The following is a 243,608-nucleotide window of genomic DNA, read 5'->3' as shown; positions in this document are numbered from 1 at the left end:
CAAGAATTATCCAAGCACTAATGGGGATATTTGGAAGCCCTAGTTAATGAAGAGCCTGTAAAAACACTGAAATATCCCTATGACTACAGTCAAGTCAATAACGTGATTATAGGACATGTGAACAGGTGAAGGAGAGCAGCAGATTATGAGATCCCAAACCGTACATTCAGCGTATGTATTCTGACCTCAGGCAAACTCCTCCTCTTGGCTTCACTTAACCCCTTCCATCCCTTGGTCCTAACATCCCTTTACTACTTTAGTAATTAAATCTAGCTACTCTCATGTGGCCAGTTTTAACACTGTTGCGTTTCATGAGACTGAAACGCTGATTGTAATATAGCCCATAAAACAGAGATTAAAAGAAAAAAAGATAAGTGGCTGTGATTTGCAACATTAAATCCTCGACTCCAGTTAAACTGACTTTTTGGGTTGGCAGATAGTGCGTTTAAAATAAGGATCTAAAATATAATTGAACTTATTCTACATTTTTGAAATATGATTCTCAGCCTTCAGCATTTCAAGTCGTGGAGCACTTGCTGACTTGAACAGCAGATGAACCAATAAATCATTAAAATGACAAAAAAAAAAAACCCCTCACACAACACATTCCCCATCCTTCAATATGTCCAGAATTGACAGGAACGTACCTTGATCCATAGACCTCATGATGGGGTGGTAACGCAGCAATCTGCATCCAGCTTCTCTATGCATTTGGAGAGATTAAAACTGTTTCAACGGCAGAAAAAAAGAAAACTACTTTGAACCATGTTCAACCGGGGCTGCTGCTTGGGAGAAAAATAATGTCATCTATCCCCGTCTTCAGACTAGGATTGAAAAAGGAGGGATCCGGACAGCGCTGAGGCTGAGCATGAAACAAGTCCAGTTGCTGCCGTCTGAAACCTGGCTTATTGCAGAGGGAAAAGCCACTTCCTTCCCAGCTCTGAGTGTTTATAGTCTTTGAATGCAGTAAAATAACGGGATTCCCTCACTGTTTCCTCCTGTTTATCCCATTGCTATGGGAACCCTTGGACCAGATCCATCTGCCGAACTGAGGGCTTTCCTGCAAACTTCACACTCAGGAATCCATGACGTCCCCCTAGCTGAGAGCCAAAGGCTGCTCTGTGGCTTTTTCAGTCTAGCAACACAAACCCTTAATTGTTAAGCAGAGAACTAGGAGGCGAGGGAGTGAAATAAGCTTTATGGATGATGGCAGAGAGCTGACGGCTGTCTCTGTGTGTGTGCATATATATATATACATATATATACATATATACATATATATATATACATATATATATATATATATACATATATACATATACATATATATATATACATATACATATACATATATATATATATTCATTCAATTTTCTATACCGTTCTCTCAGGGGAGCTCAAAATGGTTTGCTTGAATTTATTCAGGTACTCAAGCATTTTTCTGTGTCTGTCCCAGTAGGCTCACAATCTATCTAATGTACCTGGGGCAATGGGGGGGGGGGGGGGAGATTGAGTGACTTGCCCAGAGTTACAAGGAGCAGCATGGGTTTGAATCCACAACCTCAGGGTGCTGAGGCTGTAGCTTTTAACCACTGCCCCACACAAGAGCAAAGTTTTTAAGCATCCTGTGGGCACTGCAAAGTGTGAAAGAATAGAGGTTGCATTGTCTGGCTCTTTCCAGTCTCAATGCCTGTAGACATCATTTGAGAAGGGATACTTCATTTCAGGTCTGCTTAGTATCTCCTTTTAATTTCAGATGCTGTCGTGCCGCTGTTTATAGTGGACATAACCTCCCCCTTTTTTGTATAAAATCGTAGCGCAGTTTTTAGCGCTTGGCACAGCAGTAACAGCTCCAACGCTCATAGAATTATGAGCGTCAGAGCTGTTACTGCCACGGCTGGCGCTAAAAACCGCACTGTGGTTTTGTAAAAGGTGTGGGGGGGGGGGAATGCAGAGAACAAAAGGCTTAAATGGTATTCAGAGCATAATTACTCGCCTTACCAACCCCAAACTCAAGTTGGATTACATTTCAGAAACAGGAGGTACAGTGGTGTAGTAATGAGGGTGCGGGGGGGGGGGGGGTTCGGTTTGCCCTAGGCGCAGTCTTCCTCCTCTCTGCACCCCCGCTCCTCTCCTTGCCACATGCGCACGCCCCTCGCCTTCCCCTGCGTCTTATGTACATCCTTGGCATAAGGTCGCTGCCCACAATAACATCGGCACTCTCTCTGATGTCACGTCCAGGACCTGCGCCTAAGAACTGGCGTCAAAGGTAGAACTGACGCCATCCTGCTCACGCTGGAGAAGTTAATCAGGCATGGCGAAAGGGAAGAGGGCATGTGCGTGGCCGGGGAGTGCAGGGAAGAGGATGGGGGAGGGATGGCACCACCACGGGCACTGCTCACACTTACTATGCCACAGAGTAGGTATTCCCTTGCCCAGACTTTACATCTATCTAATTTAAGAGCTCTTTTACTAAACTGTGATAAGTATTTTTTTCTTATGTTAGGCATGCATTTGCACTTAAGTAAAATGCGTTAAAGCATTCGGGGGTAAAATTTCTGTCAGTATGTACTAATAAGATGTCATCTTCTTATTTTTTTTTTCTGGAGGGTTTTTCATGGGTAGGGAATGAGCAAGGGCTTGTTATCCAGCTGTGATGCTCAAAGCTCCATTCACTGTACAGAGCAATGCCAGAAAATATAGTCAGAGCAGTCTCCAAAATGGCTGCCCAATGCCCAAAATTAATTCTATGCTAATTCTATGCACCCTGGGAAGGGGGAGGAATGTGCCTGGCGAATGTGTACAAGAGCCGTGCGGTAAGCACAGATGTTTTGCATCTGCCCAGCCAGAGAGTTTGAATTGCTTTGCAGTTAACAAAGTTCTTCTCATGGGTTAGGGCAGGATTTTTGTGCACCGTTTTGGAGGGAATAGCTAATTACCTCATTTGCATTAGTTTGACTATTGCTATTTGCTCTGAAGATCAATTGACACCTAGTAAAGCTTGAAGAATGGTCTGAAACTTGGCAGCTAAGATTTAATGCTAAGAAAGGCAAGGTCATGCATTTGGGTTGCAAAATCCAAGGGGATGGTACAGTTAAGGGGATGAAGAACTTCTGTGCACGACAGAAGAGCAGGACTTGGGTGTGATTGTATGTGATGATCTCAAGGTGGCCAAACAGGTTCAAAACGTGATGGCAAAAGCTGGAAGGATGCTAGGGTGCATAGGAAAAGGTATGGACGATAGGAAAAAGGGGTGACGGGACAATCGCGCGCCAGACACCAGCACGCCAACAATCGAGTGCTGACAATTCGGCGCATGACACAAGTGCGCCACGGGAAAACTTAGTTTTAAAGAGCTCCAAAGCAGGGTGTAAGTGGGGAACCCCCCCCCCACTTTACTGCATAGTGTTCACGCTGCCGTTGGGGGGGGCGGGGCGCAACCCCCCCACATTATAGAGAAAACGGAACTTTTCCTGAAAAAATCGGAAAAAGTTCCGTTTTCTCTATAATGGAGGGTTCTAACCCCCCAACCCCCCCCCCAACGGCAACACAAACACTATGCAGTAAAATGGGGGGGGGGGTTTCCCCACTCACACCCTGCTTTGGAACTCTTTAAAACTAAGTTTTTCCGCGGCGTGCTGGTGTCTTGCGCCGAATTGTCGGCACGCTGGTGTCTCGCGTACGACTGACTATGAACCGGAAAAAGGAGGTATTGTCTGTATAAGACTCTGGCGAGACCTCATTTAGAATATTGTGTATAATTCTGGAGAGCACACTTCCAAAAAGAGGTAAACAGGATGGAGCTGGTTCAGAAGAAGACTACTAAAATGGTTGTTGGTCTTTGTCATAAGGCATATGGGGAACAGACGTAAAGATCTCATTCTGTATACTTTGGAGAAAAGGCGGGAGAGGGAAGATATGATAGAGATGTTTAAATCCCAAAATTTAACTACAAAATATTACTCACCAGAGATGGGTTACACTCCCCTGATAACCATTTCACAAACCAGTGGAGAAAAAGCCTCAAAAATTTCAATGCAGCAGTAAACAACTTCAATACTGTTTTAAGTCCAAGCTGCTTATATACTATCACTGGCAAAAAAATTCCACCACCACTGAAATGTAATTTTCAAAAGGGTAATATGCCCATCACTGTGCACAGGAAAAGCAAAAAAAGTTTTACTTAGCTTGGGACCATGGTCTGAAACGCTGTGCTGTACTGGTAGAAAATGTCTGGCCAGACTGTAGATGAAAACACCACGGCACCATTCAGATGTACAATCCAGAATCCATGCCCAATTCTCCAAGTGCCTTGTTTCGCCTCTCAAAGGGTTCCTCAGGGAATGTATCAGCTGGAAAACTCCACTCCTCTTCTGTGCACACCAGCACAAGAAATGCCCCTTGCTAAAAAGGAACTGCAGGATCCAACTTCCAGTATCAGTTCCAGGTTACAATGTCATAGCAACAGCCAAAAAACGGCTGCCATTCGTCCGTACAACTGCCATTCATTCTTCAAACTGTCACTCATCCAAAGAATGCCACCCACTCCACCCGCTGATTAGGCCAAATAGTATCCATAAAGAAAATCCAGCGTTGTTGTACAAAAGCCTCTTCACATTGCCCCTCCGTGGGGTAACAGGAATGTGTTCTAGCACAAAACACACAAAATCATCAAAATTATGCCGTTCTTTGGCACAATGACAGGTCAGGATGTCAATTTCTTTTTTGTGACCGATATTGGACCAATGTTCAAATAACCGAGTCTTGAAACATCAGGCAGTGTGACCAATATAGGTTAACCCGCAAGGGCACGTCATCCCATACACCACTCCTCATGTTTCATATGTTGAAAAAGAGCGCAATTTCACCACTCTTCTGCACACTTTCCACAACGAAAATTTCCTTACATTGCTCTTGAATCTACCACCCCTCAACCTCAAATTATGTCCTCTGGTGGGGTTACATGGTCAATATTCTCAATGGAGAAGAATAAATAATGGGGTTCCCCAGGGGTCTGTGCTTAGATCACTGCTTTTTAACATATTTATCAACGATCTAGAGCAGGGGTGTCAAAGTCCCTCCTTGAGGGCCACAATCCAGTCAGGTTTTCAGGATTTCCCCAATGAATATGCATGAGATCTGTTAGCATACAATGAAAGCAGGGCATGCAAAAAGATCTCATGCATATTAATTGTGGAAATCCTGAAAACCCGACTGGATTGCGGCCCTCGAGGAGGGACTTTGACACCCCTGATCTAGAGAGAGAAATAACTAGTGAGATAATTAAATTTGCTGACAACACAAAGTTGTTAAATCGCAAGAGGATTGTGAAAAATTGCAAGAGGACTCTGTGAGATTGGGAGAATGGGCATCAAAATGGCAGATGATATTTAAGGTGAGCAAGTGCAAAGTGATGCATGCGGAAAAGAGGAACCCAAACTATAGCTACGTGATGCAGGGTTCCATGTTAGGTTCAGGTGTCATCATTGAGGATACGTTGAAATCCTCAGCTGAATGTGCAGTGGTGGCTAAGAAAGCAAATAGAATATATAGCAAAATTAAAAAAGGTTACAGAGAAGGGTGACAAAAATGATGGGATAACATGCCTAGGAGGAAAACCTAAAGCAGCTAGGGCTCTTAACCTTGGAGAAGAGCTGGCCCAGGGGTGATATGATAGAAGTCTATAAAAAACTGAATGGAGTGGAAAGGGTAGATGTGAATCGCTTGTTTACTCTTTCCAGAAATACTAGGACTAGGGGACATGCGATGAAGCTACTAAGTAGTAGATTTAAAACAAAGTAGAGAAAACATTTCTTCACTCAATGGGTAATTAAACTCTGGAATTCGTTGCTGGAGAATGTAGTGAAAGAAGTCAGCTTAGCAGGATTTAAAAAAAGGTTTGGATAATTTCCTAAAAGGTATACAAAATTGTATAAATAAATAAATATACATATATAAGAGAAGTTCATAGGCCATTATTGAGACGGCTTGGGGAAATCCACTGCTTATTCCTAGGATAAACAGCATAAAATCTGTTTCTCCTTGTGATCTTGCCAGGTACTTGGCTTCACGGTCCTTCGGTCTGTCTCAGTATGGCAATGCTTATGTTCTTATAAGAACATAAGATTTGCAGCTGCTGGGTCAGACCAGTGGTCCATCGCGCCCATCAATCCGCTCACATGACGGCCCTTAGGTCAAGGACTAATGCCCTATTTTAGTCTAGCCTTACCTGCGTATGTTCTGTTCCAGCAGGAACTTATCCACAAGAACATAAGAAATCCATAAGAACATATGCTAAACCTATTAGCGCAGTTTAGTAAAAAGAGTAGCCAGTGAGCTTGTCTCAAATGACGGATAGTAACACGGGGATGGGAGGCCCTCGTGTGTCCGCAGGCAAGCTGGGAGTATGGTTAGGTTAGAATAATTAGCTTAGGAGTAGGGGAGGGGTGCGTGCCAAATGGCAAGAGGATGATTGGGTAGTTTAAGGATTGAGGGGCGGTCTGGGGAGCAGATAAACCGGGACCTTGGAGGACTCGGTTTGTAGCAGGTCCTCCAAGGCGGTTTTTGTCCCACCCGCCCCACCCTTTGGTTGGTGGCTCTAGTGGCTTGGGAAGGCGGGTATCCTGAGCTACTGGGTGCTGGGGCTCATCCAGCGATGAGCGGTGGGCCGGCTGGGAGCCGTGCCTTGGGGTCAGGTGACCTGGGTTAAAGGGGCATGAGGTCATGCCACCCCTCAGACGCTTGCTGTTGGTGGCGGGGTTGGGGGCAAATGCAATGTTTACACGGGGTAGCTCAGGAGGAGCTTGCTGATGTTAATTTAATTAATGTTCATTATTACATTACATTACATTACATTAGTGATTTCTATTCCGCTTGTACCTTGCGGTTCAAAGCGGATTACATAAGAAGAAGCTGGACATTTCCAGGAGGGTACATGACATTTAGGGTAAGACATAGTTACAGAATGAGTATAGACTTGGTAACATTGGATGAGAGCAGTTATATTACATTACATATCAAATCTTTTTCCGGTTTTTGGTCGGTTGAGGATTTGGTGTCAGGGAGTGGGTAACCTGGTCGGTGTATGTGGAAGAGGAGATTAGGTGTTATGAATATGCTTTTTGAAAAGTAGCGTTTTGAGTTCTTTGCGGAATGCTTTGAAGTCAGATGTTGAGGTTCATAATCTGGTTATGGAGGGTTCGAGTTTTGCTGCATGCGTTGCTATGAGGTTATCGTAAAGCTTTTTACGATGAGTGCCGTTGAGTGGTGGGTATGAGAATGGTGTCAGTGTTCTTCTTATTCTGGGTGGAAGGTTCCGGTGTAGGCGATCGATTAGATAGGCAGGTGCTGTACCGTTGAGTACTTTGAAGATTAGACAGTATAGTTTGAATTGGATTCTGGCTCTGATCGGTAGCCAATGTGAGTCTAGGTAGGCGTTAGTTATGTGGTCATATTTTCCGAGGGAATAGATTAGTCTGAGAGCCGTGTTCTGAATGGTCTGTAGTTTTTTGATCATTTTTGTAGGACATGGTAGATATAGGATATTGCAGTAGTCCACAAGTCCTAGTACCAGGGATTGAACAATGATCCTGTAGTGTTCTTTGTCGAAGAATTTCCTTATTTTTCGTAAGTTGCACATTGTGAAGAATGCTTTTTGGGTAGTTTTGTTGATTTGAGTCTGCATAGTGCAGCATCTATCTATCAGCACTCCCAGGATTTTGAGGGAGGTCTGGATTGGGTATTTGGTAGTTTTGATTTCCAGGTCTGATATGGATGGGATTTTGTCCATTTCAAGCATTAAGAATTTGGTTTTATCCGAGTTTAGTTTTAATTTGTGGTTTGTCATCCATTTTTCTACTTCGTCCAGTATTGTTTCCAAGTGTCCAAAGTTAATTTATTGGTTATGGTGATTTAAATAAAGAGCTGCGGCTATATACCATAATAAAGCGTGTTGGTTTTATTTAAGGGGTGTAATGGGGAAAAGGGGTGTTTAGGGACAGCAGCGGGGACTATCCAGATCCCGCTGTTATGGCCCCTTAGCTTCATTAAAGGGCATGACCTACTCCAAATTTTTAATACATACATTAATACTTCTTAGCATCTGTTAAGGAAGTAACTTTTGCTTGAAAGAAAAATAATTTTGAATTTCTGAATCACAGATTCTCAAACTGTAGGTCGTCACTCCAAATATGGTCAGATGAACCAGGCCACCATCTTCTCTCCCTTTGGCTTTCCATTCCCACACATTCCAGACCTTCACTCAGATGTGACACCATCCCTTTTCTCGTCATGTCATGGGCTTTCCTGTTAGACCAAAAACCTTTGCGAAGGCTGGAGCTGAAGCATTGATTCACGTTTCCTATGCCGACTGCACGCTCGCTTTGAGTAAGATGTTGAGAAAGGACGTGCAAGAGACCTCCTAATGGAGGGAACAGAGGCTTGTTTTATTTTAGTCATCTGGGGTCATACAAAATTTGGGGTTCATTATAGCAGGATCATATCTGGAAAATTAAGAAGTGCTGTCTAGCTGCTTTGCAATTGCACGAAGATAAAAATGCATTTGCGTTTAATAGTTGAAGAGTTTATGGGTCTCTTTCTGAATGCTCACATTTTATGCTTATAAAAAAAGCTTTTAAGTTAGACCTTACGCACTCATTTAGCATACTAATTGGAGCAGAAGGCAGATAAGTGGTTGATAACAGAGTGATTCATCTTGCTTTGCATTACAGATGGGCAAATTTAAGCTGTACTGAGTGGTTCTTGGCTCCAGAAATCATTTCCATTTTCGCTCTTCTACAGTAGCCTTTTTAGAAGTGTTGCTGCGACTGCTTTCCTGGTTTGCTGGCTTGCAACTGTAGTAAAGAGCTCAAGCAAATTCCTGTGGGCACAAGGGGTTCTCCTCATTTTGTGCCTGCGTATCTTTCTGGCCTGTTGCTCTCACCTTTTCAGTCAATTCATACTTTTTTTTTTTCCACATTTGATTGGACTGGACCGCTGAAAGACAGCGGGAAATAAGACATCAGAAAAGCCATGCTGCGTCAGAGCAAGGCCCACTGAGCACAGCATCCTGTTTCCAGCTGTGGCCAGTCTGGGAGCTAGATGCCCTAAAGTCAACGATCGTTGCTAAGCCGGTTTTGACTGCTTTAGCGATGATCGCGTTTGCCAACCTGATGCACAAAACGGCTCACCGCGTGTTTGTCCCCTCAGTCGCCCATTTTCTGCTCTGGCCATGCAAGTTAGCTATTTAATATTTAAAAACTCCCTGCAAACTACCCGAGCGATTGATGCACCAAAAAAAGTGATTAAAAAGACCAGTTGCTTATTTATTTTACTGGCACTATTTTTAATGGTGAATTACACTCAGGCTCTATACCTTATATTAAAAAAATCTACTATATGTAGTGTATAATCATGAATAAGTTAATCAACCACATACCGCATACCTCAATGCTCAAATGAAATCAGTGTGACCTCATAACCACAGTATAGTCCTATAAAGTGCATCATAACTCTTAAAACCCAGGTAAAAAGGTGTACACGGAGAATGCATTTATTTACATTACATTACATTAGGGACTTCTATTCCGCCTATACCTTGCAGTTCAAGGCGGATTACAAAAGAGCTAACTGGACATTTCCAGTGAAGTTACAACAGTTTTGTGTTTTTTTTGTTTACAAGGGAGGAGAGGTAGCTGGATTAATTCTTAATTAATTTTACTTATCCTTCTATAAAATCTCACCGCTACAAAAGGTTCCTTGAGAAAACTTTCTCTTTTCAGGCCACCAAGATGGATACATGACTCGGAAAAATGATGCTAGAAGCTTCTTCTTATTTAGATTTTAGGAAATTACTAAAGACTCAATTATTTAATAGGCTGACATCTTAATGGTTTTACCTTTTCTCCTATTTCAACCATTTTTGCATTTTATTATCATATTTCTTAGTTGCATGGCTTGCCTTTTTATCTTGATCAATTTTATTGAAATGATTTTGTACCTTTTATTCTGATCAGTTTTATTGAAATGTATGTATTGCCTTTTATTGAATTTTAGTGATTTTTATTGAAAATGTATGTATATATTGTTTTTCTCATGCTGTGAGCCGCTTAGAACCTCCCCGGTATGGCGGCATATAAATAAATAAATTATTATTATTATTATTATTATTACTTATCTGGGAACGATGCAACATTTCTCTGGTGAATATCCTCTGTCAAGGGACCAGGTGTAGGCACCTTCGGGTGTGCACTGTTGATTTTGAGGTGGTGTTGATTTATTTTGTTCACTTCTACAGCAGAGGATATTCACCAGAAAAATGTTGCATCATTCCCTGACAAGTATACCTTTATACCTGGGTTTTAAAAGTTACACATGACGCACTTTATGGGACTATACTGTGGTTATGATGTTCCCAGTCAGCAACCTCTGCTCTTGATATCACATTGATTTCATTTGAGCGCTGAAGTATGCGGATCTGAACACAGTCTTTAGCACGGTACAATTACGTTTATTAAGAACTTTATAGACCGGATCTAAGCGGTTTACAATACACAATTCATATTCGTCAAGAAAAGAACTCCATTAAAAATAGAAAAGGAAAGATTAAGAACAAAAGTTTAAAAGGTTTTTTTCCCCCCATAAAATATTACATTACATTACATTAGGGATTTCTATTCCGCCATTACCTTGCGGTTCAAGGCAGATTACAAATGGATTGTCAGGACATTAGAAGTATTTAGGGAGTAGTTTGTACATTTCTTTGAGTTGCTAAGGATTACATTTGAATTGTCATGGTCTTCATTACTCCCAATACTAAATGCCTCTGCTCTGCCTTATCGAACACCGCAGTATGTATCTACGCCGTAGGTAACTCTGCTGTATGTAACACCGCTCTATGTAACTCACAGCAAATGTAACTTCTCTGCAAATGTAACCTAGCTGTAAAATAACTTCACCGTAAATGTAACATCGCCAAAAATGTAAACGTAGCATCACCGAAAATGTAACTTCGCTGTAAATGTACAGTCTCTTCATCTGTAAACCGCATAGAACTTTCATGGTAATGTGGTATCCAAGAATAAAGTTATTATTATTATTATTAGAAGTACATATGGAGTAGTTGCAGGTGATGCTTGGGACATTTCGGATTCAGTTAGTTCGGTTTTATGTGGCTTTTGAACAAGATTTTTTATTTCTTTTTTGAAGGTTTTGTAGTCTGTGGTCAAGGTCAATAGGTTGTAGAGTTGGAGGTCGAGTGTTGCAGCTCAAGTGGCTAGGAGGTTGTCGTACAGTTTTTTTTTCTTTTGACGTTTATGGTTGGAGGGTGTGTGACTGGTGCATGAGTTCTCCTATGGGCTCCTTTTACAAATCCACGCTCGCGGTTTAACGCGCGTAATAGCGTGTGCTAACCCGCCGGCCACTCTAGCCGCTACCGCCTCCTGTTGAGCAGGTGGTAGTTTTTCGGCCAGCGAGGGGGTTACCACATGATGAAAAGTCACGCGCGTTAAACCGCTAACATGGCTTAGTAAAAGGAGCCCTATGTCTATATATTTTATAAGTGGAGGGTAGTAAAATCATGCTTCTTTTGGGTTTTTGGGAGAGACAGGCATGTTTCATGCGCGCTTGTTAATAGTCGCATAGGGGACACAATTTTCCATTCTAGGTGTAGCCAGTCTGGAAGATGCTCCATGAGCTCAGGGAGGATCCAATGCATTCCCTGGCACATTATATAGGCCTGATGGTACCTATAAAAATTGGGGAAATTTACCCCACCCTCCGCAGTCGGCTTATAGAAGGACCCCTGAAAATAAACCGGTAACATACCCATTTGGTAACAAACTACAGGCAAAACCATCATTTTTGCTGTCTGGACTCTCCCCCACCAAGACAGATGTAATGGGTTCCAACACTCACACATTTCTGAGAGCTTTAGCAATAATGACTTTTCATTTACTTGCATCGTCTCTTCCAACATCTTCTGAATCCAAATGCCTAAATATTTTATACCCCCTTCCTTCCATAGGAAAGAGAACATGTCAAATAATCCTTTGGAACAGTGAACGTTTAAAGGAAGAACCTCTGATTTATTCCAATTTATCTTATATCCTGAATATTTCCCAAATTTATCAATCAGCTCAAGTAAACGTGGAATGGTTGTTTCTGGATTCCTCAAATAAAGCAAAATACCATTCTGCATAAATAGAGATTTTATATTCCCGACCAGCTTAAGGAATACCCTGAATCTCCTGAATACCCTGAATAGCTAATAACAAATAATCAATATCATTTAATAAAGTGTGGAGCCCATTGACTGCATTTGTTGCATCGCAATAATGGTCATGTATCTCTTCTTTTCTTAGTTTTCCTTACACATCCAGGGTGGGAGGGTGGGGGGAAGGAAATGTATTTTGAGGATTAAAATTACTTATTTATAATAATGTAATCACATATGTCTTACTGAATTAATAACTGGGAAGAGGGTGGGAGAAAATGATTGTTTTATATATTACTTGTGTAATTAATAGTGCGTTTTATGTAGTATTTATGTTCAGTTAATTGTATTGCACTGTCAAAGTTTGAAAATTAATAAAGTTTTAAAAATAAAATATATAGATACACTTTTTTTTTCCATTATCCACAGTCAAAACACAAGTGCTGGCACTGCAACAGCACCCCAGGACCAGTCACTGCTTTTTGTCGCCAAAAGCCAACGCCGCTTTTCAAAAATGCCTCAGGGATTTTTAAGAATTCACCAGAGGGCTCATTTCAATGTTAAAGAGCACATTTGCACGCCCCTGTCGGAGACTGCTAGAAACCTCGCTCAAGACAGAGATAATCCGTTTTATATAATCCACCGCTAAAATGCGTGCAGGCTAAACCGCCGGAAAACAGTCTAGTGACCACGTTAAAAGCTTCGAGAATCTAGATTTAAATGTTTTTCTGCTGGATTGGGAGGGACATACATGAAAAGGTGCTGGAGGTGTCGGTTTAGATTGTAAGCTCTTTCAAACAGGGACTGTCTTCTTTGTGACTTTGTACAGTGCTGAGTACGTCTAGTAGCCCTAGTAGCAGGGAGGCAGAGAGTGATTTGCTGACTGACATTACATTACATGACATAGATCCTTATATATCGCAGCGACCTCACGGTTCAGTGCGGTTTACAGATCAAGAAATACTAACAATGTAGTAGATTACAATGAATTAATCATAAAATTTACCAAAAAAGATATGTTATCAGCAATTTTCTGAAAGCTAAACAGATCAGAAGAGAGTAAAAATGTAGTAGATCACAGTGAATTAGTCATGATATTTACCCAAAAGATATTTTTTTTCAACATTTTTCTGAAGGCTGAATAAGATGTGAAAAAATGATGTATAAATACCAATTTCTTTTTCCCATAGAGCTGCCTGGTATGCCAATATTTTACCAAGGAAACATTTATAGACACGTCCCTTTACTAATGGAAAATCAAAGAGGCGTACTATACATTAATGTTTCCTATTAAGTTTGTTATATACAACTTATCCTGTTAGTTATAACTGCATATCCAGGGAGGGGGGGTGGGTGATTATGATATGATTTTGGGATTGTGATGTGGGAATAGTCAAGTAATATTATTTGGTTTTCATGAGTGTGTTATAATAGGGGGAGGCAGGGGGAGAAAATAATTTTGGGTGGGAAAATTCTGTAAAATATCAGTGCTCTTTTTGTACGTATTCCTATACGCACTGTTTTAGTTTCTTTAAAAATGAATAAAGATATTTAAAAAAAAAAACAAACCAACAAGTTTGCAACAATTAAGAAGATAACTAGGAGAAGAAAGGGGAAAAGATGCTGGATGGAGGACGGAGGACACATCCTGGGAACCTATGAAGGAGACATACAGAACTGGGGGGAGGGAGTGGGGCAAGAGAGGGAGAGAGCCTGGCATCATGTTGGGAACGGGAAAAAGGGAATAAAGAGGGGAGGGACAGGGATGCCATGAAAAGATGCTAGGGATGGAGAGACACAGTGAGCCAACAATGGATGGGGAGAGGAAGAGAATAGGGACACATTACATTGGTGTCTTCTATCCCGCCAATACCTTTCAGTTCTAGGCGGTTCACAACAAGAGTTGGCCTGGGCATTTCCAGGGAGATTGCATGGTTAACACATGTTGTATGCATCGGGATCTGTGGAGGGTCGATCAGGTTTAGTTAGAACATTTGACAAATTTCTCAAATAGAAAAGTTTTAAGTTCTTTCCTGAATGTTTTGTAGTTGGGCGTCAGTCAGGGAAGCAATGCTGATCACAAGAGGGGGATAGGGACAGAACCCCTGTGAATTTCAGGGGAGTACTGTATTTCTATTACTGGGAGCAACCCCAGTTAAACATAAAGCAAAGCCAAATATTCAAATAGAACATTAACAGTACAAGAACAGTAGAAGTTCAGTTTTGGTCTTCATATTTACATAAGAACATAAGATATAAGCATCTTTTTCAAATTAGGCTCCTTAATTTGAAAATAGCTATCTCAACCAACAAAATATATAATCCCCCATTATTTTTGATCAAGAAATTGTACCAACTGAGCTGGATCCCAAAAAATATAATCTGTACTTTGAAAAGTCACCAAACACTTGCAAGGGAACTTCAGAAAAAATGTGGCCCCCAGTTCCACAACTCGAGGTTTCAAGGATAAAAAGCCCTTCCTTCTGAGTTGGGTCGATCTTGCCACATCAGGGAACATCTGAACCTTAGCTCCACAAAATAAAGCATTTTTGTTTTTAAAATAAAGTTTCATCGTCAATGCCTTATCGCTCTCTGTCAAGAAAGTTACAAGTAAGGTAGCTCTCATCTGTATTCTGCTTATATAGAAGGAAGATGTTTTCTTCCTTAAAATTTCCTTAGAAATAGATTTCTGTTATTAAATAGTGCACCTCTTCTTTTAATGAGGGCTAGATGGAATTTCTGATTTTGTAATGATAATAATTATGTAAAATGATTTGTTATGTTTCCATATCCTGTTATGTTTCTTAGTAAACATTATTTGAAATTTTTTAAAAAAAGAACATAAGAATGCCCTTTCTGGGTCAAACCAATGGTCCATCTAGCCCCAGTATCCCGTCTTCATGGAGACCAATCCAAGTCACAAGTGCTCAGCAAAAACCCAACTAGTAGCAGCATTCCATGCTACCAACCCAAGTCTGTCTCAACAGCAGACTATGGACTTTTCCTCCAGGAATTTTTCCAAACCTTCTTTAAAACCATATACATTAACTGTTCTTACCACATCCTCTGGCAATGCAGTCCCTTGTTCTGTATTTGGTGAAGGACCGTCTGTGTTTTGAGTGTGAAGAAGTCATCTCACTGAAGGTGGTTTTACGCGTGGCACTAATAGCAGGTGGAGAAATCAGGGAAGTGAAAGGTAGGGAGGAGAGAGATCTGGGGCTCCCTCCTCTGTGGTATAGCGAGGGTGAGAGGTACCTGAGGCAGTGGAATCCCTCTCCCACCCTCTTCCCCACCCCCTTCTACCACGTGTGCACTGCTTCCCTTCCCCTATACCTCTGTAACGTTCCTAGCATACCAACATCGGCTCTTCCTTCTGACCTCACTACTTAGGCACAGATCCAGGAAGTGATGTCAGAGGACGAGCCAACAGTGGCAGGTTGGAGGGTTGCTGCTCATGCCAGGAAGGGAAGGGTCGCTGCTCATGCCAAGGGAAGGGAAGCGGTGTGCAGGGAAGGAGCAGCGGAGCCCTCACCAAGATGGTGCCTGAGGCAGACCTCTCCCCCCCTGGGCCCGCCCCCAGGCCTACCCAGTCCCACCCACCCCTGCCCCATCACACCCCCCAAGCCCCATCACACCCCCCAAGCCCGCTCCAACCCCACCCCTCGCTGCCTGTTCTTGTCCTTCAGCACATCCACGGTCATCGCGTCATATGCGCGGATGCCCTCCTGTAAAAAGGAAAGCTTTTCAAAACTTGGACAAAGTGCCAGGTTTTGAAAAGCCGTCCGGACCCCCAGACACGTCCTCAAAAGGAGCTAACCTTACCCTTTACTGTGCCACTGCTCCTCCTTAATTTCTGCCATGGGTCCCAGCATGTGTACAACTGGCCCTGCCCCGAGGACTGGGTTGAAAACCACTGCTGTAAAGAGATATATACTACAGAGACACAGTATATTTTAAAATTTGTAGTGATATCATAGGCAGTTAGAAACCTTATCATCATTTTTATGAAATAACACAACATAAACTACTAGACTGAAAATTTTCCAAAACCACGACAAAAATGGCATATGATGGAAAATGGAGTAGCCAAAATCAGACAGCTCATATAGCAAGACTCAGTGGAGCTGTTCATATCTGCAAATGATGCTCTTTTGGTTTTCAATTAAATTCTAAATACTGTTTTCAGGGGACACTTAAGCCCTGTGGCCTAGTGGCGGCATTGACTAAGCTATTATCTGTGATTAGGCTTTAATGAATCCAGCTCATCTTACCGACCTTCAGAGTAAACTAAACCCGCACATAGTACAAAGTTGCATCATTTACTATTTTAAATGGAATAGTGATTAAAAAGCTAAACCTCTGTGAATGAAACCAAGTGGTGGATGTGTAGAATCTCTGCCAAAAAGTATTTTTTGTCCTGTGGACTCTACAATTATGGAATAGCATTTTGTGCTAAACAGAGATTAGAAAAAGCTGAGACAGTATGCTCAACTAATCCCCCTTGTCGAGTACGTGGGAAGGAGGAAAGAAAATAAGGTGGAATACGGACGAGGTTTAATGTTCCAATTTTAACCACGATCCAAAAGTGCTCGTATTGAATAAATCATAACGTCACTTGTAAATAAAGAGCAAAATGGAAGTAGCTTCTGTATACTTTCATTTAATAATACTCTTTGGAAATCTTCCTTGTGCAAAATAGCAGATGTAATTGGGGCTACGCCAAAACCGCAGAAGGACCTACTCTGGATCCCCCTATCATGAGCAGACTGAGCCTCTGGCTTCTGATGAATGCTATGTCTGTTCCTTGATTGCAATAGTGGTTAGTCAACATCTAAGTCAAGCATAGGAACCAGTGCTGTAGGTGCCAGCGAGGGCTGAGCACCCCTAATATTGAGCAAGCTGCTACATTATGCACAGGGAGGGTAATTGTTATTGGGTTTAGCACCCCTAGTAATGTTGAAATGTTGGCCCCTATGAAGGAAAGGATGGATATCTACCTGAAGATAAACAGCTTCAATAGCTCTCAGGCTTGCAGATAATATAGTATATAAAAAATAAAATAACATTTACCGAAAAATGTAGAAAAATGTCTAGAATATATTACATTACATTGATGTCTTCTATCCCACCAATACCTTTCAGTTCTAGGCGTTTACAACAAGAAATTAGTCTGGGCATTCCCAGGGAGATTACAAGGTTAATAGCTATAGTATGCATCGGGATCTGAGAAGGGTCGATACGGTTTGGTTAGATCATTTGATAAATTTCTTGAATAGTATGGTTTTCAGTTCTTTCCTGTTTTGTAGTTGGGCGTCGTGAACAGCAGATTTGAGAAGTGGTGGTCTATTTTTGCTGCTCGGGTGGCTAGTAGACCGTCATATATTTTTTTGCTTTGCATGCCTTTGATTGGGGGGTGGGTAAGACTGGAAAGTGCCTGAGTGGAAGAGGAATCTGAATGATTACAGACAACCTTCAACATACGAAGTCCCTCCAATTAAAATTCACTGTTGCCTGCATTGTCCTTTATGAGTTTCTCAACTTTTCTCATTCAAAATATGGCCATCAAAATCATCACGGGTTCGAAAAAATTTGATCATGTCACCCCTTTGTTAAAGAATGCTCATTGGTTGCCCATCCTGCATCGGATTACTTATAAAATTGTTCTTCTAACTTTCAAAACTCAACAGACTAATGCTCCTTCATTTATAGATTATTAATTCCATATGATCTCCCCAGAACCTTAAGATCTGCTTCTCAACATAATCTTAAGGTTCTGTCCTTAAAAATAATTGGCGCCCGTCGTACTCTTATTTTTTCAGTTACTGCCCCTTTAATTTGGAACTCTCTCCCCTGACACTTTAGAGTTGAACAAAGCTTGGATAAATTCAAGAGTAGTTTAAAATGCTTTCTTTTTAAAGATGCCTATAATTGATTTATCCTATTATTTTATTTATTAATTATTACTTACCTTGTCATATCCTTCCTACTGTTCCTTTCTTTTATGTTTTCTTTCTCAACAAATTGTAGTTCTCCCCTTTTTTCCTATTGTTCTCATGTCGCCACCCCAACCAAGTATGTTGGTCTTATAAGGTTTATGTTCATTAATTGTTATTTGTTCTCTATTTATATTTGAACTTTTTTTAATTATTGTACAACATTTTGAATTCTAGGAGAAGTGTTTAATCAAATTTTAGTAAACTTGTGAGACTTGTCCATTGCCGTCATGGGTAATTCATGTCATGTTTGATCACACAAATCAACCCTTCCTGGTCTACGATCTTTACGTGTTTTGGCCCAGAAACAAACAGTACTCACATCTACACAGTTATTACCATCCCCAACCTGCTTGCAATGGTGAATTTCAATTGGAGAGATTCCCCCTGCAATCTGTGCAAAACTCTGCTGCACGACTCATCTTCTACCAACCTCGCTACGCTCATGTAACCCCCCCCCCCTCCCTATATCACTTCACTGGCTCCCTATCCGCCTTCGCATACAGTTCAAGCTCCTATTGCTGACTTATAAGTGTGTTCATTCGGCTACCCCTCAAAATCTCTCCTCTCTCTTCATACACCTCCCAAAGAACTCTGTTCCTCCAATCAGCTGCTCTTAGCTGTACCCATATCCTTTCATCTAGCTGCCCCCCTATGCCTGGAATAAATTGCCTGGGGTTTGTTCTCCAAGCCCCTTCCCTTGTTTAAAAGCAGACTGAAACCCCACTTTTTTTTATATAGCTTTCAATCCACAACCCTACTCCCCATTGCTATAGCTAGCAGATTAACCATTCCCCTAACTGTGTCCATGGCATTCTGTCTGTCTTGTCTGTTTATACTGTAAGCTCCTTCAAACAGGGACTTGTTCATGACTCTGTACAGCACTGCGTACGTCTGGTAGCGCAATAGAAATAATTAATAGTAGCAGTAGTAGTGGTCAGAAATCCTATCACGATACATTGCTTAAATTGCATTGACACATGCTCCCACTTTTACTAAGCTGCGGTCGAGGTTTCTGCTGTGGCCTTGGGCCATACTGCAGGGCAGGAGATTAAATTTGGCCCCAGTACCCCTTTTGGGGCCAGTTAGGCATGGAAGAGCTGCATGCGTGGTATGTTTAGATGGTGGAGGGAAGTCCTCTGCTACGGTGGCTTCCTCCTTTATCCAAGGATCTGTGCCAGATCTTAAAGAAGAGTCCCACCTTTGACCAGCTGACTTTGGGTTGGAAGAGAAGAGGAGGTGACTTAGACTGGCAGTGCTGTGGTTTTAAAGAAAGGTTTTAAGAAAGTTTTGGACAAGTTCCTGGAGGAAAAGTCCATAGAATGTTATTGAGAAAGACAAGGGGAAGCCACTGCTTGCCTTGTATTGGTAGCACAGAACATTGCTACACTTTGGGTTTTGGCCAGGTACTAGTGACCTGGATTGACCACCGTGAGAATGGGCCACTGGGCTTGATGACCCAGTAAAGCTATTCTTATGTTGGTTTATTCTAGCGTTTTGCATATACAATGTTCTCTTCAGCTTAAAACAATACTACCAACCAACAGAACAGTACAACATCATAAAATCTCAGTGTGACATATCGTGAAACTAACTCTGATTTAAAGTCTTAGCTGTCAGTTTGATTAATCATCAGACCACAGTTAATGTGCAAAAAGTATATTAGCAGCCTGGTGACCGGTCCATTTGAAGACTGAGAGAGTCAGCTGTCTGCTTCTGTTCGGTAAGATGCACAATCTCAATTCATCGTCTTAGAATGATACGTTCCCTTTCTAAACTACTAGACCCAGCTTCCTTGAATACACTGATCCATTCTCTGGTAATTTCTTGGATAGATTATTCTAACGCCCTTTATAAGGGCATTACAAAAAAGGAAATAAGACGCCTTCAGATTGTGCAGAATACAGCTATTAAGATTATCTATGGCGCTAAGAAATATGATCATGTTTCACCTCTCCTGTTCAACGCACACTGGCTACCCGTTGAACATAGAATTAGTTACAAAATCTTACTCTTAACTTTTACAGCATGTTCAAACAATCAACCAAGAGTTCATTAATAGATTCTTAATTCCTTACTGTCCCTCTAAATTGCTTCGTTCAATGTCACAGAATCTCCTTGTCGTACCATCACTAAAATCAATCAACACGCTGAGATCCAACAATTTTGCTGTCACTGCACCTTCTCTTTGGAATTCGCTGCCTAATCATTTACGATTCGAATCCGTATTAAATCAATTTAAAGCAAAATTAAAAACATTCCTGTTCCAAGATGCTTTTGGACAATAATTGTCCTTTTAAGGACTAAAACAAGCTTTATAGATTTTTACCCCTACCTATTGTTTTTGCTCCTTTTACTGTGCTCTTTTCCTCAAAGATTGTAGTTCTTGCCCTTCTTTCCTAACTGCATGAAGTTAGTACACTTCCCCCTCCCCATTCGCGGTTTCGACACTCGCGGTTTCACATATTAGCAATTTTTTTGGGGGGGAGGGAACACCTTAGTTTCGGACATTCCCGCCTCCCTCCAGCCTTCCTCCCAGTATCCCGGCCTTACCTGATGGTCTAGCGGGCTTTCGGGGTAGGAGCGATCTTCCTACGCTCCTGCCCCTGTAGATCGTCAATAGGAAATGGCTGCCGTGAGCTCCCGTCGTAGTCTCGAGAGACTACAGGAAGGGAGGACGGCAGAGGACGGCCAGCAAGAGGCAGCGTTTAGGACAGGCTGTTCGCTGCCAGAGCGCTGCCACTCCTGCTTTAGGATGCCCAAAGGTATGGGGGAGGAGGGTTGGTCACCGAATTAGTGACACCTTTATTTCTTTTCTATATTCTCTCCCTTTCCCATCGTGACACCCCCACTTTCTAATTAGTTCATTCTGTTTAAATCATCTAAGACACTGAAGGGGCGTTTTGCAGAAATGTCATAGCTCAGGTCAAGAGAAATGCTTTTGAAAATTGTCTTTGCCAGACAATAAAAACAGCATGTTATGAATCAAGAAGAATGTACATTCAAATATTAGGTTCAGGTTTTTCTTATTATGCAAATTCTAACGCACAAGTATCAGTCTGCTTTGAAGTTGCCAAAGCTATTGTGGATGGCTTTGTATAAATCTTAGGGTGACCCTACCAGAATGTTCCATGACAGAATGCCTTGTGGCATGTTACAGTTTTCATTTAGCTTTCATTTATTTTTATTTGCATAATGCAGTTGGAAACCAGTTTCAATACACTTTTTAGCTGCAGAATTAACTTTAATCATCGTGATATACATTTAAAACTAGTTTCAGATGTAAAACCTCAGAGTAAATGCTTGTAGAACCCCCCTCCCCCCTTCATAAGATACTAATGCTAGGTTTTACTAAACGGTGTTAGAGGTTTCTATTGCGGGCTGGCGAAGTAAATGCTCCGACGCTCATAAAATTCCTGTGAGCATCACAGCATGTACCTCGCTGGCCCGCGGTAGAATCCTCTACTGCCATTTAGGAAAGGAGATATTCTATAGACGGCGCTGAAACTTAGGCGCTGGAATCGCACCTATGTAGGTGCTTTACGCTGCTTAACGCAACAATGGGCATAGCCACCGCCAGAAGTGGTATTAGGCGCAATTCACAACAAAGATAGGCGCTGAAAATGTAGGCCCAAAAAAAACCCTGGCCCACATTTCCAGCGCCTATCTTTCCTGGAGGAGCGATTCTTTATAGGGTGCTGTCACGTGATTGACGCGGCACCCTATAGAGCAGGGGTAGGGAACTCTGGTCCTCGAGAGCCGTATTCCAGTCGGGTTTTCAGGATTTCCCCAATGAATATGCATGAGATCTGTTTGCATGCTTTCAATGCATATTCATTGGGGAAATCCTGAAAACCCGACTGGAATACGGCTCTCGAGGACCAGAGTTCCCTACCCCTGCTATAGAGAATCCAGGCCTAAAGGTTTTTGTTGTTATTATATGTAAAGTTCTTTTAATCAAAGCAACCTTTAGAATTTGGGGGTAATTTTAAAAGACTTTTACACACAAAAATCTGTGATTTATATGCAGAAACGCCTTGTCTTAAAATTGCCCGCCGTTAACATGGGTACTAGTATTCTTATTTTGCATTAGATTATTTACTTATGGCGAACAGAAATGTTTGTGGGGGGCAGATCTGTAGTGGGGTTTGGACGGCTTGTACGTTTGAATTTTCAAAGGCGTGCACATAAATTTTTCTCAAAATTCCATGCATACAAGTGTAAATGCATGCGGGTAGGATAATTTTCAAACAGTATGTTTATGCTTTCTTTTCCCAAACTTGCCTGCTTATTTGCCTAATTCTACAACCATGGTGCCCAATTCTGTGTAGTGCGACAAAACATGAAGGTGCAAGTCTGTGCGCACTGCCAATTTATGCAAGTAACTTTGTTTAACTAGCCAATCTGTGCTAAATGTCAATTAACAAGTAGTAATTGGCATTAATTTGAATTTACATGCACAACTTTCTAAGTGTTTTCTATAAGGGGTACGCATAAATTCTAGTGTGCAGATTTCAGAAGGGAACATGGCCAGGGGAGGAACATGGGTTGATCGTGGGCATTCTTAAAAATTAAGTGCAATGTTATAGAATGCACCTGATTTATTTATTCAATTTTCTATACCGTTCTCCTAGGAGAGCTCAGAACGGTTTACATGAGTTTATTCAGGTACTCAAGCATTTTTCCCTGTCTATCCTGGTCAGCTCACAATCTATCTAATGTACCTGGGGCAATGGGGGGGATCAAGTGACTTGCCCAGCATCATAAGGAGCAGTGTGGGATTGAACCCACAACCTCAGGGTGCTGAGGCTGTAGCCACTCTAGAAATCAAAACGTAGTAAAAATGAGCCAAATACAGGACAATCAAGCCATTGTGACATAAGAAGTTGCCTCCACTGGGTCAGACCAGAGGTCCATCGCGCCCAGCGGTCCGCTCCCGTCACTGATGAGGGTGGCTCTTATTGGTGGAATGAAGCATTATGATGTCACAATACCAGCTCTGCTTATCAGAGGCTGAAACTTTTCACATTTATTCAGGTACTCTAGTATTTTTTTCCCCTGTCTGTCCTGGTCAGCTCACAATCTATCTAATGTACCTGGGGCAATGGGGGGATTAAGTGACTTGCCCAGGATCACAAGGAACAGTGTCGGTTTGAACCCACAACCTCAGGGTGCTGAGGCTATAGCTTTAACCACTGCGCCACTCTAGAAATCAAAATGTAGTACAAGTTAGCCAAGTACAGGACAATCAAGCCATTGTGACATCACTGATGAGGTTGGCTCTTAGGCATTGGTGGAATGAGGCATTATGATGTCACAATACCAGCTCTGGTTATCAGAGGCTGAAGCTTTTCACACTATTTATTTATTCAATTTTCTATACTGTTCTCCCAGGGGAGCTCAGAATGGTTTAAATGAATTTATTCAGGTACTCAAGCATTTTTCCCTGTCAGTCCCAGTGGGCTCACAATCTATCTAATGTACCTGGGGTAATGGGTGGATTAAGTGACTTGCCCAGGGTCACAAGGAGCAGCACTGTAGCTTTAACCACTGCATCACACTCTCCCCCTTAAGCGCTCACAATTTAGGCACAGGTATTTTGGCTTGGTTTTCATTGGCATAAATGAGTGAACCTAAATGTTACTTACATGGCTGGGCATTACGCCTGGTTCTATAAACTCCACCTAAATTCAGAAGCGTCTTATATGGCCCATAGGACCAGATTCTACGAGGGCAATTGAAAGGAAACTCTGGAATGAAGGCGAAAGGGAATAGATTCAGAAGTAAGCTCAGAAAATATTTTTTCACAGAAAGGGTGGTGAATGCTTGGAATGGCCTCCCAGTGGAGGTGGTGGAGACAAAAATTGTATCGGAATTAAAGAACCTTAGAATGTATGCATCCATAAGATTGCAGATAATGTATCTAAGGGAAGGGACCGGTGTTCCGCTGACAAGGTCGAATATCCAGCCACACATAAAGGAACATGAGTCTCTTGGGATCCAGGAGATGTATATTTATTAGATTGAAACTAATAAATATAATATAGGTGAAAGTGGGGTTTAAATAAATAAACAAGTGCACCACTTTATTTCAACTGAGAAGTCACTTCTGACGGAAGAAAAAGCCTTAAAATTTTACATAAAACTACAGGCATGCCTTTGTTAAATATATATGATTTTTTTTGTTGAGGTGTTGGTATTTTCAGGTGTATCAAAAGGCCTAAAGTTCCAACTCTGCCCTGGCACTCACTCCATTCAAAGAGAATTCAGAAAAATTCATTTTGTAAAATGGTTACCAGAGGGAGACTAATCAGTCCTGGGAACTTCCTGAGAGAAAGAGCTCCCCTGGGTTTATCCTCAGCGCATCATCGCACAAAGCGCCCTACAGGATTATACCCATGAACCTTTTAACTATCAAAGTGTCAATCAATAAATAGTAAAGTTCCCATTGCAAGTTTGCAGTCAAGTAAATCAATCGTGTATCAGTAAAAAACGTTTAAATCTGACAGTTCTTAAATATAGCCGTTTTCTCCATAGAATGTAATCTTAATTTTCAAGTGTACACTGAGATATAATCTGGTCCCCCATCCCCTCCCCATCTTTATTCACTTTGGATTCATCCCCTCTCAACCCCAACAGTATTAATGACTATTTGTCACCAACATTAGGGGATTCCTGAACATATCCACGGGTTTCCCATTGTCCCCAACTCATGCACCCTTTTACTTTGCTTAAAGAAGGAAAAGTGCTTGGGAAAGAAGTGTGTTCAGAATGACAGTTATATTCTTTTTCATAAAATGAAAACCCGACTTTATGGCAGATGGACTACTGGCTAATTGGGAATAATTCTTTTGAGGGGGGGGGGGGGTGGTCAGTAGTATGATTATATTATGCTTGCATTTCTGGATTAGATGGTTTACCTCCCCCCACACACACACACTTTTATCAAGCTAAGTGTGACCTAAATGCCAAGCCATTCTATTCCTAGGGGTGGCTTGGCCTTTAGCTTATACTGCTCGGCAGTGATACTTGATAAAAGGGAGAGTTTAATTATTATTATGATTTTTATACAATGTATATTCTATGTTATGTTGTTATTTTTAATGGTTGTATTATGTTGTGATTACATCTTTGTGACCCACTTTTATCGCTAAAGGGCTAAGTGGAATATAAATGCTTAATTTCCCCTCCCCCCTCAATATAAGTAATTTATTCCTCTTGATACCTGCAGTCCCCAGGCCTTTTTGGTCCAAACTATGTCACATGTAGGTTTTTTCTTTTTCTTTTTTATTAGCATGGTCAGATGATTTTTAGAACTGTAATGCAATTGGAGAGTAAAATGTTCTTATATGGAAATGGAAATATTTGACAGTCTAAGCATATAGGAAAGATCTGGGTAAGAAATTACATTACATTCTGACTTGTATTCCGTCAAAGCCCTTACAAGTTCATGGCGGATAACAATATATTTCTATTACTGGGAACAAACCCAGTTAAACATAATACAATGAGAAATATTCAATAGAACGTTAACAGTAGAAGATGATAAATTTCAAGATAAAAAGTTTATAAGCAAGAATGTCTTTAAAAACAGTATATTGACCTACTGTTCATACTAAGATAGGATGATTCACCATTTCAAGAATTTTGTTAGGAATTTTGTCATCGCTCTGTATTAAGTACAAATATTTTCCAATAAAAAGACTTAACATCAACTGAAGATAGCAAAGTGCTCATATGCTATTCATTTTCTTATTAAGGAATATAGAGAAACTTGGATTTACTTGGCAAACAAACAATACTTTATGTATTTACTTAAATGTGCTATTCAAATATTTTCTAAATTTATTGCACAAATATAAATCTTTGAAAGAGGATAATTTACTTGACTTTTTATATATATATATCTCTCTATTATTTTTCAGTCTAAACACAGTGCATAAAGGAATACATACAAGTAATTTGAAAAACAGCACTTACATCCATCAATAAATACATGAGAAACCATTTTCTCCTCTCTCCCACCCACCCCAATTCCAATTTATTCAATAAAATCATACAACAGTACATACATGTAATTAACAAATTCTAATATAATATCCCTCTCCCTCCCACCCCCCTTCTCTGGATGTGCAAATCAAACCGGTAATAGGGGAATAAACCATTTAATTAAAATTAATAAAATTGGTCAATGGACCCCCACGTCAGTTTAAACAACTTATTATTACCCATTTGTTCAGAATTCATTTTCTCGTATTTATAACACAAGCATAATGATTTCCAACAACAAGTGAAATTTAATCGGTCAAAATTCTTCCAATTTTTAGTGACCCTTTGCATGGCTACCCCGGTCATTATACCAAGTCATCTGCTTTTATGTCTATCCATTGGAGGTGGAGGAGATAACAATGTCCCACAGATTACCGCTTCATACGACAGCGGAACCGCAGTCTTCAGAAACAAACTAATATGTCCCCATAAAGATTTCCAAAATTTACTCAACTTTAACAATGTACTGTATATTGATTATGGGTTGATCTGTTGTCTCAACGCGTCGACTCATGCTGTGCTGGGAGCAGCATTTTTTTCTATACATGAGGGAAATACAGAATTGAGAATTATGTCCCAGTCCACTCAGCATAACTATCAGCAATTTCTCTACAGATTTAAGCTTGTCCATGTACCCAGCAGCACTTGCTGAAAGATTGGAGAAACTGGGGCTCTTTTCCCTGGAAAAGCGGAGGCTTAGAAGGGACATGATAGAGACTTACAAGATCACAAAGGGCATAGAGAAAGTGGAGAGGGACAGATTCTTCAAACTTTCAGAAACTACAAGAACGAGAGGGCATTCGGAAAAATTAAAAGGGAACAGATTCAGAACCAATGCTAGGAAGTTCTTCTTCACCCAAAGGGTGGTGGACACCTGGAATGCACTTCCGGAGGGTGTGATAGGAACGAGTACGGTACTGGGGTTCAAGAAGGGATTAGATGTTTTCCTGAAGGAAAAGGGATAGAAGGGTATAGATAGAGGATTACTATACAGGTCCTGGACCTGATGGGCCGCTGCGTGAGCGGACTGCTGGGCAAGATGGACCTCTGGTCTGACCCAGCAGAGGCGCTGCTTATGTTCTTATGTTCTCATACTGGGGTCCTTTTACTGTGGCTCGCTAACCGATTTAGTGCATGCTAATTGATTTAGCGCCCACTCCTGATTAGCGTGCGCTAAATACCAATGCTGCCTGCGTTAAGCCTCTAGCACACCTTCGTAAAAGGAGCTCTTGGTTTCTACAGATCCTTGCCTAATTGCTATCCAATATAATGGGCATGTCCTTTAAAGAACAGCACATCATGATGAATTTTTCTTCATAGAATTTCCCCATATGCATAAATTTGGGCACCAAATTTTATAGAATATGGTATAGTATATTAATGCCTTCTAATTATATGGAAACCTATATTAAAAGCTGCTGATCAGTAAGTTGGAACATTGAAGGGTTTCCTGCTTACTTACTTCAAATCCTTACTCTATAAAACTCCTGCATTTATTTTCAAATTATTAATTCCTTACTCCTCGAATAGAATATTACGGTCAAACGAACAACATCTATTGACAATTCCTTCTCTCAAGATCATTAATACTAGACAATTTATTTTTTCCGTTACGGCCCCTCAAGTCTGGAACTCTCTTCCTATCTATTTGAGAGAAGAACACAACCTCGATAAATTTAAGACTAATTTAAAAACATTTCTTTTTAAAGATGCTTTTGATTGATAGTTTTCCCTCTTGGATTTAGTTATTGAGTTGATTTTGATTATGGAATTTTACATCCCCTACCTTATGTTTTTCCCCTAACTATTCTATTTTTAATATTTTGTAGTTCAATTCCCTTTTTTCCCCTTTTTTCTTGTCTGTAAAGTTTGTTAATAGTCCTATTTGATTTTAAGTTTATGTTAAGTATTGTATTACTCCTTAATACTGTAATTTTAATGTTTATTATTTATGTTCATCGCTTTGAAGTGTGATTAAGCGATTAATCAAAAACACTAATAAACTTGAAACTTAAGGGATTTAAACAGTAAATACCATAAGAAATCCCCTCCCTCTTTCTTACATAAGGCAAATGCATTTCGCCTCCTTCCCTCCCCCAAGGTAGTCAAAGGGACAGTTGGGTACTCTGGGACTTGCTGGTTCCCAGTACGTGCAGAAGCAGAATATTAAGTACTCAAGTTCCATCTAGTGGAGAGCAGGGTCTACATTCTGTGGATTTATGTCATTGTCGGAAAAAGTAGAATTCAGGGCTGATATAAATCTAATCTAAATCTTCTATTTCTGCGTCGCTCATACCTAGGTAGGCTCAAGGCGACTTAAAGAGGGGGGTGAGGATGGAGAAGGAGGAGGAGGGGTGAGAGAAGAGAAGAGGAGGGTAGGAGGGGGGTATGGAGAGGGGAGGAGAGGATATAGGGGATTAAGTGTCAAATAGATGAGTTTTCAGTTTCTTCCGGAATATGGTGTATTTAGGTTCCGTACTGGTCATTTCAGTAAGGTCATTCCAAGTTTTTACGCCTAGAAAGGTGAGCATGGAGTGGAAAACACGTTTGAATTGCAGATTTTTTGTGGAAGGGAGTTTTAGAAGTATTCTGTTGACAGTTCTGCGGGAAGTCGACCATGCCTTGGAGAAGAATTGGATGAGAGGAGCTGCGGGGTTTCCGTAAAGTATACAGTGAATGATGCAAGCACTTTTGAAGGTTATTCGTGACGGGATGGGTAGCCAGTGCAGTTGCCTGATGAAGTTTGTAATCGAGTCATAAATCTGTATCTCAATGTATGTGTGGTAATGATTATTATATTGTCTGCTGCTTTTTTAATCACATGATTGCACATGATTTTTCCCTTTTAAAATCAAAATGTCTTTTCATATAAACTCTGTTTAGAACACTGCTATCAGGTCTCTGCCTGGTTGTACCTCTTAATGCCTTTTTCCATATTTTCTTTCCCACCAAAACCTCTGTTTTCTTCCAGCTCTCATCTCCAGTCATGCCCACCCCCAAGATTTCAGAGCCAACCTTATCACTATCTGGATCAATTCCTTTCCATTTTATTCACCCTCTGCATGCTTTTTTTTTTTTTTTTTTTTAAACAGGCATTTATCAATGTGATGCAACCTTCAAATATAGCTATTTTGATAAAAGTACTTGGAGTGGGGTAGACCTCCCTCCCACATTAGAATTTGCAGGAAAGGATTAAAACCTTGCCCTTTCAGGCTGGCTACGGTAAGAGGGGTGTGACAACTCATGACTCAGGTGTGAAAACTTACCCCCCTCTTCTACGAATTAAACTGCACTAGCAGTTTCTAGCGCAGGGAGCCGCGCTGAATGGCCCTCGCTGCTCCCGACGCTCATAGAGTTCCCTATGAGCATCGGGAGCAGCGCGGCTCTCTGCGCTAGAAACTGCTAGTGCAGTTTCGTAGAAGAGGGGGTTAGGGATAGATTCTCATAACTTTGCGGTAAAAACCAATGGGCCATTGTTACAACCGTTACTGTAGTGATTTCAAAAAGGTGAGTCTTCTCAAAACCCCGCACACGCAAATAAGGTTGGCGGAGAGTAGCTAAATTGACATGAGATGAGTCGCTGGTGATAGCGATTGGCACATGCGCAGAATACACCACATAAGAGGCGCAAATGTGTGCGTGTGCTGAGAAAAGCAACGCCTTAAGCGGTGTGCTGATCATAGGTGTGCCAGAGCTACTGGATGAAGGGAAGGGGGAGGGGAGATGAAACATCAACTTTCAACAAGCATGCATAAGACATGCCTTTTCTTCCCCCCAAACCGCTATAATTTATGTAAATCATGTAATTTGTTTTTAATGTCAAATTTTATCATGAACCACAGCCAGAAACACACAAGACACGGCTATAATACAAGTGCTCAAAAAGCGTGCTTTGTCCACCCCACCCCCAATTAAAAGAGACTATGTGAATCATGTAGGTTTTTTTTTTCATGAGCCACAGTCAAAACACATGCCAGAGATGCGCTTTTCACAGTACCAGCCCCCCTAGACCTGTTGCTGATTTTTGGTCACCAAAAACCAACACCGCACTTGGAGATTCACTTGGCGATGTTGAGAATCCACTGGAGTGCTCATTTAAATATCGATGAGCCCCATTTGCATGGCAGAATCGGAGACTGCTAGGAAGCTCGGAAAAGACCCTGGTAAGCCATTTTGATAATCTGCCGCTAATATACGTGCACGCTAAACCGGCTGGAAGCGGTTTAGCGACAGCGTTAGAGACAACCTTAAGTTTTGAGAATCTGGCCCTCAGTTTGTTAACCCCCCCCCCCCAAAAAAAAACAACAACTGTATGATCTTGTACAGGAGAGTATTTGCTCCCTGCACTTGGAGTCAGCTTCTGGTCTGAGTGGAGAAGCAGCCTAGGGCTCATTTTACAAAGCCACACTAGTGGTTTAGCGTAATAGCGCACGCTAAAATGCCACAAGCACTAGCCGCAACTGCCTCCTCTTGAGCAGGCGGTAGTTTTTTGGCTATAGCGCGCGCTTATCCGGTGCGTGTGCTAAAAATACTAGCGCACCTTCGTAATAGGAGCCCTTAATTGATAGGTAACCATCAAGTTCTTTTATTTTATTGTTGTATCTCTAAACTGTGTGCCACGACACAACAGGTGTGCCACGAGAAATTTCAGAATTTTACTTTATTTTTAAAAATTTCCTTCATAAGCTGCTAGTCTAAGCGACAGAGTTGTGCGCCAGATCTGTTACAGAATACTACCTTAAGTCTGCAGTTACGTGCCAGACTTAAGGTGGAACCACATATGCCTTTGTTTTTGCTGGCAACTATTCTCTATAAATGGGTGCAAGAATAGTCAGAATGCCCCCCATGTCCATTCCTCTCCCACATTAGCGCCCGCTTTATTTGTGTTTGAGAAAATTAGGCCCTGTGAACTCCCCCCCCAAAAAACCCCACATCCTAATGCTTTTTGTCGTTATCTTCCACAGAACTCAGCCAAATTTTATGAAATTTAGTGTGTTGAAATTGATGGAAATGATATTAAATGTAAAAATTCCCCACTGTACCGCAGTACTACCTTGTGAAAATGTAGTGTGACCTGAATAAAAGCACATCAAAACGTTTTATGGTGTATCTTGCACAAAAACCTAAAGTCATAAATTAATGTTCAATTAATCAGATATTCGAAGTGCGCTCCCTTTGCATGAAGGCACGCCCTCGGCCTTGGTCGGTGTGTTTGAGGCTCATCCTCCTGGCTCAGTACAATGTGCTCGTGTGTGCATCGAGCGAGGTCGTCCGCTGCCTGGCTTACGATCCACAGTGCCCGTTGCTCGGATCTTGCGCAACAGCGCATCAAGGCCACTTTCGCACCAACCCTTTTGTGGGAACTCTTTCAACCATCTTTTACCGCCCTAACCTTTTGGCAGTACCAAGTTCTCTATCAGAATTCGCTCTTCATGGAAACCGTTTTGATATTGACTGTTTACAAATTAGTGTCTGCATGTTACAAGGTAGTGCTGTGGTACAGTGGGAAATATTTAGATAATTTTACAATTTCCCTCAGGATATGACACACTAACGGCCTATGACACACTAACGGCCTCTTTTACAAAGCCACGTTAGCGACTGCGCTGCACTAACGGCCCTGAAGCCCATAGAGATTTAAAGGGCTGTGGGCCTGTTGCTGCATGGCTTTGTAAAAGAGATTATAAATTTCATAAGAATCTTTTGCTTATAATGACAGGGGTTGCCATACAACAAATTACTTGTAACTGGAATAGACTGAATTATCATTTTTGGTGGAATTCATTGTGTCATATATATAAAATGGAAAGAGTAATAGCTACACAGCAGAGGTATTTAAGGAAATTTTAAGATGTGTGGGAGCCGTTAACAAAATATTGTAATGAATAGATGCCATTTTTCCCTTAAATTTATGTTATATATTGAAGGGGGGAATTTTTGTATATCATCTTCTATATAGGATATTAAATATTTGTTATGAAAGGGTGGGAAGGGAGGGAGATAAGGTTATATGATTTGTATTATTGCTGAATATTAAGTGATATATTTAATGTTAAAATGTTTTAACTTGTTGTCACGCTTATTGTAAGTTTGAAAATGAATAAAGATTAAAAAAAAAAAAAAAATCGACTGAGTTCTGTGAAAGATATGACAAAAAACATTGAGGTGTGTTGTTTTTTGGTTCATGGTGTAGTATCTGCTACCAGCTATTTGCCAATTTGTTAACTATGCTACGCTCGCTATTCTATAACGAAGTCAACAAGCAAACAGGCACCCAGTTGATCTGCAGTAATATGGTACAACCAAAAACCAAAACAAAACAAAAAGATAACGGCAGAGCTGATGTTCGTGATGCAGGGATTTATTGAGTCAACACAAAGATGCAGCTCTGTATGCAATCAACAGAATCCACATTAGCTTGGAAAGTACAGACCTGACAAAGGCCTTGTTTCAACTTAACCGTCTCCCTCAGGGGTCCTAAGGTATAAGGTTCAAATGAGGCAAATGTGGAAGCTAGCAAAAATTCACAGGAAAAACTGTTTGGAGAATGTCTGAAGGCAAGACGAAACCGCCCTAGCGATGCCAGTCTATAACAGCATGTCTAACTTCAGGGGCTATTTATTAGAATTAGATAACACCTGCCATGTGCTATTCCCCAAAGTCAAAATATCCTTTCTCTTTGGGAACCATGAAAGGGAGCTCTGCTTTTCCAAGTCGAGGAGACGGCAGGCTGTGGCTGGGGATTATGAGTCACCTGGAAATTGATGCATTGCAATGACAACTAATTCAGGATGACAACTGTTTACAATACATTCGCTACACTAGAGAAGCTAGTAAGAATGGGTTCCAGAATTCTGTTCAGACAAGACAATCTCTTTTGGCTAAATTGCTGGAAAGTGACTAACATGTGGATAGGGAATAAGGTTACAGCCCCCCCTCCCCCTCACACACCCTCTGCTTTGGGCACATCTTCTCGCACGATAGCAAAGAGGACATAATGAAAAAAAAAAAGTGTAGGAATAACTTACGTGAAGTGCATAAAATTTTATTCTTTTTGTTCCAGTAATATTTTTTCCCTTTTTTTTTTCAGTTTTACATTTGCAACATTCAATGCCATAGAACAATAAATAAAACTTGAATCCAGGATATTTACATCGTATTCACGTGAAGACAAGTACAAAAACATTGGCATCACAATAAATTTTGATCATTTTATCAGCTGAATTCGTTTCCTCTATCTTTTCTCCCAACCGCCACTGTACAATGAGTGTCACATTAAGTGTAAAAACTGCTGTAAATCAACCATATCGGCAAATCTGGCGAGAGGACAGAAATGTCTATGCAGTGGCGTAGAAAGGGGAGCAGCGCCTGGAGTGGTGGCGCCCATCCCCTTACCTTTTTAACTTCTCCAGCGTGAGTAGCATGCCGTCGGCTCACCCTTTGACATCCCTTTCCGAGCGCGGGTCCCAGAAGTGATGTCACAGAGCACATTGATGCCAAAGCGGACAGCAACCTTGCGCTGGGGAAGGAAAAAAAGGTATAGAAGACAAGGAGAAAAGCTGGGGTCCGAAAGTAGAAGGGGTACTGCACCCTTAGCAAGACAGTGCCCAGGGCGGACTGCCCCCTTGCCCCTCCCCCCCTTACTAAGCCACTGTGTCTAAGTCAGGGGTGGGCAACTCCGGTCCTTGAGTGCCTGAATCCAGTCGGGTTTTCAGGATTTCCACCAATGAATATGCGTGAGGTCTATTTGCATGCACTGCTCTCAATGCATATTCATTGGGGAAGTCCTGATAACCCGACTGGATTCCGGCCCTCGAGGACCGGAGTTGCCCACCCCTGGTCTAAGTACTATCAAGTTTCAATTATTTCTTCACCATTCCCTTATTGTAGCAGAAAAACTTTCCTTTTAATCATAACCGATATTCATTCATGAAAAAAAAAATATAATAAATCTTCCTATGTAACATGATTCAGTTCCTGTATAGGGCTGTCATACCACTGCATAAAATTCCAACTGCACAGTGAAACCTTTTGCTGCAAACTGCCCTGTCCTACGTTCCCCTCCTCTAAACCTTATGCTGTTCCATAACACCCAAGATATAAGACGATAGACTTCAGCCAACAGAAACTGATACAGAACAGAGGTGCTACAGCCTAGGCCAGGGCTTAGCATCATTGGTTTTTAGGATCCCCCCAATGAAAATGCATGAGATCTATTTATAGACAATATTTAAAGAAGTGCACCTCTCAATATATCTTCTAACGTAATGTTCAATTCACAGTCATATCAGTCTTATCAATAAAGCTGAATCTTCCTATGTGCTTCTTGCACCACATTTGTCATTGACCAGCTACAAATGTCAAATTTATCTTTTTTTATTCTACTTCATTTTATTCGTATTCATGTTTTTGAATAAAGAAGTAATCAACTTATCTGAATGTTAGTTTGAAACTTTCAGCTGAGGATTGACTCCCTCCGACATGTTTCGCCTGGTCGGCTGTTTCAACGATGTCTCCTAGCTGTGCCACATTGGTCCATTCCCCAGTAGCTGATCAATGACGCGTGTAGTGCATGAGAAACATGATGGTAAAGGCCGAATGGTCCATTCAGTCTGTCCACCTGTAGCATCCACTATCTCCTCCTCTCCCTATTGGCTAAGGTTCTTAACATTTGCCCTCTTTCTATAGGCTAAGGCTCTTTACACCTGCATTATGATGTCATAGAGCTTTATGATTATAGAAACATAATGGCAGATAAAGGCCAAATGGCCCATCTAGTCTGCCCATCCCATTGTTCCAAATGGTGCAAGTAAAGCCATATGGGAGGCACATCTGAAGATTCAGCTTTATTGATCAAACTGATCAGACTGCGTTTTGAACTTAAGTAGGAAGATATATTTGTCGGTGCACTTTTTAAAAATATTTTCTGTAAATTCATATTAAGTGGCGCCAGAGAATAGAGCCAATTTTGAGACTTTTTGTTAGTGAGATCTGTTTACATGTCTTGCCTTCACTGTATGCATATTCATTGGAGAAATCCTAAAAACAAGGTTGCAGCCTTCAGGGACTCGGGTTGCCTACCATCTCCCCACCCCCGGCTTAGACCCTAATACATAGAATTGTGGGGTTTGTGTCTATGGTGCCTAGATTTGCATGCCAAAAATTGGGTGCACTGCCGAGTTGTGCACGCAAATTAATTGGCTAATGAACCAGTTATCAATAATTGGGTGGTAACATTGGCACTTAGGCCTGGATTCTCTATATGGTGCCAATATCGGTGGCCACCTAAAAAGTGGCTGCCAATCGTGCCTCCAGGAAAGACAGCCGCCGGAAATGTAGGCCAGGGTTTTCCAGTGCCTATCATTCTTGTGAATTGTGCCTACATAGGCACTTTAAGCCACTTTTAGCATTAGCCACGCCCACGGTGGCATTAAGCGCTATAAAGCGCCTATATAGGTATGATTCTGGTGCCTTTTATTTAGGCCCAATAGAAAACAGCAGAGTGCACCTGGTCTTTAAAACCCACTTTATTAGCAACCAAACCTAAAATCCATGTAAACACATGTAAAAGATCATAGATACAAACACATGGACTCGACAAGGGCTGTGTTTCTAGATTGCCTGCATCAGGAGTCCTGAATCATATAAAGTTTTAACATATGACATAGATAACATGAAATGAAATAAAAAAAATAATCAAAACATTATAATCAAAGTACAGTAAAACCTTGGTTTGCGAGCACAATTCGTTCCAGAAACATGCTTGTAATCCAAAGCACTCGTATATCAAAGCAAATTTCCCCATAGGAAATAATAGAAACTCAAACGATTCGTTCCAGAACGCAAAAACTCATATTGCAAGACCTTGCTCGTTTAGAACAGTCACTACACTCCCGCTGCGTCAGAGAGAGAAGAACCATCGGCTCAGTTGTGATGATGTGACGCATGTATACTGTATGTACTCGTATTGCAAGACCTTGCTTGTATATCAAGTTAAAATTTAATCAAATGTTTTGCTTGTCTTGCAAACACTTGCAAACCAAGTTACTTGCAATCCAAAGGTTTTACAGTTCTCCCTCCTTATTCGCGGTGGATGCGGGCGGAACATAGTCGCGAATACAGAAAAACTGCGAATAACTTTTTATATGTGTAAACGCCATCGTTTTTACTATTGAAACCATGAATAACTTTTCAACTGTTATTCGCCATTTTTTGAAAAAAGCCACTATTATTTCTATTTGTGGTGGTGGGAGGGGGAGCAAGAGTTTAAATCCAAATTTATGTACCCCATTAAACCAAACAACAGAAGCCAAAAACCAAAAACAAAGACAACAATTCCCGAACCTAAGGCAGTGAATGCTGAAAGCTGGAGAGAACGGCTCTCGCTAAATTTCTAGCTCTCTCTCTCCTGACCACCCCCCTGTGTGGTGTAGTGGTGCGTGCCAAAGCACGCTCTCCGCAGTTTGGCGGCTGCACGAGAAGATGAGAAATGTGTGTTTTCCTCCTTGTCATGCTCAATCACTTACAGTGCTGGGAAGCATAAAGGCAAGGTTTGTTAGCACAGCAAAAAAACATAACTACCCCCCCAACCCCAAGTCTGAAAGGATGTCGGATGATCAGGAAGCAGGGGTGGGGAGGGGATGGCAGGACCCTACCACTTGCACCCACTATCCACAGTGACTGACCTGGGTGTCTGCCTGTGTTGGAGTTGCTGGGAAGCAGCGATTTTGAGGGTGAAAGATTTTAAGTGGCGATTTTGGGGGAGAAAGCATGAAAGGAGCGATTTTCAGAGTGAACGTTGGTAAGCGCTAAACTTTTTTTTTTTATCGGTACAGTACCAAGAAAAGGAACTTTACTCACGACCTAAATTTTGGGGCCGGAGTCAGCATCCCAAAAAAATCGCGAATAAGCGAAACCTCGAGTGCAGAAACCACGAATACGGAAGAAGTGTACTGTTTTGAACTTTACATGACATACATAACCACACTGGTAAATGGCAAACCAAAATTTCAAGTCAAATCCACGAAGATAATGCACACAAAAAGGAGCAAGTGGCTTCTACACATTGAGATTGTTTACATGGATTTTAGGTTTGGTTGTCAATAAAGTGGGTTTTGAAGACCAAGCGCACTCTGCTCTTTTCTACTGGACCTTGTGGTTAGTTGCGCAGAGGTGATCTTTTAAGTTTGTGGTTAGTTGCGCAGAGGGGGCTTTTAAGTTTTATGTGTTTTGCCATTTTAAACGGCGTTTGTCAACTAACCTAAGTTTAGGTGTCGTTTGGAGAATTTTCCCCTCACAGAACAACAAGTAGCTAGACGTACATGCAAAGCTATTACTACTACCATTACTTATCACTTATATAGCGCTGAAAGGCCTACACAGAGTCCCTAATAGTAAAAGGGGAATGGCCATGGGAGGGCCATGAGCGTGTCGGGGTGTTCCGAAACGTTACGGGTGTGCCTCAGTGCTCCTAACCTGGGCATCAGCATTTACACCAGGTTTGCGCAGGCGTTAAGCCAGGCGCCCAAGGTTAGGGGCGGGAATCAGTACTAAGCGGGATTTTATATAGGGTGCCTGCCTTCTACAGAATTACGCTTAGCGCCGATTCTTCCCAGCCCCCAAACCGCGAGTGCCATTTTTAGAATGTGGCTAAAAGGGGACAGTTCTGAAACGATCACCAAAATTTAGACACTAGGATGCTGTGCGCTAAGCGTAAATTCTGGCAATTATGTGCACCCCAAGATTTAGGGCTCCTTTTATGAAGGTGCACTAGCGTTTTTAGCACACGCACCAGATTAGGACGCGCTAGCCGAAAAACTACCGCCTGCTCAAGAGAAGGTGGTAGCGGCTAGCGCATGGGGCATTTTAGCATGCGCTATTCCGCGCATTAAGGCCCTAACACGCCTTCGTAAAAGGAGCTCTTAGGCACATCCACTTCCATCTTACCAATGGCTGGTGGAAACGACCATGACTAAATGTTACAATTGCACACATAACTGTATTCTAGAATCTTAGCGCATAAGTGCTAGGCGCTCCCTGGAGCCAACCACGCACGCCTCTATAGTAGTTACAAGCTATAACTTCTAAGTGCTAAGATTCTAGAATATGAGCTAAATGCACTTATGTGTGTAATTCAGAATAGAGTCAATTAACTCCAATTATTACTGGTTAGCGTCAATTAGACCCTAATTTACCAATTAACTTACTGTATATACCCTTATATAAACCTAGATTTATGGGCCAAAAAATAGTCCAAAAATGGAGGTCTTGGTTTATATTTAAGTCTTACTTTATAGTGCTGCTAGAATTAAACATGTAAGAGACAATCCCTGCTCAATAGAGCTTACAATCTAATTAAAACAGAAAAACAGGACGAATAAAGTATAGGGAATTTCTCAAAGAGGGAATGATAAAACAGACATGGACCCATCACAGGCCTCTCCCCAGGCCTACTTTAAGGCCTGCTGGTCTAGTGGTGAGCCAGGGCAAGAACGAGCCTCCTGTGCTCCTGCCAAGTGCAGTATAAAAACTCAAAATGGCTGACACAAATTCCCACAGTAACTTCACGAGACTGCCGCGAGTTTAGTTTATATTTGAGTCAACCTTTCTTCTTTTTTGAGGGAAAAGAGTTACCTCGGTGTATATTTGGATGGGTTTATATTTGAGTATATACGGTATGCACATAGAATTAGAGACATGCTGCTATGTACACACATTTAGGGCTCCTTTAACAAAAGTGCGCTAGCGGTTTTAGTGCGCGCTAATCTTGGGCGTGTGCTAAAAACGCTAGCGCACCTTGGTAAAAGGAGCCCTTAGTCTGCTGTGAAATGCTGCTTTAACACCAATATTCTGGGTCATCAAAGGAGCTATCTCCCATATTCTATACATGGCACGTAAATTTGAGCACAGATTGAAGATGCATCTGCAAATACATTGTTTAATGAGTCATTGTCAATTAATTGCTGTTAATCACTACAGCTAATTGGTAATATTTGGGATTTTCACACACATCTAACACCGTTAAGATCTTGAGTGTTATTCTAGATCAGGGATGTCAAAGTCCCTCCTCGAGGGCCGCAATCTAGTCGGGTTTTCAAGATTTCCCCAATGAATATGCACGAGATCTATCAGCATACAATGAAAGCAGTGCATGCAAATAGATCTCATGCATATTCATTGGGGAAATCCTGAAAACCAGACTGGATTGCGGCCCTCGAGGAAGGACTTTGACACCCCTGTTCTAGATCAACATTTTCGAAAGCAACTGAAGACATATTTGTTTACAAATTAATCAATTTTCTTTAGTTTGTATTATTTATTAAATTTAGTATACCACATCAAACTTATCGGTTATGTGGTATAGAAATGACTTCTGTTCTTTTCTATCAGGTAAATGCTTTGGTGCGGAAAGGTTTTTATACTTTTGTGGAAATTATGTAGTATAATATCTTATTTTGACACCGCGTCATTCAAGCTACTGGCGCAATCGTTGGTGTTGAGCCAACTGGACTATGGCGATAAACTCTTATACCTAAACGTAGGATCAGAGCAGATTTACAGCTGTAAAGATACAGAACAACATCAGTCCTGAATTACAGTAACGGTAAAACAATACTTATGACAGAATTTATCATCATAAAAATTTGGACAACAAATGTGCAACTCAAAAGGGAGGCAAGGGAGGGGCAGAGGTGCTCTGAAAAGTTGCATGCTATTTCTGTTCCCAAATGCCTTGAATCGCTGGCATTTACACCAGGTTTCAACTGGCATAAATACCAGCTCACAGTGTTGGGCATGGTAAATCCCGCTAGACACTATGCTATAGGGCACTCATCTTGGAGCACCCTGTATGGAATAGTATATAGCACTAATTTTCTTGTCACCATTTCTTGAATCCGGCTCTAAGGGTTTGGACTACATATATATTTTTTGACTGGACTGAGTAACAGAAAGCATTAGTAAATTAGTTCAAACTATTACAATAAACAAAATAGGAAATCTTCAAGGAACCCATGCTGCCTGTGATGGTCCCAGCCACCACACCACCTTAAAACTCTTTTCTTTTGAGATTGGTCTCATCTTCCAGAGTGGATGTCTTACAGATTTAGAGGCAGAGATGAGCCGCAGAGAGGTGAAGAAAGCACTGGATTCACTGTAAGGTTGCCAGCTGGATTCAGATTTGCCCAAAAGGGATGATCCAGTCCTGGGTTTACCCCATTGCATGCAGGAACTTGTAGTCTTGCTTTTCTTAGGGAATGCAATGCACAAACCAGAACTACAAGTCCCAGAAGGCGATGGGGCAAAGTACTAGAAGATGACAAGGGGGGGAGGGGGAGAGAATTACAGACTATAAAGGCTGTACTTTTTAATTCTGAAACAATAAACATCCCCTTTTGCCATTTTTCCAAAAACAATGCAAGGTGCATTCAAACCATTTAGCTTGCTGTAAATTATTTTAGTGTGCAATAAAAGGACCTATAAAATCTTCCTCACTGAAATAAAACATTTACCAAAATAAAAACCTTTTTTCCTGCAAAGCCTCTACAACTAACTTCCCTCAGGGTGACAGGCAAGAGGGTTAAAATAAATGTATAATTTTATCATAAAAGTTTGCACACAAACTGAAATCCACAGAGGCAGGTGACTACTTGTGACAATCACCTTCCTTGCCAAGGGCCTGATTCTATATGTCGCCTAAAAAAAATTACCAAATATAGAAGATACATTGACTGATTGATATCAAAAGATTTTCTCTCTCTATTTTTTAGGGCATCAGACATGCCCCAAAAAATAGAGAGAGAAAATCTTTTGATATAGAAGATACATTGACTGATTGATATTTGGTATATTGCACTGGCCAATGTAGAAGTATTGACTGGCACATTTGCCTAAAAAAAATTGGCATCAACCAGTGCAGCGCTAAGCATGATTCTATAAAAGTTAGGTGCACAGTACAGAATTACGCTTAGCACCGTCTTAAGCGGCTTCAGATGGCCTAACTTTAGGCGTACCATATTTACGTTAGAGTTTTTTTCATCTGAATTCCTGCGCCTAACTCAAAAACACGCCCACAGTCCGCCCCTAACTACGCCAACTTATAGGCAGGCTCTTTGGACTAGGGCCTACTTTTTACAGAATTGCGTTTTTCAAGTTAGGCACTTAACTTCCAATTAAGTCCAAACAGCAGTATTTGTGGAAGTGTTAAGTGGCAATTATCAGCACCAATTAAGCCTATTAACAAATTAAGCCCCCCCCCCCTCTTTTTACTAAGCCGCAATAGAGGTTTCTGTCACGGCCCGGAGTACTAAATGCTCCGATGCTGCTCAAATTCCTTAGTGTTGGAGCAGCGTTGGCGCATTTAGCGCTCGGGGGGGGAGGGGGGAGGTAAGTTAGGCACACTGATATAGGCCAGTTCATATGTAAACATCAGCTCCTTAACAGCACAGTGCACTCAGAACAAAACTAATTCCAGTGATCGGTGAACATCAGGATCATGCTTTATCCTTCTCCCTTTACCGCAAGAAATTAGTGGTGTTTGCATCAGGAGATCAATTTTCATATCATTTAAGTAGGCAAATAGTGATTTAAGTATGTAAACTGGAAGTCTCAAAACCACTTAAAAATAGGCCCTTTTAGTCTCATTTAGTGGAGGTGTTTTCAGAGGATGGTCGGGGATCGCATTTTTTTTTTTGGGGGGGGCACCCCTGCTACAAATGTTTAAAGCTACTCTGTATCTCTGTATCCATGGCTTATTTCAACCCAAAAGTAGCCGTGGACTTTGAAGAGTGGCACAGGCTCCGTGGATGAAAAGTAGCTGTGGACTATTGTTCTGAAATGGACAGTTTTAAAAGAAGTCCCCCAACCCTGAAGTACAAACTGAGATATGGTTAACCGTGTCGTACAAATAACTGGTATCTCTAAGTAGACTAAGGGCCGGCAGGAGCCTAGATCACACCTGCCAGCTCCTAGCTTAAGTGTTTTAATTGGATTTACGTGGCGTGATAATTGATGGCAGAGTGAGCCAGGTCTTCAAACGAACCACCCTTTACTGGTAACCAATATAGCGTTTATAAACATACATAGGACTCGCTGCAAGCTGTATTTTGGTCAATGAGCCTGCATCGGGAGTCCGGGTTGTTAGTCACTGTTTCATAGAACGAGTCAATGCCCAAAATTACAATACCATTATTATGGCGTTTCTCTAGCATATTTTATGATTAGGTATTTGCAATTTTGGGCATTGACTCGTTTTATGAAACAGTGACTAACAACCCAGACTCCTGATGCAGGCTCATTAGCCGAAACACAGCTCGCGTCGAGTCCTATGTAGGTTTACAAACGCTATATTGGTTGCCATTAAAGGGTGGTTCATTTGAAGACCTGGCTCAACTCTGCTTTCTTGGGATTTGTGCAGAATAGACTTTCTCTGTTGCTTGGAGATAATTGATGGTGCCATTAAAAACGGATTGGAAAAAAAAAAAAATTTAGACACCGCTAGGTGAACTCCAGGACTGGCGCCTGGGTCCATGGCGTCTACTGATGCCAAAGCCGAGAAGTGGGCCTGTTTAGGGAGTGACACTGAACCTCAGTATCATTAGGAGCTACTGGCTACGATTCTACAGTACAAGGACCCTAGGCGCCGGAAATGCACGCCTACATTTCTGGCATCTAGGGTCCTTTCAAGCTGCGATTCTGTAAACGGCACCTGCACATAACCAACATACGCCAGGCGTTACTTTTCTAGGCTGCTAAGTACCCTCTTTTCAGTCCCAGGTGCAGGTAAGCAGACCTGCCATTCTGCCACTCTCGAAAAGGGCATTTAATTGCTCATTTTCTAAAGATTTTATCCAGTAACTGAAGGTCGCGGAGGCTAAATTCAAGTTTTATCAGGGATTCTCTTTCCAATTTAGATTTCAGTCCGTGCCGCTTTCTTTTTAGACTTTTGCATTTTGATAGAGTGTGAACTCTATTACGTGTTGTTCTTTTGGTCTGTAAACAGTTTGGCCCGCTATTAGTATTTCACTTTATTCTGCCCTGAATGAACAGTGACAGCGAATGTCACTTTTCATTACAATCATCATTCTTTTACCTTGCAGCGAAGATTTTTTTCTTAGCTATATAGTAATTGATTTTCCAATAACTCCTTTCCTAAATATAACACCATGGGGAGCACTTACGATTTTTTTTCTCCTGCCACTATCTTTCCTTCTTGTTTCAGATAAGTCAGAAACAGGACTGGGGGTCTGGCGTCGTGGGGCTTCATTCATAGCTGCCGGGGGATTTTTACTCTGTTTTTATCCACACAATCTATTTTATTCAATTTTATTTATTCTATTTATTTATTCTATTTTATTTATTCTATTTATTTATTCTATTTTATTTATTCTATTTATTTATTCTATTTTATCCCCCAATCTATTTTATTCAAGTCCTAGCAGTGCAGCAGGGCTCCTGGAAATTATGCAATAATAGACCCTAAATCTAACCACTGGGCAATACCACAGACTCACCCTTCCCATCGCTCCAGGAGGTGCAAATGCTGAGCCCTGGCAAACCTGGAGAACAAAAACCTGAACTGAGACTTGACCTCACTTCCTGTTGCCACTTAGCCACCAGGCCAGCGCTCAAAGAGCACTTTTAAAGAATGAACTACCTTTGCACTGGCCTGAAAAGTGTGTAACATGTACACACTGATTCAGTGGGCTAAGTTTTAAGGCCAGCTTATAGAAAAGAGAGTTCTAGATCACTGACCTTATTATCTACCTAGGGGAAGAAACACTGAAAATGGCTTATCGCTAATGAGTTACCACCCCAAATAAAAAGCTACGGTAATGTTTCCTTTTGGGAGTAATGTCTCCAAATGGGTTAGGTTTGTGCCTAATATAAGGAACCTCACTGCTAAACCAGGGAATGGGGTTGTGGAGTATGAGCTCAGTCTCTTTACTGCTAATGTTCACTGTAGATCACGTAGCTGCCCTGCTAAAAATTCAGTGACTATCAAATTAGTTAAGTTTTTTTTTTCCCTTTTCCAATATTCATAGATCGACTTTTGTGAATTAGCTGGCCCCCTCCTCCCACTACACACATTGGTTCCCTATTCTTCAGGATTCATTTTAGAGTACTGTAAAAGTGGCTTCCTTGTCGGCAGCTGGTTGCATCGTCCCCATGAAGTCATCAGAAGTGGTTACAAGAAGAGGCGGATTGTTTCCAGTGACCGTCAGCAGGGTGAAAAGTTCAGTGCTGTTAGAAAGGGTCCCGGCCTATGATGTAAGCTTCGAGTAACTTGGTGGGGAGAATTTCCGTCTCAGGTACTTGAGGAAGTAGAGGGGGAGACAGCTGATGAGTGTAATGACGGTCACCTTCCACAAGAAGGATAAGGTGGCGATGAAGTAAACATCTGTAATTAGGAGAGAACATAACATCTTATCGGTAGAATGGGGAAATGGGTATTGTAAAGACCGCTGAGGAACGACACAGAGACAATTCACTAAGCTTTTCTTCTCCCCAGGGAGAGGAGGTAATGTTATAACAAGTTGCCTAGATAAGATGGGTAAGACACATAGATAAAATGTTTCATGACACATAGATGCCTAGGTGTCTTTAGAAAATACTATTAAAAAACAATTATTTAAGTATTTATATACCACTTATAACCTAAGAGGTTTATATTCAGGTACTCAAGCATTTTTCCCTATCTGTCCCGACAGGCTCACACTCTATCTAATGTACCTGGGGTAATGGGGGAATTAAGTGACTTGCCCAGGGTCACAAGGAGAAGTGTGGGTTTGAACCCATGACCTCAGGGTGCTGAGGCTGTAGCTTTAATCACTACACCACTCTAGAAATCAAAATGTAGTAAAAGTGAGCCAAGTATAGGACAATCAAGCCATTGTGATATCACTGAGGAGGCTGGCTCTTATTGGTGGATTCAGGCATTATGATGTCACAATACCAGCTCTGGTTACCAGAGATTGAAGCTCTTCACACTATTTATTTTTCTATACTGTTCTCCCAGGGAAGCTCAGAACGGTTTACATGAATTTATTTAGCTACTCAAGCATTTTTCCCTGTCTGTCCTGGCAGGCTCACAATCTATCTAATGTACCTGGGGCAGTGGGGGATTAAGTGACTTGCCCAGGGTCACAAGGAGCAGCATGGGATTTGAACCCAAAACCTCAGGGTGCTGAGGCTGTAGCTTTAACCACTGCACCACACACAGCTAAACTGATGCCATGAACATTATGTCTGCTAAGAGCTGAGGGAAATATATGCACTTATAATTTGTGGGACTTTCTAAAGAAGAAACAAAACCTAGGTAAACACTTTCAGTATTGAAAAAAAAAAAAAAAAAAAAAATTGTGCACCACAAGACATCTAAATATATAGAAGGCTAACTAAACCAAGGCTATCAGATAGTGTGAAATATGCAGAGCAAAACCAGGGAGGAAAAAAACTTCCCTAGTCACAGCATAACTTTTGGAGTTACTAAGCTTCAGTCATTTTACAGCTGCACTAAAAGTGGCCTTAGCTCATAGGAATTGCATGCGCTACGTCCTAGCGCAGCTTTGTAAAAGGGTCCCTATATGCGAGAAAAACAAGCAGTGCATTACATCTTCCTACGCATGAATACAGGTCAAATATCACTAGGAAAAATGTTGAAGCACCAATGGTTGCACATTACATTCAATTTTATCATATAATTATTCAAAATGTTATGTGATGGTGGCACCGAGGTACCCCCCTCTTCAAACCCAGCATGCACCCAAAAAGAAGGAGAAAAAGCATCAGACTAATGTAGCAGTATACACTTCTCCCTTCGTATTCGCTGTGGTAGGGGATTAACAAAACCGCAAATAACTTTTTTACATGTTATTTGCTCTTTTCTATTAAAAACCATCGTGAATATGGTGAAACCGCAAATGACATGGTGGGAGGCCTGGCCTGTTTCTAAAGGAGAGGCAAAACACAGTGGACAAAGTGCTGGGAATCGGCGATTTTCTCTGTAAACGCTTGGATTCAGCGATTTCTCTATGCAAGCTGATGTAATTGGGGGGGGAGGAGGGGGAGAAGCCAGCAAGCTAAAAACCGTGAATAATAAAAACCGCAAATGCTGAAAACAGCGACTACGGAGGGAGAAGTGTAGAACCAAAAAGGTACAAATCAAAACTGCTTTTGATACTTTCACTAGCAAAGAACTCCTTCACAGAACAGCTCAGGAAAGATTGGAGAAGACGTGACAGCGTTGGAGCTCAAGTTGTCTTTTGTCAGCTAAGTCCTTCAACTTGCTTCTGGGTGACTTTGCCCTTTTCTAAACCTGAGCTGTTCTGTGAGGGAGTTTTTTTGCTGGTGAAAGTATCAAAAGCAGTTTTGACTTGTACCTTTTGGCTCTTTACTGCTACATTAATCTGAGGCTTTTTTCCCCTCTTTTTGGGTGCATGCTTGGTTTGAAGAGGGGGGAACCTCGGTGCCACGATCACACAACATTTGGAATCATTATATGAACATATTATATGTTGTGCGTTCAAGTTTATTATTTTTAATATACCGACCATCAACAGGTATCTAACTGGTTTACAATGCTAAAAAAAAATAAATTAAAATGATACTTATAAAAGGGGGGAAGAGTGAACATTAAAGACGTTTGACAAAGACAAACATGAGAGTGGGGTTAAAAGGAAAAAAAGGGGGGGTAAAGTTACATTGTTCTAATTAATGGGGGGGGGGAAGGTGAGAAGAAAAGAGGCGAGTGGACATAACATCAGGAGTTGGGTCGCTTCTTAAAAGCGGTTGGTAGAAATGGTGATGAGAGATTTAGGAACTATGGAATGCATCTTGAAATAAGAATGTTTTTAGTTTAGTTTTGAATTTATCGAGGACTTTTCTTGTTTTACTACAGGATAGATATTTCCGAGTGAATGAAGGGGAGATTGCGGTAAAAGACTTATTTAGCGAGAACAATGGTGGATTTACAGACTGGATTCTTTAGACTAAACAACAATATAGACTACTTGGTGATTTTACAATACTGCTATCTATGTATGAAGCGGGAAGTGGCATTTTTATTAAGAAGCAAAACAAAAACTGCAGACCATGTGCAAGATGTAGGCACTGTTTATTACAATATTAATGCAGTATGGTAAATATACCACCTTATTACCAACTAGTGGACCCAACATGGTCCGTGTTTCGGACAACACCTTCCTCAGGGGTCCGTGGTGGATAAGGTATATACAAACCGCATTGACCAAATCAAACAAATGCCGTTCCGGCTCCAAAGTACAGTGGAGCCACTGAGAAGTGTTAAAACTTTAAAATTTTATCAATGGTGTATGGATAAAGAGATATGGGAGGGTTTTTAGACCAATGAAAAAGGAGACAGTCACATAAAACCATAGCTACAAAAGTTATTATGCTCAAATAGATTTAAGCTGTGACTAAGGCAGCCTTTTTTCGATATACAACTTTCACACCACCCAATAGCCTTAGTTTAGTTAGCCTTCTGTACAATGTGCACAATGCCGTGTAGCGTTATAGAAATGATTAATAAGAACATAAGAATTGCTCCATCAAGCCCAGTATCCTGTTTCTAACAGTGGCCAACCCAGGTCCCAAGTACCTAGCTAGATCCCAAGTAGTAAAACAGATTTGACGCTGCTTATTCTAGGAATAAGCAGTGGATTTCCTTAAGCCATCTCAATAATGGCCTATGGACTTCTCTTTTAGGAAATTATCTAAACCTTTTTTAAACCCTGCTAAGCTAAGTGATTTCACCACATTCTCTGGCAACGAATTCCAGAGTTTAATTACATGTATGCCCCCTAGTATATTCAGGCACTTTTTAAAGAATACACATTATTTTATGACTAGGCTGATATCATGCCTAAATATGCATTGTTTAAAAGTACATGCATACCCTATGGGGGACTACAACTCATTCCACATAGGCTCCTATATAAACCCCTACTCACCTGAACCAGTGAAGTAGAGGTGGAAATTTCCATACACACTGACAATGCCAATTAACCAACCCAACTCTCCCACCAGTCTAAGATGGTTCACAGTCATTCACGCATGGGACAAAGGCGAGCCGACATTTGAGCCCAGACAATTGGGCGCAAGACTCCAGCGCGCCACCGGAAAAGTTAATTTAAAGAGCTCCAACGGGGGGAGTGAGGGGGAAACCCCCCTAGTTTACTTAATAGTGTTCGCGCTGCCGTTGAGGGGTTTGGGGGGTTGAAACCCCCCATTACAGAGAAAGCTTAACTTTTTCCTGATTTTTTAGGAAAAAGTTAAGTTTTCTGCATAATGTGCACCCCCACACCCCCCAACGGCAGTGCAAACACTATTAAGTAAAGTGGGAGGGTTCCCCCCCACCCGGGTTCCCCCCACCCCGTCTGAGCTCTTTAAAATTAACTTTTACAGCAGCGCGCTGGAGTCTTGCGTGCAATTGTCGGCGCGGCTTTGTCTGGCGCACTTTTATCCCGTCACCGTCTTAGACGCAAGTAAGCCGGCAACCTTACCGATAAATTCATGTAAGAAGACCAGGGAGGCTATGTAGCAGGAGAGGCTCAGCAGCTCGGCCACCATCATGAGCCAGTGCCATGTCTGGATTGTTAACGCCACCATCAGTAGCTCGGTGAGAATCAAAGCCGTGAAGGAAATAGCCACAATGTGGACAAATTCGGACTCGAAAAGAAGCAGGGCGCCATACATGATGATGCTGCCTGTGGAGGGAAGCATAATACCAAAACAGCAGAGAAGGTACAAAGTTAGCAATATGTAAGAAAAATAAGCTGAAATTGCCCACCAGCCAGAGCAGGAATGCTTTCGGAAATCACGGTCTGCTGTAAATATGTCTAAGTAGTTGAAGGAAAACTGTGTGCAATGGGAAGTATACCTCCTGTATTGGAATACAACTTATTTATTAAGATTTATTTACCGTGTTTCCCCGAAAATAAGCCCTAGTCACCAGCAGCAGCGCTTCTGCCGCCCCCCCCCTGCCGCCCCTTCCATCTCTCCCTCCCATTCAAGCCCTGACCACAAGTCCGAAATACCTGGTAACAAACTGCAGCGTCGGCAGCACAGGCTGCATTGTGGCCTGCCCTTCACACGCCCGGCCGTTCCGTGCCACGTTGCTGATGACCATCACCAGTGATGCGGCAAATGAACGCCCGGGCGCGAGAAGGGCAAGCTGAGATGCAGCCTGTGCTGCCAATTGTTACCAGGTGTTTCGGTCTCGCGGTCGGGGTTCGTATGGGAGGGAGAGATGGAAAGGGTGGGGGAAGCGCTGCTGCCGGTGACTAGAACCTAGAAAAGTGTGAGGGAGCTGGATAGTTCTACACCTCCTGCTTCTTTCTAGGATGCTGGGCCAGGTGAACCACAGGGTCTGACCTAATGTAGCATTTTTAAGAAAAGCAGCTGGGTCAGTATCACCTCGGGGGATGCCTGAAAGAGAGCTGCTGTGCATGAATTATACCTACAAGTAGTATCAGCTGTGATAAAGGTTCAGACCTTAAGACTACAAACAGGCCAGGTTTTTAAGATCTCCAAAATGAATGTGCATGAGAGAGATTTGCATTCAATGGAGATAGGATGCATGCATATCGAGCTCATGCATATTCATTAGAGAAATCCTGAAAACCTGAGCCATTAACGGCCCTTGTGCATTCCTGATCTAGGCCTACCAATTTGAGTTAGGATCTACATCCTATGGTCAAAAAGATGAGTACTAAATTGGGTTTCGTTTCTTACCTTGGTAGATGCTTATTAAAACCCATATGAGAAACGTTTTGTAGGATAAAGGGCGTCCCTAGTAAAGAGAAAAGAAGAAACCTAATTCACATGTGGACATGATGAAAAATACAACTAATTGGCAAAGGATGGTCAATCAAAGTTTTTGGTGAATTTTTATCATCACCTTAGGCCAGGGGTAGGCAATTCCGGTCCTCGAGAACCGGAGCCAGGTCAGGTTTTCAGGATTTCCACAATGACTAAGTATGAGATGGATTTGCATGCACTGCCTCCTTGAGATGCAAATCTATCTCATGCATATTTATTGTGGATATCCCAAAAACCTGACCTGGCTCCGGCTCTCGAGGACCGGAATTGCCTACCCCTGTCTAAGGCAGAGCTCTAGCATTAGCTGCAAATGTGTCAATGTACTAATATATTTGTTAGTGCACATTAAATATTTACTGCACACTAGAGGGAATAAATATGAATGATAATGGTAAAGGGGATGGGGCTTGCATACCGCTCTGTGTGGTTTACACAATCATAGCGGCTTACGTATTTTAGACAGGTACTTATTTTGTACCTTGGACAATGAAGTGTTAAATGACTGACACAGAGTCGCAAGGAGCTGCAGTGGGAGTCGAACCCACAATCTCAGGGTGCTGAAGCAGTTGCTCTAACCACTAGGCCACGCCTCCACTCCTTGCCAAGTCAATTAGTGTGCATTAAAATACAATAGTGTGCGTTAAATTGTTTTTCACACAAATACGTGCTTTAAAAAAAAAAAAAAAAGCTGAAAATTGAGAAAAATTCAACAAGAAATGAAAAACTGCCCAAATATTTTGGGTTTGCACACATCCCTTATGCCCTGTGAGCTAAGTCATGGAGAATTTTGCATGATTTGACCAAGCACCAACCAACAACATTTATCGTGAGAGGGGACATGATTGAAACATTCAAGATAATGAAGGGAATAGACTTAGTAGATAAAGACAGGTTGTTCACCCTCTCCAAGGTAGGGAGAACGAGAGGGAACTCTCTAAAGTTGAAAGGGGATAGATTACATACAAACATAAGGAAGTTCTTCTTCACCCAGAGATTGGTAGAAAACTGGAACGCTCGTCCGGAGGCTGTTATAGGGAAAAGCACCCTCCAGGGATTCAAGACAAAGTTAGACAAGTTCCTGCAGGTAGAGCTAGTCTCAGTTAGGGCACTGATCTTTGACCCAGCAGCAGCAATTCTTATGTTCTTATGTATGCTGGGCCCTTTCCCCGCAAAGCCTGACAATGTAAGCATAAGAATCTTAAATTTTAACCAGGCTAATATTGGTAACCATTGTAATGCTTGGAACAATGGGGAAACCTATAAATCATTCTGGCTGCAATATTCTGCAAGACTTGCAGCCTTCCCAAAAATCTCTTTGGCAGATCCTCATACAAGACACTGCAGTAGTCAAGATGAGTTATACTCATATATACTCTGGAAGAAAGGTGGGAGAGAAGAGATATATAGAGATGTTTAAATATATCCATGGCATTACTGTACAGGAAGTGAGTCTTTTTCAAATGAAGGAAAACTCATGAAAGAGAGGACGTAGGCTCAGGAGCAAATCTAAGATAATTCTTTTTTACAGAAAGAATTTTAGATGTGTGGAATAGTCTCCCAATAGAGGCTGTGGAGACAAAGACTGTGTCTGAATTCAAGAAAGCGTGGGACAGGCATGTGGGATCTCTTATGGAGAGCAGGTGATAGTAGGTGCTTTGGATGGGCAGACTGGTTGGGGTATTTGGCCCTTATCTGTCAGCATGTTTCTATGTTTCAAAAAGACATGCAGCAAATCTCTAAGTAACATTAGAACACATCTTCTACAATTCTTGGTGTTATTTCCCTAATGAATTACCCCAACAATGAACACTGGTATGTGTCTTGGTTCCATTATTCTACACAACAGAACTGGGGAACCTCCTCTAGCCAGGGTTCCAGGAAAACCTAATGGATATATATGAAAGATATTTGCATATTTCTGAGGAACTGCCAATAGAAACTTATTTCATGCATATTCATTAACTTTTGTGGCTCTCAGTAAGCAAAGGTTCCCCACTCTGCTCTCCTGAGGCAAAAAATAATTATGATTACAGGAAAACCAAGGATGAATTGTACCTTAAGAAGGTCTTTATAGAGCTCTGGGTAGAGCATGGCAACCTCAGACCCAACATCTTTGTCCAAAACCAACGAGAACACTGGAAACATGGTATAAATTGTAGAATATCTGAGGAAATAGGAATGTTTTAATGGAGAACTGGATAGATAAGGCACAAGCACTAACATTACAAAAAATTACACTGGCTTCCAGTGGAGGCGCGAATACTGTTCAAATTTGCATGTATCTGTTTCAAACAAGTCTGGGGCCTAGCACCTTCCTACCTGCAAACTGACTTCACTCTACACAACCCCACACGAACAACCAGAAACAAAAACATCTTTGCATACCCAAAGATCACAGGCTGCAAATACAAATCCTTCCTAGATAGAACCTTCATGTTCCAAGCAAACAGACATCAATCCTGGCTGGGAAACCACATAAATAAAGCCAGACAGACCTACAACACATTCCGAAAATCAATTAAAACTGCTCTATTTGACAAATTCCTTGCCTAATCAAAGGACCTCTCCCAGGTATTCTTTCCCCATTTAACCCCAACGTATTATATAACATCTTTCTCCTCTCATGTATTCTTTCCCCAGGTTCTCCTATTTATTATGTAACTTCTTTCTTCATGCATTCTGTAATTCGCTGACTGTCCAGCCTTCTTTCTATGTGAACCGCCTAGAAGTCATTTTGACTAAGGCAGTATAGAAAAATAAAGTTATTATTATTATTATTATAACAGAAAAATCCCAACTCTATCACCATCACAAAGATGAAATATGTAACTGCATCACAGTCTTTATTCTTGAGATTTCTTTTTCTTCAGTAGCTAATGGCCTGAAAAGAGAAGTGGGAAAAATTTTCAAACTGCCTTCACTAAGACAAAGGGGCTAATTTTCAAAGCACTTAGACACAAAGTACTATAGGTTTCTATGATACTTTGAGTGTCTAAGCCAGGGGTGCCAAAATGGTCGATTGCAAAGGCAACGCGAGTCGATCTTTTTCTCCCTGCTGCTTCCCTGAGCCAGGCCTGGCGCGTACAAGCGCCGGACTCACAAGACTTCACCTCCGACGTTAATTCTGATGTCGGAGAGGAAGTTCTGGGCCAGCTAATTTTATTTGCATTTTATTTGGTACATTGATGAGAGCTAAAAGCCAACTATCTAATAGAAATAACAAACTTCTATTTATAATGACAGGGGTTGCCATACAGCTCATTTTAAGGAATTGGAAGAATTGGGATCGATTAAGTTACAATTTTTGGTGGGAATCGCTGTTACATTTTTAAAATGGAATATTTCATAGCTATACAGCAAGGGCATTACAGAAAGTTTATGGATGTTTGGGAGCCATTGGCGAAATGTTGTAAGGAAGAATAATTGATTTTATGTTATAGGCTTGTAAATATACACATCCAGGGTGGGTTGGAGGGGTGGGGGAAGGGAGTTGCGCTAGAACTTGATTCAGGATATATATGGATAGTTTCTTGTGGGTTTTATTTTATTTGAGTATTGGGTGGGAGGGTGGGGGAAAATTTAATTGTATGTTAATGTCTGAAAGTTTATTGTGCTTGTCTTGCAATATTTTATGTATATGAATTACTTGTTATACAATTGTAGTTTGAAAATCTAATAAAGATATATAAAAAAAAAATAAAACGTAACATGATCTGATTTTTTCAAATCAAAGATCAGAAGTATTGCGACATTCTGTATTCTTCGTAATCTAAGTATATTTGTATGGTGTCCAGCAATGTGAACTGAATTGCAGTAGTCCAAGGTACTGAATATAAAGGATTGAACAAGCAGTCTAAATGCCATAGGTTCAAAATATGATTTGATGGTCCACAGTTTCCACAGTATAAAGAAACATTTTGTTAACTTAAAAAGATCAAATTGGATGCTAAATTTGACTCTGTATCTAATATTACTGTTTTGAGAATGCCCACTCGGATGTTTTGACTAGTAAGATGTCCAAGTGCTTGTTTTTGCTGTCTTTTGGCCATCTATCGTTTTTTTGAAAACGAGCCCCTTTTCCTCTATGCTCTTGAAATTGGTGAACATAAAGAGGTAAATGTCAATGGAGATGCATGATTACTACCAAACATTATTACTATTACTAGGCAGAAAATTATTCTACAGTGCATGTGAGCTCTGGACTACACAACTGTTCTGAACACACACCCATTGGTAATGTCTTTTACGGATGTTACTTTCCACATCTAGCTTCTAAGGAGTCGGGGAGAAAGCATATATAGACTTTTTAAATACATTAAAAAAAAAAAAAAAAAAATCTCGGTGTGTTTGATCAAGAATTTGGCTGCTGATCCAAGTTGTAACCTGGTGATCTCACTTTGTCTCCAGAGACAGTAGAATGAGTGAAAATCTGTTTTTGTATACTGTACAGGTCAGGAAGGGTGGAATAAAGAGATTCAAACAATGGTATCAAGTCCCTTATTTCTACATTTTCCTGGCCTTCCCCGATACAATGGATTCAACCTGTTAGCACTGCGATTAAGAGGAACGAAGGCAGGGAAATGATCAAAGGATGACAGATTTTTAAAATATTCTGGGCCACATTAACAGCCCCATTTTAGACTGGATGTAGAACATAAGCAGTGCCTCTGCTGGGTCAGACCAGAGGTCTATCATGCCCAGCAGTCCACTCACGCGGCGGCCCATCAGGTCCAGGACCTATATAATAATCCTCTATCCATACCCTTTCTATCCCCTTTTCCTTCAGGAAATTATCTAATCCCTTCTTGAACCCCGATTCCGTACTCTGTCTTATCACACCCTCTGGAAGCATTGGTTCTGAATCTGTCCCCTCTTAATTTTTCCGAATGGCCTCTCATTCTTGTAGTTTTTGAAAGTTTGAAGAAACTGTCCCTGTCCCTCTATGAGGAGGGATTTTGAAGTTGGTAAAAATGAAGCACTTCCAGCTTCAAAATAAAAACATGCAATGTTATAATATATAGTAAATTTATCATTTTCTATTTATCTGTTTTTATATTCAGGCTCTTGGTTCAAACTTCAAATTCCTAATTTTGGTTCAAACTTCAAAGTCTTAATTTTGTACATAAAGAAATATTCTATGCTTCTGCAATTAATCAAATTTCTCTTAGATTTACTATACATAGCTGGAGTTGACCAATAGAAAAATAGAGGAATTGGAAGTGGGGGCGGGGGTGTCAAAGGTTCAGTGTACCAACTTCACAGCCCTGGGATTTAGTTCAGTTGCAGCTCCAGGTAAGTGAAAGTCAATCAAAGAGAGATACGCAGACTGTAAATCTTACAAAACACAGCCGTTAAACTTATATGCCACGCAAAAAAATTTGGCCATGTCACCACTCTTCTACATGATGCTCACTGGCTGCCAATCCCTCATCGCATCACTTTTCAAGATCCAACTCCTCACCTATAAAACCAAAAAATATCATATTCCAGCCTTTAGAGACAAACATTTAATCCCCTATACTACAACCAGTACTTTATGCTCAAACTACCAAGACTTATTAGTAATCCCACCCGAGACATTTTTTATAAGACCACTAGAAAGTCCATTTTCTCCGTTATGGCACCCTCGCTCTAGAATGCTCTTCCCCTTCACATAAAACAAGAGTCTTGGTAATGATGGATGGGGGAGGGAATTTTTATCTTTTGTATAGATTCTGATTGTATATTTGATTATTATTATTTATATGTAAATTGTATTGCACTTTTTGTTGGCATTAAAAACTAACTAACTAAATAAAGTTATGCTGGGGCATAATAAGATATTCAGATTAGTTTGGGGTCTATTGACGTCTTTTGTAGATTTGCTATAGTTGTCCTTTATCTTTCTTTTCCGTTGTTTTTCACCCATACATCCAGGGGAAGGTGGGAGCGGGAGGGGGGTATATCTTTTGTTTTGGTATTATTCCTGATGGTAATGATGGATGGGGAGGGAATTTTTATCTTTTATATAGATACTGATTGATTATAAGTGCCTAGTTGATTATCATTATTTGTATATAAATTGTATTGCACTTTTTGTTGGCATTAAAAACTAAATAAAGTTAAAAAAAAAAAAAAAGGTCTTCCTTAACACTATTAGGTCAAAAATCAAAACTTTTCTATCCAAGGGCGCATACAATACCTACCCTGCTCAGGCTCTTTACACCAAACGCTTCTTTTGAAGCAAAATAGCCTTTTTTTTGTTTTATCCTCTCCCTTTCCTACGTTTATCTCTATAATAAAACCCTAAGCGGCGCATGCGCACTCTTATCGGCGTGCTTCCGTGATTTGTAGGTCAAGGCCGGCAAGAGTGTGCATGCGCGCTTACTACGGCCCCAGCGCGGCAGATAAATCGCGGCACTCCCTGCTCTCCAGCAATGGCATTTTTTGCATGGCACGGCGGTGGAGATAATAGGGGAAGCCAGCTGTTTGCCCGGCGTCTTTACCTTGCTGGCAAAGGCACGGACATTGAAGAAAAGTTTCCCCCCCCCCCAACACCAATGTGCACAACGTTTCATGCCACATATACACCGCTGCCGCTCTCAACATAAATTGGGCCCCACACTCGCGGCCTGGCCTGATAACTTTCAAGCCGCGGCAGCAGCTGCTATCAGGAACCGCACCTGACCCCAAACTGAATCGCTGCAAGACGGAAGTTGCCTGGCCGCCTAACTTTCAAGCCGGTGGCGGCTCCTCAATCTTGGCTCTGCAGTCGAGTGGTGAGGGAGGCGGGGAAGGCAGCCGCTGTTCCCGGAATCCACTGTTATTGCCGTTGCCGCCAATGCCTCCTCCTTGGCCTGGGTGTGCAGCGTGGGGAGCGGGGCCTGGCGACGGATGCAGAAGTAGTGGCGGCTCAGGGGGGCAGTGATAGCGGCGATGTCGGCGGGTAGGTTCTGGGTTGCGCGGGTATGCTTGCCCCGACCGGCTCCTCCAGGCCGACGACGCTCATAGGCCTAAGTAGGCCGGCCATAGCAACGGATCTGATGCAGCAAAAATGTCTGATCCCCTACTGCGCAAGTAGCCTGCATGCCGCTCCCGAAGCTCTAACTCAGGTTATTTCAGTGAAAGTGTGAAGGGAAAAGGTGGAGAGAGGAAGGGAGAGATAGAAAGCAGAGAAGCTGCAGAAATCTCTCTCTATCAATTTCTCTATCATTAAACAACCTTCAAGATAGAAAGCAGGGAAGCTGCAGAATTTTATGACTTTTGTTGTGATTTAAAAATCCCGAACTTTAGTTAAGTCCTTTCTTTGCAGTTTCCAAGTATCTGATCATTTTAACTGGATTATTTTAAAGTTTCCTTTTCAGTAGCGAAAGGGGGCCAGGGAGTGAACTTGCTTTGCTTTGGGGGGAGGGGTGTGCTGGGGACAGGGAGCAATCTTTATTTGCTTTGGGGAGGATACAGAAGGAGGCCATAGAGAAAGAGAAAGAGAAAGGCAGGCAGACAGGGGGCCACGGAGAGATAAAGCCAGACAGCACACGAGAACGAAAGACAGCGGGCAGGGAGAGAGAAAGAAAGACAGACAGACAGGGGGCCAGATGGAGAGAGACAGACAGAAAGAAAGATAGACAGAGGGAAGGAAAGAGACAGAAAGAAAGGGAGAAAGAGACAGAGGCAGGGAGAGACACAGAAAGAAAGACAGACAGACATATATTCTAGCACCCGTTAATGTAACGGGCTTAAACACTAGTATATATATATATATATATATATATATATATATATATATATATATATGTCTCAATGTATTTACCACCTCTTGTTCCTCCCCTCCCATCATGTTAGTTCTGTATGGTTGTGGAACAACCCCCCCACCACAATTTTTCCCAGGTGTTCAGTTGTCATTTTTGTTTTAGAATGTTTTCATTGATTGTAAAATTGCCTAGATATATTTTGATAGACGGTATAACAAAGAAATAATAAACTTTGAAACTTGAACAGTCAGGTGTTGTGGGCATTTTCCTGTTCCCAAAGGTCTTAAGTCTGTACTTAAGTGCATTGCCCAAGATCACAAGGTGTATAGTGTGATTTGAACTGCTTATTATTCTAACCACTACTCTTCCACAATTAACGTCTAAAGAGAGAGAGAGAGAGAGAGAGAGAGAGAGACTACCATGTGACCATGTTAAGAGGATGTGTGGTAGTTTGCCTGTTTCCATGCATTAAATTGCACAATATTGATTTTTTTTTCCTGACTTTTTCTATCGGGGGGGGGGAGGGAGGGGTGATGTGGGCAGAGAATGGGCTTGGAAGCATTAGCCAGCTAGCACGTTAACATGCAAACATGCAGTAGGTGTAACCGGCTAATGTCAAGTTAACGAGGGACCACTTACCACTTCCTAAATAGGAAGCACTAAGGCCCTGATTCTATAAAAGGCGTCCAACTTAATGGGTTTTTTCATTCGCTTAACTGGCACTGATAACTGAAAAGCACCATTAAAAATTTATTTAAAAAAAATGAATTAGCCAGTAGGCACCTACCACCTCACGGTAAGCATCTACGCCGAGGCACCTATGAGCACCTACACAGGAAAGTAGGCATGGTGTTGGGCATGGATTGAGTTAGGCATTGCTAAATTAAGCCAAGAAAACCCTGGCTTAACATTATAATGCCTACCGGCGCCACTAAGCGCAATTCTACTAACAGTGCCTAACTTTAATTGACATGCGGTAGGTGCCGCTTTGCTAGACTCTGTTTATAGAATCTAGCCCCAAGTACTTCTGCATTAACCAGGAGCAGATACCGCATATTACACTGAATGTTCATACACAACCTGCAATGCTGGGAACACCTCTTCTCGAAGCAGCTTTAGTTTTGGGTTCGCCATGCGTTGAAATCCCGCGTTATAACTTGCTAATCCCCAAACTTAATGCACTTTAGTAAAAGGGTCTCCGAGCGTTCCTATTTCCTTCTCCAAGCATTTGCCAAGGATAAGATCGCTTGTATCCTGAACGAGCCTGCCTAATTCCTTCAAATCAAAAATAACATTGCATTGAAAGAGTAGAGTGGTGCATTAGAATTTCTTTCTGCTTTTATATTTCATGCCGTGACTATCCAAGATTCACTCAGGCGCTCTGGGAATTTACTGAACTTTGATGAGTCCTAGGATAAGTTCAGTCCAGTGATTATAGCAGCCGACTTACTGGAGCAGAATCTACGTTTTCTTTAGCAGTAGCGGATGGAAAGAGTTCGATGACTATTTGTGAGTCACCTGCTCCAGAGGTGAGATCCAGTTTAAAATCCGTGCTTTCTTGTCAGTTGTTTACAACACCATCAGATTGTACCCTAGCTCAGCAAGATTAGGCCAATGTATCCCATACATGATACTTTAAACCAGGGGTGGGCAATCACGGTCCTTGGGCCACAAACCCAGTTGGGTTTTCAAGATTTCCACAATGAATATACACAAGATCTATTTGCATACAATGGAAGCAGTACACTTCTCCCTCCGAATTCATGGGCAGAGCCGGACCGTGAATGGTGAAATACCGTGAATATCTTCTGGTCCGGCTCTGACCCACCCCCGCCTCCCTCCCGCCTTCCCCCAGCATCCCGGCCTTACCTGGTGGTCTAGCAGGCTTTTGGGGCCGGAGCGATCTTCCTACGCTCCTGCCCTGTGCAGATCGCCAATAGGAAATAGTTGCCGTGAGTTCCCATAGTCTCTCGAGACTACGGTGGGAGCTCACGGCAGCCATTTCCTATTGGTGATCTACACGGGGCAGGAGCGTAAGAAGATCGCTCCTGCCCCAAAAGCCTGCAAGACCACCAGGTGAGCCTAGGATGCCGGGGGGAAGGCAAACCTATGGGGGTTTATTTCTTTTTTTCCCCTTCCCCCCCAAATATGTGAAATTGCGATTGCTAAAACCGCGAATGGGGAGGGGGAAGTGTACATCAGGCTCATGTATGCATTGTGGAAATCTTGAAAACCCAACTGGGTTGCATGACCCTCAAAGACTGCGGCAGTCCACCCCTGCTCTAAACCCTATGAGGTCAAAATTCAAGCCCGTAGCGGTCAACGTTTTCTTTAAACACTGGCTCAACTAAATTCAGATATTCAGTGCCAGTTTAATTCATTTTCCGCATCCCCCGTCTTCAAAAAAACCCCCAAACCAATCACAGTAGTATACAATCCAAAAATACACGACACGTTACAGTCTTGATTATCCGACCTTTGCTAATCTGACATCATTGCATCGTCAAGAAGCGCGTGGCTTCTCATTCTATTTTCTGAAATAGGACAGAGGGACCTTGCTTTTACTGCAAAACACCACCATTGTAATCTGGGACTCTGCTTGTACTGATGAAATTCTGGAGCACAGCAAGTTTTACTCTCTTTTTCTGCAACATTTGTAATAGGATATGGGCAGGGACCTTTTCCATATGACATCTAAATCCGATTATGGACATTTTGGAAGTCTGGTAGAGGAAATGGTTAGTTTCAAACCAAACAAACATCTGATTTTTTTTGTTTTGAAAATGGCCGTTGAGCTTGGTATATCTATCTTTCAGGACCATTTTGGGGAAATAAAGTCCAAGGGAAAATAACGCACATAAACAAGCTATTAGGATGTAGGAGGGACCAGCATTCTTAGTCAACTAGCCACACAAAGCATCCCAGCAAAGCAAGGAGCCACTGCAGTGGACTTCACAAAGGGCCGGATTTCCCTATAGGCTAACTAGGCTTCAGCCCCTCAAGATCAAGACGAGCCTACATTCAAATTGTTAGCAAAATTAAAATTACACTATTCTTAAAACAGTGAACACAAACACTGAACCGAAAATAAGGAGAAATTCTATGCTTCGGGATCGGAACCGGCTCCAGCCGCAATGGGGCGCCGACTCGGCTTCTCCCTTAATTTTTCTCGCCCTGGGAGGAGGATCGGGAGGGAAAGACGTCAGTCCGGAAACAGCTGGGCAAAGCCCAGCCCCGCGGGGAGAGAGGCAAAACGTGGATCCGTCAGGACAGGGCGGCCCAGACTGGCATCGGGGTTGGGGGTGGAGTAGGGGGTTTCAGTGGAAGGGGGATGGGAGGCAGGCAGGCTGGCATCGGAGGGGGGTGGGGGGGCTTAATCGAAGGTAGGCAGGCAGGATGGCATGGGGGGGTGTTCAATGGAAGGGGGATGGGAGGCAGGCGGGCATCGGAGGGGGGGTGAGGTGAGGAAGGACACACTGGGGGCACTATGGACATAGGAAGGGGCAATGTTGTGTGTTATGTTTGATTAGTTATTGTTACAAGTACTATATATGGTGCTCAGAATAAATGTTCAAATAAGTGTTCGACATTTTTTTATTTATTATCCGTGTCACATTTTTTATAAAGGTTAGTACCAATAACAACATGTTTCATTTAACATATTGATATATATCACAGTAATGATGTATTTTATTATCTCTTATGTAATTTACAAACTTAAAAATGGGAGGTGAAAGGGCCTCATAAGTGGAATAGCCTAGGGCCTCTTTTCATCTAAATCTGGCCCCGACTTCACATAAAAGATCCTAGGTACACATCTCACCATTACTCTCTTCCATTGTATGAGCAGCCCTCTAAAACCATTATATCATATCGATAAAACAAAAATTACATAACCATAGCAAGCATTATACCAAGCAAGTCAGTGCAAAATTAATGTGTACTTCATCCAGCCAACCAGTCACTGAAGTTGGGATCCAAGTTCCCTTGGTTATATTAATTATGGGCTCCTTTTACAAAGGTGCGCTAGCGTTTTTTGCCCGCGGTAGCTGAAAAACTACCGCCTGCTCAAGAGGAGGCGGTAGCGGCTAGCGCACGTGGCATTTTAGCGTGCGCTATTCTGCGCTTTAAGGCCCTAACGCGCCTTCGTAAAAGGAGCCCTATATTTAAAATTTTTGGAAAAGCAAGATTTTAATCAGATAGTCTTTGTCTAAGAATATTAGATTCAAAGCGTCTTATGAAACCTATATATATATATTTTTTTTACAACTGTAATACAGTTAAAAATTTTAAATCAATATTTCTTACCCAATAATAAGGAACCCTTGGTAGAGAGGAACTGAAGCAAAGTAAAATACTGAAGAAAAAACAGCCTGTAATAAAAAAAAGAAATGGATAAAAGTGAGTAGATTATTTATTTATTTATTTTTAGTGCTAGGAGACCAAATTTTGTATCCCGCAGCACAAGGACGGAACATGCCTTGTGCTAATAAGGAAAACCCCCTCCCCACAATGGGGTCCTTTTACTAAGGTGTGGTAACCGTTTTCACGCCCATTATATCCTAAACGCTAAAACGGCTACCACATTTTAGTAAAAGGCCTACTATATTTGCTGTCTGGCTATGTGACTCGTATTCGGTTTTACACCATGTTTCTTCACCTCTATATAGGAGCCCATTTATTTCAATTTGACTCCTTGAGGAAGAATGGATTTTAAGATTTAGCTACGGCATATGGGAAGTAAACTCCAGGATGATGCGGTAACCAAGAGGTTCATCTCTGGTAGTTTCAAGCTGAAATAGAGGGTGAGACAGAAGGTTGAGATGTCCTTCAGTGAAGGGAAAGATAGACTGAGCAACTTTCTAGTGTAGCTGATCAAAATGACCCTAGTACTGGGTTCACAAGTATTCCTTTGTATTTGGAAGGGGGCTTCATGGGTGGCTTTGATTCCTCCTGGAGCCTGCAGTGGAGCCAGCTGGATATGAGGATACACCTAGAGCTCGGCAGGAGCACAAAGAGCCGTAGAGAAGGATCACATTTCTTGCAAGCCCAATGTATAAACATAGCTCCAAAGGGTGGACAATACTGCACAGGTCCATTTCAAAATCACCAATTGGTTGGTAATCTTGAAGTACTGGTTTAAAAATAAAAATTAAAAAGGTGTACGGGTCTGGTGGTTTACCTGACAGCAGTGCCCCACACCCCTTGGAAAGCATGAGTTAAGAGTTCCGAGGATAATGTCTGCTCTCTATTTCTTTATTTAAAAAAATTTCTAACTTGCCTAAACCAAAGCGGTTTACAAAAATACAAACACAGTCATGAAGTAACTAACAAACATATCTGAAGCATCTTCAATCCAGACCCTAAGTCAAGCAAGAGAAAGGTGCTCTCAATAGTTTCTTACATTTTTGAACATCAGAAAGCAACCTCAGCTGTCCGGTTAAATTATTCCATAATAAAGATCCTACAGCCATTTCCTACCTCAGCTATGGAACCGACTCACTAATGACCTTCTGCTGAGCAGAAAAGACCTTCCTCTTCCGCCAATTGGGCCATTAAAAACTGCCTCCTCAATATACTTCTCCTAGTACTCTTTGCTATGACCACTCTGGTCTCTAGAATAAGCTCCGTTATTGTCTACTGTAACCTATTTGTTGTCACGACTAGTCTGTTTTCAAACGATTGTGAATGTCTACTTGTAACCTGTTCTGAGCTTCTGGGAGAACGGGATAGAAATTGAAAGAAATAAACTGATATTATAGATGTTCTCACATTGGCATAGACACAGGGGTGCTGACGAGGCAGCAGTCACAATAGAGAATGACACGGGGACAAATTTTTCCCTGTCCCCGTGGGAACTCATTTTCCCATACCATCCCCGCGAGTTCTTTTCCTGTTCATACCCCATTCCTGCAAGTTTTGGTCCTCATCTGCACAAGCCTAGAACATTTTAAAATCCTAAGTGTTTGAGGCTTGTGCGGTTAAGGCAGAGTTTACAGCGACAAAACTCGCGGGGACGGGATGGAGAAATTGAGTTCCTGCGGGAACGAGGACATATTTGTCCCCGTATCATTCTCTAATTCTCAACCCCAAATGTGTGTGTGTGTGCGGGGACGGGGACACATTTGTCCCCGTGTAATTCTCTAATTCAGGCCTTAACTAGGACCATCACTGTGATGACTAGATGCTTGGTGGTGCGGAAGGGAATGCTAATCCAAAAAGAAAACAATGCCTTAGATTTAACATTTTAAATTGATTTGATAAACCACAAATACAAATATACCTAAGAGATCTACAACCTAAAAAAGTTAAAATGGGAAGAAAAGGAACATGAGGAATACCTATAGTGCAATCATAAAATTATTTAAGAACTTTATCATTATGACTATGGCATTAATATTGCAGAAGGTTAGACAAACCAAGAGAAAGATCTCCACAATTCAAGCAGAACTGAACAAACCATAGTGGGAGTTATGCAGTAAGGTTGGCGTGCAGTTTATTCATAAATCATAAAAGTCCGTGCTGTGGCACACCAATCTTACTACGTTTGTTCATTAATATTGCAGAAACCATAATATTATTTTACATTAGATTTTGAAGTTCAAGAGAAATTGACAGGGGGGTGGGTTAATGTTTCTGAAGAGATCCCAGTAATGCAATGTAAGTGGTGAAGCACATCGATTCCTGTGAAACGAAGCAAACCAGCCCTGAACTTCTGCAGCCCTTCAGATGCTAAAACTGAATTGAGAGAAAAGGACCGTGTGTGTTTGTGTTTGTATATGTTGGAAACCTCAGCTCTTCGCTTAGCTGAGCAGCCCTGACAGATGCTTCTGCAAAGGGTTCGGGAGGTCACCACGGTAAAAAAGAGATGGAAAAGGTCCAAATTTCTGCAGGTCTGCTGAAGTCTGCCATTCTATTTCATTCTTTCTGTCCCAGTTATACCTTTCCTTGATTTAGGTTCATAAGGCTGCAATTTCTGGCCTACATGTTGTGAAGGTCATTTGAAGGTTATTTGTATACCACTAATATATAAGTGATTTACAGTCAATAGTGATCAAGTACGATAAAGGGCTCATTCTGTATAGGACGCTGGTCTCGGTGGCTGCCTAAGAAGCGGCTGAGAACCGTGTACTGGCGTCCTAAACGGAATCGCGTCTGCCCTAACCTGTGCCCATGTAACCGATGCCGGTTATAGATCGTGCCTTAGCCTGATCACAAAGATAGGTGGCTCAGCCGCCTAACTTTGCTGAGGGATCCCTTGCCATCAGCTGATCGTGGCAAGGGAGTCCCAATCAGCTGTGGCAGAGGTCTCCACTCCCTTCTGCCACAGCTCCTCGTGAACTGCCAACCCCCCCTCCCAAAGTGAAGAGGAGCAGGAGGGATGCCCACTCCCTCCTGCCGCTGGCCTTCCCAAACCCCCGACCCCCCCAAGCGAAGAGTGGCAAGAGGGATGCCACTAATCTCTCCTCAGAATAGCCTATATTAAAAAAAAGTTCATTATACAAACTCATGTAACTGATCAACCTAATATTCAGAGAACCCATTCCATCCATAATGCACAGACCTCCAACACCACACACTCAAAACAGCTAGCAGAGTTAAAATGATGCCTGATGTCGAACAGCCAAGGACATTCACATTCTGTGCAGGATTCCCAACTGGCTCCCTCTATTCCGCACAGGGCGATCCATTCCTGATTTTATCCCATGCTTCTTGCTGGAACTTGTAAGTCCCAGTTCCCTTCTCATTTTAAAGTTTCTTTCTTTTTTATTTCAAATTAACAAAATAGAAATTGCACAAAAATGTTACATGAAACATGAAACAAAAAAATCTTCAAATACTTAGAATCCTAAGGCAGATCAACCCTCCCCCTCCCCCCCACAATACAACTGCCATTAATAAAAGCCTCCCTTATAGAGATAACACCTTCAATAGAAACAATTACCACAATATACAATACAAACAAAGAACCCATTTGAATCCTGCTCCCTATTCACAAACAACTCCCTACATATCTTCAAACTTTCAATTGTGACTCAAACACATCATCTTAACTATTCTTACCTAAAAGAAAATTTTCCAATTGAGTGGCTTCCAAAAAGGCATGCTTAATTCTCTTATAACCAATTAAACATTTACAGAAGAACCTCAAAAAGAAAAGTTGACTCCAGGGCTAAGACCCTGACTCTCAACTGGAGAAAACTTCCCCTGTGGTCCTAGGGAGCCTTAGAGACATAGGGATAAATATCCCACAGAACACCTCACTCTTGATGTGAAAATATGCCTTCAATATCACTAATATTCAGCTTGGTAGGAAACAATTATGTCAGAAGAGGACTCTAAAATGTTCAACTAATCAGGACTTACAGGAATCGCTCTGTCATCAAAACATGGCTCATTCTGATTTTCCCAAATCTTTGAAGGTAAAAACACGGTGTATTCTAGAAATAATAAGCCTATCAACCAAAGTAAAATGCAGCACATCAGAAAACTATGTCCTTAATAACTCAGAGGAACTAATCTAATCTTAGAAAATTTTTAACAGAGTTTTCACTCTTGATCTATTTTCAGTCCACTCTAATTGGCAATGTAGAGTGAGATTGTGTAATATTAGCCATATTTACAGCTTGTAAGATTCCAACCTGAGATTCAAGCTTAGTAATATAGATTTCAATGTGAATAAGCTTAAGAACAGCCTTACTGGGTCAGCCAAATGATCCATTAAGCCCAGTAGCCCGTTCTCATGGTGGCCAATCCAGGTCACTAGTACCTGGCTAAAACCTAAAGAGTAGCAACATTCCATGCTACCGATCCAGGGCAAGTAGTGGCTTTCCCCATGTCTTCATAACAGACTATAGATTTTTCCTCCAGGAATTTGTCCAAACCTTTCTTAAAACCAGCTACGCTATCCGCTTTTACCAGAACCTCTGGCAACGCGTTCCAGAGCTTAACGATCCTCCGAGTGAAAAAAATATTTCCTCCTATTAAGTTTTAAAAGCTTTTTTTCCTGATCTTCAAATTCAGCCAGTGTCTCCTTTATAAAGAGAGAATGTACCCAACTGGAATCCAAAACCTTAAAGCAACGTCTCTAATCCAGTCTTCCAAACATATAGTAACAAAGGGTCAAATTGACCTGGCTGGCCCAACGACTGATAACGCCAACTGGATAGTGCCATGGAATAGCTTCATATTTATTACAGTATTTGTAATACACCCATACCTAAGCGGAGTTCAAGAAAAAAATACGCAACTACACTTCCCCCTCCCCATTCGCGGTTTCGGCAATCGCGATTTCACATATTCACAATTTTTGGGGGAGGGGGAAAAAAGGAAAAACCCCCCAGAGTTTAGCCTTCCCACCGGCGTCCCGGCCTTACCTGGTGGTCTAGCGGGTTTTCGGGGCAGGAGCAATCTTCCTACGCTCCTGCCCCGTGTAGATCGCCAATAGGAAATGGCTGTGGGGAGTTCCCGTCGTAGTCTCAAGAGACTACGGGAACTCATGGCAGCCATTTCCTATTGGCGATCTGCACGGGGCAGGAGCGTAGGAAGATCGCTCCTGCCCCGAAAGCCCGCTAGACCACCAGGTAAGGCCCCGAAAGCCCGCTAGACCACCAGGTAAGGCCGGGATGAAGGCAGGGTTGGGTCAGAGCCAGACCAGAAGATATTTGCGGTCCAGCTCTGCTCCTATCCCCCGCGAATCCGGAGGGAGAAGTGTACATTAAGTGTACATTAAAAACATGAGGTAATTCATTTGATAGTACTAAAACATATAACATTTAAAGGCCCAGATTCTATAAAAGATGCCCAAAGTTAGGTACCTAGATAAATGCGCCTAGTCAATCCAGACACCTAACTTAATTATTTAATAGGCTTAATTGGCACCATTAATAAGTTTAATTGGCTTGATAATTATCTTAAATTATAATTAATTGGGTAGTAGGTGCCTACCAATTTCAGGTAGACACCTAGAGCAAGGCACCTACCAGAAAGTTGGCATGGTTAAAGGCAAATCTTGGGCATGTTTTCCGGACTTAGGCACCGTTATCTGACAACATGAAACTGAAACTAAGCCCACCCAGAATCACCGACACTCAAAATATACTACTTAACAGCCCCACTGAAAATGGAATCAGAACCGAGAATCCTAGGGATTATATTCGGCCTATCCTGGGAGGCACAAACACCAATAATTAACCCAAAAACATTCACAACATTGAGAAAAGAGACGAATTCAGCATTGTTTCAAAATTTTTTTAAAAAAATTTTTAGATCTTGGTTCAGTCACTGACACTATCCCAATTAGATTATTGCAATGGTCTTTATGTAGGATGCAAAGAAAATATATGGAAAAAAAAAAAAAAATACCACTACAAACCATTCAAAATGTTGCAGCAAGACTTAGGGGTCCTTTTACTAAGGCACGCTGTTTTTAGCACGCGCTAAACGCTAATGTGTCCATTATATTCTTTGGATGCGTATGCTAAAACGGCTAGCACGCCGTAGTCAAAGGACCTCTTATTTTCTTAGCAACTAAATATCACAAAGTGAGACCCTAACACCTTGAACTACATCATAGGAATAACTCTGTGGAACAAGTTAACTGGACCACAAAGAGCTCTCACTGATATTCTGAAGATCAAGAAAACGCTTAAGATTATACTCTTTATAGAAGCATGGTAATGAATGATGATTCTCGTTTACTCTGGTAAAGTAGATTTAGCACTATGAATGTGAGCTCATAGGGGAGGACGGTTGCTTCAAAACACTATTCCAGGGGTAGGGAACTCCGGTCCTCGAGAGCCGTATTCCAGTCGGGTTTTCAGGATTTCCCCAATGAATATGCATTGAAAGCAGTGCATGCAAATAGATCTCATGCATATTCATTGGGGAAATCCTAAAAACCTGACTGGAATACGGCTCTCGAGGACCGGCGTTCCCTACCCCTGCACTATTCGGTACTGCACCCACCTACCTTCTGAAACACTTTATTCTCCAAAACAAACTCCGCCTCTCAAGCAGAACACTATTATTCGCCTCTCAAGCAGAACACTATTATTCGCCTTTCCGAATCCCAAAGGATGGCAATTCGAAAGATTCCCCGACAAGACACGTTCCTTCCAAGCAGGAAGGTGGAACAATACTTATTCCTTAACTCATCGTCATACCAATCATTCAGATCATCACTGAAAACCCATTTATTTGATAAATTCGTTTAAACTTCCTCAAACGATTTCCTCTGCGTCTACTTGCATGCTCCTGCCTTCTGATATATATATATAATTATGTATACTCCTACTTCACGCTCTTGATGTAACTTTGCTGCATTCCTGCAGCCTCCCTTGTTGTAAACCATCTTGAACTGAAAGGTATGACAGGATATAAATAAAGCTATTATTATTAAATAAATGCCACACATGCTAGCATTTTATAAAGACGATCAACTGCCTACTTTACTTTATGAAATAAACAATCTACTCAGGTGCCTGGCACCCTCCTCTCCCCTCCCCCTCGCTCCTTCTGAGCCCCGCCCGCACTCACCCTTCCCCCCCCAAATACCTCTGTAAATCTTTGCCAGCACGTGTGCAGCAGCGTCGAGTTTTCCCCATGACCCGGAAGCGATTCAGAGGGGAACCGTGCTGGCGCAAGCAACAGGCAGGAGAAGTTGCTCAGGCTGGTGAAAATCTACACACGTACAGGGGGAGGAGAGGGATGGCGTGAGCATGGCGGAGAGGTGATGGCGCCTGGGACAGTCTGTCTCCCCTTACTATGCCACTGCCTCTGCAGACCCCTACTCATGCCAACCTGTTATAAAATTAGCCTCTATGAATCCATGCATGCTCCTATCAATGCACAGACCTAAATCCCAGGGTGCAGGGTCACCCAATGGGTTTATCATGCATATACTACGTCAAGAATAAGCCTCACTCTTGAGCCTAGGTTCATATTAGGTAAATCTTAATCTTTCTCACTTGCTTTCTCTCTCTCTGTCGAACAAAAATACTGTTATACTTTTGGCACAATTGTCCAAACTTTCACAAGTGTTCATTTATTCATCTTATCGTAGGTGGCAACCTTGGTACAAACTCCCGTCTACGTTTCTGTTTACTTTATGTGACATTGTGTTGAGAAGAAAGAATTTCCTTCTGCTGACCTTATTAGTCACCACCTGACGTTTTCTGTCAGCACGTCAATTGTACGGTTTCCTTCTGTTTACAAAAGTCGTCTATTTGTAGAACCTTAATATGAATGTTAAGGAGAAGCAGTGTGTTAAGGCTTTGTTTATTGGTGTTATTTTGTAATCACACACATGTAAATGAATAAAAATAGTTTAGTGCTTTTTAAACATTGTGTGCGATCATTTCTTCCATCCTTGAGTGTGAGAGAATAAAAATGGCTAATGGATGTGATGCAAATATCAAGCTACTCCCTGTTCCTTTCAGTACTGGAGTGATTTCTACCATAGAGACGGCTTGTACTTTTTAAATGCCGGCTTTTGCACTGTTTTTCAAATTGAATGTACAGTGGTGCCTCACACAACGAACTTAATTGGTTCCAGTAGCAAGTTTGTTATGCGAAAAGTTCGTTATGTGAAACGCGTTTTCCCATAACAATACATGTTAAAAAAAATAATTCGTTCTGTAGCATAAAATATGCTAAGATGACATAAAAAAAGATAAATTTTTTGTTATTATTTTTATTTAGATACATCTAAAAACATAATTGTTTTTTAAAACAACACACATTTTTTAAATTTAAAGACAGACTAAGTAGAGTCTAATTTTACAGTGAGAGAGGGCAGAGTCTCAGCGGCAAAAACTGGGACTTAACTGTTCATTTTTTTTTTTTTCTAGCATCGGGGAAGCGGCGAGAGTAGCTCCGCCCCCCCAACGCATTAGCAGTAGGCGCCGGGCCCCTGCGAGCCGACGGTCCGCCACTGCACAGGGAGCCAGGCGGAGAGAGGGCAGTTAAGCGCAGTGCCTGCGCGGAAGGATGCAGCTCGGGCGACTTCGTTGTGTGAAACGAAGTTCGTTGTAGGAAGCAAGACATGAAGTTCGTTGTGCGCAGCGTTCGCTGTGCGAGGCGTTCGTTATGCGAGGCACCACTGTACATTCATTCTATTGGACTGGCTGAAAACTAAGAAATGGAAAGTCCTGATCTTTCAAAAGTACTGTAAAGCATATAAAACCCAATACTCAGCCAAAATCAATTAGTAACTTTTAAGGCGTTAAACAGCTTTGATTTGATTGTTAATACTTGATATACTGCTCAAATCAAAGTGCTAGAGTGGTTTACAATACTAAAACATCACATAATACAATAAAATTATCAGAAAAAAAGAAAAAAATACTACAAAATTATCATCCATAAAAACAGAAACTTGCAAGTATATAATCCCCCATATTAATAACCCTGTTATTACAATATTACCATTCATACCCCCCTCGATCAAAGAAGTAAAACGGAAAAATCTACACGATGGCCTCCTAGCCACTCAAGCCACAAAACTAGATAAACAGATCTCTAACCTACTGATAACCACCCCAGACTACAAGATATTCAGAAAAGAATTAAAAATCACACTCTTCAAGAAATTCCTGAAACAATCCTGACATGTTCCACTCTTTACAACCCTCACAATGACGAAAGAGCTACTCTCAACAACTCTAGAAAGGACAAATGTTCTACCTTTGTACAACCTTAAAATAAAAACAAAACAAAAAAACCCCACAAACAATCTTCCTTAGTTTCCCTTTCTTGCTAAATCTCTACCTACTCCCCCCCTCTTTTTACCACTCAAATACTGACAAATGTTCTTCTCCTTATAACTCTTGAAATAACTAATGATCTACACTTTTTAACGTTAGTATTGACAAATGTTCTTCCATTGTAACCCCCCTTTCATAAATCTTTTGTAATCCGCCTTGAACCGCAAGGTAATGGCGGAATAGAAGTCTCCAATGTAATGTAATGTAATATTCAATACATATTAGTTTAATGTGAATATATTACCCTGGTTGATGACATATCTTCACACCAATCTGAGTCAAATTACACATCGAAGCTCTTAATAAAGAGCCATGTTTTTAATCATGTCCAAAAATTCACATAGCTTTGCATCGATTGTATTTCAGATGGCAGTCTATTCAAACTTGACCCTGCATAACAAAATGCCCTTTTTCTGTTTTAAGTCCATTATTCTAATTTGTATTTTATCTGTATCCCATGTATTAGCTCACCTTGTTGTGAACCGCCTAGAACTTTTTTGGTATGGCGGTACATAAGAATAAAATTATATAATAGGAATGGGTGGGAAGGATGGGAGATAAGAATATATCATTTGTACTATTGATGATTATTAAGTGACTAGTCTTTAAGCCCGTTACATTAATGGGTGCTAGAATAGAGTGTCTGTCTGTCTGTGTTTCTTTATCTCTCTCTCCTTGGCCGCTGTCTGTGTCCTTCTGTCTCCCCCCACCCCAAGCAAAGCTGTCTGCCCCCAGCAAACACCTCCCACCCAAAGCAGCTCCTTTTCCCTCTCCCTATCTCTCCATGGCCCCTTCTGTCTCCCCCCAGCACACCCCTCCCCTAAAGCAGCCCCCTTTCCTTCTCCCTGTCTCTCCATGGCCCCTTCTGTCTTCCCCCCAGAGTAAAACTGTCTGACCCCAGCACACCTCCCCCCAAAGCAGCCCCTTTTCCCTCTCCCCATCTCTCCATGGCCCCTTCTGTCTCCCCCAGCACACCCCTCCCCCAAAGCATCCCCCTTTCCTTCTCCCTGTCTCTCCATGGCCCCTTCTGTCTTCCCCCCCAGAGTAAAACTGTCTGTCCCCAGCACACCTCCCCCCCAAAGCAGCCCCCTTTCCCTCTCCCTATCTCTCCATGGCCCCTTTCCCTCTCCCTCTGGCCCCCTGAATTAATCCCCCTGCTTACCATCCCTCCATCCCGGCGTCTTCCGGCCTGCTCCTCTTCAGGCCGCGATCGTGGTGGCCGGCCCCAGCGAACTTCGCAGGCCGCTCCCTAACCCGGAAGCACGCTCCCCCCCCCCCCCCAACGCAATCCCGTGCTTCAGAGGGAACGTGCCACCGAGGCCGGAAGGCGGCCTGCGAGGCCCGCCAAAGCCAGCCACGATCGCAGGCTGTCCGAAGAGGAGGATCAGCGGCAGTGGCAGCAGCGTTGAGCGAGGGCGGGCGGTATGGTCCAGATTGCTTTGGGTTGGTGAGGTGAGGGCGGGAGGTCTGTTAAGCTTCCTTCGGGTTGGTGAGGGCGGGAGGAGGGGTGTGACCAGAGTGATCATTGGCCGGGTTCTGAAATGGAACACGGCCACGGATCACACACCACGGCCGCAGTAATCACGCTTTTTTAAAAGCGCATGTGCCACTAACCTTTTATTATGTAGGATATACTTATTGTTAATCTGTGTTAACATATTGACACACTTATTGTAAGTTTGAAAATGAATAAAGATTTTACAAAAAAAAAAAAGAATAAAATTATTATTATTTTTCATGTTTTTAATCATTTTCACTTTATCCAAAGATGATAATTAAAGAAAAAAAACCCCAAAAAACGTAATTGCTTATATTTCATCAACATTTGATAACTACTTTGGAACATTCCACTACAAAGCTTTAAGGGCTCCTTTTATGAAGCCACGCTAGCGGGGATAGCGCTCGACTTTTCATCACTCGCTAACCCCTGCGCTGGCCAAAAACTACCGCCTGCTCAATAGGAGGCGGTAGTGTCTAGCGTAGCCGGCAGTTTAACGTGCACTATTACGCGCGTTAAACCGCTAGCGCAGCATGATAAAAGGAGACCTAAATGCCAAGCATGAGACTTTAATTAATGCCTAATCTGGGCACCAGCCCTGGAGCAGCGGATTAGCCGAATGGCTAGTTTATGTTTATTAAAAACTTTCTATACCGCATAACAGCCTAAAAAAGGAGCCAAGCGGTGTGCAATATAATACATATTCAATATGAAAGGAACTCCATTTAAAAAATAAGATAGAAAAGAGTAAAAGCAAAAGTAAAAATGTTTTTTTGTTTTGGTTTTCTTCCTTGGCCTAAGAATCTGGGTCCTTGTAACTCAGAGCAAGTCTCATAATCCTCCATTGCCCCAGATACAAAATAAGTACCTGTATGTTGGGAAAATTTGGGTTGGGAAGATTTTTATGTATTTGAGCATTTGTACTCTTCCCTTTTGGGGTTTTCACATTAGGATTTGTAAGAACATAAGAATAGCCTTACTGGGTCAGACTAATGGTCCATCAAGCCCAGTAGCCCGTTCTCACGGTGGCCAATCCAGATCATTGGACCTGGCCAAAACCCAAGGAGTAGCAACATTCCATTATCTCAGAGTAAGCAAGATTCCGGAACCCCCAAATAGTAGCAACATTCCATGCAGAATCCCCAAAGAGTAGCAACAGTCTAGAACCCCTATGAACTTTTCCTCTAAACCTTTCTTAAAACCAGCTACGCTAGCCACTCTTACCACAACCTCTGGCAATGTAATATGTAAACCGCTTTGAATGTAATCATAGAAACGCTGTATATCAAATCCTGTCCCCTTTCCAATGCTCTTCATTTTCTAAATACAATAATGAACCCCTCATATGATTCTCACTTGCTTCCTTTGTTGAAGCTGAAGATGAAGAAGCCAATAAATTCATTTTAAATTTTTTTGGGTTACAGAAAGATCCTCTTAATTTTTCACATTGGAGGAATCAACTTCATCATTTAATTTTATTTGAAGTTAGGGATGTTTGTAAGTTTCCAAGACATACACGTTTCTTTTTGAAAATTTGGGACCCATATATTCAAAATCTTTCCTCTAGAGTACGAGGTATGATTATTAATATTTTACATTGAAGCTTTGAAAACATTTATAGCATCACAGTACCTGGTAATATGTGTCATCTTCCATTCGGGGGGGGGGGGGGGGGAGAGAACTGGGGAGTGCAGGGGTAGGATGGAATAGGTCATATAGAAATGTATATTGAAGGAATGATAGAAATATGTATGTTTATTTCATAATTTTTTATAATTTGATTAATTACTTCAATACAATGTGAATAGGAGGGGGAAGGGAGGTGGGGGAGTAGGGGGGTTGATGTGGGTCATATGGAAATATATTTTGGAGGAATGATAGAGATATGTATGGAAATATCATAATTGTGAATCTATTTGAAATGAAAATCTATTTGTATTATATTATATTTCCTTCAATAAAATGTTATAAATTAAGAGCTCCTTTTACGAAGGCGCATTAACGGTTTAACGCATGTAATAGCGCACGCTAAACCGCCGGCCGCGCTAGCCGCTACCGCCTCTTCTTGAGCAGGCAGTAGTTTTTTGGTTAGCGCGGGAGTTAGCGCGTGATTAAAAGTCACACGCTTAAGCCGTTAATGCGGCTTCATAAAAGGAGCCCTAAATCTTTTTTAAGTCCAAAGTCTAACTAAATTTACTGCACACCTTTTCAAATAATCTACAGCGTCACAAAAGTTCAGAATTTCACTTGGCTTGATGCTCAGTCCAAGAATGGCCAGAATTGTCCCAAGGAGATGTCAAATTACCTGCATCGTGCTGATACACAAGCTCCTGTGGATCACAAACTGACTGAGGGCCGCTGATCTTTTGTAGCTGTTTCTTCCGTGGACCATCAATAATCTGCCCAGGTGTTTAAATTGGGTGATGGAGAAATCGGCAGCCAGGGACGCTTGTTTCCCTTCCTAAAAAAACGGAATGCATCAAAAACACAAAGGAAGAGAGGAAGGCCGCCCTTGCTATGTGCCAGTGATTGGAGATCACTTCTTTACAGTTGGTTCTGACTAGGGTTATCATATGGGTCCAGGAAAAAGGAGGACGGATGGAGGGTTTCAATGGAAATAAAACCCGGATACCTCAACCCGTCCTCTTTTTTTCTGGAGTCATATGGTTAATCCAAGTTCTGAAGACCCTCAGCCAGCTGGGGTTACAGGACACGTGCAATGAATATGCCTGAGAGATTCACGTGCAAATCTCTTTCATGTACATTCATTTATTAGCAATACGAACCCTGAACCATATTAATACTAGAAGAAACACTATATTTTTCAGAAGTTGCCCCAATCCTCTGGAACTCGGCACCAAATGCACTAAGAGAGATAACTAATCTTGAGAAATTTAAATTTTTTCCTAAGACATTCCTTTTCAAAGATGCCTTTCAAGTGTGAGTGTCCTTTTAAGGATTTAAATTTTTTTTTTTTTTTATCTTGTATTGGACTTACTTGTTTTTAACCCCGCTCTTCTATTTATACCTTTTTTTTTTTTTTTAACCATTGTAGTTCTCCCCTTTTTTCCATTCGTACCCGTCTGTGCAGTCGTGCATGTTATTTTTTTGTCTAATCGTGTATGTTAATTTTGTTAAAGTTATGTTAAATTGTATTATCTGTTTTTACCCTATTTTAAAATGTATAACAACCTTGAAATAAATGATAAAGTGGTATATCAAATTTTTAATAAACTTGAAACTTGAGGACTGACTCAGAAATATCACACTGTGAAAACTGTGCTGATTAGGGAAATCAATGATTTCTTTATGACTTTGTATATTTTCATGCATGTCCGTTGAAAGGCTGAAATCAGTCAGCACAACTGGGAACTACTCTATATTTATAGTTTCCTGTGGCAGCACTCAAAGATTTGACCAAACTAATGCATTATAAATCCATATAATTACTATAGCTGTTAATGGACAGTATAAAACCATAAACATGAAGAGACTGGGAATCTTTCCCTTCACAACCCATCCTGCGATTCTAACACATGGCAGTGGTTGAATGTAAACTCTCCAAAATGTTAAATGCCGGTTAGGATATTTTAAAAAAAAAAAAAATAAATTATGAGAGAAACTCTTGGGTCTCACCTTTCCTTCAACTCCTACACCACAGTCAGCTTCCTGGATCATGCTGACATCATTTCCTCCATCACCTGTAGAGAACCAAATAAAAGAGTCCTTTGAAACCACCTACTTTACTTTAAAGCAGTGGTCTCCAACTCAAACCCTTTGCAGGGCCACATTTTGGATTTGCAGGTACTTGGAGGGCCTCAGAAAAAAATAGTTCATGTCTTATTAAAGAAATGACAATTTTGCATGAGTTAAAACTCTTTATAAATCTTTCCTTTTAGCTAAATCTTAATAATAATATGGTAATTTATAGCTAAAGAGACATATGATCAAGAAACTGTTTTATTTTACTTTTGTGATTATGATAAACATACCGAGGGCCTCAAAATACTATCTGGTGGGCCACGAGTTTGCGACCACTGCCTTAAAGGGAGAAACTGTTTACATTACTATGGGGCTTGCAGGTCCATGTGTATTCCACCCTTCAGCCTGTAAGCACGTTTTGAAACTGAAATTCCCAAAAAGGAGTTGTCATTCATGTGTAAATTGAATGTGCTTTTATTGTATTATTATTTGTTACATTTGTTGTATTGCACTATTTAAGTTTTGAAAATCAATAAAGAATTAACCCCCCCCAAAAAAAAAAAAAACAACCCTCTAATGCCAGCAGTGACATCATGGGTGGGTAATATCTGGCTTGCACACTCTACGGGTGCAAAGTCCACACCCTGTCTATTCTTCTCCCAATTTTACCCAGTCTGAATACCATTCAGTGCCCGGGTAACTCCTAGGTACCTGCGCAGACCCAGATATACAATACTGATATTTGGATATGGCTCAGCATCGGATATCTGGACTTAATTCCGCTCGTAACTGACATCATCTTAAACATGTCAGAACCTCTACGTTTGCGCATTATTGTACTAGGTCATCATAGCCTCCCGCATGCGCTGCCTGATCACAATGCACGACTGCTCAACAAATTGATATTTCTAGCCCTTAAAAACATATTACATTGCTTTTTCTTTTTTTTTCCTTTTTCCTTTAAGCACTAAGCACTTTTCAAAACTGTGATGTTTTTGGGAGTTTTTCTATTTTTAATATCTATTTATTGAGGTTCTCCACCTGATGGTAATGTTTCAATAGGTTTTTTCCTATTCCAGCACTTCACAATTATTTATTATTTTTTTGGTCACTCTAAAAAGGACCTCATTTGGACTGATGTTCTGGTGCTAGTCACCTATGAGAAATAGCCTGAGCCTATACACTGCACGTCAGCCATTTAAGGCTCATACTGATGTCCTTTATTGAGTTGCATTACTATTATTATTATTTTGATGACTTTCAATTATTTAGGTGACCAGTTGTTAGTTTTTCATACACTCCCTTCAGGGGCAAAGGACCGCTTAGCTAATTTTTATTCATTCTTGTATTGGACATTATTAGCTATTCTAGTCCTTTAGGGTTACATATCCTTTGCTGTTAAGGTGAATTACAACACATGGTGGAATACGCTATGCCTTACCGTAAAATATGAAAGTGTTATAGCGGAAAAACATAAGGCCCATGAGTTCCTATACTAAAATATGGAGTCCGGTTAACTCCTATTGCAACACAGGCTGATGACATTCAGTTCATGTGCTGAAACATGGATATCTAAACTAAACTAAACCTTAAGTTTATATACCGCATCATCTCCATGGATGTGGAGCTCGGCACGGTTTACAAGAACTTAAAATATAGGAAGCGAAGGAAAAAAAAACAACAAAAAAGGTTTACATGAACTTATATATAGAAGAGAAGAGTAAGGGAGGATAGAATTACATTTTAGTGAAAAGCCAGGTTTTCAGTTGCTTGTGGAATAAATGGAGGGAGCCCAGGTTCCGCAGCGAGGTAGTAAGGTCGTTCCAAAGACCTGTGATTCTGAAGATATCATCATCTCAACCTGGCTCTTACTTTATGGCTCACTCCCAGTGTTCCTATGGGTGTATGGCTCCGGTGCTCTGTGTTTTTGTATTTTACATGCACTTTTGGTTGCATGTTGTGCTGCTACTTTCCTCCTTATAGATAGGCATAGGTCTGCCTGCTGTATTACATTATGTAGATAATATTTTGTGAATCTTTGCATTGGTATGGCATGCATGCTTCTTGCCTTGTTAACATTTATTGTACTTCATCTACTAAACTCAATAAAATTTGTTGAACTGAAAAAAAAAAATAACCGACATCATCTTTAAGAACTGCTGACTGCCACAGGCTGAATGTTGACCTTTATGTTCCTGTTGTCTTTGTCTATGTGGCTAGATCAGGGCTGCCCAAGTTCGGTCCTCGAGATCTACTGGCAGGCCAGGTTTTCAGGATATCCACAATGAATATGCATGAGAGAGAGATTTGCATACCAAGAAGGCAGTGCAGGCAAATCTCTCTCTCATGCATATTCATTGTGGATATCCTGAAAACCCGGCCTGCCAGTAGATCTCGAGGACCGGACTTGGGCAGTCCTGGGCTAGATATTTTCAACTGCTCTGGGCAACTCACCCACTGCACAGGTAAGCTTTCCAGTTCTTTCCTGCAGCAACCGCACGATCTGTGCCTTCTGGGTTGGGGCACATCGGCAACACACCACAGCAGGACATTGGCAGGCCAACTCCATGAATTCATATTCGTAATATTTCAGACATACCTATTCCATAGAGAGAAGATGATTTACACTATGAACACCCTATAGATAGTATCACACCAATTCATCAAGTTTATTTAAAATTAGAAAACTACTTTGTTTGAACATTAGTTCCCTTGTATTTTCTCTCATGCTTGGGATTTCTCTCATGCATGGCTGAGGGAAGCAAGGTGGTCTTAACAAGGTGGTTGGCTCTGGGCAGGAAAATAATGCACCCTGGTCATTTTCAACTCTCCACATGCTATTTTCCAAAAGCAGGAGCAAAGGTCCATGGGCAGATTCACGCTTTCGCTTTGAAAATTGGGCGCAATATCTACCGCCTTTTCCCCGTGTGTAGGGCTACCAGATGTACGGAAAAACACGGACTGTCTGGGTGTCTGGACGGATTTTCAAAACCCAGCATTCTGTCTGGCTTTCGGAAGGCTCCGAGCTCGGGGCCGCGTCTGGAGGGCCTCCGAGCGTGTGATGCGATGATCAGGAAGTGATGTCAGAGGGAGAGCCGAGACCAGAAGAGCAGGTCAGGGTTGTTGCTCACTGCCGGCGATCATTTGAAGAGATACATGGGTGGGCAGAGAGGAGGAGAAGTGCTGGCACCCCCGCCAAGTTGGCGCTTGGGGAGGTCCCAGAGGGTGCTGTTTTACTGTCACATTTTTCAATTGTGAGGGACAGGCAAGTTCTGCAGGACTCCAGGGAACATACCTGTCCTTAGCGACTGAAAATATTCCACCCCCTAGTGGTAGCAATGCAGCTGGAGGACACCTGCTCAGCTTAGAGGGAACAGTGGTCCCCTCTCCCCGTACCTTGCTATGCCACTGACCTGAAGGCAAACATGAAGCTCCACACACTATTTCAAGAGTTATTAGCTTGCGCTGCAAATTCCAACAAGCAATTTATGAAAAGATGGTTATCTTTTTCTATTTGATATTCCGCCTTTCCTCCACGGGTATCAGACCATGTTTGAAGAGCAGAATAATACCTGAATCGCATAATTAACTACATTCGCTTTGCAGACCGGAACAGGAGCCTTCTGGCCTTACCTCTAGGGAATCTCCAGAGATGACAAGTGCACAATCGTGCTTCCTGCGAAATGCATTCAATTCCAGATGGGCTTCCCCTCGGTTAGTAACCTAAGGAGATAATCATTTTAGCAGCGAAAAGAAAGTTGAGCCTAAAACACTGCAGAAACAAACTTCAACTTGAGTGGAGAGGAATAGTGGTTTACTGGCTTGAGTGGCAAACAGAGAATCAAGAAGCCACCGATGTTCCTTGTGCTCTTGGGGCCACTTCACCCTCCACTACCTCAAGTAGAAAAGTTAGAAAAGACAAGAGAGAGAATTGGATCCAACAAATGAATGAACACCACCAGGAGTTGGACGCCAGAAACACCTAGCAGTAGGTGAAGAACACTTTATTGAGTAGATCAGTAAAGTGACCTTCATGATACTGCTATGTTTTTCAAGTAAAAACTTAGCCAGATTCACCAACGTGTGCTACTAGTAAATATGTCCCACTGCATGAAAGAGGACCTGTGCTAAATTATGGATGCTATGTGTTAGCATAATAATAATAATAATTATTTATTTCTTGTATACCGCCCTGCCATTAGTTCTAGGTGGTTCACAACAGTAGATAAATACAATCGTATACACATTTCTATGGGCAGAATTATACATCATGGTTAAAAGACAACTTAAACATGCTAGTATTAATATCTCAATTAAAAATACAACCTAATTGTAAAAAAAATAAAAAATTTACAAACACGGCATGATAAAATCATTAAGAAGCTTGAAGATCAACATTCTTGGTTATCAAACAGTTGAGTTTTAATAATTTCCTAAATATAGGATAAGAATACGCCTGAGCAATCAGCGGGCTTATCCAGGAATCCGCTTTCCCCGCCAGATATTCTAAAGTCCTATCAAAGAATGTTTTATAGTGACAACCCCTAGGGGTGGGGAAAATAAACATGCCCGAATTCCTGGTCTGCTTTTCTGAATTAAATAATTTCAGTTATGATTCCAAATAAGAGGGTAGTAGTCCAAAAATGGCTTTCTAACAAACACATCCGAATTTTAAAAATACTCCGGCCCCAAATGGCAGCCAGTGTAGCATGTGTTGTATGCTAGGTTCTTTGCAGTCACGGATGGAGAGGTGCTTATGCATACCCTTAGAACGATCCCTTTATGAGCTTACTCTCACTTTCCCCCTCTTTTATGAACGCATAGCGTGGGTTTTAGTGCCGGCAGTGGCGGTAACTGCTCCAACGCTCACTATGAGCGTCGGAGCAGTTACCGCTGCTGCCGGCGCTAAAACCCACGCTAAGCGTTTGTAAAAGAGGTCTTTTGTGCCTAAATTGTGGAATCAGATTCTTTTACTATTAGGTCATTAGATGAACTGTTAAAGTTTCACAGCCTTCCAAAAGAAAAGAATGTATGATTTTATATTGTTTTATTGTCCGTTACCTGATATTGTGAATTTATTTTTTGTAACCTGTTCTGGGCTTATTTGGAAGGTCTGGCTAAAGAACGAAGAAAATAAAAACCAAACAAACAAACAAAGTAAATGTCGTGAAAGACCTACAAGGTCCTTCCAGTCTGGCCTTTCAAATTGACCAGAGTTTAAACTGGCAGTATGCTCAGGTTCCACATCTTCATAATTAGATTCCAGTATACTTTATCTCCATCTTTCCTTGTCAATTTTGGGGCATAGGCCATAGAAGTCTGCCAAATATTGGTCCTACTTCCCAACTACTGGGGCTTCCAACTTTGACTGCCAAGAGCTTCTTCTGTAGCGATTAGCAGTCAAAGTTGGAAGCTGCTACAATTGTATCAAAAGATTGGGTACGACGCATTGCGTCTTTATTTACAGTTCTCCCAAATTCAAACTTATCATCTGGACCCCTGAAGAAGGTTATATTGCTGAAACATGGCCCGTGTAGGGTCCAGGTATCACTCAGATACCTGTTCTTATAGTATAAAATTTTATGAAATAAATAAACAAATATATTTTTGTATAACTTCCTGCGTCTCCAGAAGCTAGTGTTTCAGTTTTTGTGTTTTCGGATTCTTTGTTTGTACTGTGGAACATCAGTCCTCACAATAAGCACCTGCTTGCCCTTGTAACCTAGGCAACCTGTTATAAAATTGTTCTCTATGCCACCTTATGTATGTGATATTGGGGCCATTTTCCACCTAAACTTGGTAAAAGTTGATGCATGGTCCGTCAACTGACATTTTAGCATGAACATTTTTAGTACATACAACAAAATCCATTTGCACAAGTTTTAGTAGACAGCCCTAAAACCAGAAGCCCTATGGAGAAACAACAGTGCCTGACCTTGGCACTGTAAAAGCAGATATAAGATACCACAGTCTGCCTTACACTTGTTACTACTTGTCAAAAGTTCACTCTCAAATCATTTTTTTTTTATTGTACAGCAAAAATAATGGCACACGATATCTTTTCAGCCAAAGCATTTGACTCTCTACATGGAACAAGCAAATTTACTCACTGGTCTGAAGACGTGAATGTCCTGGTTTCTGGTCACCAGATGTGCATTCTTTGCTGTACATGTTGCTGTCTCCAGTTTGTCCCCTGTCAGCATCCATACCTGAAAAAGAAAAAAAAAAACAACCCCAAAACTTAGGAAATTAAAGGAAACAACTCTTTCCATGGTAAACAACAGAAAAGTAGTTAATATTGGAGGATTTGGGAGGCTAACTATGAGCAAAGGAGAGGCCAGTGATACAAGGGCACTAGGGTTGACAAAATGAACAAAGAGGCCTCTCTGGGATCAGATGGGGCTGATGCAGTCTAGATTAGAAAACAGTCAGCCTATGCAACTCCTGTACAAGCTTAAATGGATCGAGTCGTACAACATAGCCACAATAATCGTCGTTCCACCTCCGATAACTACCCTGACCCAGAATGAAAGTCAACTGAAACACAGAAGGGCAAACTCATTTGGAACTACATTTTGACAGGAAGCAAACTCTTCCTGGAAACAGGCTGAATGGAGGAAGGCTAAGACGTCTTTAACTGTCTCTGCCTTCTGTGAATTACAGAATGAAAGGACAACGTACCTTAAGCACCCGGGAGGTATAACTACCATCAGATAAAATACAGCTAGAAGAATGCAACACACTAGGGATGGGCTGTCATTCTGAACAGACGGGGAAATAATGTCGTGATCTCGTTGTGTCTCATTTCCCATCCGCAATGGAAGGAAAAAAAAAGAATGAAATTCTCTTTCCAGCGCCTGGTATTTTATCCTATCTATTTATAAGTTCCACCTTTGCTCACACCCAAGTGCTGTCAAGATGTTATATTGCATATTGTGTTGACATTGTGAGTAGCATACTATGCCAACAATGTACTGCCATTTGATGGTATGTGTGGTGGTGTGTGTGTGGGTATGTGTGGTGGTGTGTGTGTGGGTATGTGTGGTGGTGTGTGTGTGGGTATGTGTGGTGGTGTGTGTGTGGGTATGTGTGGTGGTGTGTGTGTGGGTATGTGTGGTGGTGTGTGTGTGGGTATGTGTGGTGGTGTGTGTGTGGGTATGTGTGGTGGTGTGTGTGTGGGTATGTGTGGTGGTGTGTGTGTGGGTATGTGTGGTGGTGTGTGTGGGTATGTGTGGTGGTGTGTGTGGGTATGTGTGGTGGTGTGTGTGGGTGTGTGTGTGGGTATGTGTGGTGGTATGTGTGGTGGTGTGTGTGGGTATGTGTGGTGGTGAGTGTGGGTATGTGTGGTGGTGTGTATGTGTGTTGTGTATGTGTGGTGGTGTGTGTGGGTATGTGTGGTGGTGTGTGTGGGTATGTGTGGTGGTGTGTATGTGTGGTGGTGTGTGTGTGGGTATGTGTGGTGGTGTGTGTGTGGGTATGTGTGGTGCTGTGTGTGTGGGTATGTGTGGTGCTGTGTGTGTGGGTATGTGTGGTGGTGTGTGTGTGGGTATGTGTGGTGGTGTGTGTGTGGGTATGTGTGGTGGTGTGTGTGTGGGTATGTGTGGTGGTGTGTGTGTGGGTATGTGTGGTGGTGTGTGGGGGTATATGTGGTAGTGTGTGGGGATATGTGTGGTGCTGTATGTGTGGTGGAGGTGTGTGTGGGTATGTGTGGTGGTGGTGTGTGTGGGTATGTGTGGTGGTGTGTGTGGGTATGTGTGGTGGTGTGTGTGGGTATGTGTGGTGGTGTGTGTGGGTATGTGTGGTGGTGTGTGTGGGTATGTGTGGTGGTGTGTGTGGGTATGTGTGGTGGTGTGTGTGTGGGTATGTGTGGTGGTGTGTGTGTGGGTATGTGTGGTGGTGTGTGTGTGGGTATGTGTGGTGGTGTGTGTGTGGGTATGTGTGGTGGTGTGTGTGTGGGTATGTGTGGTGGTGTGTGTGTGGGTATGTGTGGTGGTGTGTGTGTGGGTATGTGTGGTGGTGTGTGTGGGTATGTGTGGTGGTGTGTGTGGGTATGTGTGGTGGTGTGTGTGGGTGTGTGTGTGGGTATGTGTGGTGGTATGTGTGGTGGTGTGTGTGGGTATGTGTGGTGGTGAGTGTGGGTATGTGTGGTGGTGTGTATGTGTGTTGTGTATGTGTGGTGGTGTGTGTGGGTATGTGTGGTGGTGTGTGTGGGTATGTGTGGTGGTGTGTATGTGTGGTGGTGTGTGTGTGGGTATGTGTGGTGGTGTGTGTGTGGGTATGTGTGGTGCTGTGTGTGTGGGTATGTGTGGTGCTGTGTGTGTGGGTATGTGTGGTGGTGTGTGTGTGGGTATGTGTGGTGGTGTGTGTGTGGGTATGTGTGGTGGTGTGTGTGTGGGTATGTGTGGTGGTGTGTGTGTGGGTATGTGTGGTGGTGTGTGGGGGTATATGTGGTAGTGTGTGGGGATATGTGTGGTGCTGTATGTGTGGTGGAGGTGTGTGTGGGTATGTGTGGTGGTGGTGTGTGTGGGTATGTGTGGTGGTGTGTGTGGGTATGTGTGGTGGTGTGTGTGGGTATGTGTGGTGGTGTGTGTGGGTATGTGTGGTGGTGTGTGTGGGTATGTGTGTTGTGTGTGTGGGTATGTGTGGTGTTGTGTGTGTGGGTATGTGTGGTGGTGTGTGTGTGGGTATGTGTGGTGGTGTGTGTGGGTATGTGTGGTGGTGTGTGTGGGTATGTGTGTTGTGTGTGTGGGTATGTGTGGTGGTGTGTGTGTGGGTATGTGTGGTGGTGTGTGTGGGTATGTGTGGTGGTGTGTGTGGGTATGTGTGGTGGTGTGTGTGTGATGGTGTGTGTGGGTATGTGTGGTGGTGTGTGTATGTGTGTGTGTGGGTATGTGTGATGGTGTGTGTGGGTATGTGTGGTGGTGTGTGTGTGGGTATGTGTGGTGGTGTGTGTGGGTATGTGTGGTGGTGTATGTGTGGTGGTGGTGTGTGTGGGTATGTGTGGTGGTGGTGTGTGTGGGTATGTGTGGTGGTGGTGTGTGTGGGTATGTGTGGTGGTGGTGTGTGTGGGTATGTGTGGTGGTGGTGTGTGTGGGTATGTGTGGTGGTGGTGTGTGTGGGTATGTGTGGTGGTGGTGTGTGTGGGTATGTGTGGTGGTGGTGTGTGTGGGTATGTGTGGTGGTGGTGGTGTGTGTGGGTATGTGTGGTGGTGGTGTGTGTGGGTATGTGTGGTGGTGGTGTGTGTGGGTATGTGTGGTGGTGGTGTGTGTGGGTATGTGTGGTGGTGGTGTGTGTGGGTATGTGTGTGGTGGTGTGTGTGGGTATGTGTGTGGTGGTGTGTGTGGGTATGTGTGGTGGTGTATGTGTGGTGGTGTATGTGTGTGGGTATGTGTGGTGGTGGTGTGTGTGGGTATGTGTGGTGGTGGTGTGTGTGGGTATGTGTGGTGGTGGTGTGTGTGGGTATGTGTGGTGGTGGTGTGTGTGGGTATGTGTGTGGTGGTGTGTGTGGGTATGTGTGGTGGTGTATGTGTGGTGGTGTATGTGTGTGGGTATGTGTGGTGGTGGTGTGTGTGGGTATGTGTGGTGGTGGTGTGTGTGGGTATGTGTGGTGGTGGTGTGTGTGGGTATGTGTGGTGGTGTGTGTGGGTATGTGTGGTGGTGGTGTGTGTGGGTATGTGTGGTGGTGGTGTGTGTGGGTATGTGTGTGGTGGTGTGTGTGGGTATGTGTGTGGTGGTGTGTGTGGGTATGTGTGTGGTGGTGTGTGTGGGTATGTGTGGTGGTGTGTGTGGGTATGTGTGGTGGTGTATGTGTGGTGGTGTATGTGTGTGGGTATGTGTGGTGGTGGTGTGTGTGGGTATGTGTGGTGGTGTGGTGTGTGTGGGTATGTGTGGTGGTGTGGGTGGGTGTGTGTGGTGGTGTGTGTGGGTGGGTATGTGTGGTGGTGTGTGTGGGTATGTGTGGTGGTGTATGTGTGGTGGTGTATGTGTGTGGGTATGTGTGGTGGTGGTGTGTGTGGGTATGTGTGGTGGTGGTGTGTGTGGGTATGTGTGGTGGTGGTGTGTGTGGGTATGTGTGGTGGTGTATGTGTGGTGGTGTATGTGTGTGGGTATGTGTGGTGGTGGTGTGTGTGGGTATGTGTGGTGGTGGTGTGTGTGGGTATGTGTGGTGGTGGTGTGTGTGGGTATGTGTGGTGGTGGTGTGTGTGGGTATGTGTGTGGTGGTGTGTGTGGGTATGTGTGTGGTGGTGTGTGTGGGTATGTGTGTGGTGGTGTGTGTGGGTATGTGTGGTGGTGTGTGTGGGTATGTGTGGTGGTGTATGTGTGGTGGTGTATGTGTGTGGGTATGTGTGGTGGTGGTGTGTGTGGGTATGTGTGGTGGTGGTGTGTGTGGGTATGTGTGGTGGTGTGGGTGGGTGTGTGTGGTGGTGTGTGTGGGTGGGTATGTGTGGTGGTGTGTGTGGGTATGTGTGGTGGTGTATGTGTGGTGGTGTATGTGTGTGGGTATGTGTGGTGGTGGTGTGTGTGGGTATGTGTGGTGGTGGTGTGTGTGGGTATGTGTGGTGGTGTGGGTGGGTGTGTGTGGTGGTGTGTGTGGGTGGGTATGTGTGGTGGTGTGTGTGGGTATGTGTGGTGGTGGTGTGTGTGGGTATGTGTGGTGGTGGTGTGTGTGGGTATGTGTGGTGGTGGTGTGTGTGGGTATGTGTGGTGGTGGTGTGTGTGGGTATGTGTGGTGGTGGTGGTGTGTGGGTATGTGTGGTGGTGGTGGTGTGTGGGTATGTGTGGTGGTGGTATGTGTGGGTATGTGTGGTGGTGGTATGTGGGTATGTGTGGTGGTGGTGTGTGGGTATGTGTGTGGTGGTGTGTGTGGGTATGTGTGGTGGTGGTGTGGGGGGTATGTGTGGTGGTGGTGTGGGGGGGTATGTGTGGTGGTGGTATGGGTGGGTATGTGTGGGTGGGTATGTGTGGTGGTGTGTGTGGGTGGGTATGTGTGGTGGTATGTGTGGGTGGGTATGTGTGGTGGTGTGTGTGGTATGTGTGGTGGTGTGTGTGGTATGTGTGGTGGTGTGTGTGGGTGTGTATGTGTGGTGGTGTGTGTGGTATGTGTGGTGGTGTGTGTGGGTATGTGTGGTGGTGTGTGTGGGTATGTGTGTTCGCTCACATTTATATATGTTTATATACATACAGAGAAGCATGTTTAGGCCAATTTTCCCACACAGGGCAAGGGAGGGAAGCTTGAAGGGTTTTTTTTTTTTTTTTAAACCATACATTAAACTAATGAATTTGTATCATCTCCAGCCAAGTACTCTGTTGCTTTCCTTCAATAGACTGATTTTGGCAGCCAAACCCTGGGCTTGCTTCCTATGTTATGTACCCTGTATTGTTGCACAGGTTAACTCTCTAATGCCATGCCAAGCACGTTGTTAACATAAGAATAAAACCCAAACCCTGTGGGAGAGATTTCTGTATCTCTGTTTCTCTTTTTGTGTGTTCAGAATTGAATCATATCGGTGCAGCTCTTTGGTGGTTAGTTTATATTAGTATTCGTGTTTTATCTTGTATGAAAACATTTGCTTTATATAGATTCATAATTAAAATATTTGATTAAAAAAAAAAAAAACCAAAAACCGAAACAACTCAGCCCCTCTGATTCCATACTTTCATGCCGGCATTTCTCAGGGTTTCCAGAGTGGGCCTGACGTCGACTTGCAGCTGGTCTTCCACTCCCGTTAGGCAGAGAAGCTCCATCTCCATCTCCAGGCTCTCAATCACGGTAGCCACCTTCAGGGAACGGTCGTGCACACTAAGTTTTGCTTGGATATATCGTGCCTAGGAAAAACACAAAATATAACCACTTTCCTGAAAATTAGGGCTTACAGGTCAGCAACAGTTTTCACAAAAAGAAGTGACTAACAAAGTGCAAAACAGCAAGTAGTAACGGAATCACAAAAGCACTCGGGTACCAAATTCTGAATGAACAAACCCCCTCCTCCTCCTCCTCCCCCCCCCCGGATGTGCAGGGAACCAAAGATCTTTGCGATTGTTCTCTTGATGGGCACTTTACGTGATTTTCTGATGATTATATGTTAATGTTTGTTTGATTTTATTTGTCTTAATGAATTATGTATGTAATGATGTTTAAACGGTATATAAATTTTTTAAAATAAATAAAAAAGTCTTGGCAGGGGTTCAAAATAAATACAATAAAAAGAAATCAGAAAAGACTAAGGGCTCCTTTTCCTAAGGTGCGCTAGCGTTTTTAGTGCATGCAGGATATTACTGCGCGCTACGCGGCTAGAACTAACGCCAGCTCTAAGGTACTCAGAAACCTAACACAAAATTAGAGCAAACGTGATATAGGTAGCCAAAGAGCCCCAGATAGCCTAAAATGTCCAGGAGTGACCAAACTGCTCCTCCATAGTTCGTTCATAACGGTAGGATACGCGCAATGTCTCCCACCAAAAGGAGAAATTTAAATGATCTCCTTGCTTCCAGTTCCTCGTGATCAATTGTAACGCAACACCAGTCATAATAAGTAAGAGCCTACCCTGATGATCTTTGAGTGGACTTTTCGAGAGAAGAGTTGTGCCAAACATCACAACCTCGTAAGAAAGTGGCAAATTGGTCTCGAGAATGAGCAAGATTTTGATCCAAATAGACTGGCAGAAGGACCGTATCAAAGAACGATGAAACAGAAGATGATCCAATGTACCAGCCTCCAACGGGCAATGCCAGCAGCAGTTAGAGCGGGTAGCATCCAGCTTTTGCAACCTCGCTGGGGTCCAATATACCCTGTACAGCAAAAAGTACAGAGTTTGCCTCAAGGAAGCCAAAGCCAAAGCCATGCAGCGTACCCTATGACTCCACAATCTAGTCCGTTGTGCAGTGGAGCTTCGTCATCCAAAAACCCGAGGTCATAATGCATTTGTACAGATCCATGGTGAGACCCCATCTGAAATACTGTGTACAATTCTGGAGGCCACATTACCACAAAGATGTGCGGAGAGTTGAGTCGGTTCAGAGAATGGCCACCCGGATGGTCTCAGGACTCAAGGATCTCCTGTATGGGGAACGGCTGGATAAGTTACAGCTATATTCACTCGAGGAACGCAGAGAAAGGGGGAACATGATCAAGACGTTCAAATATGTCACGGGCCGTATCGAGGTGGAGGAAGATATCTTTTTTCTTAAAGGTCCCATGGCAACAAGAGGGCATCCGTTGAAACTCAGGGGTGGGAAATTTCATGGTGACACCAGAAAATATTTCTTCACCGAAAGGGTGGTTGATCGCTGGAATAGTCTTCCACTAGAGGTAATTGAGGCCAGCAGCGTGTCAGATTTTAAGAAAAAATGGGATTGGCACGTGGGATCTCTTCACGGAGGGAGTTAGGGGGTGGGACATTGGTATGGGCAGACTAGATGGGCCGTGGCCCTTTTCTACCATCAGTTTCTATGTTTCCTGGCTCCATATGTCACAAAGACCAACTCCTAACTCGTTGAAGCAACTGCTTACATAATAACAGATACCAGGTGGAGGCCTCATGACCCTGAAACGTCACTCAAAATCACATGAAAGGCAGGCTCTGCCGTTGTAAGATGATATCACTAGCTATTGGTCACGTGGCTTTCTATCTCTCTCTCAAGTTGATATAGCAAATCTTCACCTATGGAGAGCATGAAAAACTCACAGACTAAAAGGAAAATTACTCGTGCAACTGCCAAGATCACCGACACTTGTGCGTACACATGAACTACGCTTTACTCAATAAAAGTATGTCATTACAAAGGGAGCTTACACATGGGTGGAACACAGGTGGAGCAAGGGCGAGTTTACATTACGGATAAACAGTAACATAAATTGCTCCCAACCCATTGTTTTCTACCCGGTTGACAGAGCGCTGCGCATCCTGTCCTCCATACGCCTACCTTAGGGTGCCTAGTTATAGAATTGCCCTCTAAGCCAATCATAGTGGGAAAAAAATGGCACAGAAGGTGATTTTTGTCTATATTGTTTCTGTGCTTGCCTGCATTGAGTGCATTTCACCATTTTTTTTTTTTTTTTAACTTCTTTGCATCTCCCAGGTCAGTGTGGTTTATTTTACAAGAGCAGAAGTTCCCTATCTGCGGTTTGTTTGGTTTTTTTTTTTCTCCTTTATTTAGTTTTTAATGCCGACAAAAAGTGCAATACAATTTACATCCAAATAATAATCAAATAATTTGTTTTAAAACCGTTTTGCCCTGGCATGAATAATGAAAAGGAACACGCAGAGAATTGTGAATGCAACATGAATTCCCAGAAACATCTATCCATGTTGTTTACATGTTATTCCCTAAATACTTATGGTTGGAAGCATGTAAGCCATTGCTTACATTTCTGGATGGAAAAATTCACTGGAGAAGGATGGGAATCTTTGGGATAACGCTGTAGCAATAAAACTTTTTTTCCTTTTGTTTGGTTTTGAAAAGTTGAGAGAGGGATGGCAGAATTTGCCTGGGGACAAGCCACCTAAAGCACAATGGGATCTTTCTGGACCTTATTGGCCAATTGGAAATTTCCCATTAGATATTCATAGGGATGAGAGAGCTGGGGGAAGAACACTTGTAATGTGGACCCATCCTTAGAACTTTAGAAGTGGTGCTAAAGGGCCATTTTCAGAACAGTATACAAAGGAGTAAAAAGGATCAGAAGGACAAACTGGTCAAGTTTCAAGTTTTCATTAAAATTTGATTGAATCGCTTGTCTAAATTCTAAGCAAGATACAAATTAATATACAATTAAGAACAGAAATACAAAAAAAAGCGTAAACATATTTAAAAATAAAAAAACCGTCAATAACCAAATAATTAAAAGAGTTTAAGTAAAACATCAAACGGCGTAATTGGTTGACAATTTAACAGACAAGCATGAAACAGGAAAGGGGTTGCGTTGGAACTACAAATTATACAGGATCAAACAAAATGGGAAGGAGCACTGCTACTTGTTTCTTTTGGAGAAGATCGAAGAATAAAAGGAATGAAAAAAATCAAGTGTCATACGCTTCTTTAAATAGGTGGCTCTTGAGAAGGCCTCCGTAACGAACAAGGTTATTCTCCTCCATAACAGGGGCCGGAAGGGTATTCCAAAGTTGCGGGGCCACCACTGAAAAAATGTCATTCCTTTTTGCTCCTATTATTCGGAGGGAGGGGACCGAAAGCAATTTACTATCAGATGATCTGAGACTTCGGGATGGCTCGTACGGAACAAGATAAGAGTGGTGAACAGGATAACTGAAGGGTCTGACAATAATTTCAGTATCTAAATGGTGGCCAATTATTTTTGATTGCCATCAAGACAGGACCTTATCAATACCATACACAGAAGTACAGCTACAATAGAGTAAGCCTGGCAAAGTGTACCATGCGCCACCTGTTGTCTCAGTTCCAATAACTTGAAGATGAGTTGTAAAGGGGGGAAAGCCACATTTTTCTGAAGTGGTTAAAGCTCCAGCCTCATCACCGAGGTTGTGGGTTCAAACCCACACTGCTCCTTGTGACCCCAGGCAAGCCACTTAGTCCCCCCATTGCCCCAGGTACATTAGATAGTTTGTGAACCCACTGGGACAGAGAGGGAAAAATGCTTGAGTACCTGAATAAATTCACGTAAATCATTCTGAGCTCCCTTGGGAGAACGGTATAGAAAGTTGAATAAATATATAGTGTGAAAAGCTTCAACCTCTGATAACCAGAGCTGATTTTGTGACATCATAATGCCTCATTCCACCAATGCCTGAGAGCCAACCTCATCAGTGATATCACAATGGCTTGAATGTCCTCTACTTGGCTTACTTTTACTACATTTTGATTTCTAGAGTGGCGCAGTGGTTAAAGCTACAGTCTCAGCACCCTGAGGTTCTGGGTTCAAACCCACGCTGCTCCTTCTGACCCTGGGCAAGTCACTTAATACCCCCATTACCCCAGGTACATTAGATTGTGAGCCTGCCAGGACAGAGAGGGAAAAATGCTTGAGTACCTGAATAAATTCATGTAAACCATTCTGCGCTCCCTTGGGAGAACGGTATAGAAAGTTGAACAAACAAACAGTGTGAAAAGCTTCACCCTCTGATAACCAGAGCTGGTATTGTAACATCATAATGCCTCATTCCACCAATGCCTAAGAGCCAACCTCATCAGTGATGTCACAATGGCTTGATTGTCCTGTACTTGGCTAACTTGTACTACATTTTGATTTCTAGAGTGGTGCAGTGGTTAAAGCTATAGCCTCAGCACCCTGAGGTTGTGGGTTCAAACCCACACTGCTCCTTGTGACCCTGGGCAAGTCACTAAATCCCCCCATTGGCCCAGGTACATTAGATAGATTGTGAGCCCACCGGGACAGACAGAGAAAAATGCTTGAGTACTTGTATAAATTAATGTAAACCGTTCTAAGCTCCCCTGAAATTGAATAAATAAATAAATTCACTCCTACACCACTAGTTATGCAGTAATGCTTATGACCATCGTTCTTGATGGTTACCATGACAATAATCTCATTTAACAGATGCCGAGATCTGAAGAAGCCAATTGTGTAGGAAGCAACCAAAAATTCATTCAGTTTTATGATTTTAAAATGTCTAACCCGTGCATTCTGCAAATCTAGATGGAGTACAAGAGAGATACATAAATTTAAAAAACAAACAAACAACAAAAAAAACCCTCACAACCACCATATGGAAATAAAACATTAAAAACAGGGTTGATTTCAACAACAACAACATTGACTGGTATTAGCTCGATTGAATAGTTAATTTGGCATGCTACTGAAAGCTTGCTGAAATAATATAAAAAAAGGTTTGTTTCTTAGTAGTAACAAGGCTCTTGATTTAACGTAAACATATCAGTAAAGGGTTCAACAAGTTTGGTCCAGCAATATGAAAAAATAGATGACTTGTATTCATTCAACTTCACAACATGGAAAGAAGAGACGTCAAGAAGATCTTTGGCTACAGATTTAAGATGCCTGTTATGAAAGTGAATAGCAATGACATTATTGTTAATGATCTTTAAAATCAATAGCGATATTTTAAAATGAATTCATCATTCAAAGGGAAGCCAATTAAGTTTAAAGACGTAATATGTTTAAATTTAGAAGCCTTCCATGATATGAATAGTAGAGCCATTCGAAAGATTTTCATACACGTTTAGATAAACCTAACAATAACCCATTACAATAGTCAAAGTGGAAAATAGTAAGGCTTTGTGCCATAGTCCTGAAGTTGAAGGAAGTCAAAAAGTCTTTCAAATAGTGAATCAGTCTCAGTTTTTGAAAATAGCAGATGAATAATTTTATTTGCAAAGGGTCTCATGGTCAAAGAAATATCCAGAATCACACCCAAATAGTGAATTTCTTAAAGAGGAAAAATAACTGTCCCCCTCAATGGTAAAAGGAGGAGGAAAATCAGGAAAAGGACAGCATGTTAATTTAAAAAAATAACATGCGAGTCTTTTCCCATATTCAGTTTCAAGAAAGTGGTGGTATCTCTATGAGAGACAGAACATACACTAGTGACAACATCTCTTTGCAACATAATTTCACATGCGGATAAAGGACAAGTAGAAGGGACCCTGCAAGACCTGGGTGCTAGAGAATGACACAGGGACAACATTTCCCCCGTTCCCGCGGGAACCCATTTTCCCGTCCCGTCGAGTTCTTTTCCTGCCTCTGCCCCATTCCTGCAAGCTCCGTCCTCATCTGCACAAGCCTCAGACACTTTAAAATCATAAGTAGCAACATTCTAGAGTTCAGATTGTGATGTCATAATGCCTCATTCCACCTTCGCCTAAGCTCCGTCCTCATCTGCACAAGCCTCAAACACTTAAAAATCATAAATAGCAGCATTCTAGAGCTCAGATTGTGATGTCATAATGCCTCATTCCACCAATGCCTAAGCTCCGTCCTCATCTGCACAAGCCTCAAACACTTAAAAATCATACGTGTTCAAGGTTTACGCAGAGCTTACAGGAAAGGGGCAAGGACAGGGACAACGACAAAACTCACGGGGAGGGGAAAAAGTTTGTCCCCGTGTCATTCTCTACTGGGTGCAGAGCTGGATTATGATCCTGGCGCCTATAGGCCGAACTGGAAAGAGCAGAGGTGAAGGAGAGCAGAATGGCCTGGCATTCCCTGATGGGAATGCCCCTCTATAGCCTGGGATTTGATGCCTTAAAATCTGGCAAACTATGCTTTCTGTGCCTCAACTGGTCCATGCCACCCAGACTGGTCCAATCTCAACAGTTCAACAACTCCTTAAAACAGGAAAATAGAAATTCAAAAAAGTGGAAGCTGTGAACCTTAGAAGCAATGCTAGAATGCATTTTTAATTTACCTCAAAGTCTTGATACTGTTCTTCAGTCAAACACTTCTTAGCTACAACCAGAACCCGTAGTCCTTCTCTAGCCATGTTGCCACACTGTGGAGAGAACAGAACAAGCAGGACTTGTAGGATTAATAGTTTACTATATACAGTGGTACCTCGGTTTACGAGTGCACCAGTTTGCGAGTGTTTTGCAAGACGAGCAAAATATTTGCAAACTTGGTGCCTCGTAAACCGAGCTTGCCTCGCTGTACGAGCGTCCCCCCCCCCCCCGCGATCCGGCATCCCCCCCAGCGATCCGCCATCCCCCCCCGCTCGCGTTGCCCCCCCTCCACCGCGATCCTACTTCCCCCCCCCCCGAGCAGTCAATGACACCCTTTACCTGACTTGGCACCAGTGCCGGTGCCCGAAGATCCTCCCTCTTCTGGCGCGGCCTGGGCTGGACCTCGGATCTCGGAGAGAGCGAGACCAGAAGGCTTTGAGCATGCACAAATGCTCAAAGCCAGTCCAGCCCAGCCCAGATCAGAAGAAGGAGGATCTCCGACGCACCGCCCAGCCGCGTCAGAAGAGGGAGGATCTTCGGGCACCGGCACTGGTGCCAAGTCAGGTAAAGGGTGTCATTGACTGCTCGGGGGGGGGGGGGGAATAGGATCGCGGTGGAGGGGAGGCAACGGGAGCGGGGGGGATGCCGGATCACGGGGGGGGGGGGTGTTGGAACAGCATCGGATTCCTCAAGGGGGGGAGAATGGAATAGTGCCGGTAGCCTCGGGGAGGGGGGGAGGAGGTGGAACCAATCAAAGCAGTTTCCCTTACTTCCTATGGGGAAACTTGCTTTGATATACGAGCAATTTGGTTTACGAGCATGCTTCTGGAACGAATTATGCTCGTAAACCAAGGTTCCACTGTATATGCTTTGATTTGTTTAATACTCAGGGGTTCTTTTACTAAGGTGTGCTAACCGATTTAGCACACCTTTGTAAAAGGACCCCTCTGTTAGCTGTGCAACTTAGTCACTGAATCCTATGTGAAAATTAACCCCCTCTTTTACAAAGGTGCGCTAAGCTTTTTAGCGTGCACTAAACGCCACCGCGTGCATGCTATCCTATGGACGTGTTAGCGGTTAGTGCACGCGTTGATTTAGCGTGCGCTACATCCACGCTAAAACACTTAACGCGCCTTTGTAAAAGAGGGCCTAAGTCCTCATCCCCACAACTTCCAATATAAGAATGCCATTAACGTAAAAATGAAACAGATTTGATCCTTTTAAACACTTTCCATCTGTTTATGTCGGGGGAGAATTTTGAGTTGAATTTGCTTTCCAGATGGGTGTCTGTGATGCCTGCTGTGGTTTCAATGGAGGAAGAATGCTCATGCCAAAAAGGTTACCTCGTTTATAGCTGGATTTGTAATCCAGAACTTAAGTTTGTAGCTAAATTGCTAGGAATTCATAATGAATTTCATATCTCAGTGAAGGACTACCAGTTGTTTATTCAAGCAGGTCAGAAATTTCAGAGTTGTCATTCAACATTGTTGAGAAGTTTAAGAGAGGAGATGTAAATCTTTCAAAAATGATCTTTCCATATAAAATCTTCAAATTTCACATAAAATTAGAAAATGTTTCAGATGTTTAAATAGATTTCATACTTGCTCGTAAGGTCGAGGGGGTTTGGGGAAATTTGTGTATGTGAAATCTTCAGCATTTTGCTTCAGGTCTTTGGAAAATCTGAATCATATTTCATTTATTTTGGGGTCTACTTAAAATACACATTTGGTCAGGGGAAAAACTGAGTTTTGATAAACAAATTAGACTGAATCAACTCAATTTGATCTCAATTTGAATAATTTGCACCTCTCTCTGCAAATACGTATGCACTGTAATTCTTACCATGAGACCAATGTTCAAAGCCTTTTATCAAGCTGAAATGACTTGGTTGGAAACCACCTTTCTTAGCTTAGCTAAAAATATGCAGTTTCATAGCATATCTTTCACCTGTTCTCCCCTGGGAGAACAGTCTAGACAACTGAATATATAAAGTAAGTCACTTAATCCCCCCCCCCCCATTGCTCCAGGTACATTAGATAGATTGTGAGCCCACCGGGACAGACAGGGAAAAATGCTTGAGTACCTGAATAAATTTATTTAAACTGTTTTGGAATAAATAAATAGTATGAAAAGCTTCAGCCTCTGATAACCACAGCTGGTATTGTGACATCGTAATGCCTCATTCCACCAATGCCTAAGAGCCAACCTCATCAGTGATGTCACAATGGCTTGATTGTCCTGTACTTGGCTCACTTTTACTACATTTTGATTTCTAGAGTGGTGCAGTGGTTAAAGCTACGGCTGAAGAAAAAACAAGCGTGGATATTCACTTCCAAAACTTGTGGTATGTACAAAGTACACACTACCATTTGTACCTGCTTTTTCCCCTGGCACACTTTTGCTTTAAAAATGCAACCATTCCCACCCCAAATCAAAATCAAATACACTCCATAAATAGTGGTAATACATCAAAGCAAAAATTAACCAGCGAAAGAAAAAGTCTCAGAGCATTGGAGGTGTGAACCCACACTCACCCAACCCTTACATCATCGGCAAAAAAACTTTCGCCTAAAGGTTAACTTAGCCTTTGAGGTAAGCAAAAAAAGTTTTATCGATTAGACACAAACTGTTTTGATATAGATAGCGGTTTATAGCTGAGATAGAGAGACCGCTGAACAGAGAGCTAATTCCAGTGGGTGGCCCTGAAGCAGTGGCGATTTTGCCATGAAACGATCGTCGGCCCTTATCACCGTGGGTTCACACATAGGATCCATAGACTGCAAACCCTCAGCACATAAATACCTACTCTGGATCTCAATGTAACTTGCTTTGAGTTCAGAACTGGAAAGGCTAGCAGGTCCTACAGGGAGGGGGGTGGGGGCAGAGCAGGGCCATTTGGTCTAGGCCTCACACAAATAAGGAGCCTCTGTTAGGAAAAATTATTGTTCGATATTTTTTTGTAAACATTTGAATAAACATTTTTAATAAAAATTATTGTTCATTATTTTTTTTTATAAACATAAAATTAATTTGTCTAAACAGAATGTATTTCATTTGCTTTCGGTGCATGACTATCTTTGCAAAACAATAAGAGTCCATTAAACTATACTTTTGGGTCTCCTAATCTGCACTGGCTCAGATCTCTAGGATTTTATAAAAGCCCCTAACAAGAACAAGTCCCCCACCTAGAATACATGGAAATAAAATGGTCTTTCCCAGCCTACCTCTTCTTCCAGCCAGTCACTGTACTGCACAATTCCAGCCATGACCACATCAGCACCCTTCATATAGAAAGTGATTTCACCTGTGGATTCATCCTGATAAAAGGAATAGAAAGTTAAATGGCCTATCTTACTTCATCAGGGGGAGGGGTGGGGGGGGGGGAGTAATGTCTCCAGATGGCTTAGTTTTCTGCATATGATGACAGTAATGAATGTTGCTTCTAAGCCAGAGTTCATGAAGTATGATCTCAGGGGTCCTATTATTAAAGCACAGTTGTTGATGACATCATCAGTGATGCAGCCAAGGAACGCCCAGGAGATAGAAGGCCGCGAAGCAACTTGTGTAGATTGCTGCTGACGCTGTTATAAGGTATTCCTGTCTCGCGGTTCGGATGGAATGAAGAGATGGGTCAGCGGGGGGAGGGGGGTACGCAGCGGTGGGAAGCGCTGCTGCTGCCGGCGCCTAGGGCTTATTTTCGGGGTAGGTCTTATTTTCGGGGAAACACAGTATCTAGACCAGTGATTCCCAACCCTGTCCTGGAGGAACACCAGGCCAATCGGGTTTTCAGGCTAGCCCTAATGAATATGCATGAGAGAGATTTGCATATGATGGAAGTGATAGGCATGCAAATTTGCTTCATGCATATTCATTAGGGCTAGCCTGAAAACCCAATTGGCCTCGTGTTCCTCCAGGACAGGGTTGGGAACCACTGATCTAGACACAATTAACATGAAAGCACTTAGTGCTTCTATTTAGGAGGTGGAAAGCAGTCCTGCATTAATTGCACATCAGCCAGTTATAGCACACAGTAAATGCGGTACGCTTCCTAACACTTCCACGCCCATTTCCTGCCCGAGCCACACCCCTAATAAAAAAAGCACTTAGGGCCAGATTCTATAAAGTGTGCTCTAGTTAGATGCTGTTTGGCACCCAAATTGTGGTTTCCTAGCAACGCCTAACTAAAATCCATGTCACTGAAGTTGACCGATACATTAAAAAAAAAAAAAAAATTAACAATTAAGAGTTCTACGTGGAACTCAGAGCAGAGCCTAGCAACATCTAAGTCAAGGCTCCGTCCGACGCCTAATCAAGCCTACCTGAAAAGTTGGCTTAGTTGACTTAGGTGTCACTGGGGTGTCTGAGGTAGAGGTCTGCATGGGAACGGGGATCACGGGAATCCCGCGGGTCCTGCAGGGTTCCTGCGGGAATCCCCCCTAACCCACGGGACTCCCACAGGGACCCCCTTCTGGCCCACGGGACTCCCACAGGGATGGAAGGCTTTGGAACCAGAGTTCGTCATTATAATATAATGGACACGTCAGCCTTAGTAAAAGAGGGGGTTTATAAGTTAATTACCTGAACAGAAAACAAAAAAAAGAGATTCCACAAGGAAAACAGCAGCGCAAACACAAAAGAAACTGTGGAATTGATGATCCTGTCAGAAGTATGTTTCTATGTTTAAGTAATTTCTGCTTTTCATGGGGACGGGCGGGGATGGAGGTAATTCCTTGCGGGGATGGGTGGGGATGGAGAGGATCCTGACGGGGACGGGTGGGATTTCTGTCCCCGTGCAACTCTCTAGTCTGAGGTAGGCGCAGATAAATTAGGCCAGGAAAACTTTGGCCTAATGTACCAACACCTATCTCGAGGACACCTAGTGTCGCCTAAGTCCATTTAGGCGTCGCTAGGCGTGATTCTACATACGGCGTCGTGACCACCGCGTGGAGCGGTGCCTACAATGTAGGCATGCTTAGGTGCCGTTTAAAGAATCTGGCCCTCAATGCGTGTGTTCTCATGCGGCAACTATTAAACCACCACAAAACCCCTTTAAACAGGATTATGTGGTAAACCATGTGCTAACTGCTCAAAGTACTTTAGTAAAACGGTTCCTCAGCATCTCAAGTTTATTGCTAATGCCTGCCGTAGTAATTGCATTGCACCAAGGAAAGCTTCCTTCTGGATTTCATAAGATCCAATGTGTACAGGGAGGCTATTCAGATGAGCTTCAGAATTCTCCTCGGCTGTGTAGAGAACATAAAAGTGAGGGGGGGGGGAGAGTTAAAACCAAGCCCACACCTGGGTTTTCTAGTGCTTTCCAACTCTACTATATTGGCAAGGATCTGAACTTCATCAGGTCTCGGGAACTTCTGAAAGCAGAACCTGAAGGATTATGACGGACCTTCTTCCAAAATTCTGAGAGGATTGGCGCACTTTAGTGGAAGCTTAGCCCAGGTGTAGTTTGCAGTGGGCACGGAGGGGTAGCGCCAGCCCTTAAATATTATGGGGCCGATTTTATAAATGATGCCTAAAATGGCCGGCACCTACATAAATGGCGCCGGCCACGTGCCAGTCACACTTAGGCGCCTATAATGTAGACTAGGATTTTAAAGGCCTACATTTCAGGCATCTAAGGTTTGGGAGAATCCCACTTAGCAGCGCCTAAGTCACGCTCCACCCATAGAAACGCCCATTTAGGGGTTAGGCACTGCTAAACACCATGCGATAGGCACCTATCGACTATATATATTTAACAATTAATCCTTTTAAGGGTATTTTGCCAATTAAGTTAGGCACCCTTTATAGAATCAGCCCCTATGGGACTTAATGCTGAATTGGTCTGTCTCTCTCCATTGCCAATATGACTTGTTTACCCTTTGATCTCTTCCTTCTAATATAAACAGGCAAACTATCTATGAGTTATAGTACTAATAATGGATTGGCCAAGTTCCTATCATCGCATTTCTGTGCCTCAGGATGAAAACCAATAAAAACAGGCACAGATTATGGTAAAAAGAAAGGAAGGGACTCTAGGCTTACGATCCCATAAGAAGAAACAGAATTTTAAGACGGTCGTTCCGGGTTAATCAAGAATCCAGGTTAATACTATGATTTTCAAATACAGCAATTGGTGGGTGGAAGAGCCGGCAATTTCTAAGAAATGTCCCCTGCAGGACCAACACAAGTTACTAGAACTCTGCCAAGTGCAACCCTGGGAGTGGAAAACCTAACCTGGGAGCTGGACCCAGATCGGGCACTGCCTCTAAGCCACTGGGCCAGTTCCTAGCAGCACCTCATCTTAGCTGAAAATATCTCACTCTTGGAGTAGTTACCTACTTAAACCATCTCCATGTTCACTTTCAATGGAAACAAAGCAATGGAGCTTCCTGAGGCAAGTAGGAAGTTACGCTTTCTCTCAAAAGACTCTGCAGTTAAAACTTTTAGCTTGTGAATCAATCATTAGAAAAGGTGTTTAACAGCATCTCTGTAGGAAACTGAATAATGCTTCCACTTCCTGTGCATTAGAACTGGCTTAAGATAGTTTAGAATTTTTTAGCCAACAAAAATACTGGGTCAACCATCTTCTTGCCTTAAGTCACTTCCTGCTGCACAGTTCAATAGAAGGTTAGCACTTTCTCATATTATGGCAAGATTACACCATAAATCTACAGAACGCTGTGCCCAGTGTATTGTTTCAGAGCTGCTTCTCTTTTTCCAGCCCGATCTGGTTTTGGCAACAGTTCAAAATACAGTAAAACCTTGGTTTGCAAGCATAATTCGCTCCAGAAGCATGCTTATAATCCAAAGCACTCGTATATCTAAGCTAATTTCCCCATAAGAAATAATGAAAACTCAACCCAAAAAACTTTAATACAAAATACTATGCGTACTCGTATTGCAAGACCTCGCTCATTTAGAGCAGTCACTACACTCCCGCAGCGTCAGAGAGAGAAGAACCATCGGCTTAGTTGTGATGTGTGTATACTGTATGTACTTGTACAGTACTCCCCCGATATTCGCGGGAGTTCCATTCCAGGAACCCCCGCGAATCGTGAAAAACCGCGAATACGGTTTTTCAATGGAGGAGATTGGAGAGGGCAGCAGGAGAGGCAGGAGAGAACAGCCGGAGCATCGGCGAGAGCAGGAAATCACTCGCTGTATGCTCCGACCGCCTCTTCCTGCACTAAGTCGGGCCTTACCAATCAGGAGCTGCGTGTCAAAGCAGCTCCTGATTGGATAAGGCCTGACTTAGTGCAGGAAGAGGCGGTCGGAGCATACAGCAGCGAGTGATTTCCTGCACTCGGCGACGCTCCGGCTGCTCTCTCCTGCCTCTCCTGCTGCCCTCTCCTTATCGGCGGTTCGCGGTCGGAAAAACCCGCGAATGACCGGGATTGTGAACCGCCGAACGCGAACGACCAGGGGAACACTGTATTGCAAGACTTTGCTAGTATATCAAGTTAAAATTTAATAAAATGCTTTGCTTGTCTTGCAAAACACTTGCATACCAAGTTACTTGCAATCCAAGATTTTACTGTACCTGTTTTTTTTTTTTAAATCCAGGCAGGCATGACAATGTTGTATCTTTGCTGCAATCCATATGCAAAGAGAACAATTTAAAAATATCTACAGTAATTAGAGAATCAATAATGCAACTGTAACATGAAGAGGAAGAATCCCTGCAAAATGAACCTGTATTAATACTATATAGAGAACTCTAACACAGGGCTATAACCAGATTACTAGTTAAGATTTTTTTCAAAAGCAGCTAACAGTGATGAAAGGGAAAGGGAAAGGGATGTTTAAAAATAAAATGATTTACACTTCTCCCCCCCAAATTAGCGGATTTAGGACTTGCGACTTTGGTTATTCGCGAGTTTCTAAACTCTGACCCGCCTCCCAGACCTTTCCACCCTTTACCTGGTGGTCTAACGGTGAAGCGGGGAAGGAGCGATCGTCCTATGCAGAGCCATGAACAAAAATGGCTGCCGTGAGTTTCCCGTGGTCTCATGAGACTACAGCGGGAACTCACGGCAGCCATTTTTGTTCATGGCTCTGTACAGAGCTAGAGCGTAGAAAGATCGTTCCAGTCCCGCTTCACTGCTAGACCACCAGGTAAAGCGTGGAGAGATTCGGGAGGCGGGTCAGCGTCAGCCCTAAAGTTATTCATGGGCCAGTTGTGCCCCTAACCCCCTTGAATCTGGAGGGGGAAGTATAATCCACTTGTACAAGAGTGCTACTGGTTTAAGCAAAAAGTTAAATTTCCAATTATATATGCAGAATAGAACATCAATAGGACAAATTTTAGGGAGCTCTGTTCTTTAGCTGCGTTTTGCAGAAAAGTGATAGCATCTATTGTGCTAGATCAGGGGTGTCGAACTCAATCAGAGAAGGGGCCAAAATCTAAAATCCAGCCTAAATCGCGGGCCGAATGGTTTACTGAACAGTCATAAACTGACAATGTTAACGAGAAATGTGAATTTAAAATGAGTGGAACAATCTTTTCCTTAACAGTGCTGTTAACCAACTCACATGCTATCAAGCAAAACAGTAATATTGGTATCAAGCAAAACAGTAATATTGGAATGTACCTAAAATGCTCATTGTTTTGTTTTCTGGCTAGATGTCTGACACCGTTTTCCCCGTATCAATGAGTCAATGTTCGGTTTTATTTCTTGGGCTGTAGCAACCCGCAAAACAGCATGGAGGTTGTCATCGGTAATGCGTGATCTGTGCTTGTTTTTGTTCAGATTCATTATTGAAAACATCTGTTCACAAAGATAGGTGCTCCCGAACATGGATAGAATACGAGCAGCATGAAGTCGGAGCTCTGGCATTGAGTCAGGGGGCAGTAGAGGGTAGAAGTCCTCAATTTCAACATCCTGAAACCTTGATTTCAGGCCACTGTCAGACTGAAGCTCGATTATCTCCATCTGAAGGTGATGGGGCACATTGTTGACATCAACTGTAAAAGGATTGGCAAAGATGTCAAAGCCTGAGTGCTGTGTTCTAAAGTCAGAGAAGCGCCGCTCAAATTCACTTAGTAAACGGCTAACTTTGGTAGCCAGCCGACTGCAAGGAAAAGTACCAGAAATAGTGGTTGAGATACTCAAACAAACGGGAAAGTGGGCAAGATTGTCCTGTTCCAGTTGGGACTTCCATAGTTGAAGTTTACGCTGGAATGCTGTGATCATGTCAGACATCTTCGTGATGACTTGTTTGCGTCTCTGCAGCTTCAGATTCAGTTGGGCGAGATGCTCGCATATGTCACACATCATAGCAAAATCACATAGCCAGGCGGGATCCGACAGTTCAGGCAAGGGCTTTCCTTTACTTTCCATGAAAAGAGCAATTTGTTCTCTGAGCTCAAAAAATCTTTTGAGGACTGCGCTCTTGCTCAGCCATCTTACTTCTGTGTGGCATGGCACGTCTCCATGCTCTGCACCCACCTCCTGTAAAAACTACTGGAACTGGCGATGATTCAGGCCACGTGCCCTTATAAAGTTAATAGTTTTAATGACTGTGGTCATTATGTCATTCATGTCCAGAACTTTTCCACACATAGCCTCTTGGTGGATAATGCAATGATAAGTAATCAAGGGTGTGTGGCAGTGACTTTTTTGCATTCTTTCCTTCATTAGTCCAACCAAGCCTTTCTTTTCTCCGCACATTGAAGGTGCGCCATCGGTAGTTAGCCCCACCAACTTTTCCCAGGGTAATTTAAAATTATTTATAGATTTCTCCACAGCCTCAAATATATCTCTACCAGTCGTCGTCCCATACATGGCAGCTACATCCAAAAGTTCCTCAGTGACAGAGAGGTCGGTCTTCGTAGCACGTATAAAGATGGACAGCTGCGCTGTATCAGTGTTGTCTGTGCTTTCATCGATAGCAAGTGAAAAAGCGAGATAACTGCATGCCTGTTCGGCCAGCTGTGATGATAGATTTCCTGAGAGTTCTTGAACTCTGTCTGCAATGGTGTTTCTTGACAAACTGACAGTTTGAAAACTCTGTATCTGGTCTGGGCATACTTTCTCACACACTTTTAGCATGCATTGCTTCAAAAAGGCACCCTCTGAAAAACACCTTGAAGTATGGGCAATTTCTTCAGCCACTATAAAGCTTGCTTTCACTGCAGCATCATTTGTCGCTGTAGCCTTTGTAAACATTTGCTGCTGTGATTGTAGTTTGCCTTTTAGTTCTTTAACAATTTTATGCTTTTCTTCCAAAGTATATTTGTCATACTTAACATTATGTTTGGTGTCAAAATGACGACGTATATTGTACTCTTTCATCACCGACACTGTCTCATAGCACAATATACACACTGGTTTGCCCTCACTAAGCACAAACATGTATTCATTTTCCCATTTGTCATTAAATTGTCTGCCTTCACCGTCAACTTTTCTTTTCCTGGACATTTTGGGATCAATATTGGCAGTAAAAGATGTAGTTTATTGGAAATCTGCGTTAGAATGAAAAAGTCAGCCTGGCTGGGTACAGATAGCAGATTCTGTTGCGATTTTTATGCCTACACTTTATGCCAGGAACTGGCAGCTTCTGCTGTGTATTTTTTTTACATAGTTCCCTCCCCCGATGTCCGATTCACCCCAAGCAGGACCGCTCGCATGCACCTGCACCCCCACCCCGAAGGACTCCCCGACTCCCAAAACGATCGGGGCAAGAGGGAGCTCAAGCCCTCTTGCCCCCCCGACTCCCCGACACGATCGGGGCAAAAAGGAGCCCAAGCCCTCTTGCCCCGCCGATTCCCCAACTCCCCGACAATACCGGGCCAGGAGGGAGCCCAAGTCCTCCTGGCCCTGGCGACCCCCCCCCCCCTGCTAGTTGTTCGGGCCAGGAGGGAGCCCAAACCCTCCTGACCACGGCGACCCCCTACCCCCACCCCGCACTACATTACGGGCAGGAGGGATCCCAGGCCCTCCTGCCCTCGACGCAAACCCCCCTCCCCCCATCGACCGCCCCCCCCAAGAACCTCCGACCCCCCTGGCCGACCCCCACCCCCCTTCCCCATACCTTTCTGTAGTTGGCCGGACAGACCGGAGCCAAACCCGCCTGTCCAGCAGGCAGCCAACGACGGAATGAGGCCGGATTGGCCCATCCGTCTCAAAGCTCCTCCTACTTGTGGGACCTAAGGCTCCCGGGTCTATTCTGATTGGCCCAGGCGCCTTAGGCCCCACCAGTAGGCGGAGCTTTGAGACGGATGGGCCAATCCGGCCTCATTCCGTCGTTGGCTGCCTGCCGGACAGGCGGGTTTGGCTCCCATCTGTCCAGCCAACTACAGAAAGGTACGGGGAAGGGGGGTGGGGGTGTCGTGGGGGTCGGCCAGGGGGGTCGCGGGTCGGCTGGGGGGGCGGTCGGAGGTTCTTAGGGGGGCGGTCGATGGGGGGAGATAGATAGCAAGTACGGCCGGCGAGATCACAAGCCTCCTATGTCACCGCGCGTCATTGTGATGGAACGCAGCGGCGTGCAGTGATGACAGCGCGGTGCGGGCCACATTGCAAAGCCTGGCGGGCCGGATTTGGTCCGCGGGCCTTGTGTTTGACACATGTGTGCTAGATAGACGTGTTTTGTCTGTTTTGCAGGTTTATAGCAGTACAACTCAGCCTACAGAACCAGTGGTGCTCCCACTTCTGCCAGCTATAAAAATCAGAGGTGTTAAAGTCCCTCCTCGAGGGCCGCAATCTAGTCGGGTTTTCAGGATTTTCCCAATGAATATGAATGAGATCTATTTGCATGCACTGCTTTCATTGTATGCTAATAGATCTCATGCTTATTCATTGGGGAAAAACTGAAAACCCGACTGGATTGCGGCCCTTGACACCTGTGGTTCATGTGGTCAGACTTGCAGTGGTATAGTGCAAGGCGAAATGCCAGCGAGGTTACCATCCCTGTTGGCTTGAGCAACATTGCAAGTGTTGGCCACAGAACTGAGGAGAGGAGGGGAATGAGAAAAGCAATGAGAAAAGCAATGAGAAAGGAAGAGCCCGATTCATTTCCAGCCACCATCGTGTATCCACTACCACCACACTCTCCAGCAGGGTCATCCTGAGACCTGTGTGGGTGGTGCAGACAATAATCATTGAGAAATTAGATTATTGTAATGGCCTTTATTTGGGGATTGCGTCAATACAAAGTAAGGCCCTACAGATGATCCAAAATGCTTAATCTGTGGTGTGAGAAAGTTCAATCATATAACACCATGGCTAAAAAAAACTTCATTGGCTACCTATAAGGTTTTGAATCATTTTCAAAACAATAGTTTCAGATGATTTATCAGGGTATTATTTGGTATCTGACACAGGCGATGACACTGTATCGACCGCTTAGAACCTTACGACTAACATTGATGGATTTTTTGATAAGGAGACCAGAATTGAATGCAATACTCCAGGTATTATAACTATCATGTGACCCACTGTGTACAAAGGTTGCCCATCCTTGCTCAAAAGCAATGGTTCTCAACCAGTGTGTCGGGACACACTGGTGTGTCACCCAAAATTTGACAAGACAGCACACTTGTACTTTCTTTAAAAACCCTGTCTGTGGCAGGTCGGAGAGAGTTGAGAACAAGGAAATCAGGTACCTGAAATCTCCATTAGCAATCCCTAGTTTATCGCCATCTCCTTTTGGGAATGTTGCTGTCCTCCGGCCCATCCCTCTCCTCTGCCCTGGCGTCATAAAGACACCAGTGCCTGCATTTCTCTTGCATCACTGTTAGCAACAATCTATGATAAAGTTTTGTCTTTCTTTAGCTGCAAATTGTAGCATTCAGTGTTATCATGCACATGAAAATTGCCCATAGAGTGTATGACAACAGAAGAAAGGTTGCGAACCACTGCAGCCTGATGCACTTGAGTCTTGGGAATAAGTCGGCTTGCAAAGTGGCTCATAACACCATTATTCCTATAAGGCAGGCATCAACAACCTGGAGTACCAGGATCCCGCGGGTAGCTGTATTAATGAGGATATCCTGGGTGCTTCCTCACAGCCTTTGTATTTGAGGGGGTAAACAGCCAGTTGGACAAAGGGGAACCTTTAGACATCATTTACCTTGACTTCCAAAAGGCCTTTGACAAGGTACCCCATGAGCGGCTGCTTAGGAAGCTGTGGAACCACGGGGTGGAAGGGGACGTATACAGATGGATCAAACACTGGTTGGCAGGCAGGAGACAGAGGGTTGGAGTGAAGGGTCACTACTCGGGCTGGAGGAAAGTCACGAGCGGAGTTCCGCAGGGGTCTGTACTTGGACCGCTGCTGTTCAATATATTTATAAATGACCTGGAAACGGGGACGAAATGTGAAGTTATAAAATTTGCGGACGACACTAAACTCTGTAGAAGGGTTAGAACTACGGAAGAGTGTGAGGATCTACAAAGGGACCTAAACAAACTGGAGGAGTGGGCGAATAAATGGCAGATGAAATTCAATGTAGGGAAATGCAAGGTCATGCATATAGGGAGAAAAAACCCGATGTTCAGCTACCAAATGGGGGGATTAGTATTAGAGGGAAGTAACCTTGAAAGAGATTTGGGTGTACTGGTGGATACAACAATGAAGTCAACGGCGCAATGCGCAGCAGCCGCGAAGAAGGCAAACAGAATGTTGGGTATTATTAAAAATGGTATTATGACCAGAACAAAAGAAGTCATCCTGCCGTTGTATCGGGCAATGGTGCGCCCGCACCTGGAGTACTGTGTTCAGTATTGGTCACCGTACCTCAAGAAGGATATGGCAATACTTGAGAGGGTCCAGAGGAGAGCGACACGAATGATTAAGGGCATGGAAAACCTTTCATACACTGAAAGACTGGAGAGGCTAGAGCTCTTCTCCTTGGAAAAGCGGAGACTCAGAGGAGACATGATAGAAACCTACAAGATCATGAAGGGCATAGAGAAAGTAGAGAGAGATAGATTCTTCAAAATTTCAAAACATAAAAGAACAAGAGGGCATTCGGAAAAATTGGTAGGGGATAGATTCAAAACAAATGCTAGGAAGTTTTTCTTTACTCAACGGGTGGTGGATACCTGGAATGCGCTTCCAGAGGACGTAATAGGGCAGAGTACGGTAATGGGGTTTAAGAAAGGATTGGACAATTTTCTGTTGAAAAAGGGGATAGAGGGGTATAGATAGAGGATTGCTGCACAGGTCCTGGACCTGTTGGGCCGCCGCGTGAGCGGACTGCTGGGCGCGATGGACCTCGGGTCTGACCCAGCAGAGGCATTGCTTATGTTCTTATGTTAACATTTGGTAAGTGCAAACCTTTATAAGTCACCCCCTTAATATGATTCCGTCAGCTTGGAGGTCAGGGGAAGTGCGATTTAGAAACCCCATGAGGGTCTGCAAATTCATCGGCAAAGGGAAACCCCTTGTAGAGATTTCCTTTGAAAATGTTGCTAGTTTTCGCAAAGCAGACCTGTTTGCATGCAGGCATTCTGCACCTGTCTGGAAGCACACAACGAATTTGCTCATGAAAGCACGCAGATACATTTCACAATGAAAGTACGCATACGTTCACTTCATGACCTGCTATACGGATCACAATACCCATAGGGCCTGATTCTATAAACGGCGCCTATATCGGCCGTCTGCCTATCATACTTAGGCACTGTTTACAGAATCGCGGCTAGAGGCACCTATGCAAAAACTTAAGGCCAGGCTTTTAAGGGTCTACATTTCAGGCGCCTAAGTTTTTGGAAAATTGCGCTCAGTGGTGCCTAAGTAACGCTCTGCCCATAGAAATGCCCACTTGGGCATTAGGTGTCGCTAAGCGCCATGCAATAGGCACCTATCATTTAAAGAATCAGATAGGCACCTGTCACCCAATTAAATTTTTTCCCCAATTATTGAGGCTGCTAAGGGCATTTTGCCAATTACCCCCCCCCCCCTTTTTACATAGCACGGTTTTTAGAGCCGGCTGCAGCGGTAACAGCTCCGACCCTTGTAGAATTCCTATGAGCATTGGAGCCGTTACCACCACGGCAGGCGCTAAAATCTACGCAATGATTTTGTAAAAGGGAGGGGGGGAGCAAGTTAGGTGCCTTAGAGGTGCGCAACTTTAGGCATCCTTTATAGAATAATAACAACTTTATTTTTGTATACCGCAGTACCACAACAGTTCAGAGCGGTTTACAGAGGAAGAGACTGTACACAGACAGCGATGTTACATACAAGACATTCAGATTAGCTTAGCAAGTCGAGAGCAGTCAGAAATATCTGGGGGCATATCAGAGATACAAGGCAGGGAGGGAGTCGGAGAAATTTATCAGAGATAGGTTTTAATTGATTTCCTGAAGGTTTGGTAGGAGGGTGCATTTGTAATGAGGGTGGTTAGACATTTATTCCTTTTGCCTGCTTGGAATGACAAGAGATCTATCAAGGAATCTCTTGTAGATACAGCCCTTTAAGGACGGGAAGGCAAACAGGTAGGCATTGCGTGTGCGGGTGGGGCCTGAAAATTCAAAATGGTGTGACAGGTAGATTGGGGATGAGCCTGTTAAGGTTTTGAAGCAGAGGCAAGCAAACTTGAAGATGATCCTTGCCTCCATCGGCAGTCAGTGCAGTTTTCTGTAATACGGGCTGACATGATCCGATTTTCTGAGACCGTAGACGAGGCGAACGGCAGCATTCTGTACGATTCTCAAGCGTATGATGGTTTTCTTAAAGGATCCCAAGTATATAATGTTGCAGTAATCTAAGATGCTTAAGATTAGTGATTGGACCAGCAGTCGAAAGGAGAGGAAGTCGAAGTAGTGTTTGATGGTGCGAAGTTTCCAGAGGGTACAAAAGCATTTTTTTAACCTGCGTATTAGTATGGTCTTCGAAAGTCAGGCATCGGTCCAGGATGACTCCAAAGATTTTGATAGTAGAGTTAATTGGGTAGAATCAGCCCCACAGTATGCTTTTACTTAAAGAAAGGAATGGTGGTACGCTATGGGCCTTATATTCAGCTTTTTATGGTCAAAAATTTTAAGGCACTTTTTAAGGCATTTTTAAGGTCCATAACTGACCACCATATGCAGAATTTGATCCAGATATTCAATGCTGGGCATAATCCAAGCACTAGCCCTGAATACTCAGGTCACTTCTGGCTGCCAGAAGTAACCTGGGTGCCACCTGTTCTTCAGATCAGTACTCAGATAAAGTCAGAACAGCCTAATTTTATGTGGGCACTGCCCCAGTAAGCAGACTGAAAAATCATCACCAACGGGGTAAATCCTGGCTATGCCCCAGCACCAACCAGATAGCGAAACGGCAGTCAGCCCAGATTTTCAGCAACACCGACCAGTAATATGGTGTTGAAAATCAGGGAATCACGTGACTGGCAGGATATAATTGGGTAGGAGTCTCTCCTACCCTGTTATCTCTCTCTGAATATCAGCCCCCATATTTCTGTGTTGGAAAACATGTTTTCCCCCTTTTATCACAACCTGGAAGTTAAAAAAATAAAAAATAAAAAAAATGAAATAACTTACCCTCACGATGATTCCCATCCGTTTACTTTCATAGGTGAAGGGGAATATTTGTAAGATGGTGAAGCTCAAGATCTGACCACTAGGTGTCCTCAGCTGCATGGAGGACTGATCTCTGCCAACAAGGGTTAAGCCTACACTTTCAGTCCACTGTACCAGGGCCACCTAAATACAAAGGTCACAGGTCAGATAGACTGCTGGGCTTTTAGGTTCACAGGTCATGCAAATGAACACTGGAGGGGGGAGGGCGAGTTGGTTATCTGAAGAACAAGCTACTTAGGCATTGAGGCGATTGTAAAATGCCTTCGTTTTTCTACCTTGGCCGTGTAATGTGAACATATGGCCTTTCAGTGCATTTCCTGAGGCCATTTTGGCTGTGAGCAATATTAATTACTGCAAACCAAGAAGAATAACCAATTTTCCCTTGCGCTTAACATGCACTATGACATTCTTTTAACAGCTAGATGAATAAAAAGGGGGAAAACCCCAACTAGAATAAATTACTTTTGTCAAAGCTGAAATACAGAGCATTTATGAACTATCCTGAATTACTTATGGAGCAGTAATGCAACAGAGTACCTCATGTTTATGGATTACAATCCATAGTATTACAATCACTTGCGTGTGGGTATGGGTCTCTTAAAAAAGGAAAAAAAAAAGATCATTAGCAGCTAGGGGGTACCAGATGTCCAGGAAAACATGGACATGTCCTCTTTTTAGAGGACTGTTTGGGTTTCTGGATGGACTTTCCAAAACCAAAAATTTATCCAGGTTTTAGAAAGCACTGAACTCCGGCCATGTCTGCAGGGCCTTCAACAAGCATGTACGAAAGACACCATACGCATCCGCGCATCTGGAAGCCCTCCATATGCGGCCTGGACGTCAGGGAAAAAAAACCCAGAGATGAGGTGGAATAAGGCAGGGTGGGGCTGGAGGTGGAATGGGGTGGGGCTGGAGGCAAACAGGGCGGAGCCAAGTGTCCGGATTTGTTCATTATTAAATATGGTAATCCTATTAGCAGCCTTTTCAAAAGTTATTACTGTGCAGCTTATGAAACCCAACAATATCTATAAAATAGGTTGTTTTAATTATTTTAGAAAGACACCCCCAAACTCTGTATAGATGACCCAAATTTAGGCATTCAATTTTAGGTATGGATCGCAGCTTAAGATTACTTTAGTAAAATCTGGACTCCTAGGCCTGCCCCTAGGCCCACCCAGTTCCACCCATCCCTTCCCTGTTACACCACAGCCCCGCCCCCTGCTCTTGTTGGGCAGGAGGGCATCCGCGGATGCGACACGATGACATTATACGCACGTGCCATCATCGAGTGGCATGCGCGAATGCCCTCCTGCTCAACGAAATTGAGGAAACTTTTCAAAACCCAGACAAAGTGCCGGGTTTTGAAAAGCCGTCCGGACCCCCGGCCAAGTCCTCGAAAAGGACATGTCTGGGGAAATCCGGACACCTGGTAACCCTATCGCAGATATGCATGCAAAGTAATTGGCTAAATTGGTGACAATCATTAATTGGCCCTAACAAGTGCTGGTATTAATCACTGGTTGCATACATCTACTCTGCACCCCGGGACTATAACACGTGCATCTAATTCATCTCATGTGTAACTCCAAGGGAGGGGCATTGGAGTTCATGAGTGTTCCCAGGATTTAGGTGCCCTTCCATTTCCATGCCTGACTGTTGATAGGGGCAAATATTTATCCCAGCCTTTGGCAGGTGTAAACACTGATGACTAAACTAAAGTGTGAAAATGGCTTAAACTAGTGTTCTATAAAGACAGTTCCACATAGAACTACCTTCATAGAATTTGCACTTAGGCCCAGATTCTATAAAAGGCACCTAGGGCAGGATTCACTGAAGTCCCGAAATCTATCCTATTCGTGTCCTATCTGTTTCCGAGTCATTGTAGCCGACCGATTCAGTAAAGCTTGTCCATGCAAATGATCCAATCGTAAACACACCGCTATTAGCATTGAAACATCGATCGACACGCGTGTGCACTGTATCCTTGTTGGTTTTGAAGCTCATAACGCATGCGCTAGCTCTTTCAGACTTCACTGCATAGAAATGAAGCGTGGTTTAATCGCGGTTTAATCTAGCTGGGGGAGGGATAGCTGGCCCTTAAAGAGTTATATTTGATTTAGGATTTTTTTTGTTGTTATTTGGCATCGATATTTGAAATGTACAATGCGCAAGGAGAGCATGGGGTTAATCCGTGATTTTCCCGCCATGCGCATTATAAATCTGAGATTCACTCCCGCGCGCTCGCTATGTGCATTCCAAAAAAATTTTTTAAAAATTTCTAAGGCTTATGTACATGAAAGTTTACATATATTTTTTTTTCCAATTGTTTGTTTATGACAAAAAACAGCACAGCAAAATTTTACATATATTTAAAAGTTTAGATAATATTTTGGATTTTTGGAGGAAAAGATATATATTTTTAATGGCGTTCTTAACATGCACGCGTCAGTTGCTAGGCAGAAATAGCTGGCGAGGATGTAAACGACTGGTCCTCAGCAGTCGTAACTTTTTGGACAGGAAAGGCCAGTCGGTTTGGACGAAATAGTTTCATGAATCGACGTGTTATGAAATTTACATGCCTTTTTACTCATTTGCATACGCAGATCGGATGGGTTCTGGAGGAAGGTTAGTGAATCGAGCCAGAGTCGGAAAGTGAGCGCAAACTGAGCAGTACACAGTCGGTTTGCTTAGTGAATCTAGCCCCTAATTAGGTGTCTAAACCGCCATGCCTAGCCGATCTAAGCGCCTAACTTAATTATTTGAAAAGCTTAATCGGCGCCAATAACAAGCAATTAGCACATCAAAATACACTTCTCCCTCCGGATTTGCGGGGGATAGGGGCAGAGCCGGACTGCGAATGGCAAAAAACCGCGAATATCCGGCTCTGACCCACCCCCGCCTCCCTCCCGCCTTCCCGGCCTTACCTGGTGGTCTAGCGGGCTTTTGGGGCAGGAGCGATCTTCCTACGCTCCTGCCCCGTGCAAATCGCCATTAGAAAATGGCTGCTGTGAGTTCCCTTAGTCTCTTGAGACTACGACGGGAACTCCCTACAGCTATTTCCTAATGGCAATGGAAATTCTGGTAACCCTAATGTTAAGCGCCTATTTTGGACATAAGCACCTGTACTTAAGTCATGAAAACCCTGGCATAAATAGGATACGCCTAAGTCCACTTTAGGTGCGATTCCATAAAAAGTGCCTAACTTAAGATCCACATGGTATGAATTTAGAGATTGAGTGGGCTTCTCTATTCTAGGCTGTTCGTGTGATGCTGATAAAGATGTATGTATTTGGAAATCTAGACTCGGGAGGGTCTAGTACACTGGGGCTGGGGGGCGGACCCTCTCTGGTCCAATCCCATAGAGAGGGCGGTCTCTTAGCATGTAATGTATATAAAGGGAGCCCTGAAGACGCGGCCGCCATCTTACAAACAAAGAATGATTAGAGTTGGATAGCGGCGGTGTTGGTAAGCAGAAGGATTTTTGTAGAGTAATGGTATATGGGAGGAATACTAACCTGATTAATATATTTATATTTAAATATATTTATTGATTTTCAAATCAAAACAACCAAGAATAACTTGTACAGAAAGCAAGATTAGTGATTCTACATAAAACAAGAAAATAATTCAGTTAACATTGGAATAATTTATAACTAATATGCTCAAGTCCTCAATTTATAGGATCCAAGATTTTCTTAGCGAGAAAAAAAGAAATAGAATTAAACAAAATGTACATTCTTATACATAGAAATAGCTATAAGGCTGATTCTGGGGATTAATCTATAATCTTAGGGCTTATGGTTTTCTGCCTCCAAACGGGAGAGCGCTAGAAAAGAAGTCAACTGACTAGGCTCAAAGAAAACATTTAACTGAGCGGTGAAGCACTATACACTTACAAGGATGTCGCAAGTAAAAAGTAACACCTAAAGATATAACACCTGGTTTCAACATAAGAAATTTGCGGTGACGCTTCTGGGTCTCCCGTGACAAATCAGGAAATATCTGTATTTTAAAGCATAATTTTAACAACTAAACTTTATCAACAGAAAGAGTTACTGTTATAATCAAGGTACTTGGTTCTGCTGTCTCTCTATCTGATTTCTCCAATAGCTCTATACATTCTTAATATATTTATTTTAGGGTAGACCCCTGAAGAAACTTTTGTGAAACATGTCGGGTCTTACCGCCAGTCTACCTTGAGAACTGAAAGTTCGCCATTACTAAGATAAGTAAATTTAAGCACAAAAATGGGAAGAATGGCATAATATTTAAATTGAATAGACCGGTGAGGAGTAGACCACTTGCATCTCCCCGTTAATACACTTTTGTGGGACGGAGGAGTGGTGGTTCTGAGGTCTATTAAATAGATTAGAAAATCACTGAAAGTACTTATTAAGGTGACATAAGACGTTTATTGAGCACCTTAGAAACCATTTATTTATATATTGAGCATTGATTGTTCTAAGGTAATATTCAAGCCAAACAGTTTCAGTCAGAACAGAGGTTTGAAAGAGCAACTTAAGATCCTCGGCACTATAGAATCAGGGTCTTAGCACAGATCATCCCACTGCCTAACTCTGATGACTCCGTAGAGAATTCCCCCCAATGCTTGCTCTGATATCCAACCAAAGGCATCAGTCACCTCTCACTTTAGCATTTTCCTATCAATGCTACAGGAAATGGAGCTGGAGCGCAGTGCAGAAGACCGAGGCTTACGCAGCTACAACTGGCCACTGCCCAAGGCACACAGGGCCGTTTAAGTTGCTTTTTAATAGCTCATTTTGGAAGAATTAGTGGGAAGCACCCAGCTGCCCAAAAATAACTCGTGGATAGACCAAGAGCTTACATAATTAAGTGATTTTTATGAAGGTCAAAGTTCCCAAATTCAGCATAAAAAATAAAACAATGGATTAATAATGTCGTATTTTACAATTTAAAATTATATAAGAAATATATTGCAGAGCAATCAACAGGGGTCTCCAACATTTCCACGAGAAAGCTCCGAGGACCACAAAAAGATTTCAGGCTTGCACATTTGACTTTTAAAATAAAAAAAAATAAAAATATGATTATTTGTTGCTTGGTGATTTCACGTTTCTAATCATCTTGTTCCTCCTTCATTTCCTGCCATCTTTCACATTATGCTTTCTTCAATTTGTCTTCCTTCTTCTCTGTCCAGTTTCTATCTCTTCCCTTCTTTGATCACCTCCCCTCGCCCTCTCTTCCCTTTCTCTCTATGGGCACTATCTCTTGCTTTTTGTCTCCCCTTCCTCTTCTTTCTCTCCTCCCCAACTGCACTTCTGCACCCCCCAGTCTACATCCTCAATTGTGGCACTCAAGCACCTCCTCCACTCACGGTTGGCATCCTCCCGCTCTGAGCTTCCACAGATCAAACCTTTGTGCAGGGTCCCAGGAAAGCAGCATGCATTCGGCATGGCAGAACTTTATTCCTATTCAGAGGGTCGGTCAGTGCAAGTTCAGAGTGGGAGGACGCTGATGGGGGATGGGGAAGATGCTTGAGGGCCGCAACAGAGGACCTCTGGGTCACATGGTGGAGACCTCTGCCCTAGGATATGCTCAGCTTTGACATTGGCACATTTCTCTACACCAGGGGTGCCCACACTTTATGGGCTTGCGAGCTACTTTTATAATGACCAAGTCAAAATGATCTACCAATAAAATTTAAAAAAAAACACAAAGCACACTGAAAGGCAGAGAAAATGTTAATTATTCATATTCCGGGGTTTTTCAAAGAGGTCACGGTAGATGACTCTATGCAATGTCACCTTGGTAACAAAATACAAAAATAGACAAATACACCCCCACCCTTTTTACTAAACCACAATAGTAGGTTTAGCACAGGGAGTTACGCTGAATGCCTCGCGCTGCTCTCAATGCTCATAGGCTCCCTGCGGTAAAAAACGATATTGCGGTTTTGTAAAAGGGAGCCATAGTGCAAAATATAGACAGCGGATATAAATTCTCAAAACAGACACATTTTGATCACTAAGTTGAAAATAAAATCATTTTTCCTACCTTTACTGTTTGGTGATTTCATGATTCTCTGGTTGCACTTTCTTCTTCTGACTGTGCATCCAATCTTTCTTCCTTTCTTTCAGCCTCCTGTATGTTTCCTCTCCTCCAGACCTCATTCTCTCCCCCAACTTTTTCTTTCTGTCTCCCTGTTCCCCCTTCTTTCTGTCTCCCTGTCTGCCCCCTTTTTCTTTCTCCATGCCCTCCCCCAAGCCACTCGGTTTGCTGCCACTGCCATCGGGGAACAGCCCCCAAGCCACCGCTGTCCCAAGCTTTCCCTGCAGAAGCGTCGCGCTGACCAGCATTCCGCTCCCTGACGTCAATTCTGACGTAGGAGAGGAAGTTCCGGGCCAACAAGGCATTTCTCCTCATTCCATCCAGCTCAGCCCCATCTCTCCTTGATCCAGCATTTCCCTTCTGTGTCTGTCAGAATTACCATTCCACCTATTTTCCAGCATCACCCTTCTTTGTGTCCATCTCACCTTTATCCCTATCTCACCACTTTTTCAGAATCTTCATTTGTCTCTGTCCTTGTCTTTACCCCATGTTCACCATTTGCCCTTTCAATGTCTTTATCTCCCCCCCACACACACTTTTTCAGCATTACTTCTATGTCTCTATTTCACCTCCTCTTCATGTCCCTTCTGTATCTCTATCCTTATTCAGTAGGTCCTGCTTACTCTTTCTCTTCTTTGTGTCACTATCTCCATTTTCAGCTTTCCCCCCTTTTCCTTTGTTAATGCACCCTGTAGCCAGAATCTTTCCACCCTCCCTCCACTCCGGCCTAGCCCAGTATGAAATATTTCCTTTTGTTTCCCTCCCCTCTCTCTTTCTCTCTCTCTTCTGCTCCCTCACCCACGAGTCCTGCATCTGGCCCTCTCCCTTCTACCTGCACCTGACAAAACCCCCCTGCTCCGCGGCTCTCTTAAGCAACTCATCAGCAGCGGTGATCAAGACAAGCTGCCGACATCGAGGCCTTCCCTCTACGAGTCCCGCCTTTGTGGAAAAAGGAAGTTGAAACAAGCGGGACTCGCAGAGGGTAGGCCCCGACGTCAGAAGCTTGTGTCAATCGCTGCTGCTGAGTTGCCGAAGAGAGCCGCGGAGCAGGGGGTGTGGCCGGAAGCAGGTAGAAGGGAGAGGGCTGCTGGAAGAGGTAGAAGTTCCGGAGTATGACACCGACCTGTGCCAGGATGATTTCTTTTTCAGGCTGTTGCTGCTGCCGCCGCCATGCCACCACGCCCCCCCCCTCCCGAAAAGACAAAAACAGCCTAATGCCAGGCGTCGGCGTCTTTGACGTCGGGGAGAGGAAGGCTGATAGGCCCGGTAGATCGGGACGGCAACACGAGTTGGGATGGGCTCTGTGATCGACTCATGTTGCCTTCCTGAGCTACTGGTCGATCGCAATCGACGCGTTGGGCACCCCTGCTCTACACAGTCAGCTACTCAAACTAATAGAAATTTTAGTTCCTGTTATTCTCCTAACAAACATCACTGTGCAGTCGGAAGGTCTCTTGTAAAGAACATCGGATGAGGATGAATTTTGTGCTACTTACTGTATCTGAGTGTGACTTGTCTTGAGCTACAACCAAAAAAAGGAACAAGCCAAAGCCAAATCCTATTCCAGTTCACAGCAGGAACTATGAAAATAATAGTAATTTGGCGGCAATCAGCTTTTTGTTTTAGACAATAGCCACCACTGGGCGAATTGTGCTTGGATAAATCAGTGCTGGCACCTGATAGAAAATATCTCAGCCTAATACTCATAGCGGTACACCCAGCTACTCAGTTAATTTAGGATTAGGACAGGATTAAAGCATAGGCAAACTAGACATGTGACTAGGGCCCAAATGTATGCGAGGGGTCCTCTCAGATGTGATAATTCAATGGTTCCCTAGGTGAAATTTTACCTGGTAAGTCAGCTGCTAGCAAAAAAAAAAAAAAAAAAGAGTTGGGAAGACAAGAGCCACCACAGCCCTCAGAGGTCTGTCTGTCTGTTCTTCCTAACGCCTGTGCATTACTCACAAGTCAGCAGGAGTTAGCGCGTAGCACTCCTAACCTCTTCCTCTGTTGGTTCTCCTCTGCAGTTAGAACCATGTGGGAAGGGGTTGTATTTGTAGGCGTTATAAAATATATTTCTATTTTAAGGGGGGGAGGGGGGTTGTGCTTCTTTGCCTAGGGCCTGCCAAAAGGATTAATCCTGCCTTGCATAGGAGAGTCTTTTTACTATCTTAAGTTAACTGAAACGTAATCCAGAAACAGTGGCATAGTGAAAGGGGGGGGGGGGGGGTAGCATCCGTCAGCACCTCTCCACCCTCCCACGCCATGCTCGCGCATTCCCAGGATGAGAAGGGGAAGGTCAACTTGCTTGCTGCCGGTGAAAATTTGAAGAGGTGGTGGTGGGGGGTACCTCTGCCCCGGGCCCCAACTTCCTTCATACGCCACTGGGAACCTCTCCTACCAGTTATTTCCTACCGAATGTACGCTGCCATATTAACATATTAGATGATGACAGATAAAGAGACCTGTACGGTTCATCCAGTCTGACCTGCAAGATAATTATGAGTATATTATCAGCAGAGTGGTCAGGGCAGAAACACAAAATCCAGCAACCTCAAAGTCTCACGTGCAGAACATGACTTATCAGAATGACATTTTAAGTATGTTGGGGGTATTGTGGTATTTAAGTATAATCTCAAAAGGACGAAACTGGTTTTCCAAGGGACAGCAAAGCAGAGCAAGCTGAGCAGCAAATGGGTTCAACAATGAGACTGAGCCCCTCTCAGCATGACGCTGCATCGGGCCTAGGAATGCCAACAGATTATTTGCTTTGAGCTGGAAAGGGTTTCACACCGAGTTTACAATAAACGCTGCAAAGAAAAGCCACAAAGATTTTGGCGGTAAGGGCAGTTTACGATTTATCCACCAGCACACACTTGGGGGGTTTTTTTTTCCCCCTTCCTGTAGGAATGGGTCAGAATTTAAAAAAGGCCACAGGGCACACAGAAATGTAATGAAGGAAGTCAAATAAATCCAGCAGCAGCATGTGTCTCCAGTCAAAAAGGAAAAATTTCAATCCCTCAATAAATTTCTCACCCAAGCTTTATTTGCTTCTCTTTGGGTTACCATGTTTGAATGGTTGCGCATTCCTAATTACAATTCCCATTCTGTGCATTTACAATTACTGCTGTTAGCAGCTTAACCAATAACATGCTCCTGAGAAGCAGAATGATTCATTCCAGATTTGGTGTTTGCTGGAGGGGGGGGGGGGGCATTTCTGTAAACACATCTCATTTAGGTAGATTATTCCTGATGTTTTGCTTTTTTGTAGCATGAACAGAAACCGTACGAGCCCTCCTTTTTGCTGCTGGATGTCTTTGGCCGTGCCCTGTGACAATAGAAAGGATGAAACTCAGGAAACAATTTTGAATTAATCTCTGCTGCAGCAAAATAAGTTATCGGATTTTTCGCTTTATAAGACACACTTCCCCTCTCCGCCCCCCCCCACAAGTGGGTGGAAGTGCAATGTTCTCCCTAGCGTCTTTGAGCCGGGTGCTTCGCCCGGCTAATTTAGGTGAGCGCCCGGCTGTCTGCAAGGGAAACTTACAGTATATATATTTTTTTCGCCTTTTTAAATTCTGGTGGGCCAGCGGTGTATCGGCAGAAGCGAGCTTTCTGTGCTCCTGCCCCGCATTGAGCCCCTCCCTCGTTGGAAGGCTGCCTCAGATCTTGCGGCCAGCAGATTGCGCAGACCTAGGCTGGAGCGCTAAAAGCTCGCTCCTGCCTTGTGCGCACTGGCCATGAGACCTGAGGCAGTCATTCAGTGAGGGGCAGGAGCGCGGAAAGCTCACTCCTGCCGATACACCGCTGGACCACCAGGATTTAAAAAGGTGAAAAAGGTACGGGGAGGGGGGGGGTAAAAAAATTGTTAGTTGGCTGGGATGGATCCCTCCTGTCCCGGTCTACAACTAGACCACCAGAGGGGGGAAAGGATACAGGGCAGAAAGATGGGACAGGGTACAAAGCCTGGCAAGAAGTGAGGGGAGCTGAGTGCAGAGCCTGGCAGGGAGTGAGGGGGGCTGGGTGCAGAGCCTAGAAAACTCGAAGAGTGTTTGAACCTTAAAGTCTCTCCTCTTTTGTTAACGACAGTGATGATGGTTCTTAATATCGCTGTTGACTTTACATGGTTGAAATATTATTCAGCTATATTTTATTAAATATATTAGTACATCATTTGGTTGAGAATATCTTTTTCTTGTTTTCCTCCTCTAAACCTAGGTGCGTCTTATAGTGCGAAAAATATGGCACATGTGGCGTGTTCATGCTTCCACTTGGTATATACAGATGTGGGAATGGAGTTCTAAACTGTGCAGTTGCTAACACTTGAGATGTCTATTACCTGAACCCCAGAACTCTTGGCCAAAATTGCCTTCAAGGAAGACTCAGTTCAAAACTACTCAATTAAAAAAAACCTAACCAACAAAAACAAAAAATATATATATATAAAAATCAGATGTATCTGTGTATGTTCCAGCATAACTCTGAAACTCATGGACAGATTTCAACCAAAGTTGGTATACACATGACTTACTATCTAGGAAAAAATACACTGTGGGGGTGGGAAGGGGTGCCACGTAAAAATTATCATAAACAACAGATATTAGTGTCTACGGGGCTACAGTTATCGGGCTCCCGATGACGTTTAAGTCCAAGTTCAGCCCCAAAAAGTTCAGCTGCTAAAAATGAAGATGTCCATGAAATAAACAATCAAATACTTCCTGTTTTACCAGGCGTAATCACTGAATTCAAGTCTATCCAGACCGGAGGATTGGGATAAATAAATATCCGGGCAACGCCGAGTAATGAGCTAGTTACTGAAAAAAGAAGGGGATGGGACTTGACAAACCGCCTTTTTGTAGTTACAATCAAAGCAGTTTACACATTTGTATACAGGTTTAAATTTTGTATCGTAATCGGGTCCACTAGGGTCCAGGAGGCACCTTTTACTCAGACGTGACAGTGCCAGTAAGCAAGCACGTACTAAAAAATGCTGGAACAAAGCTCTGTTACAGGAAAACCACTGTTAACTCAAGCAGCCCCAAAAAACACCATCCCAGATCGGAGCAACCTCACACCTTGACACGGGTACCAAATTTTATAACCCCAACCCCGAGCTACTTTTTTCCCCCCAAACAGTATAACTGGCTTTCAACCACCACCTTACTATCTTCCTGCTCCCTTCATACCGCCTAAGTGCCCTAAGCCTGCACCAATCAACCCCCTTCAGTGGCGTAGTAAGGGGGGACAGGGAGACGGTCTTGGTGGGGGCGACAGCACCTCTCCAACCCCTTGCTATGTGCGTGCCTTCCCTCCAACACCAAATCCCCCCTCTCCCCGCCTTCTGATCTCCCTGACCCCTTCCACAAAATCCTGGTCTAGTGGGCTGGGGGGAGGAGTTCAGATCAGACACCCTCCCAGCTCAAGAACCCTCCCACCCCCCCCCCATACCTTTCATCCAAAATCAGGCAGGAGGGATGCCCACCCTCCTGCCTTGAAGGGCTGCCTCTTCATAATGGTGACCCTTCCCCTCCTGGTGCATCCTGTACGCACTGGAAGGGGCCTAAGGTCCTGATTGGCTGAGGTGTCTAAGGCCCTTCACTTGATCCAATTGGGGCTTTAGGCTCCTCCTAGTGCATCACCGACATGCACTGGGAGTGGCATAAGGCCTTGCCCACTAGACCACCAGGATTTTGTGGGAGGGGTGACTGGAAGGTGGGAGGCGCTTGGTGTCAGGGGGCATGTCAGGGGTAGAGAATGACACGGTGGATGTTACCCAGGGCTAGCCACGAGTAACCCGCCAAAATGGTGGAAGGGGGGGGGGGGGGAAGATGCTCACCGCAGGTACGGGGACAAGGCCATCCATCGCCCCAAAGCAAATGAAAGACAAGACATTTATCCCCCCCTCTTTTTACAAAACCGTAGCACAGTTTTTAGTGTTGGCCACAGTGGTAATAGCTCCAATGCTCACAGACACCCCCCCCCCACCTTTTTTTTACAAAATTGTAGCGCCAGCCGCGGCGGTAACATCTCCAACACTTATAGGAATTCTATGAGCGTCGGAGATGTTACCGCCATGGCTGGCGCTAAATGGTTTTGTAAAATGAGGGGGGGGGGAAGAGTTCCTATGAACGTCTGAACTGTTACTGCCACAGCCAGTGCTAAAAACCACGCTACAGTTTTATAAAAGGGGGAGGGGGTTTAATTTGAAAGCGACCGTAAACAGTGCTTGTTGGTGGTTGCTGGGGGAATGGATTTTTTTTCTGACTGTTCCAGGTAGGTGGAGAAAAGGCACTTTAATTGATTAAGCAGGCTAGAGTTAGCATCCTGACTTGTGGTGTAGGTCTGACAGGGCTGAAGACCGTTTGCCCAAGATTGCTGAACCTTCAGTCCGATTTTATCAATTTAATTTCCTTTGTTCATTACTGTATGACTGCGGCCGACGAGGGCATTTGGGCCCCCTAGGCTGTAACTGATACCTGAATAAAGACAGCTCATGAATTCTGCTGGGGAATGTGCACAGGAAACAAAGTTAGGAAATCCTGCTTTCTGTTACAGGAAATGAATCTTGTGCCAACTGGTAAAAATTATCCCAGCAGTGCAAAAGGAAGACAAGAATAAAAGGTTTTGTTCTTGCTGAACTTCCTTGCAATGGTAATATTTTATTAATACTAACTTTCAAAGGGAACACTTACACTTTGGCTAAAATATTTTATGGTTCCTATAGGAAGTACTTTTTAACAGCACTGCATTTTTCTACTCCTATTTATAAGTTTTAGACCTTTAAATGTCTTTATTATTGTGGTGGAGAGGTAGCTAGCATGAGCACCTTTCTATCCTTGTCCTTTCCATTTTTTTCTGCCACTCAACGAAGGTCCCAAGTATTCCAGCAGGTTGGACTTCCAGCTTGGATAAGAACCAATTTAACCATAAAAAGAGACACCTAAGCTCTGTTCAACTGGAATAGTAAGGAAAGAGGCCCATCCGGACCATGGGCTTTTCTCGTATCATGGAGGTGATGGCCAACAGTAGGTTCTCTGGCTAATGAATCATATAAAGCCAGACAATTTTCCAGATGACAGAATGTTTTATGGATAATGGATCAGGGTCTAGAAGCCACAATTTAAAAACAAAAACAAAAACCCAAACAAACAAAAAACACTACCTATCAAAAACAAATCTAGTCCCTACAAAGTTTGACAGATTAAATCAAAGTAAATTAAAAATGTTAACTTACAACAGTCAGCCAGGGGGAAAAATCTCAGAACTCCATCCACAGTAATAAATTTCTACTTATAAACTAGATAGGATAATTCATTCATCGGTTAAAAAAAAAACCAAAACACACCCTGCTGTAATTTTCAATAAACATCAAAAACTTCCAAATGTGCAAAAAAAAAAAAAAAATCAAGTTGTGTACACCTTTTCATTTATCTGAATGGTGCCACCGATGGTGGCCGGCCAGCATTTCGCTCAATGCTACGTCAGGTAGTCTTTTTTTTGGGGGGGGGGAGAGGGGGTTGTATGTATTTCACTGCCTAACTCGCTTTTGATTTTTTGTGACTGGTGATAACCACAATTTTTTGCCCAGATAATGAGATTTGTCCCGTTCATTTACTCAATTTTTCCATTTATTATTTTTTTTCAATTTATAAGCCAGTCTACTCAAGTACAATTCCTAAAATAAATAAGAACATAATGCTGCTGAAAACAGAAAATATAATCAAAACACATTTCTGCCCAATTTAATAACAATATGAAAAAAACATTTATTGCCATTATTTAATTAATTTAACCCTCCCCCCCCCCTCTTTAGCAAGCTGTGCTAGAGGTTTTTAGCGAAGACCAGCAAGGTAAATGCTCTAACATTCATAGGAAGTCTGAATACGTCAAGCTCTATCCCTGGGACTATTCAAATCCAGAGTAAAAGCCCACCTCTTTGAGAATGCATTTAACTCATAATCCCCTCACCCTAAACCCCTTAAAGTAACTTCCTAAGTCCCTACTTGTCCTGTTGACTGTTAATTTTAGATTGTAAGCTCTAGAGAGCAGGAACCGTCTCTTAAATACTGTATGTTGTTGTACAGCGCTGTGTAGGCATTATCAGTGCTACAGAAATTTTAAATAGTAGTAGTAATGATCCTGCTTTTTGACAGCCACCAACTGAACTCAATTCAAAGCATTTCATTTGTGGTTCAGTCTCAGCACCGACCGGTTCAAACATGGATATTCAGGAGCACTTAGCCAGACAATTCCAATGAATATCAACTCTGACCGCTGCAGTACACTCTGATTAGGCCTGGAGTTAAGGGCATGGGGGCGGGGAAGATTCAGAAATTATTGGGGTTCCAACATTTAATATCAGCTAGATGCAGATAACTTCTGGCAGCTGCTAAAGTCCCACATATTCAGCGCCAGTTCCTGGATTAGTCTGGCACTGAAAATTTGGGTCAAATTCAACTTTCAGCAGTCGGCATTTAAAAAAAAAAAAAAAAAATGCTGACCTCCAGAGCTGAATACTGTTCAATACTTTATAAGTTGATTTTAACCTTTTTTTTTTTTTTTTTTAATGAACAGCCTATAACAGATGGATATAAGTGCAATATAAAAAGAAAAAAAAAACAACAACCTTCAAGAGATCTAAAAATTAACATTAAGTCAAAAATTTGTGAGAAAACAAAATTATAAAACAACTATTGGTTTCTTCTCTTCCAAATTTGTATGTCCTTACAAGAAAATAATGATTTCACAGCTTTAAAAGAAGGAATATGGGATGGGTGTCTCTCAGCTTAGATGTTATGAATGCAAATGGGTAACCATTCTCCCCTAGAGAATACAATCTATATGGGCTTGGGAGGTGATCTTTCGACAAACATGCATCACCAGGGCCGGATTTAGATGAAAAGAGGCCCTAGACTATTCCACTTATGAGGCCCTTTCACCTCCCATTTTTAAGTTTGTAAATTACATGAGAGAAAATAAAATACATCATTACTCTGATATATATCAATATGTTAAATGAAACATGTTGTTATTGGTACTAACCTTTATAAAAAATGTGACACGGATCTTGAGGCTCTAGGCTGAAGCCTAGTTAGCCTATAGGAAAATCCGGCCCTGTGCATCACTCACTTTGCAGGGTTACTGAGCAGACGTATCATAGAAATTGAACAACAGAGCAAGAACTTGTAATCTGCATCCCTTTAACTTAAGCTTAGGGCTCCTTTTACAAAGGTGCGCTAGCGTTTTTAGCGCACGCACCGGATTAGCGCACGCTAGCTGAAAAACTACCGCCTGCTCAACGCACCTTTGTTAAACAAGCCCTTAGTTTCTAAAGCCTCATAGGTGCAAGCTTGGAATTAATCTTTAAAATGGGTCTTCGGGGGGATGCATTAACCCCAAGCCATTCCATTAACTCCATTCCTGATCTTTTGACAAGCCTAACCTTGTCCAGAACACAGATGCACAGTTGAGATGTGCGTCTTTCAGACTTTATTCGGTAAGGCAGAGAAAATCTATTTTTCCTGAAAATAGTTTAAAATTTGCTTTTTAGAATACAAATGGGCAAAGACCCTAAAAATTCTGAATAGAAAAGAGTGAAGGCCTAGAAAGATTAAGGGCAACTTTTACAAAGGGCCTTAACGCGTGGAATAGGGTGCGCTAAATTGCCCCACGCGCTGGCCGTTACCGCCTCCTCTTGAGCAGGTGGTAGTTTTTCAGGTAGCGCGCGCTAATCCGGCACGTGCCCTAAAAACGCTAGCGCATCTTTGTAAAAGGAGCCCTAGATATCAAAATATGCAAACACAAGAAGTCAGAATTGTAGACTTTTGCTTTATAAAAACAAATGCTTTCCATTTCAGTCCAAATATACCTTTGCTTATTGCTCACCCATCACAAAGCACTACATTCTTTACTTTCGGTCAGCAAGGATGCCTTTCCTACGATTTCACTGTAATTTGACCCAGACGACTGGGGAAGGATCATATTTCTAACCCCCTACAGGAAAAAAAATGATTCAGCAGTCGAGAAAATTAAGGTTTTATACATTGTTCAGCATGTGGTTGCTATGACATGTTCCAAAGAACTCGATCTGCTGTCCTCTGACCTCCACAACACTTGAATGACCCTTTTCTAGCCACACCCACAAAAATTGGAATTCCACAGTGCAAGAAGAACAGACTTCTTTATTCGATCATAAAGCTGAAGGGGGCTATGCAGACCTAAAACAAGATCAAAACCAGCCTTTGGATGTACAGTCAAACCTTGGATAGTGAGTAATGTGGCTTGTGAGTGCTTTGCAAGATAAGCAAAACATTTTTTTAAAATTTTAACGTGATAAAACGAGCGTTGTCTTGCAGTGAGAGCACATTTCGCACGTCACGTCGTCAGAACTCACTGCTGAAGCATGCACATCTTACGCCGAGTGCGGCTGAACGTTATAAAAAAGTGTCACGCCCAATTTACCCACAGTTCAAGCATACACGACATATGCGCATCTTACGCCAAGCGCGGCTGAACGTTATAAAAAAGTGTCACGCCCAATTTACCCACAGTTCAAGCATACACGACATATGCGCATCTTACGCCAAGCGCGGCTGAACGTTATTAAAAAGTGTCACGCCCAATTTACCCACAGTTCAAGCATACACGACATATGCGCATCTTACGCCAAGCGCGGCTGAACGTTATAAAAAAGTGTCATGCCCAATTTACCTACAGTTCAAGCACGCATGACATATGCGACATTAATATAACAGACTTAAAGACTAGTTACCATAACAAACTAGCAGGCAAAAATGCCCTACCAAAACACAAACAAAATCAAATGGGCGAACCACAAGAGAAATAAAAAAAGAGCAGGCTAAAGTATATATAAACCATATTTTTAAAAAATACATAAAACTAGAAAGAATGAGAGAGCCGAATTCTATGCCCAGACACAAATCTAGCAGAGCCTGATCTTCAAACTACTGCTTCACTCTAATGGTACCTTTAGGAGAGTCCAAATACCTGAAGATTAAAACTGCCTTTAGCTTAAAAAAAAAAAAAAAAAAAAAAAAAAAAAGTAAATGGTTAATGTATCAGTCAAAGTTCTCAGCTGGAGGAGCAGACATAGAAAAACACTATGGCCCAGATTCACTAAAGATAGCGATTCAATCGCTGTTGGCCAATTCCTGGCCGATTTTAAAATAGTGATTGATTCACTATCTTTTTTGATAATACATCGGGGCGTGGCCTAAGGCCGTCATTGCCATGCAGGAGACTAGAGGAGCAGGAGGGAAAGAGCACCCCTCCTGCTTCCAGCTTTGCAAGGTACGGGGAGTGGGAGGGGGCGTACGCTGGCAGGAGGGAGTGGGCATCCACTCTAAGTTTTCTCCTTTGAGAGGAAACTGCAATTTTTCCCTAAAACAGGGAAAAATTACACTTTCTTCTGTAATGGGGGGGACTTCCCCCTCCCGAACCCCCCCAACGACAGTGCCAACACTTGTAAGTAAACTGGGGGTGGGGTGTTCCACCCCCACACACACCCCTCGGAGCGCTTTAAAATAAATTTAACTTTTAATCTGGCGCGCTGATGTCCTGTACGCATTTGTCTGAGCTCCTTTGTCCTCACGCGATTGTCCCTTGCGCTTTCATCTATGTACTTTTCCTCGTCACTAGTGCCTCTGCTCCTTCTCACCTCTCCTTCTGCAGTATCCCTCCACTGACGGTAATAGGAGGCTCTGGGCCGTGGCTGAAAGACATCCATGCATGCGCGCGACATCATCAGGTCGATGTCCATGCATTTCCAGGTGCCTTTCCAGGGCCGCGAGATTAGTGTGCCGCATCTTTAAAAAGTTTGCGACACACTGTCCTATGCAATAATCAGGAGTTTTTTTTCTGTTATTATTACATTCCTTTTGCTGGTACAACCAAAGTGGTTTACAAAACACATACAGGTACTTTCTCTGTCCTCAGTGTGCTCAATCTAAGTTTTGACTTGCCCAGAGTCACAACAAAAGGCAGTGGGAATTGAACCCTGGGTCTTAGGCCACTGCACTAACCATTTCTCTTTTTCTAATTTGCCTCACTATGTATTTTTGCTTGAATTGCATAACTGAAAATTCATATATAAATACAGTAGACTCTCAGTTAACCGGTACCCACGGGGACTGGTAAGATGCCGGATAAATGTAGTTGCTGGTTGCTTGAGAGTTACTATTAAAAATAGGCCTAACTAATACCATACCCCACACTATGCCATAGTATAAACTGTTCCATACAAACTACTGGACATCTGGTAGGCAAAGCATGGGTTACTCAGTTGTGCCGTGCTAAGTTTACACTTAAATGTCTGCCAGAAATTGATTTTATTTTCATTTAAAGTATTTCTTCAATTTTTTATTTTTTTTTGCCGGTTGCTTGAGTTCGGTTAACAGAGAATCTACTGTAATAACAAAATAAAATAAAAATCTATTGCTTGTCTGAATAATGCATATATCAGTATCTTATTAGCATTATTACATGGAGCAAAATGTGTCACAGACCTGGCTTCCCTTCCCAATCATCAGTTGGTCATGTGACTTTAAAAGCCTGCTTATAGCAAGCAGCCAGAGGGCTCATTTGTTCTCATTAGAGGGAGGTTTACCTCATCGGGACTGGAAGCCTGGTATACCCGACAGGAATCTTCATACTGCTTCTCGGCCTCGGCCTGGTCGGTCACCCCATTGGATTCGTAGACAGGGGTAACATTATGGCACAGAGCAATTGCTTTCACAGCCTCGTGGACTCGGCTGCCCATGGTTTTACGCACTTTGGTTGCCAGTGTTGGACCTTTCAGGGCCGGTGGATCTTGAGATGTCTACAAAGATACAGAAACAATGGCGAACATAAGAAAAGGAGAGAAGATACCAGAAAACTATAATCCACAATAGAAGCATGGCAGATAAAGGCAAAATGGCCCTTCCATTCTGCCAATCCGCAGCCTATCATATAAAATACTATGTTCACCATGTATAATAAGAACATAAGAAACGCCTATGTCTGCCATGCTTTATCATGCTATGCTATAATTGTATATATGACTATGTCTGCCAGCCTATGTTTGTCATGCAATGTGCGTCAGGCTGTGTCACACCGTGCCCGTTTGTCAGGTTGTATTTTACTAGGCTTTATTATGTATGTAAACTTGTAACCTGCTCTGAGCTCTCCTGGGAGGATGGGATATAAAACCAAATAAATAAAGAACAACATGGGAACAGAATTCGTCTCCGTCTCCATGAATAAGTGTGGGAAACCACCCCATGTCATTCTCTAGTGTCTATCTCAACCTCAGTCCTTCTACACCAACATTCTTCAATGCAAGGCTTGAGGGTCCGTGGCTGAGCCCATTCATACTCTGATTCTTATGTGAGCTAAGTATATGATAATGACGCCATTGTGACATCACTGATAAGCTTGGCTCTTATTGGTGGAATGAGACATTACGACATCACAATATCTACTCTGGCTACCACAGATTGTCATTCTCTAGTGTCTATCTCAACCTCAGTCCTTCTACACCAGCATTCTTCAATGCAAGGCTTGAGGGTCAGTGGCTGAGCCCATTCATACTCTGATTCTTATGTGAGCCAAGTATAAGATAATTAAGCCATTGTGACATCACTGATAAGCTTGGCTCTTATTGGTGGAATGAGACATTATGAAATCACAATATCTGCTTTAGATACCACAGACTGTCATTCTCTAGTGTCTATCTCAACCTCAGTCCTTCTACACCAGCATTCTTCAATGCAAGGCTTGAGGGTCTGTGACTGTGCCCATTCATACTCCGATTCTTCCCTCTCTCCTTAAAGAATAATACTGAGATGATTTCCCGCGGGGACGGGGACAAATTCTGTCCCTGTATCATTCTCTATTACGTGCATTGACTGCTGCACTTAGGTGTCATTACCTATGTCAGATCAATGGCTGGTATATGGGTAAGCGTAATGGGATGTGGTGAAATCAAAGCAGTTTACGGTACATTTTTTAAAAATTATATGCAAGTACTTTCTCTATCCCTAGTGGGTTTACAATCTGTTTTTTGTCCTTGGGACAATGGAAGATAAGTCACTTGCCTATGGTTACCATATTTTTTCCCCATCTCACTCCACCCCATTCCGCTTCCAGCCCCACTTAGTTCTGCCTTCGGTCCTGTCCTGTTCCTCCCCCCAGCCCCGCCCCTACAAAGCCTCCTCTCTTCTTCCAGATGAACTCCAGCCACGTCTGAAGGACCTGGAGCATGCGTGGATGTGTGTGATGTCATCCACACATGCTCAGAGGCCCTCAGATGCAGCCGTAGGTTGTTGCCCAAAGTTAAAAGGAGCCATTACACTAGTAGTTTATAACAGATATCAAATCTTTAATTTTCCAGGCATACCCAACCCAGGCAAAAGGACTTAAAAATAGTTGGGTGAGACCTGACCCTTGCCAACCTGATGTAGCTCTGATCATGGATCAGAGGTCACTAAAGTCAGGGGTCTAATTTGGGTCATCTATCCACAATTGTTTCCCAGGCTCTCCTCATTCAAAGCTAAAAAAAATGAAAAATGTACATAAATTTTAAGTGGGCCTAAAGGCCACCAATGTTTTAGAGAGGGTGTAATGAAGTGAGGATTTTTTTTAATGCAAAATAATTGTTCCACTAAATAAAAAGAATTAAATTATCTGATACCATAGCTAAAACACTACGGCTCTTACATCAGAGCCAGATCCAAAAATATTTATTAAGCAAAATCCACAACTATTTTCTTATATCATAACTATAAGGAGGGGGGGACGGGACCCTGAGTGGATCATATGTTAAAGAAACAAGTCGGCTGGTTAGCTGTACAGTCTTTCTGTAAAAAGTCCATTCTCTGTGGAAGGACTCCCCCTAGATGTTGCCAAATGAAGTGGCAACCTTTGACAACTAATGCTATCTCAGCTCGTCAAGAAAAGGAAAAATCCTGAACTCATGAGCTGGGTGGGAAAAGAGAAGTGAAACCAAAGTGCAAAATGAAACCCTTGGATGCTGGTAGAGAGATTGGCATAAAACCAAATGAAAACTATTTTGATTGTGCTCTTTTATAAAAAAAAAAATAATAGTTTAATAATATATTGTAGGCAGAGCATGCTAAGATCTACGGTCTCTCCTCATTGGTGGTTCTTATTTTTAAAAATTTTAAATAACACTGTCGGTGAGTTTCTTTTCCATCTGGCAATTTCCTCCTACGTCTTTAGGATTCCAGTTCTCAGAACCAGAACTGTGACGCCCTCTTCCAACTCACTTGCAGCAACCATCCTCAGCTAGCCAAGCACCATACCTCTACTACTACTACTACTTTGTTTCCCCAAAAATAAGACAGTGTTTTATATTAATTTTGGGTCCAAAAAATGCATTAGGGCTTATTTTGGGGGATGTATTATTTTTTTCATGTACAACAATCATCTCTCCCTTCCTCTCTTCTACCCCAATCCTTCCTCTTTCCTTTCTCCCCCCCCCCCATGTGCAGCATCTTTCCTCTCCCGACACCCATCCCCTTATGCAGCATCTTTCTATCCCTCCCTCCCATCCCCTTGTGCAGCAGAACCCCACTGACCCTTCCACCGTGAGACTGACATGCCTCCAAAAACAGCAGCAACGGCAGCTGTTTTTGGAGGACGCAGCGCGGAGGTATGTCAGGTCTCACAAGGGTGGGTATTGCTGAACTGACGAGTCTCATTTTTTCTGCAAATTGGGCAGCACTAGTGTCAGGGATGGAGTCAGGAAGTGTCAGGGACATTTGAAGGGGGAGCTTCAGGGGAGTCAATCTTAACTAGGGCTTATTTTTGGGATAGGGCTTATATTAAGAGCATCTTTAAAAATTAAGCTAGGTCTTATTTTGGGGAAAACAGGGTACTACTAATCACTTATATAGCGCTGATTCTATAAAAGATAGACAGCTATCACATGGTGTTTAGCGTCGCCTAATGCCTAAGTAGGCGTTTTTATAGGCGGAGCGTCACTTAGGCGCCACTAAACGCAATTCTCCAAAAACTTACAGTAGGTGCCTGAAATGTAGACCTTTAAAACCCTCGCCTACATTTCAGGCGCCTACGTTTCTACACAGACGTCACAGCCGAATTCTGTAAACAGCACCTAAGTGTGACTGCCAAACGGCCAGCACCTATTTTTTTAAGGCACTGACTAAGGCGCCATTTAAAAATCAGCCCCATAGAAACATAGAAAATGACGGCAGAAAAGGGCCACGGCCCATCTAGACTGCCCACACTAATGGCCCACCCCCTAACTACCTCCATGAAGAGATCCCACATGCCAATCCCATCTTTTCTTAAAATCTGGCACGCTGCTGGCCTCAATTACCTGTTGTGGAAGATTATTCCAGCGGTCAACCACCCTTTCGGTGAAGAAATATTTTCTGGTGTTGCCATGAAATTTCCCACCCCTGATTTTCAACGGATGCCCTCTTGTTGCCGTGGGTCCTTTAAGGAAAAAGAGATCCTCTTCCACCTCGATATGGCCCGTGACATATTTGAACGTCTCAATCGTGTCTCCCCTCTCTCTGCGTTCCTCAAGTGAGTACAGCTGCAACTTACCCAGTCGTTCCTCATACGGGAGATCCTTGAGTCCTGAGACCATCCTGGTTGCCATTCGCTGAACCGACTCAACTCTCCGCACATCTTTTTGATAATGCGGCTTCCAGAATTGTACACAGTATTCCAGATGAGGTCTCACAATGGATCTGTACAACGGCATTATGACCTCGGGCTTACGGCTGACGAAACTTCTACGGATACAGCCCATGATTTGTCTAGCCCTGGATGAAACTTTCTCCACTTGATTGGCAGTCTTCATGTCTTCGCTAATAATCACTCCCAAGTCACGTTCTGCTACAGTCCTTGCTAGGATCTCACCATTTAGGATGTAAGTCCTGCATGGATTTTTGCCGCCAAGGTGCATGACCTTGCATTTTTTGGCATTGAAACTTAGTTGCCAAGTCTTTGACCAATGCTCCTGCGTCATACTGTCGGGCATTGAGCTTTTGTCGGGCATTGTGCTTTCATCTGTTGTGCGGTTGCCTATTATGTTGCATAGTTTGGCATCATCGGCGAATAATGTAATTTTACCTCGAAGCCCCTCAGCCAAGTCTCTTACGAAGATGTTAAATAGGATCGGGCCCAAGACCGAGCCCTGCGGCACTCCGCTGATCATCTCCGTTGTATCGAAGAGGGTACCGTTTACCACTACCCTCTGAAGTCTACCTCTAAGCCAGTCCCTAACCCATGCGGTTAATGTTTCACCCAGTCCCATCTAACCCATCTTGCTCAATAACCTGCGGTGTGGGACACTATCAAATGCTTTGCTTAAGTCTCCTCGTTCAGGATCGTATGCAACTGGCGTTTGATTAGTGTTTCCATAAGTTTACTCACTATCGATGTGAGACTCACCGGTCTATAATTCTCAGCCTCCGTCCTGCATCCCTTTTTGTGGAGTGGAATGACGTTAGCCATTTTCCAATCCAACGGGACTCTTCCTGTACTTAGGGAAAGATTGAAGAGCGCGGATAATGGTTCCGCCAGGACGTCATTCAACTCCCTGAGCACCCAAGACCTCACTAATCTGCATTTTAATAATAATAAATTCTATTTTTATGTTGCAGTACCTCTGAGTTCTATGCGGTTTACAATAATGAAAAGCTGGACAACACAGCGACAGTACACTTGTAGCATTAAAATTTGTTATAACATTAGATGAATTTATCAAAAAGATAACTTTTAACATTTTTCCCATAAAAGTTTGCTAGGAATTAGAAGCCACAATCAAACCACTTAATGTTTTACTCCATTTGCCAGCTTGGAAAGATAAGAGTTGCTTCAAGAAATCTTGTATACATGCATCTTTTTAAGGATGGAAGAGAGAAAAAAAGAACAGTCACATGTACGGCATTCATTACCTGAAAGTCTGAAAATGTTTCAACATGTAACATGGTGTATTTCCAAATAGAGTCTTATAACTAATACAAGCAAATTTGAAAAGTATTTGCGCTTCAACAGGAAGCCGATGTTCAGATTTCATCGTTATATATCAGATGAACCGCCATATTCTGGACAACTCTCATCTTCCTAATAGTTTTCTTATAGGAGCCCAAACAGACAATATTACAATAATCTAGTAGGCCCAAAACCAGAGATTGCACCCTTGTACAACAGATTCTAGTTCATCTCTGCCATATTGTGGTGTTCAATGAACAATGGTAAGTGATCCGATGCCCAAAAACAAATTTGGCATCATAAGCGTGAGTAGAACATGGCAGTTGAAAACAGAAAACAGATGGTCTCTATGGCATTGCACATAAAGCTTATATTTAATTTTCCTAATACTATTTTTAGCATCAGCTTCTTAGGTAATTATACAATTACTAAATTATTCTGGCCTGATCCAACTGCCTGCTCTGTTAACCTTTCATGTCAAGAGGACACACGTTTCATTTCCAGGTCAAAGGGCAGTGTATGGTAACAGCAATTAGATGAATGGATCAGAACTACAGTTTAAATGAATCACTGTTTTCAAATGGTTTTAATTGTGACAAACTGAGCTTTTTGGAACTATAAAATCTCAACATTTAAGGAACATGCTTTCTGTAACTAGAAAGCATTAACACTATTCCACAATAAACTTGTTCAGATCTACACATTTCTATATTATTAGACTACTATTACAACTAGTATCCATTTAAAGCTATGTAAACAGGCAATGGGGTGGGGTGGGGGGGAACTCGTGAAAGCAACTTGCTCAGGACACAAATCGCAGAAATGGAACCACATGACTGACAAACTCCCAAATACACATAAATTACCCAAGACTAACTCCCTTATTAATTTGTATGCGAGTCTGGTTATTTTCAAGTAAACAATTGTGGCAGTCCAAATAAAACAGTTGGTACCTTCACTTGCAACTCTGTTCCTATCAACAGTATTTTAATTAGAGGTCTGTAATAATATAAATTATATGTATCTGAGGGTGCCTTCTCTACAAGTTATCAGGGAAAAATGCTCGAGTACCTGAATAAATTCATGTGACAGCAGTGGTGATATTGATTTTTCAAAGCAACACATGTGATCTAACATGACGCAGCTAAGTATACTCTTTTGTATCAATGAAATTTGTGACAATTTTTACATTGGAGACGGTGTCATGAACTAGTAGTACTATGATTTCATATTTATGAAGTTTTTGAAATATTCTTCACAGCATAAGTAGTGTTATGAACTTCACATCAGTGCTATAAACTTTATATCGGTGCCATGAACTTTATACTAGTGCTATGAACTTTACAATGGTGCTATGAATTTTCAACTCATGATATTTTTTGATGAGCTTCTCACAACATAAGTAATGCTATGAAATTCATATTCATGAACTGTATTTTTATCGATTGATGTTTTTTTACACATTTTTCACTTTCACATGAATTCTTCTTATCAATATTTGGATTAATGACTTTTTTAATATTTAAGATTCATAATAGTAATTTATATAACATGGGATTTTTAAGTATCACATTTTGAACCTTTCCTTAGCACTCGCACTTTAACCACTTTTTGTATATTTTGTGGTTCTTGGGAGTTTAACGTCATCCTTAGAGTTTTCATTTTTTACTCTTTATTATATACTTTTTTCATTATTGCTTTATTATTATTTTTCATTATTTTATATTTTGTCCTCCTCCTTCTTGGTAAAGTTAATAAGGCACTGTTCCATTTATCATTTTTTATTTACACTGTTTGAGTGTTAACCTTTATATGGACTATATGATGTATGGAGCAAACCTCATTAAGTTTGGTGCTAGACATCCATGAAGGCACTGTCCAAGCCTATAGTCCCTCGTTCATGCATAAAGGCTCATACTGATGTTCATTATTCAAAAACATTCAAAAAAAATTTTATATTTAACTTTAAGCCTACACTTTTCCTACAAGGGAGAGGACTGTTTAGTCCATTCATTATTTTGATTGTTTTGGACTTTATTGGCTATTGCAGTCTTTTGGATTTTGTTTTTTGAGCTGATAGTGGTAAATTCATGTAAACCATTCTGAGCACCCCTAGGAGAATGATATTGAAAACTGAATCAATATAATTAGTGTGAAAAGCTTCAGCCTCTGATAACCAGAGCTGGTATTGTGACATCATATTGCCTCAGTCCACCAATGCCTAAGAGCCAACCTCATCAGTGATGTCACAATGGCTCGATTCTCCTGCACTTGGCTGACTTTTACTACATTTTGATTTCTAGTATGGCTAAGTGGTTAAAGCTACAGCCTCAGCACCCTACGGTTGTGTGTTCAAACCCACACTGCTCCTTATGACCCTGGGCAAGTGACTTAATCCCCCCTTTGCCCCAAGTACATTAGATAGATTGTGAGCCCGCCAGGACAGACAGGGAAAAATTCTTGAGTGCCTGAATAAATTCATGTAAACTGTTCTGAGCTCCCCTAGGAGAACGGTATTGAAAACGGAAATAAATACACCCTCCTTTTTACAAAACTGCATAAAAGGATTTTAGTGCCAGCCAGCGTGTTGAATGCTCTATGTTGCTCTGATGGTCATAGAGTTATGAGTGTTGGAGCAGCGAACAGCATTGAGCAAGCCGGCTGGCACTAAAATCCTCTTTTGTGGTTTTGTAAAAAAAAAGGGGGGGGGGGGGGAGAGAAACAAATTTTTATTGTTTTCTGTTAAGTTTAATAATGAGATTTCAAAAAAGTATGAAAGCAACCTTCAACATTTTTACTTTGAGTAATCAATTTTCCACATGGATTATGTAAACCTGGCCTAAAATTTTCATTCGCAGGAAGTTTAGAATTAAGTCACTTTGAAAATGTCCCTCTTGTTCAACGATCAACACAAAACTCATTTGACAACAGAGCTGGAAAGAGCAGAGGAGAGGGAAGGACAGAAAAAAGAGGGACAGTCTGAGCCTGGGGTAGGTACACAGAGATGATGAAAAAAATGCAGATAAAAAAAGACTTAGCTACGCCTAATTGCAAATTATACTTAATGGCTGTTGTAATCACAGAGAGACATACGGGATTTTTACCTGAGTATAAGCACTGAATATGTGACTCTGTACTTCATCCATTGAATCCAATCCATAGGCCACCGTTCCAAGATGAAGACGTTTGAAGACCATTTCATTCTGGGTTAGAGTCCCTGCCCGATACATATTAATTTAAAAAAAAGATTGATTTGCAGATAAAGGTTACCTCTGCTTCTTTCACAGTCCCAATAAAGGGGACTTTACCTCATTTAACACCCCCCCTTTACTAAAGCACAATAGCGGTTATTAGCGCAGGGAGCTGCGCTAAATGCACCGTACTGCTCCCGCCACTCAGAGTTCCTATGAGCATCAGGAGCAACGCAGCTCTCTGCACTACTAACCGCTATCGCAGTTTAGTAAAAGGGGGGTTAATCTAGTCACCAACGTAGGTCTTCACACCCTTTCACCCTACAATGGAATCACAGCAACCATGGTCAAGAAAGTGGAAAAAGCTTAAAAAAATTTGATGGTCGTCCTTGTGAAGTGGCTCTTGATACAACATTCTGCATAGACATGCGTGATCTAAATTCAAGATTTCCTGTAAGTGCAATTTACTATTGCAAAATCCCCTTCCCTCACACAAATGGTATAACACCAAGAGAATACTACATCCCATGGTACTATGAGAAAAACTCTTTCAGATCTCTTTCCTGGTACACTTACTGCATTAAAAATAAAATACTCTTTAAATTTCTATTAAGATATGCTTCACGAGGTATGCAAAACTCCAGGAATAGGCCTAAAACTTTTAAATCACTACAAATGTCACCCAACACACTGGAGTAAGAATGTGCTTCCATCCCCTTAGTATTTCATCATATATACTCAATGGATACTAAGGTGAATTCATCCCACTCTGTTCCCCATTTCAGGTGATCATGATTCTGGGCAACACGCATAAGGACAGGAAAAAGGCAAAGGAGACATCTTTCCAACCATGCACAGACTTTATTCTTAAAAATGGTCCCAACAAGGATCCAAGTTTCGGCGTGTCTAAACGCCTTCCTTAGAGGACACTGGATCAAGCAAATAAAATGAGAAGAGTAACTTGCTAAAACAGATAGGCAGCAAAACAGCGCTGGAACACAAAACACGTCATTTTCCAGCACTGTTTTTGCTGGTTTTCCAAGTTAGTCTTGTTATTTCATTTGCTTGATCCAGTGACCCCCCCCTGAGGAAGGCATTTAGACATGCCGAAACGTGGATCCTTGTTGGGACCATTTTTAAGAATAAAGTCTTTGCTTGGTTGGAAAGACGTCTCCTTTGCCTTTTTCCTGTCCTTATCCCGGATTAGATCTATTCAACCACAAATGGCTTCAATTTGGGTTTCCCTTCACTTAAAGGAAAGGGAGGGGAATTTTCATTAGCCTTTCCTCACCCTCAACCTGGTCCTCCAGCCACAAGAATTGCCCACCCCTAATCTAGGACTATGCAAACATACATTAAGACAAATAAGTCTTTCACGACACAAACAAGTGTTGCTCAGACTCATGTTTTAAGGTATTATGGAATTGTCTTCCTCCGGCATACCTGTTTTATCTGTTAATAAATAGGAAATCCTCCCCAGCTGTTCTGGGATGGTACTCGCTCGGACCACCGTTCCTGGAATTTTGGAATCTTTTCGGATCATCAAGCTGTAGACAATCTTTCCCATGTCCAAGTTCACACGCAGACTGGAAAAGGTAGAATGCAGGAGTGAGAGCATGTTTTTAGAAAGACAACACAATGACAAGAAAAGTATTGGCACCATAAGTTTTTGCAAGTCAGGGAGCTTCCAAAGTATATCATCAATATCATATCTATGTTATATGAATGTTTTCTACTACTGTTAAATTAGATTTATATACCTCATACTATTTCGATAGCCTGGGCATCAGGTGATCCCAAAGATGGATCTACAAACAACGGCTCAGATAAACGGGAGGATCATGCTGAAATTGAAAGTGACAGAGAAAGAGCGCAAAATGAAACAAAAAGAGTTATAAAGACTGAAAAATCCAAGAAGGCAACACAAAGGGAGCTCAAATGTATGTATACGAATGCCAGAAGCTTATCAAACAAAATGGGGGAACTGGAAGCACTAGCAAGACGAGAAGAACTAGATATCATTGGAATAACCGAAACTTGGTGGAATGAAGAGAATGAATGGGACACAGTACTGCAGGGATACAAACTATACAGAAGAGATAGAATGGGCAAAGAGGGGGATGTATTGCCCTGTATGTCCATGAAGGAGTAGAGTCCATCAGAGAAGGGAAGACAGAAGGAAAGGAAAAACTGGAGTCTCTCTGGATAAAGATTCTAAGACAGACCAGAGCAGACACAAAAATTGGCCTCTACTATCGACCCCCAGCACAGACAGAAGAAACAGACACAGCAATGATAGAGGAAATCAACCATGAATGTAGAACAGGTAGTGTAACAATCATGGGAGACTTCAACTTTCCAGGGATAAACTGGAACCTAGGAACCTCAAATTGCAGCAGGGAAACAAAGTTCCTGGAAATAATAGGAGACTGCTTCCTGGAATAACTGGTGGGAGAACCGACAAGAGGAACCGCAACCTTGCACTTAGTCCTAAATGGCTTAACTTGAAGGACAACAGACGTGGAAGTCACGGTCCCGCTGGGGACGAGCGATCACAACATAATCAATTTTAAAATTGGCATCGCGACGGAGAAACGAACCAAGACCCAAACCACTACTTTTAACTTCAAAAAAGGGAACTATGACAGCATGAGAGCCATGGTAAAAAAACGACTCAAGAAAATGACAGCCGAAATCAAAATGGTCGACCAAGTATGGTCCCTACTAAAGAATACCATCACTGAAGCGCAGATTCTCTACATTCCGCAGATATCCAAACGAAGGAAAAATAAGAACAAAGGAGAACCAGCTTGGCTAACTAAAGGGGTGAAGGATGTGGTAAGGGAAAAGAAGAACTCGTTTAAAAAATGGAATCGCGAACGAACGGAGGCCTGGAACAGTCACAAGGTCGACCAGAAGAAGTGTCACAAGGTGGTAAGAGATGCCAAAAAGGCCTATGAGGAAAAGATAGCGCAAGAAGCCCAAAAACTTCAAACCCTTTTTTAGATACATAAAAGGGAAAAAACCAGCACAGGAGGCAGTGGGCCTTCTCGATGACCAAGGAATAAAAGGGTGCATCAAGGAAGACAAACGGATTGCGGATAGGCTAAATTCATTCTTCGCATCTGTCTTTACCGAGGAGGACACTGCATCAATGCCCGAACCAGGGAAAGTATTAAAGGGAGAAATTGAGGATAGCCTCATCACAGTGGATGTGGACTTGGACATGATATACTATCAGATCGATAGACTAAGAAGTGACAAGTCCCCTGGACTGGATGGAATTCACCCGAGAGTGCTAAAGGAACTTAAGGTAGAAATCTGAGAGCTTTTACAAATCCTAGCTAACTTGTCAATTAAAACTGGACGAATACCAGACGACTGGAAGATAGCCAATGTCATTCCAATCTTCAAAAAAGGATCGAGAGGAGAACCGGGCAACTATAGACCTGTGAGTCTTACGTCGGTTCCTGGAAAGATGGTTGAAGCATTAATTAAGGATAGCATAGTGCAACACCTGGAGAATCACGATCTGATGAGAGCTAGTCAACACGGCTTCAGGAAGGGGGAGTCATGTCTGAAGAATTTACTTCAATTTTTTGAGAAGGTGAACAAACAAATCTATAGCGGAGACCCGGTGGATATAATATACTTGGACTTCCAGAAGGCGTTCGACAAGGTTCCACATGCTAGGCTTCTGAGGAAACTACAAAGCCATGGGATTGAAGGGGATATACTAAGATGGATAGGAAATTGGCTGGAGAACAAATTGCAGAGGATAGGCATAAATGGGAAGTTCTCGGACTGGGAAAAGGTGACAAGCGGTGTGCCTCAGGGCTCAGTTCTCGGACCAATATTATTCAACATATTCATAAATGACCTGGAGGAGGAAACAACGAGCAATATAATCAAGTTCGCAGATGACACGAAACTATGTCGATCAGTTGGATCACAAAAGGACATTGAAGAACTCCAGAGAGATCCTGAACCAGCTAGAGAAATGGGCGGAAAAGTGACAGATGAAGTTTAATATAGACAAATGCAAAGTGATGCATCTGGGTATGAAAAACAAGGAACATGATTATAAAATGTTAGGTGTGACATTCGGCAAGAGCGAACAAGAAAGGGATCTGGGGGTACTGATAGACAGGACCCTGAAGCCATCGGCACAATGCGCAGCGGTGGCAAAAAAGGCGAACAGGATGTTGGGCATGATAAAGAAGGGTATTACGACTCGATCAGCGGACGTCATAATGTCGCTTTACAGAGCAATGGTCAGACCACATCTGGAGTACTGTGTCCAACACTGGTCTCCTTACCTAAAGAAGGATATAACCCTGCTGGAGAGGGTGCAGAGGCAAGCCACAAAGCTAGTAAAAGGTATGGGAAATTTGAGCTACAAAGACCACCTCAGAAAACTAAGCTTGTTCACCCTTGAGAAGAGAAGACTGAGAGGGGATATGATAGAGACTTTTAAAATACTAAAAGGTTTTGACAAAATAGAGCAAGAAGCATCATTATTGACATTGTCAAATGTGACTCGGACGAGAGGTCATAGACTGAAATTGAGGGGCGACAGGCCCAGTACAAATGTCAGAAAGTTCTGTTTTACACAGCGAGTGGTGGACGCTTGGAATGCTCTCCAGGAGGAGGCAGTGACAGAAACCTCCATTATGGGATTCAAGTGCAAGTTGGATGCACACCTCCTTGCAAATCACATTGAGGGATACGGGAAAATAAGGTCTTCATCAGGGAACACCTAAGTCTTCATCAGGGAACACCTAGATTGGCCTCCGCGTGTGCGGGTCACTGGACTAGATGGACTAAAGAACTGATTCGGTGAAGGTATTTCTTATGTTCCTATGGGCAACTCAGCATTTAACGACGAAACATCTGCATCGAACACACTATTCATCTTATTTGCCAAGAAAGTGACATAAGCCTCTACATCAAGGCCACGGTTAATTTTAGGATCATCACCACCATCAATCAAATATCTTACACACATCCATCAAGTATCGTACACACAGATTTTGAGTGTCCTTGTTTCTGCAGGGTTTTTACTTCACAAAGTGCTTCAAAATGAAAGAAGTCCGAGTCACTGGTTCCTAGGTAGTAACTGAATTTTAACTGTGTGTATCCCAAAGAGCGACTAAGATGGTTAAGGGGCTGGAGGAGTTGCCGTACAGTGAAAGATTAGAGAAACTGGGCCTTTTCTCCCTCAAACAAAGGAGATTGAGAGGGGACATGATCGAAACATTCAAAATGCTGAAGGGAATAGACTTAGTAATAATAATAACAACAACTTTATTTTTGTATACCGCCATACCCAGGGAGTTCTAGGCGGTTTACATCAGTTAATCCAAAGTTACAAACAATGAGGTCTTTGAAGTTAACATGATAGGAAGGAGCAAGTCCTTGAAGTTAACAAGATTAGGAATGTACAATAAGGTGCAAGTCATTGAAGTTAACAAGTTAGGAATGTAAAAAGAAGAAGTAGGTGGAGATTCCAGATCATTGGTGGGAGGGGTGAGAGAAGTAGAAGAAGGTGTGTTAAGGGTTCTATCCGTGAAATAAGTGTGTTTTGAGTTGTTTTCTGAAGTCGAGGTAGGTGGGGGCATAGAGCATAATTTGGGCTAGCCAAGGGTTAAGTTTGGCCGCCTGGAAGGAGAAGGTTTTGTCAAGGAACCTTTTGAAATGGCATAATTTTAGGGAGGGGAAGGCAAACAGATGAATCCTGCGGGAGTTTTATTGCTGTAATTTAAATTGAAGTGAGGGTTGAGGTAACTTGGGGATATACCAAATACTGTTTTGTAGCAGAAGCAAGCGAACTTGAATATGACTCTGGATTCGAATGGTGACCAATGCTATTTATGGCAGAAGGGGGTGACGTGTTCCCATTTGTTCAAGCCAAATATAAGGCGGACGGCTGTGTTCTAAATCAATTTTAGTCTCCTGATGGTTTTCTTCGTGGGTCCTAAGTAAATGATGTTGCAATAATCCAGGATGCTGAGAATGGAGGATTGTACTATCAAGCGAAATGAGGTGTCGTCGAAGTATTTTTTTTATGGTGTGGAGTTTCCAGAGCACCGAGATGCTTTTCCTGACTGTAAGATCCGTGTGTTTCTCAAGGGATAGATGTTTGTCTAAGGTGACTCCCAGTACTTTTAAGGTTTGTTCTAGGGGGAAATACGATCCATTCACTTGTATTGTGGTGTCTTTGATTTTGTCGTTGGGGGTAGCTAGGAAGAATTTAGTTTTATCAGAGTTTAATTTTAATCTATAGGATAACATCCAGAGTTCTATCTGATTAAGTAAGCTTGATAGCGAGTTAAGCAACTCTGGTGTGAAACTGGTTAGTGGGATGACTATTGTAATGTCGTCTGCATAGATGAAGAATTTGAGCTTGAGGCTTTACAGGAGGTTTTCCAAGGAGATGAGATAGACATTAAACTGGGTGGGAGACAGGGGGGAGCCCTGTGGAACCCCACAGGAGTTGTCCCAGCTATAGGAGAAAGTGTTGTTCTTAAACACCCTGTTTGATCTATTTCTTAGGAACCTGTGGAACCAGTTGAGAACCTGGCCTGCGATGCCGATGTAAGCAAGGCAGTCTAGGAGAATAGTGTGGTCAACTAGGTCGAATGCGCTGCTCAGGTCGAGTTGCAAGATCAGGGCACTAGAGCCCTGGCTAAAGAGACCGTGCAGGTGATCGAGTAGAGAGGCTATAATGGTTTCAGTGCTGTGGTCTGAGCGAAAGCCCGATTGGTTATTGTGTAAGATATTGAATTTTTCTAGGTATGTGGCGAGTTCTGCATTTACCACCCCTTCTGCTATTTTGGTGATTAGTGGGATGCTAGCGATGGGTCTGTAATTGGACGGGGCGTTGGATGGTTCTTTTGTGTTTTTTATAATTGGAGTTATCATGATATGGCCTTGCTCTACTGGGAAATTTCCTGTGGAGAGTAAAAAGTTCACCCATGCCAACATATTGGCTTTGAAGTGGGTCGAGGCAGTTTTCATGACATTTGGGGGGCAAGTGTCCAGTCTGCAATAGGAGTTGGTATATTTATTGTAGTATTTGCTAAAGGTTAGCCAGTCTATGGTTGTGAATTGGTTCCAATTTAGGTCAGTTCTGGACCCTAGGTCAGATTTAGATATGTCTGCGTCTAGGAGAATTGGAAAATACCCGTGGGGATTGACCGGGGCAGTTATCGATGATTTTAATTTTTGTATCTTGGAGTTAAAGAAATCTGCTAGGGTGTTAGCAGTTAATGTGGATTCTTCACGGATGTCGGTGAGTGTCTCAAGGTTGTAGAAGTCGTTGACCAGTTTAAAAAGGTTTCTACTGTTAATTGAAACGTTTCCAATTTTTTGGGCATAGAGTTTTTTGCGTTTTTCCTTGGTGAGGTTTTTGTAGTTTTTTAGTTTTGATCTCCAAGCAGCTCTGTGCTCCTGGGTTCCAGATTTAATCCATAGTCTTTCTGATTTTCTTAAGTCCCTTTTTAGCAGTAGCAGCTCTGAATCAAACCATCCCTATAGGTTTGAGGTTCTTATTCTGCGGGTTTTTATGGGGGCTATTTCATTCAGAATATTTGTGCTGTCATTAATCCAGGAGGACATAAGTTGATCTGTTTCTTCGTTTTGGTTTGCATTGATCTCATAGTGGGACCAGAATTCTACCGGGTCGATCTTACCTCTAGTAGTGTGAGTTTTATTGTTTCTTGTTTTGTTGTTTTTGTTGGATATTTGTCAATAGTAAAGTTACATAGTCTGTGGTCAGACCATAGGGAGTCTGTCCAGTTATCTTGTTTCCAGCAGAATTTGGGGTTAGTTGGTTCTTTGGAGGAGAATGTCACCAGGTCTAACTGATGGCCTCTTTGATGGTGTTGACCGGAGAGGGTTTGAAGTAGCCTAGTTGGGAAATAAGCAACCAAAAGTCAGATATTTCTGGTTGGTCTATTTGCTCTAGGTGAATGTTGATATCCCTACATAATAAGTTGTATGGACTTGCTAATGAATTAGTTAGTAAAAATTCAGCAAAGTCCTCTTTGGCTAAGTTCCATTTTTTTTGGTGGGACATAAAACAAAGTAGTTGTTAGAGAGGCGGTTAGGGACTTTGAGGTTAGTGAGAGTGATAATATTTCTAAGTTGGGAGAAGATTTGGTGTTGAGTACGGCGCAGTTTAGGTGGTCTCTAAAGATCATAGCTAGTCCTCCTCCTCTTCCCCAGGTTCTGGCTAGGGATAGAATCTTGAAGCCTGTAGTAGATAAGGACAGGTTATTCACCCTCTCCAAGGTAGGGAGAACGAGAGGGCACTCTCTAAAATTGAAAGGGGATAGATACCGTACAAACGTAAGGAAGTTCTTCTTCACCCAGAGAGTGGTAGAAAACTGGAACACTTCTGGAGTCTGTCATAGGAGAAAATACCCTCCAGGGATTCAAGACAAAGTTAGACAAGTTCCTGCTGAACCGGAACGTGCTCAGGTAGGGCTAGTCTCAGGGCGCTGGCCTTTGACCAGAGGGCCGCCACGTGAGCGGACTGCTGGGCATGATGGACCACTGGTCTGACCCAGCGGCGGCAATTCTTATGTTCTTATGAAGAGAATGTGCTTTAAAACTGTATTTCATTTATTCAGAATGCTACATGGCAAAAATGTTTAGTCGCATTTCTTTGGTTTCAGAGTTAAGAAAAAAAAATTTTGATACACAACCATCAGTAGACAAACAGGGCCAGATTTACTAAAGAGTCTGTCCCAATTCCCACAGTTTTTAACTTTGCATACTATTTTTTTAAAAATTTATAATTTCAAATAAAATACACAAGAATCCACTTGTTGCAGAAAAACGGAAGATCATTTAAACAGCAAGAAAAACAATTAGTATAACCAAAAAGCAAAAAACACTGTATATAGAAGAACTGAAGAAGGGAAAACCCTTATTCAGTATTTAGAAAAATATTGAATTCCCTTCTTAGACCTTAATTAACAATAGCGAGAAACAAGAAATAAATGAGACAAGGAGGTCTCCATTAATTAAACAAATTACACAATAAATCTGAGGCAAAAGCTTAACGTGACACACCGCCCAATTTTCTATAGCACTTTTATATTATTTTTTTCTACCAAGGAAAATTGAACAGTTGGAGAATTATAACAGGCATCTTAATTTGCATATACTGAGTTTTCCTAAACTTGCTTTCATCACACCAATTGAAACCTTTAAGAAATACTTGAGAGAGAATTTGAAATTCTCATCTGAACTTTTGCCACCAGTAAATAAATATATTACCTGCCTAGGAATTTGGAAAAGTTGCCTCCTAATCAAATGGATATTCCCCAATCAATCGACTTAAACAATTTAACAGGTATACTAGAAAGCTCCCAAGAAGAAATTGAATACCGCGGAACTTTGATGATTTCCTTAGTGTTTGAATAGGACTTGAACGCAATTATGAAAGCTTATTTTCAATTCTCTCAGAATTTTTTCATGGGTCAAAAAATCTGGATATACCCAGATGTAACAAAAACTACTCAAGATCGTAAGAAGTTGTTCTTAGCTATGCAAGAAGAAATATTAAAAATGGGAGCTACATTCCCTACTTAGTTACCCCTGTAAATGTTTTAAGATATGCTGGGACCAAGTATGTCTTTTTTGTACCAGAACAGCTTCGACACTTCTTGGACATGAAGAAAATTATTAATTTGCATACTATTTTTTGTGTATAACTCTATTAGTTTTCAATTATTAACAGTGCAATACAGTGAATTTAAACATAAACGAATCAAACAAAAAGCACTATAAATATGCAAATATTTCTAAAAACAAACACTTTCACTCCCCTCCTTCCCTTAACTAATGAAAATAGAACCACATGTCTAATTTCAATAAATTAGATACAATGAATAATAATGACATCTCCCTCCCTCCCACCCTGGATGCGTAAGGAGGTCAGAAAAAAAGAAAAAAGTGCATGACAACTATTGTGACTCAATAAATGATGTCAATGGGCTCCACACCCTTTCAAATGCACTACTATATCCTCAAATTTCAGCATTCATTCTCTCATATTTGTAGCTAGAACATAAGTTTGCCCACCAGAAAGTATAATTAAGTTGATCATAACTCTTCCAATTGCATGTTATCATCTGGATGGCTATTTCCGTCATTATTAAAAAAAACTGGCTTTTATAGCGATCCAAAGAAGGTTTAACATGTAATTGAGTACCACAAATTATGGCTTCATAAGTCAGTGGTATCGATGACCCAAGTACTACATTGATTTGTCCCCATATCGACTTCCAAAAATTAAGTATCAATGGACATTAGAATATCAGATGATCCAAAGTCCCTATATCAAGATGACAATGCCAGCATCTATTAGATTTAGAACTGTCTAACTTTTGCAAACGAACTGGGGTTCAAAAAATCCTATGTAACAAGAAAAACCAACTTTGTCTCATAGATGATGACGCTGTACATTTCAACCTCCAAGTCCAAATTTGTGGCCATTGAGATGCAGAAATATACTGCTTTATCTCCATGCTCCAAATATCTCCAAGACTATTTTTTGGTTTTTTATTCAGAAATTAATGTATACCATAGAACAATGGTTCCCAACCCTGTCCAGTCGGGTTTTCAGGCTAGCCCTAATGAATATGCATGGAGCAGATTTGCATGCCTGTCACTTCCATTATATGCAAATCTCTCTCATGCATATTCATTAGAGCATTGGCCTAGTGGTCCTCCAGGATAAGGTTGGGAACCAGTGTCCTAGAAGATCTGTTTGGAAGCATAGGATCCACAAGCTATAATAAGTTTTTAAGTTTTGCCAATCAGGGAACCCACTTAACCCACTTATCAATTAACTTTGCATACTAATTGGCTTATACTTTTCCCAGCATCTTTAGCACTACTCTCCACATGGACATGCTGATGTGTCCAGAAAGCTAACACCTATACTATGTTGCCCTTCAGAGGTGTAAATAATAATAATATTAAAAACAGCTGGCACTTTTTGTCAGCAAGCACTGACTCTACATCTAGAGCAGGGGTGTCAAAGTCCCTCCTCGAGGGCCGCAATCCAGTCGGGTTTTCAGGATTTCCCCAGTGAATATGCATGAGATCTATTAGCATACAACGAAAGCAGTGCATGCAAATAGATCTCATGCGTATTCATTGGGGGAAATCCTGAAAATCCGACTGGATTGCGGCCCTCGAGGAGGGACTTTGGACACCCCTGATCTAGAGCCTGCATTGTGTTTCCTTCAATTGGACTGCAAAGAAGTTAAAACATCAAATCACTGTTGATGGAACACCTAACTCAGAGCAGGCAAACCTGGTGCTTGCGAACCATAACCTGGTGGGGTTTTCACAATTTCACAATGAATAGGCATGATACATATTTGCATACGCTGCCTACATTGAATGCCATTTGCATTGTAGAAATCCTGAAGACCCAGCTGGATTGCAATCCTTCAGAGCTGCTAGCAAAGACCCCATCCTCTGTACAGTTAAAAGGTGAATTAAATGGGAGTGGCCTAGTGAAGTGGGTTCCCTAATGAATATGCATGAGATAGATTTGCATGCCTGCTACCTACTTAATAGGCAAATCTCGCTCATGCATATTCATTAGGGATATCTCAAAAACCCGACTGTCTGGGGGTCTCCCAGGACAGGTTTAAGAACTACTGTTAAGTGACTTGGCCAGGGTCACAAGGAGCTGACGTGGGAATCAAACTCACCACCTCAGGTGCTGAGGTCATGAGATTGACTCCCACTGCAGCTCCTTGCGACTCTGGGCAAGACACTTAACACTTCATTGCCCCAGGCATAAAATAAGTACCCGTCTAAAATATGTAAACCGCTTTGATTGTAACCAAGCAGAAAAGGTGGTACCGTATATACTCGAATATAAGTCATGATTCCCATTTTTCCCCCCAAAAAGGAGGAAAAAATGGTTGACTTGAATATAAATCGGGCAGCTTAATATTCAAGTGCCCTGCCCTGCCAGGATCTGCACCCAGGACCCCCTCCCTTCCCTGTCAGGCTGTGCACCCAGCCCCCTTCCCTCCAACCCCTGTCAGGCTCTGCACCCAGCCCCTCCCTGCCAGGCTCGCCACCCTGTGCCCCCCTCCCTGCCCATCGTACATCCTCTGCCACTGGAATCCCTGGTAGTCCAGAGGTGTAGCGGGCAGGAGCAAGCTTTCCGCGCTCCTGCCCCACTGCTAACCCGGTCGGTCGCTGCTGCGAGTTCCGGCTCCAGCCGCCGAGCAGTACCAAGGACGAGCACACTTTGGCACTGCTGCTTGATGCTAAACGGCTTTCTGAATGGCTCCCATGAATTCTCAGGGGTGCAGAGCCTGGTGGCCCGGCGGAGGCCTGCAATAAGTCTGGGAGGGGATTGGGTGGGCGCTGGGCTGAATATAAACCGGGACCCCCCCATTTTTGGGCCAATTTTTGGGCCCCCCAAAAATCCAGTTTATATTCGAGTATATACGGTATATCAAATCCCATTTCCTTTACCCTAAACGCAGAGACATGAAGTCAGGTCATGTAGGCGTCATCCACATTGGAGAGGAGCGACTGCTATCTCCTGCTCACCTGATAGGTATGATATTAGAGAAGAGGAGGAGGAAGCGGATGATCTGGAGGTACCAGCGCCCTGCGAAATGCTGAAGAGCCACCATAACCAGCGAGACTATAATCAAAGCACTGAACAGGATTTTTGTCAGACAGTTCACTTCCAAATCAAACAGGCCAATCTAGGAGAGAGAAAAATAATAATTTAAAAAAATACTTAGAAAAGCCAAGCCAAAGAGCTGTGTTTAGAAAACATGCTACGAAACACATGGAACAAACGCTGCAAAAGAAGGTATTCGCACTGCGAGATGTGTTCTAGTCTTGAAAGCAAGCCCACAGCTCATCTGTATTCAGTGTCCAATAAGCTGTTGTTCACAGAGACACGGGCAAATGTCTAACTTGGTTCACCACAACTGTTTTCCGATAGGCCAAGCCAGGTCGCCACCTAGAACCTTTTTGGGAACTTGCTCTCTTTTTCTCTTTGCCGTTGGAATGGAATGTGGTGCCCCCTGCTGGCTCTGACTTAGACATTTTGTCAGAAAATCTTAACTGGGCGACCAGAACTAAAACCAGAGGAGGCTACCAAGGCCAGATATAGCCCAGCACTGAGGCCCTGATTCTCCAAAAGTGTGTCCCGATTTTAGGCAGCTGTAGACGTCCTACAGCTGTCAAATCAGCCAATCGGGATGCACGTTTTTTTTAAAAAAATGCTCCCCAGGCAGGCCTCCCGGGAGAGGCATCCTATACTAAACGCCGATTCTGTAACCGGCGTCTTTAGAGAATCAGGTTAAATTAGACGCGGCCGCTATACTTATGGCAGCAAGGGATCTCCCTGCTGCAATATGTATAGCGGCCGCGTTTGTTGCGGCCGCCTGTCCCATCACTGACAGGAGAATGCCTAACTCCTCCTGTCGGAACCCCGAGCCCCCTCCCCCCCAAACTCGTAATCGCCGACAGGAGGATGCCCAACTCCTCCTATTGGAACCCCGGACCCCCCTCCCTCCCAAACTCATAATCGCCGACAGGAGGATGCCCAACTCCTCCTGTCGGAACCCCGGACCCCCCTCCCCCCCAAACTCGTAATCGCCGACAGGAGGATGCCCAACTCCTCCTGCCGGAAAGCCCAACGACCCCCCGCCCCAACTAATCTCCCTCCCCCAACTAACCTTTCAATGTTGGTCAGCTGGACGGGTCTTGCTGCCGTCCAGCTGACGGGTCTGCCTCGTGGAAATGAGACGGCACGCCCCTTCCCGGCCCATCCCCGCTAAATCTAAGGCCTGATTGGCCCAGGCTAGGCACCTTGGCCAATCAGGCCTTAGGATTAGTGGGGATGGGCGGACCCGCTATGCCTAAGGCCTGATTGGTCCAGGCTTCTACAGCCTGGGCCAATCAGGCCTTAGATTTAGCGGGGATGGGCCGGGAAGGGGCGTGCCGTCTCATTTCCACGAGGCAGACCCGTCGGCTGGACGGCAGCAAGACCCGTCCAGCTGACCAACATTGAAAGGTTAGTTGGGGGAGGGAGATTAGTTGGGGTGGGGGGTCGTTGGGCTTTCCGGCAGGAGGAGTTGGGCATCCTCCTGTCGGCGATTACGAGTTTGGGGGGGGAGGGGGGTCCGGGGTTCCGACAGGAGGAGTTGGGCATCCTCCTGTCGGCGATTACGAGTTTGGGGGGGGAGGGGGTTCCGACAGGAGGAGTTGGGCATCCTCCTGTCAGCGATTACGAGTTTGGGGGGGGGAGGGGGTTCCGGGGTTCGGGGTTCCGACAGGAGGAGTTAGGCATCCTCCTGTCGGTGATGGGTCAGGCGGCCGCGGCCGCTATACTTTATTGCAGCAGGGAGATCCCTTGCCGCGATCAGTATAGCGGCCGCGTCTACTTACAATGTAGACCAGCATTTTGCTGGCCTACATTTTAAGCGTCTCTTCCTCTACTAGGGAGACGCGTAGGGCCGCCTAAGTTCGCCTAAGGCCTGTAGGCGAGCTTAGGCATCTTGCGGGTCTCCCTAGGCTCCCGGAGGCGCCTTCAGGCCTGCCTGGGGAGCATTTTTTTTTTAAAAACGTGCATCCTGATTGGCTGATTAGACAGCTGTAGGACGTCTACAGCTGCCTAAAATCGGGACGCACTTTTAGAGAATCAGGGCCTGAATATCCAATTCAGCCAGCAGCGACCAGCATGTAACAAAACACCGAGTATTGTGGGTTGAACATTGGCCCCGAAGGCAAAGGCATAGTTGCTTTAACCAGGGCCAATTGTGGTGGTAAAGCCACCCCACTGACCGGAACTTAAGATTTCAAAAGATCCTTCCAGTCACCTCAGGTTTATTATTATTATTATTAAGTTTCAAGTTTATTATGTCTTGATATATCGCTTTTGCTTTCCAAAGCAGTTTACACTGTTACAGTGTTAAAAAAATTAATTAAAAATCAGGGGAATAGACAAACAAAACTAAAAGTAACTATCGAGACAAAAATTGAAATGAAGGGAGAAAGGGTACAGATACAATAAGGTACAGGAAAAACCATCAGGGAAGGGGACTGACTGGAGCAAGCATCTTTGTATTTTTTTTTTCCATTATCAATCGTATATCTCATAAGCGTCTTTGAAGAAAAAAGTTTTAAGATTGATATTAAAGTTATTTAAACTAGTTTCTTGCCGGCACCCAGGAAGACGCTTTTAAACACTGACATTAGCCATGCTTTTGCCATCAAGGAAACGGCACCTATGAAGAAATTCCTCCCTACCTCTTGTTATTCCTCTTTTCGTTCTGTCTTCTTGATTTTATTGCAGTTCAACCTTTTCTCCCCTCGTTTCTGTTTGTCCGTCTTTGTAATTTTTAACCTTGAATTACCATTTTCATATTGTAAATCGCTTAGCATGCGAGACAGGCGATTAATCAAATATTTATTCAACTTGAAACTTGGGAAGAGCGCTCCATAGTGTTGGCGCAAACTACCGAGTAAAATGGGTTTTCGTGTTGTGTCGTAGAAAAGCTGCCGGATTGAGGGAATAGTCGGAAGATGCTGCCGAGATGAATCTCAGTGACCTAGAGGATTCGTAAGGCGTTAAAAGCCTGTTAGTGAACATGGGGGAGCAGTTAAAATCATTCATAACGGCAAAAAATACGACCACGTAACACCTTTTTTAATAGACTCACACTGGCTTCCAATTAATCAACGAATAACCTATAAAATATCACTTTTAACATTTAAAACTCTACTCAATAATGACTTTCCCTCCCAGCCATTGAAGCCCTCCCCAGCCCATCCTCCACCAAACGGCCATATACAAACACAGACCGTGCAAGTCTGTCCAGTACTGGCCTTAGTTCAATATTTAATATTGTTTTCTGATTCTAAATCCTCTGTGTTCATCCCACGCTTCTTTGAACTCAGTCACAGTTTTACTCTCCACCACCTCTCTCGGGAGCGCATTTCAGGCATCCACCACCCTCTCCGTAAAGTAGAACTTCCTAACATTGCCCCTGAATCTACCACCCCTCAACCTCAAATTATGTCCTCTGGTTTTACCATTTTCCTTTCTCTGGAAAAGATTTTGTTCTACGTTAATACCCTTCAAGTATTTGAACGTCTGAATCATCATATCTCCCCTGTCTCTTCTCTCCTCTAGGGTATACATATTCAGGGCTTCCAGTCTCTCCTCATACGTCTTCTGGCACAAGCCTCCTATCATTTTCGTCGATCATATTCATAGATCAACTGTTAATTCCGAATAGCTCGTCCCGATCACTAAGATCGACTGCACAAGGAATACTTACTGTACCATCCCTAAAGATCATTGGAACCAGACGTCACGACATATTCTCAGTCATGGCTCCTCTTACTTGGAATTAGAGAATGACACGGTGGCGGTTTACCCGCGGCCACCGCATTTTAGCCGCGGGTCACCCGCCGAAAACGGGGAAGAAAACTAGCAGTCGCTGCGGCGACGGGGACAAGGCCATTCACCGCCCGCGGGGCGGTGAATGGTCTTGTCCCCCGCAGTGAGGCATGAAGGATCGCGCGGTCCCCGCAGCTCACACCCCGCCCGCCCAATCGATTCCAGTGTCCAGCCAGCTCTCTCCCCTCTCCTCACCCCAGTCCGCAGATCCTCCTCCTCGGCGACCCGCATGCTACCAGAGAGCCGCGCACACCCGCCGCTGCTCAGCCTCGATCTTCTGCTCTGACGCAACCGGAAACAGGAAGTTGCAGCAGAGCAGAAGATCGAACACTGAGCAGCCGCGCGTGTGCGGCTCCCTGGGAAAGCACGCAGGTTGCCGAAAAAGAAAACCTACAAACCAAGGTGAGGAGAAGGGAGAGAGCCGGCCAAACACCAGGATCGACCGGGCAGGCAGGTTGTGGCCGCGGGGACCGTGCGATCGCTAGTGTTCCCGGCTCAAATTGGAAGGAGGGAGTGAAAGGAAAAAGGCTTATATGGATGCAGCGGGGACGGTGACGGGGCGGTGAATGGGATGGCAGTGGCGGTGACGGGGCGGTGAAAGGGATGGCGGTGACGGTGACGGGGCGGTGAAGGGATCGGCGGTGACGGGGCGGTGCAGAGGATGGTGGGCCGGTGACGGGGACAGATTTTTTCCCCGTGTCATTCTCTACTTGGAATGCCCTTCCTTTATATATTAGAGAAATCAAAGACCTGAACCTATTTAAATCTAACTTAAAAACTTTCCTTTTTAAAACTTCTTTTAATATTTAAAACTTTTTCACTTATTATTACTTTTAATTTTTTAATCAACAATTTTAAACAATCCCTCTTTCTTTTTATTCCTAACTACCTCTCAATACGATTTTTCTTAACCCCCAATCCTATTGTTTTTTCCTCTATCATATTTTCACTTTCTTCTCTTCCGAGAAATGCACTATGTAACTTTAACCTACTTTACCCCTTCCCATTGTTTTTCTAGTTTGTCTGTACTGTCTGTCAGAAGTATTTTTGTACCTCTTTTAAAGCTATGTACAGCATCTTTTTTTTAAATTGTTGCTCGCTTAGTATGAAATAAGCGATTTATCAAATTCAATAAAACTTGAAAACTTGAACTTTAAATGCTAGTAAAAGAGTTTGGAATGAGTTTCTGTGAGTGATGGGTCACCTCTGTGTACTGATAAGGCTATGACTGAAGTTGGCTGGAGTCTGGCTGAGAGGGTGAGCGTGATTGTCTCCTGGAGCGCTGGACGATTCATTCTCACATAATGCTTGCGAGGAGCTGAAGCGGAAAGGGCAATATAGCTCTATCCCTCTAAGGAGAAACTAAAGGGGAAAGGGGGCGTGAGAGGGAGGAAATAAGGGCTGGCCAGCAGTGCGGTGACAGAAGTGGTGTAGTGGGGGCGGACCACCCCGGGCGCTGGCACCTCTTCACCCCCCTACGCCACACTCACCCCCCTCCTTCCCCCCTTGGTACCTCTTTAAATCTTTGCCAGTACGAGCAACTTCTCTGGCCTGCTGCTTGTGCCGGCCTGGCTCCCCTCTGAAATCACTTTCGGGTTGCAGAGTCAAGAAGTGATGTCAGAAGGAAAGCCAACGCCAGCGCAAACAGCAGGCCGGATAAGTTGCTTGCACCGGCAAAAATTTAAAGAGGTATTGGTGTGTGTGTGTGGGGGGGGTGGGGGTGGAAGGAGCGGGGGGGGGGGGGGGTCAAGAGTGGAGGGTGTGGGGGCTCCACCGCCCAGACATCTCTTACACTTACTAGGCCACCGGGTGGCAGTAGTAGAGCGTATTGGTCCTAAAACTGCCAATTAAAGGCATCTTTGACACACACAAAATAGTGCATAGTTCTAGACACGAGCTCATGGGATTGTCTCATAAAGGATTACGTTACATTAGTGTCTTTTATTCCGCCAATACCTTGCGGTTCTAGGTGGATTACAAAAGAGGTGATCTGGACATACCCAGTAAAATTACAAGATAGATTATTAGATGAGGCGTTAGGATCCGGGGATACATCGAAAAGGTCAGTTAGATCATTTGCTAGATTTGACAAATTTCCTGTATTCAAGCCCAACTACTATTTATCATTTCTATAGCACTGAAAGGTGTACACAGCCCTGTACATTTAACATGCAATAGATGGTCCCTGCTCAGTAGAGCTTATAATCTAATTTGGATAGACACACAGGACATATAGGGTTGGGGGAGTGGGAGTTAGGTGTGGAAAACAGCCTTGAAAAATGTGTTTTTAGCTTGGATTTGAATACTGCTAGAGATGGAGCTTGACATATTGACTCAGGCAGTCTTTTCCAGGCATATGGCGTAGGAAGATAGAAGGGACGGAGTCTGGAGTTGGCAGTGGAGGAGTAGAGTACAGATAAAGGAACTAACCCAATGAGCGGAGTTCATGGGGGGGTGCATAGGAGGAGATGAATGAGGAAAGATATTGGGGGGCCGCAGAATGGTTTCTCTGGTTCTTGGCCCACTGATATAACACTACTATGCTACCTTCCACTCCTGCAGGCTAAAAATAAGAAGCCGAGTATAAGAAGCTGAAACAGAATTAGAACTGCTACAGTATCTGCTCAGAATTATTCAGTTAAGCTTAGCTGGTTTTAAGAAAAGTTTGGAGAACTTCCTGGAGGAAAAGTCCATAGTCGGTTATTGAGAAAGACAAGGGGGAAGCCACTGCTTGCCCTGGATCGGTAGCATGGAATATTGCTACTCCTTGGGTTTTGGCCAGGTAATAGTGACCTGGATTGGCCACTGTGAGAACGGGCTGCTGGGCCATTGGTCTGAACCTGAAGGCTATTCTTATGTTCTTGCATGAGCCAAGTATAGGACAATTAAGCTATTGTGACATCACTGATGAGGTTGGCTCTGAGGCACTGTGGAACGAGGCATTATGACATCACAATCTCAGCTCTGGAATTTTGCCCTCAATGGGGTTCTGGAATCTTGCTATTCTTTGAGATGCTGGAATGTTGCTATTCCTTCGGTTTTGGCCAGGTACTAGGAACCAGGATTGGCCACCGTGAAAACAGGCTACTGGGCTTGATGGATCATTGGTCTGACCCAGTAAGGCTATTCTTATGTTCTTAAGCTTAGCTTGCTAGTGCTAAAAGTTCAGGTCTGACTGGCTAAGTTTTATTCCCTCTCTGGCCTTTCTCCGAGTCTGCCCAATTTTTGGTCAACTAATTTTTGGTGCTTACTAATTCTAGGTGGATAAATTCAGCCACTCAGCTCTAGTTAATACTTTAAAGGCATTGATATATCATTGATATTCTTACTTAGCTGACTGGATCCCTTTGAAAATTCACTCAGGATTGTTTCTCAGTGTTGCCCTACAACTAGGGGAGAGTGTGGTGCAGTGGTTAAAGCAACAGCCTCATCACCCTGAGGTTGTAGGTTCAAACTCACACTGTTCTTTGTGAGCCTGGGCAAGTCACTTAATCCCCCCATTGCCCCAGGTACATTAGATAGATTGTGAGCCTGTCGGGACAGATAGGGAAAAATGCTTGAGCACCTGAATAAATTAATGTAAACCATTCTGAGCTACCCTGGGAGAATGGTATAGAAAACTGAATGAATAAATAAATAGTGTGAAAAGCTTCAGCCTCTGATAACCAGAGCTGGTATTGTGACATCATAATGCCTCATTCCACCAATGCCTAAGAGCCAGTGATGTCACAATGGCTCAATTGTCCTGTACTTGGCTCACTTTTACTACATTTTTATTTCTAGAGTGGCGCAGTGGTTAAACTACAGTCTCATCACCCAGAGGTTATGGGTTCAAACCCAAGCTTCTCCTTGTGACCCTGGGCAAGCCACTTAATCCCCCCATTGCCCCAGGTACATTAGATAGATTGTGAGCCTGTCGGGACAGATAGGGAAAAATGCTTGAGCACCTGAATAAATTAATGTAAACCATTCTGAGCTACCCTGGGAGAATGGTATAGAAAACTGAATGAATAAATAAATAGTGTGAAAAGCTTCAGCCTCTGATAACCAGAGCTGGTATTGTGACATCATAATGCCTCATTCCACCAATGCCTAAGAACCAGTGATGTCACAATGGCTCAATTGTCCTGTACTTGGCTCACTTTTACTACATTTTTATTTCTAGAGTGGCGCAGTGGTTAAACTACAGTCTCATCACCCAGAGGTTATGGGTTCAAACCCAAGCTTCTCCTTGTGACCCTGGGCAAGCCACTTAATCCCCCCATTGCCCCAGGTACATTAGATAGATTGTGAGCCTGTCGGGACAGATAGGGAAAAATGCTTGAGCACCTGAATAAATTAATGTAAACCATTCTGAGCTACCCTGGGAGAATGGTATAGAAAACTGAATGAATAAATAAATAGTGTGAAAAGCTTCAGCCTCTGATAACCAGAGCTGGTATTGTGACATCATAATGCCTCATTCCACCAATGCCTAAGAGCCAGTGATGTCACAATGGCTCAATTGTCCTGTACTTGGCTCACTTTTACTACATTTTTATTTCTAGAGTGGCGCAGTGGTTAAACTACAGTCTCATCACCCAGAGGTTATGGGTTCAAACCCAAGCTTCTCCTTGTGACCCTGGGCAAGCCACTTAATCCCCCCATTGCCCCAGGTACATTAGATAGATTGTGAGCCCACTGGAACAGACAGGGAGAAAATTCATGAGCACCTGAATTAATTTCTTGTAAACCATTCTGAGGTACCCTGGGAGAATGGAATAGAAAACTGAATAAATCAACAAATAATAAACTAGTAAGATTTTGGAAATTTGACTACTTCCTGAGCTACATGAAAAATGACAGCAAACGAAGGCCATATGGGCTATCCAGTCTGCCCACCAATTCCATCAATTAATCTCTACTCTCCCTTCCTCTCCTATAGAGATCTTCTGTGCATGATCCATGCTTTCTTGAATTCAGAAACTCAAAAACTATTAACGCCTGGCAGTCGAAATTCACAAGCAAAGTACCAGAGATGGCTTAAATGCTAGCATTTGTTTCTTCTCTTAATACGAAGTACCTAGGCCAAGCGTGAAAACCAGCTCCTCATAAATGGCTGTCTCTTGATTTTCGGGAACAACCTTTCTGAAAGACTTATGTTGAGAGGCTTTTCAAAGGTAATGAGCGCTTCATGACACAGAGGTTTAGAGCTCTTTTCACACTGGATTGCTTCCCTATTACTTAGCCATTTTTCCTTAGAAGTTAGTCGGAAATTGGTTGTAACAGCTGCATAAACTACTAGGGAGCTACGGAAAGGACAAAGAAATTCTCTCACTCCAGGCTAGGTAACAATCTAGGGCCTAATTTTCAATGCCCTTGGCACTATGTTTATATGAGACAGTGCCCTGCTTTTTTGTGTCTTTAAAAATAAAGTTCTTGAAACCCAGGGTTACACAGAAATAGTTTTCTGTATGGTACAAAGCTCTGGAACCAACCAATAGAAATATCCAATTCATTTTTCAGTGCTTAACCCAAAACTGAGGCATCCATGTACATGCAAATACGTTTTAATACTCCATAAAGGGGGAGGGGAGCCTGACATGGTTCTTACTACAGAGGAAAACCAGCAGAGGAGGGAGCAGCAAGCAAGAGCTGCTTACTGAATAACAATGCACAGGCCTTGAAAAAAAAAAAAACCCCAAAACAAAGACTTCTGCAGGCACTGAAGACTCTGACCTCACCCCTCTTCTTTCTGTCAGAAGGGAGACTTCTTTATTAGTCCTGGTTTTCAGCTTACATCCTAAAGTAGTGTGGGGTTTGTAGTCCCGGGGTTCTACCAATTCAAATCCAGGTTGGGATTGCCAGAAATACAGGACTAGCCTAAAACCTCCCTTCAGGAACTGGAGAACTTGGAAGCCATCGCATTAGTACAGACAAGGGAGTGCTTCCTAAATGGTTGGCCTTAGGACTGTGCCTAAATTTGCCTTTGTCTTAATCCTGGCTCGAGGTAAAGCGGTCTCCACAGAGGGCAGTTTCTGACGGTGTTATTAGGAGACCAAGAATATTGTTTGCCGATGCAAACCTAGAATCCAAGCTGTAAAGAACATTGTTTATTTATTGGGTTGTTTCGCCCGTCCTCCCAAAAGAGCCCAGAACAAGTTACAGGTCAATAGACATAATTATACAATTGGACAGTACAGACAGATATTCTTACATAAGGCGATGTCATTTCCTTGGTAACAATATTGTTAGATACGTAGCGACAAGGTAGGCACATTCTTCATACAACAGTGGGACATTTGTATGTAGTGATTAGGTTGGTGGTTTTATTGGCGGTAAATTAGGTTAAAAGGTGGGTTTTTACCGCTTTCCTGAAATTTAATAGACCTGCCAGTGATCTAACAGCTGGTGGGATTTCGTTCCATAATCTGGGTAGGAAGTGTGAAATAGGCACGTTTGCAGGCATTCTACTTGAAGTTGATCCATCATTATCAAATTTAATAACAGATATTGATTCATGTATCATAAGACTTCTAAGACTGGGCTTCTTCTGTATATATGAAACTAAATGCTTCTAAAACCAAACTATTATGGTTTGGTTCTATTACACATAATCTTCCGTCTTCCATAAGATTAAGTTCCGGTGACTCTTTAAAGATTGAATATTCATCCAGAATTCTGGGATTTGTTTTGGACTCTACTCTTTCAATGACAAACCAAATTAATAATATATCTAGAAAATGTTTCTTGAGTTTACGGATGTTGAGGAGAGTTCGTTGTTTTTTTCCATCAGCATCATTTTGCAATATTGGTTCAGGCTATAATATTGGCTTATTTGGACTATGCCAATTCCCTTTATATTGGCTTAAGTAAAAGTAACCTGAAGAGATTACCTGGCAGCTAAAATAATATTTGAGAAAAATAAATACGATCACGTTACTCCATTGTTGAGGGCTCTACGCTGGCTTCCGATATATTGGAGGGTTCAGTTTAAATGTGATTTTTAAAAGTTTATATGGGATTTTTTTCCCCCTTTATTTCCACTTGCCTTTAATTCTAATCGTTTTGATTCTACGAGGTATATGCATAAATTTAAACTATTACTCCCTCTTATTAAAGGGATTCAAACTTTAGGCAGACTTTCACATTATTTAACCTTTACAATGGTGAAGATCTGGAATGATCTCCCCTCCATCCCCCCAGATATTAGAACTCTTGCCTCATTGACTAGCTTCAGAAAAACCCTAAAAACATACTTATTCATGAAATACCTTACAAATAACTGTTAAAATGTTTTGAAACTGAGAGCTAGAGTTTTAGCTCTTGAGGCATCATTTTATTTAAAATTTCCTTGTAAATGTCTTGTTCAATTACAAGACATTCAATAGGTATTTTGGGACCCCATTCAATTGCAACAATTTTTAATGTCTCGAGAAAAGAAATGAGGTTTGTTGCTTTAATGTTTCATCTCTGAGAAATTGGAGGAATGTCAAAGTCCCCCAAAAAATGAAATGGTTAGAATTCGAATGAATCAGGAACCAATTCTTAGTTTTCTTTATATCTTGTGTTAGTTGGTATTAAGGTTTGGCTCTCCAACTTTGTGGGCTTGACAAGGAATTTTGTATTATATGCATAATTAATGCTAAATTTTGTGAAATAATCCTTTTTCTTTGGTATCATTTGATATTAGTAATTGTAAAATTTGCATTTAAAAAAAAAAAAAATGTTTAGCTGATCATTTTATGTTGTTAGCGATCGATCCTCCCTTTTTTATTGTTCATTTTTAATCTTTTTGTTAACCGGTTTGAGTCCCTCAGGGGAATTAGCTTAGATTTTCTAGAAGGGCTCGTTGGGTGGATGAAGATCCGTATGCTCAATGGAATATATATTAGTGGTAAGCAGTACCTTGCTCCGTGGGTTCGAGGTATTCATAACGCTTCGCTGCTCTCTGCCTGTGTACAGGACGATGCCTACAACTGTACCTGGACAACACAATTTGCCAAGAATTAGCAATTGAAATGCGACAGACACTTTTAGCTGATCTACTAACCTCGCACTTCCCTATCAAAAATGACCTGCGTATTATAAACAAGCAAACTGTTCCCATATTTCTTGTCTCCTTAGACATGCAAATGCAAAGTCATTGGAGAGAGTAAATGCCATAGTTTTGGTGAAGAATCCAGATTCTGAAAAACTGCAGGATTTACTCAGCGACAACTACTAATAATTTATATAGTGCTGCTAGATATACACAGCACTGTACATTAAAGACGTAAGAGACAATCCCTGCTTGTCAGGACATCTAAAACAAAAACCAGAACAAACCGAATTCTGAATTGATGCTTAAGAGTCACCACTGTAAAAATGTTCATCCTATTTGGGGCCCAGTGACATCATCTTACCACGTCTCTCCTTACGTCTTCCATCTTCAGCATGAAGGTGTGAAACTACATTTATTTATTTTTTATTTATTCAATTTTCTATACTGTTCTCCCAGGAGAGTTCAGAATGGTTTACATGAATTTATTCAGGAACTCAAGCATTTTTCCCTATCTGTCCCGGTGGGTTCACAATCTAGCTAATGTACCTGGGCCAATGGGGGGATTAAGTGACTAGCCCAGGGTCACAAGGAGTAGCGTGGGTTTGAACCCACAACCCCAGGGTGCTGAGGCTGTAGCTTAAACCACTGCACCACACTCTCCCCATGGTTCCAAGAAGGAAACTTATTGGCCAATACTGGTCTCTAATGCAGTGTTTCTAGTCTAGTGTCCCCAAAATCTCGGTTTATATCCGAGTATATACGGTACATGAGAAAATGTCAAAATCCCACTAAGTGACATCTTAAATATGTGCATATTTAACATAGCGTGTATTTTACAAGTAGGTGTACACATGGGCGGAGCCTAGGCAGGACCATTATGCATGCCATTTATAAAGTAGGCGCGCTGTTATAGAATTATAGCCATAGTGCTAAATTATAAACATTATCCACCCACCCCCCAAAAAAGTAGTGCGTAATTTATCCCCCCCCCTTTTATAAAATTGTGCAAGAAATTTTTAGCGCTGGACGTTTTGTGCTGCTCCAACGCTCTTAGGAACTCTTTGACCGTCGGAGCAGCACAAAGCGTTCAGCGCACCAGCTGGCGCTAAAAACCTCTTGCGCGGTGTTGACAATTGCAAAAACTTCATCCGTCCACTAATTTCACCAACTCAGTGGCATAGCAAGGGGGGGAGGGGGCGGACCGCTCTGGGCTACCGTCTTCACGAGGGCACCGGTGCTGGTACTCCTCTCTGCCCACCCACACACCTCTTTAAATGGTCTCTGGCACAAGTAGCATCTTCCACTTGCTGCTTCTGTCGGCCTCAGCTCCTTTCTGACATCACTTCCTGGTCGCGGGACCATGACATAACATCAGAAGGGAGCCGAGGCTGTCGTGAGCAGCAAATAGAAGATACTGTTCGCACCAGTGAACATTTCAACAAGTGTGAGGGGGACGGGGTGTGTGTTCAAGCAGCGGGGAACAGTGTGTGTGGGGGGGGGGAGTGGCACACAGCACGTCAGGGAAGCGTGGAAGGGGGCAAGGCACAGCGATCCATGGCGCCACCGCCCCGGGAGCCAAACCCCCTTGCTGCACCCCACTGCACTAACTGATGGACAATGATCATTATAAATAAGTTTTGAATAAAATTGTTAACATGCTCCCCAGACTCATCCCTGTTTATCTTACCTGAAGCAATGACCGTACTGGCCCAAAGCGTATTCTCAATGCTTAAACTTTCGTTCACCGGAGGGTCACCGTCTTCCTAGAAGAGGAATAAGAAAGGGCAGCAAGAGCTTAGCTGCAATTCTATCAGCTGGCGCCTGAAATTACGCACAAAGGCACCGATTCTATAAAGGGCGCCTAAAACATATGCCCTGAAGAGTGCAACGCATAGGACATGTCAATCATGAATTAGGCACTGTTTACAGAATCGTGCCTAGTGGATTTGGGTAACAACAGGTGTCAAAACCTTAGGCACCCTCCTATGCCAGGGGTTTCTAGGCCTAAATACTGGCACCTAAGTCCAATTTAAGCGCATACATGCAAAAGAAGCCCACGATCTGCCCTTAAAGCACCCCCACTTTTTGGTAGGCTCCTTGGACTAGGCGCCTAGCTTGGTAGCTTATTAAATAATTAACTTAGACGCCTAGATCGGCAAGGTGCCTAACTTGGTGTCTTTTATAGAATCTGGGTCCAATTGTGCTAAGTGTCTCGAGTGGTAGCGCATATTGCATGATTGGCATCAGCGTCTGGTAATTATTTCCTTGGCCTCCACCAGAGATGGAAGAAAGGGCTGGGTGGGTGAAACCCTGTTCATGTAGCTATTCAGAGAAAATGCTACTGGTTTCAGCGCTTGTGCTAATCGCCTTTAGTATCCGCATTAGGTTTTGAGCATCAGCCCATGAGGCAGCTGTACAATGCAAATAATAATAACAACTTTATTTTTATACACCGCAATACCACAAACAGTTCAGAGCGGTTTACAGAGAAAGAGACTGTATACAGACAGCAATATTAAACTAAACTAAACCTTAAGTTTGTATAGCACATCCTCTCCATAAAGATAGAGCTCAGCACGGTTTACAGGCAATTAAATAAATGAGGGAGGGACATAATAAGAAATTAGAGGTTATGAAGGGGATAGCTAGCTTTACATTTTAAATAGATAGCTTTACGTTTTGGAGAAAAGCCAGGTTTTCAGATGCTTTCGGAATAATTGGAATGAGCCTAGGTTCCGCAGCAGGGCAGGGAGGTTATTCTAAAGTTCAGTGAATTTGAAGAAAAGGGATTTCCCTAATTTACCTGCCTTTTAATGAGAATGAGAAAGAGAAAGAAAAAGAGAAAAAAAGAGAGAGGGAGGGAGAGGGGGGAGAAAAAAAGAGAGAGAGGAAAAAAAAAAGAAGAGAGAAAGGAAAAGAGAGAAAAAGAGAGGAAGAGAGGAAAAAGAGGAAAAGAGAGAAGAGAGAGAGAAAAAAAGAAAAAAGAGGAAGAGAGAGAAAAAAGAGAGAGAGAGGAAGAGAGAGAGAGAGAGAGAGAGAGAGAGAGAGAGAGAGAGAGGAAGAGAAACTAAACTAAACTAAACCTTAAGTTTGTATACCGCATCATCTCCATAAAGATAGAGCTTGGCACAGTTTACAGGTAAATTCAATAAATGAGGGAAGGATATAATAAGAAATTAGAGGTTATGAAGAGGATAGCTAGCTTTACATTTTAAATAGATAGCTTTACGTTTTGGAGAAAAGCCAGGTTTTCAGATGCTTTCGGAATAATTGGAATGAGCCTAGGTTCCGCAGCGGGGCAGGGAGGTTATTCCAAAGCTCAGTGAATTTGAAGAAAAGGGATTTCCCTAATTTACCTGCCTTTTAATGAGAATGAGAAAGAGAAAGAAAAAGAGAAAAAAAAGAGAGAGGGAGGGAGAGGGGGAGAAAAAAGAGAGAGAGAAAAAAAAAGAAGAGAGAGAGAGAAAAAAAAGAAGAGAGAGAGAGAAAAAAAGAGAGAGGGGGAGAAAAAAGAGAGAAAAAAAAGAAGAGAGAGAAAGGAAAAGAGAGAAAAAGAGAGGAAAAAGAGAAAAAGAGAGAAGAGAGAGAGAGAGAGAGAGAGAGAGAAAGAAAAAAGAGAGAGAGAGAGAGAGAGAGAGAGAGAAAGAGAGAGAGGAAGAGAAACTAAACTAAACTAAACCTTAAGTTTGTATACCGCATCATCTCCATAAAGATAGAGCTTGGCACGGTTTACAGGTAAATTCAATAAATGAGGGAAGGATATAATAAGAAATTAGAGGTTATGAAGAGGATAGCTAGCTTTACATTTTAAATAGATAGCTTTACGTTTTGGAGAAAAGCCAGGTTTTCAGATGCTTTCGGAATAATTGAAATGAGCCTAGGTTCCGCAGCAGGGCAGGGAGGTTATTCCAAAGCTCAGTGAATTTGAAGAAAAGGGACTTTCAAAATTACATTAAAATGGTAAGATTAATCAATTTTTCCTGGAAGTGTTTTAGAAATACATCATGGTAGAAATGGAGTCAGAGAAATCTGTCAAAGAGATAAATTTTTGATTGACTTCCTAAAAGTTTGGTAGGAAAGAGCTTCAAATTTAACATCTGCAAACTAAGAAGTAAGGTAGGACTTGTATAAACTCTATTAGCAATGTTTTAAATAACTCACTCTGGTAAAAGTTCCCACAAAATTATGAATGTCAATGTTGGGCTCTTCTGCATACACGTAGGATCGGATTTGGAGAAGATCCTGTTATATAAACAAATGCATATTCGTTAAGCAGTTTTCCGCTAGCAAATATACAAGCTTATCTGCTGGCATGAAATTCCCCAGATTTGGATTTTATTATGAAAAATGCATTCTTTTAAGCACATGTGAAATTGCAGGGCCGGGAAGATTTCACCATAATTAAAAAAAAAAAAATTAATTGAGGCTGAATGAATTAGACATAAGAAAGAACGAACAGGATACTTTATTTATTGGACCTGTTTAATACAATTTTTGACTAGCTTTTAAAGGCTAGAACCTTCTTTCTCAATTTAGAACAGGATGAGCAAAAGATGACAATATCGGATAATATATGTGAAACATAAAAGCATTCCAATGACAGTCTTGTGTGTGTGCCTGGATGGGGGGGAGGGGCGTAGACAGAGGTAATGTGGGGGAGAGTGAGAAACAGGGAAAAAGTGATGGGTGATCAGAAGGTGACAAAGCTGTAAAATTTTATGGTTTATGATGCGATAGGAAACCCAGATCTTTAAGTCAAGTCCTTTCTTGCTGGTGCCCAAGTATTTTTTTTTTTTTTTAAACTTCAAAGGTCTTAACATTCCTGAATGGTTTTAAAATTTCCTCTTGGTATTCTGGACATCAGGTAATTGATATAGTGCTCTGTTCCTGCAAAATGCTCAGCCACAGAGGGTGTTACCAAATTTGCTGATATGATGTCTGTGTGAGGGGAGAGTGTGGCGCAGTGGTTAAAGCTACAGCCTCAGCACCCTGAGGTTGTGGGTTCAAACCCACGCTGCTCCTTGTGACCCTGGGCAAGTCACTTAATCCCCCCATTGCCCCAGGTACATTAGATAGTTTGTGAGCCCATCGGGACAGACAGGGAAATGCTCGAATATCTGAATAAATTCATGTAAACTGTTCTGAGCTCCCTTGGGAGAGCGGTATAGAAAACTGAATCAATAAATAGTGTGAAAAGCTTCAGCCTCTGATAACCAGAGCTGGTATTGTGACATCATAATGCCTCATTCCACCAATGCCTAAGAGCCAACCTCATCAGTGATGTCACAATGGCTTGATTGTCCTGTACTTGGCTCACTTTTACCACATTTTGATTTCTTGAGTGGCACAGCTCCCTGAGGTTGTGGGTTCAAACCCATGCTGCTCCTTGTGACCCTGGGCAAGTCACTTAATCCCCCCCATTGGCCCAGGTACATTAGATAAGATTGTGAGCCTGCTGGAATTGATAGGGAAAAATGCTCGAGTACCTGAATAAATTCATGTAAACCGTTCTGAGCTCCCTTGGGAGAACGGTAGAGAAAAGTGAATGAATAGACAAATAAATTTAGCATCTGTCCTGTCTCCCCATTACAGCATCCTTCTTCACATTTTCTGATCTGAAAACTACATTTGAAGAAAAGCATAAGCAGGTCTCCTTAATTCTAAATGTTTGTACCATGCAGGTAGTGGCGTAGAGGGGGTGAGTGGCACCCAGGGTGGTGGCGCCCCTCTCCCGCCCTCCCCACCTCCATCGGATGCGGAAGAAGAAAGGCCCTGTCAGGGCTGGCCACGAACAGCCTGTTTACAGCACTGCCACAGCTGTTTTGGGTAAGGAATGGGGAGTTGGCGAGTCGGGATTGCTGCCGCTGCTACTGATACTTGGGTGGGGAAGGAAAAAGATGCCTGATTGGGAGTTGGGGCCTGGGTTGGTGAGAAGAGAGACATGGGATAGCCACTGGAAAGTGGAAGCCATAGCTGGATTGAGGAAAAGGCAAGGGATCCCTTAGCTGGCACAGCTGGAAGGTGGCTTCAGTGAGGGTCTGGGCAGGGAGAGAGAGAGAGAAAGAAAGAAAGATAGACAGCAGGAGAGAGACAAAAAGAAAGAAAAAGACAGACAGGGCAGGGAAAGAGAGAAAGAAAGAAAAAAAAAAATAGACGGGGCAGGGAGAGAGAGAAAAAGAAAGACAGACAGACAGACATCTATTCTAGCATCCGTTAATGTTTAAATATCAGACGGTGATCCAGCACCAAGGGTGAGCGAATGGAGTTCGGAGGGGAGACGGGACGCATTTGCCCGTTGTGTAGCTGGGCAGGTGTGTGTGGGCAGCTGGCCACAGCTGGATTGAGGAAAGGGCAAGGGATCCCTTAGCTGGCACAGCTGGAAAGCGGCTTCAGTGAGGGTCTAGGAAGGGAGAGAGACAGAAAGAAAGAAAGACGGCGGGAGAGAGAGAAAAAGAAAGAAAAAGACGGGGCAGGGAGAGAGAGAAAGAAAGAAAGAAAAAGACGGGGCAGGGAGAGAGAGAAAAAGAAAGAAAGAAAAAAAGATAGACGGGGCAGGGAGAGAGACAGAAAAAAAGAAAGACAGACAGACATCTACTCTAGCACCCATTAATGTAACGGGCTTAAACACTAGTGTAATATAACACAGCCTACTGATGGACACGAGCCCTTTATTTGAAAATAAGCCACTAAAATATGTAAAAACAAAGTCCTTTCTTATTTTAGGGGCTTATTTTCAAATAAAAGACTCATGCCCATCAGTTGGCTGTGACATCTCCAGTGCCTCTTTTTGTTGTTCTCTTCATAGTAGTTCGAGGCTTTGTCTCTTCTTTTTTGTTCTCATGTATATTTGTAATTTTATTTAGGTATTTATATTTACAATCAGGTAATCAAGAATTTTCCTATCTGTCCCGGTGGGCTTATAATCTATGTAATGTACCTAGGGCAATGGGAGGGATTAAGTGACTTGCCCAAGGTCACAAGCAGCAGTGCAGGGTTTGAACCCCCAACCTTAGGGTGCTGAGGCTGTAGCTCTAACCACTGCGCCACACTCTTTGATTGCAACCACACAAAGGCAGTATATCAAATCCCATCCCCTTACAGTCCGACTGAGTACCTGAGACTGTGGGAGAAAAAAGGGATTTATCCAAGGTCAACGCTAGACCCATCTACCAGTACAATCTCTGAACTCGGAAGTTATCTCCTGGGTATCACCGATAATCAGTGCCAGACCCTTGATAGCTATTTGGGCGAGTTAGGAAAGCATTTTATCTGGTTGTTCTTACACGGATAGTTATCCAAGCACTGGAACAGAAAACTGGCAGCGCCTGCATAACTTCTAGGACCACCCAGACTCTTCCTCGGATCACAGTGGTCTCTGGTTTAGTGCCACAGAATATTAGCCAAACCCAGGTTAAAGCTACCTACCCAAACTAAATAGTACCAAATAGCGACCTTTATACTTTTTTTTTAGGATTTTAGGTTTGTTTGGATGGGAAATGACAAAGAACGATAAATCCAAATATCGTGAATGACTTCATGTCATTTTAATATGCATGCCCAAGTTTCAAATGTATTATACCGCCTAATCAGACTTCTAGGCGGTCAAAATTAAAAGTGGCTAACATAAAATGCAGATAATGGTAAATGACTTATAAAAACAGACAGCTCTTCCAGTGAATTATTACTCAGACAAATGAAGTGATTTTAAACAAACTGGGACATTAGGAAAAAGGGGTAGAATGACATTATTTATCAGAAAGAACGCAGAGGGGGGAAATACAAGGGGAGGGGGAAGACAAACATTATTGCAGGAAAAAGCAAGGAGAAAAGTCTTTAAAAGTGTTTAAAAGGACAGTTAAAGTCCAAAGGCATCTTTAAACAAAAACGGCTTTTAATTTGGACTTGAAATAATTTAGGAGCGGAGTTCCACAGTGAAGGGCGGTAACTGAGAAAATTATTAGTGCACATAGTATTGATGTGTCTTAAGGATGGAATGGAAAAAAAAGGGGAGATTATGGGATTTCTTTGGGGTGATGTATACACTAGATGGCAGAGAAGAGGAGATCAATGTTCCGAACTTTGAATTCCAACCTGGGAATGCAGCACAAAATGCATCACTAATTCACCGTTTGCAGATAATGTTCATTGCTTTCAGGAGCAGCCTAAGGGTTACTGTGGTTCCATGTGATTTAAGTCACTTAAACCCTTCATTGCCTCGTGTACAGACTCAGATTGTGAGCCTGTCGGGGGCAAGGAAATACATTCTGTACCCGGTGTATTCCGTTTCGATAGCAGCAATTCTCAGTCTATTATTATTTTCAATTATTGATATATCGCAACAAATCCACTATTTGGCATCTATGCGGTTTATAACCAAGTAATTTATCAGGTACTCTAAGTGTACCTATACCTCTGGGAACACCCAACTAGTTTTGCAGGATATCTCCCATGAATATGCATGAGATGAATATGCATGCACCGCCTCCATGGTATGCAAATTTATTTAGAGCAAAATCATGGTAGATATTTGAAAAATAAACAATGGCTTTCTAACAACAGATAGTTAAAAATGGTGGTAGTTAAAAATGAGAGGAAAAAGGATCTCAGAAACCTGCTCAGAAACTGATGAAATAACAAAGATTTCAGGCCGAGACTTATCAGTTCCAGATTTCAATCACGGATCCTGCAAAAAACCTCATCTTCTCAAAAACACCACCTAAGTGTATATTCAGTAATAAATCAAAAGTGTGTGACCATATCTTTTTATATTTAATAATGTTTTTTCTTATTTTAAAATATGTAACTAGCCACATGCACATTTGTGTATCACCCCTGCTAGTACATTATCACATTAAATGAATGTGCAAACCTTGACTTTTAATCTATCTTGTGTATTGGGTTAGATTTGAAAACCCCAATTGGCTGGTTATGTCCTGAGGACTAGCTATAGAAGCTTTTGCCACTAGTAGCATACGCCATAATACATCAAAGGAAAAATACATGAATTGCTTTTGAATGTTCAACTTTAGATCACTTGAGGTCTGTCTGATAAAAGGGAGTTACGTTACTCACAGCAGCTGTGGGTAATCTCTGCGTACAAGAGACAGGCAGACGCAGCTTCCAGTCCGTCTCACCGTCCAACTGATCCGTACGCAGGAAGCAAGATCCTGTGGATTTCCAAGACCATAAATAATTTATCTTTCTTGGACAATCTTTTCCCTCTTCCTTCTCTTTACATAGGTAAATGTAAGTAATTATTTCTCTCTTAGGTACTATAGTTACATTGTGAGCCCGTTGGGACAGAGAGGGATATTCAAAGTACCTGATTAGATTTTTGGCCATTTCTTAACTCAATGTAATTGTTTAGTGAACCGCTTTGAATCCTTTGTGAGATTTAGCGGTATATAAGACAGCACATTAAATTAAATTAAAACTAAGGACTCCCTTTACGAAGGCGCATTAGCGGTTTAACGTACATAATACAATTTATAACAATTTTTATTGAAAGAATCAAATAATCAGTACAATAGGATAATACAAAAATCCAGGGTGAGGGATTTCATTTAGGGGAAGATAGTGGGTAGGGGATGGAATTAAGGGGGGGTGTAGATAAGATTGAATTAATTCATCTGGAAATTAAATTTGACAGAATGATTTAAATTTGTATGAAATATTATTGTAATTCTTATTGTATTGAATGTATTTTTGTATTATCCTATTGGCGGTAGTTTATCGTGATGAAACGTTGCATGCGTTAAACCCGCTAACGCACCTTCATAAAAGGAGCCCTAAATAACCACTTTGGGGAGGAGGGGGGGTTGGATTCAATACAAAATGTCCAAAGTTAGGAGTCATGGCGAACTGCGCTAAACCTAGCATTCTGTAAAGCAGGGATCTCAAAGTCCCTCCTCGAGGGCCGCAATCCAGTCGGGTTTTCAGGATTTCCCCAATGAATATGCATTGAAAGCAGTGCAGGCACATAGATCTCATGCATATTCATTGGGGAAATCCTGAACACCCGACTGGATTGCGGCCCTCGAGGAGGGACTTTGAGATCCCTGGACTAGACGCAGGGGGTGGGCAACTCCGGTCCTCGAGGGCCGGAATCCAGTCGGGTTTTCAAGATTTCTCCAATGAATATGCATTGAAAGCAGTGCAAGCACATAGATCTCATGCATATTCATTGGGGAAATCCTGAAAACCCGACTGGATTGCGGCCCTCAAGGAGGGACTTTGAGACCCCTGCTGTAAAGGGTTCTCTGCCCAGACAACCCTTTACAGAATACCAGTTTGGTGTGCATTTCAATCCCGATTCTACAAACGGCACCTAAAATATAGGTGCCAAGGCCGGTGATAAAAAAAGCCTAATGCAGCTTCAAAAAAGGGGGGGGGGGTGGATAAGTTAGGTGCTTAGATCGTGTCGGCACGCTGATCGAGGAACCCAACTTTATTTATTAAAACTATTTATTACCCAACTGAAAAACCTAGGCGGCTCACAATAAAAACATCCAGAATCATCTCAACAAACAAACATAAAGACAATCCGCCGACTTCATTAACAACTGCAGGGCCTTTACTTGTGTCAAAATCCTTGCCTACATTTCAGGCGGCACACTAGCCACGGTTCTGTAAATGGCGCCCACATGTGAGCGACACACAGCCGGCGCCTATTTTTAGGTGCCGTTTGTAGAATCAGCCCGAGTCCATATACGTCAGGGGTCTCAAAGTCCCTCCTTGAGGGCTGCAATCCAGTCGGGTTTTCAGGATTTCCCCAATGAATATGCATGAGATCTATGTGCATGCACTGCTTTCAATGCATATTCATTGGGGAAATCCTGAAAACCCGACTGGATTGCGGCCCTCAAGGAACAACTTTGAGATCCCTGATATACGTTAAGGCACCATGTTAATGCAATGATTTAACCCCTGATGAAGCTCCGGTGAAACGGGCCCCCGTTGGAATTTAAGACAGATACTTGTTTCATCTCCAAGCACATATTTTAGTAAAAGAGTGCCTATGATTATATGCATTATTATTATTTAAGCAAGAATTTATACAGCTTTTGGTCAGACTATGGTGGTTTTTTAATCTATGACTGACATCTACCCATCTAAAGTTTGTCATTTGCAGTAAGTTTACTGAGAAACTGGGCATATATGCGGGTGTCTGAGATGATTAACATTAAAATTACTCATTTCATAGCTAACATAGCTTCATCAATAGGTCTCTTTGTGCATTATCGTATATAAGTAGAACAACTTGGGATTAAAAAAAAAAAAAAAAAAAAAAAGACATTAAAAATCCAGGGTTGTCTTTGTCTGGGTTTTGAAAAGCTTCCACCTCGGGATCGCATTGCGAGGGCATCTGCACATGCACAGATGCCATCCCAACGCGGTCCCATAGACGAAAACAGGTTGAGGGGGGGTAAGGCTGGGGCGGCACAGGGCGTGATGGGCATAACAGGGCATGGCTGGGCGATGGGTCCGGATTTTACAGGAGTAAAATCAGGCAACCCTACACAGCAGTGCAACGATCTTCCAAAGCTGCCCTGCTTCCTGCGTGGGGCACTCTCTCCGAGTCATCCCTCCAAACAGGAAGTTGAGTCAGGCATGGGATGGACCAAGCGTGCTCTGGTAGCATGAAAAGTTGATACATTACATTACATTAGTGATTTCTATTCTGCTTGTACCTTGCGGTTCAAAGCGGATTACATTGGAAGAGAGCTGGACATTTCCAGGAGGTTGCATTACATTAGAAAATTACTAGTACAGGTTACATATTGAGGTTTCAAGTTACATTACATTGGAAAATATCAGGTTTCATTACATTGGTAGATAGCTGGTTACAGGTTACATATTGAGGTTTTCAGGGTATATTACCCTGGAAGATATTAGGTTTCAGGTTGATTAGTTGGGTTTCAGGTTACTTTTTGGGACGTTGAAGAGATGATGCCAGAGGAGTGGGCAATACATAGGGAAATTACAGAAGGGATAGGAAGAGGGGGAGATTAAGTTGATTGAATATTCTTTTTGAATAGTAGTGTTTTGATTTCTTTTCGGAATGCTTTGAGGTCAGATGTTGTGGTTAACAGTTTGGAGATGGAGGGTTCAAGTTTTGCTGCTTGCGTTGCTAGGAGGTTACTATTTGGGTTTCTGCTAGGTACTATGACCTGGATTGGAGATTGGACAGTGTTGTAAACAGGAGACTGGGCTAGATGAACCACTAGTCTAACCCAGAATGACTGTACTTATGTTAAGCAAGCAGCCTAGGAAGACCACTGCTGTTGCAGCTCTACAGAAGATGCTTTAGAACAGGGGTGCCCAATACGTCGATCGCGATCGACCAGTAGCTCAGGAAGGCAACGTGAGTCGATCGCGGAACCCATCCCGGGCTCCGTGATAGACTCGTGTTGCCGTCCTGATCTACGGGCCGATCAGCCTTCCTCTCCGGTGTTCTCCCTAGGGCCTTTTAGCTGGGCGGTCTGCCCAGCTGTCATCTGCCGCTGCTGAACATTAAAAAAACCCAAAAAAAACCGGCTTGGAGATTTCAGCCCGTAGCGAACTTATGCTCCGGGCTCCAACGTGTGCGTGTCGGCTTCTCTTCTCTTCCCTCCGAAACCGGAAGTTATGTCCGGAGGGGGGAGGGGGCAGAGAAGGGAAGCTGGCACGCACATATTGAGAGCCCTGAAGCAAGTGTTCGCTATGGGCTAATGCGGGAGACAGGTTAGTGAAGCATTTGTTCTTCTTCCTGCCGGGTCCTGCCTACTTTCTGTTTCCGCGAAGGCAGGACCCGGCAGCATTTCCCCCAATAGGTTGCGCGATCTTGGGCTGATCAGCCTTCCTCTTCCCGACGGCAGAATTGACGTCGGGGAGAGGAATGCTGGTTAGCCGAAGCAGGGAGAGCTTGGGGCCTGTTATTGGTGGCGTTTGGGTCCTGGTCCCCAATGGCAATGGCAGTGGCAGTGACTTGGGGGAGGGCAGGGAGAAAGAAAGAAAAAGGGCAGACAGGGAGACAGAAGGAAAGAAGAGAAACAGAAAAAAAAGAAAGGGAGGCAGAGAGAAAGAAAGGGCAGGGAAGAGGAAGGAAAAGTTGGGGGAAGGAATGAGGTCTGGAGGAGAAGAAGCATACAGGCTAAAAGAAGGGAAGAAAGATTGGATGCACAGTCAGAAGAAGAAAGTGCAACCAGAGACTCATGAAATCACCAGACAAGGTAGGAAAAATTATTTTATTTTAAATTTAGTGATCAAAATGTGTCTGAATTTATATCTGCTGTCTATATTTTACACTAAGGTCCCCTTTTACTAAACCGCAATAGAGTTTTTTTAGCGCAGGGAGCCTATGAGTGTCGAGAGCAGCGCTGGGCATTCAGCGCAGCTCCCTGCGCTCTAAAAACTGCTATCGTGGTTTAGTAAAAAGGGAGGGGGGTATATTTGTCTATTTTTGTATGGTTGTTACTGAGGTGATAGTGCATAGAGTCATCTGCTTTGACCTCTTTGAAAAACCCTGGAATAGGAATGATAATTAAAATTTTCTATGCGTACAGTGTGCTTTGTGTTTTTTTTTTAATTTTATTGTTGGTAGATCATTTTGACTTGGTCATTTAAAAAGTAGCTCGCAAGCCCAAAAAGTGTGGGCACCCCTGCTTTAGAAGGTACACAGGGAAAGGGTGGGGGCTGAAATGCCAATACTGATAGGGAGGGATCAATTTTGAACCATGGAGGGAGGAAGGAGGAGAGAGAGAGCGGTGCTGGCCTAGGTGAGAGAGGGAAGGCCAAAGGTAAGTCTTGACTTATACTAAGGTCACAGCATTTTTGTTTATTTTTAACTGCAAAACTGCTCTCAACTTATCCATGGGCTAGACTTGTAGTTGAATATATATATAATACTTTCCCAGTCTAAACATGCCCCTGGAAATGCCTCATCTTAACACAGGTAAGTTGTAATTTTAATAATGTTGTTAAGAAGACAATTTTCAGATGTCTGATTATGTAAATGACTGACAACTGTCCTTCTCTCCGCTTCCAGTGGTCTTGAAGCCAACAGGGCACAGCTTAAGGAGTAACAACATAACTAAGACCCCATGAAACATAAGCCACCTTAAGAGATTCTACCAGCTGTGACACAGACCATTCGCAGGTGTTATAGCTATGCCCATTCCAACTCAAAAGGGCACAAATTTTCATTCCCCCTCCTCACAAAGCCACATTTGGTTCTGTCACAAAATTGATCCCCGACGTTTACCATTCTTTTCCGATGTCCTCAGAAAAATCATGTCAGCTGGCACGCGTTGATTCTGTGGTATGAAAAGAAAGGCCATTATTGTATTTATAAATCCACCCGTTTCTATCATGAGGCTGAACTATTTATTGTAAACTGCTAAACATCATATGGGGGCAAGGATCTTTGTGCTCACCAGTTCTATCTGGTCTGCCCTGCTATGCTATTTGAGATCCTACTGGGCTTCTACTTCCTTGAGTCATACCATGGCCCTCTACCTCAGCCATGCTCGTTCTTCTACCATTTCAGTTACATGTAGCTCTTCTGGCTGATTCCAGAAATCCACAACTCCATTAATACAGAAATATTCCCTCCAACCCTTCCAACTTCTTACTGTGTGTCACCTTTTGCCCTCGAGTTGTTGCTTCTACAGGAAATGTACCTTCTTATTTACAGGGCTTTTGAGCTGTACAAGGCTAAGCCCCCTGGAAGAACCCATTAGGCAGCTGCGCAGATGCATGGGTACAGCAACTTAAGGGTTACAGCGATTCCAGCCAGTGTTGGCCCAAAAATGTGTTGGCGAGGTGGCTTTTTTTAACAAGTCCAAGAGGCGTACAATAGAAACTATGAAGCACTATAACTCCATACTAACCTTTTCAACGATAATAAGGTCTCCAACTTGGATATTTGAACTCTTCACTTTCACGGTACCTGCAAGAGTTAAAAAGACAACTGATTTTTGGCTCTCTCTAAACTGTTCGAACCTCTGGAAACTGGACAAGAAACACTGTGATATAGCAATGGTCATAAAACAAAATTCATTGGATATTAAAAAAAAAAACAACAGAAAAATATTTATCATGGCCCGAAAAAAAAGGTACTGTACTCTGTACTAACAGGTGGTGGAAAAAAATAGTGTGAACTAGAAATAGCAGCTAAAAACTAGGACGAGCTCGGTATACTAAGGTCTTTATTAACAAATTAGGTGATCGCATAAAACCCAACGATTTTGCCAACAGGCTGTATCATGGGTAACAACAAAAATAAAACCTTGTTATGACTTTCCAAACACAAACATGCAAAAATAAATACTTTCAAGCTTACTAACACACAATTACCACCTTCATCTGAAGCAGATTTCTGCACAACACGAATAAATGATCAGGACAGGGGATGGAAAGGATATCCTTCCTCAACTCCAGTCCTGTCCTTCCTTGCACACACTGCCCACACCAGAAAATTCACTTGCCCTCCCCCCCCCTTCATACCCCAGTCCCTCGTCCCTCTCATCCTCTTCAAGGTAGGGAGAACGAGAGGGCACTCTCTAAAATTGAAAGGGGATAGATTCCGTACGAACTTAAGGAAGTTCTTCTTTACCAAGAGAGTGGTAGAAAACTGGAACGCTCTTTCGGAATCTGTCATAGGTGAAAACACCCTCCAGGGATTCAAGACAAAGTTAGACAAGTTCCTGCTGAACCAGAACGTACGCAGATAGGGCTAGTCTCAGTTAGTGTGCTGGTCTTTGACCAGAGGGCCACCGCGTGAGCGGACTGCTGGGCATGATGGACCACTGATCTGACACAGCAGCGGCAATTCTTATGTTCCCTTCACAAGTCCCCTCTCTCACATATAAACATCTCACCGTGCCAATCATTTCACTTAGCCCTACAGCCCCTTTCTGAATCCTAGCCACCAATCAACCGATCCCATCTTACAGCCTCATTCCAACCAATACCTCCTTCATAAGAACATAAGAAGTTGCCTCCGCTGAGTCAGACCAGAGGTCCATCGCACCCAGCGGTCCGCTCCCGCGGCGGCCCATCAAGCCCATTGCCTGAGCAGTAGTCCTTGACTATTTTTATAACCTATCTCTACTCCTATCCCTATAACCTAACCTCAATCCTTATCTGTACCCCTCAATTCCCTTGTTCTCTAGGAACCTATCCAAACCTTCTTTGAAGCCCTGTAACTTGTTCTTGCCTATCACAGCCTCTGGAAGTGCGTTCCACATATCCACCACCCTCTGGGTGAAAAAGTACTTCCTAGCGTTTGTTCTAAACCTGTCCCCTTTCAATTTCTCTGAGTGCCCCCTTGTACTTGTGCTTCCCCATAATCTGAAAAATCTGTCCCTGTCCACTTTTTCTATGCCCTTCAGGATCTTGAAGGTTTCTATCATGTCTCCTCTAAGTCTCCGCTTCTCAAGGGAGAATAGCCCCAGCTTTTTTAGCCTGTCAGTATATGAGAGATTTTCCATACCTTTTATCAGTTTAGTTGCTCTTCTCTGGACTCCTTCGAGTACTGCCATGTCTTTCTTGAGGTACGGTGACCAATACTGGACACAGTACTCCAGATGTGGGTGCACCATTGCACGATAAAGTGGCAGGATGACTTCCTTCGTCCTGGCCGTGATGCCCTTCTTAATGATTCCAAGCATTTTGTTTGCTTTCCTTGAGGCTGTGGCGCACTGTGCCGATGCCTTCAGTGTTGTGTCCACCATTACTCCCAGGCCTCTTTCAAGGTTACTTACCCCCAGCAGTGATCCCCCCATTTTGTAGCTGAACATTGGGTTCTTTTTTCCTACATGCATGACCTTACACTTCCCTATGTTAAAGCTCATTTGCCACTTTTTGGCCCACTCTTCCAGTGTCGTCAGATCCTTTTGGAGATTTTCGCAGTCTTCCGTTGTTTCAACCCTGCTGTATAGTTTGGTGTCGTCTGCAAATTTAATGACCTCACATTTTGTTCCCGCCTCCAGGTCATTTATAAATATATTGAACAAGAGCGGTCCCAACACCGACCCCTGCGGCACCTCGCTCGTGACCCATTTCCAATCTGAGTAGTGACCCTTCACTCCAACCCTCTGTTTTCTGCCTGCCAGCCAGTTTTTGATCCATCGGTGGACCTCCCCTTGTACCCCATGGTTCCATAGTTTCTTAAGCAGTCTTTCGTGTGGTACCTTGTCGAAGACCTTTTGGAAGTCAAGGTAAATGATGTCTATGGATTCCCCTTTATCCACCTGTCTGTTCACCCCTTCAAAGAAGTTCTCTCTTACCTATTAGCTCCTTCTCACTTTCCCAGATCGACCCCCCAGTTCCTCCTCTGTAACAATAATCCTCCTATTCCCTATTCCTCCTGCTGGCTCTATCAGCAAGGTGTGAGGAGGAGGAGGAGAAGTGGTGGTGAGAGAGGTATTAATGGCTTCTGGTTCTTGGCTTCTAGATTTGATATACTGCTTTCATGTGGGTACAATCAAAGAGGTTTACTTATACTACATGTAGGTACTTTGCAATTCCATAGCAAAGGTTACATTTTGAGCCCCTCACCATGTATAGAACAGGGGTTTTTTTCTCCTATATGCCCTCCTATAGCAGCAAATCAAGAAACAGGGACTATGCACCATATGCTATATACTTGTTCAAATGTGAGCCAGTTCTGGAACTCTATATGGAGTAAAATTGAAAGTTTATTCCATTTTCAGATTCCTTTGACATATAAGATTGTTATTTTATGGTCTTTAGCTTTACAATATATTTTGCAAAAATTAGAATCTAAAAAGTATAGAGGCTTTTAGAGAATAGTTAAGCTGTGGAACGCGTTGCCAAAGGTTGTGGTAAGAGCGGATAGCACAGCTGGTTTTAAGAAAGGTTTGGACAAGTTCCTAGAGGAAAAGTCCATAGTCTGTTATTGAGAAAGACAAGGGGGAAGCCACTGCTTGCCCTGGATCGGTAGTCCTTGGGTTTTGGCCAGGTGCTAGTGACCTGGATTGGCCACCTTGAGAGTGGGCTACTGGGCTTGGCCCGAGGGCCGCATGCGGCCCCATGAAGTATTTTGTGTGGCCCCGGTCAAGGGCGATGCAGTGTTTTCCTCTGCTGCCCCCGGGTGTTTACTGTCTTGCCGGCTCTCTCCTCTGTCTTGCTGCAGTGTTTGTGCGGTCCCAGAAACATTTTTTTTCCGGCCAATGCGGCCCAGGGAATCTAAAAGGTTGGATACCCCTGGCATACATGTAGATTTAATTAAAAATTTAATATAAAGTTTAAACTAAAAAAATATTACAATCAGATTTAAGCTTTAAATAGAAAAGGGCAGAAGAGCCTGTATCTCAGTCTACTCTCAATTTTAAAACAGAACCATGTTTGACCGAGGATTTAATCTACTGCAGGCTGATAGGCAGAACAAGATGCAATCCAGACATCAACTGGATCAAAAGGTCCTTTGAAAGGCTGTTCGACTCTCAAAGTCAGCACCTCTGGGAAAAAGAGCTGTAGACCTTCTTTTATTTGAGACCTTACTTACATGAGCTATTCTCCTGATTATGTCCCTTCAGTCCTGCAAAATTAGATCCACAGGCAAAAGATTCACAGCAAGACAAAAGAAGGGGTTTGAAATTGATACTGATTTGTATCTTTTTTTTTTTTTTTCCAAACTATGCTTAAATCTCACTCTCTCCTCCCCCCCCCCCCCCCACCCCCTGGTAAATTCGGAGCTGTCCATAGTACCAATATTTCAGGGGAACCACTCATCATTTTGCACCCAAAATTGTTGGACTTTACCCACTTAAAGATTCTGGTACTGTGGCAGACTTTTGAACAAACTTGAACTTGACAGTTTTCTGTCTTTTAATCTTTGTTTTGCGACTTGTCACATGAAGTTGATTTCTGGCATGCTTTATAACTACAATCCCCATCTACAGAATGCAAACCCTTCAACACAAAATAAGCATATCAAACATAGCAGAAACTATTGCAACATGCGGAATTTTCTATTGAGATATCCTATATACTCATTTTTCATATTAAAAAAAAATTCATCAGTTAAACTAAACTAAAGCTTAACTTTGTATACAGAGTTATCATTCTTAGAAGGCTCGACTCAGTTTACAGCAATTAAATAAACAGGGAACGATTTACAAATGATAAATAGAAGATAATAATAGTTATTAACTGTATGCTACATCAGTGTTCTTCAACCACCGGTCCATGGACCGGTGCCGGTCCACAGAAATTTCCTGCCGGTCCACAGGGCCGGCATGTCCATCAGGCCCAAAACAGTGTTCTTCAACCGCTGGTTCGCAGTGAAACTGATGCGGTGTTATCTTTGGGCCGGCTCCCTCTTCCTCACTGTCTCAGTGCACAAAGCCACGGGCAGCGGCTTCTACACACGTCCTGCGCCTGAACTGGAAGCCTTATCTCTGATGTCAACATCAGAGGGAAGGCTTCCAGATGGCCCACAACTTAGCTCAATGTTGTTCAACCGCCGGTCCTCAGACTGATGCCAGTCCACAAAATAATACTTTTATTTCTGCCGGTCCATAGGTGTAAAAAGATTGAAGAACACTGTGCTAAATTACACAACTCTCATGTTTTGATAAAATGATATATTTTTTTTTTTAAACTAATAAGGCTAGTGCCTAAGTCTGGCTCAGTGGCTCAAGTGTTTTAGTTCTGCATTATCAATGGTGAGAGCTGGGCTTAATTCCTTTTTCCAAGTTTTTGGGGCATTTGAGAGGCTAAGCCAGATCTTAAACTTACAGTCAAAGAGATTGAATGGAAAGAGGAGCAGGGAAGTCACAAGCTGATCCCTCAAGACCCAGAAGGTTACTACAGTGCTTGAGATGTAAGCAGAAGTCATAAAAAGGAAAACAGAAGGCTCTAGGCCATGCGTGATGGCTCCCATGGAGAGAAGATTAGGCAGAAAGAAAGCAGAGAAAATGGACAGATACTACACATTTCGTATTAAGGCTGTGTGAGCCTGAGCTGCTCTGCTGAAAACAAGTCTCCTGTTTCACTGCAGTATATAACATGTATCAGAACTGTGGACAGTTAGATTCTACCTTTGAGAGTGGCCAATACAAGTCATCTGAACGAATATTAGGCTCAATGAACCACTGGTCTGCCCAAGCATGGTACTCAAAATTGTAATTATGGATATTCATTATTAATCCACTATGCCAATTTCATAAATTCAACTGAATGACCAGAAGAAGCAAAAAAATAAAAAAATAAAAAATGGAAAGTGACCAGGATGGAAAAGTGACAAGTATCTGGTTCAGGTGTCCAGTGAGTGACCGAGTGATCAAGAAAGATGTTCAGAACAAGAGGCTAATTAATACAGGTTTGAAAGTTGTGATTAGTAGAAACAATGAGGTCCCTGGTCATTCTTACACCTTTAAGTATAAAATGATCCTCTAATCCCTTGCGTGCTCAATTCTAGATTCAGGGTGTGTCTTCTGTCAGAGTCACCTCAAGATGGAAGAACCTTGAGCTTGGGGAGGGAGTAGGGTGAGAATAAGCCTGTCATTACTGTAGCAGTCTCCTTCGAGGCAGCTATGGCAGCTTTAGAGGTGTGTAGCCACACAATATTTATTTAAAACGTATATGCTATATGAGCTGATGCCCCTATATAAGACTCCGGTGAGACCTCATTTACAATATTGTGGCCAATTCGGAAGATTGCACCTTCAAAAAGATATAAACAGAATAGAGTCGGTCCAGAGGAAGGCTATTATAATGGTCAGTGGTCTTTGTCATAAGACGTATGGGGACAGACTTAAAAGATCTCAATCTGTATACTTTGGAGGAAAGGCGGGAGAAGACGCAAACAACAGCCATTTCAGTGGCAGGTCCTCTGAAATGGAATGCTCTGCCAGGATGTTTGAGGTTATGTAAGAACAAGATGTCTGTTTGCAAGAGCTTTTTATTAGGTTAGATTTCTATAGTCTATATATCCTATATAATAAAAGGTTAGTGGCGCATGCGCTTTTAAAAAAGCGTGATTACTGCGGCCGTGGTGTGTGATCCGTGGCCGTGTTCCATTTTAGAACCCGGCCAATGATCACCCGGCCCTCCTCCCGCCCTCACTAACCCGAAGGAAGCACAGCAGACCTCCCGTCCTCACCTCACCAAGCTGGAAACCATACCTCCCGCCCTCGCTCACCGCTGCTGTCGCTGCCGCTGATCCTCCTCTTCGGGCCAGCCTGCGATCGTGGCCAGCTTTGGCGGGTCTCGCGGGCTGCTTTCCGGCTCGGTGGCACGTTCCCTCTGACGCACGGGATCGCGTCGGGGGGAGCGTGCTTCCGGGTTGGGGAGCGGCCTGCGAAGTTCGCTGGGGCCGGCCACCACGATCACAGCCTGCTTTGAAGAGGAGCAGGCCAGGTAAGCAGCGGGATTAATTCAGGGGGCCAGAGGGAGAGAGAAAGGGGCCATGGAGAGATAGGGAGAGGGAAAGGGGGCTGCTTTGGGGGGGAGGTGTGCTGGGGACAAACAGTTTTACTCTGGGGGAAGACAGAAGGGCCCATGTAGAGACAGGGAGAAGGAAAGGGGGCTGCTTTGGGGGAGGGGTGTGCTAGGGTGAGACAGAAGGGGTCATGGAGAGATAGGGAGAGGGAAAAGGGGCTGCTTTGGGTGGGAGGTGTGTGCTGGGGGCAGACAGCTTTGCTCGGGGGGGGGGGGGGGGGTAGACAGAAGGACACAGACAGCAGCCAAGGAGAGAGAGATAAAGAAACACAGACAGAAAGACACTCTATTCTAGCACCCGTTAATGTAACGGGCTTAAAGACTAGTGATTTATAATTTCCAAATTCCAGTTACCCTGATAAGATGGTGGGCTCTGACTAACAGAAGCCAAACCCTTAATCGAACTTTGCACTGGTCAGTTGATGGGCTTTGACCAAAAGACAATTCTCTCACCCAGATCCAGTCCCTAAATCTTTACTGAAGTTTTACTAGTCTTGAACTAGTTTTAGTAAGTTAGATAACTGTGATGAGTCAATGTATTGTGTTGTTTTGATTATGTGTGTTTTGCTTAGGACTTAGGCGGTATAGAAATTTTTAAAACTCTGCACTCCCCCACCCCCCACCCCCAGTGCCTGGAACGTGCCTTCTTGCCTGCAAACTGTAGCCATGCTGATCTCTCCTTTCTTTCCTGTTAATAGCACTTGATTAAGCTGCCCCTTCCCCCAGATTTTATGATAGTTTAATTTAATTTTAGAAATGTAATTCTGTTTTCTACTCTGCAATTATGTATGTTTAATTTTTTATGGAAACCGCGTTGTTTAAAGGCGGTATATAAATTTTTTAAATAAACTCCTGCAACTGCCTACAAGAGACCAAGATGGAATAGAACTAGTTTGTGAAAACAGGAGCTGGAGAGCTGACCTCTGCGTGTGAGCTTGCTGTAGATCTGGGAATTGACTTCCTTGTCACGCAGGTAGCATCGGATCTCTTCCACCGCCTCTCGAATGATGGTGACTGCCAGAACGAAACCCTGAAAGGGACAGAGAGAAAGAAAACCAGATAATTCTCCCGGAGTTACCAGATTTTGCATCTAGAAAAAGGGTGTGTGGCCCTGCCCCATTCTGCCCCATCCCGCCGCCCAGCCCCAGTCCCTCGCGAATCTTGTCTCTTCGGGCCAAAACTGGAGTGCATCTGCGCATGCGCAGAAGCGCCGTGATGACATTGCATGCATGCATGCGACTTTGCCATGTTGCATCCATGCATGCGCAGATGCACTCCAGATTCGGCCCTGGAGAGTCATCTTCTCCCTTGAAAAGAGGAGACAGAGGGGACATGATCGAAACACTCAAAATACTGAAGGGAATAGACTTAGTAGATAAAGAAAGACTGTTCATCCTCTCCAAGGTAGGGAGAATGAGAGGGCACTCTCTAAAGTTTAAAGGGGATAGATTCCATACAAACATAAGGAAATTTTTCTTCACCCAGAGAGTGGTAGAAAACTGGAACGCTCTTCCGGAATCTGTCAAAGGGGAAACACCCTCCAGGGATTCAAGACAAAGTTAGACAAGTTCCTGCAGGTAGGGCTAGTCTCAGTTAGGGCACTGGTCTTTGACCTAAGGGCTGCCGCGTGAGCGGACTGCTGGGCACTATGGACCACTGGTCTGACCCAGCAGCGGCAATTCTTATGTTCTTATGTTAAAAAGAAGCCCAAAACTTCCACAGTGAGAGATAGGATACCAAAAAAAGGCAGAAACTGTGGAATACAATGCTCTTGAAATGTTGTTTATTAAAAAGTAAAATCAAGGCAAATACATCCACTATGGGGAGCAGCTGAGCCAATCAGTAGTAGGAGAGCAGAAAGGACTACAGGGTGAAACTGAAAGAAGCCAAGAGAGAGATACGTTTGGCGAAGTCACAGGCGGAAGAACAAATGGCTAAAAATGTAAAAAAGGGAGATAAAAACTTTTTCAGATATATTAGTGAAAGGAGGAAGATAAAAAATGGAATTGCTAGGCTGAAAGATGCTGGGAACAAATATGTGGAGAGTGATGAGGAGAAAGCAAATGTGCTAAACAAATACTTCTGTTCTGTGTTCACAGAAGAAAATCCTGGAGAAGGACCGAGATTGTCTGGCAAAGTTACACGAGAAAATGGAGTAGATTCTGCGCCGTTCACGGAGGAGGGTGTTTATGAGCAACTTGAAAAACTGAAGGTGGACAAAGCGATGGGACCAGACGGGATCCATCCCAGGATACTAAGGGAGCTCAGAGAGGTTCTGGCGAGTCCTATTAAAGACTTGTTCAACAAATCTCTGGAGACGGGAGTGATTCCTGGGGATTGGAGGAGAGCGGATGTGGTCCCTATTCATAAAAGTGGTCACAGGGATGAAGCAGGAAACTACAGGCCGGTGAGCCTCACTTCAGTTGTTGGAAAAATAATGGAAGTGTTGCTGAAAGAAAGGATAGTGTACTTCCTTGAATCTAATGGGTTACAGGATCCGAGGCAACATGGCTTTACAAAAGGTAAATCGTGCCAAACGAACCCGATTGAATTTTTTGATTGGGTGACCAGAGAGCTGGATCGAGGACATATGCTAGATGTAATTTACTTGGATTTCAGCAAAGCCTTTGATACAGTTCCTCATAGGAGGCTGTTGAACAAACTTGAAGGGCTGAAGTTAGGACCCAAAGTGGTGAACTGGGTCCGAAACTGGCTGTCGGACAGACGCCAGAGGGTGGTGGTTAATGGAAGTCGCTCGAAGGAAGGAAAGGTGACTAGTGGAGTCCCTCAGGGTTCAGTGCTGGGGCCAATCCTGTTCAATATGTTTGTGAGTGACATTGCTGAAGGGTTATAAGGAAAAGTGTGCCTTTTTGTAGATGATACCAAGATTTGTAACAGAGTAGACACCGAAGAGGGAGTGGAAAATATGAAAAAGGATCTGCAAAAGTTAGAGGAATGTGACAAGGCAGTGGCTGCTGCCAGAAGGATGCTGGGCTGTATAAAGAGAGGCGTAGTCAGTAGAAGGAAGAAAGTGTTGATGCCCCTGTACAGGTCATTGGTGAGGCCCCACTTGGAGTATTGTGTTCAGTTTTGGAGACCGTATCTGGCGAAAGACGTAAGAAGACTTGAGGCGGTCCAGAGGAGGGCGACGAAAATGATAGGAGGCTTGCCAGAAGACGTATGAGGAGAGACTGGAAGCCCTGAATATGTATAAGGAAAGGAGAGACAGGGGAGATATGATTCAGACGTTCAAATACTTGAAGGGTATTAACGTAGAACAAAATCTTTTCCAGAGAAAGGAAAATGGTAAAACCAGAGGACATAATTTGAGGTTGAGGGGTGGTAGATTCAGGGGCAATGTTAGGAAATTCTACTTTACGGAGAGGGTAGTGGATGCCTGGAATGCGCTCCCGAGAGAGGTGGTGGAGAGTAAAACTGTGACTGAGTTCAAAGAAGCGTGGGATGAACACAGAAGATTTAGAATCAGAAAATAATATTAAATATTGAACTAGGCCAGTTACTGGGCAGACTTGCACGGTCTGTGTATGGCCATTTGGTGTAGGATGGGCAGGGGAGGGCTTCAATGGCTGGTAGGGTGTAGATGGGCTGGAGTAAGTCTTAACAGAGATTTTGGCAGTTGGAACCCAAGCACAGTACCAGGTAAAGCTTTGGATTCTTGCCCAGAAATAGCTAAGAAGAAAAAATTAAAAAAAAAAAAAAAAAAAATTTTTTTAAATTGAATCAGGTTGGGCAGACTGGATGGACCATTCGGGTCTTTATCTGCCGTCATCTACTATGTTACTATGGATGTAATGCAAATGAAACACTCCTTAGAAACATAGAAAATGACGGCAGAAAAGGACCACAGCCCATCAAGTCTGCCCACTCAATTAACCCTTCCCCTACTGTCTTCTTGGAGATCCTGCTCTGATGACCCCTCCCCTTAACTCTACCCTCCTAGAGATCCAACAAGTGCATCCCATTTATTCTTAAAATCTGGTACGCTGCTGGCCTCGACCACCTGTACTGGAAGCTCATTCCAATGATCAACCCTCTTTCGGTGAAGAAATATTTTCTGGCGTTGCCGTGAAATTTCCCGCCTCTGATTTTCAGTGGATGCCCTCTTGTGGCCGAGGGTCCTTTAAGAAAGAAAAAGTCATCTTCCACCTCGATACGACCTGTGATATATTTAAATGTCTCAATCATGTCTCCCATCTCCCTACGTTCTTCTAGGGAGTATAGCCGCAATTTATTCAGCCTCTCTTCAAACGAAAGATCCTTGAGTCCCGAGACCATCCTGGTGGCCATTCACTGAACTGACTCAACTCTCAGCACATCTATACGGTAATGTGGCCTCCAGAATTGTACACTTATTCGATAGAGAAGTCAAAGTTGGACAAAGAGCGGCTGCATTACATCATTCGTATGGACCCCTGAGGAAGGCTCTTGCAAGCTGAAACACGGACCGTGTTGGGTCCGTTACTACAGACTGGGTCAGCTGCTCCCCACAGTGGTTCTATTTGCCTTGATTTTATTTTTTAGTTCAAATTTTTTTTTTTTATAAAATTAATAAAAAAACAACAACAAAGTACTGTATACAAATATTAAATACAACATGAAACAGACTAGGAGCTCCTTTTACAAAGGTGCAATAGTATGCATTAAATTCCCAAGGGCACTAGCCACTACCGCCTCCTTTTTAGGCGGCGGTAGATTTTTGTCTACCGCACGCTATAGCGCAAGGTAATTTTGTGCGTGCGCTAAAAACCCTAGCACACCTTCGTAAAAACATTCAGATTTTCCTTTTTAATAAGCAACATTCCAAGAACATTGTGTTTCAGAGTTTCTGTCTTTTTTTTGGGGGGGGTATCCCTTCTCTCACTGTGAAACCTTTGGGCTTCTTTTTGCTGTTTGACTCTGTTTTAAAACTGCCGGCGAGTGTGAGATATAAACGTTTTTAAATAAGTATTTAGGACCCTCCTTTTGGACCTGCCCTTTATCTCCAGCTCCCAAAGAGGGTCTTTCTTGTCCAAAGGGTCCTCAAACACTACACTCTCACAGTCCCCTTTAAAGGTGCAGGCTAGCAGGAGATAAAAGCATAGAGCCAGGTGGTCTAGCATTACCCCTGCAATAGCGCAGAAAGTGTTACGGTAAACTCATGTATAAAAATATACATCCGTATTCGCTGCAATAGGGGATTAACAGACCCATGAATACAGAAAAACTGCAAATAACTTTTTCATATGTTATTCGCGGTTTTCTATTAAAAACCATTGTGAATATGGTGAAACCGTCAATAACATGGTGGGAGACCTGAAGGAGAGGCAAAACACGGTGAAGAAAGTGCTGGGAATCAGCGATTTTTTTCTGTAAACGCTTGGAATCAGCGATTTCTCTCTGCAAGCTGACGTAACTTGGGTGGAGGGGGGAGGAGCCAGCAAGCTAAAAACCATGAATAATCAAAACCACGAATGCTGAAACCGTGAATATGGAGGGAGAAGTGTAGTCTGAAAGCTTGAGTAGAAGTGGAGACACTGGGACAGGTTAGGAATCTTCAGATCTAGAAGGGTCAATATTTAAGAAATTCGTCCAGCCAAGTCTTTCCTTCTGACATAATTGGAGCCCGCCAACCCATTAAACTGTATCCAGACGCAAATAAAATTTAACTGATTGGGATTGGAAGGAGGTATAGTTCTATCTTAACTAGAAAATGCAGATACACAGCATAATCCAGTTAAACAATCTTAATTTGGGTAGGAAAAATCACTGTCTTAAACTTAACCTGTATAAGTCATAATCTGGGTATGTTACACTGCAGTTTTTCAGTGGTCTGACTTAGCCCATTATATTCTTTGATTATTTGGTTAAAGATATTTGATTGATCTAAACAGGTTCAATTCACTTCAAATTATTTTTACCTTGTGTGTGTATGGGTGAGGGGAGGCAGTCAAGCATCGGAAATACCCAAAACAATTGTTATAAAAGTGGCTATTTATTTTTAGCATTTATATATCACTTATAATCTAAGTGGTGTACATTCAGGTTCTCAAGCATTTTTTTCCCTATCTGTCCAGGCAGCCTAACACTATCTAATGTACCTAGGACAGTGGGGGATTAAGTGACTTGCCCAGGGACACAAGGAGCAGCGTGGGATTTGAACCCACAACCTCAGGGTACTGAAACTGTAGCTCTAACCCTTGTGCCACACAATCTCCATGAGTTCAGCACTTCATTGATTAAAATTTACCAGTAGAAATTAGGTCAGCTAGCTCCTTAATATTTTGAGGAAACTTATATGAAGATATGGCTTAAACATGGGGTTCTTAACCTAGTCTGTAGGACACACCCAACCAATCGGGTTTTCAGGATATCCATAATGAATAGGAAAAAGGGTCAAGGGTCATAGATTTGATTATACACAACCCCCTCCATATTTGTGGGTTTGGAACTCGCGACTTTGGTTATTCGCAGTTTTCATCTGGGTGACTCACCCCCGCCTCCCGGACCTCTCCACTGTACTTACTTTTTAAAACCTGATGGTCTAGCGGTGAAGCAGGGTGGAAGCGATCTTCCTATGCTCCTGCCCCGTGCAGAGCCGGGAACAAAAATGGCTGCCGTGAGTTCCCATGGTCTCGCAGGAGCTCACGGCAGCCAGTTTTGTTCCCAGCTCTGCACGGGGCAAGAGCTTAGAAAGATCGCTTAGACCACCCTTTCTGTAAAAAAGTATTTCCTTAGATTACTCCTGAGCCTATCACCTCTTAACTTCCATCCTAAGCCATCTCATTCCACAGCTTTCTTTCAAATGAAAGGCTTGACTCATGCGCACTTACGCCATGTATGTATTTAAACATCTTCTATCATATCTCCCCTTTCTCGCCTTTCCTCCTAAGTATACATATTGAGATCTTTAAGTCTTTTAAGGCAGGTAAGGAGTTAAATGTTACATACCAAGGGTACCCAGTAGGTATAAAGGGCACCAAGTCTCATTTCAGGCACAAACTGAGAACAGGCCAGGAATAAAAAGTAAAGATTGAAGAAATATTTAAATTGGTTAAACAGCACCTAAAAAAAAAAAAAAAGAAGTTGTCAATGAGGACTGCACTGGAAATTAATGCAAATTATGTGTAGAATCATGTCAGCGCATCAAACCTAAAAATATTTGCTGAAATCTATTTTTTCAATAGTTTATTGTAAGCTTCTACACTGCTGCTAATGACTGGGGGAGTCAATTCAGAGCAGTTTATACGAGCTTTGTAATGGTGTTACAAAACAGGGTTTGCATTTCCTGGGATGGTTTCAATACAGACATTATTAAACCATAATCAATACTTGTGCTTTTATAAAGGTGTTACAATACAGAGATAGCGTTTTCCGAGTTGGCTCTCAATAGAGCCCTCTTAAACCATAATCAAACAATTATGCTATCATATAGATTATGCATAAAATACTTAGATGATTGCTAAAATGAATAATTATAATCAATCTATTTATTTATTTAAATTTTCCATACCGTTCTCCCAGGAGAGCTCAGAACGGTTTACATGAATTGATTCAGGTACTCAAGCATATTCCCCGTCTGTCTCGGTGGGTTCACAAGCTATCTAATGTACCTGGGGCAATGAGGGGATTAAGTGACTTGCCCAGGGTCACAAGGAGCAGCGTGGGTTTGAGCCCACAACTCCAGGGTGCTGAGGCTGTAGCTTTAACCACTGCGCCATACTCTACCTGCTTATACATACCTATATAAAAAATATCATATTTATTCATCTTATACATTCTTATATACACATATAAATATATACATTCATATTTAGTATTGTGTACTGTGCTCGTACTACTCCTATTTCAATTTACGCTTAATAATAACTTTATTTTTTCTATACCGCCACAATCTTACGACTTCTAGGCGGTTACAGTGAAGAGAGCTGGACAATCAGCGAATTACAGAATACAAATAGCGAGGATGTCACAGTACAGTAAGCAAATTACAGAATACAATTAGTACAATACACATATTTCTCAAGTTATCAGCATGGTGTTAATCGTTTTAGAAATGGTAACCGATTAGGAGATAAATCTATTGAATAGTGCTGTCTTAATTTCTTTCCGAAATGCGCCGTAGGTCAACCTAGCTCTGTCGATGTAGTTGCCTAGCCAGGTCTGCTCTTTGCTAGCTTGAAACTTCAACGTTCTGTCCAGAAAGGACCTGTATTTGCAATCAGTGGATAGGCAAAAAGATTGGAATTTCTGGTTGTCCTACTAGGGATGTGTAGCTCGAAATGTGGTAAGAGATAGGTGGGGGCCATTCCCCACACCAGTTTAAAGCAGCATGTATCGTGATCATGTATCGGAGGAGTGTGTGGCGCAGTGGTTGAAGCTACAGCCTCAGAACCCTGGGGTTATGGGTTCAAACCCCGCGCTGCTCCTTGTGACCCTAGGCAAGTCACTTAATTCTCCATAGCCCCAGGTACGTTAGATAGATTGTGAGCCCACTGGGACAGATAGGGAAAATGCTTGAGTACCTGACTGTAAACCGCTTAGATAACCTTGATAGGCAGTATATAAAAAAAAATAATCCTAATAATCCTAATCTATGTTCATCTTGGAAGTACTAACTTCTTGATAAATCTAGTTATTAGTGTTATGATTATCTTATCCTATAGATACTTTAATTCACCCTCTTAACCCTGAAAATCATGAAGACATTACGTCACTAAATAAAAAACTTGAATTAGTTCAAAACTGGCTCAACGCAAACAAATTAGCCTTAAACATAAATAAAACAAAGGCAATGATTTTTACCTGGAAAAATGATATCGGTCTGAAGTTTTTTATAAACCTGTGATGATGAGAGCGGCTTAGGGCACTTGTGTAGTCCCGGCTGCTCTCAATTGAGGTTTATTTTTCTCCGTTGCGTTTTATGATTTTGTCTACAGTCTTTTTCTGTCCGTTTTGGTATGAATGAATCCCTTCTACCTGACATCATTTACAATACGTGTTGAATTGAAGTTTTTTGTGATCGGTCTGAAGTCGCTATTCATCCTTAATAATACCCCAATAGAAATCGTTCCCAAATTAAAAATTTTAGGGGTTATAATCGACGATAAATTAGTATTCCAAGATCATATCAATAACATAGTTAAAACATGCTTTTATAAACTACGCTTAATACGATCTATTGCCAAATTTCTCGAGCCCAAATCACGCAACATTTTGATTCATTCACTAGTAATAGCTAAAATGGATTATTGTAATTCTTTACTACTTAACATTACTCAAAAAGAAAAGCGACGTCTGCAAATTATCCAAAATACTGCTATTAAACTGATCTATAACGCTAGAAAATATGATCATGTTACACCATTATTTATCGACGCTCATTGGCTCCCTGTTAGCCATCGCATATTGTTTAAGGTTATGTTGCTTATATTTAAAACTTTGGCTTACAACGAACCTCTGTTTATATCAAGAATGCTAATTCCCCACAGCCCTGCGCGTACACTCAGATCATCTTTTCAAAATCTATTAGTTGTTCCTTCTCTAAAAATAATAGGTACACGAAGATCAGACATGTTTTCTGTAATCGGTCCCCAATGGTGGAACTCTGCCTCAACACATCAAAAACGAAAAAGATATCCCTTCTTTTAAAAAAATCCTTGAAAACACACCTTTTTAAAGATGATTTTAACATTTAAACCTTTTTCGACTTATGATATTTTTTTAACTACCCTGTTTCCTTTTGTTTTTTCCCTTATTTGTCTTTCTCGATATAACAGATGTATCTTTTTACCCTCCTCCCCTTCCAACTAATGTTTGTCCTGTCTCAGTCTCTATGTTCATGTATTTTGTATTTTTTAATTCTATTCTATTTTATAATTATGTACATCACTTTGTAAACAGATTCAGCAATTCATCAAATATCTAATAAACCTTGAAACCTTGAAGATGTTCCTCGTGGGGACCAGCCTCTTTGTTACATTATTGGCTATAGTATTCTGTGAAGAGGATGATCTTCATCTGTTTCTTGAACTTTCCGGTTTCCTTTTCTAGTTTTAATTCCTTAGGAAAGGCGGTCCACCACCCTGGAGCCATCATTGAGACTAGTGTGTTAAAGGGTTCATAGACAAAATCGCGCGAGACAACGGCGCGCAGACAACTGAGCGCAAGGTTGAAGGGGCGCCGAAGAAAAGCACTATTTTAAATGGTTCCGACGGGGCTGTTGGTGGGGAACCCCCCTATTTTACTTAACAGACATCGCGCTGGCGTTGTGGGGGGTTGTAATCCCCCTCATTATACTTGAAACCGATCTTTTTGCCTGTTTTTTAGGGAAAAAGTTCAGATTTAAGTATAATGTGGGGGGTTACAACCCCCCAAACCCCCCACAACGCCAGCGCAATGTCTGTTAAGTAAAGTGGGGGGGTTCCCCCCCCCACACACCCCCGTTGGAGCCCTTTAAAATAGTGCTTTTCTTCGGTGCGCCGTCAACTTTGCGCTCAGTTGTCTCGCACGACTTAGTCCCGTCACCGTGTTAAAGGCTATGATAATGTTCTAACAATGAGGAAGGACAAAGAAAATGCAACATATCTGCAGTAAAAATACGGTGAACCAAAGACAAAGAAAAGTGCCGCAGACAGATGCACAAGACGCAGGCAAAGTTGATTTTAAACAAATTTTTGCATACAGATAGACCTAGGGTTACCAGACATCTGGATTGCCCCAGAGATGTCCTCCTTTTGAGGACATGTCTGTGTTTTGAAAAGCTTTCCTTCGTGCAGGATGCATGCAAGGATATGACACGATGACATCATGCATGCGCGCGTGTGACATCATTGCATCCCATTCGTGCATGCTTGAATGTGCTGCCCAACAAGAACAGGAAATGGGGGAGGGAGGGAGGGGCTGGGTAGGACTAGGCAGGCCTGGGGGCGGGTCTCGGGGTTCTGGATTTTCCAGATGGAAAATCTGGTAACCCTAGAAAGACCACTTTATATAAAATATGGGACCAAAAATGGTCTGTGTTTCGAAAAACACATCTTCTTCAGGGGTCCCATAAAGTTGTGATCTGTATGTTGTGTACTTAGGCGGTGATAATGTACTGCTGAAGAACCGTGTTGGGTCCCATATTTTATATAAAGTGGTCATCAATTTGTTTGTTTAAAATAAATTTTACCTGCATCTTGTACATCTGTCTGCAGTACCTTTCTTTGTCCTTTGTTCACTATTGATGAGGCCCTTTTATTAAGCCACTTTAGGAGGGACTTTCCCATGTGCTAGGCCCATTTCTAATGTGGCAGTATTTTAGGATTTCTTCCATTTTTTTGTTTGCCAATGTTCGCTTTACCATGTATTACCTGAAAAAGATTAATGCAGGAGCACACATTGCTTCCTGTTTAAGAGGAACTAATTGCTCCTGCTTTAAGTCCGCTTATCAGAGGGAGTTAGCTGGGTAATGCTTTCACATTCCATTTCCTGCCTGAGCAAGCGAGGCCAGGAGAATCGAATAACACAGTCACAGAGAGGTTTAATAATGAAATAAGCCAATTTATTTAAGAACAGAAAATAGGATCAAGAGAAAATAAACAAACACATCAAAACGTACATATACTCAAATATAAACTGAGAATCTTTCCCCCCCCCAAAAAAAAAGGAGGGGAAAAGGTTGACTCTAATATAAACCGAGATTGGAAATTTGGGTATGCGAGTGTCAAGGATTCTGCCATAACTAATTTTTTTTTTTAATCCATATATAAATCAAGTATAAAACAAATATAAAACTAGCATGCATTGTATGTATTCAGTGTGTATATTCAAGTAGACTACATTTAAATAGTTTCAAGTTTTTATTAAAATTTGATTGTCGCTTATCACAACTTGAAAGATTGACGGGAGGAAGCTAGAGTAGGGTTTAAATATTGAACGCATCTTTAAATAAATGGCTCTTAAAAAGGCCTTTGAAGCCGTCTAATTTTTTTTTCCTTTCTCACGAGAGCGGGAAGAACATTCCAAAGCTGAGGGGCAACAACAAAGTATGATATATCCCAAAATATGTATGCATTTAAAAAAAAAAAAAAACCAACAAAAAAAACCTCATAACTCATTAAAAGTTTACAAACATTAATCATCTTGTACCAATAAATTAAATAAAAATATCTAAAAATCAATAAAAAACATAAAAAAACAAAGGTATCTGAACAATTGCAAAGCATACAAAAAGCTCATTGGTGTAGATCCTTGTAAAAAAAAAAAAAAAATAACACAACCCCTGAAAATAAAAACAAGTACTACTTCAGCCAAGAAACATATCTTTCCCCATAAATTCAGAAGAGAACAAATCATATAAAAACTATCATAAACAATCATATGCAATAAAAAGAAATATCCCTCCGTTACCTCTACATGCACAGAATTAAAATCCAAACTAAAAATGCATAGGTATGTTATCTACCTTAAAAACACAAGCGTTCAAGGTCAATTGTCCACTTTAAACACAAAACAAACCTTCAGAAACAAAAAGACAAGCCCCGCAGTCTGCTGAAAAAAAATTCCATTGTTTGCTTTAGAAAAACAAGTTCAGTCTGCTAAAAAAGAAAAAGTTCACTGTCTGCCCTACTAACAAAAGATTCGCTGTCTGCTTTAGAGAAATAGAGTCAAAGCTTACCAAACTGCTCTGAAAACCGTCTGCTTTAAAAACATCAGCTCCAGATGTTGAAGACTGATTATTTTCACTTAGGCACTGCTATCCTTTACTACCCGCACCCCCCTGCCCCAGTTCGACATCACACTTACAGATTTGGTGCTCAGGAAGTCGACGTCAATGCTCTGTGCCGGGCAGATGCGGGGCCTTGAGCATCTGCGCATGTTCAGGGCTTGCTGGACTCTTCTAGAATCCTGGAGAGGCCTTGAGCATGTGCAGATGCTCACCAATCCAGCACAGAGCGCTTGGGTCAGCTTCCTGGGCACCAGAATTGTAAGTGCAATGTTGGTCTGAGGCAGAGAAAAGTAGTGACCTGTCAAAAGCGCGCAGGACATTGGCGTGCCGACAATTCCGCCCCGACATTTGTGCACAGGACAAATGCACACTGCCCTATGCCTTCCCGTTTGCACTCTGAGAGGGAGAGTGGAGGGGAACCCTCCCATACACTTGCGCTCTTGTTGAGTGGGGTTGTTGGGGGGGGGGGGAGTTTGAAAAGCCATCCAGACCCATGGACATGTCCTCGAAAAGGAGGACATGTCCAGTGAAATCTGGACGTCCGGTAACCCTAAGTGTTGGTCATTGGGTGGGGAGGGGGAGGAAAAAAGCTCCATCATCGGAAGGAGGATTGACTATAAACCGAGACCAAAAAAATTTTGACGAGCTCAAAAGTAAAACAAAATGATGATTTTTGCTTATGATCATAAAGGCATCATCATCACAGACAAAGTTCCTTGTGGAAGAAATATCATAGCAGTGTATTATTGTGATTTTTTGCAAAAAATGCACAGAAAAATGAACAAAACCCGACCTCTGCTGCTCTTGGCTGGGTCACTCAGTCTTTACGAATGTCATTGAAAAACTACACGAATACGGCTGGGAGGTGTTACCTCATGCTCCCTACAGTCTAGACATGAGACCACCAGACTTTGACATTTTTCCAAAGCCAACACAACCTATGCATGGACATCGTTTTGCATCTCGGGAAGAGCTTTTTTCCGCCGGTACCCAAGCCATTCAGCAACTGAACTAAAACGGTGTCTTGGATGGAGTAATTAAGCTTCCTGGACATTGGGACTCGGTCATTGCAAAGCAGGGAGACTATATTGAAGGATGGTAAAGAAATACTTGGAAAAAAAAAAAAAAGATAAAATAAAATGTAAATTTTTAAAAAAATAGTGTGCATTATTTATGAAATGACCCTCGTATGTACATTAAATGCTTGATATATCATCATCTTTTAACAAATAGGACCCGAAATGCTGATAGCTTTCCATTTACTTCAAATGAAATACCTTCTTAAAGCTTCTTTTTTATAAGTACAAATAGCTTCGTTAAACAAATACCCAAAGTTTGGTTGAATTTCCAACAGGGATTCCACTCCTCCAGCCCCATGGATCCAGAGGTCCACCAAGTCTCTCTCTGAATGGTGCTTAACTGCATCTTGCATCCGGGAAGATTATTTCTCTTTGGCCACAGGAGAAGAACGAGCCCGAAAGACTCCAAGGATGCAAGACTAGAAACAAAAACTTACCCCCTGTTTTCCTAAGGTGCGCTAAGCGCCAACGTGTCCACAGACTAACATGCACGTGTTAGCGTTTAGCACGCTCTAAATCGTTTAGCATGCGCTCGTCTGTTAGCGTACCTTACGGCCTCTTTTATAAAGCCGCGTGGCAACAGCCCCAAAGCCCTTTAAATTTTTGAGCAATTGACCTTATGTAAAGATTGAATCTGGTTTTGTTCCTATCTTGTTCTGATTTTTATAATATTTTATGTATGTAACTTTTTATCAACCGTTTTGGAAAAAAAACAGTATAGAAATTTTAAAAATTAATTAATTAAAAAACGGCAGCCTTCTGAATCGAGCAAAACTTATCTGAAAAGAATAAAGCCTCTACAAATATGTTCTTATGTTTTTCTTCAAAATTTAGAGACAAGAATTAGAGGAAATGTTTCCACTGAAGACAGTTTTGCAACTTTTAGAGAAGTCTGCGAACTATTTCTTTTATATAATAACATCTACATATATGATAGCATACAATTGTTTCTTTGTGTTGTTTATTTATCCCCCGCTCTTATCCAGGGAGAGTTACACACTTATATACAAAAATATAAAAATGACATAACAAACAAGTCGAATCAACGACAAACATACCTACAAACAGGAAAAACAATCCAGACAGTAAAAGACATCAGTGACCAGCAACCTACTATCATCAATCTCTTCTCTTCCTCATTTATTCAATCTCAGACCCTGTATTTCATCTGATAAAACAGATGCCTTTTGAGTAATCTTGAAATTCTGTATGTTGTTGGCGAATATACTCAGGGAAGTTATTCCATTCCCTGGGCCCAATACAATGGAAAATACTATCTCTGGATGATGTTAACTTCAGCATAACATTTGTATACCGCAAATACCATTAAGTTTTATGTGGTTCACAGAGATTAACAATACAAATGAATAAACATCCAATGTCTAACTTCCGAAAGATTCTATAAAAAGATGTGTCTTTAAAGCAAGTCGGAATCGTTGATACGAGTTTTGAAAGTGTAAATATGTGAGTCAGATCCCTAATCCATGAGGCTGCCTGGAAGGAAAGTAATCGTTCCTGGAATTTCTTATATTTGCATCCCTTTGCAGAAGGAAAATGAAAATGGTGAATGGGATTTTCTAGAATGTTTGGAATTTGTAATAATGAAAGATTCCATAAGATACTCTGGAATTAGACCTGTTAATGCCTTAAAACAAATACTAATCAGTGAAGTTTAAATTAGCCACCAGCCAATAAAAATATATAGAAAACTATCCACTTGTTCCTCAGTTTGCCACACTGTAATAACGTATGGTAGCTGTCCTCATGGGAACTTTATGGTGCACTATTTTTTGATTTTTAAAACAAATACAGCCGAACTTAAATTTAACCCGTGCTTCAACCGGAAGCCAATGCAATCGACGATAGAAATCGGTGACATGGTCATACTTCTTTAAATCAAAAATCAGTCCAACTGCTGCATTCTGAATTATGCGCAGTCTTTGGAGATTTTTTTGAGCACCAGCAAGATGAACGATGTTACAATAGTCCAGCTGACTAAGGACCAATGATTGAACTAACAGTCGAAAGGAGTTAATATCAAAATATGCTCTAATAGTTCTTAGTTTCCAGAGTATAGAAACCCTTCTGAACCAACGAGTCAACCTGATTTTTCATGGTAAGGGTTCGGTTTAGAATTACACCAAGCATTTTCATGGTTGGCTGGATGCTACAGACTGTCATTTAAAGCAATAGATGTAACAATTTGGTGAAGCAAAAAAAAAAAAAAAATTTGTTTTTTTTTCTGTATTAATTTTCAATTTGAATTCTGCCATCCAAAATTCAATTGTCTCTTATAGATGGAATTTACAGATCAAAATGTTCTGCGGACCGAAGCAATCGAACCGGATCACATGGCAGGATACTCTGGAGGAGATGTTTGGGGGCCAAATTGTGTAGGTACATATAAACGATTAACAATTTCTTATAACGTATCCTGTCCCTCAACTTCAACCATTACAAACTTATATAATATTCAGTCACGTGTTCTCGTCTTCCCAATCTAAACAGAGATCAAACCACCGAATTAACGATCATGCTAATTTACCACAAATACAGATGAAAGATTAGCAAATATTTGAGGTCCCTCCTTTGTAAAATGAAACACTTACCCCGGGAAGGAATGTAAAGAAATTGTATTTCTGATTGTTGATCACATTGCCAGGGTATCGCTGGTCTCTTTTCTCGGGATGTCCGAGCCAGACGGTGCGGGGTCTCAGATCCCGCTGGCCGCAGCATCTCAGCCACTCGCAGCACCTGCAAAGAGAACGGAGCATTTAAAGGGGGAACAATCTATAAAGCACAGCCAGTTACTTCAGCCCCTGCAAGACTCAAGTCAACAGATAGGAATGTACACCTTGGGAAGAGTAGGGGGAAGACATGTTTTAACATGTTTATTAGAAATGTTAAGGTAGATATTCAGCCATTGGCAGTGAGCAAGGTATTTTTTTTTTAGCTGCAGCCGGCATTATCCCCAAATACTGAATTTGGGCCATGTCTAGGCTCCAGCACTTAATGGTGTCAGGTCAAAAGTGCGCCGGGACAAAGGTGCGCCCAGACAATTGAGCGCAGCACGCACCGCCGCACCGCTCTAAATTACTGTTTTTAGCGTTCCGACGGGGGGGGTGTGGGGGGGGAACCCCCCCCCACTTTACTTAATAGACATCGCGCCGTGTTGTGGGGGCGTTGTGGGGGGTTGTACCCCCCCACATTTTACTGAAAACTTCACTTTTTCCCTGTTTTTAGGGAAAAAGTTCAGTTTACAGTAAAATATGGAGGGTTACAACCCCCCAAACCCCCCATAACGCCGGCGCGATGTCTATTAAGTAAACTGGGGGGTTCCCCAAAAAAACCCCCGTCGGAGCCCCTAAAAACTGTAATTTAGAGCGGCGCGGCGGCGCGCACTGCGCTAAATTGTCGGCATGCACTTTTGTCTTTCACGCCGTTGTCTATGAACTGCACTTAATCTATTTATTTATTCAGTTTTCTATACTGTTCTCCCCAGGGAGCTCAGAACAGTTTACATGAATTTGTTCAGGTACTCAAGCATGTTCTGCTCAAAAGGAACTCAATGGTACCATTAACTACCAACTTTATGTATGTATATGTGTATATACACACACATATACATACATATATATACCTACACATACATACACACTTCTCCCTCCGTATTCGCTGTGATAGGGGATTAACAGAACCGCAAATACAGAAAAACCGTGAATAACTTTTTCATATGTCATTCGCTGTTTTCTATTAAAAACCATCGTGAACATGGTGAAACCATGAATAACATGGTGGGAGACCTGGCCTGTTCCTGAAGGAGAGGCAAAATACATAGAACATAAGAATTGCCGCTGCTGGATCAGACCAGTGGTCCATCCTGCCCAGCAGTCCGCTCACGCGGCGGCCCTCAGGTCAAAGACCAGTGCTCTAGTCCAGCCTCACCTGCATACATTCCAGTTTAGCAGGAACTTGTCCAACTTTGTTTTGAAGCCCTGAAGTGTGTTTTCCCCTATAACAGATTCCGGAAGAGCGTTCCAGTTTTCCACCACTCTCTGGGTGAAGAAGAATTTCCTTATGTTTGTATAGAATCTATCCCCTTTAAACTTTAGAGAGTGCCCTCTCGTTCTCCCTACCTTGGAGAGGGTGAACAACCTGCCTTTATCTACTAAGTCTATTCCCTTCAGTATTTTGAATGTTTTGATCATGTCCCCTCTCAGTCTCCTCTTTTCAAGGGAGAAGAGGCCCAGTTTCTCTAATCTCTCACTGTACGGCAACTCCTCCAACCACTTAACCATTTTAGTCGCTCATCTCTGGACCCTTTCGAGTAGTACCGTGTCCTTCTTCATGTACGGCGACCAGTGCTGGATGCAGTATTCCAGGTGAGGGCGCACCATGGCCAGGTACAGCAACATGATAACCTTCTCCGATCTGTTCGTGGTCCCCTTTTTAATCATTCCTAGCATTCTGTTCGCCCTTTTTGCCGCCGCCGCACATTGCATAGAAGGCTTCATCAACATGTCGATCAGAACTCCCAAGTCTCTTTCCTGGGAGGTCTCTCCAAGTACAGTCCCGGACATCCTGTATTCATGCATGAGATTGTTGTTACCGACATGCATCACCTTACACTTATCAACGCTGAACTTCATTTGCCATGCTGCAGCCTATTTCTCAAGCATGTTTATGTCACGGTGAAGAAAGTGCTGGGAATCGGCGATTTTTCTCTGTAAACGCTTGGAATCAGCGATTTCTCTATGCAAGCTGATGTCATTTGGGGGGGGAGGAGCCAGCAACCTAAAAAATGTGAATAATCGAAACTGCGATTGCTGAAACCGCAAATACGGAAGGAGAAGTGTATATATAAAGTCTTCCAAGCCCTCAAAGGCTGACAGGCATCCAAGAATCAGCTTGGAGAAGCATAAACAGACTGAAAACTTTAAGCATGCGCAGGAAGGACGGGACAGGGTGTCTAGAATGTCTCACCTATCTAATGGAAAAGAGCTTACCAGGGTAAGTACATCATCTCTTTTTCGAGTGCTACAGGACAGCTAGGATGTACAAAAGAAGTCCCCCCAAATAGCTAGGGTGGGCATGCTGTGTCAGCCCTTAGGACCGAGGACACAAAAGCCGAGTCCTGTCTTGGGGAGTAGAGCAAGAGTGTGAAGAGAAGACCATGTTGCCGCCTTGCAAATCACCTCAGGAGAGACAGATCTAGCTTCAGCCCATTAAGGGGACTTGTAGTAGCATCTTGATTCTGTGCTCCAGCTACTTCACTAGACTAGCAAACTTAAAGGAATATAGTTAAATATTTATGGTATATCTAGCAGCCAAAATGGATGGAAGAATAACCTAATGATTAGAAGGCCTGGATTCAAATTCCACAGTCGCTCCTTGTAGTACTGGGCAAGTCATTTAACCTTTCCTTTGCCTTGGGATGGCTGGGGTAGAGCCTGTCATGCACCCTGATGCATCTGCACAAGGGACAACCCCCCCCCCCCACGGGAGCGCGAGGACTTGTACATACCCCTCTCACCACACTAACGGTAAAGCTTTAAAGCAGCGGGCCTGGCGGTGCACATACTTCTTGCATTCAATTGTCAGCGTGCCTTTGTCCTGCGCTCAATTGTTACGGTACCGGTTTGCTTACCATTTGAATCTTATCTTTGCAAACTTGGATTTTTAGCTCTGAAGGAAATTAAATTGAGAAAAAAAAAAAAAAAGAGAACGACTGCAGATGGCGGATGATGAAATGTGTGTTTACTCGTCAACTCATCGAGCTGCGTCTTGAGTTAATTTGCACTCAAAAACAAGCACATCCATCGCATTGATTAGCAACTAGTTTCACCGTTGTTACAATTACCCATACATTGCTTAAAGAACTTTAAATAACTCTCAGATTTAATTTCTGTTGGTTTTGCAATTTTATATAATTTCAATTATAATGTGCTGTGAAAAACATTTGCTACGTTTAGTGTACCGGAGCTAAAAAAAACCCAATTTGAGACACACTTCTTTAGAGACTACCAAGACAATGCTTGGGAAACAATCACCAGGAGTCCTTTCAACTTGCACGAGATACAGTAGCCAAACCCAGGCATCATCCTTATTCAGTTCAACTGCTGGCTTCCTTTAAACTCCGCGTATTTCTGGTGGGACAATAAAGCATTCCCTTTCTGCCTTCAGAAATATATTTGAAACCCACCGGATGACCGATTTCAGAAATCACAGAGCTGGCACGGAAAGCACAGTTACTTACCGTAACAGGTGTTATCCAGGGACAGCAGGCAGATATTCTTTACGCATGGGTGACGTCACCGACGGAGCCCCCGGTACGGACCTTTTTACTAGAAAGTTCTAGTTGGCCGCACCGCGCGTGCGCGAGTGCCTTCCCGCCCGACGGAGGAGTGCGTGGTCCCCAGTTAGTATAAGCCAGCTAAGAAGCCAACCCGGGGAGGTGGGTGGGACGTAAGAATATCTGCCTGCTGTCCCTGGATAACACCTGTTACGGTAAGTAACTGTGCTTTATCCCAGGACAAGCAGGCAGCATATTCTTTACGCATGGGTGACCTCCAAGCTAACAAAGAGGGAGGAGGGATGGTTGGCCATTAGGAAAATAAATTCTGAAGTACAGATTGGCCGAAGTGCCCATCCCGTCTGGAGAAAGCATCCAGACAGTAGTGAGTAGTGAATGTGTGAACTGAGGACCAGGTGGCCGCCTTGCAGATTTCCTCTATGGGTGTGGAACGGAGGAAAGCAACAGAAGCGGCCATAGCTCTCACCCTGTGGGCCGTGACAGCACCGTCCAGTGACAGACCGGCCCGAGCATAACAGAACGCGATGCAAGCTGCAAGCCAGTTGGATAGCGTCCGCTTAGAGACCGGTCGACCCAAACGATTCGGGTCGAAGGTCAGGAAGAGCTGAGGGGACAAGCGGTGAGCCCTTGTACGATCAAGATAGTAAGCCAGGGCACGCTTGCAATCAAGACTGTGCAATGCCTGTTCCCCGGGATGTGAATGAGGTTTCGGGAAGAAAACAGGCAACACAATGGACTGGTTGAGGTGGAAAGCTGAGACCACCTTGGGGAGGAACTTTGGATGGGTGCGCAGAACCACCTTGTCATGATGAAAAATAGTGAACGGTGGATCGGCAACTAGTGCATGAAGCTCACTAACCCTCCTGGCAGAGGTGATGGCAATGAGGAAAAGCACCTTCCATGTCAGAAATTTGAGTGAAGTTGTGGCAAGTGGCTCAAAAGGAGGTTTCATGAGGGCAGACAACACCACATTCAGGTCCCAGACGACCGGAGGAGGCTTCAGAGGTGGTTTGATGTTGAAGAGGCCCCTCATGAATCGGGAAACCAGAGGGTGAGCCGTGAGAGGTTTTCCGAGGACAGGCTCATGAAATGCCGTGATGGCACTGAGATGGACTCTGATTGAGGTAGACTTGAGGCCTGCATTGGACAGGGAGAGCAAGTAGTCCAGAACAGTTTCCACCGCTAAAGAGGTGGGATTGTGATGATGACGGAGGCACCAAGAGGAGAACCTGGTCCACTTCTGATGGTAACATTGGAGAGTGGCCGGTTTCCTGGAGGCGTCCAAAATGAGACGGACAGGCTGAGATAGATTTCCTGGAGAGGTCAGCCCGAGAGAAACCAAGCTGTCAGGTGGAGCGAAGACAGATTGGGATGTAGGAGAGACTGATGCTGCTGTGTAAGTAGAGTAGGAAACACAGGTAGAGGAATGGGCTCCCTGGAGCTGAGTTGAAGCAGGAGGGAGAACCAGTGTTGACGAGGCCACCGGGGAGCTATGAGGATCATGGTGGCTCCGTCCCTGCGGAGTTTGGATAAAGTCCGCAACATCAGAGGTAGAGGAGGAAAGGCATAGAGGAACCGATCCGTCCAATCGAGAAGGAATGCATCCGGGGCCAGACGGTGAGGAGAGAAGAGTCTGGAGCAGAACTGGGGCAGCTGATGGTTGTGAGGGGCTGCAAATAGGTCCACTTGCGGAGTGCCCCAGCGAGCAAAAATGGAGAGGAGCGTGAGAGGATCCAAAGTCCACTCGTGAGGTTGCAGGATGCGACTGAGATTGTCGGCCAGGGAGTTCTGTTCGCCCTGGATATAGACAGCCTTGAGGAAGAGACTGCGGGCCGTGGCCCAGGTCCAAATGCGAAGAGCCTCCTGACAAAGGAGGCGAGATCCGGTGCCGCCCTGTTTGTTTATGTAGTACATGGCGACTTGGTTGTCCGTGCACAGGAGCAGAACCTGAGGACAAAGAAGGTGCTGGAAGGCCTTGAGAGCGTAGAACATGGCTCGTAGTTCTAGGAAATTGATGTGATGTAGACGCTCCTGTGGGGTCCAAAGACCTTGGGTGCGTAGGTCTCCCAGGTGAGCTCCCCATGCATAAGGGGAGGCATCCGTGGTGATGATCATGGAATGCGGGGGCAGATGAAAAAGAAGGCCCCTGGAAAGATTTGAGGAGTTCAACCACCATTGTAGAGATCGCTGAAGAGACGATGTCACAGAGATGGGATGAGAAAGAAGGTTCGAGGTCTGTGACCACTGGTTGGCCAGAGTCCATTGAGGTGTCCTGAGGTGGAGTCGTGCCAGGGGAAGCACATGCACCGTCGAGGCCATGTGGCCCAGGAGGACCATCATCTGTCTGGCAGGAATGGAGTAATGAAGGAGCACCTGACGACACAGGCGGAGCAGATTCCGCTGACGGTCGGAGGGGAGAAACGCCCTCATTAGTGTGGTGTCGAGAACTGCTCCAATGAATTGAAGGCGCTGTGTGGGAAACAGGTGCGACTTGGGGTAGTTGATCTCGAACCCCAGAAGATGGAGGAGAGAGATGGTATGATGAGTGGCTTGTAGCACAAGCGGAGACGTAGGTGCTTTCACCAACCAATCGTCCAAGTAGGGAAACACCTGAAGGTTGTGAGACCTGAGGAAGGCCGCCGCCACAATGAGGCATTTGGTGAACACCCAGGGAGATGAAGCGAGGCCAAAAGGTAGCACTTTGTACTGATAATGGCGATGGTGCACCTGGAATCGGAGGTAGCGCCGTGAAGTTGGATTGATTGGGATGTGAGTGTAGGCCTCTTTGAGGTCCAGGGAACATAGCCAGTCGTTCTGAGAGAGATGAGGGTAAAGCGTGGCAAGGGAGAGCATTCTGAACTTCTCCTTGACCAGACACTTGTTGAGGTCCCTGAGATCGAGAATGGGACGTAGGTCTCCTGTCTTCTTTGGAACTAGAAAGTAACGGGAGTAGAATCCCCGGCCTCTTTGTTCCGGAGGTACTTCTTCGATGGCATTGAGAAGAAGGAGGGATTGGACCTCCCTCAGAAGGAGGGGGGTTTGAGTTGAAAGAGAAGCAGACTCTACGGGAGGATTGTCTGGTGGAAGAGTCTGGAAGTTGAGAGAGTAGCCGTGGCGGATGATGGTGAGGACCCACTGGTCCGATGTGATGACCTCCCAACGGCTGATGAAAATGTGTAGCCTGCCTCCGATTGGCTGAGGAAGAGGCAATGAGGGTGGAAGACTGGCTAAGCCCTGGAGAGAGAAGTCAAAAGGGCTGAGAAGGTTTGGCAGGAGGAAGAGGCTTGGCAGGTTGATTAGACTGTGCACGAGCCTGGGTGTGTTGGTGTTGGCGGGCCCGCCTAGGTTGCTGCGAAGGTGGGTTGAGCGGCCTAGCGGAGAACCTGCGCTGATAAGAAGTCTGCGGTCGGTAAGGACGAGCAGGAGGCGCCTTCTTTTTTGGTTTAATGAGAGTATCCCATCTGGTCTCATGGGCGGAGAGTTTCTGTGTGGTGGTATCCAGGGACTCTCCGAATAATTCGTCTCCCAGACATGGGGCGTTGGCTAGTCTGTCCTGATGGTTGACGTCCAGATCAGAGACCCTGAGCCAGGCCAGGCGGCGCATAGCCACAGCGATGGCAGATGCACGGGAGGTGAGCTCAAAAGAGTCATAGATAGAGCGCACCATAAATTTTCTCAGTTGAAGCAGGCTGGAGATGTGCTGCTGGAATAGTGGAACCTTGTGCTCCGGCATGTACTTTTGCATGGCGGAGAGTTGCATTACCAGATGTTTCAGGTAGAAAGAAAAATGGAAAGAGTAGTTGTTTGCCCTGTTGGCAAGCATGGCATTCTGGTAGTGCCGCTTGCCAAACTTGTCCATAGTTTTGCCCTCTCTGCCAGGAGGGGTGGAGGCATAAACACTAGAGCCCTGAGTCTTTTTTAAAGTGGACTCTACCAGGAGAGACTCATGGGGCAGCTGGGGTTTATCAAATCCTGGGATTGGAATAACCCTGTAAAGGCTATCCAGTTTACGGGGCGCCCCAGGGACAGTCAGTGGATTCTCCCAATTTTTATAAAAAGTTTCCCGTAGGATGTCATGCACGGGCAACTTTAGGAACTCTTTAGGGGGTTGATCGAAATCTAATGCCTCCAGGAAAGCCTGTGACTTCTTAGAGTCAGATTCCAGAGGCAAGGATAAGGCCCCCGATAACTCCCTGAGAAATTTAGAAAAGGAAGATTGCTCAGGTTTAGATGTGGTATCGGGGGCCGAAGGCTCTTCGTCCGACGACGATGCATCCTCCTCGGTACCGAGGGGGGATTCTTCCCAGAGGTCCGGGTCTCTGACATCGGTGTGCGTGTGTCGAGAGACTGGAGTGGAAGGCTCGGTATGGTGAGTTTTAGACCGAGACTTGCCTGAGCGTACCGAGACGGTACCGGGGGATGAAGACCTGTGTCTGTCTCGGTCCCGGGAAGAACGGTGCCGGTCAGGTTCGCGGGAAGACCGGTGTTCCGTTCGGTCCCGAGGAGGATCGGTCGTCGTCAAGGCGACAGCCTCGGCATGGGCCTGGAGATGTGGCGCCGAGAGAATGGGCATGGAGGAGTCCATAGGTACCGATGGCGTGGATACCGGTTGGACGGTGCGGGGCTCGGGCCGGTCTGGTACCGAAAGTAGCGGTGCCAGGATAGAGGGCAAGAGCTGTTTAAGTTGCTGTTGGAGTTGTTCCTGCAACTTATCCTGGAGGATGGCCGCAATGCGGTCATCCAGGGGTGGCACCGGAACCACTTTTTTCTGCTTTGGTTCCATGGGTGCCGCTCTACGCTCCGGCGATGAGGAGGCCGATGACGAGGCACTCACCGATATCGGAGCGGAGCGCTTTTTGGTTCGGCGTGGAGCCGAAAGAGCTGGTGTCGCCACCGAGGTGGGAGGGCGCTCAAGGGTGGAAGGCTTCTTAGCCGGCTTACCTGGCGCCGGTGGCGCCGATGTAGTTTCAGGCGGTGTCGAAGTGGTCGGTGCCGATTTCGACGGTGCCGCAGTTGAAGAAGTCGAGTCCATAGTCGGGCCGGTGCCGAACAGTAGACTTTGCTGGATTTGACGATTCTTCAAAGTGCGTTTTTTAAGAGTGGCACAGCGGGTGCAGGAGTCCGCCCGATGCTCAGGTCCCAAGCACTGTAAACACCAATTGTGTGGGTCAGTGAGGGAGATCGGGCGTGCACACCGCTGGCACTTCTTAAAACCGGGCTGCGGGGGCATGAATGGAAACACGGCCTCCGCAAAATCAAACCCCGAGGCCTGGATCGTGACAACAGGCCCCGCCGGGGCAAGAACGAAAAACGAAGTCAAAAGAAAATATTTTTTTTTTTTTTTTTAAATGAAAGAAAAAAGCACCCGAAGGTGAATAAAAATGAAAAAGAACGCGAGCGGGAAGGCAAAAAGAGGATTTCAATCGGAGTTGAAAAACGCACGTCTTCTTCGCTCCGCGGAAACGAAAAAAACTGGGGACCACGCACTCCTCCGTCGGGCGGGAAGGCGCACGCGCGGTGCGGCCAACTAGAACTTTCTAGTAAAAAGGTCCGTACCGGGGGCTCCGTCGGTGACGTCACCCATGCGTAAAGAATATGCTGCCTGCTTGTCCTGGGATAAAAAAAGTTATCTTTTTCCCCCCAACAACAGCCCGACAGTTCTATTTGAAAACCGATGATTAGTGATCCCGGGGTTACAAAACTTTGACCTTTGTCACGTACGTGGCTGTGAAAGGATCCCCCAAAGAGCTCTTTGTTATGAAAACCTATACACAACTATCAGAGGTTGAACTGTCAGCACCTACACATTTCCGAGGCCTCCTCTGCCCTCATGTCATGCAAACAACGGAAGGGTCCCATCTGCTGCTGACTGAAAACATGACAAAAATAAAAATTAATTCGCTCTGTATCTATGAAATATTCCATATACAGCTTAAAGACAGTTATTCTACTCACCATAATCCCCCCCGATTCTGTAAAGGTCACTCAAACATGGGCACCCAAATCTGCACATGATCCTGGGATGCATGCGCCGCCGAATTGATTAATAAGTCAATTAACATTAAAAATTGGGTGTTATCAATTATCGCTGTTAACTGGCACCAATTAAGGGTTGCGAGTGCATCTGGCTGCATGAGAAATTTCATAGTGCACAACCCACCAGGTTTTAATTGGGGCGAGAGTATGGGAATTCCCGCTAGCTGTTGCTGATTTTTCCCAGTGCCTATTTTTCCCCAACTCCACTGATCGAATCCACCTTAAGTTAATGAAAAATGTGTCGCCACGCCAGTCGTACAGTATAATGGCCTGTTCTATAACTGGCACACACTTGCATATCCTTTGTATGTGTAAATTTACAGAATACTAGCACTTTTGAGGTAAATGTCAGGGCTGGCTTAACCAACGGACCAGGTGAGGCTCTGGCCCGTGACGCCAGCGACTAAGGGTGCCAAAACACCCAGCCTCTTCTGTTACAAGATGAGTGTAGGATAGAAATTATCTTATTTCCAGTTGTACTTAAGGAAAATTGTTAACTAAGTCGAGCCCTTTTACAAGGGATGAATCGATATATGAAGTCAAGAACTGGATTGGATTGAGCCTCTGACCTTACTTGGTCTACAGGTTACGTCTTTTCTCCCCACAAGTCTGGTACTGTTCCCTCACATCTCTCACTCCTCTGCCAGCAGGAGCAGCATGCCAGGTTGCCTATGGCCAGCCCATGAGAGGGAGAGGTGCTGAACCCCATGTAGGGGGGAGGGGAAGAGGGAGTGGGCACAAGAGGTGATGCTATGGGGGTAGGAGGTGCCACCATAGTTGGCTCAGAGTGCCATTATCCTTTGAACCGGCCCTGGTAAATGTACCCTTAAGCACACAAGCGTAGCAAGGTACCGAAGTACTAATGAGCAAAGGCATGTGTTAAGTGGCATAGTACATACACAAGGGCGGAGCTTGGACAGACAATGGGTGGGGCTCCCACTTATGCATATAACTTACAGGATACTGTACGTTGTGTGTCCCTGATAATAGTAAGTGCTGTGCGAGTCCCACCATCCAAGTGTGAACCATTATGCACGCACAAGCTCAGAAAAAAGTGCACTTTTTTCAAACGTGTACCATTTCCAAACAGAAATGGACAAAATGTCAAAATGACCAAATGAAAATGAACAGAATGCAAATCCCCACAAGTGACATGGGAAACAGCGCCAACACAAAAATATTCTGGCTGCTCAACCCTATGGAGTAGGGAGCACCAATCGGAAACAGACAATCAAGAATTGGGTAATCAAAGATAGTCTGTGTATAGACTTTTCTCATCACAGTATGTTTGAATGACAGGCCTTTCTTCCCTTATTATGTTCTGATGGGTCCCAGCTAAGAGACGTATGGCACTACTGCATTTTAAACAAGTTCTTTAGAATTCACTACTCTGGAGAGTTTATAACTGGGAGCCAACAGAACATTCCTGAATAACTGAAGGATTTTGACTCCCGACGCAGGCCTCTGGCCAAGACATGACTTGTGTCGAGTCAGTTTTGTGACATTTAAATAAAGCGTTCCCATTTTACTCCATTGGTTTCATCTCCTTTGCTGCGCCATTTGTTAAGAACATAAGAATTGCCGCTGTTGGGCCAGACCAGTGGTTCATCGTGCCCAGCAACCCGCTCACGCGGCGGCCCTTGGTCAAAGACCAGCACCCTAACTGAGACTAGCCCTACCTGCGTACGTTCTGGTTCAGCAGGAACTTGTCAAACTTTGTCTTGAATCCCTGGAGGGTGTTTTCCCCTACGACAGACTCCGGAAGAGCGTTCCAGTTTTCTACCACTCTCTGGGTGAAAAACAACTTCCTTATATTCATACGGAATCTATCCGCTTTCAATTTTAGAGAGTGCCCTCTCGTTCTCCCTACCTTGGAGAGGGTGAACAACCTGTCCTTATCTACTAAGTCTATTCCCTTCAGTACCTTGAATGTTTTGATCATGTCCCCTCTAAATCTCCTCTGTTCGAGGGAGAAAAGGCCCAGTTTCTCTAATCTTTCGCTGTACAGCAACTCCTCCAGCCCCTTAACCATCTTAGTTGCTCTTCTCTGGACCTTTTCGAGTCGTACCGTGTCCATCTTCATGTATGGAGACCAGTGCTGGACGCAGTACTCCAGGTGAGGACGCACCATGGCCTGGTACAGCGGCATGATAACCTTCTCCAATCTGTTCGTGATCCCCATCTTTATCATTCCTAGCATTCTGTTCGCCCTTTTCGCCGCCGCTGCCCATTGCATGGAAGGCTTCATCGACTTGTCGATCATAACTCCCAAGTCTCTTTCCTGGGGGGTCTCTCCAAGTACCACCCCGGACATCCTGATAAGGAAGGATAATAAAGTCGTGAAAAAATTAGGACACTCCCATGACCTATTCAGTTCTTAAGAAACGTTCACATATCAATGTCAAATCTTTTTTCTCTGGAAAACAAAGTGACGTAATTGCAGGTAAACAACAAATATTTTACCTTGATTTACTCATGAAACAAAATATATCCACAAAAAATGTTTGTTTCATGAGTAAATCAAGGAAAAATATTTGTTGTTTACCTGCAATTACGTCACTTTCTTTTCCAGAGAAAAAAGATTTGACATTGATATGTGAACGTTTCTTAAGAACTGAATAGGTCATTGTGGGGGGGGGGGGGGGAGTCCTAATTTTTTCACACGACTGTACATGTCAAATCATTTCACACATACAAAATCACCAATGCATGTCACGTTTTTCTCACTTGTTCCTCCCCTGCAATCTGTTCAAATTCATCTGCATGAACTTATCTTCCTCCAGTACCATATAAACATATAACCCTTCCCCATCAGCTTCCGAATTAAATCCACAACACCTGCACTCGTCCACAAGTGCTTTCCTGCTGCAGCACCTCATTGCCCTCTTCCCAGATGTCACTCTGCAGATAAGATGCTCTTACACATGCCCTTCTCTATCTCGTATCAACTCTGTTCCCTCCAGCTTCCTGCACCAAGCACCCGAGAGCCTGAAAGCATGCACGACAGATTCACATCCAGCCTAAAATCACACCAGCCTGTTTTTCCAATAGCAACCTAATTGCTCCTTGCACAGACAACGTCCTCATTTCACCTGTTCCTCATTCATAAAGCTTCACTCCTCGCAGCTGCTCCATTGTTTTATCTCAGACGCCAATACCTTATATATATTTTGCCTACTTTTATCCGTCAGATTGTATTAAACTGTAAGCTTCAAGAAGCAGAGCCGTCTACTGTGTCAGTCCGTAAAGCAGAACGTGAGCTCTCCCGATAGCGTTATGCCGATAGCTATAACAATTACGACGCTGCGGTGCCCACAACTTAAAATTCCCCTCTCTGGTTGGAAACGGCAAAGAAAAAAGCGAAGGACAGAATTGCACGGCGGTCCCTGGCTCACCCAAGTTCCGAGCTAACGGAGTAAATGGAATTCAGTTTCAGAGCCTGTACCAAGCAGAGACTGTTCTCGGATGTGGCAGCATCATTCATTTGCAGAGCCGCAACAGTGCCCATCATTCTGACCGGCACGCTGCTCTGCCCAGTGCACAAGACCCAAATGAAGCTGGTTCTAAAAGCAGAGCCTCCCGTCATCATAAGACCATACCAGGTTCTATTTCATATCACAAGAAGCAGCTGTTAGAATTTATTGGGGCGAAAGAAGGGTTGGTAACCAGGGCTGTGCAGTCGAGGAGTCGGAGACATTTTGGGTACCTGGAGCCAGAGTTGGAGTCGTGGGTACCAGTCGAATGATTTCACAGCCCTATTGATAACTATAGCTAATGATGTACGACTTACCACATGACACACGCACTGGCTGTAGGATGGACTGAATCTTGCTGCTACTCGAATATTATGTTTAACTAATAATATTTTGTTTTCCTTATTGATCTCTCTAATATTGTAGGCCAAATAAGGGGTTCTTTTTGCGTCATCATCATGATGATCTGATCTGATTCAAGTTGTAATTGTTATACTTGATTGTAAAAAAAGAGCATACGAATAACCATTCTGGGTTGGCGCAACGGTCCATCTAGCCCACTATCCCGTTTCCAACAATGGCCAGTCCATTCAGCTCTGTAGGGCAACTGGTGAACAGAAATTAACAGAAAGGGAGATGAACGGGGTAAGGCTATAGCAAGTTATACCGCCATTGCACACAATGACCCCCACCCCACCCCACCCCCGCCAAGCAGAGTGCTTCCCTGCTTCCCTCTTGCTTCACCCAAACACACAATGCAGCATCTCTATCTGTCCATTTCCTAACCCCCTCCCCCAGGATCCGCCTCTCTTCAAACCACTTACAGGTAAAAAAGATCATATTCAGAAAGCGTAGCAATGCTTTGTGGAGCCTCCCGCTCAAGCATGTCCAAACTCCGCTGGGTCCTGACTAGAGAGTTGCGCGGGGATAGAAATCAAACTTGTCCCCGCTGCAGAAAATATTGTACACTGCCCTAATTCAATTCCAATCACAGCCCAAGTCAGCAGGGGGTTATTTATGTTCAGAGGAAGCAGCATTCTCGGCCCCTTTGATAGGGGGAGCTAGAGGGAGGGAAGAAGAGAGGAAGAACCATGGCATCTCAGTGGCTGGACTTTCAGCTTACGATACAGGGTTTCTGAAAGAGCGACAATGCTGGACTCCCATAGTCAGAGCCAAAGGGGGGTCTGTTAAAACAGAGCAAAAAATCTCCATGTAGTCAGGGCTGGTAATAAACAAACATTCAGGGACCAGGGTAGCAGCTAGGAAGGGAGCCTTAAAACCTGCCTACAGGCTAGTCCTCCTTCAGCTTGAGGCAGGCTTGTAGCCCCTGTAGTTTGGGTGCCCCAGGCAGTGACCCTGTTAGCCTTCCCCCACCCCAACACTAGCCCTGTGAATAGAGGCTCATGGCCACTCGTGATTTTGAATGACCTGGAAGGGAAAAGAGAAATGAGGAACTATAGGGTGAAACCTCTCCTACTCCATCAAGTTTTCAAGTTTATTAGGTGACTTGATTAATCGCTTAATCAGGATTTCTAAGCGATGTACACTTTAAAATTCATATTTGTTTAGGAGACAATACAATACGTACAAATACTTAAATAGGGCTAATTTACATTAAATTAACATTACTAAACAATGGGTAAGGAGGGAAGAAATACAATTCTTAAAGTAAAGAGAAGACATTAAGAGAAAATACAAAGGGGTAATAATTATCACCAGACTTGGAGAAATGACCACCAAGACCAAGTTCTAATACCTCCTAATTATTTTGCCAGTTGCTGGGGTGCATACATGCATTAACTATGTACATGTATATGTACATAGCATGAATTGCATCTCAGATAGAAAAGACTACATGATCTCCGAACAGATGAGTGATAATGCCATTATTATATGCTGTTAGTAAACAGAAGTCTAGGCAAGGGTCAACAGTAGAGTGTTCCAAAGGTCTGTGCTGGGACTTATGGTGTCTATCATTCATAACTGAGTCACCTGACCACATTCATAGATGAAAAAAAAAAAAAAATACTCACATAGCTAAGGATTGTGAAAATTTCCAGAAGGATCATATGAGACTAGGAGACCTGACATCTAACTGGTAGATGAAATTTAATAAGGACAAATGCAAAGCAATGTGCATATTAAAAAAAAAACAACCCATACAATCCCAATTACAAAATGCCAGTTAGAAGTCACCATCCAAGACAAAGATCTTGGACAAAAACTTGAACTGTCAGCCCAGCATGCAGCAGCTAAGGAAACAAATAGATTTTTCAGGATTATTTGAAGAGAGATGGAGAACAGAACTGAGACCACTGCTATGTCTCTGTCTGTATGTACCGTGAGTACTGTGAGGTCAGTTCTGGTCATTCCAGGTCAAAAGGGATATAATGCAACTAAAAAAAAGAAAAAGACAGAGGATAAAATGTCTCCTTTATGAAGAAAGGCTAAACAGGCTCAATGTGGAGAAAAGATGATCAAGAGGGGATATGATGGAAGTTTACAAAATTAGGAGGCATGAGATGGAATAGTTGAATAGGGAAGATAACATAAGAGTTGCCATACTGGGACAGACCGAAAGTCCATGAAGCCCAGTATCCTGTTTTCAACCGTGCCAACCCAGGTCTCAAGTACCTAGCTAGATCCCAAGTAGTAAAACAGATTTTATGCCGCTTCTCCTAGGAATAAGCAGTGGATTCCCCCCAGCCATCTCAATAATGGCCTATGGACTTCTCTTTTAGGAAGCGATCCAAATCTTTTTTATACCCTGCTAAGCTAACTGATTTCACCACAAATTCCAGAGATTAATTGCACGTTGTGTGAAGAAATATTTTCTCCCAAATTAAAATGTGACAGTAAAATACCATATGGCTTCAGTCATCCCATCTATACCATATACTAACACTTCCTCTTCCTTACAGATCCTCTGCTCATCTCCATCAATTATACTGGGTGACCATTCCACACAACAACCACCACCCTTTCTATAAAAAATGTGTTTCCTTAGATTACTTCTGAATCTGTCCCTTCACTAGTCATTTAACCTTTCAACCCCCCCCCCCACACACACACACACAAACACACGAACACGCCAGTAGATTGAAAACAAATTGAAGAAAGTCCTTCTCACCTCCCTTCCCTCTCCCATAATTAAGTTGTGGAATCTGCTGCAGTCAAAGTCAACTAACATGGGTGGAGTGTTTGAAAAGAGATTTTAAGACAAGTTCACGGAGGAAAAGTCTATTAATATATCTATATTTATCTATCTATCTATCTATCTATATATTTATATATCTCTCTATCTATCTATCTATATCCAGGTAGACCTGGTCAGCCAACGTACTCCGAGGTGTACATTTTGAGACTGGCCAGGTACTTGTGATCCAGACAGCCATTATCAGAGAGAATGACAGTTTTACATGAGGTAAAATTCTTTATAGTTTATAAATCTTTCCTTTTGGCCAAGTCTTAAAAATAATATTGTCATTTATAGCTAAAGAAACTGTTTTATTTTATTTTTGTGATTATGATAAACATACCGAAGGCCTCAAAAGAGTACCTGGCGGGCCGTGAGTTTGAGACCACTGCTATAGAGCTATTCCAACCCTGTTTCCAGACTTCTTTGGATGCTGCAGCTGTTACAGGAGCGAAAAGCATAAGCCAAGCCATGCTGAGTCAGACCAGGATCCCTGAACCCCTCATCATATCTTTAATAAGACATTAACCATTTTTCCTGAGGCCCTCCAAGTACCTACAAAGCCCAAATGGGTTGGAGTTGCAGACCACTACTCTCTACCCACCGATTTTCACGTCTCCAGACGGGATCCCTTGGCACATATGCCAAGCAGGAACGACAATGCCCCTCGTTTGCTCTGCCAGGCTAGGCTGGAGATTTTCACCTGTCTTTCGGTTCTTCCCTATTACCCAGGCTGCAGCGTGAGACTGATCTGGGTGTGCCGCCCCCCCCCCCCCCCAGCAATGGCGTTAGCCCGGAAAAGGCAGCCAACCTGAACCGTGCCAGTTCGGGGGGGGGGGAGGAGGCCCCCCCGGCTCCCTTTAGCAACGGAGCGTCCGGACACTGTTAACCCCAGCGCGCCTCCGCCCCTACGCGCTGGCCACCGCGCACCTACGCGCGTTAGCTGCGCCTAGAAGCCCCGGCCACGGATCCCCCCCCCCCCCACTCACCCGCTCCGCCGTTTGCCGTCCGGCCGCTTCTTCTGGCGCACGGGCTGCAGCGGGATGTTGTCCGTCATGTCGGGGCTCCGGCCCGGCTCAGCCGTCTCTGGCTCCCCCAGTCGCCGGTGGCGCCTGGAATTGCACCGCGATCCTCCTCCCCCTCCCCCTCCCTCTTCCCGGACCTCGGGAGACGAGCGGCTCGCCCTTTCCTGTGTGGGGAGAAGAGACCGGATTCAGGGAAGCGCAGGAGGCCGACAAGACCCGGCCTTTCCCGAGCCCATCCACCTACTAAGTCCTCCCCCCCCCAAAAAAAAAAAAGAATTTACTGGACGCCGTGCAAATCCTGTCTGCACATCTAATTATTGCATGTCAGAGTAACAATAGCAGCCGTCAAACAAGGGAATTAGCCAAAGCCTCCTGCAACAATAGCAGCCCTATAACGAGGACCAGAGACGCCCTTTTAATACGTTGACTCTGGCCTTCCCTCTCTAATTAATTGTGCTCTTTATTTTCCCGGGCCCGAATTTATCTGCTCCAGGTCTAGCGCAAGGAGATTAGACACCCCGGGGCAGTGGTCCCCAACCCTGTCCTGGAGGACCACCAGGCCAATCAGGTTTGTAGGCATAATGAATATGCATGAGAAAGATTTGCATATAATGGAAGTGACAGGCATGCAAATCTGCTCCATGCCTCTTCATTAGGGCTAGCCTGAAAACCCGATTGGCCTACTGGTCCTCCAGGACAGGGTTGAGAACCACTGGTTTATGGGACTTGCTACTCCTCTCTATGGTTCACTAGCTCACCCACCTGGCTATTTTAAGACACCTGTGTGCGGCTCTTTTAGGCTTTCCTATACCAGGTGCTGATGTTCTGGAGACAGGTATGTATGTTTGTATTCTGATCTTTGTGGGTATGAGGGGCTTCATGAGCACGGGGGGGGGGGGGGGTGTCTTACCTTGATGCATGTAGTGCTCATCTGGTCAGTTTGGAGTACCTTGTGACACTTAGACCCTTCTAAAATAGGTCTAGTTCCAAACATATAAGCTCTGTCCAGGATGTCTTGCAAAACGTTTGATCATCACTGCAAAATAGAGAATGACACGGTGACAAAATTTATCACTGTTCCCGTCCCCGCGGATAACCGCGGGAAACCATCTTCATGTCATTCTTTAAGGAGAGAGGGAAGAATCAGAGTATGAATGGCCACAACCACTGACCAAGCTTTGCTTTGAAGAATGCTGGTGTAGAAGGACTGAGGTTGAAACAGACACTACAGAATGACAGTCTCTGGTATCCAGAGCAGATATTGTGATGTCATAATAATAATAATAATATAATAATAATAATTTTATTCTTATATACTGCCATGCCCATTGAGTTCTAGGTGGTTCACAACAATTACATTAGGGTCCGCATTGACATGCCGATTTAACAAACAATGTATTGGATTTACAGCACCGTCAGCAGAACATGGCTGAGGAAGCAGAAGTGGGAAGGAGAGCACTGGGGGGGGGGAAAGCGATCAATAGAGGGGGGGGGCAGGGCCGAACTGGCCGATTTACCACCATTTATTGGATTTACAGCAACTTTAGCCGAAGTTGGCTGATGAAGAAGGAGGAGGGTAGGGGAGCTGGAAGACAGCGATCAATAAAGTGGGGGGAAAGGGTCGAGCGTGTGGCCAGGTATTTCCGGAGAGGAGGCGTTACGGGGCTTGTTTGTTGAATAGATAAGTTTTCAGTGTTTTTCTGAAGTCGAGGTAAGTGGGAGCCTCTAGAATCATTTGGGCGATCCATGGGTTCATCTTGGCTGCTTGGAAGGCAAAGGTTTTGTCTTGGAATCTTTTAAGATGACAGAGCTTTAGCGAGGGGTAGGCGAACAGTTGAATTCTGCGGGATTTCTTGTTGGAGCAGTAAAGGTTAAAGAGGGGATTGATGTATCTTGGCGAGAGGCCATTAACCGATTTATAGCAGAAGCATGCGAATTTGAAGAGCACTCTGGATTTGAAAGGCAGCCAGTGAAGTTGGTGGTAGAAAGGGGTGATATGTTCCCATTTCTTTAGGCCAAAGATGGTAAAATTATGTTCTCACCTGTTAATTTTCTTTCCTTTAGAAGCAGCAGATGAATCCAGAGACAAGTGGGAATAGCTCACATCGACCAGCAGGTGGAGATAGAGAAACTGATTAACAGTTGGCTTTATAGCCTGGTATTCCTCCTGTCCATTCAGTTATGCTCCTTGCCCAAGCATCCCGAGATAGGATAATGAGCATCAAAAAAAACTTCTTTCCAGTAGCGAATGCTTAAACCATAAATTCACAAATCTAACAACCAACAAGAACCGAACTGAAAATGCCACATAAGACACAGACAGACAGCCACAGAAGGGGTGGGGCTCTGGATTCATCTGCTGCTTCTAAAGGAAAGAAAATTAACAGGTGAGAACATAATTTTACCTTCCTTAGCAAAGCAGCAGATGAATCCAGAGACAAGTGGGATGTAGCAAAGCAAACCTTAATCCGGGTGGGAAGCAAACGCCGCCTCCGCAACAACCGAAGCCCAAAATGCCACTATTGCAGGCGCCCCCACATCCAAGCAGCAATGCGTAGAGAAAGCAAGTTCAGTAGACCAAATAGTCGTGAGACAAATCTCCCCCAAGATAAAAACCTCCGGGCCGAGCTGAAGAGGTAGACCTTGCTCCAGCGGAATGGACATGCAGATCTTTCGCCAACCGCTTCCCTGCCAGCCAGCAGGCCTAAAGAATGTCCTTCTGTACCCATAGCGTGATGGAGGCTGCGGATGTCGCCATACATTGAAGGCGTCCCTGGAATACTACAAAAAAGGAGAAATAGATAACTAAAAGTTATCAGAAACTGAGCCCTCGGAGAAAGCTACTTACTGATCAAAAAATGCAGTGAAGAATAACACTGCTCCCCAGGTTACCTCCTAGGAAGTGGGAAGGAAAACTAAGTGTGACAGAAAGAAAGGATGACTCCCCTACAAAAGGAATAGTGGTACCATCCGAACTGACACCCTATATAACGGAAATCAGAAATAGGAATCCCCGCCGAAAACAGCCTGCACCCAAAAAGAAAACTGCAGAGCTGAAACCATGGCTACGAGAAGCAACATGAGCAACGGCACAGCCCCTCGGCGAGCCAAAAGACCAGGATGAAATGAAGCTGACATTACGCGATGAGCAAAATACCGAGCCCACGTAACAAGCTTACGTAACAAGCCAAGCCTGGCCCTAGAAGTAAAAGGAAATTACACGCTAAGCGCTCGGCCATACACTCGTGCCCAAAAAGGAATTCTGGCGTGGTGCAGACGCTAAGAAGTACCCCAGAAAGGAAAAACATCCAAACGGAAGCAGAAGCCACAGGAGAAGACTTCCTTAACACCTGGACTAAAGAAGAAAAAAATCTGCTTTTCACCACTTTTACACGTCAGTCACGACCTCTCCAAAAAGCAAGGTCGTAAAACTAAGGAGGTACATAAATAATTCCAGGATATCGGACCCTAGGCGAGCCAAGCCCGAGATACCAGGAACTTCGTCATCCGGCTGGCGAGAAACCCATCAATACCGTAAGGAAGGACGGCGCCGCCAAGCCAGAGCTTCCGCAATTACAGTGCTCGGAAATTGAGCTCGAGATGTCAGAACCAAGCTGACATCAGCCCGCGGAAAACACTGAAAAGGAGAATGCAGAGGCGAAAAAGTCTCCACACAGCAACCCCCTCTAACGCACACTTCCTAGGCCCGCTGAGAAAGCTAGGAAGTCTAGAATTGAGAGACGAGCCATGAGGACAGGCTCAGGAGATCTCATGTTTATAAAAAGAGTTAGAACGCCCGAGCCACAATTCTCAATATCCAGGCTGCAGAAAATGAAACAGACGATAAATGTGCCATGCTGAGAGTCCGTGAAAATCAAGTCTGTCTAAACTCATATCCTGATCCATAAAAGGATTTACCAACAGAAGATGAAGATGAGCGTACACCCAGTGAAGCAGAATAACTTCACCTTCCAACCGAAAACAACACCTACTGCCCAAGCTGTAGAGAAACACTCCCATCCTCATACTGACCAAAAGGAACCTCAGTGGCATTCCAGAAGAATAATTAGCAGCTCCAGACAGGCAGCCTGACCATGCTCAAGAGCAGAAGAATGTCCAAGGACAGAGGTGCCCCTGAAGACCAGACATCAGGATCTGAGGAAGGAAGCCAGCGAGCCCCCCCCCAAACCGACCGCCTAGAAAGGTCAGTGGACATGAGCAAGTCCAGTAAAGACCGAGTCATGTCTCGAAAAGAGAAATCACACTGAGCCATCAAATCACTCATAGCGGTGCATTAGGATCATACTAATAAATGTAGTCCTGAGATACTGGGAACCACTGACACTAAAACGACAGCTGAAGCAGCCGAAGGGAAAGCGAGCCGAAGCTCCTAGTGAGTCAGTAATCTGGATATATCTCCTGGCAGCGCAACAATTGTCAAACGTTCACAGATTCTAAAATGCCTGTGAATTTCAGGGTATGCGCCAAACCAAAAGCGCCATTCCAAGGGAGGCAGGCCAACCTAGTGCCGAGTCCAAGTCCAACGAGACTATGAAGATCCTCTTCCAGGATGCGAGCAGAAATGTGTGACCCCGAGAACTAAGCCGCAGAATGGGATGCAGCCTGCTAATCTCATGGCCTTATGTGTGGCAAAGGCACTTCTTTATATAATTGGTATGCATCAAATGGTTTTTGTTGCTCAGAGGCACTCTTCCAATAATACTAGATAGGCTTTTCACATGTTATATCTAACAAAGGACTTACATGACCCGTCCTTCTCTGTGTCCTTAGATGCAGAGAAGGCTCTTGATCGGTTAGAATGGGCCTGCCCAATGCCCCAGTCTTGGCCCCCCATACATTCAGTGGTACCCCAAGAACTACAAGCACCGTCCTGAAGACCACAACCCCGTGCAAGGAAAACAGCAAACAGAGAGACTCCAAGAATTAACTGGAACCTGAGGAGAATGCAAAAGGAACCACCCTCACCTCTCCCTGATCCGATAGCATAGTGACTACTCCCTCAAGTGAAAGCTGTATGAGGCCATGGGAGAAGTCAAGACCCCTTCAGAATGAAGCGCAAGAGGCCAGTAAACAGCAGTACGATCACTGCAGGAACAGGAAGAAGAAATTAAATTCTCTTAGAAAAATATTCAAGGTTCGTAAAGTAACCCATGAAAACAGGATTAACTCTATGCAACGGGAGCGACAAGCCGGATGCCCATAGAGGGAATACGCAAGAGCTGCAATCAAGATGCTGCATCTACCGCCCTCAGAACAACCATAGCAATTTAACAGGAATTAGACAAATGCGTTGTGACCTGCCCATATGACCGAATCCTGTCCGTGAGACAGCTGAAAGAGCTGCCAGCGGGCGTGTAGTTCAAAGTGGCCCAGGGAAGGCCAACGATGGGACACCCTGGACGTAGTCCTAGGAACGCTCTACAGAAAAAGAGAGGTATGCTCGAAGGAAATCGGAAATGGCGTCCCCAGACACAGTCAGGGCAGTATCAATGTAAAAAATTGCCAAATTACACCGTGTCACCCATGGGAGACTTCGAGAGATAGTCAAAGCGAAAAATCTGGACACTCTCCTGCGCCTGAACCCAACACAGTGTGACACGGCTTCATCCAACTCAGTACGGAGGGCAGCCGAAATTGGGAGAAGTATAGAGTCAAACCGCAAGCAAACGGGGCTGCAGAGAGTCCCCTAGGGCATAACGCAAGCGCGGCAAAACTTCGTAAGGTGTTGAACATATTCCAATTCCATATAAATGGATTTAACAGCTTTTTCTGGTTAATTAACAAGTCCCGATGCACCCAAAGCTGCAATGGGAACTGAACTCATACCCTTAGGGAGACGAGGCAGCTGCTCTAACCGGAAAAGCCACAACTCAGATTTAAAGCAGTGTCATAGCACGCTTGGCATTAGTAGCTCTCATATGGTGGTGAACAGACTATGGCTGTGCTAGAGTTGTCTATTTTTTTTTTTTTTTTTTTTTTTTTTTTTTTTTAGGGGATAGGATTTGATAACCATCTTTCTGTGGTTGCAATTACAGCAGTTTACATATTATATACAGTTATGTATTTTGTACCTGGGGCAATGGAGAGTAAAGTGACTTGCCCAGAGTCAAAGGAAGCTGCAACTAGCATTGAACTTGGCTCCTATGGCTCTCAGGTTGCTGTACTAACCATTAGGCTATGAGCCTGTTCTACAAATCAGAGCCCCCACACTGGGCCCCCCAAAAAAAACATGCAGGCCGGTAAAACCGCCCGCAACTACCGCCGCAGCGTAGCGACGGATGAGCCCAACTCAGCCGGCTCCCAGAGAACTACTGAACGCCGCGGCGCCCTCCCCCCCCCCCAGTGCAGGAGCGTCAGTCATTGCTCAGAAAAGACCACGGCTCTCAGTCGAAGAAGCAAACACCGCCGCGGCAAGCGGAAAACTGAAGCCACCATGTGACTTGCTCCACCGGCCAGACAACAACGTTCGCCCGTTTTGCCGGCCTCTTGCGACTGGGAGGGAAACCCCGAGAGCCAAGGAAGGCGAAGAGAGAAACCACAAAAAAAACCGCCGAAACAGACCACGAGAACGCCTCAGCGCGTCTGCCAGCATCGGAGCACCCATGTGATCTAACAGTCCATGGAAAAGGCCCGGGCTTTCAACCCTTTAGAACCCTGACCACAGCCGCGGCCCCTGCCGATCGACGGGTAGCCTCAGCAAACCATGGTGTATATGCGAGGGCACTCCCCCCCCCGCCCACACAGGAAACCACCATGCGTCTCCTGTGCGCGGGAAGGCAGCAGCTACTCCAACTGAGCCCAACGCAGGGGTTCAGTGCACTCAAACATAGGCAAAAAACCAAGAGATGAGCCGCACCAACGAACCACTCACCAAAGCTCAGCGGCTGTAAATAAAGGAGACATACTCACAACCCAGCAGACAAGGTTGCCAGACCTCGGCAGGAACAGCTTGAGCACCCCTGAGAGTACTGAAGCATGGAAAGCCACCGCAGTCTCTTTTCTTGTTTTTTTTTTTTTTTTTTTTTAAGGAAAGAAGAAAAAACGAGAGACCCAGATATACCCTCTATCAGAGGAGGGAGGGTGAGGCAGGGACAAGGGAGGGCCCAAGTGTAACCTCTAAAGCCGGCACCGTACAGCCGGACACCCCTGTCTCACTGAAGAGAAAAAATCTCAACAGGAGAAATAGAATCAATTGTGAGTTCACTGAAGAGAAACCTCAACAGGAGAATTCGAAATTCCAGCCACAGCCAGAATCCAGGAGCTATTGGAATAGCTCCAACCCCTGCTGGGAGATAGAGCAAACTGAATGGACAGGAGGAATACCAGGCTATAAAGCCAACTGTTAATCAGTTTCTCTATCTCCACCTGCTGGTCGATGTGAGCTATTCCCACTTGTCTCTGGATTCATCTGCTGCTTTGCTAAGGAAGAGGCGAACGGCGGTGTTTTGGATCACTTTTAGTCTCCTGGTAGTTTTCTTCGTGGAGTTCAGGTAAATAATATTACAGTAGTCTAGAATGCTGAGAATGGCAGATTGCACTAGAAGGCGGAATGAGGAGTCATTGAAGTATTTTTTTATGGTGCGGAGTTTCCAGAGTACCGCGAAGCATTTCCTGACGCTGAGGTCGGTGTGAGTTTCTAAGGATAAGTGTCTGTCCAGCGTAACACCCAGGATTTTTACGGTGTTTTCAAGGGGGAAAGGTCTTCCTTTCCGTTGGATTGTGGTGTCCTTGATTTTGTCGTTGGGAGAGGCCAGAAAAAATTTTTTTTTTCGGAATTTAGTTTCAGCCTGAATGCTAGCATCCAGAGCTCAATCTGGTTGAGGATATTTGTAATGTGATCGAGTGTTTCGGGTGAGAAGCTGGTAAAAGGGATGACTAAAGTGATATCATCTGCATAGATGAAAAATTTGAGCTTGAGGGTGTGTAGTAGGTTACCTAGGGAGGCTAGATAGATATTGAACAGGGTGGGGGATAGAGGGGAGCCCTGCGGAACCCCGCAAGTGTTTTCCCAGCTGTATGAGAAAGCGTTGTTCTGGTGTACTTTGTAGGATCTATTTTTTAGGAACCCCTGAAACCAGTTGAGGACCTGATCAGAAATACCAATGTGTGGCAGACATTCAAGGAGAATGGTGTGGTCGACCAGGTCGAAGGCACTGCTTAGGTCTAGTTGTATAATCAATGCACTAGAGCCCTGACTAAAGAACGTGTGGAGGTGGTCAAGAAGGGTGGCTAAGATGGTTTCGGTGCTGTGTTCCGAGCGGAATCCAGATTGATAGTCGCTTAGGATGTTGAATTTTTCTAGGTATGTGGAGAGTTCTGCCTTATAATGCCTCATTCCACCAGTGCCTAAGAGCCAATCACATCAGTGATGTCACAATGGCTTCATTATCCTTGGCTCACATATGAATCAGAGTATGAATGGGCAAAGCCACTGACCCTCAAACCTTGCACTGAAGAATGCTGATGTAGAAGGACTGAGGTTGAAACAGACACTACAGAATGACAGTCTCTGGTATCCAGAGCAGATATTGTGATGTCATAATGCCTCATTCCACCAGTGCCTAAGAGCAAATCACATCAGTGATATCACAATGGCTTCATTATCCTTGGCTCACATAAGAATCAGAGTATGAATGGCCACAACCACTGACCCGCAAGCTTTGCTTTGAAGAATAGTGGTGTAGAAGGACTGAGGTTGAAATAGACACTAAAAAATGACATGGGATTATTTCCCGCGGTTATCCGTGGGGACGGGAACGGTGATGAATTTTGTCACCGTGTCATTCTCTACTGTAAAACAACCATGTCTAACCCACCTTTGAGACTGCCCAAAGCCCACCCATATCACACATCCATCACGCCCCTCTCGTGCTGTGAACATTGAGAGGCTGGACCACCTTGTTAGACATACACAAAGACTGTTTTGATTCTCGGCCCTTGGACATCCAGGTTTTTGGAAGTCTGGATGTTTTGATTATGCCCCTCCTAGTGTAATTCTTTGTCCTAGGCCTGGGATGGGCAACTCCGGTCCTCGAGGGCCGGAATCCAGTCGGGTTTTCAGGATTTCCCCCAATGAATATGCATTGAAAGCAGGGCATGCAAATAGATCTCATGCATATTCATTGGGGAAATCCTGACTGACTGCTGATGTGGAACCATTCACCCTGGTAAATGAGCTCTTTGAAAATTGTGCATTCTCCCCAGTCGTGGGGCCCTTCCCCCACCCCGCTCCTTCCAAACCTCTTTTACTGTGTGCACGCCCTCTTCCCTTCCCCCGTACCTCTTTAATTTTCCAGGTGCAAGCAGCATCACAAACTTGCTGTCTGCGTTGTGTCGGCTCTCCCCCCCGCCCCCCGTCATCACTTCCTAGGAGCAGGACCCGGAAGTGAAGTCAGAGAGAGCCGACACAAATGCGGGCAGCTCATGCTCATGCCGTGAAAATTAAAAGAGGTATGAAAGAAGGGGTGCACACACACACAGCAGGGGGTCAGGAGGGAGAGGACGCTGGGAGCTGGTGCCCCCACCAAGCTGGCGCCTGGGGCGGACCAGCCTCGCCCTGCCCCTTACTACGCCAATGGCCCTCCCTGTGGCTAAAAGCATACACTAATTGTTCTTTATGTCTTGTCAGGATCTATTGTTATGCTTTGTCTATAGCTGCTCTCTACCTCCCCCTCCCCCCCGAAGCTGCCACGCTAGATCATCTATTCTGCTTAATGATAATCTGGCCCTGCTAAATGGAATAATCTTTCTAAGTCCTTACGCAAAGGATGATGTAGCTGTAGTGTAAAACACTGCTCAAAAAATACATGCTATCAATGAGGATGCCTGTTACTGTGGCAACAACACACAGCTAATTGATCTAATGTCACTTTTCCTATCAGTGCCTAAGCAGTGATTAACTAACAGCACTTCTATATCTATATCTATATATATATATATGTGTGTATGTGTGTATATATACATATATATATGTATGTATATATATATATATACATATATATACACACACACACACACACACACACACACACACACATATATATATATATATATATATATATATATATATATATGTATATCTACATATATACACACACACACGAATCTCCTTCCCTCTTGAACCCTTACCCCTCCTTTCCCAACCCAATCCCACACCTAAAAGATTTCCCTGGTAGTCTAGTCATGCCACACACATCTACACATGTTCCTGTTAATGCAGTGGCCTACCTCCCCCCCACACCCAAACTCCTTTCCTCCAATAAAATAATTAAATCCATGGAGGGGCTTAATCGAAAGGAACGTCTAAGTCTGTTTTTGTCTAAGTCGCAAGTCGTTCAAAGTAAAAAAAACAGCCTAGGATACATTTTCGAAAAATACGTCCAAAATTTTTTTGTTTCGAAAATTGTCTAACTATACGTCCTGCCAATCTGATCATCCATCTTTATACCACATTTTCATCCAACTGTTCGTCCAAGTCAAAAACACCTAGAACAAGCCCTGTTGGACGTGGGAGGGGTCTGCAAAGTGATGGACTGAACACCCAGACATGGCACCTAAATAGTGGGGTACCTTACAGGGCACTGCTGTGAACTTCACAAAAAGGGTGCCATGTATTCTCCTCACTACAGCTCCCTTTTAGGTCATAGTGAGCACCCTAAACCACCTCCAGAATCCCCTAGACCCACTTATCTACCACCCTAATAGCCCTTATGGCTGCAAGAGCCACTTATATGCCAGTAAAAAAAGGATTTTGGGGGTGTATAGGAGAGTGCATGTGTTTAAGTATCAATGCAGTGATTACAGGGGCTTATGAGCACGGGTCCTCCTCTCCATGAATCCCTAACCCACCCTCAAGCCAACTTAAGCTGCCTCTGTGCTGTACGACTAGGTTTTCCTATGCCCGGCTGCCAGTGATGGTCTGGAGGCTGAATTTTAAAGGTGTGATTAATATTTTTATGGGGGTGGGGGTGGGGTCAGTGATCACTGGGGTAGTGTGTGGGGGTCTGTTTCATGTGTTTGCAGCGCTTATCTGGTGACTTTAGGTTGGTTTTTGTGACTTAGACCATGTTTTACATCAAAGTTCCGTCGTTATTGGGCTGTATAACTTTCGGTTACACATGCTGTACGACTAAGTCTAAGCCTGCCCATGTCCCGCCCAACTCCCACCCTCGACACTCCTCCTGAAATGCTCCATTTAGCTTTGGTCATTTAGAAATACGTCCAAAACCCGTTTTTATTATCGGCACTTAGACGTATTTGGACAATGTTCGTTCAAGTGCCGACTTAGGCCGGTTTTTGGACGTTTTTCTCTTTTGATTATGAGCCCCCTAGTATCTAGTTGCATCTTTCCATCCCTGATACCTCCCCAGCCCACCCTACATAGCTCACAGAAGAGGCAAGAGGGATGCCATTTTGAAAAATGGTGGCACCTTGTGGAAAAATTCCCCAGGATGCACCACACAGGGCAAAGGTCTAGTCATATACAGTCAAACCTTGGATTGCGAGAAACGTGGTGTGCGAGTGTTTTGCAAGAGGAGCAAAAGATTTTATTAAATTTTAACTCGATATATACGAGCGTCATCTTGCAGTGCGAGCACATATCGTGCGTCACATCATCAGAACCCACAGTTGAAGCGCGCACTTCTTATGCTGAGCGCGACTGAACGTAAGAGGTGTCACACCCAATTTACCCATAGCTCAAGCGCTCCCAGCATACAGTATTTTGTATTAAAGTTTATGGGTTGTGGAACGAATTGTCAAATTTCCATTATTTCCTATGGGGAAATTCGCTTTGATACGAGTGCTTTGGATTACGTTCATAAACCAAGGTTTTACTGTATATTATACACAGGGTAAGAAGATACAAAAAGGACAGCATAATTCTGAAACTGGAAACTAACTTCTGGGATTGCCTTGGGATTTTCTGAACAGATCGGAGAAGGTTATCATGCCGCTGTACCGGGCCATGGTGCACACTCACCGAAAGTACTGCGTACAGCACTGGTCACCGTATATGAAGAAGGACACAGTACTACTCGAGAGGGTCCAGAAAAGAGCGACTAAGATGGTTAAGGGGTTGGAGGAGTTGCCGTACAGCGAAAGATTAGAGGAACTGGGCCTCTTCTCCCTCAAACAGAGGAGATTGAGAGGGGACATGATCGAAACATTCAAGGTACTGAAGGGAATAGACTTGGTAGATAAGGACAGGTTGTTCACCCTCTCCAAGGTAGGAAGAACGAGAGGGCTCTCTCTAAAGTTGAAAGGGGATAGAATCCATACAAACGTAAGGAAGTTCTTCTTCACCCAGAGAGTGGTGGAAAACTGAAACGCTCTTCCGGAGTCTGTCATAGGGGGAAACACCCTCCAGGGATTCAAGACAAAGTTAGACAAGTTCCTGCTGAACCGGACCATACACAGGTAGGGATAGTCTCAGTTAGAGCGCTGGTCTTTGATCAAAAGGATCGCCGCATGAGCGGACTGCTGGGCACAATGGGCCACTGGCATGACCCAGCAGTTGCACTTCTTATGTTCTTATGCACCCACTGGGAGTAAGACTACCAATTATTCCACAAGTCTTAGCTGGCAAGCATCAGGATTTTTTTTTTTTTTTTTTGGGGGGGGGGGGGTGGAGGGTTAATACTCTCTGAGCTGGAGTATGTGCAAACAGGGCGGTATATGAGGTCTGTTAACATTGTTACAGAACTGTTTGAATTCTGCACCAACGGGAAGTTCTTTTGAGATACCATTTTGAGTGCCATTGAGTAGCTTGAAACCTTTTTTTTTTTTTTTTTTTCCATTTGTTGATATCTGTTTTTGTCTCAGAGCTACAACCGCTTTTGTGAACGTGATTGGCTCCTTTTCATCAGGTGCGACTTCACTCAGCCATGCTACAGGGTGAAGTTGTTTTAAATTGGGTAATTCAGCTTACAGCAACTTATGAAATGTTGAAAGTGACTTAGGGGGGGAACATGTCATGAGTCGTGGAAGGTGTTTTGAATGCACAAAAATTCACAAATTTTGCACAAAAAAACGCTATGACAGTCCTTCCCCAGCCACCTTACTCTCCTGACTTTGCCCCTGCTGATTTCTTGGTTCCTAAACTTATAGCCACCCTGAAAGGAAAGCAGTTCGACACCATTGAAAGCATAAAGCAAAAGTTGACGCAGCAGGTTTTGGGCAATTCCTGAAGATGCACTTGAGGACTGTATCCAGAAGTGGAAACGACATTGGTGAAAAGTGTAGACGTAGGGAAGAGGAATAAAGTTGTAAGATTATAAAAATTTATTCAACAAAAATCAGTCCTGGAACTTTTTGAACAGACCTCGTCTGCTATAAATATTGCTATTAGAGATGTTAAGTTGGGTTTGGGGGGGGGAGGGTATTTTTGGGGTTTTGATAAGTTTCTGAATGTTTATAAATGTTTATTTGTTAATGGTTACGACATATGTTATAGCGCACTTATTATAAGTTCTGAAAATTAATGGATAATTTGAATATAGTGTTCCCCCAGTTGTTCGATCGGCAGTTCGCGGTCTCGGTTATTCGCAGTATTTCCAACCGCGAACCACCGACAAGATGCAGCGGGAGAGGCAGGAGAGGGCAGGTGGAGTGCTGTGAGTGCAGGAAATCACTCGCGGTACGCTCCAACTGCCTCTTCCTGCATGAAGTTGGACCTTATCCAATCAGGAGCTGCTTTGACACGCAGCTCCTGATTGGAAAAGGCCCGACTTTGTGCAGGAAGAGGCGGTCGGCGCCTACCGCAAAGGATTTCCTGCACGCACAGCGCTCCAGCGGCTCTCCCGCTGCTCTCTCCCGGCTCCCCCCATGAAAGACCATATTCGGGGTTTTTCAAGATTTGCAGGGGTTCCAAATCTCGGGGGAGCACTGTATTAATTGATGGGTGGGGTGGGGAGAGGTATTGATCTGTTTGAGTCATGTAAGGCTATTAAGTGATGTTTAAAGTGCAAAATGTTTTCTATACTGTTTTCACTTATTGAAAATGTTAAAAATGAATAAGGATTTTACAACAACAAAAAAAAGAGATGTTAATTTTTTCAGAATAGGGGGTGCTAAACAAAGCACAAATTAATCCATCATGGACATGATGATGGAGCGTGCTCAATGGTAGGGGAGCTTAGCACCCAGTGAGCTGACGCTTAAAAACTAGTAAGTAGCATGATTTGGACATCATGGTAATGAGGAAAAAGCGGGAGAATATTATTAACTAGTGTTTAAGCCCGTTACATTAACGGGTGCTAGAATAGATGTCTGTCTGTCTGTCTTTCTCCTGCCCCCCTCTCTTTCTGTCTCTCTCCCCACCCTGTCTATCTTTCTGTATTTCTTTCTATCTTTCTTTCTCCCTCCCGCTGTCTATCTTTTATTTCTTCCTTTCTATCTTTTTTTCTATACTGTTTTCACGTATTGAAAATGTTAAAAATGAATAAGGAGCAAGGTCGCCAACGTAGCAAAGTAGTTTTGGTTGAATACAAGACTCGAATAAAACACTTTAGAATATCATCAGTTCCACAGTTCTTCTTGCAATTGCCTTCCTGTTTTTTTTAATGTGGAACCCTTTTGGTGGATTTTTTGCTCATTTCTCTGGCCTATTTCTATTACATTTTATAAACTGCAGAAAGAGGGTCTCTACCCAGTAGTGTAGTGAGGTTTAAGATACGCATTAGCCAACATACTCTAGCTTACCTGTGAAGTTGTTTGCTGTCCTCATATGCACAACACTAACCTGTTTGGATACATTTCCTCAGACAGACTTGAATAAAATGTCCTTGTAGTGCAATAGGTTTTCTCTGGGCTAGAGGTCTGCGCGGGGGTCTCGCAGGAATCCCCCCCTAACCCACAGGGACCCCTCTCTCTCTAGCCAACGGGACTCCCAGGGGGATGGAAGGCTTTGGAAGCAGGGTTCGTCCATATAATAAAATGGACATGTCAGTCTTAGTAAAAGAGGGGGTTTATAAGTTAATTACCTAAACAGAAAACAAAAAGGGTTCCACCAAAGAGATTCCACAAGGAAAACAGCAGCGCAAACACAAAAGAAACTGTGGAATTGATGATCCTGTCAGAAGTAATTGCTGCTTTTTATGGGGACGGGCGGGGATGGAGGTAATCCCTTGCGGGGATGGGTGGGGACGGAGAGGATCCTGACGGGGACGGGTGGGATTTCTGTCCCCGCGCAACTCTCTACTCTGGGCGACTACTCCCCAGAAAGAGTCAATTTTCTAGGCGCTGCCGTTTTTATCATCAACAGTTACGTACCAACATCTACAGACTGATGGAGCTACTTCCACAGCTCTAGCTTCCACCCCAGACATTTAAAAAAAAAAATCCATTATACACAGCTACACCACACAATATCACTGTATGTGCTCTGACCTAAGAGACAGAGATAAACACCTAAAACCCCTGACCGAATCCTTCAAATAAAACGAACACAACCCTAAATTATCTCCAAGAATATTGCCTCATCCCTTAAAACACCCAGAGAAAACCTATTGCACTACAAGGACAAGAAAACCACATAAAGGAACCCACATCGCGGTAGTGACATACAATCCAGAGCTGGAAAAACTTAGAAAAATTATTAGGAGATCTACAACCACTACTCCAAGAAGATGAATTACTAAAAGAAATATTCCCAGCTCCACCTGTGCTGGGCTTCTGTCAGCCATCTAATCTGAAACAGAAACTGGTAAAAAAGCAAACGCCCTACACAAACCCACACAAAGAAGAGAATGGCATTCATTCATCTTTGGTGTGACAAACTGCGTACTGTGCAAGTACGTCTCAAAGGATCCCACGGTCATTCATAGGGGAAAAACATTCAGCATAAAGGCATCCGTCACATGTTCATCTTCTAATGTGGTATACATCATTCACTGCAAACAGTGCAAAAGAGGGTGCTACACTGGTGAAACAGGCCAGATGCTAAAGACTAGGATCAATTTACACTGATTATTCCACTTCTCCCTCCGTATTTGCAGTTTCAGCATTCACGGTTTCAATTATTCATGGTTTTTAGCTTGCTGGCTCCTCCCCCCCAAATTACATCAGCTTGCATAGAGAAATCGCTGATTCCAAGCGTTTACAGAGAAAATTGCTGATTCCCAGCACTTTCTTCACCGTGTTTTGCCTCTCCTTCAGGAACAGACCGGGTCTCTCACCATGTTGTTCACGGTTTCACCATATTCACGATAATAGAAAACAGCGAATAGCATATGAAAAAGTTATTTGCGGTTTTCCTGTATTTGCAGTTCAGTTAATCCCCTATCACAGCGAATACGGAGGGAGAAGTGTATATTAAAAATTGCAATGCCAACCAGGATGCCATCTCTGTTGGACAACACTTTGGAAAAATGGAATACTGCACCAATGGTTTTATGTCGAGACTACTACAAGGAAAACAGCGAATAGCATATGAAAAAGTTATTTGCGGTTTTCCTGTATTTGCAGTTCAGTTAATCCCCTATCACAGCGAATACGGAGGGAGAAGTGTATATTAAAAATTGCAATGCCAACCAGGATGCCATCTCTGTTGGACAACACTTTGGAAAAATGGAATACTGCACCAATGGTTTTATGTCGAGACTACTACAAGGAAAGTTTAAGAAAACCAAGAAAGCAAGATCTTTGCAATCAAAATGATTAAATATTTCGATACCACCAAACAGGACTTAGGCCTAGATTCATTAACCCCCGATTCCGTGTCTGATCCGTGCAGGCAAACAAATTCACATAAGGCCTGCATGCAAATGGGGACGATCGTTGACCCCCCCCCCCCCCATCTACCGCATGGATCGCTAGAGTGATCCAGATGCATGGAAAATTTAGGTGTGTAACTTGTAACCAATTTAAATTAACAGCAATAATCACATAGACAAATGATGGCAAATAAAAGGCCAAATGGCCCATTCATCTGCCCATCTCTAAGAGATCCCTCATGCCTAGCCTACGCTTTCTTGAATTCAGACACAAGTCTCCACCAGGAGACTGTTGCACACATCTACAATCCTTTCTGTAAAAAAATATTTCTTTAGATTACTCCTGAGCCTCTTACCTTCATCCTATACCCTCTCATTCCAGAGCTTCCTTTCCAACGACTCGACTCGTGCGCATTTATGCCACGTAGTTAAACGTCTATCATACCTCCCCTCTCCCGCCTTTCCTCCAAAGTCTACAGATTTGAGATCTTTGTCTGTCCCCATATGCCTTATGACGAAGACCACATACCATTTTAGTAGCCTTCCTCTGGACCGACGTCAACCTTTTTATATCTTTTTGAAGGTGCGGTCTCCAAAATTATACACAATATGCTAAATGAGGTCTCAACAGAATCTTATACAGGGGCATCAATACCTCCTTTTTCCCTACTGGCCATACCGCTCCCTATGCACCCCTAGCATCCTTCTAGCTTTTGCCGCCACCTTTCGAACCTGTTTGGCCACTTTAAAACAATCATGTACAGTCACACCCAATTCCTGCTCTTCTGTCGTGCACATAAGTCCTTCATTCCCCCCTAAACTGAACCGTGCCCTCAGCTTTTTGCAGCCCAAATGCATGACTTTGCATTTCTTAGCTGCCAAATTTCAGATCATTCTTCAAGCTTCACCAGGTCCTTCTTTTATGTTATTCACACCATCCGGGGTGTCTACTCTATTGCAGATTTTGGTATCATCTGCAAAGAGGCAAATCTTGTTACGAAACCAATTATTGCCCCTAAATTAGCTTAATTAAATTGCGCACACAATTTCAGTATTTGACCAAATTGCATCTGTATTTTTTAGCACTGTGTATAGAATTTAGGGGATTATGTTCATACAATGTTCTGTATACTAGGCTTGTTCAACCTATGGCCTATAACCCAGCCCACCAAGTGTTTCTTTCTGGCCTTTGGAAGTATGCAATTCCTATAGTGCTTACAGTAGAATTTCTGCTTCCCCAGCACTACTTCCATCTCAGTAAGCATCAGCTGTGCAGTGCCAGATGTTTGGGTTATCTTGTGGTTTCAAGTCTCACGAGAAATACAACTGCAAGCTCAGTCCAAGCTTACATCACTGCAGGCCTCAAGCTTGCAGAGAACCAATCTGCGCTGAGGAAGCAGAAATACCACCATTTCTTTTGCAGCTGAAACCAGGTGAGGAATAAGCAACTGGGTGAAGGCTGGCAGGGTGGGGTGGGGGGGAGGTTACTCGAGTGAGAAAGATTTGTGTGAAAGTTGAGGAGACAATGCAATCATATTTTGCCACTATTTGATGAAACATGCACCAAAATGCGATGGTGTGGGTTTGGTCCTGCAAATGTTAAAAATTATAAAACGTGGCCATTGATTTAAAAAAATGTTGGTAAACACCCTATGGCACAGAGCAGAGAATCGGTAATATTCTAAGACCTAAACAATATGCTCTTTTAAATTTCTGATCAAAACAAAGTATGTTTGGTTATTATGGGGTTCATAATCGAAAGAGAAAAACATCTAAAAACATCCCAAGTCGGCACTTGGACAAACATTGTCCAAATACGTCCAAGTGCTGATAATAAAAACGGGTTTTGGACGTATTTCTAAATGACTTAGGCCTTCATAGTGCCGCTGAACAACCAAAGCTAAACGGGGCGTTTCAGGAGGAGTGTCGAGGGCGGGAGTTGGGCAGGATGTGGGCCGGCTTAGACTTAGTTGTATAGCGTGTATAACCAAAAGATATACAGCCGAAGATCGACGGAACTTGGACATTGTGACTTAGACCATGTAAAACATGGTCTAAGTCACAAAGACCCAGCTAAAGTCACCAGATAAGCACTGCAAACACATAAAACAGACCCCCACACACTACCCCAGTGATCACCGACCCCCCCCCCTCCCAACCCCATAAAAATCATAAGCATACCTTTAATATTCAGCCTCCAGACCATCATCACCTGGCAGCCTGGCATAGGAAAGCCTAGTCGCCCAGCACAGAGGCAACTTAAGCCATCTTGAGGGTGGGTTAGGGACTCATGGAGAAGAGGACCTGTGTCCATAAGCCCCTGTAATCACTGCATTGATACTTATACATGTGCACTCCCCTATACACCCCCAAAACCCTTTTGTACTGGCATATAAGTGGCTCCTGCAGCCATAAGGGCTATTGGGGTGGTAGATGAGTAGGTCTAGGGCAGGGGTCTCAAAGTCCCTCCTTGAGGGCCACAATCCAGTTGGGTTTTCAGGATTTCTTCAATGAATATGCATGAGATTTGTGCATGCACTGCTTTCAATGCATATTCATTGGGGAAATCCTGAAAACCCGACTGGATTGCGGCCCTCAAGGAGGGACTTTGAGATCCCTGGAGATAGGGCTCCTTTTATGAAGCCGCGGTAGCAGTTTAATGCGCGTAATAGTGCACACTAAACCACCGGACACGCTAGCCCCTACCGCCTCCTCTTGAGCAGGCGGTAGTTTTTCGGCAAGCGCATGATTAAAAGTTGCGCGCGTTAAAGCCGCTACCACGGCTTCGTAAAAGGAGCCCTAAGTAGATAAAGACAGATTAGATTGTTCACCCTCTCTAAGGTAGGGAGAACGAGAGGGCACTTTCTAAAGTTGAAAGGGGATAGATTCCGTACAAACGTAAGGAGATTCTTCTTCACCGAGCGAGAAAGGTGGAACGCTCTTCCGGAGGCTTTTATAGGGGAAAACACCCACCAGGGATTCAAGGCAAAGTTGGACAAGTTCCTGCTAAACTGGAATGTACACAGGTGAGGCTGGACTCATTTAGAGCACTGGTCTTTCACCTAACGGCCGCTGCGCGAGTGGACTGCGGGGCACGATAGACCACTGGTCTGACCCAGCAGCGGCAATTCTTATGTTCAGTAAGGTAGATGTGCTGATTATTGCAGAAACCGATACACCCTTCCAAGAAAATTGACAAAAAATTGTTTAGCGCATGGATTAACATGCACTAAATGGCTCTTACCTCAGTTTGCTATTTTAAAAGCTGCATTAGGTTCAATCAAAGGGTCCCTCAAGTGATGTTTTTCATCGTGGGGAAAAAAAATTTTTGCCTACTTTCTACAAGAAAAATTACAAATGCTGTCATCAAGTTTCTGTGTATGTTTCCATTCTAAACTCCACAACCATTTCTGTATTCATTGGAATCCATATTAAAAATTCTGCATTTGTGTGTTTTGGGGAGGATCGGGGAATCCTGACACGTATTTTTCTTAGCTAAATGCCTGTCGACTCCTGCTCTGGAATATAATCTCCATAGTTATATTTGAGTGAATTAATACTTCCATCAGCTAACCTCAGACAATGACTGATTGATTTTTAGATGCAGAATGGGGGTGGGGGCTTAAAGAACAGGGTCCTCAATGCTTATTTGTAAGTGCAGGAAGGAAGATAGATATTTTTTGAAGTCAAAAGCTGTATGCAGCTTATGTGCTAACCAACTGCAGTTTATCCTCCTTTGGAAATTGGCAAACTTGACTACATGCAAGCTAGAAGGCATGACGAACACATGCAAATTCCATTGTATACCTTATATACTCGAATATGTCAATCCGAATATAAGTCCCCCAAATGGAGTCAAAATGGTTGATTCGAATACAAGTCAGGGGCTTAATATTCAAATGTCATGCCCTGCCAGGATCTGCACCCAGTGTACCCTCCCTCATGCCCTCCCCTGCAAGGTTCTGCACTCAGCCCCCCTCCCTGCCAAATTCTGCACCCAGCCTCCTTCCCTCTCTGGCCTGCACTCAGTCCCATTCCCTATCTATACTCTCTTCCCCCCTAAAAAGAACCAACCTCATCAGTGATGTCACAATGGCTTTATGGTCCCGTACTCCCCTCTGCCCTCTAACCCAGCCAGCAGATTAATCCTTCCTCTTAACTTAAACCACCTAGTGGTAGGCCGGGACAGGAAGGATCTCTCCCATCTCCTGCCCTGGCGGACACTTAATAATTACCACCCTCCCACATGTACCTGTTCCTTGGTGGTCCAGCGTGTATCCCGTGCTGAAATCCTTTGTGAAGGTATTAGCCAACGGCGCACCTGGGCCAGCACGCAGGAGCGAGCTATTCATGCTGCCAGCCGGCCCTGCACCGCTCCTTGATAGGCTTCTGCAAGTTCTCAAGGGATGCACAGTTCTCGCGGCAGCCTATCAAGGAGCGGGGCTGGCTGGCAGCATGAAAAGCTCACTCCTGTGTGCTGGCCCAGATGCGCCACTGGCTAATACCTTTACAAAGGATTTCAGCACAGGATACACGCTGGACCACCAAGGAACAGGTACGCGAGGGAAGGTGGTAATTATTAGTATCAGCCGGGGCAGGATACAGGAGGTATCTCTCTTGTCCCGGCCTACGGCAGGCCTGTAGGAAGTCTGGGAGGGTTTTGGGTGGTCACTGGGAGGATGACCCGAATATAAACCAGGACCCCAATCTGTAGGCCAAATTTTTGACCCAAAAATCCCAGTTTATATTCGAGTATATACGGTAATTGTAGCATGTGTAGGTTTGTCTTGAAGAAAATCTGTTTCTCAGGTTTGTGGCTGATGAATTGAGAAGGAACTTTTCAATATTCCAATATATAATTTGAAGCATCCTACATATATGAGAAATGCAGAAGTGACTCACTTTTCCTACACTGGAGTGTCAGTTTCCCTATTTTCTGTACCTTGCGAACGTTAAAGATTTAACAAGGTAAATCCTGGGACTAGTCACACAGTAAGATAAATAAGGGCTCCTTTTACGAAGCCACGTTACCAACTTTAGTGCACGACTTTTAATCACACGCTACCCCCACGCTAGCCGAAAAACCACCACCTGCTCAAGAGGAGGCAGTAACGGCTAACGCGTCCAGCGGTTTAGGGCACACTATTATGCGCGTTAAAACCGCTAACGCAGCTTCGTAAAAGGAGCCCCAAGTCTTCACAGGTTATATTCCTAGAGATTGCTTAAAAAAGTTTCAGGTTTCTTTCTGAAGCTAATTTAATTCCTGATGGCAACTCAGGGGAGAGAATACCAAATTTTAGTTGCCCGATTCGACAATGATTAAAGAATTGCTTATGGCTCCTTTTACTAAGCCACGTAGGGCTTTACCGCGCGCTAAAATGCCGCACACGCTAGACCTCAACGCCAGCAGTGAGCTGGCATTAGTTCTAGCCATGCAGCCTGGGTTTAGCGGGCGCTAAAAATGCTAACGCAGCTTAGAAAAAGGAGCCCACAATCTGTATTCTATATAGTCACTGCAGAAGGAAAGTAGACGATTTAGTATTCAGCACGAGAAGCTCTATGAAGTGACAAAAGACAGACGATCATATAAAATAATCCAGGAAATGGCACCTCTTTCATTAATGTACATAATCTGAAGGAAATAGCTTACTGTATGGATACTATGAAAGGCCGCTGGAAAGTTCTCATCCCAGGAACGCAATGATGTGGGGGGAGGGGGGCTGCCCTTCTGAGTTTGCAGCCCTAAAGGCAGGAGGGAATGGGCTTACCTCCTGCCGATTTGTCATCCGAAGGTACGGGGGTTGTCAGGAGATCAGTAGGTGTGAGGGAGACACAAAGTTGTCATTTTTCTCTCCTTGCCTATTCAGCTGATCCAGGCAGGGGAATCCACCATTAGACGAGTCGACGGGACTGCACTAAAACCGGCTGAGCCGATGGGGAGTGCCCTGCCGTGATCTGCAAAATGTGCTTTTGTGCATGTTTCACGTGGAAGTTTTTATTTTTTCATAATGGCCAAGAAAAGATAAGACGCACTAAGGTCCAAAAGAGTTCCACAGGTAATTTAAAAAAACAAAACAAAACCAAAAACGTACGGCTGTCTTGAAAATGGGACGTTTTCGCTACTGGATTTCTGGAAGTTTTATTTCAAAACGTCCAAATTAGAGACTTAGGGGTCCTTTCATCAAGGCGCGGTAGGGGTTTAATGTGCGGAATACCGCGCGTTAAACCACCTGCCGCGCTAGTCGCTAACGCCTCCATTGACGAGGCGTTAGTTTTTTTGGTTTGCCTCAGGGGTTAGCGCGTGATGAAATGTCTGATGTGCTAACCCCTGGAGCCCTTAGACCTATCAAAAATACCCCTCTTACGACTTCTGCACAGTTATCATAGCAACACTGAAACTTCAGGACCTAGATTACAGATTAGATTTAGCAATACAAGCTCAAATTTTATAGACATACAAACAAGTTACTGTTAGCAGCACTTGTGAATTTAAGTGTTCAAACATGACATAAGCCTAAAAAAAGCATGGGTAAGCAGTGAGACTACTAATTTTTTTTTTTTTAAGTTTTTACTAGACTATCATTCTTTGTCTAAACACATTACAAAATACACACACACCAAACGCTGGTGGCCATTGCAAAGGTGCTCAGATATACAATACAGTGCTTCCCCTGTCATTCGAAGTAGGCGATTCACGGTCCCGGTCATTCGTGGTATTTTCTGACCATGAATGACCAGGCAGCTGGAGAGGCAGGAGAGAGCAGCCGGAGCGCCGGCGAGTGAAAGCAATCACTCGCAGTATGCTCATACTCCCTCTTCCTGCACTAAAGTCGGGCCTCACCAATCAGGAGCTGCGTGTCAAAGCAGCTCCTGCTTGGCGAGGCCCGACTTTAGTGCAGAAGAGGCGGTCGGAGCATACCGCGAGTGATTGCCTTCACTCGCCGGCGCTCCGGCTGCTCTCTCCTGCTGCCCTCTCCTGTCTCCCGTCTCCCCTGCTAAAAACCGTATTCACGGTTTTTCAAGGTTCGCGGGGGATCCTGGAACAGAACCCCCGCAAATATCAGCGGAGTACTGTATATGCAAGTTCCATGATCCTCCATTGCCATGAAAAGCATTAGGAGCCCAGAACCATCCACTCTATTCAAATATGGTGCAGCCACCCAGTAGGCAAGCTTTCAGCAGTTTGACCATGACATCTACACCTTAGAGGAGGGGTGTCAAAGTCCCTCCTTGAGTGCTGCAATCCAGTTCGGGTTTTCAGGATTTCTCCAATTAATATGCATGAGATCTATTTGCATGTACTGCTTTCATTGTTTGCTAATAGATCTTATGCAAATTCATTGGGGAAATCCTGAAAACCTGGACTGGATTGCGGCCCTCAAGGAGGGACTTTGACACCCTTGCCTTACAGTAATATTCCATTTTGAAAAGCAAGACATTTCATCATCTGAAAGCAATTTAGGTACTCTTACAACCATGATCTATTTTATTTATTCATTCTTTTAGCTATAAAAACAGCCTGGGTTCCTTTTTTCAAGCCTAGGGGGTTCCTTTTACTAAGCTGGAGCTTGCTCTTAGCAATATTTCAGAACCCAACTGAAAACTCATCTTTTCTCAAAATACTTGGTCAACTAAATTTTTCTGTCGCTGTCACAATGATCTTTAGTTTATAATCTTTTGTAAACCGCGTAGAACGTACGATTACATGGTCAAGAAGTACGATGTTATGTTACGGTCTTTTGAGTAGCCTAATGTACTGTAAATCTTTCCCATGCACCAAGGCCATTTTTACTGCAGCTGGAAAATGGCCGTCTCTTTTCGTTGTACCTTAGCTATGCAAGGACTACATGGTCAGTGCATTTTACGAACAAAAAGCACTGACATTTTGGATTTGCAAAACCCCATATTTGGATTCATTTTATTTCTAATCAAGTTTGTGGTTTGCCGATTTTGGAACCCGAGGAAGGAGTTTTTAGCCAAAAACATGGACCGTGTTGGGTCCGCATTACATTGTGACCGTTTCATTGTCTCACTGGCTTTCTGCATTGCTTGCATACATTATTGTAACAAAATATATCCAACGGATGTAACAAATGATTTTTACATTAAGAACATCGT

The 243,608-nt window shown here is 43.3% G+C and overlaps 1 protein-coding gene across 3 annotated transcripts; it reads right to left on the bottom strand.

Annotated features, from left to right (window-relative positions):
• Positions 1-44,215: 44,215 nt before the first annotated feature.
• On the bottom strand, positions 44,216-219,300 carry ATP9A (ATPase phospholipid transporting 9A (putative)). 3 transcript variants are annotated; one of them, XM_033914695.1, is made up of 28 exons: positions 218,722-219,300; positions 201,324-201,468; positions 191,875-191,988; positions 185,848-185,956; positions 178,347-178,405; positions 177,719-177,770; positions 172,549-172,643; positions 167,638-167,718; positions 165,164-165,239; positions 163,341-163,417; positions 151,580-151,740; positions 140,423-140,565; positions 138,893-139,005; positions 130,423-130,635; positions 111,669-111,830; positions 98,403-98,495; positions 95,148-95,231; positions 88,444-88,614; positions 82,898-82,996; positions 80,421-80,510; positions 79,242-79,386; positions 76,722-76,786; positions 75,391-75,546; positions 62,130-62,194; positions 52,147-52,255; positions 50,005-50,062; positions 48,774-48,977; positions 44,216-44,650 (listed from the first exon to the last, which is right to left on the bottom strand). In XM_033914695.1, the coding sequence occupies exons 1-28, from the start codon at positions 218,787-218,789 to the stop codon at positions 44,514-44,516; spliced, it is 3,144 nt and encodes a 1,047-aa protein (XP_033770586.1). In that variant the 5' UTR covers positions 218,790-219,300; the 3' UTR covers positions 44,216-44,513. The 3 variants fall into 3 exon arrangements, with proteins under 3 accessions (XP_033770586.1, XP_033770587.1, XP_033770585.1); XM_033914696.1 differs by lacking the exon at positions 218,722-219,300 and adding an exon at positions 218,337-218,701; XM_033914694.1 differs by lacking the exon at positions 218,722-219,300 and adding an exon at positions 218,096-218,327.
• Positions 219,301-243,608: the final 24,308 nt, after the last annotated feature.

The sequence above is a fragment of the Geotrypetes seraphini genome, chromosome 11, assembly GCF_902459505.1.
Source record: "Geotrypetes seraphini chromosome 11, aGeoSer1.1, whole genome shotgun sequence".
Classification (NCBI taxonomy): domain Eukaryota; kingdom Metazoa; phylum Chordata; class Amphibia; order Gymnophiona; family Dermophiidae; genus Geotrypetes; species Geotrypetes seraphini.
This window is presented reverse-complemented; position numbering and strand designations above follow the sequence as displayed.

Bases quoted from the DNA above. Each gene is read 5' to 3' on its own strand.
- ATP9A (XM_033914694.1), bottom strand. From the start codon at position 218,205: ATGGCTTGGCTTATGCTTTTCGCTCCTGTAACAGCTGCAGCATCCAAA. The intron at 139,006-140,422 runs GTATGCCGGAGG...TGTATCGGGCAG, and splicing joins TTTATTAACAGATAAAACAG to GGACTCTAACCCAGAATGAA. The intron at 111,831-130,422 runs GTAAACCTCCCT...CTTTGTATTTAG, and splicing joins AGGCTTCCAGTCCCGATGAG to GTGGCCCTGGTACAGTGGAC.